Source organism: Notamacropus eugenii, chromosome 1, assembly GCF_028372415.1.
Source record: "Notamacropus eugenii isolate mMacEug1 chromosome 1, mMacEug1.pri_v2, whole genome shotgun sequence".
Classification (NCBI taxonomy): Eukaryota; Metazoa; Chordata; class Mammalia; order Diprotodontia; family Macropodidae; genus Notamacropus; species Notamacropus eugenii.
In genome coordinates this window covers 646,347,936-646,636,293 of record NC_092872.1, presented here as the reverse complement: position 1 = coordinate 646,636,293, position 288,358 = coordinate 646,347,936, and the positions used below count along the sequence as shown (strand labels likewise).

General features: G+C 37.2%; 1 long non-coding RNA gene across 1 annotated transcript; it reads left to right on the top strand.

The window, feature by feature from the left end:
• The first annotated feature begins 118,036 nt into the window (after positions 1–118,036).
• Positions 118,037–268,897, top strand: LOC140528087 (uncharacterized). The gene is made up of 5 exons (XR_011975074.1): positions 118,037–118,160; positions 173,420–173,520; positions 261,278–261,341; positions 267,438–267,607; positions 268,542–268,897. It is a non-coding gene; the product is annotated as an uncharacterized lncRNA (long non-coding RNA).
• Positions 268,898–288,358: the final 19,461 nt, after the last annotated feature.

The window sequence follows — 288,358 nt, the reverse complement described above, 5'->3', positions numbered from 1 at the left end:
GGGTCATAGAAATAGCATTCAAGTTCCACAGAGAATACTTTCAGTCTGAAAGCTGCGTCAGCTGTTATCTACTGGCTTTTTCCTAGGAATGGTAGCAATGAATCAAAAATCAAAAAGCTACGTGTAGGAGGATGAGTCAGAACAAGTGTCCTTATTGGGAAAATTGTGCTGTAGAGGATGAGTGGCGGAAGCTGTTCGCATAGACTCACTCCTTCAGTTCTTAAGACCTGATGGGCACATCAACAGCACAAGAGTGCTTATTATACAAATTATTTATAATGCTAAGCTATATGCACCTATATACATACATTTGTTTATACAAATAAAGTAAATCTATTTAATGATATATAATCGTATGTATTTAGATATATATAGAAATATATGTATAAATACACCCATTATATATAAACACATATATATATGTTAGAGGTAGTGTGGGGGCATGGTGTAGTCATGGATGTTGAATCAGGAAGACATTATTTAAATCCCTTCTCTGTAATACTGGCTAGCTCTGTGACCATGGACAAGCCATTTAAAATCCCTGAGGATCATGCGTCTCCCACAGATTTATCTACAAAGTTATAGACAAATCTATTTTGGTGGAAGGAATTTCCACACCAATGAAAAAATATATCCTTTGTATGTTGATATATATGCATATGTATGCATGAATGTCATTACATAATAAAAATAATGATGATAGTAATAATCTCACTTTAAGGTTTGAAAAATGCTTTAGAAATATTTTCTTGGGGAGAGGGAAGGGAGGTAGGTAGAAAAATTCAACTCAAAATCTCATGTTGAGTGTTGAATGTTGAAATGTTGAATATTGAATGAATGTTGAAATGAATGTTGAAAATTATCTTTATATGTAATTGGAAAATATTATTAGGTAAAAAAAAGAAATCAAAATGGAAAAGGAAAGCATAAATATTTATAGCCATTCTTTTCATGGGAGCCAAGAAATGGAATCTAAGGGGGTGCTGTTTTGGAAAGTGGCTGAACCAGTTATGGCTTATGACCAAAATGGAATATTACTATGTCATGAGAAATGATGAAATTGGCAATTCAGAGGAATTGTAAAGGAAGACCCTTATGAACTGATAGTGAGTGAAGAAACCAGGGCTTAAACAACGTATACAATGAAAACGTTCTAGAGAAAAGCAGTTGACAACCAAGGATCAGGCTCCACACTACTATGAAGTATCAAGGTGTGGCATTAGTGGAAGAGGGCAGACCCTGTAGTATTATTCCCTGGTAATCAAGTGACCTGTTCAACATCTCAGTAACTGAAAGCTATCCACAGATATTGCCTAGAAACAAAGATAATTCATGGCTTCCTTTCAGTGTTTTAACTAGCAGAATCAAAGAAGAGAAACCTCAGCTGAGTCAGGAAGACATGATTTAAATCTCTTCTCTGTACCACTGACTAGCTCTGTGACAATGGACAAGCCATGTAAAGTCCCTGAGAATCATGCATCAACCATATACTTGGGCTTTCTGATCAATGGAATAATATATCCAAAAGAATGAAGATGAAACATGTCACTCAACTCTGTAAAGGAAGGTGATGAATTTAAATTGTAGAGATTCATATTTTCAGACATGAATAATGTGGGGATTTGTTTTGCCAGACTGTTTATTGACATATGTATTGAGGGATTTGGCGTTTGCTTAAGTTGGCTGGGGGGTGAGGGGAATTAAATGAAAAGAACAGGATTAATTTTCAAAAATCTACTTAAAAGACAAAAAAGATTTAAAAATTAAAAAAAAAGAAATATTTCATTCTCACAACAATCTTGGGAGGTTGGCGCTATTATTACACCCACTTTACAGATGAAGAAACTGAGGCAAAGAGCAGTTAAATTGAACTTCCCAGATTTGCCAGCTAGGAAACATCTGAGGCCAAATTTGAACCCTGGTCTTCCTGACTCCAAGTCATGCACACCCCCTAGCTGCATTTCATTATTATGCCCTTTGGGGAGCAATTCCTAAGTTTTAGCTGTATTTTAAATATGAATGAAAATGATAAAGTAGATATTCATCATCCTTAGTGCTGCTGATTCTTTGCTAAGTAACCTCTACTATCTCTGCCAATCACTTAAAAAATGTGATTCCTTAAGAAAGAATCATGACAAATTTAAGGCAAGTGAGGTTCTTGGCTTGGCTCCACAGATACGAGGGGTGTAGAAAAATGGTTCCAAAATGTTTCTAATATGCCAAATATGTCATGCCATTAGGAGGGAGGAGTTTCAATAGGAGATCTTTGCCTTGAGTACATAACTAGATAGTTAAAGTTCTGGCTTTAAAGTAGAAGATTGTGTATCTCAAGGTTGTTCAAGTCATCTAGGTTTGAACCAGCACCCTCCTCACCAATATCTTTTTACTAAGAGTCTACAACACGAAAACTATTCAAAAGTACTTTTAGTTATTTATTTTTTTTAGGCTGAGGGGAGAACAAGAAGGTAAAACTCTTGTACTCAAAGGACTAACCAACCAACAAATCTAAGAATTGTTTGGATGGGTAAGAATAGTCGATTAGATTGTATGGATACATCCACTTGGACCTACGTGAACTTTTTTCTCTGAAGTTTTCCTGGTATAGCAGTTCCGATCTTGGGGTACATGAACTTTTAAAAAATAATAATTTGACAGTGTATTTCAAAATATTGGCTTCCTTATTGGTATTTTATTTTATGAAGTTAAAATTTCATTCTTAGAAGGAATCTTTAGTCTGGCTTCACCAAAGGTATCCATGAAATAAATCAAAAATGGTTAAGCACCCCTGCTCTCTACACTTTAGCTTGTGAAATCTCTGAAAAATTGTTTCCTTTCCCCCTTTCACCTGTTAACTGTTTGGTCTGAGATAAATCCCAAACCAACTTTCTCTTCTTTTCTTCTAATAGTTAAAGCATTGAAAGGAAGCTGTGAATTATCTTTGCTTCAAGGCAATATCAGTGGTTAGCTTTCAGGTACTGAGATATTGAGCAGATCACTTGATTACATGGGAATAATACTACAGGATCTGCCCTCTTCCACTAATGCCACACCTTGATACTTCATAGTAGTGCGGAGCCTGATCCTGGGTTGTCAGTTACTGTACCAGCAGAGCATAAGCTCAGACAGGACCCACCAGACTGGAATAGCTTTGAGCAGTGGGTTTGGTGATTGACTTTTATCTGAAGATGACACTTGTTCAAAGTGGAAACCCACCATTAGGTGACTTTTCCCCCCTGCTCTTCAGCAAGAAACTGAGAATCTACTGAGGGAGTAGCAACACTGATGAAATCACAAATCTTTTGAAGGAGTATTGTGGGAATAAACCAATCAATCAGCTAGTATTTATTTGAATGTCTAGTCAATAAGAGTAGGCATTCATGCCCAGTCCTGCTGCCCTGCATGAAAGAATGAATGCGTTAGTTCTAGGAAAAGTTCATTTCTCCATACAAATGCAAGGTGATAGTATTGGTAGTGGTATTGTGCTTAACCTGTAGCTATTACCCTTCATCCTGCCATCAATTAGTGCTGACTGACCCCATCCTGTCCTTAGAGGCATCCTCAATCATTTCATTTTTAGCCCTAAAGGAAGGTTTATTTTGAGAATTCCCTTCCCCTTAGCTAAATTGGAATGTACATTGCTTCCTGGGTGAAGCTTTTCAGGATGACATTACTAAAGGCACCATCTCAAATCTGATTTATATCTGATTCATTCTCTCTGCCCCTCTTTTTTATGTCACATGACTCTTAGTTTCATTTAGGGGAGAAGGCTGGAAAATCCACTTTTGTTTGACATTGCAGTGAGGCAAATTCTTTCTCTTTTAAAAGCACAGAATCATTGATTGTTGCAGATGACTTTTTTTTTTTTGCCTTATCAATTTATTCAGGTGCAACCTTACGTGCCCACGCTTATATCCATTTGCATATTGAATGCACATAACCCTCCCAACTCTAAGTATGTGAGATTAAACAAATTAATTATTGCTTTAAATTGAGGAATTATAGAATAGGGGAGTGGAGAGGGAATTATAAAGTCATTTCTTGTATCCCAAATCCAACCGGTCCTCAATACTACATTCCTGCTAAAATGTCATTCTGCTGGAAGATCTCCAGTGACAGGAAAATCACTATCTCCCTAGGTGTGCCAATCCATTTTTTGTTGACTCATTGTTAGAGTTTCTTTTTTTCTGTTGAGAAAAAAATCTACTACTGTATCTTCTATATGTTGTGCCTACTTCTGCTATTGTGCCAAGTAAAAATTCCTGTTTTATATGATAGCCCTTTAAATACGGATTTCATTCTTTTGTGATTTCTTTCTGGATTCAAAAATGACTCAATTTCCTTCAAATGATCTATGTATGGTACAACTTTAAGTACTGTTGCCATCCTGCTTATATTCCCCTGGATATGCTTATCAATATATTTCCTAAAATGTTCTGTCCACAAAATATTATAGTACTTCATATTTGGTCTGACTAGGGTGGTACATAGCACAAATCTAGCCTTCTCCTTTCTTTTCTGGGCATTGTAGTTCAACAAATGTAGCCCAAGATGCCACTAACAATTTTGAGTGTCATGTTATACTGCTGACTCATGTTAAGTTTTCAGTTCACTAAACTTACAGTCTTTGTCACACGAAATATTATCTAAGTATATCTCCCACATCCTACAAGTGTGCCGTTGACTTTTTTTTAAAAGAATTTTTGAAAAAAAAGATTTTACAATTATCCTGATTAATCTAATTTTGTTAGAACTGTAGGGTTCATTCATTCTGTTGAAGATTGTTGTTAAAATTTTGTTTCTAGCATATTCCAATGCCTGATACTGTACACAAAAATAAAGTCCAAATGGGTACATGATCTAGGTATAAAGATTGTTACTATAAAGAAATTAGTGGAGCAAGGAATAGTGTATTTATCAGATTTATGGAGAAGGTAAGAACTTTTGACTAAACAAGAGATAGAAAACATTATGAAATGCAAAATGGATAATTTTGATTACATTAAACTGAAAAGTTTTTGCACAACCAAACCCAATGCAACCAAGATTAGGAGGGAAGCAGAAAACTGGGAAACAATTTTTGCAACTAGTGTCTGATAAAGGCCTCATTTCTAAAATATATAGAGAATTGAATCAAATCTACAAGAATATAAATCATTCCCCAATTGATAAATGGTCAAAGGATATGAACAGGCAGTTTTCAGAGGAAGAAATTAAAGATATCTATAATCATATGAAAAAATACTCTAAATCACTATTGATTAGAGAGATGCAAATCAAAACAACTCTGAGATGCTACATCATACCTATCAAGTTGGCTAACATGACAAAACAGGAAGATGATAAATGTTGGAGAAGATGTGGGAGAGTTAGAACACTAATTCATTGTTGGTGGAGCTGTGAGCTGGTCCAACCATTCTGGAGAGCAATTTGGAACTATGCCCAAGGGCTACAAAAATGTGCATACCCTTTGACCCAGCAATACTGCTTCTAGGACTGTATCCCCAAGAGAACATAAAAATGGGAAAGGGTCCCACATGTACAAAAATATTTATAGCAGCTCTCTTTGTGGTGGCCAAAAACTAGATATCAAGGGGATGCCCATCAATTGGGGAATGGCTGAATAAATTGTGGTATATGAATGTAATGGAATAGTATTGTACGATAAGAAATGATGAGAAGACTTCAGAGAGGCCTGGAAGGACTTATATGATCTGATGCTGAGCGAAAGGAGCAGAACCAGGAGAACTTTGTACACAGCAACAACCACAGTGTGTGAGGATTTTTTCTGGTAGACTTAGAACTTCATTGCAATGTAAGGACTTAAAAAAATTCCCAATGGTCTTTTAAAGTAAAATGCCTTCCACATATGGAATACAATTGCAGAAAGTAGCAGATCATTTTCTTTTGTATTACATTTTGATTTGTTTTATGATTCTCCAATTCATTTTAATTCTTCTATGCAACATGACTATGGTCAAAATGTATTTAATAGGAATGTATATGTAGAACCTATATGAAATTGTACGCTGTCTCAAGGAGGTGAGGGAATGTAGGGGGGAAGGAGGAGAAGGGAGGAGGAAAAATCTAAGTTATATGGAAGTGATTGTAGAACACTGAAAATAAATTAAAAAATTTGTTTCTAACATCCAACCTGTTGGATAGCCTTTTCAGATCCTATGTCATTTCCACATTTGATAAATATGTCATCTCTTTCAGGTCCACAAGTCAATAAGAATTTATTAAGCATGCTTGTGTTAAAGATTCAAATATAAGCAGAAAGAAAGACAGTCCCTGCTCTTTAGGACATTTTAATGTGACAAGGCAACCCACTGAAGGAAGCTGAAAGGGGGTCATGTAGATAAAGGTACCTCAATTTGGGTGTAGTAGGGGAAAATATATGGCCCTCAAAACTCTCCAGTGAATCCTGAACCAGATTAAAAAGTAATTGGGAAATGTTTAATAAAATACATCAGAGATTATTTTAATTTGTAGTTTCCTAAGTCAATATGAAGCCCTCGGAGATCCATTTCTATTTGAGTTTGACCCCACTGCTGTAGAATTTCTCTTTAGGAGTCAAGCTTGGAGAGGAATGAAATAATGGCTGACCTCAAAATGGAGATTCTGGGAGACACTAGCCAATTAAAGTCAGAGGTGACAGGAGGGGCAGGTATTCCAAATGGGAGACATGTGGGTAGAGTGAACTTCAAGGTGAAGATTTTCTGTTTTATGGTAAAAAAATAAAAGTTGAGACTGTCAAGAAAGAAGTGAGGAGAAAAATAAAGACATATTTACACTGAGTGTCTTTCTTATAATGGGTGTTCTGGGAACAACCAGCCAATCAGTGAGAAAGACTGCAGAACAGAACATTTTCAATGTAAAAATGCTTTTTAAAAACATTTTTTCCCCAAACCATAAATAAAAATGATGCCATCTTTGTCTCTGTTTCAGGAATTTATCATCCATTTTATCCTCTGACAGGGTGGCCTGTAGCAGATTCTCATCACAGTATAACTTCTCTTGCTTTTCTCCATTTAAGTTCATCTGAGTGTTCTTCCTCATGAGTTTCCATCCCTGGTCTATGTATTTTCTTACAGGAATACCTCTTTAATTTTCCCTTTTGAATAAGTTATATGCTTCCATCACCACATTCCAGTTGTGGATCATATCCCTCTGTACCTCTATCCATTTTTTCTTTCTTAATGACCCACACTTTGTGAATTTGTCTGTAGGTATTTGAAGTCATGAGTCTAAACTGATCTCCTCCTTGGATAATTTCCCTTGGAATTATTGGTCCTCTCCACTGAAGTTCTTCATGTCATAACTGCTAGTCAGTGCAATAAGGCTTATTGGATCGGCAAGTCAGAGCGTCCACAGCCTAGAGCTAGACTGGATCTTAGTAGTCAGTCCAGCGTGTCCTCCCTCCCCATTCCATTTTATGTGTACCCTTCTTTGGTCTGTTTTCTCATATACAAAGTAATGAAGTTAGGGTAGATGATCACTAAGGATCTGTCAGCTTTTAATTTATGATGCTGTATATGTTTACAGTTTTCTCCCTTCCCCTCCATTTGCATTTTAATCTACTGCAAAGGCAGCCTAATTTTATACCTAGGATTTTTCAGGCCCCAAATTATGGTCACCAAGGTAGTTTGGAGCATAGGGCAGAGAGAATGAAAATCAGGGGAAAATGAAACTCGGGAGTGGCTGGAGGGCCTGAAGCAGGGGAAATTTTGTGTTGTTCCAGGTGCCTAATAGAAGAGAGAAACTGAGATTTTTCTGACTGCTTCCTCCTGAAAATAGAGATAATTCTATTGTTAAAGAAAAGAAGTGAAGATCATGGGAGTAGAAGATTTAAAGTCTGAAGATTTAGGTTTAAATTCTTGGACTGCTACTTCTTTTCTAAGTGACCTTGGAAAAAGTCACTTGCCTCTTTTGGGTTTCAGTTTCCTCCTGTGAAAAATGAAGGGTTTGAACTAGATCAGGGCTTCTTAAGCTTGTGTGTGTTTGTGTTTGTGCATGTGTGTGTGTGTGTGTGTGTGTGTGTGTGTGTATGTGTGTGTGTGTGTGTGTGTGTATCATGTACTTCTTTGGATTCTGGTGAAGCCTCTAGAATAATGTTTGTAAACAGACGACCAAATGTCTAGGATTGTGAAAAAAACCAATTAGTTGAAATAATTTTTAAAAATATATATTTATATATACATATATGTACATATACATATGTATGCATACATATGTGTGTGTATACACACACACATATAGCTCACTGATCCCAGATAATGAACAACTGAGTTAGATGATCTCTAAGAATCCTTACAACTTGTCTAGGGAGTCGAGCAAGACTTGTTTCAGGCAAAATCATGAAGTGGAAAGATTGGCATCTCTCCCTTAATTTCTTGTGGTTGCTTTCCTCACTACCCCACCCTTAGTTTGGTAGAACTTTAAATGAAATTTCAGACATCATTGTAGTTTATTGTTGTATGGTTGATAGTGGATTTTTGTTTCTTTTTTGGCATGGATAAGCATTTTGGAGAAATCCAAATTATTGCATATGGGCATGTTTGTTGGGTCTTCCCTGCCTAGGATACCTACCCATCTTTTGCTAAAGTGAGCTACCTTAGCAGAAAACAGAATTAAAGAGTTTATTCAACAGGCTTTGGAAATCGGGGATGAGAGTGCAAAGTTTTCACAGTCGCTGTTCTGATTTATTGTTATTGCTGACTTGAATGATGTGTACATGTTAAAATTATCTCAGCAGAGATCTTGCCAGGTCCACCTATTTCTTTGTCCCCTTTACATCCTCATATTCAGTCACAGAACAGAGAAAGTCACTGCTCTCCACTTCAGATCTATGGAAATGGATTGTGCTTGCACAGAGTTTCTCCTGATGACTGGTAAAAACTAATTAGGTTTTGTCATTTATTCATTTGGAGTTTTGTCTCATTGAAACCTTGCTACTCTACTTAACCTACTTCTAGTCTGCAAATATCTGCTGCCATGTTATGTTATGCATTTTTGCTTAAATTAACTCCTGAATAATACAGCATAGCAGATACAGGAGGGGGAGGGGAGATTTCACATTTTTAATACAAGACTGATTTTATTATATTACTAGGGAAATAAGTTAGATTGCTCTGGCAGTCTCAATAAATCACACATGAAGTCTTCTCTTTTTTTCCTAAATTAAATTTTTATTTAAATAAAAGTGTTATGTTTGTATTTGAGCTGACAGCTAAATCTGATAATTAGGGTGCATGAAGTTGGCTTTGATTGGCATTGTAATTGGATTGTCATTGGGCTGAGAACCTATTATCTTTGGATCATGCCCCATGAAATCTGTTGAAGAAACTTTGCTGCCAGTCATTAAAGCCACCATCTTGGCTTACAAATTAGGTTTGAAAGGCTTCTTACCACTGGGAATGTAATTTAAACCACTGCAATTGCACTCCCATTAATTAAAATTATATTAAAATTATGGTTCATTTTCTAAATATTTTTTGTATTTTATTAGACATACTTATTACTAAATGCTTAACAAATTACATAGCAGTGCTTAGTAAAATTATATTTTAGAGATAATCCATCACCATAGCACATGCTACTCAGCATCAGTAGAATTAGGCAGTCTTAATCATTTAAGGATACACTATTTATGTTTTTCATTATAAGTTTCATAAAGAAGCGTTTTCATTATTTCTATATAAAATTCAGTACAGGCAATGCCTACTGTAAATTAAGATTGGCACCCTGATAAAGAAATATGCTGCTTTGCTTGAAGTAGGCAAAGGCCATCATAGGCTGAGTTCTTCCTTCCTTTTTTCTTTTCTGAGACAATAGAAGCTTGTTCAAATGAGATGATTCCCCCCACCCCCTTTTCAGGAGATTAAAACAACGAAAACCCCAGCAGCCCCACACGGAAGCCTGGCCAAATTCTCCCTTCCTCTCCTTCATTCCCATTATCATCAGTTAAAGATAGATCAGAGCTAATTAAGACAGAGGGAGCTTGTAACCTGAAGCCTAAGAGTGAGCTGGGAGGGTGGAGGGGGGCAGGGCTAGGTCTCATTTGACTTCATGGAGAGGACAGCCACAGTCTTCTGGCAACTCTGCCTAGACTCACCCCTTTCCCTGACCCTCTTGGCTAAAGCATCACTACGAAAATTATTTAGGAAAACAGAGTCCAAAGACGTGTCTTAAGAGCGCAAAATCATGAAAGGTATATATTAATGAGTAAATACCCTTGCCATCCCTCTGCACCTATACACAAACAAACTTCCTAAAGTTCTCCCTTCTTCCCCTCTTGCCCTCCTTTCACAATTCAAATAATGCCAGAGAAAGATTTCGGTACTTGAACTGGAGGTGCAGGGAAGAGGATTCAAAAAAATGATATTCAATCCATTCCTTACTTGATTTTGATCATATTTCTTAGCTTCATTGAAGGTCTGTTTTTTGGGAATCCAGAGGTTGCCAGAACTCCAATGTCAGGTGGGAAATTGAGAAGCTCTGGTAAATGTCCCTGCTCCTCCAATGGCAGGTCTGAATGTCCTGAAACAAAACAACAAGCTCTTTTTCAAGTGAATCTCTAGTCTTAACCTGCTCCTAAAGCTTTAGGTCTTCTCCTAGTGGCCTTGTTTGAGGTCTGAAGATAAATAGGTTTTTCACTGCCAGTTGTTGTAGGGCAGCTGTTCGTGGTACACTTTGCTCCTTGGGCCATGGAACCAATGCTCATCTCAGGGACACACTCTTGGAACTCAGAAATGACCTTTTAGGAGAATAATCCTTTGAAGAGGACACAACACAAGCAGATCCTAGGAGGTTACGTGTTAGGCTAAGCTCAAATAGTCCCTAGACAATTAGGAGGCAATGGGGATATCATAAAGGTAAATGCTTAAACTTAGACAACTGGGACCTGAAAAAATGAGATACCTCCCCCTGAGAACAATCTCCTTTAGAAAAGTAAAGGGTCTGGACATCAAGAACTGTCCAGATTTGGCAGAGGAGCATAAGCAGATGAATGAAAACAAAAGGTTCAATTTAAGAGCCATTTGGAATGAGGCTTAAGCACAAGTGTTCTAGGTGGGCTGAGGATAAGCAGTTAGGTGGAACAGTGGGTAGAGTGCTGGCCTGGAAGTGCGTTAGACCATGCTTCAGATACTAGCTTTATGATCCTAGGTGAAGTAATTTAACCTTTTTCAACCATAGTTTTCTTATCTGTAGATGGTAATAGTAATTGCACCTCTTTCACAAAATAGTAAAGATCAAATGAAGTGACATATGTAAAACCTTTTGTAAACATTAGAGCATTTTATACATGACAATAATTATTGTTATTATTATAAATATTGAGCAGAAGTAGCTTGTACCACAAGCTACTTCTACTCTGTACTGTACTGCACTGCACAATGTGATACAAGAGGTGCTATCTGGCTTTATAGCCTCTAAAATATTCTCCCTATTAGACTGTCCTGGGACTGCAATTTTTACAATTTAAATAATTTCTTTGGTTTAAGTTACTGTCTCTTGAAGACCCCCGTTAAAAGTTGCGTATGTTGTTGGTGGAAGAATCAGTATGCTATCTGGTTTTGAAATCAGAAAGTTTGGGATCATATCTCGGCTCTCCTACTTATTACCTTTGTATCCCTATGTAAATGTCTTTATATTAAGTCAGAGCATGCATTCACATGATGGTCAGAAGAAGCTATACAAGCATGTTCTCAAGGTCTCTCTTAAGAATTTTGGAATTGATTGTGTAACATGAGAGACACTGGCACAGGACTGCTCAGCATGACATGCCCACATCAGAGAAGGTTCTCTGCTCAAGCAGACTTGAAACACTCAAAGAAAAGACAGGATACCCAAATTTAGAGTATCCACCCCAAATGTTCACATAGATTATTTGTGCCCATCCTGTGGTAGAGCATTCCAAGCTCATATTGGTCTGACAAGTCACAGTAGGACCCACTGAAACTTGACTCTAGCATAATGATATCATTTTGGTCCTCTTGGAGAAGGAAGGACAACAGCCAACCAACCAACCAACCAACCATTACCAGCATTTAGCTGATTGTAATGCTAATGAGATTAAAGATCTTCTGCATTCATTAATGGGCCTGCCCATTAAGTGGAGTTTGATTTGGGAAGATTTATAGGAAGGCCCACACCTTTTGTAATGAGACACTGGTTCTCAAGGGTTGTGTTGCCCTCTGCTTCTGAAAAATGTATAAATACTCTGGTGAGGTTTTACTTTGGGGCTTACCCATTGGATGTGTTTGTTTGGCCAGATGAGACTCTGGGAAGCTTCTAAGGAGCCCCCTCCCCCCCCCCCCCAGTTTTGAAAACCCAGATGTTGGTACTTCTCTCTCTGGTAACTATGTATGTATGGTCAGACAGTTATCTGTCTGTTGATCTGTCAGACAGTTGGAAGCCCTGTCTGTTGATTTTGATTTCTCTGTATTTTCTCTGAAGTTCAGGGTGCTGACTTTTTCCCCTGAACTAAGTGAATGATACATGTGCTTGATTAATGTGATTGTTGACCCCTTAAGTTGCTTTCCTTTTGGAAAAGCAGATCAAAGAACCTGTGATAGCAGGCCCTCCTCTGTGTGTCGGGAGCCTTGCTTTTTACACCGATAGGTAGTAAATACTTAACAAATGCTCTATCTATCTATTTATGAACAAAGCCATGCAGATTTGGAGCACAGAATTGTTAAATATAATGGGGAAAGGCAGTCAGATAAATTCTTGATAATGTGGCACTGTTTCAAAATGACACTGAGTGGAACAGTAAGAAGGAAGCGTGAGGATACATTGTTTAAGAAGTAGAATTTGAAAGTGTTCATCTGGATGGATGTAGAAAGAGAATTGACTCACTTTATAATTTCCCTAATGCTGACCTTTCTTGGGATAAGGGTTAGCAGGGAAGAATTTGCAGGCATTGGTGGTTTCCAATTTGTTGATTATTGATTGATACCTTCATGGGATAAAATTATGGGTAAGACAGGCAAATTCAGTAGATGAGAGCCTCTATGTCACTTCCCAAGATCAAGAGTTTGTGGTTAACTTTGACTGCAGTGAAAAGAATGCCTTCTCTTCTGCTTGCTCTAATCCTTAGCATACTTTAAGCTTCAAATCAGTGGCTACTTCCTAGAAAATATCTTTTCCTGAGAGCCCTTCCCCCAAGTACTTTGCTTTCCTTCCCACTAAATTACTTTGCATTTTCATCTTATGTCTTTTGTATTTATTTATTTGTGTGCCTGTTGTGTTCTCCTAGTAGAATGGAAGCTCTGTGACAGCAAGAACTGTTCCATTTTAGTCTTTATATCACCAGGTGCAACCACAATGCCTGGCATGTGGCAAGTTCTCTTAAAACAATGCTTTGTTAGATTCAATTCAATTGAATCCTCTCCTTGAAACTCCAAATTGTTATGATTCCAATTCAAAAGAATAGAAAAGATTTGGAAAATGGGACAAATAGCCCAGGGATTTTGTGTGTTGAAGATACTGTGCAGTTACCAAGGCATTAGTCCATTCTCTGTTCTGTCCTCTCCACCAGCCCTGATTTAGTACATTTCACACTTGTGACTAGTTTCATGAAGGACTAAGCTTTGTTCTGTTAGAATACAGGTGATACTAAAAGCATCAGAAAAGGCGCAGTACCCTCAGTTCCAAAGTAGAAAGAATGATTAGTCTATTGTTACCTGTTTGTGTGTTTAATGACAATGCTCTTAACTTCCATATATCCAGGGATAGATGAAAGTTAAATTTGACATGGTACTAGGAAAAACTTCCCCTGCCTGAAAATGTACATGGTGAATATTTTACATTTTTTAGTCCTTAGTGTCAGACTGAAGTAGTAGGTACCGGTAGGGAACAGGGAGTAGTACAACTAGTCAGTTACTCTGTCTTCTGTTTCCTACTCAGAATGTTTGCTACTGGAACGTTTTTAAGTTACAATTAATATTTATCTTTATAGCAGAATCTAAAATCTGTGGATTATGGATTTTAATGTTTCTCTTCGCTGTAAAAGAGAGCACAGCCTCCTTCCTGGGCAAATCAAGATGGAATTGTTTACTGCTTCCTAGGCTATGATCCTTGCTAGTTATCCATAGGGCACAGCTGATTCCCTCTCAAAATCCTCTGAGTCCAAATATGTGCTCCTTACTATGTAAGATCATTGGTCTGTCTTCAAACTAATATACCCAGGGTGTATATATATCCAGCACACAAAGGCAGAGAGGTAAGGATGGAAAGCTAGATTTGTACTAAACTGGTGCACAGAATCATGCTTATGCCTGTGCATGTGCACTGCGCACACACACACACACACCAAAACATGCAGGATACACATCTGTGCTCCCATGTGTCAATTAGGTTGCTTTCTTCTTCATGTTGCTCAGAGGCAGAGGTATGGAGTGGATTATTTCATATTTTTCCTTTTCAGTTTATATTAATGTAGGCACAGACCTTTATTGGAGAAGATGGAAGCCAATGTGTATGAAGCTTGGACTATAGCCAGCTGGGAAAAAAAAAAATCTGAGTTCAGATGCTTGCTGTGTTGGTTTTTGCCTCACATGCAGATTTCAGTGTTTGGTGAGATGAATAATTAGTCATTTACAGGTTCAGTACATAGTATGGTTAAACTTGACCTTTCCTCCCTTTTGGCTGATTGGCAAGAGACCTTTCCCCCAGCTGACTAATATGGTCCATCTAGGAACAAAACTCATGCTATAATAATCTATTTCCTTCCTAGTCACCTTGAACTCCTGAATTTGAATACTAGCAGGATCCACACTCTGTATCATTCACTTTTCAGTCCTAGGTGCAAAATCTTTGAATGGGACCCAACTTCTCTCCTTCTCTACCTCTGACAACAAAGAGGCATATTGTAAAGAGAATACTTCATGGATTAGTTGTAGAATGTGATATTTGTCTCTTGAATAAATAATGCCATTAAATAAAGAGCAAGGAAAATGCAAAATATCCTCACAAAGTTAACAACATGAATAGCTTTCCTGAGGCTTCCCAATGCAGTCATAAGCTGGGAAAAATCTTGATTGCTACTGGACTTCTCTAGTTGCTGAGAAAAATGACAGAATTGGTCTTTTTTAGGATCCATTTATTGAGGCATGAGAAAGATGACTGAAATCTGGTAGAATTTCAACTCAGTAGTTAGCATTATTAATAAACAAGAATTGGCAGGAACTAAACTGATTGGCACATACATCTGGAATGATAGAAACAAAGTTTCAGAATGGCAGGTTTCTCTGCTAGAGGGATTTAAAAAAATAGGAAATGGCTGGCTTGTGTAGGCTTGGAAACTTACAAATTCATCATTTGCTCAAATTATTTTTTAAATTTTATCACTGCTGAATCTTCATTTAGTTAGAGAGAAAGGGAACTTACTCTCTTTTAGAGTATAACAGAATACTGATTTGGTGCCTGGAATACAGTAGAGACTAAATAAATGTTTGTTGACTTGATCACAATGTGCCTAGGCTCTAGGCTGGGGATAGCTAATGTCTTAAAGGAAGTAAGATTTAGAGATGCTCCTGTGTTAAATATTAATTTCCACTCAAGACTGGAAGAAACATGTCCCTTGGTTGTATTGGCCCAATTCTGTCTGGGCACTATGAAGCTGTATCCCTTAAAGAAATGCTATCATAAAGTCATTTTCTTTTTAATTCTTCCCTACAACTGTATTCAATAAAATGTGTTCTAGGTACTGGAGATTCAAGGACAAAAATGAAATAGTCTGTGTATTCAAGAATCTTACATTCTACTGGGGAGATATCACATCAACACAGAGCAGTCATTACAAAGAATATTTTCTTTTTTAAGCCTTTTGTCTAGAGCACAGTTTTAACTTTGTTTAACATAGTAATCCAGCTCATTCAACAGGATGCATGTACTTTGTGGCTTAGCCACACCTGTTTACTTGCTGGTCTCTGCACACAGCCCTCTATCTCCTGTCTCCATGGCTTTGTAATGACTGCTGCATTCCTGGATCTCTTTACCTCTCTGCCTTTACATCTTAACATCTCTACTTTCCTTGAAGACTCACCATTTTGAAGATGCATTTCCCATTCTCAGAAAAGCTACCTGTTCTCTACTCTGTATGTATCTTGCATGTTTCCATTTATTTAAATGTTGTCTCCTTCATTAAACCATTTCTCTCCTTTTCCAGTATGAACCCAGTGCTTCGCAGTGATTGGCACATAAAGATTAAAAGCTTAACGATTGATTTATTGATTATCATTTTAAAATTCCTCACATATTTTGGTCCTTTTTTTCTATGGCCTAATGCTCCCAACATATCCAGCTCTTGGGCGAAATGTAAATAAGAACAAAAAAGAAATACATCAAAAACAGTTAAAAATTGGTAATTATGTTTCTCCTACTCTTTCCAATTCCTGCTAAACACAGAAGTACATTTTTTTTTTGACATGGGATATTAGTGACTCCTATCATACTCCTATCTGTTTTTTTTTTTAGCTTAGGTATAATCATGTTAAACATATTTCCACATTAGTCATGTTGTGAATAGAAAATCAGAATAAAAGGGAAAGACCATAAGAAACAAAAAAATTAAAAAGTGAAATAGTGTGCTTCAATCTGTATTCACAAGAATGTTGTCTTGTTGCTTCTTGAGGGTTAATTCATTGCTTTTTGAATGAATGATAAAGCATTCATTAAGCACTTACTATGTTCTAGACTGTTCCAGTTGATAAGGATACAAATAAAATTAAACAAGAGAGACCCTGCCTTTGATACATTTGCATTATAAATTATATGAAGGGAACTGCTGCATAGGCATAACTTAGAAATGGTCTCCCAGGGTTTTGGCAAGATAAGTCAGAAGAGAAATCATCTATCTGAGCTGAAAGATAGAATCTAAATGGTTCCAGAGAAAGAAAGTTGAGAATAGCTGGAATGGAGACAGTATGGTCTGGAAATGGCCAGCAAGTGATGACATGGTGATAGCATGGTTGTTGTAGCTTGGAGACAAAGCAATTGATATGAAGACATGGAAAAAAAGAAGGTTATAGAATTCTAGCAGCCATGATATACCAGCAGTCATATAGGAGCTGTGCATGTTGGCATAGACCCACAAGCATAAAATAAATCAAACTGGAACTAAAGTAAAAATGTTAATGAAATGGAAAATGGGATTCCAATTTTAATACTCCTCACTACTTAAAATGAAATGAAACGCTAATAGTAGTGGGTTCTTGAGATAGAAAAACATATACTCAGTTCTTTTCATCCCTTGGACTAAGAGAAAGAAGAAAAATTAAGGGTCCAGACAAATTATCTAAAAGCAGAATCAGTGGAGTGTTTAAGGATTTGAGAAAAAAGGACCACATCGATATTTTGAGTGACAAATGATAGCAAATACACATTCTAGTCCTCCATACCACTCACTACCATGTTTAAATTATATCCCCCACAAATGTGTCAACAACGTCATTGAGGGTTTTACTATGTTACTAAATGTCTTCTCCATTCAACCTTTTGTATTATTTCTATTTGGGCAATTTATCGAGAGAAGGATCATGGTAAAAAATATATTTGCCATGTGAAGTCTATGCCTGTACTAATATTGGATTTAAAAGAAAACTCTTGTTCCCTAATTAATTTCCATCACAGCTTCAGTACTTGGTGTCTTCTGCATAAGAATTATTAGCAGCCATCAATGACTAATGACTCCACAGACCTGAAGTAAGGATATACACACATGTTTGAATTTCACCTGATAATCTAACAGTGTGACTTTGGGCAAGTCATTGTATCTCTCCAAGTCCCAGTTTTAACATTTGTAAACTGGGAATGATATTTCTACATTACATCTACTGCACAAGGTTATCATTAGGTATAAAATGTGAATTGCCATTTCGTCATTTCTCTAAGCATCTGTGATTGTAGTGTGATCATTCCCTCTTTCAACATACATCACAGCCATTCAGTAGATGGTCTTTGAGAGGTGCTATGGCTAAAAGATTCACCACTCTCTGGTGAGGAACCTCTCCAAACTATATCAAACAAAAGATACGTTGGCATCGTTAGCATAGATGGAAGCATTTCTAGCTTGATAGGACCTGCTAAAGCTTACTTACTCTAGCAGAATTTTTAAGAATCCAGATTACTTCAGTACCATGAGGAGACACTCATACAGGATGTTAGTAGAGGCATTGCTATCATCATCACCGTCCTGAAATGCTATTTAACTCTAATCTGCTTGCTCATTCCCATTAAAAATATTCAATATAGTCTCTGGCGACTTGAGTTCTACCTCATCCTGTCACTAACTAGTTGTATGTTTTGGGGACAATTTCCTCTCCTCAATAAGCCTCAATTTTGTCTCCTCTGTAAAATGAGGGGTTTGTACAAGCTGATGTCAGATGTACCTTTGAGCTCTGCTGTTCTAGGAGTCAGTGATTCCAGGATACCATTAAAAGTCCATCTACAATGTACAAAATATTCTGTTCTCACTCCTTTGAAGAATTTCTAGATAGGGAACATCCACTATCTACATTCCAATTGAATCCCATTATACTGAGTCGTTGTGACAACATTATGTAGTCAAACAAAAGTGAGGCTGTAGAATTCCCATGTATATTTTAATTGTTTCCTGGAAGAAACAAAACAAAACAAATAAAAATAAACAAACCAGGAGTCTGCAGTTGTATGTGACTCCATCCAGCTTAAGTCAGGAAGGGCATTCTCATTGAGATCTGGGGCCTCCTTCACTTTCTTCTCTCTCCCTGCTCCCATAAATGTATTTTTCTTCTTCTAAAACTTGACTTCCCCTTGCTTTTGTTCTGCTGATTTATTATCATTCCCAGTCTCTCCCCCACCAATCCCTTGAACTTTTGATCCAATAAGGAGGTCAGACCCCCAAAGAGCAAAAGAAAACATATGACCTACACTTCTGAGTGGGACTTGGCACTATGTAAATGAAAATGTGTGAGAAGGATGGGTCATTACCAGGTAACTTTTGTAGGCTGTCCAGCTTTGAGCTTTGAATTTGCAATTTAACCATCGAGGATGAACATCCAGTAGCAAAATGGTATTTATTGGAGGCAATGTTTCCTTTTTCTTCACCCAATCTTGAATTTGAGGATTTCCAGGTTTTATTCTAAGGTACATTAGGTTTCCAAGTGGTGTTTTGGTTTGTGTGATTTTGTCTGCATTTAGCTATTTTCTTGCATTCACTGAAGAACTGGTTTTCATTTATTCTATAAAACCTACTCACAGTTTATTTGAAGGGAAGGAAAATATTGTTTTTGGTGGTGGTAGGTGATAATGTACAACTCTTGTAATGAAAAAGTACAGAAAGACTTGGCAAGATTCAGAAATTTGGGGATTTGGAGCCCAAGCAAAACTTCCATAAAATACTAAACTCTATCTCAACTTCTGATGAGTCTTGACCACAAGAACCTAGTTTGTCATCTCTAATGTTCATTCCTTCCCTTGCTTCCTGAGCATCTGGGAGAAGAATATGTGTGTTTTGGTTTATCTCCAGATGAAATTCAGCCAAGGGGTTCAGGTGGAATATGTCTGAAGTGTTTTAAGAAAGCAGCAGGGTGGAAATCTCTTGCTGCATGAGACATTACTTCTTAAAATTAGAAGTGGAGAATTCTAAGGTTTTTCTTTCTTTTTTCTTTTTCTGTTGGGGTAAGCCCCATGGGACCAAAAAAAAAAAATTGTTCCTGCTGCTTTGAACACAGACCTGGTGTAGTTTGTGCTGGTGACTGACTTGACACAAGGGGGCACTGAAGTGTCATAGATTTTGCCCAAGGACCTTTCTGCACTAGTATATCCCCACATGCAAATGAGGCTGGGGGTGCTCCCGACCCACAGCAGGACCTTTCTTCTCTGTAAGCCCATTTGGCAGAGGCTGTGGCCATAGCCATTGAAATCATAAAATATAGCCTGCATATTGTGCTTGCCCAAGCATCCAACTTGGGACCAATTTGAAAATATGCCACCATGATGGTTAAAACACCGTGATCAGCTACATTTTTTTTTGCAAATTCACCATTGGCCTGTCAGTAGAGAAACAGTTCCATAAAGCTTTGAGAAAAATATCTCAAGCTACACAATGACAGAAGCCTATCTAGTGTTCAATATGTTCTTAACAAAGAGGCTAATTTTCCTTCTAAGTTCCTTGTTTCCTCATGAAGACAAAGACATTTTCTTTATGTGTCCTCAGCTTTCTTCTTTACTTGACTAGGAAAACAAAAAAAGGCATTTCTAGCCAGGAGGTCAAAGGAAGTCAAAGGATTTGGGTCCAGAACATAGCGAGAATCTAGTTTAACTCTCAATTTACAGATAAGAAAACTGAGGGCTAGTGCCCTTAAGTGCCAGTGTTTGGGACCAAGATCTGTCATTCCAAATCCAATGGGCTGTCCACCTCACCTCCTTGTGAAGGCTCATGGCATAATTTCTGAGGTGATAAGAATGAAGCTATCCTTTGGTTTCTCCTACTTAAAACTAAGGTATGGAATGGGATTACTGATTTCAAATTTTCACTCTCTGAGTAGGAAGACTTGTATTTTATTAAATGTAGTCAATGTGTAATGAAATATTCTTTTTATATTTCATGATAGATTGTTGATTAACTTTAGAATGAGTGGAAGATGGGAGAGAGAAATATTTGCACCCACTGAGCACTGAAGAGAAGTATTTGTTTGCTTTATTGATTTGGATTATTTTTGTGAGATGCTCTTTATGTATTTTTCATTTGGTTACAAAATACAGTCACGAATGTTCCTATCTAAAGTAAGTATTAAAGTCATGGGGAACAACCCCAAGGAGTTGCAGTCAGGAATCTGTGTAATTCCTGAGAGAAACCGAGAACATGAAGACTTCATTTTCTCTCAGATACTCAGGGAGCTAGGAGTACTACACTCATTTGTCCTGTAGAGCTAATCTTCCTTATACAAATGTTATCTCTGTGTGTATGTCTCTGTCTCTCTCTGTCTCTGTCTCTGTCTCTGTCTTTGTCTCTGTCTCTCTCTCTTTCTCTCTCTCTCATTGAAATCGGGGACTTGATTTATGGAATAGATCAATGGGATTATATTTTGTACTCTGTACTGTTCTCAGTGTAAAGGAAGGTGGAACTTAAAAAATGGACAAGAAAAAATATCATTAAAAAAGAAAAATGTAATCTGTTGCCAAGTAGTAGACAAGAGGTGAGGTTCATGTGGATCTGCTTCTGAAGAATGCTCTGAAGAATATTCAATCCACTTTTTTGTTGCTTTTGTCAGTTGAATCACTTTATTAAAGTGAACAATGGGAACTCATTATTCACACCACACATGCAGACACACACACACACACACACACACACACACATATATATAAACACTTTTATCAAATCTTATTTTATTTTTTGTTTTATTTTTATTTTTTAACTTTTTTTTTCAAATTGTGGAATCCTTTTGGAATGTGAATAACCTTCCCCTGATTTATTGGCTTGGTTAGTTGGTGTTTTTTCCAGAGTTGGATTTTCTTAAAGTTGTGCCCATCTGCATTGCAGATGACCATTTTTTTGTTTATTTTTAAGAATTTTCAAGGAAGAAAATTTTAGATTTTTGAGTCCCAGTAGATTTGTAATGGAAAGGGTTATTTGGAAGAGAAACTTGCTCTCTTTTAAATAATACTCACTTCTAGTAGATTAGCTCGAATCTTTATATTAAAATATTTGATTATTGCTCTACTTACCTGAATTATCCAGTGAACAACTCAGACATGCCAAATAAAAAATCATTGTACTGGAATAAACTGGAGTTTACTGAATGACAGAAACACTTTTTGAAACGATAACAAGAGTTCTGTGATATCATAATTTAATCTTTTTAGAAAGACCAACTGGAACTCAATAGTTCTATACATTTTCAGAGTTTATGCTTAGGCTTTCTATTATCATTTATTTTACAGAAATTCCAGGTTTGTCTTGTACTAAAGTATGGTTAGTTTATGCACATGTGAGGTTAGTTAAAACTGTTTAGTTTTTAGTCATGCATAGTCTATAATTAAAGATAGCCTATCTTACCAATCTAATTTCCTATGGGTACCCAAAGGCTCTGATGCTGTCTGTGTTTTAGCAGAGGAAGGAAATGCAAAGGTAAGAGCATGTAGGCATGTTGCATTCTAGCGAGAGAAAGAAGCTCTTTTGTTTTGGAGACTGGTGGGTGGGAGGAAGCTTGCTTTGAAGTAATGTTGGGAGCTTAGATAATTTTCCAGGAGCCTTTCCAAATTTAATGCTTTTTGGTGCCCAGTATTTCAAAACTCAAATAGTTCCAGTTGTCATCTTGATTTCAATGCTGGCACATGGGCAGCTGCCATCTATTTTCTGTGCCTTAGAAAGGTACTCAGTTTGGACTAGGGGCTTTTGAAGTCATTTTTTAAAAAAATTAAATGCTCTACTAGCTTGTCTTTATGAGCAGTAAGTGGGAATAATTTTATCACCATTGGGTCAGTGATGAAATTAAGAGATGAACTGGTGGCAGTGAGTAAGCACAAATAGTGGAGAAAACTCAGAATTTGGCCAGAAACAACCATCACCAACAATTTATTTATTTTTTTTTTAAATTAGCAATTGAATAAAAGGAGAAAAAAAGACAGCTAGGATTTAAGAGTAGTGAATTTACATTTCCATCTCTGCATTTAATCCTAAAAGCAATCTTCATAGTTTTATATTCTGTTTCTTATTTATATTCACTTATGAGAAAGTATTTCTTAAATCAGCTGCCATTCATTATATCCTGACATACACATTGCACCTTTCTTGGTTTCCCGACATTGTTAATAGTTTGAAAACAGCTGAATCTCCACATTTGAATGTCTATCAAAGATGTAGCATGGAGTAATGTTCTTTGAATCAAGAAGACCTCGTTCAAAGTCCACCTTGGACACTTAGAAGCTTTGTGACCCTGGGCAGGACGTAATAATACCAAAGTTGTCGTGAGATTAGAGTAAGAGAATGTATACAAAGCACTTAAATTTCTATGTACAACTCTCAGCAGTTACTGTTATTGCTGAATTTATTTTGCTGCCTTGGTACAATTCAAGACAGCAAGGGATGCTTTCAGAATGTTTCATTCTCTGGTCTTTCCTTGCTTTCTCAACTTGATTAGAAATTGGACATAGCATGTAGAGGGGCATTTGTTTTATTTACATATACTTATGAGAGGACCTTTCAAAAGAAAGAATATTTAAGTACATAGGTGTTAGACATGATCACCTAAACGTCATCATCATCTTAATAATAATAATATAATAACTACTCAACTTCACCTTTATTTGGCCTCATTTTAAAGCAAGGGTGCTTCTCTTGGGGTCTGTGAACTTGGTTTTTTTAACTATTTTGATAACTACATTTCAAAATAATTATTTTCCTTTGTATTCCTATATATTATATATTTTATGCATTTGAAAAATATTGTTCTGAGAAGGGTTCCACAGACTTTGCCAGACTGCCAAAGGGGTCCTTAACACCACAAAGCTTTAGAACCTCCATTTTAAGGTTTTTGCAGAAATGTGATTGTGGCCGAATGACAAGATTCCCTGCCCCACTCTACTTTCCAAATGTCATGTGAAAGTGGTTGATTTAGCATCATGAAGTTAGATCTTAAGGATAACAAATTGAACTTTTTGCTATTCATCCAGAGGCTCTACACTCATATAGACCTAAATATGTGTGATAGCAGATGCCTACTTCTAGTCTCATTTTAGGAGACAGGGGTGAGGATGAGAATAGAAGGAAGTGGTCCCCATGCATCTGTGGTGCATACAAAGTGAAACAGGGAAGTGTGAAGGTGAGCAATGAACACTGAACCTACCAGACATGGCACTCCTTAGAAACTTCACAGGTTTGTAGGACCTGGTTTCAAGGCTGTAATAAAGCCTAGATGGCACCTGCCCTCAAATTTCAGTGACTTTAAGCTTTATTACACACACACGCACGCGCACGCCAATGGCTGCAAATAAGATCACATGCTCTTCAGGGAAATCACTGGAGGCACCTCAGCAGTTCTGACATTATTCCATGCCACCTTGGTAAAGGGACTCAGTGTGTCATTTCAATAAATTATTCTTCATATCTCCCCCCAAAGAACTCTGTTGTATAGTATTCCTGGAGCTGAATGACTTTCCTGTTTGAACTGCAGCGGTGACTTCATTTGAGTGGTGAGAGACATGATCCTTGCATATAAAAGTTAGTAAAGCAAAGATGATTTGGGATGGCGGTGTATATGTATTATTAATGTGTGTTTCTTATTGTTTGGATTCTATCTACATTCAAAATCTGGTTTTAGAAAAAAAGAATCGGCAGCAACTCATTGTCTTCAGTTCACTGCTACATGGATAAATTTACCTTTAAATGCATTTTCCCATAGTGCTGGGAACATCAACTTAGTCCAGTATGTATGTGACTGACAAATTCCAAAGTCTATCTGCTGATGTACCTTTTGAATATCCTGGTATCCTCCTTGCTTCCCATTTTTTACTGTTCAGACCCTCCCCAGAACATTATTGTCCCTGCAGACCTTTTATCCAAGGACTGTTGATCACAGCCCAAGAACTGTCATCCCATTTGCATTCTGTGGATGCATCATTATTCACAACATTTGATGTCCATAAAACACATTAAAACTATTTCCTTGAGCAAAAATAATCAGCTCTCTGCTGTACATATCATTTGTATACTCAAATTGTAAAGTGTAAATTGATATATAAGAAAATGGCCCATTAACTTTTTCATTAATGACAATAATACATTTTGTACACCAGCAATGGGAGGATCTTGCATTCATTGTAGGCAACCTGAACGATAAATGAGGTTTCTCTCTCTCTCTCTCTCTCTCTCTCTCTCTCTCTCTCTCTCTCTCTCTCTCTCTCTCTCTCTCTCTCTCTCTCTCTTATTTTTAATAAAAATGATGGGTGTCGCCACATGGGCTATAACCCATAAAGGTTTCTTTTATATGCACTGATCTGATGCTTAAATATAAGGTTTCCAGTTTTATTCTAAAATCAAAAAGACTACAATGTGTTGGTATAAGTGATTCTGTATCTTTTTTTTCTTCTCCCTCAAAGAATTCTTTGCTGTTTAAATATGCCCAATAGGACTTGCTTTCAGCATGGGTAATATGTAATTGTCTCCAAGTGTTTATCATGTTCCCAGTGCTTGCTTTTACTCTTTCACTTTACTTTAAAAATACTGTCAAAAATCTATAAATAGTAAGGGGAACTATCTTTTGTTGTGAGATAACTTTGACAAAGTGCAAATCTCAAATCAATTTTAAAATGCAGAAAAAACTTTTTTTTTTTTTACTATGAAAGAGTGATCATTTTTATATAATTTTATTAGCATTTACTTTGATCACTTTGGGTTAGAATTTAGTGCATTTTTTTTTTTTTTTTTTAGTATACGACTGAATGTTGAATTAATCACGTCCATCTCTTTTCAGGTATTAATAAGTGATATTCTTACCATGCACATGATTTAACTTCTATAGTACCTACATGATAGGCTGTCAACTCACTGCATCTCCTCCATTTGATTAAAACACAGATTAATAATTTGTCTATAACTGATACATCATGCACTAACAGATAAAGAGCATCTGATATTAAGTGAGAAATAAAATCTGCCTTCAGTAAATTGCTTAGAAAAATTACACAGTACATTTAAATTACCATTTGCTTAGCAACATGCCCTTGTAGCCATTCCAGTGGGGCTATAAAATGATCGATTTACTTTAATTTTCTACTGAATCCTGAAAAAAATGGCTATCAGTAACCTATCCCTTCATCATGGCATGCTGATTCACTCTGTGTATTAAATTTACTGGCAAGGAGCAAGACGTTAACAAAAAGTAACAGATAATGTGAACATTTCATGCATAATCTGTAATATGAGATATGTATTAATAGGGAAATTATGATGCATTCAATTATTCTGAAATGCCTTCCAGAGATGTTTTGATTTGGCTGCGCTCTGATAGTAGCAGCACAGCAGGGAACATCTCAAGTGATGAATAACCTAATCTCCTAATCTCAAAATGGGCACTATTCACAGCTAGCCTGGGATAGACTGGTGGAAGAAACCACACGTTACAGACAGAAAAAAAATACCATAAAACCACAATGATACACACATGGCATATATGTATATATGCACATGCATGTGTATGAATGTAATGTGTACATATACATACATGCACATTATGCACATATATTCCAAAGCTCATTCCTCTCTCCCCAACTCTTGCTTTAAAGATAGATAAATAACATATTCATTGCTCATCAGTGATATTTGGCCATCAATGATTGTGCCAATCTGAATTCTAATCTGAGAGGAAACCTTTCTCCACCTCTAGGAGAAACTTACAAGACAAAAGGCTATAAAAATGATTGCGCTGGCATTAGTGTTGTTAGGATCCTGTATTTATGAGGCATTGTGCATGCACAAGAACCCTTCCTAATTTGCCACGTTTCGTGCACACCTGGAATGATTTCCCCTCCATCTATACATTTTTTCCCTTTGTATTTTCCTTAATTTCCAAAGAAAACCCACCACCCCAGGAAACTGTTCATTTTGTATCATAAGCCCCATATTCTATAGAGCTGCTTGGGTGTAATTAAACGGCTACATGTACTTCTTCTTGTGGTGAACAATAGTCTGGTTCCTTGGAGAGGTCAAGCAGGATTTATTTTATTGTGTACGTAGTCGGAGCAGTCGAGGAGGCTGTCAGATAGGAACCTGCCATTCTTTGCCATTTATATGGCATTCTCCATACACGAGTGAGCGGAGCTGGCTGATTTTGTTCTAATTCACTTGCCTTCTCTTTCCTGGTATCAGGGCTACAAGAACTGTTAGCTAATACCCCACTGTATGGAAAATATGCCCTGCGCAAAATATGCTATGCATGTATGCAGGTTTCCCCCTAAATTACTTGATTGCGGGAGGCTCACTTTTTGATTAATGCAATTTTACATAAAGTAATATTACACGAGTGTATTACTTTTAAGTAATTATTCAATGGAGTTCATATGGCAGACTTCTTGAAGAAAAATTAGAGCAGCGGCATCTCATTTCTCTAAATCCCCAGCACTGTTCAGTGGGGTAACAAAAATAATTATGCATAAATAAATACATTTCTTTTATCAATGTTCACAACGGGCAGCCCCGTCCCGGACCAGGGCACTAACTGTTGTACTTTTTAATTAGCAGTGTTCCGAGGCTCAGAAATGGTTTGCCGGGCAGTTCTGCGTTGCCGCAGTTTAGGAAAGTGTGACACGAAGATCTGTTGGAACAAGTACCTTTGCAGTTTAATCATCATGCAAAATTATGTATGCTTGAGTTTGGCTTTGTACCTTTGGGGCTGCGACACTCTTTGCCAAATGGGGGACAGGCAAAGCTCTTTGGACTCCGTTTCCTAAAGCAATTTTCTTGCCTCTACATCTTATTTCGTGAGAGCATCATTTTAAACTCTAGCAAGATATGGTGCTTTTTAACTAGCCCTTGCTTGCAGAGGTCCCATGCCTGCTATTATATCTCCTTACTCTGGTATAGACTTTGCAGAGCATTTTCCTCACTAATCATGCTTTAGCAAACAAGGAGGAAGAGGGCCCCGTTTTATGAAACTTTCAGATGAGTGATGTTCAGTTGATTTCAGTCTTTAGTATACTAGAATGTACAATTGCTCTGAAGATAAATAAAAGATTCAGCTGGGTGCCACTGGAGAACAGAGCAGCATGTCTCCGGCACTGCTCGAGTCTTATCTGATTTGGATTTGTATACCTCATGGGGAATGGCAAAATATTGGAACAGACGGCTTGATATTTCCGAAGAATATAGTGGGCTTTATTAGCACCAGTTTCACTCCCTGACTGACGGCTTTTTCAAATTTTTTATCTTATTAATCCGTGCTACTGTATGTAAATGTTATTCCTCTCTGCATAAGGGAGGCAACCAGCGATTTGTAATAAATGCTTATGAGTGCCTGAGGCTGCACTTAAACTTTAAAACATCTATTATTAAGTTGCAAAAAAACACTGTAATGGCCAATAGTGACCTCATAGGAATTTTAAACTGTGGTCTGCTCTTCTGCATTAAAAACAAAAAAATTGCCTCAAGTTAGAATTATGAGCAGTGCTATTTTAACAGCTGCATTTTGATTATTAAAGTGTGTTTTACAACTGGATTACAATGCTTTTATGGACTCTAGGTATAAGATTTAAAAAGGTCATTAAACATAGTCGTTCTTGTCACAGTGGGTGTCATTGTGTACAACGGACACTACACAATCTATTGGATGTCAAAGCATTTAGGATGGAAAATAGTATGGAGCAGCATCTGAGTTTGCTTTGCCATGTAGATTACTATAGATCTCTCAAGGATTGTGACAGTTTGCAGTCGGAGATGACTACTTTCATTATTATTTTATTAATTTGACAAGAAGCCCTACAGATTTTCTGTGTATTGCCGATCCATTTGTCCCAGAAATAATTAAAAATGCCAGCCTGAAGCAACAGACAACAGAAATACTTCTGGCAAATCAATGTTCAGAAATGCATTGCTTGTACTGGAGCCAACTCTTGAGTCCTGAAACATTTCCACGTTTTCTCCATCTGATAGTATATGGGCTCGTTGACAATAGGTATTGACCCGCAATGTGGGTTTTGCAAAAAGCAGGACCTTTAAATTGATTTATCCACTATGTCATATGCTGGATCCCATATGCAATGTTTACATCTTTTGCAGCCAACACAAACCCAGGGTAAAGTTGCCTGATACGGGAGATCCACTCTGCCCTAGACAGTTTAGCTGGGAAGCACAGGGAAACTCATTCTTTTTGACTTTGCTTTGCTTTGTAAACACTTATATTTAAATCTTTAATTGTCCCTTCTTGCGTTTGGCATGGTATCGTCCCTGTGAATAACTGGAATTCATTCCATGCATGCAACTGGATTCTAGGTGTCTGTATGTTGATAGGGAAGTAGGAGGGGGGGCAGAGGTGCGATAAGGAGTATAGAAACCTCAAAATATTTGACAAAATGTCACAAAGGATTGTATTTGCATGTAGTACCATGGGTAAGACACAATGATTAGTGTGCTGTGCGTGGCTGGCAGTGTGTACTCCCGCTCATCCTGATAACATGTCTGCTGCACAGCTCTGAATACTGTATATGTACTTTGAACATGTCTATGACGACCACGGCTGTCATTCTGTTGAAAAATGTAGCTGTACGAATGACAATGCGGGTTTAATTTTTTTTTTAAAGAGGACGTCTTCTAAATAATTATTATCATGCTAATAACATTTGTATTCTTTTGTGTATAATTAAGATCTGCCTGTCTAAGCATGAAATAGGGTTGAAATCGTGAATAAGTATGCTATCCTTAACCTATTTAGTAAATCAGTTTTAATTTAGCATTCTTTAGGTTAAATCATAACAATAGCCTGCTGTATACAAAAATCTACAACTCAGTGGCTGTAAACAATCTTAGAAATATTTAATAATCAGCAAAGCTTTTGTGAAATTGAAGAAGCCCCTATTATAGGCATAAGTGCTGAATCAAAAATGATGATTCAACATTTGCAGAAGTCATGTATTTTATTTAATTAGTGTTAACTCTTTATGCTCCAACACTACAAGCACTCTGGAAATTTTGCCTTGACCTCTGTGACTTTTCAACTTAACAATTTTTCAGGTGACACAATCTATTTTATTTATTTAAAATTTATACCCCCCTCACCCCTTATATCTAAGAGGGCTTAGGGCAACTGATGGACTAAGATAAAGTGCTGTAGGATAAGATATTTAGGATGAACAGAACAGCTCATGTCATTTACAGAAGGCACTTAATCTATTTATTTTTTCTGGATTGTTGTAATTCTGTTCAAATAGAGATATCTATCTGTTCTGGTTTTGTCTTAAAAAAGATTTTAATTGTTAATATCTGACCAAGCAATTGTGCTTTAAGAAATTATCTTTCTTATTTTGTGCAGGGACAGTGCATTTCTTTATTTTCAAGGTACTTATGGCTTCAATTCCCCAGCATATTCACTCTTCCCAATCTGGACTGGAACCATTTGCATGCTGTGATATATAAGGTTATTGGAGAACACCTCCATTTGTCAATTAGGAGAGGGCACAGACTGCTCAGGAGCAGAGCGAGCACCTAAGATGTCTAAAGAGAAAGGAAAAATAAGAAAAGAAAATGACAACAAGAAGAAAGAGGGAGCTGAGAAAACTAGTGGCACTGATCCCTTCTGCTTTCATCTCACTGGCCAGAGCCAAGTATCCTTGTTTTCAATGCCTGGAACAGCTTTTTAGGTATATGCACATATCCCTCTGCCTTTTGGTAGGCTACGCGTATTCTTGGCCATTAGACATACCTCTTTTTTGTAAGTGTATTTGTTTTTGTTTGGTTTTTTTTCAGTCTCTGAGTAAGTATATATGGCATGGGCTTACTACCTAAGGAATTCCACTAGGTGCTATAAGTATGATACATGGCTCCTGTCTGCAAGGAGATTACAATCTTTTGGGGGGAAACTATCCACAAAAAGAAATGGGGGAAAAATATAAAGCAATACGTAATTAAGTTACTAGGTAAAGTCCGGGGCTGAGTTTTTCAGATTCCGGCTTCAGCATATCTGTTATTGATATAGCTTAAGACACAGGTCTAGTCGAGTTGATAAATGTTTATTAAGCATTTGCTGTGTGCCAGGTACTATGCTAAATGCTGGGGATAGAAATACAATATAAAAATTTTTTAAAATGAATAAAAGTAGTCCATGCCCTCAAGGAGCTTGCATTCCAAGAGGGGAGACAACACACAAAAAGGAGCTGCAAAGTGTGATAATAGTGCATAAAAGTGTGATCATGGTGCACAAGTGGGATGGGGGTCAGAGAGGGAATCTTTAGGGTGAGAAGGCTACAGGAAAAGAGGCAGTGACTTGCTTTCAGTTTCACCTCTTCTCTTTCCCCTGCCTGTCTTTATAGAGGTGATACAAGATGATGAAAGAACTGACATGAAAGAATCAGTGGTGGGATACTCAATCTCAGGAACAAATTATTAAAACTAGATAATCAAATCCACAATTAATGGGAACTGACTTTTACAATGTCTTAGAGTCCAACTATATACATGTCTGAGTTTGGGGAAGATTTTCATTAGAATTACCTTATTTTTAAAAATCAAATTGGGGAGAAATGTCTTTCATGAAAAGGGTATTTTTATTTATCAGGATCAAAGACTTTTAAAGAAAACATGTTCCATTTCATACAACAGATCTAGTTATAAACAACCTAGAAAGATCACAGGAACATAGATTTAGTACACAGATATACACACAAAAGTACCTGAGAAGCGAAGTAATCCAATCTCTTCATTTTACTGATGAAAAGAAAATGAGGCTCAGAGAGTTTCAGTGATTTGCTCAAGGTCACACAGCTAGTAAGTGGCAAAGCTGGAATTCAAACTGAGGTCTCAGATGGCTAATCCAGATCTCTTCCTATGGCACCAGGTTGGCTCCAATTAATCAGCAAACATTTATAGAACATAAATTATGTGAAAGGCATTGTAATAATTACCTTGGAGAATATAAAGACTTCTAAAATAGTCTCTGTCCTTAAGAAGCTTAAGTTCCTTTGGATGTCAGTAGGAACACTAGTGGTAATAGTAGTAGGAGTATTAATTTTTTTTTTTTTGGTGCTTTACTAATATGTAATAGATTTGGTAATGGAGTTCAAGAAATAATGTTGTACATATGTGGGAAAGTACCCTACAGTATAGTAAGCCAGCCCTATAAAACTTAGATTTGATTGGCTAGAAGTGATCAAAGTGATGGTGATGAATCAGAGGCAGGACCTTGGACATATCCAAATGGTATACCTGAAAAGTATGTAAGTATTGATTGAGACTGTTTCATCATGGATGCCATAAGACCATGGCTTCCTCCAGACTAGTGACTTGGAGATTTCAGACTATTAGTGTAACTTCAGAAATACAAATATAAAGATCAGTCATTTCAAAACAAATACGCAAAAAACAAACTGTAGTACCAGGAACACAACCCTGGAACACCCAGTGACAAGAACACATTGAGAAGTGCTGATTTCCCAAATATCCTACATAATCTGTGATTATTTTGGTCAGTTAGCTTTCTGAAGGAAAAGACTATTGAATTTTGGTGACGATGTCTAAAAGATCAAGTTTCTTGTGTATCTGACCAGAAATGTGTAAGAAGAAAAGGTAAGGAGGAAAAATGAACATAGTGATTAGAAAAGGTAGAGATCAGCATTGGGATGGATTTTACCAAGCAATACCTATAGCTCTATAGTCCAGACCTTAAAGACACATAATTTCTTTCCATTAACAAGTTAGGCAGTATTCTGAGCTGGATGGAAGTCTTTGTGTGGTACAACAGAGTTAGATATTCTACGGAAAAAGTCCCACAATGGCAAATATTCCAGTCTTCTACAGGTAAAAGGTGATAGACAGGAATATTTAAAAAGTATTAAATTTCTTTGTGAAATTATTTTTTTACTTATTTCATTAAATATTTGCCAGTTACATGTAAGACATTTTAACACATTTTAAAAATTTTGAGTTCCAAAATCTCTCCCTTTCTTCCACCCCACCACTCTCTTTGAGAAGGCAAATAATTTTATATCATTTTATACATGTGAAGTCATGTAAATCATATTTCCACATTAGTCATGTTATGAAAGAAAATCAAATGAAATGAAACAATAAAAATAAAGTGAAAGAAATGTTTCCCTTTGCATTTAGAATTCATTAGTTCTCTTTGGAGGTGGATAGAATCTTCCATCATGGGGCCTGTGAAACTGTCTTGGATCATTGTCTTAATCAGAGTAACTAAGTCTTTCGCCATTGATCATCCTTATAACATTGCAGTTACTATGTATAACTTTTTTCTGGTTCTGCTCACTTCACTTTACATCAGTTCAAATAAGTCTTTCTAGGTATTTCTATAATTATCATGCTCATCATTTCTTATAACACAATAATATTTCATAACAATCATATACCATAACTTGTTCAGCCTTTCTCCAAATGGGTGGGCATAACCTAGATCTCCAATTCTTTGCCCCCACAAAAAGAGCAGTTATAAATATTTTTGTACAAATAAGTCTGCTTCCCTTTTCTTTGATCTTTTTGCAATACTAGTGACATTTGTCATTTTCCCTTTATGTTATATTAGACTGTTAGACAGTCTGATAGGTGTGAGGTATATCTCAGAGTTATTTTAATTTGCATTTCTCTAATCAGTAATGACTTAGAGCGTTTTTTTCATGTGACTGTTGATAGCTTTGAATTCATCTTCTGAAAACTGTTCGTATTCTTTGTCCATTTGTCAACTGGGGGGTGATGCTTATTTTTATAAACTTGACTCAATTCTCTATATATTTGAGAAATGAAACCTTTATTGGAGAAACTTCCTGTAGATGATTTTTATGTTTTATGTCATATTTTCCTTCAAATTTTGGCTACATAAGTTTTCTTCATACAAAAGCTTTTTAATTCCATATAGTACATGTAATTTCATATAATAACTTTACTCCCCATAATCATCTCTGTTTCTTGTTCCGTCACAAACTCTTCTATTATTCATAGATTTGAGAGGTAAAATGCTCCATGCTCCCCTAATTTATTTCTGATATCACCTTTCCTGACTAAATCATGAACCCATTTTGATCTCATTTTGCTATATGGTATGAGATGCCTAGTTTCAGCCAAACGGTTTTCCAGTTTTTACATCAATTTTTGTCAAATGATAAGTTCTTGCCCCAAATGCTTGGAACTTTGGTATTATGTAACATGAGATGACTGTAGTCATTTGCTACCATCTGTTGTGGATCTCATCTATTCTACTCATCCTGTTTCTTAGCCAGTATCAGATTGTTTTAATTATTAAAGCTTTGTAATATAGTTCGCAAAATGTGACTGCTAGGTTGCCTTGCTTCACATTATTTTTCAGATTCCTTTGATATTTTTAACCTTTTTGAAATATCAGATGAATTCTATTTTTTTAAGCTCTTTTAATCATACTCTGCTAAATACTTTAATTAGTACAGCACTGAAGAAGTAAATTAACACTGGTAGAATTGTTGTTTTTATTATATTGACTTGGCCTACCCCATGGGCAATTAATATTTTTCCATTTGTTTAGATTTGTCTTTTATTTATGTGACAAATGTTTTGTAATTATGTCCATATAATTCCTAAGTTTGTCTTGGCAAGTAGACTCACAAATGTTTTATATTGTCTGCAATTATTTTCAAAGGAATTTCTCTTTATATTTTTTTCTGAGTTTTTTGGGAGAGGTAGTACATAAAAATCCTAGTAATTTATGTAGGTTTATTTTATATCCTTCAACTTTGCTAAAGTTATTGTTTCAATTAATTTTAGTTGATTCTTTATGATTAAGTATACATCGTATCATCTGCAAAGGCTGATAATTTTATTTCATGATTGCTTATTTTAATTATTTTCTTTATGTTATTGCTATAGCTAGCGTTTCTAGTGCAGTATTGAAAAATATTGGTGATTCTGGACATCCTTACTTCACCACTGATCTTGGGAATACTCCAAGTTTGTCCCTAGATCAGACAATACTTGCTCTTGGTTTTAGATAGATACTACTTATTTCTAGAATGACTCTATGTATTTATTCCTTGCTATTTAGTGTTTTCAATAGGAATGGGTGTTACATTTTGTCAAAAGCATTTTTTTCTGCCTCCATTGATATTATCTTTTTTTTGTTGTTTTGTTATCGCTATGGTCAATTATGCTTAAAGTTTTCCTCATATTGAACCAGTCTTGCAATTCTAGTATAAATACCTGTTCATGGTATATGATTTTTGTGATGTTACTGTAATCTCCTTCCTAATAATTTGTTTAATTTTTTCACATTGCTATTCATTAAGGAAATTGGTCTGTCATTTTCTTTCTCTGTTTTTGCTCTTCCTAAGTTAGGTGTCAAAACCATATTTGTGTCATAAAATAATTTAATAGGTCACTGTTTTTTTGAAATGGTTTGTATAGTATTGGGATTTATTTTCCTTCAAATGTTTGGTAGAATTCACTTTTAAATCTAGATGGTTCTGGGAATTTTTTTAGGGGTAACTCATTTGGGCTTGTTCAATTTCTTTTTCTAATAGAGTTATTTAAGTATAATATTTCCTCATCTGTTAATCTGGGCAATTTATATTTTTGTAAACATTCATCTATTTTATTTAAATCTAAGTTTTACTGGCATATTATTGGGCAAAATAACTCCTAATAATTGCTTTAATTTCATCTTTCATGGTGGTACATTCACTCTTTTAATTTTTGATGCCAATAATTTGGGTTTCTTCTTTATTTTAATCAAAGGAACCAATGGTTTCTTTAATTTCCCCCCAAAAACAGCTCCTAGTTTTATTTATCAATTCACCAACTTTCTTACTATCTATTTTATTAATCTCTCCTTTGATATTTTTAGGATTTCCATTCTGGTGTTTAATTGGAGATTTCTGATTTGTTCTTTTTCTAGTTTTTTTTTTTAGCTGCATGCCAAATTCATTGATCTTTCTATCTTTTGTTGATATATGCATTGTCATATAAAATTTCTCCTAAGCACTATCTTGGCTGTATCCCACAAATTTTGAATTGTTGTCTTATTGCTGTCATTTTCACTAATGAAATCATTGGAGTTTTTTATGGTTCGTTTAGTGGCCCACTCATGGAGCTTTCACAATAAGAGCACAGGTGAAGTAAGGATGTTCATTATCACCTGTATTATTCAATATTGTACCAGAAAGCTAGCTAAAGCTATGATACAAGAAGAGATTATTTAATTTCAAATTAACTTTTAGTCTGTGCTTCCATGGCCTTTTATTAAATGTAATTTTTGTTGTATTATGATCTGAAAAGGGTGGATTTAATATCACTACTTTTCTGCATTTGGTTGTGAGGTTTCTATGCCTTAATAAATGGTCAGTTTTGTGAAGGTCGATATACAGCTCAGAAAAAAGATATAATCCTTTATGTTCTTATTCAGTTTTTTCCAGGGATCTAACTTTTTGAAGAGTTCATTCATCTCCTTGTCTTGTTTCTTATTTATTGTATAGTTAGATTTATCTAGCTATGAGAAGGGAAAGTTAAGGTATTTCATAGTACAGTCTCACTGTCCATTTCCCCCCTAAATTATTTAACTTTCCCTTTAAGATTTTGGATGTTCTACCGTTTGGTGCATATATGTTTAGTACTGATATTGCTTCATTGTCTATGGTACCTTTTGGCAAGTTATATTTTCTTCCTTATCTCTTTTAATTGAGTCTATTTTTACTTTTGTTTTATCCTAGATTGTTACCCTGGCCTTTGTAACTTCTGCTGAATCATGATATATTCTGCTTCAGCCGCTTATTTTAACTCTGTCTCTCTCTGTGTTTCAAGTTTGTTTCTTGTAAACAACATATTGTTGGATTCCGGTTCTAATCCATTATGCTATTTGCTTCCATTTTGTGGGTGAGTTCATCCTATTCACATCCATAGTTAGTTATGACGACTAATTGTGCATTTCCTTCCACCCTATTTTCTTCTGTTTATCTTCCTCCCTCTCGTTTTATCTTGTCCTGTGTCTAAAATCTGCTTTGCTTCTGCCCACTGCCTGCTTTTATCTGCCCTCCTTTTTGTCACCCCACCCCCCACCCCTTTCTCTTATGCCCTGGCCCTCCTACCTCCCTGTTGCGAAAAATAGATTTCTCTTATCAAATGAGTATCTGAATATTTTACTCTTTAAACCAATTAAAATGTGAAGTTCAAGCATTGCCCATCCCCCCACCATTTCCCTTTCCATTGTAAAATTTCATCCTTGTGTGCCTTTGATAGTTTCCCCCATTACTCCTCTTCCCCTCACTCCTTTGCCCTAGGGGATTCCTCTTTCTCACCTATCCATTTTTTTACATCATCCCAACACACTTAGCTCACTTCTGCACCCTCTTTCTATATAGAATTCTAACAGTCCTAATAATGATAAAATTCTTAGAAGATACATATTGAGTCTCTTATGATTTCTTTTTCATGTTTACCTTTTTAATATTTATCTTGAATCTGGTATTTGAAAGTCAAATTTTGTATTTAGTCTTGGTCTTTCCATCAGGAATGGTTGGAAGTCCTCTATTTTATTAAATGAACATTTTTTTCACCCTTAAAGGATTATATTCAATTTTTCAAGGTACTTTAATCTTGGTTGTAATACCAGCTCTTTGGCCTTATGGAACATCGTATTCCAAGTTCTCTGCTTCTTTAATGTGGTAGCTTCCAAATCTTGTGTGATTCTGACTCTGGCTCCATCATAATTGAATGATTTCTTCCTACCTATTTGAAGTATTCTCTTCTTGACTTGGAACCTTTGGAGTTTCACCATAAAATTACTGGGAGTTTTCATTTTGAGAACTCTTTCAGGTGGCAATCAGTTGATTCTTTCCATTTAGATTTTACTCTCTGGTTTGACTACATCTGGGAAGATTTTTATTTTTATTTTTTTGGATAATTTCTTGGAAAATGATTTTTATATTATTTCTTTGATAATGACTTTTAGGTAATCCAATAATTCTTAAATCATCTCTTCTTGATATATTTTCCTGGACAGTTGTTTTTCCTACAAAATTTCACATTAACTTTTTTTCATTCCTTTGTTGTTTTATTATGTTGCTTTATTGTTTCTTGATGTCTCATCGAGAGATTAACTTTCAATTCAATTCTAGTTTTTAAGGAATTATTTTCTTCAGTGACTTTTAGTACCTCTATTTTTCATTTGGTCAATTCTTTTTTTTCAAGGTGTTATTTTCTTCAGTATTGTTTATGGTTTTGTTTTGTTTTTTTTTTTTTTTACTAAAGAGTTGTCTTTTCATAGCTTTCTTCTTTGGCTATCATTTTGTTGCCTATTCTTTCCCTTTACCTCTCTTGTTTGAGTTTGAAAGTCTTTTTTTTTTTTTTTTAACTCTTTCAGGAATCCTTATTGGGCTTCTGCTCAATTCACTTTTTTTCTTTGACGCTTTCCTTATAGCTATTTTAACTTCAGTGTTTTCTTCCGAGTTTGCCTCTTGATCCTCCTCCTTCTGTTTATCCTTCTCCCTCTCGTTTATCCTGCCTCTAAAAATCTGTTTTGCTCCTGCTTCATCATTATAGCTTTTTATGATCAGGTTATTTTTTTGTTGTTGTTTACTCATTTTTCCACTCTGTTTCTTGATTTGGAACTTGATGTTTCTGCCATGGGCTGTGTTGTTAATTATGTTAGTTAGAATTAAAGATCTTCCCACCCATTAATGGGCCTGCCCATTAAGGGAAGATTGATTAGAGGAGATTTGTTTTCCAGGAAGGCTCATACCATTTGCTAATTTCTAATGAGGCACTGGTTCGCAAGGATTGTGATTCCCTCTGGCTCTGAAAAGTGTATATATGCTCTGATGTGAGGTTTTGTTTCAGGGCTTACTCATTGGAAGTGTTTGTTTGGCCAGCTGAGACTCTGGGTAGCCCATAAGAAGCTCTCTGGCTTTGAAAACCCAGATGTTGGTGCTTTTCTCTCTGGTAACTATGTGTATATATATATATATATATATATATATATATATATATATATATATGGGTCAGACAATTGGAACTGTCTGTTGATCTGTGATGTATGTACTGCTGATAGTCAGACAGTTGGAAGCCCTGTCTCTTGGTCTTTATTTCTCTGCTTGTATTTTCTCTGAAATTCAGGGTGCTGACTTTTTCCCCTGAACTAAGTGAATGATATATGTGCTTGATTAAAGTAGATTGTTGACTTCTCAAAAATTGCCTTTCCTTTTACAAAAGCAGGTCAAAGAACTGTACAGGAGGTCTTCCTGTGTATGCCAGGGTCCTTGCTGTTACAGATGGGCAGAGGGCCTCTGTCTCAAGCTTCAGAACTTCTCACATTACTATTTTCAGAGCTCATTCTGGGGTTTGGAAATTTTCAGTGCTTTCTGGTATAGGGAAAGGTGTGGTCACTGCTCTCCTAGTCTACACTCTGGCTTTTATGCAGGAAAGATCCCTGATCCCTAAGATTGCATCTGATATTGCTCCTAAGGGTCCCTAATAGCTTGAGACTGGAAGCGATACTGTCCTTTAGGGTTTCTACTCCCTCTTGACCAGAAAATTCTCCTCCCTGACCTTGAATTATGACCCAAAAGTAGGTATAGACACTGAGGTTGTCCAACACTGTCCTTTCCTACATCCTGCATCCTCTGCACAGGGGACTCCTCTTGTCTCTTTATGACCAGTCTCAAGGTCCCTTTACCATGTCTGTTTTGGGAAGTCCTAAAGCTGGTGCTGCTTCTGTTCCTTCCACCTAGTCCCCCTGCCCCAAATCATCCACATGGGGCCCAGGCCAGCCTTCACCACAATGTCACAATGTTTCTGAACTCTTGAATTATCTTTGGCTGGAAAAATGTCTCACTCTGACTTTTTGTTGGCTCTGCCTCTCCAGAATTCCCTTTAAGGTGTCATTTTAAAGTTGTTTAGAGAGGAATGTTGAGAGGCCTCAGCTGAGCACTTACTTTACATCACCATTGTCACTCTACCCCTAGAAGTGAGTGTTAAATTTCAGTAAGTAAATGGTCAAAGGTTGAGTACATGAAAGTATTGATGAATTGTTACAATATCAGTTCATCCATTTTGTAAAATATCAAGCCCTAGATTCTTTATGTTTAAAGCTGTGGACATAACCTTGTAATTTTCTTGCTTGTAAGAAAAATCTTCAATGATATTGACAATCAGTGAGGATGTCTTTGAGTGGATGGTCATGTCTGGACCAACGCTTGATGAAAAAGCAGTTTTGTTGTGAACAAATGAAGTGAAAGATTACTAAGATATTAATTTTTATGGCAGTTTTGTCATTTCACACTGAAAAATGGCATGGAATAACTTGCAAGGCAGATCAAAGCCCTGTAGAAGGATACTGTGAAGGTGTATGTGTGTATATATATATATATATATATTCCTTCTTGTAGAGAAATTCTGAGCATAGGGATGCCCTGGACATTTCTGCAATTCTTGAAGAAATCACATGTGCATTTATTCATGTATATATATATATATATATATATATATACTTATATTTATATTGTAGATATATATGAGTATATGTGCATTATGGATATATATGTACAACATGCATGCATACATTAATATAATAGGACCCAAGCTAGTCTAAGATTAATCTTTGGAAATATAAACATATTTATTTATGTAAACATATACAATCCTGAGGAAGTCAGAAGGAGAAGAAAAGATTGTATCTCTCTATCCATCTGTCTATCTATCCATCTATCTACCTATTTACAGCCTTTCTTCCTTTTACCTTCTTGAGATATTTGCCTCTAGTTATATTAGTGAGTGAAAGAGTGTGAACAATTTAGTCATATTTCCAAATCGTTTGCTAGAGCAGTAATACAAATTCACAGGTCCACTGTGTGTTGGTGTGTACTGCCCCTTATATATCACTGACTTTTTCTTTGACCATCTTGGCTATTTTTATGAGTAGAAACTGAATTTTTAGTTATTGTAATGATCATTTTCTATTATAACTGATTTGAAATTTTTTAATATGGTGGCTCATCATTTGTATTTCCTCTCTGGAAAATTATTCCTATGCCAAGATATTATTCAGAATACAAAATGTTATTACAGAAGAGATTTCCATAAAGGGTCATTTACCCCATGTCTACTATCCAAAACTTTAAATTTCATTATGATGTTAAAAGATAACAATTTTAACATTGATTGCAATGTTAATTTTGCTCAAAGACAGACATTATAGAGAACTCAAAAAAAATCATGTCAGCTGAAATGTTGTTTTCTGATAATGATGAAAATTTTGTAGGCTTTGGGGCATGCCTTCTCCAAAGCACATTAGCATAATTTTTAAAATGTCAATGAATACATCATTCATCATTCATATGAATAAACAACACAAGTTTAAAAAGTATGTGAAAGGTGAAAGGGAGTTGTCTGTGGTTCCGTATGCCAGTAAAAGAGAATGCTGTGAATGACTAAATAAAGTCAAAAGAAAATGATAATTATAAAGATAATTCTATGGAAGGTGAGAAAACCACATGGAAAAAGGCTGCATCCTGCCTTTGATTCACTTAGTTTTTAGAGTGGCAGTCAAATAATCTTTTTCAAGAAGTGACATAACTTTATATGTTTCCATGCATCTTAATGAGACAGAGGTGACTGTTCAAAAATCCATCTGTATAAATCTTCTTTTTTTATTTTATTATTTTTTTGGCAAGACAGTCTGGGTTAGGCTAAGTGGCTAGGAAATGTCAAGCATCTGGAGCTGGATTTGAATTTAGGTCCTCCTGACTCCAGGGCTCATGCTCTATCTACTATGCCACCTAGACACCCATTGTATGAATCTCTATTTTAAAGAAAGATCCCAGGGTCTTTACTGTAATTTTACATCTATGTCTCAAATTCTCTAGATTTGCTACTCCAACTATAACTACTGCTTCATCTTCATATGACTGTTCTTCACGATGAAGACACTGAATCATTATTGAAAGACTATACTGTATAAAGCATCCTCTATTTAACAAGAATTGGAATGGAAATATGTATACTTTATGAAGATTGCCATTAAAAATAATTTTTTAAATCCTAACAAATTAATTATTAATATAAGTAACTATTAAGCTTCACTTTCCAGAATAAATCATTCCCTGAGGGTTCTGGATAGGTAGCATGTGTGTATATACAATATATATGTAATATATGTGTAATGTATATGTATTATGCACATATACATATATGTATTATATGCCCACAATATAATACACATGTATCTATGATACATGTGTGTACATTTGTGTTGTACATCATTGTATATATCTGTCATAAAGTATACATATTTGTAAATTATAATTTCTATTTACGTATGTGTGTATGTCTGTGTGTGTGTGTGTGTGTGTGTGTGTGTCTAATGATCTGTGCTTAAAAATGTCACTAGGCTGACCTGACTTGGCCAATAACTTTTCCTCCCTTCTTCTATCATCAAGATTACTTCACAAAGGTAGTTGAACCATGGAGGAAAGCTGATTAATACATATAATTTAATGTGTGAATGACTCCTAATCATCTTAATTCTTAACCCTTTTAGGTCTAACCTCCCAATGTCACTACAAAGAACAAAGCAATGCATATGTAGTTGTAGAATTTCAAATGTGAATTTTTTAAGGTACGGGAACAATGAATTTATACCACATAGGTGAGACTTTTTTTCTTTAAATATGTTAGGTGTTCATGAAGTCATGAGATCATAACTTTAAACAAAAATACGAGTTATTAAAACTTAGAATCTCAGACATGGAATATCTAGTACAACTCATACCTAAAACAGTAATCCCTCCTAACTAGACATTCAAATTGTCCTTGAGGTCCTCCTTCACTATCACCTGAGGAAGTCCAGTCCTCTTTGGAAGAGCTCTAATTATTTGTAAATGTTTTATTATATCAAGCTGAAATATACCTCATTATAACTAATCAAATTAAAATTTGGGTTCTAATTCTTCCCTCTAAGGTCAAGGTAAGTCTACATAATCTCTCTTGTAGTTGACGTCCTTTCAAATATAAGAAGAAAATAATCATATCTATCCCTTCCAGATTTTCTTTTCACTGGGCTAAATGCCCTTATTTTCTTCAACCAATTCTCCCATGACACATTTTTGAGGAAGTAACATGGAAAAAAATGAAAAAACTTCCCCCTAAATTAAGGGGGGATTTCCAATATGTTTTCAAATCTTCTACTGACAACATGGATAACTTTTTTTTTGAATCACATCTCTCTGGTACACAAGCATCTTTATCTCTGAAATGAAGAAATTACATTAGATGACTGCGAACATCTTTTTCAGTGATAACATTCTAGGATCTATAACCTATGAGCTCCTTACCCCCCTGGTTAAATGCTTCTAAATCACCGCCCTCTTGTTGGTGCCTTTCTTAGACTTTGGCACATGGAAGAGAGTAAAATATTTGAGATATTGTCTGCCTGAGAGTGAAAACTGTGAGACTATACACTCTCTCCTTTTGGACATGACACTTCTACTCGTGCCATCTAATATTGTGTTAGCTATTTCGGCTGCCACATCGCCCTGTCAACTCATATTGAACTTGCAGTCCACTCAAATGTCATTTTCACATAAACTGTTATCTAGCTACATCTCCCCATTCTATACTTGTATAGTTGATATTTTTAAGTCTGAGAAAAGGAATTTACATTTCTTTTTATTCAATTTCAACTTATTAGATTTGATCCATTGTCCTAGCCTGTCAAAATCATTATAGATTCTTATTTTCTGTCATCCACAGATATTTGATATCCTTCCTGACATCGTGAAATTTGTAGATTTGATGACTGTGCCAGTGTCATTTTATTTGAAAAATCTGAAACAATGGTCAAGGGAAGATTCTGGGTCATTCCATTAATGACCATTGCACTAGAGATCTTCCTGGGAAAGCAACATGATGCAGTAGGTTCAAATCCCAACTCTCACCAAAACTACCTGCGTGAACTTTGGTAAATCACTTCATTTCCTCAGTTTTCTGAGTTTTTACTTGTCTCAGTTTCCTTATCTGTCAAAGAAAAGAGTTGGACTAGATGACCTCTGAAGTCCCTTCAGCTCATGGTCTATGATCCTACAACTTTGTGATTCTAAGACTTTGATACTCTAATCATTACTCTTTGTGTTCAATTTTTGACCCATTCCAAATCTGTCTATACCTAATCAACTGTCTTCATCTTGTCTGCAAGTATCTCATGAGAAATTTTGTCAAATTTATTACTACATCTGAAGCATTCCCTGGATCTACTAGTCTTATAACTGTAACAAAAGGAAATTAGGTTGTGTGACTTGTCCTTAATGAACCCATCCTGGCTCTTAGTGATTGATGCTTCCTTTGCTAAATTTTCACAACACCTCCTTAGTCATAAATTCTCAAATTTAGTGTGGAACAAAAGTAAAGTTCTTTTTTTGCCAGTTGTTAAAATGTAGTTCTTCCTTTCTCTCAGAATCAAAATATTATCTAGCTCTCTTTAGTCCTGTGCCATCTCATCTATCTGAAATTTTACAAAGATCAGTGACAAAAGTTCAGCCATTACAGTTGCACATTCTTTAGTTACCTTAAAATGTAGCTTGTCTGGATCTGTAACTTGGACTCATTAAGGGTGGTTAGCACTCTTACCATTTTCTTACTTATGTTCAGTTTCAATTCCATTAACATTTTTTGTGCTATCCTTTGTGTTCTGAAGATCATTTATCTTTTTAATAAAAACAGAAACAAAACTGGAGTTGTTACTTGACCTCTATTATCACCATCCCAATATCCCAGTTAGGGGGCTTTTACCTCCTTTAATCTTCCACTTGTCCCCAGTGTCAAGTAACTCTGTTTTCTTCAATATTTCTTTCAATTTGTGACCTTTTCTAGGCCTTCCAGACATTCTCAATGGAAAAATGCTTTTTTAAAAAACAATCCTGGATTGAATTTTTGTTCCTACCTTTTTCTACATATCTTTTCTAAATTTAAGTTCATTGATAAGTTATGTTGGCTTCTTTGGGTAGTTCTCACTTTTCTTCCATATCAAAATCATTTGTAAGTTACAGCACTGAAATTTCTCTCTTGAGAGCCATCCTCTAACTTTAATTTTTATTAGTTTATTAGCTGGGAGAACTTTTTTGTGCTGTAGATTAATAACTCATTTATCTGGCATCACTGTTGAATAAACTGACCTATCTGTTTTCTAGATAACCAATAAAATTTTTAAAAAATCATTTCAAATTCTATGGATTTTTTGTAATGAGCCATATATTTTATATCTTCTTAAAAGGACTATGTAAAATATAATTTAACATTTTCTTGATGACTCAGGGTCATCATTATTGTCCTGATAAATCTGTGATAAAACAATGTTCCTAGGGCCCTCTGAAATATGTCAGGGATATTTTCTATGCTAAATGTTCATCTACAGTTATGCTTTTAAAATTCTTGGTTTTTTAATTTTTTTAAAGCCATTAGCTGTCATTTCTTGGAGCTGCCAGCATTCTGACATCTAACTGTTCCTTCCTTTCTTCTAATTTTGGGTTTCTGTTTTGTGTGATGAAACCAAATAATTGAACTTTTTAGAATTGTGTGAAAAAAGCTAAGAAGCTTTGAGGAAACAATTGAGTTATATTCCTTTACATTAAATTTCTACTTATGCTCTAGTTCATGGAATCATGACATCTATTGTGTCTTGTCAAATGGTTTATTTTATTATTTGGTGCATGGGGGTTATTTTCTGGTTCTTGGCTGGTTTCCACATAGTGGAGATTGCCAGATAAGTGACCTTAGGATAGAAGAGTTATTACTGTACACTGAAACATTGTTATAACTCTATTTTCTATAAGGTGAAATTCAGTATTAAGTAGATCCTTTTTGGGTTCCCCAACTGGGGGATATTTTCTGCAGTACCAAATGCACATCTTTGTAAGGTAATCTAAACCTGACCACAGGGATGTAGTGAAACTACAGTTTCCCCTTTGCATAGATGTTCTCCAAACCTCAATTAATACAAATGGGAATATCATATATCAAATTTTCTGTGAAAGAGTGTTAAGTATGGGAAATAGTGACATAGTAGGTACCTTTTATACCTGGGAAAACCATAATACCCTAGTGGGGAAAAATACATTTTGGCAGATCTAAATATATTTGAGGGAGTCACCTGGTGGTGTGCTCAGCACAATTGTTGGATTATGTTAGAAGTTAGGAGACTGGGAAGAAAAAATCTTGCCAAGTGTAATGTTAAGAGAATAGGAAGATCATTCCTGTCCATTAATAGGCCCAACACATGGAGCCTGGGTTACATGGAGCTCAGACTGGGAGGAGCTTGCCGAAGGTGGAGAGAGAGAGAGAGAGAGAGAGAGAGAGAGAGAGAGAGAGAGAGAGAGAGAGAGAGAGAGAGAGAGAGAGAGGGAGGGAGGGAGGGAGGGAGGGAGGGAGAAAGAGAGAGAGAGAGAGAGAGAGAGAGAGAGAGAGAGAGAGAGAGAAAGAGAGAGAGGGAGGGAGGGAGGGAGAGAGAGAGAGAGAGAGAGAGAGAGAGAGAGAGAGAGAGAGAGAGAGAGAGAGAGAGAGAGAGAGAGAGAGAGCAGGCAGAGCAGAGAGACAAGCAAGCTGTGAGTGGGAGCAGTTGGTCCAAAATGCAGAGAGGGAGAAGCAGTGATATATTTTGTAATCTTAAACCATAACAGTTACTTTCTAAAAGCTTCAAGAACTCAAAGATATTAAAAATCACAATGATTCTAACCGTAGTAGTTTGGGAGAATAAACTGAGTCATATCTTGTCATATACTTAGAAATATCAGTGTCTTCTGATGCCTTATAGTCTTTGCTTTTGCTATGTATTTTCACATAGCCGAATTTGTTTTAATTACTGATTAGTAGCTTTTAAATGTAGAGGCCTAGTAAACATTAGCTAGATTTTATTAATTTTAATTATAAATTTTTCTTTACTATGATGTGTATATTCACAGACATATATATATGCATTCTATATTTATATATTCTGTATATATATGTATCTTCAAGTATATTCTGTATTTATATGCATGTAACACAATATATGAATCCATAGGTAGACATGTGCACATGCACATATGTGTGTATTTCGCATATGCCCACTGTTTATATCCAAATGTAGGTGCACACACATATATGTACACATTCATATCTATTATTTGCATATATACTTAAGTATAAGGTAATTCATAATATAAAGACCAAACTAAGAAAAGGGTGATTTCTTCCTTCTCTGTTTCAATTGAAAAATGCAATCCAAAACCCAGAATTTCCCAACCCATCTGCATGATGATTACTGTTTTTTTCTTTTTCATGTATATTACCAAGAAGATTGTAAGGAAGCTGTTTGATCCAGGTTTTGCAGTGACCCATAATCATTCCCCTTGACTTGATATCACAGTTTTGATTTACTCAACAATTAGGGAACTTATCCATCATTTCCTACCAATTGGAATCCATCTAAAGTTGAATTTATGCATCCTAAATCATCTCCCTTTTCCCTGATAGATACCAACATTGAAGACTTCTTATTAGCCATTGTGGCTCATTTGGTACTGATTTTTAATTGATTGAACTGATAAGAATTATTTCCTCACTTAAAGAAATATAAATGCATATAGAACATTAAGAGGTGATCAAAACCATCCCTTCTTTCCTTAAGGAAGAACAAAGCACAGATTATGAGTAGTTTCCACAAATGTTTCCTACATTCTCATGACAGAACAGAACAGTGCTTACCACCATCATTGTCCTTTTGTCTCATGATTATGGCTTGCTCATATTTCTATCCGTTCATTAGAGATGTAAAATCACTAGTCAAAATCAGCTGAGGAATAGCCATTTGTGCACTTCAGGACTTATTAAGGTAACCTGTTAAGTACATAGTCAATACTTAACTAGCTACTTGGTCATTGACTCATTGAGCTAGAGCCTTTACTCTTCAAAAAGCCATTTGTGTTCAATAAACTCTTGTTGTCTGTATGAGGATAAAAAGGCAAAAAACAAGCCCTGCCCTCTGAAAGCTTCATTCAACTGAAGGATACAACAATAAACAAACAAGTCAGTACAGGATAACTTGAAGAGGGTATGAATATAGACAATTAAGAAGACTGATTTCTTTCAGTTAATAAGCATTTGCTAAGCACTTTCTAAGTGTTGGGAACTAGATATTAGTAATATAAAAATAAAACCAAAACATCCCCTGCCCTTAAGTGGTACATGTTCTATTGGAGGAAAACAATATATACATAGATAAACAATTTTAAATATTTGAGTGTATGTATGTATGTATGTTTAAAAGAAAACAAAACAGAACTTCTTGGAGGGACATTTAGAGCTATGGGTTGATCCAGTCTTGATAAAATTCTAAAGTCAATAGTTAGGAGGAAAATGTCTTTCAGGTTTGTGGGTAGGGTTAGGGTGTATAAATGCATAGAAGAATGCCCACTTTTGGGCCTGTTTAACTTTTTGTATAGGGGAGAGACACAGGTGCACCTGTAGTTTAGGAAATATATTTAGGTAGTTGGATTCAAGAGGGGCAAGACTGGAAGCAAGGACACCAATTAGCGGTCTGTTGCAATAAATAGGTCGAATGAGGATCTGAACAAGGGTCGTAGCCATGTAAGAGAAGAGAATGGAAGCAGAGAGAAAGATGTTGTTAAGGCAGAATGTCAGCTATTTTTAGCCTCTCAATATTAAAGTTGATCTAATCCATATTTACTCTTCTTTCATTATTCTCAAGATGAAAATTTTTTTTATTGCAATTGTTTTGATTTTTTAAAAAGTGATGAAATACTCAAAGTCTGTTAGTATGCTAGGCTGTGTTCAGAGAACAGACTTTTCCCTGATCTTTATCCCAAATCTCCAACATCTCAACAGGCTGTGTAGATGAGGATGCGCTGAAGACAAAGAAATGCTGGTGAAGCCAAAGCATTAATATTTTGTCAATACCAATTTGTCAATACCATATGTGATCTATGATAATATTCTCTGGGCTTTCTAGTATCAAGTATGATTTTTCCTAGACCACTCATTTGATCTTTATAAGGCAGAAGAAATTTTTGTATCTTGATTTACAGGTAAAGAAATTGAGGCTTAAAGAGATTAATTGATTTCCAAAATTACAGTTAATAAGTGAAGTAATTACAATTTCTGAATTCAAATCTAGTAATCAGATAGCCTCATAGAAAGAGTGTTAGACTTGACCAGAAGAAGATATCATTTCCCCCTCACAATGCCAAAGTCAAAGAAAAGTTTATTTACAGGTCAAAGAAAATAAGTAGAGTTGATCATAGAACTCATGGAAAATAAAAATACTTGCCAATAAACAACTTTGCCCTAGAGACCTTCACTGTCTTTGCCACTTATATTTGTTCCTCTTCGAGGGCAAAGGAGAAGCAACAATATTTGTGGCCTGAGTAGAGCTCCCAGCAGGTATAGCTTTCCTCAGTAGTTTAGCATATGACTTTGCTTGCTCTTTGTATCTCTATAGAGAGAATATCCATCATTATTCTTTGTTATGATTTATTGTGGCTTCTCTGGCCATTCTGTGTGTGTGGGTAACTCTTCAAACATCACTAACAAAAAACCAATAAAAGTAAAATTGAGTCAAAACAAAACAAAACTTCTCTATTATGATCCTGTGCCTACATTTCTGAGTACAATATTCCAGAATTCAGCCCTCCCTCACTCAAAACAAAGTCAAGTGCAAGTCATGTTATCATTTCTCTGATGGCATGGTCTTCTTTGCCAACGAAGGACAAACACAATTCCAGAATTACCCAGTCGTAGAAAGACCCAATTCTCTTTGAGCAAGAGCTCTAACATAGTGGCAAATAAGGGGGCCTTTGTCATAGTCTTTTCCTTGTGCTACCATTTCCATCAACTTCTGAACTCAAACAAATGTATACAGTGGTCAAGAATGTACAGTATATCTCCCTTTGCCAAAAAAAGGTTTCCATCAATGACATCTGGTTGGAACATAGTTAACTCCCAAGATCCCCAGTTCCTTCCCATTTATTTCTCAATAAATTTTTGTTTAATTGAATGTAATTGTGAATGTCTCCAAAGGCAACTGAGTGGGGATATTTAAATTACAAAGGGTGCTTCCTAACACACCTAGGATAGGTAGATGGGCAGGAAATGCTATGCCCTTCTCTCACTTTTCAGAAGAAAAATAAAATAACCATCCTCACAAAATAGTTAATATAGCAATTCAAATAATTTTTTATATTGAAATTCCCTTTTCCACAATAAGTAGGTTTGATGGGACCTATTACCCAATAACCTTAAAGGCACCTTGGTGAAATGGGGATAGAGTGATGAACCTGGAGTTAGAAAGACCTGAACAAAATCCTTTTTCAGATATTGACAAGATGTGTAAACCTGGATAAATCACTTAACTTCTGTCTGCTTCAGTTTCCTCATATGCAAAATGGGGATAATAATAGCACCTGCCTCCTGGGGTTGTTCTGAGAATAAATGAGATAATATTTGTAAAGTACTTTATGGATATTAAAATGCTAGATAAGTACTACTTATTTATAATAATAATAATTATTAGCATTATTTACTCTATACATTTCTGGTAGGAAAATGTAAAGTCTTCTTTAGTACTTTAATCTTTAGTATTGTATGTCAAAACATTACTGGTGTAGAAAATTTATTTTTCGAAGTTTGGATAATTTGGACAAGTTAATGCAATCTTTTTACAAAGAGTCATTTAATATGTGGTACTTAGTGTAATGGTAATTTAAAGTTAATGGTGGGAAGGGGAAAGGGTGAGAGATCTTCTCCACCCATTAATAGGATCCAATACCTTTTGTTAATTTCTATTGAGACCAGAGTGTTCTGCCCTTTGGCTGTTCTGCCCTTTGGCTCTGAAAAGTGTATAAATACTCTGAGATGAGATTTTACTTTGGGGCTTACTCATTGGAAGTGTTTGTTTGGCCAGATGAGACTCTGGGTAGCCATGAAGGAGGTCCCTGGCTTTGAAAATCCAGATGTTGGTGCTTCTCTCTCTGATAACTATGTACATATGGCCAGACAATTAGATCTGTCTGTTGATCTGTGATGTATGTATTGCTTACAATCAAACAACTGGAAGCCTTGTCTATTGGTTTTTATTTCTCTGTATTTTCTCTGAAGTTCAGGGTGCTGACTTTTTCCCCTGAACTAAGTTAATGATATATGTGCTTGATTAAAGTAAATTGCTGACCCCTCAAAAGTTGCTTTCTTTTTAGAACAGCAGATCTAACAACCTGTACAACAGGTCCTTCTGCGTATGTTGGGGTCCTTGCTGTTACACTTGGAAAGGAACAATGAAGGTGACCCCAGTATTCCAAATTACGCCATTACAGAGTACTATGTTTGGAGAAATCCAAACCAAACCTTGTTTATTCCATTGTTTTTAATTGCTAAACAGATTTTTCAATAAAATTGTTATATGCCTCTCCACAAATCTAGTCTTTCTGGGATGATGGTATGTTATCTCTATTGGTGTTTTATCCCTTTTCTTAAATGTAAGCAGTGTAAACCCTTAAGATTATATAAATGATGTAGCTGTACACAGTAGGCTTTAATGAAGGATTGTTGTGTTATGTGTGGTTGTCACTGAAAGAGTACTGAGATTTGGAGGTCGAGGAGTTGTGTACCAATCTCTATCTTGATTACTTATGAGGTGTGTGACTTTGGGCTGGTCTTTTTATTTCTCTGGGTGTCATTTTTCTCATCTGTAAAATAAGAGGTTTATTATTACTAGATGATCTTTAACAGATATTCCCACTCTAAAGCTGTTATCCTACGTTAACTCTCTGTTAAAACAGACCTAAACCTTCAGAGACCTAATTTTAAACTAAAATAGACCATTGTTTTGGAATGTTTCCTTAACAAAGGCTGGAGTATAGGGACCAAAAGATGCAGAGGGAAATGCTTAGTTATGGTAGCTAGGACTAGATTTGGGTCTATCCCATTAAGAAAACTGTGAAAGTCATGGTTGTTTCTTTCTGTCTCCAGCCCAACAGAATACTGAGTCATACTCTGACTCTCACATCCACAGTGAAGGAAGGAGTATGGGCAATAATATGCATATTGTGAGATCCATAGTATTACCAGATCTTTTTTTTTTAGACCTATGGAAACTGAGCAGTTGTGTAGGATCTCCAGACTTGGCTAATAAGATGAAAAGTCAGCCAAACAATACAAAAATAACTTACATGGATTTATGATTTTATAAAACATTTTTAAAGTATCCATGCCAGCTAGATAATACAAATTATTCCCATTTTATAGATGGGAAAACTGAGGCTCATGAAGATTAAGAAATGCTTGTTTCATTTCTTAAGTGACTTTCTCAAGGTCCAGAGGTGGTAAAAGGCAGAGCCAGGATTTAAAGCTAGATCTTCATATTCTTAAAGCTCTTTCCATTACTCCATCCTAACTCTATAGCATAAAGTCTTTATCAAAGATATGCTTTGGGAGCCAGTCCTAAGTTCTCAGCATGAAATACTGTTGGGAAATTAGGAGTACATAATGTTCTATTTTATCACATTCTTTCCATTAAACTGATCTGTAATTATAATCTCTTCTTTCCTTTAGAATATGTCATATATCAATATTTCTTGAGGCTGATTGGCTGCACATCCATATTCAAATCCTTGGTGTCAGCACATTTGTTTCTGTGTTACCTTTCACAAAATTCAGGTTTATATTTTCTTTCTATCAGACTTTTTTTGCCTAAGAAAAAAAAAATGTCATGCTTAATTAAAAGAGGTAATAAAAAATAAAAAAAAAATCCATTTAACTTCTGGGCAATTTTTCTATGTTTATACTTACAATTGAATATTATTAGATAGGGTATTTATTAGAATAAAAATGATTTTTGCCTCCTTTCACTCTCTCACTGCTCCTATTAACAGGTTTGCATATGCTGTTTCTGCACACAAAGCATTCACACAACGTAAGTGAATGATCAGGATGGGAAAGCACATACAAGGATCCCCCAAGTTTCTTGGCTTACAATTTATTTCATGATTGAATGGGTCATGCAGGATAATCTGGAAATAAAACACTGGAAAGAGTCATGTAACTTTAGGATGGAATTTTTAATGTCAATTGAGAAAAATATCAAGTTTTTACAAAATATCCTCTTGTTAGTTAAGTTGTGTTCAATTAAGCAAGCATTTATGATGTGCCTATTCTGAATTAAATATGGGAATTGACATACTAGGAACTTACTCAGGGTTTTACACCTATTTTCAGACATCTAATTCCTGTTGAAGTGTGTTAAAGTAAAATGAATGAGTCCTTCAGCTGAAACTAAAGAAGGTAGGGATAATGGAGTTATTTTATAATTCATTACTCAAATCATTATGAAGTTCATTTGAAAACATTTTTGTGCGTAACTGGTGAATCACTGGGGAAGAAATCCTCAAAGGGATGGGCTATATCAGAAGGAGGTAGAGAGAGAACCCTGCATGGATTGACTAGGTTGGTACTCCAGAATGATATATGTCATTTTCTCTACCTTGCAGTGAGATGTACAAAGTTGATGGAGTGCAGAGGTGTCAAACATGCCTTTATGCAAATCACAACACTTTTGTGTGAGGCCTGAACCAGATTAAAATGAAATTGAAGAGTATTTAACAAAAGAAAATTTAAAAATTATAAAATGTAGATTATGTTACATTTAAAAACTATCCATATGTAGCTTGCAAGGATTCCTATATACAGGTTAGTGAGGTAGCTGATAGTGCACATGGAACTAGAGAATTATTAGTAATTTCTAGACAAGAGGAGAAGTGTGTGGTGTGACAAGAAAAAGGTGTCTCCTTCTAAGAGTCAATACTTTGCTCTCATCTTCCTTCTCCCATGCGACTTGTTTCTAGGTCCTCCACACTTCTCTCCAGCCCAGGGGGAAGGAGACCTTAGGAGCCATGTGATGCCTTCACACTTCTAAGCCCTGAAGCTGAGTAACTCTCTTCCAATATGTTTAGGATCTTCTCTATATAAAATTTTAACGATAACCTATTAAACATTTACTAAAGAATATAGCACAAATGGAAGTAATTATGTTTTTTAATAAATATTAGAAATGACTTCTTTCCTACAGCATAGAATCAAGCCACATTAGCTTAATTAGCTGGCTAACTAGTATCTCTGAGTTTTCTAAACTTTACTCTCAAAGGTGCTGATTTTGAGTCGTCATAAGGTAGGCACTGGACAATCAATAGCTTTAGCAAATAGAACAGATTTAAAAGCATATTCACTTAATATTTGCCTTAGACTGTTGTACAGAAATAATACTTAAAATTTTTTCATGCTTGTCCCTTATTTAGAAATCATTGCATCCATCTTACAGAATGATGCTTGTGTATTATGCCTTTTCTTCCCCTTCCTGTCTCTATCCCTGCCCCACCCTTCAGGAAACAATTTATTCTGGGTAAGTTATAAAAGCTCCATTAATTTACACTATTTGTTTAGCTGGTGTTGTGATCTCACAAAAGACTGGCTTTTCTGCATACAAGAGTAAGTTTAGTACTGATTTGCTAGGCTACAACTGAATAGCAAATGGGTAGAGAGTAAGGAGCAGAATCAGTGGCCAAAATGTACCAACAACTACTTCCGAGGATCTACCTACCGGGTACTACTGCTATCTTTCTTTCCCTACAGGTTTCTCTCCTCTTCCCTCCCACCTTTCCCCTTCAAATGTTCCCAGGTGAGTGCTTGGCCTCTTCTCAAAAGTCTAGATCAGATAACTTGGGATTGGTTCCAGCTACACTAGAATAATATGAAAAAAAATCTAGGATCTAGGACAGAAAATAGAATGTGACCAAGTCTCCTTGTTACTGATACAAATGTCTGACCACAATTCAACAACAAATTCAGTAAACATGCATTACATGTCAACAATGTCTAAAACAATATACTGGGTACCAGGAGGAAATGAAGAATTAGAAATGCTTCCAGCACTCAGAGCTTATAAATCAGTTGGAGAGGGAAAACAGACACACAAATAACTATCATACAATTTTGGAATACAATTCAGTAGAAATTTAAGCAATGTGTCATATGAGATTTGAACAAAGAGACATTATTTCTGCCTGGAGGACCTAGGGAATGTTCTACAGACAAGGATGCTTCTGAGATGACCCTTGAATGAAGGGTAGGATTTCTTTAGGAAAAGATGCAAGAGAGAAGTACACTTTAGGTTTTGGAAATAATGGAAGCCAAGCGATATAGGAGGGTAACAGCAGGTTAAGTTTGGGGAAATATAAATAATAATAAAGTCAATAGATATATAACTGGAAAGGACTTCAGGAAGGCCATTGACCAACCTCTTTATTTTATAGATCCGGCAACTAAAGCTCAATCCAGTTTGGCTGGAGCATAGGGCACACTGAAGAAGCTACTGTGATATAATAAAGCTCAAAAGAGTTCACAGACTCTCAGGGCTTAAAAGTACCTCCTTAACTGATTATTTTATCCAACCTCCATGAAAAGGGATTCTCTCTACAGTAATGAAGACAAAATCAAATAGAAATGGAGACCACAAATCTGGACAAAAGAATCCCTGCAGTTTGCATATTGTCTTGTTTTTAAATGTAATAATATCTATGTTTTATTGTGTTTTTATTTATTTTATTCAGTGTTTCCCAATTACATTTTCATTTGGTTTGGCAGAATGGTACAGGCCATATGTGGCCCCTGGATTATGTTTGACATTTCTACAGTATATTTGATAAGTGGTTATGAAACCTATTCTTCAAACCCTCCTAGTAGTGGAAACCCATTATAATAGGTTAGAGGAAGATTATTGTATGCTTGAAATATCAACTTACAGAGTTTAGACTTTATTTGTAATGTGATTAAGTAGCAATCGAGGTTTTATTAATTAATTTTTAGCAGTGGAGTGACTTAATCAAATCTCTGTAGTAAAACAATTATTGAGGCATAAACGTATAGGGTAGATTAGAGCTGGGAACTTTGAAGGCAGGTAGATCCAAATGGGGGACTATTGTACTGATTCATGCTGAAAGTAATGAGGGTGTGAATTAAGTAGTTTTGACAACAAGACTGAATGAAAAGGTATAGAAGTCAGTGATATGGAAGAAGGGGAAATGGCACAGTTTGACAACTGATTGATATAGGAGTGAATGAAATGGAAAGTTCAAAGGTGATATCAAATTTTCAGGCTTGAAAAATGAAAATAACAGGTCATTAATATAAATAGGAAAGTTAGGAGGAAGTACAGATGTTAGAGATCATAGGATTATAAACTTAGAACTGGAAGAACCTGAGAGGTCATCACTCCCAAACCCCCTCCTTTTACAGATTAACACCTGAAATCAGTGAAAACTAAATGATTTGCCCAAGATAACTCAGGTAGCAAGCCTCAGACTTAGCTTTGAGCTCCCAGGTTTTCTAACTCCAGAGACAGTCCTTTGTTTGCTCTTGTCACAGTGCTTGTAATGATAACTTTGCTTTGGATATGTGATGTTTGATATGCCATTGAGACATTCCAATGGAGGTATTTAGTTAACGGTTGAAGATGCTAGTTGGGAGTTCAAGAGAGACAGGTTAAGGTTGAAAGCATCAATTTTAGGACTCTTTTGCATTGTGGTAAGAGTTGTGAGAATAGATTGGAGATCACAGAGGGAGAGTGAAGACAGCTGAGGATAAGGCTTGAGGAAGACTTATTTGGGTGACAAAGAGTATGAAATAAAGCTGGTTAAAGAGACAAGGTCCTAGTCACCAAGAATTGTCATGTCACAGGATTGTAGCTTTAGACTTGGAAGGGCCCTGGGGCTCATCTAATACTACTGTGTCACTTTAAAAGTGAGGAAACAAACCACAGAGGTGAAGGGATTCATCTAAGGTCACATTGGTTATAGATTCAGAGCCTGGATTTGAATTGAGATAATAGGAACTTGGGGGCCATCTAGTCCAGACTTCTTTTTCACATTGTAGGTAACTAGGACTCCAAAGGGTCATGGAACTTACCCAAGATCACCCACGTAGTAAATGGCAGAGCTAGAAATTGAACCCAGGAACTCTGACACTGCAATCAGCCCTCTTTCTACTAAGCTGCATTATCTTCAGGGTAGTAGGATAATAGAAAAAGAAAGGAAAAAAAGGTGGATAGGAGAATAGGGTACTATATTAAGAAAGGAATTATTCAGCAGTATAAATATGATATTCAGGTATTATGATGGCTGAGAGAGGCCATTACATTTGGTGATCTTAAGGATAGAAGTTTCAATAAAGTAGTTGGGACAGTTTACAAAATATAATGAGTCCTTAATACCTTATCCTTTCTCACTGATTATGCTAGTTGCCTTTCAAATTTATCTGGCTACCTGTTCTGCACTCCAGGTTACCCTTTTCTTAAATACGTGGATGCACTGCTCTTTTATTTTTTTTTAACTCATGCTTGCAACTGCATGGGTTTGTTTTTTGGGGGTTTTTTCTTACTATCTGGTTGCTGGCTTTGTTGTTTGACTGTTAATGATCAGACCTTTTACAGCTATTCTCACCAGTGAATTAGGTAGAAGATTCACATGTAGTCCTTTCCACTTGACCTCTCTTTCCCCACAGACAAAGAGTGCAGAAAGACTATAGATATGGGGTTGTCTTCACGCTTCAGGCTAAAACCTCTCTTTGCTTAAATTTACTAAAATCTAAATAAGCTAATCTTAGACTGCAAGAGAGAAACTTTTCTATCTCCCTCTAAGTAACTCTAAAGGAATAACTAGCAGAGACTTCAACGCATTCCTAACCCTTACAGTCTGCCTCTGCGAGAGATTCAGAAGTGAATTGTTGCCGTTTCCCAATAGGTAAGTGGTCAAAGCATATGAGTAAACAGTTCTCAAATGAAAAATTACAAACTATTAAAAATCATAAGAAAAAAATACTCCAGATCAATACTACTAGTAGTGTACTATAACAACCCTGAGGTTTCACCTTATAGCCAGCAAACTGACAAAGGTCAGTTGGGAGGTTAAGACAGGAATGGTCAGTCAGGATGGTCACATGGATGCACACTGCTGGGATGGTGAACTGGTAAAGTCCTTTTGGAAAGCAATTTGGAATTATATAGATAAGGTAACTAAAATACCCATATTCCTATCCCAGAGATTCAGCTAGGTGATGCAGTGGACAGAATACTAGCCATGAAGACAGGAGACCTGAGTTCAAATTGGGCCTCATAGAATTACTAGCTTTTTGATCTTTAGCTTATTTAAGTTTATTTAATAATAAGATAAATTTAAGAATAAGTTAAGATTACTTAACTCACTTAACCTCTGTTTACCTTAGTTTCCTCAACTAAAACACCTACCTCACAGAGTTGTTGCAAGGAGATATTGTTTGTAACGTGCTTAGCAGGGCATCTAGCAACATAGTAGGCCCTGTGTAAGTGCTAATTCCCTTCACTTTCTCTCCCTGCTTCCTTAACTCTCTGGGTTGTTGTAAGGATCTAATGGGACATTAGCAAAACACTTAGTTCAGTGACTGACACTTAATAGGTGCTTAATAGATACTTATTCACTTCCCCTCTGTGCTACTAGGCAGACACTCCAAAGAGGTTACTAATTTTTTTTAAAACCCTCAAATACACCAAAATATTTAAAGCAACATTTTTTTTTGTCATAGCAAAGAATTGTAAACAAAGGAGATGCCTATTGATAGGTGAGTGGCTAAATAAATAATGCTGCATGAATGTATTACTGAGTTGTAAGAAATGGCAAATGCAATGAATTCAGAGAAGCATAGAAAGACTTACATGAATTGATGCAAAACAATGTACCCGATTATTACAACAATGAAAGCAAAAAGAATAAAAATCACAAAAAAAATGAAAATAAGTGTCATGAAATCATTAATTATAGGCCTGACTCCAAAGAAGAGATAGGGTAAGACAACCCATCTCCCCACTTTGCAGAAGTGAGAGATCCATGAATTTGGAATACGGCATCTATGCTCAGTTTTCTTTTGTTTTTTTGCAATGTATTTGTAGGTTTTGCTAAGTTTTTTCCCCTTCTTTCTGAGAACAAAACAAAACTATTATATATGCTCCTTGTAAGGGTGAGGGAGTGGGATATGAAGGAAAATTTAGGTGATATGAAAACAAAAGATAAAAATAAAATTCATTTTAAAAAAGAAATAATTTATCAAAGATACTGTAGAAACTCATAGCTAAAAGGGACTCTAATGGTCATCTAGTCTGTGTTGTTTTCAGAACAGAATACTTAAAGGTTCTTGAACAGGGGATTTCCTGTCTTTCCTATTAGGGTCTAAGCAACTCAAAGACAATGAATGTTTGTATTTCCTTCATATCTGCTCAAAATATCTCAGAATGTCTCAAAACGTGGTTTTGTACCTGCAAACAACAACTCTGGCTCTGAATTGGTCACAGATCTGAAATTTAGAACTGGAAGGACCTAAGAGCTGTAAGAAACTCTCCAATCCAGCCCTCCTACCCCCCAGTTCTACAGATGATGAAACTGAGGCACAGAAATGTTGAGTCTTGCCAAAGGTCACCAACAGCTATGTAATAGATGATAATAACAATAGTGTTAATTGAATTAATGACTTCATTTTGGGACATTCAGGTGTGTCTTCTAAAAAGGTGATATCTCCAAAAGTATTAGATGCAAATTTGCTGACAGAGTATTGCAGATTTTCCTGATTCTGGTAATGAATACTGCAGAGTTTGTTCAGATGTGGGTAAATGAGGAAGGACTGAAGCAAGTTTTTTATTTTTATTTTTTAATGTGAAATTGGGCTGGGCTTTTCCCACCTAGGTTCTTAACGAAGATAGTCATTAGGGATAGTTTTATTTAATTCTTTAATCTTCTCATATGGTTTTGCATGCTCAGCCTGGGGAGAAATAAGGAGCTAAATTCAGTTGCTTAATTCTCCTTTCTATGTGAATGGAGTAGCTGGGATGAGGTCGGTTCATCCTCATTGCTTCCTCTTTTCTGGGCTGGGGGCCATAAGGCACTTGGCTTCTAGAGCCCAAGCTGTTCTGTTCTTTAGATATCCCCTGACAATCAATGTATTGAGTGATCTTGATGTGGCTCCAGGGAGGAGATGACAATTAGAGAACCACCAGGAAGCAAAGAGGTGGCGAGAACAGCAGTTACTCTACAATGGTGAGGATTAGGGATTTGTTGGAGCAGGAGAGTGAGGAGGGAATGAGAAAGAGTGGGCTGTGTGTTTGCAGAGAGGAGCAGGTGAAAGTGGATAATCCTATGTGCATAAAATCCTGTTCTACAAAACAAGCAGTGTAGTTTTGGGACTTCAAGGGGGAAGATGGGAGAGCACATATCAAGCAACAGAGAAAACTGGGAAATGGTCTGCTGGACGAAATTTCTCGACTTCCTTCCCAATTAAATCATAAAATCTACCTTACCAATGACAGGGAAGATGTAAGAAAGGGCCTAGTGACAACAAGATTTTGGATTTGTTTTATTTTTGTCCTTTTCTTGAGTTGATACCAAATATTGCTTCAACTCAATTCAACATTGATAGTTTCTGGAAACACAGAAAAAAATTACAATAAAAATGACGATTTTTTACATTTAAAGTGTGAGAGTCTTTGGAAGATTGAGAAGAGGGAAGCAACTGAAATTGGCTATTGTGTTTAGTAAGATATGGATAACATAATTTATTAAGTGCTTACTATGTACCAGGCATAGTGCCAAGCATATCAAAATAATAAAACAAGACAACTCTCAAATTCTCAAGGCTCACACTTTACTGGGAGAAATTAAAGCAAAAAGGGGGACTGGAAAAGGAGGAGACATGATTAAGGGAGTGATGGTGGAAAGCAGCTGGTGTGGAGAGGGGAGAAAACCCCAAAGTGACCAGGAAGTGAAATGAGCAAAAATATCTTAGGTTCCCCAAGAGCCTTGGGCAGGGCTTCATCAATAAGTGAGGACTCCTATGCAGTCTTACAGAGTTGCCTAGGACAATGAGAAGTTGAGGTACTTGCCCAAGGTCACTCTAAAATAAACTTAACATAAGTGTTACTGACTGCACTAGACAGCTGAAGAAATTCAAAGTCAAAGAACTGAAATTTCAGGGTTAGGATCTGAACCTAGCTCTTTTGATTCCAAGTTAAACTTATTGTCTTTTATACAATACTGCTGTCTTACTAAGTGAAAAAGGTTTAAAGTATGTGCCTTGTGACAGGTTGTCATGTGAGGACTTGTCTAGTTAAATGTAGAGTTTTATCAACAGAAGGTTGGACACCAGGTGCCCTTTTTTTGCCACAATAAATCATAAAACCATCTGCTAATGTATAGAGGTGTCATGATTTATGAGAATGGAGGGAATACAAAAAATTATGATATCATGGGTCTTTTGAAATACTGAATTTTTTCGTATTTGCCTGTATGGTTGTATAGGTGGATGTGTAATTTTTTGAGTATGTGCCTGCATGTATTTCTCATCTGCCCAGTTTTTTCTTCTTTGCTCCACTAAAAAAAAAAAAAAGTAACATGTTGGAAAATAAAGTAGCAAAGACAATTAACTTGACTTTCAACCCACTTATATCCTAGATTCACAAATTTTATGATCTATCTTCCCTAATCTGTTTTCTTTATGTGAAACTAAAGATAAGAAAGTGTCAATGAATAGGATGAAATTATGAAAGCATTGTGACACTTAACAAGAAACAGTTTCCCAATTTGTTTGAATTAAGACAGTAAATATATTGAACTGGTCTCCATCTTTGAATTCCATTCTTATTGGGATGTTTTTTCACTCAGCACTTTATGTCCTTTTCTGAGGAATTAAGAATTCAAGAAGTTTTTTGTTTTTTTTTAAAGAGGGAAAACACATTCCAGCAAATCAAGAAATAATATAGAAATGGTAATGTAAGGGTGTTTTTTGAGTTTGTTTTTTAATAGCAAATTAAATTTGAAACTGCTTTTTTTAACCTTCACATTTTCCTCTTTTAATTTGTTTTTCATAAACTGTCATTTCAGAGCCCTAAAAAAGTCTAATTTTGCTAGAACACTGTATAAAATCAGAAACAAATCCCAGACATACTGATAACAACTGCCATGCATCCTTTTACATAGCTCCTGAGAATATTAAGAAGTTCCACACAGAATTTCTATGTTAAAGGATTGTCAATAGGATTAAATTCGACCCAAAGCAAGGTGGCAAAAATATGTCATCCAGTAGTTATAAAACAGCATGAGTGCAAATGGACTCAGTCCAGTTCCAGTGTAAATTGTAAACAATTAAAAGTACATGAGTTACAATGCCCAGAGCTGAGAGCTTAGGACATTACTGCACACTTGAGATAACTTTAGGAACTAGAGAAGTGATTGTTTCACAGTGTGACATGGAAATAACAGACAATATTTGTCTCTGCAGAGTCAGGCACAACCTTGCATGCCTGTAACATACAGAAGGATTCTCAGTAAACTGGTTTGAGCATGTATGATGTTGAAATAGTAGGATCATTTTTGGAATAGATTAGTGGGTGATGTCATAGAGAAAGGAATATTTATCACCATAATTTAACACCAGATGCAGCACAGTAGCTTGATAGATTCATTTTAGGGTTTTCAGCCAATCATAATAATTGACCTACTAACTAAAACTTTATGCGTCCTTCATATTTCCTTCATCATTGGGGGAGAGGAGGCGGGGGAGGGAAGAGGTCCACTGTAGAAAAAAGTGATAAGTAAGCAAGTACTAACCCTTTATAAAACATATTATTTTGTATCTCAAGCCTCTATCACCCACTCTCTGAGACTTATTTCTCTAATCCTGACAAAGAATAAAGAGCTGATTTTAAACCAAAGAAGCACTTGAGGTGAGAGCTCATGTTACCCTCTCCTGCCAAGAAGGTCAGTCAACAAAGAAGGAACTTGAGTTACTGTTGCTTCCCACATCTTATCCCAAATCAGGAGAAGGAGCCTCTACTCTGAGCTACTGAGGTGTTCCTTCCTCATTGGGAGTGACAGGTTAACTCAAGAAGTAGGAGCTCATGCTTCTCAAGGTAACAGTAATTTAGCCATGTCAGAAACTGGAGAATTTCCTTAATGAGAGATAGAGTAAGTGGGCTTCCTACCCACTTGAAAATGCTATCATGGGTTTATTTCATTTTGTTAGTTTAGAATACCTTTCTTTCCCCATAATTTCCTTGTTGGCTATTATGATACACAGGCATGGTTTATCATTATTGCCAATGATAATATGGATAGAGTAATTTGCTTGAGTGGAGATCAAAAAACACAAAACTCTATAAATTACCACTCTAACCCCTGGAATTCAGTCCTTTCCTTAGGCATCCTAAATTAGGGGCGAGGAACCTGGGGCCTCAGGGGCAAAAGTGGCTTTCTAAATCCTTGGGTGTGGCCTTTTGACTGAGTCCAAGGTTTACAGAAAAAATCCTTTTATTAAGGGGATTTGTTCTGTGAAGTTTGGATTCAGTCAGAGGGCTGCACATGAGGACCTAGAGGATGGTCTTGAGACCACAGGTTCCCCATTCCTACCCTAAGGCATTATAACACAGTGGAGAGAAGTTTGTCCTTAGACTCAGGAACGCCTGGGTTCAAATCCTATTCCTTGACATCAGCTAGCTGTTTGAGCTTATGTGAATCACTTGAATTCAAAATGGGCAGCCTACTGTCTAGGACTGGAGGTTTCAGAGCAGTTACAGATCTGCTTTGGTCTTTGGATCAGCCAGACAGAGCTAGGAGGGGGAAGTCAGAGGTCTTCTGGTCTAACCCCCTTACTTTCCATATGAAAAAAAAATGGAGAAGATCACACAGATACTAAGTATCAGGGCCAGGATTCAAACTGAAGTCTTTTGACTTCATTCAGGACAAGTCCTCATTGTCCTACACTGTGAGTTACTTAAACCAGTAAAACCCACAGGTTCTGTCTAGAAAAAAAACCAAACAACTAATTCTTTTTCTAAGCATATGGAATTATATCAGTGTGGACACCTCCTTTCTTGACATAAATTAAGACTCTTCTGGAACTTAGTAAATGGTCTTTGAGAGTTGCTATGGCTCAACAGTTCTTTACCCTGTGGGCAAATGTTTACTGAACTACTCTGGATTTCCTAAGCTGCTCAATAGACAATATGAAAGTAGAGGTCATTGCTAGGTCCACCTAGCCTTATCTGTGTGGATGGATACTGTCCTCACCATGGTAGATACTTCTGGTGAACATTGATCTTCCTTCTTAAACGCATAACCTAATTAATGCTTACTAGGTGCCTCAGTGGACAGAGTCCTAGGTCTGGTGTCAAGAAGACCTGAGTTCAAATGTGGCCTCAAACATTAGTATAACCCTTGGCAAGTCACTTAACCTCTGTTTACTATAATTCACTGGGGAAGGAAATGGAAAACCATTCTAGTATCCTTGCCAAGAAAACCCATGGAGATTGTATGGTCCATGGGATCATGAAGGGTGACTAAACATGACTGAATAACAACAAAATGTTTACTGTTGGAGGTTAGTTCTCTTGTTATGTCTTCCAAAAAATCTTCAATAATTTTTCTCTGTGTCTCAAAACAAATTATTTTTCTTAACCAATGAACAGTAATCACAACTGAATCTTATATTTTCTGTATCATTTTTTGTTAATGGTAAAATAGTAAAGATGTAGTCCATTTTGCACATCCTGGCAAAAAGTCACTCTCGTACAGATTTCACATAAATAGAAAAGTACGCATATTGGCTGGCAGTTATTGACCTTCTTTCATTTACTTTTTTTCAGTATTAATAAGGTAGAATTTTTTCCCCCAGTTTTTTCTTTGGTATGACTTCCCCTTCTTCAGCCATCTTATACACCAGTCCCTTGTTTCCTGCATAATTGCATTACTTAGACTCAGAGGAGTTAGCAAACTATAACCCAGATAAAATTTGGCCAGTCTCCTGTTTAGCCAGGAGATGAGAATGGGGCTTAAATATAGTAAAACAAATTCAAAATGTAAAAAACAAAAAACAAAAACATTCTTAGCCCTAGGAAAACAATGGGCCTAGTTTTTGACCCCAGGCCTAGAAGATGAATCTTTATAAACACTAATCTAACATCTTTTCCTATTTGCTATCTTTGGTGCCATTGTTACATCTTCTATGATCATCTCTGGATATATGATGTTATACTTCAAATGTCTGTCGTTCCATTGCTCCTGTTGGAGAAAGCAGTTCGTTATAATGATTTTTCTGATTTTCTCCCCCCCATTTTTTTCTGTGTGTAATCCTTTTCCCTTGGGGGTGACTTTATTTAGTTGAATATCTTGCCGAGCTTTCTTCAAAGTAATCTTTTCCTCCACTGCTTCTCTCTGCTTTATGAAATGATACATCTAATAACAATAATTATAATAACCTCATAACATAGTTATAGATTATAATTATAAAATTTTACAAATGAGTTTATATTCAAATACATTGTGGCCTTTCGTAGCTTCTCTATATCAAGTAAGTCAGAAATTTGTAGACTAAGGAAATTTCTGGCCTCTTTGAGTCTCCTTGTAGAAATTAATTTACATTGTTTAACTTTCTGAATGAAATTATCAATCAGTGTCACTGTCACATCTGTTGTCTGTTTCCTGATTTTGGTTTCTAATTATTTGTTTAAATAATTCAAAGTTAAATTATTTCAATTTTATGGCATGTCATTTTCATGATTATTATTATTTTTTTTTACTAATTCTGATTTTTAAAGGTATTTTTATTCTCCACTAAGCCATTTTATCCTGTATGACATTATTTAGTGTTCATTATGTCCACTGTCATCAGATCTTTTTCTATCACAGGAATTGCTTGTGATATTAAGACATGAGTATTTTGCATAATCTACAAGACTTTGACCTCTTACATCTTCTTTTCTGAATTATTCTATATTGGGGGAAAATATATACAATCGTAGCATCTGTCAGTGTTGGTGATTTTAGACTATTCTAATAGTAGACTTCAAAATCCCAGCTGCAGCAAATAAAGATGCATTAATATTCAGAGGTGAACATTCTTTTTAAAAAAATTAATTATTTGTATATAACTTACAGCATGAGAGAATCAGTGTAGTGTTATGGATGCTGGGACAGCCTTAGAGTTAGGAAGGCCTGGTTTTAATCCCGTCTTGGACACATGTTTGCTTTGTAACATGGGCAAGATACTTCACTACTCAGTACCCCCACACAGCTAAGATTTTGAATTGGCAAAAATTTCCTATATCAATGAAATTATAGATGAACATAAGAAAAAAACATTTAATTAGATAAAATGGGGATAATGACTTTAGCTACCTACCTCAGAATTATAGTAAGAAAAGTGTTTTACAAACCTTAAAGTGCCATAAAAGAAATCTAAATGATTACATTATGCATAAATTATAAATATTTTGAATGAGTGAAAAACATGTATTAAGTCTATATTCTGTTTTAGTCACTGTCCTAAATGCTAATGGTAAAGATTCAAAGCAAGGTGCTTTCTTCCCTTTAAGAACTTCCATTATGACAGGGAGAGAACAGAACTATGCCAGTAGGATCCAAGAAAGGATGTTTTCCTTGTGACTGTTGTAAGGTAATAAGTGCTATCATAAGGCAACTGATGAATACACCCTTTCCAGAAGCAATTCTACTATTGATTTGATTGTAGTTTGTAAGGGCAAGCAAAGTAAGATCTTTTGCTGTTTTTATTTTAGTATAATCAAGTGCCTCTGATTGAATTCTGCCTTTATCAACCAAGAGTCTTTACTAGGAGTAAAGTACGGAAACAAGAGTTTCTTTAACTAGAAACAGTATATGTATTGTTAATTATTGTTAAATATTTATTGTTAATTATTTTAATGTAATTAAAGAAGATTTCCCCACCCATTAATGGGCCTGCCCATTAAGGGGAGTTTGATTAGGGAAGGTTTGTAGGAAGGCCCACACCTTTTGTTAAGTTTCTAATGAGGCACTGGTTCTCATGGGTTGTGATGCCCTCTGGTTCTACAAAATGTGTAAGTACACTGAGGGTGAGGTTTTACTTTGGGACTTAGTTTTCGGAAGAAGGTTTGTGTGCCAGATGAGACTCTGGGAAGCTGCTAAGCAATTCCTCAGCTTTGAAAACCCAAATGTTGGTGTTTCCATCTCTGGTAACAATATATATCTATATATGTTTGCGTGTGTGTGTGTATGTATGTATGTATGTATGTAATGCACAGACAGTTGGATCTGTCTATTGATCTATGATGTATGTATTGCTTATGTCAGACCATTGGAAACATGTCTGTTGATTTTGATTTCTCTGTATTTTCTCTGAAGTTCAGGGTGCTGACTCCCCTTCCTCCCCAAACTAAGGGAATCACACATGTACTTGATTAAAGTGATTGTTAACTCCTTGAAAGTTGCCTTTCCTTTCAGAAATGTAGATCTAAGAACCTGTGCTAGCAGGCCCCCTGCCTGTGTATGTCAGAGTCTTGCTTTTACACAGTTCTCAAAGCAAAAGGTAGGTGGTAATAGGATATGGTGGGGAAGATGACAAGATGGCTGGGATGGACAATTGGAAGGGTGAACAGGGTGTGGTAAGAGCAATATCCTAACTCTTCCCCCCCATGCAAATTATTTCATTTAAATTTAAATGTTTTGAGGCATTCTTTGAGATTTAGTTCACTCAAGGGATTAAGGATAAGAATGTTGGGATCCTTGGAGATTTGGCTAGTAGATCATGATGAGTAGTAGTAACTCAGGCAAGGGAGTTCTGCTCAGCTGGATCAATATGAGGTAACCTCATTACCTATCCTTGAATATCCTTGTCCTATTCTGGCTAAGTAAATCTCTTTGTTAACTGTTAAATAACCTGAGTGTCTTACTTTGCTCCAATATTAAATTTAGTTCATCAGTGGGACTGGCCTGATTCAGGCCCAATACAGAATAATGAGTGCCATGTAAGTTTGCATTACTTAACTCACCTGTCAGAAACAGTGTGTACTGTAGATATACATGATGTAGTATATGTTCTTGTGTTCTATCTCATCTTCAGTCACTTTAGAAGAAATATAGTGTCCAGAAGGAGGTAGGTGATGGTCTTGCTGTTTTACAATGGTTGTATTGTATGTGGAATTTTGTCTTTAGTTCTAAGTACCGCAGTTTAGGAAGGCAACCAAGAGGGAAGAAGGAATCCTTCAAGCAAGGTCATCTAATATGAGGATAGATTGAAGAAACTAGAAATGTTTAGTTTTGAAAAAAGAAGGCTGAAGTGTGGGAGGAGAAGGAGGATGAAAGCCGTCTTCAAGTATCTGAAGGATTTCCACATGAAAGGAAAATTTAGGCTTGTTCTGCTTGGCCTCAACTGCAGAACTGGAAGCACTGGGTAGAAGCTGTATGGAGATAAAGTTAGTCTTTCTAGGAATTTCCCAATAATAAAGAGGAAAACCCTTCTAATAATTAAAGCGATGCAAAGATAAAATGGACTGCCTTGGGAACTAATAGATTTCCCCCTATGAGCAACTTGTCAAGTTTATTGTACAGAGGATGTTTGTTTGGGCATGAGTTGGATTTGGTGGCCTTTAAGGTCTCTTTTTAACAAATTCTTTGTTTCTGTGACTCTTCAGAAGAGATTTAAAATGAATAACCACCAAATCTACTGGCTAATTCATTGAAAAATTTAATTAAACTGACGGTCTGCTTTCATACCCCCCCCCAAAAAAAAACCCTCAAAAACCAAAACAAAATAAACCTGAGTGATTGAATTTTTTGCTTCTAAATTATTTTTTAAATCGAAGTTTAAAATCAAATGTATCTTTCTTGTCATTTATGTGCATAGCAACCCTATGGTTTCTTGACTTTCCTTAATGTTTTCAGCCAAATTTTCCAGAGCTCTGAAAAGAGTGCAGAGACATTTGAGTTTTAATTAATGTGTTAGTCCCTCTAGTAATTGGAATTAGCTCATTTCAACAGTAAGAGAGCTACCTGTAGGTGGGAAGAAGCCAGATTGAGTCTGTTTTTGGAGTCATTTGTAATGTGGCCTAGAATTAATACTGTGCCCTGAATAGCTCTCAGTTGTGAGCAAGTTAGAAAGAGCAGGCTGGACATGTTCATTTGTTAATATTCCTTCTCTGTATGAATACATGAAAGTGTGTTTACCACAATGTCATTTTCTTTGTGAATTTGAAATATTACTGTTTTGACAGACGAAGGAAGTTTGCTTAAATGGGCCAATAGGAAGGGTGAAACTTTTTTTCATGAATATTTTATAAAGAAGTAAACTTGTAAAATCAATAAAAATTTCATGATCACCCAAGTTTAATATAAAGTAGATGAAGACAGTTAATAAAGTAAACCTTTTAAATAAATAAATCTTTGTTCCAATTTAAGTCAACATTAAATATACAATGAAGCCATTTGAAATGATTACTTCATATCTGGGGCTAGCAGGCTCAAGGGACCTAGTAATCCTTATGCCTTGCTTTTGTAAAGTTCTTTCAGTTAAAGATCTATCAGCATTTTATCAACATTAATTAGCGGTATCTTGCTTTAGGTATCTTCAGGTAACTTTTTCAAATATGACCCATTACAAGGTTAGAGGACCAGCCTTGGAGAGAGCTAGGTATAGTTTCAAGTCATGCCCTTCACACATGACAGCTATGTGATCCTGGGAAATTCAGGACCCCAGGCAACTTTCAAAGATTGTTTCAGAGGAGTTATCAATATTCATTCTTTTAGTTTTATTAGAAACTCAGATTTGAGTAATGTTACATGGAATATGGAATTGGAGAGCATTTTTGATTACAGAGGAGAGGCTGCTAAGATTGGTTTCTATGGAGCATTTTTTTGGAGGGGCAAGCTGTGTTTGTATATCTTCTTGGCCATTTTATTATAGCTATTGCAATGAAATTCCTGAAATGCTGAAAGAGGGAAGGAAACTTTATTCATAGAAAATATAAAAGATGTTGGATTGTGTTAAGCTAATAACTGTGTTTGAGTGACATGAATAGTAGAGATATCCTCCCTCAGGGCTTTTCTATGATGAAATCACAGGTCCACATATAAAAAACAAAACTAAATAATTAAAAAAAAGTAATATAATAGAATGTTTCAAGTGGAAAGAGATTATAGATATACATTTGGCATACAAGAAAAGCAAAACCCAAAGAGGTTAAGATGGCATAGTGTAGTGAGATAAGGACTGGGACTAGGATCAGAACACTGGGAGTTGATTTTTGGCTATAAACTACTTATTCCTATGATCTTGGACAGGTCACTTTACTTATCTAAGCATCAATTTTCTGTTCTGTAAAATGGAGAGAATATTGTAGCACCGACTTTATAGAGTAGTTGTTATAAAAGTGCTTTGTAAAAATCAAAGTGTTATAGAATTGATTATTATTAACAACAACTAATTATTGTGATGATTACTAATGATATTACTCATAATGATAAAAGTAATACAAATAAAAAATAATTTAATGCTTGGTTTATCCTATGATCACAGTGATTTGCATGGTAAATTCAATGATTCAAATAAGCACTTGCCTGTCCATCCATGGACTTTAATCCATGAATTCCCACAAATTTCCTATGAGGACCCATCCAAAATTCCTTTCTTTATATCTTCTGATATCTTGAGAGTACAAATTGTTCAGTTAGATTGTTCTTCTGTCATCCTGTTAAGGGTTCATTTCACTGTGTCAGGAGGTTGCCAGTGGAGAACACGAGAGATCTATGTTGTTGCACGTTTTTATCAGTGCTTCAGATACAGGCATAGGTAATATACTCATTTAATTTGCAGAAGAAACAAAGTTAGGAGGGGGCAGCTAACACAATGGATACCAGAATCAGGATCCAAAAAGATTTTAACAGGTTAGAGCATAGAGTTTATTTTATTTAATAAGAGGAAATTCCATAGTGATAAATGTAAAGTGTTATGTTTTAGCACAGTGCATGGACACATAGTAGGCTTTTCAGAAATATTTCCTGATTGACTGACTGGCACATGGAAAAGGTAATGTGGTCTTCAGCTGCAGTAAGAGAGCTGCAGGTTATAGAAATAAGTAATGGCACCACTGGGCTTCGTCTTTCTCAGAACTTAATAAGAATATTGTGTTCAATTTAAGAACCCTGTTAAGTTGGGGAGGGTCTAAGGGGAGACAGCCAGGATGGAAAAGGGCCAGAGTCTGAGCCATATTAGCATTGGCTGATAGCACTAGGCAAGTTTAGCCTGCAAAAAAGAAGACTTGGGGACCCGTGATAATTGTCTAAGAAAATTTAAGCTTGATATGAGGCTTGGGCTGGGGATGAGGGGAGGCCTACAGGAAACTTCCTAACAATTAGAGTTGTCCAAAGGTGGAATGAGTTACCTGTCTTAAGAGACAGTGGGTATTCTCATCAAGCATAGGCTATACAGCCACTTGTCAGGTACTTTATAGAGGGCATTCCTTTCACGTATGTGCCGGATTAGGTAACCAGTGAGTCCATGTCCACTTTTCAAATTCTGAGATCCCTTGTCTATGTCACTTGACCAACTCATTTTCTTTTCCTAGCATATATTTCATTAATGGCACCTTTTATCTTGTTTTTCTTCTATGTTCTTTATATTTTACATGGTACGGATTGTTCACATGGACAGCACATGTTTCCATTGCCTTCTATATGACATTTATTTTCTGTTCTTTGGAGACTATTCTGTTCCATGTCACACTGCCATATAATAAGATATACATATTATTGTCATTGACTTACTCAATGTCATGAAGAAAATGAATGGTTGAGGCAAGACTAAAACCCATATAAAAGCCCCACTAGGCTAGATTTAGTCCATGAATAGTAAGTCCTATAAATAGATTGCCTATAGAGTACTGACCAGGCTCTGGGCTAAATCTGAATGTCTTTAATTTGAAAGTTTGAATAATAATAGCTAACCTTTATATAGCCCTTTGAGGTTTGCAAAGCACTTTATATGCCTCATTGCATTTATTTCATCCTAACACCATTCCTGGGAGTTAGGTACTACAGGTAGTATTATCTCATTTTTCAGATGAGCAAAGTGATTTGTTCAAGGTTACATAGTTCTAAGTTTCTTAAGTGGGATTGAATGCTATACTGCCTCTCAAATCAAAGTATACCGTATATTGATAGCTTATGTATCATTAGACTTAAAAATATGCTAATGATTCAATGCGATTCAGGAATTCCCCATTTCATGGCTAAATCACTATTGGTATTTTCTGGAAGCAGATCTACCCCAAGAATCTCAGTGTATATCCTTGATTCCCTGTCTGTTGGGTGGGAATTGTTTTCATTAATGATTGCAATTTTTTTTTGATTCTCAAGAAAATTATTCTTCTCAGGTATCATTTCATTCTTTGACTTTCCATTCAAAGGATCATAGATTTAGAGCTAGGTAACCCCTGAGATCATCTAACCTAACACACTCATTTTATACAGGGGGAGACTAAAGGGACGTTAAGTGATTTATTCCAAGTTAGAAAGTTAGTATGCAATGAAATCAGGAATCTGGACTCCAAATCCAATACTCTTTCCATTGTTCTCTCCTCTAAAAGGCATACTTTCTAGTAGAGATATGCTACTCTTGTTTATTTGATAGAGGGTATATTACCGAAACCTTTCTTTTGAGCCACCATGATCTTTTCCTTGGCCTGAGTAAGATTTTCTGTTTGAAGGGGATATTTCCAGCAAAGGAGATCTTGTCCCACATACATTGGGTAGCTATACCCTGTTTCCACTGGCAGAAGATGTGCCACTTTCCCTTCCCCCAAAATTCTCCCTTTCTACACTCAGCCTGTCCTGTTTCCACTCAGTTGATTGTGCTATCAGATCATGGTAAAGTAATGCTTGGTGAGAGGACCATTTGTCCACCTGAACTTGAAAACTCTCAGCTAAACTGATGACAGATTGAACTCCCAATTTAATTCTATAGAAAGTAGCCTAAAAGATGACTTCAAGCTGACTAGGATTTAATTTTCAATGCTAACCTTCAATTAATTTGTAACTTTTTTGGCACTCAGTTTGCTGGAAATGGTTGTAATTATGTTGTTTTCTGAACGGTGAATTCATTCAGGGCACACTCTCCAGACTGTTTATACAGCTGGAAAATAGCAATGGTATTAGAGAGAGAAAAAAGAAGTTAATAAGGAACTTACTAAAAAAAAATCCAGTTATCTGTGGGTGCTCTTTAAAACATATCTTATGAAAGATTATTGGGTAGGTAAAGCTGAATTTTTCATGGGTACCATTTTATATGAGCTAATAATAAAATTCTTTTGTTTTAATTTTTAAAACAATTTCTGGAACTGGAATACATGCTTGACATTATGAAGGAAGCTGTTAAATGCTTTCATAATCCTCTGTTCTCTACTGACTGAAGAAAGCCATGTTGAGTTTCCATTAAGAAAACCAAGCATACCATCCTCATGCTTTCCCTCAACCAGGGCCACCCCTAGCACATGCCTGAATTCTCTTTCCAACAATTTAACACCAAGAAGGGTGTCATGCTACCATATTGGTTTCAGTCAAAGCATTCTAAAAATTGTGCATGAGTTAGATGAATGCAGATCGGATAACACAAATGCACTTAAATGATTTGTGACTTTTTCCTCACCAGAGGAATACCTTCTTTTTCTTCTAGACCAAAGAAATGCTACTTAGTGTTGACAATTACTTTTATTTTTAACCAGAAAAATCCCCAGTCTATCTTAAAGTATACTTCCTTTATAATTTTTTTTTATGGCAACATTGGATGAACTGCTGAATGTAATGGTTTGCTAAGGGAAACCTGCTAGAATTTTTAAGGAAAACAAATTACTACCTAGGAGGAAGAAATATCTCCGTCTCATTTGTTTCTGCTCCCCACCCAAAAAATAATCATTATAATGTAAGAGCAAAAATAAGAAATGACAATCTTCCTATAACCATTTAGGATTTTTAAAAACACAACTTGGTTTTCCTCAGGGAGGAGAAAACATATTGGAATCTACTCTAGTAGATTCTTCATGGTGTAGACTTGTGTGTTGCACTGTCTATCCTTATGTGTTGAAAACTGTGGTCACTCTCTCTATTATAAAGGAGCAGCTAGGTGGTATAGTGGACAGAGTGCCAGGCCTGGAATCAGAAAGACTGGAGTTCAAATCCAGCCTTAAATTTACTAGCTATTTGACCATTGGCAAGTCACTTGCTACCTTATTTGCCTCAGTTTCATCATCTGTAAAATGGGTATAATGACTTCTGCCTCTCAGGGTTGCTGTGAGGATCAAGTCAGATAGTATTTGTAAAACACTTAGCACAGTGCCTGGCATATGATAGGTGCTATATAAATGTTAGCTATTATTTTGTTAGGTATATCGAGGGAGGGGTAGTGATATGACGATGATTATGTAGTAGCCTAAATTTTGATTCAATGTTCTAATCCAAACCTTTCTTATCTTCTTCTTCCATGCCTTTTGCATTCTTCCTTTCTATTAAAGTCAGTTCTTAGTAAGGGATTTAATTCTAGTCATTTCCATCCAAATGTGAATTTCAATATGGTGTTACCTTTATGAATAAAAATACCATAGCGCAAGATGAGAGGATGATGAGGGTTATAGTCTACTCTGGTGAAAAACTGTGCAGAATAATGATGGATCTACCAAAGCACCAAGATTTTGCATCTGCTAGGTGATCTATATCCTGAATTATATTGCTAAATGTGAAATGTAATATTTTGTGCTCTAGTAATTTCAAGTATCAGTGAATAACTGGATAGTTTTGTTTTGTTTTGTTTTGAGATATAACCAGAACCCTCTTAGCACCCCAGAAAGTGTAATTTGTTCGAACTATAAGGACAGAACTATGTGTGACCAAGAGTCCCTTTCAGCTTATATAATATAGCAAAGAGCAAAATCCATATTAAAGTAGACACCATCTTACTCTTAAAAATTCTGTTGTCTCCAAAGCTGTTGTTTCTTACTTTACTGGTACAACTTTGCAATATGACCAGATCTCTTTTACCTGAAATCTTTACCCCAAATGAGACATTTTGTTTCTATCTCTCTGAAATAGAATTGGTTGAAGGAGAAGAATCAGATATAGATGAATGAATGTTTATTCTAGAAAAACCAATAATCAATCTTATTTATACTTCCCTGGGATAAAATTTTCATGTTTTTAAGTAAATAGACTAGTGGATTTCAGAATTGGTCTGGGGTCTAAAATGATACTAAAATATTATCGACTCCTTCATAAGCACATTATAATTTGTCAGCACTGGTAGTTTTGTGGTGCTCATCTTGGTGTAATTGATAATAGAGTTAATACTCTATTTCTAGGACAGTTCTCCCATTTTTACCATTTTTTTTAATTTACAAATTATTTTAGATGTCATGGTCTCACTTAATCTTCTCTTGGTAAAGCTTTACTTTAACTTAACTGATTCATCCAAGGCCAAAGTTGGACACATGAAGCCAAAAGCAGGGAAAAAATCTTTTCTTCTTTAGATTTTTAAAAGGAACACAGAAAAGATATATCCTTTGATTTCTTCCTCCTTAGCATTGTTTGCAAGTGTGTCTGAAAAGTGAGTAATTCTCAAGTCCCAATATTTTAAACATCTGTTTTTTAAACAGTAGCTTTCTTCCCCGGAACACTTACTGCCTTGACATTTGCAGATTTTCTGAAATGGAAGGCCAGTGACTCTGCAGGACTAAAAAGCACATCCCTACTCGGCTAGTCCAACTGGGGAGATGGTATTCATACATGTTTTGCAAGATAGGCCATCACATTACCCAGGTGGAAGGGTGACTTTTAGGAACATCGAACATGAAATTTCCTCACTGAGTCCCAATTACAGGAACACCTGCACTAAAGAGTCCTTTGAAAATTACAGAGCTTACTCTATACCACATGGATACACTTCCTGAAAGAGCAGCTGCACACTGGAATTATAGATTCTGTAGGGCCCCCTTCTAATGGGGTCATTTAATCCTTAACCTCATTAAGAAATCTCAAGATATCTTCAGGGTAAACCATTAAAGGTGCTTAGCATACCCAAAGCCTGCCCCCCAAAACTGTCATTTCCTTGGGAAGAGAGATCCCAAAGTTATGGTGTCTGTCTTTTCTAAGTCAAAAACCTGGACACATGTTGTGAACAAGGGAATATTCCTTTAGCCAACTCTCATTAAAAAAACACTTGCTTTTCTTGAATGTGTGACTTTCTAAGGGAATATAATTCATATAGTCACTTTACTCCGTGTCATTGTGGCTCAGATTGCAGCCTACCCAGAGCTCCTCTTTCCAGTCAATAAATGTTTGTCAAACACCTACTATGTACCATGCATTGTGCTAAACACTAGGGATACAAAAAAAAAAAAAAAAAGGCAAAAAGCTGACCTTGCCCCAAGGAGCTTCCAATCCAATATCCAGTTGCTAAACCCTTAGAAGTGGCTACTGCATTGAACCCAGGGAAATGTCACTGGTACCCAATGGCTCCTTGGGAATGCATTTTTTTGCCAGTATGACAGAATGTGAAGAAAGCAAATTCCCTCTAGGGCTAGCCCTAGTCAAAATTGTGATTCAAGTGACATTTGTCTTGGTCATTCCCAATTTCGCTTTCTTCTCCCTTCCCCTACCCTCTCCATTCTTGGTTCCTTCTTCCCTTATATCCTTTAGCTCAGTCATTTAATTCTGTCCACATGTTACCACCAGTTAAAACCTCTTCTCAGGACATAATTCTTAGTATGTATTAAGTCTACTAATACTCATGCTAGCCCTTAAAAGCTCTATGGGGAGAAAGCAAAGAAAACCTTATTCTCTGTGAAAGAAAGGTAGATTTTTTGGGGGGGAGGAGTCTGGGGGCCTCCCACTACATCAGCTACTTGGTCATGTTACTGTACCTAAGACTAGCATGGCTTCCTCCCTCTGGAAGAATAGGGCTAATTCCAAAGTACTTGAACAGTCCTCTGTGTGTGGATGGCTAATCTCATCAATTCCCTTGGCTAACTCTGGTCAACCAGTTTACTGAATTCTTGGATTCCCTTCAGTGCTTCTCTTTGCACTTGTCTTTGATCCTGACTGCCTTTTCTGGAGCATGGAATCTTGGGCAGGTCCCCCCTCTCTTCTCCCACCTCAGTTTCTGTTGATCCATTGTCCTCACCTGCCAACAGGATTTAATAACCTCTGCCCCATCCCTGCCTCCATCTGAGACAGCATGAGTATGAATTAGGTCATACATGAAAAGCAGCTAGAGCCCCAGGGAGAAAGCTGCTGTTTAAATCCAAATCATTGACATCAATAAATCTAATGATAACATATATGTATTCATAATGCATTTGAATAGCCCTAAAATAAATATGTGCTGCTATTAAGTAATGCTGTAATTAGAACTCTGTAGGTGGGGTGGGATGGAGGGAAGTAGAGAAAATGCCTTTCTTTCATTCTTTTAGAAACCTAGATTTGGGAAATGTTACTTGGAATTTGGAATTTTGAGAGCATCTCTAAATACCAAGGAGAGGCTACTGCGATCAGTTTCAATGACAGTTTTTGCAAGGTGTGTTTGCATGTCATCTTAGCAGTTTTAATATTGTTGTTATTATCATAGTTTCCAAAATGGTGAGAGAATACTTATATATTTTCCACACTTATATGTGGAAAATGTGAAACGAGGAGCTGGCTTATACTCAGATAATAACAGTGTGCTTGAGATATGAATAGTATCCGTGGATTAACATCCTTCTCTTTCGCACATTTCAATCCAGTTTGGCTACAGTGCTTAATTCTTAATGTGTACTGCATAATCATTTGATACTTGCAGAATTTTTCTGTCTTCATTGTTACCCCCTCAATTCCCCCATGCCATCAAGAGCCTTCTTTATGATACCCCCATATTTTAGATGAAAGAAAACATAAATACATGCAAAACTGTCATTGGCTTTTAAGGTATTATATAAGTGATTAAATTTTATCACAAGGAGACAACCAGCTAATGGTTTTAGTGGAACACATAAAACCTCATAAAATACAAAAGTTAAATTTTGTCATCTAATGTGAATCAGTTATAGGAACCAACAGAGTTTCCTTTTCTCCCTGAATAAATTCTAAACAGTCCTTAGAAAATGAATTACCCAACTGCAAATCAGGATGAAATATTTTATAGCCATAAAACTAAAACTACTTTCAGACCACTTAGTTGTATGTGTTGGTGGTTGGGAGGAGTAGGGTGGAGGGTGAAGGAGGGAGGGAAAGAGAGAGCCACTCGTCAACTTTCTTGTTCCCATGTTCCTGCCAATAGTATCAGACACTTGGTTGTGCCTCCATTTTAGCCGTTTGACCTTGTTTAGAACAACCTGACTCAAATCGACAGACCTCCCTCGCAATTTCCCCACCCATAATAGGAAACACAGACCCTGTGAGAGTGTATTCAACTGGAGCTGTGCCAATAAAAGTAATTACGTGATGAAACTATTTAACTTTGACTAAAATACTCTCACCAGGTTCTTTCAAACGGTGTGTCTTATATCTTGTGGAAGCAATTTTATATCATGCCTTTAAAGTACAGTAATGGCCCCTTGCATTGACAGAATCCTCGTAAAAGAAGAAGACCGAGACCTTGCTCATGAAGTGCTATTGATTTTTTGAGTTCCTGCTCGAGTTGCCAAAGATACAACACTGCTGTTAGGGAGAGAAGACACTTTGGCCTTCAATATCACAGGAGGGTTCCGCTGTAAGCACAGGCGTCGTCAGTAGGCCTCAGTGATAAATAATGTATTTGGGTGATAACTGCCCATGTTATTTTGTTAGTTTTAATGTGACTCAGCACTGGCACTCTTCAAATATGCCTTGATGTCACCAATAGCAGTGACAGATTGTTCTAAATGTATAAACACTGCCTTGGCTCCAAATAGTGAAGGTGAATATATGTGTCCTATTTATTTTAGGCAGATTTTGTTTTAATCGCTAACTGGATTGGGGGGTGGGGAGGTAAAACTTTCATCAAGAGCTATGGCTTCAATTTGTTGCTTTGAGGGAATTTAAAAGCATCTGCGGATCCATAACTGTATCTAATACAGGTTAAGTTAGTTTTTAGTCACCTCTAGTAAGTCAGTGTGAAAGAGATTTATAACACTCCACCTAGCACTGTGTATGTCATTACCGACAGCAAGGAAAACAGAGCATCTTGATAGTACGCTCCAGAAATATACACTTCTGCCGACCTACATACACACCAGATACTTAATCTTAGCTCACTTTTGTGAATATTATATTGATTATCTGCAGAGTGTTTAGTACTGAATAAAGAGGGGTGTCTAGGAAAATAGGAGATTTAATGATTTGGTTATGGCTATTTCCAATGGAAATTGAAAGCAAAGTTTTTGGATGTGATGAGAATTTTATTTTCAGTTTAGGGGAGGATTTTCTATAACAGGGAGGAGTAATAAATAAATCCCAAGAAAGGTGTCAAGTTGACGGGTTTACCAGTTAACAGTTTGTCTATATCTTGTATGAACTTTAAAGAGAAAAAAGATCTAGAAATTTCAGGTCACTTGAGAATAAGCCTCAGTTATTGCCACTCAGTTTGGATAACTTTGAAACTTACTTTGATTTTGTTTCTGGCCTTCAGTTTCTCTGTAAGAGAGCGGCAACTATACTGCCCTATTCCTCTCATAGAATGAAAATGGAAGTTTTAGGCCAAAAGGGATATTGTGGATCATTGCAGGTAGTGAATTTCTATAACCAATAAAAACACAGGTTGTGGAGTCAGAGCACCTGGGTGTAAATCCCTACAACTTGTATAAGGATGAGCAAATTTCTTAGCTTTTCTGGGTCTTAGTTTCCTCATCTATAAAATGATGTAGAATTGATGATGTTTGTGGTTTGTTTAAGCTCCAAATCTTACTGTCCTGTAATCTTAATGACCAAGAGATTCTATAGACTGAAAATATGAAGAGCTCTAAGAATGTTTTAAATAAATTCATAGGTAGTCAAAACAAGTTCAAAGAAATTATTGATATTTGTAATTGTAAATACATCAAAACATCCATTGCTACCTCTGTGAGAGATAGAAACCTGGGTTTTGTGAACTGTGTGAATGACCCTTGAAGATGTATGAGGTAATAAGTATAAGGCTCTGCTCAGAATAGTAAAGTTTTAGGGGAAAAACTGACCTTACAACAAATGCTGGAGGAGCTGTGGGAAAGCAGGAACATTAATGAAATGTTGGTGAAGCTATGAATTCGTCCAGCTGTTCTGGAACACAATTTTGAAACTATGCTCCAAAAGTTGTTAAACTGTGCATACCCTTTGACCCAGCAATACCACTACTAGATCAAAAAAGAAAAAAATCCATACGTACAAAAATATTTATAGCAGCTATTTTTGTGGTGTAAAAGAATTGAAAACTGAAGGAGTGCTTGTGTGTTAGGGAATGGTTGAAACTATTATTATATACATATATACATGCATATATAATATATACATACACACATAGATGCATGTATTTATATGCACACACACACTTATATAGTGTGTGTGTGCATATGTATAGGTGTGTATATGTGTGTGTGATTGAATGTTATCATTCTATGAGGAGTAATGAAGGGGATGGTTTTGGAACAAATATGGAAAGACCTTTATGAACTGAAGCAAAGTGCCCTTAGCGGAACCAGGAGAAAAATTTATGCAATAATAACAATACTGTCAAGACAACAACTTTGAAAGACTTAGGTACTCGGATATCTAGAACCAACCACAGTTGCAGAAGACATGATGAACCACGAGAGGTAATGAACTGAAAGAGCAAATTAAAACTTTTTTTTCTGACCTGGCTAATACTAGAATTCGTTTTACTTGACTATACATATTTGAAATAAGTCTTGTTTTTCTATCCATTGTGCCACCTAGGTACCCTTTCTGAATAAGGAGGGAAAAGTTGTAGGAAGGAACAGGAGTTTCTAAACTTCACTTTGCTAAAGACTGGTTCTGGATAATCTAGCCTGCCCTTTACTACGGATTACATCCAAGAGTACAATGCAGCTGACACATTATTTAGTTACAAGATAACTTCAAAAATTCAATGGATTCTTGTACATACTATGTCCTTTATAAGGGTTGTTGAATTGAATTGAATCTATGATCTCATTAGCATGGACACTAATTAGTATCTACTCATGTGTTCTCATCCTGCATATGACCTTCCATTAATCCTCCATACAGGACCTATCCAACTCATTGAAGGTTTTACTCTGTCATGTATATATGTATACACACACACACACATGTATGCATATATATGTGTGTGTGTATACATACATATATGCTCGTATATATGTGTATATGTATGAGTGCATGTGTGTATGTGTATATATGTGTATGTGTATATACATACATATATACATATATGTGTATACATGTATATATATATATATTTACAATCACTGGTATAATTGAAATACTTGGAATGTGAGATTATTCTTGATCATTTGTGATCAAACCCTATCCTTCTCCGGTTAAGTGTGTCCTTAATTTTTTAAAAACATTTCTCCTTCCAGCATTCTTTGATAATACGCTAAAACCACCATCTTCTGTCTTTCCATTGTACAATAGGTGACCTGACATTTTAATTTCACTAAGATTGTGATGCACCATGATTTTCAGTAACATCTCATCAGCAGGACTATATTTGTACAAAATGATTAACTCTCCTAGCAAAAACTTATGACTGTTGAAAGATACTATAGAAATTCTAGGAGGTCTATTCCATTTCCTATTTCTCTTTTGTCTTCTAGTTTCTATTTGTTGTGATCTTCTGGCTTAGTTGAGTTTCATGCTAATCTTGATGTAAACTCTTACTCCTTGTCACTATTTTTTTGCTATCTTATGAGGCAATGCATCCTATAATCTTCTATTTTCCTTAGTTCATAATGCTTTGAAAATGAACTTGCACTCCAGACTACTACTGACCTTGGGTACTATACTTCTTTACAATGAACTTAAGAATTTTTAAATAGGAATTTAAATGGCCTCTTAATTTTCCCTTTATTGTGGCATTTTTATGTATTTGTCAGGATCCAAGACCACCCTTTTCTTTTTATTCCTCCTTTTTTTTTACTATTAGAAGACACCCTGTTTTCCAGAGGGAAGGACTAGAAAGCAAGTTGTGGCTCAAGCTTGGCATAATAACAATTCTTTGGGCTCACTTTCTGGATGAACACTGCTACAAATAAATCACAGAAACCATGGTTCCTGAGCTGGGGCAAACATGGACAGGCCCAGACACAAAGCCCTGTTATGAACGGACTTTTTGTCATTAGACAACCTTGCCTCACTTCTGCTGTTGTAGCTCACCACTGTTGCTACACTACACTATTTGACTATTTATCTAGCCACAGATAGATAAATAAGGGTTTAGCCCCATTGCCTCCAGTCTTCTACTCAAGGAGGCCCCAATGCATGTCTAATTTCTCTCCTCCACTGGAATGAAGAAAGCTTTTTTGCGTATGCATAAATTCTTTGGTATTTTTTTGGAGATAATAGCAATTGCAAAGCCTCTATGATTTGTTAGTCATTTGTTACCAGAGTTGACATACTCTTTATTTAGTATTTTATACAATTTTAATATTCCTAAGAAATAATGATAATCAGAGTCAGTGTCTTAACTTTTATCCATTTCCCATATTTCACAGTCAACTTATTTTAAAAATAAGTCAGATTGAAGTCATTGTATTGGTTTGGAATGTCATCTTTATTTGGTGTCTATTTTAACCTGTCCTTTAAGTTAATAAAATGACTGTACCCAGTTATTTCTGAAATCACTCCCTCCTAAGTAACCAGTTTTTTCTTGTCCATTAAAAAGAGCAAGTTTCATGTTACTCTGCACTCCCTTCCAACCCTGTTACTGCCAAATAGACTAACTCTGCTAGTGAGAGTTCATATTCATGTTATGTAGGCTTAAGGTTTCTAAATAATCTATAAGCCATTAATCTTTTTAATCTCATAACCTTACACTGAGATAATATTTTTAACTTTGAAAACCAGATTCATACCTAGCGTTTCTTTTGAGTTCCACTACAACCTTCTAAAGTTGGTAGTTTTGTGGACCAGCTGGGATGGGGCAATGGGGCAAATGAAACCAAGTTAGGGGTATTGAGTTAGCTAGGGTTCAATTCAGAGCTGGGATATTGTTATGTTGATCAGGCCCCTAGGAAATAAGAGTTGGAAGGAACAGAGGTTTGTGGTCCAGGTGGGTAAAAAAGGGAGCTTATGGAAGGCCAGAGGATAATAATGTCTTCTATTTTCTATAGCATTTTAAGTATACAATGTTCTTTCTACACAAAAACCTCATTTGCAGATGAAGAACCTGAGAGTCAATGAGATTAAGTGATCTGAGATCTCTGCAGTGCTGGAAACATCCCACAGTTTTGGTGGGTGACAACTCTAGGCAGAGGTTATAACTTACCACACTTTGTATTCAAATTTGATTTGTTATCAAGCAATCCTGTCTTTGGAAACTTTGTTTTTTCACCACATATAGATCATTGCTTGTTTTGTTTTGTTGAATTTGTGTTTGTTTGTTTGTTTTGCAAAGGTATAAACTACTTGGCTCAAAGGATGGGCTTGAAGTCCCATATAGAAAAGCGTGTTCGTTTAGTTACGATTTATGAACACTGGTATTCAACATTAATATAGGAAATATGGAAGGGACATTTGCTGAGCCAAATGCACGGGGCTCTGGTATCTTGGACACACAGAACAATATGTAAAGTAATAGCAAAAACAAACAGCTTAAGAAAAGCAAAGCAAGGTATCTTTGTAATTCCTGAAAAGGATTTTACACCCTATATAAACATGAATCATAAACCCATTGGCAAACAGATCCTAGCGGTTTCAGAAAGATGTTTAGTTTATAAGTAGGAAATAAAAAGTCCAAGAGACAGAGGGTCAACAAAAAAAAATGACTTTCATTACTCAGGACATGTAATGCCACAGTAAATGATTACACTGGCCTTCTCTTCATAGACATTTGAGTTTTAACATTCTCTCCCCGAACTCTTTTTCCTGGGGCAAGACACTCTCATAATCCTCTTAGAGTACAGAAGGCAAGAAAGGCTTGTGAATGTGCTTCACGAGGAGACATCTACCTGGTCTAGCTGTGGAGATTTCTGCAGCAAGTCCTTTTAACGTGGGTACATTGAGTCAGCAGGGCATAGTAGGAAGAACATCAGAGGACAAATCAGGGAAGCTGACCTGGTTTTGGTTCTGACAAACCAGCTCTGTGATCCTGGCCAAGTCACTTGACTTCCCTAATTCTCAATTTCCTCATCTGCAAATTGAAGGGTCGTACTATATGGTCCTTGAGGCCTCTTTTAGCTCTAAATTGATGAACTAATGCATGATGTAGAACTCATTCATTCATTCATTTTTCATGCAGCAAATATTTATTGATTGGCTCCTATGTGGGAGGCACAGCTCTAGGTGCAATGGTGTATAGATAAATAGGGTAGTTTTGTATTCTCAAGGAGCTTTCCATTGAGTTTTGTAGAACATGATGTATATTAGTTGTGGAAAATAAGGCTGAAAAGACAGTTTAGGGCTGTATAGCAGAGAATTTTTAATATAGGGCTAATTTCAGTCCCCCCAAAAATCACAGAATTTTTAGAAGGGAGATCCGTGAGTTTAGCCCATACTGGTGCTGAAGCAGTTGCACATTTGGTAGAATTCACCTGTACATTCATGTAAACCATTCCCTCCACCCCCCCTTTTTTATTTGGTATTTCCTTTAACACTATACCCTTACCTGCCAGTGCTCTGCCTAAAGGAATGTAAATTTTGATCCCTGAAAACTAGAAAGACATTTTAGTGTTTACAAACCAGATTCCTTTCTTAAGGACCAAACCTTAAACCCCAAACCCTCAGGCTTTTATTGATTGGCCAACAATAGGTCCCAGGCCAAGCCCCACTTGGTCATTGTTCCAGCTCAGAGTAAATATAAATAGCCATCGATTTCTTTTTTGGCTAGAAATCCTCGGGGTCTTTCCCTCCGAGATTGACTTTTTTTTTTTTTTAATTTGGTAAAAGAGGTCATTCTTTGCCTCATTTTTAAACTACCTTTAATCACTGACTGGGCTCAGTCAAACTGAGATCGGTTAAAGACCTTAAAAGGCCAAGGTCTCCCACTGCATCTGGGGCCATTTCCAGTTGTCCTGATCTATATATGGCCACTGTCTCCTGAGGAGGAAGTGAGGCTAGCGACTTTGCACAGCTCTTCCTCAGTAAATCCAATTCACTTGCATTTCATGGCATCACCTACCTGATGTCAAGATCATCTTCAAGAATGAAGGATAAACAACAACAAAAAACGTTAGAGATTGGAGTAGGCATAAGAAATAGACCTAGGATTTCATTGGTTTAGGGCAGTGCTTCTTAAACTGTGGGTTGGGACCCCATATGGAGTCATAAAAATTTTGACAACAATAAAATGTTTCTGAATGCAACGACCAAAAGTTAATTAAAGATCAAATGCAATCCAAGGTGTTTCTGGCAGCACTTGTTGTATTATTCAATGCCACTGCAGCCTTGGCTCTGAACACAAAGCATGCATACTTTGCACTCAGCAAAAGGGTCTCAACTGGAGGAACTTTAAGAAGCCCTGGTTTAGGAAACTAATGAGTAAGGAAACTACAAAGCAAACTGACACCTTTTTTGCAGTTTATAATCTTAGTTGCCTGGGGTACTGAGAGGTTCAATGATTTGCTCCTGGTTGCATATATGTCCGCAGGGGACCTTGAATTTCTATTTTCTTTGTCCCCAGGTTTCTTTCTATTTTTTGCACCATGATGTCTCTTTACATTCAGAGATATGTAGGATTGGAAAAGGACATGGACCTGCCATATAAGAAGAGCAAGGCATGCCTGGATTCTTCAGTGGTTGACACATGGAATTTGAAAAAAATCTAGTACATGCATTCTGCCATAGATCATCCTAGTCGTTTATATAGGAAGGCAATGATAAGAATTTCCCAGGATCAGAAGATATATAGGGCTGCCTTGTGCATTGATGATGTCATGTGTCTATTTAAATATTGGCACATTGGTAGAAGTGTATAGCCTGTTTTCTCATGAATAATAGCTACATTTTGGCATAATTTGCAGCAGGGATTTGAACCTGCATAAAAATAAGACTCAAATGTTTATTTCTTTCTCCGTACCAAAGTTTTTCCTATTTGTCTACCCAAACTTTCACAAAATAAGTTTTTCCCCCACATGATTTAGTGCATCTTGGGCACTAAATTAGTACTTTGTTTTCAGTGGAAACCTGCTATGGGAATCGAAATGGGTTTCAGTTAAGAGCATGGGTAGGCAGAGTCTGGTTATTTAAGTGGCATAATGTAGTGGCAGTCTGGCTCAATGGAAAGATCATAAGATCAGAATTCAGAAAACCCAGAGTTCTAGTTAGAAGTTATAGCCCCAGTGTGATATTCACAGTGCCTACTATGGCCATGAATATCCCAGCACAGTTCTGAATCACGAAATAAAACAGACTCTCCACCTGAAAGATAGAACCAAAACATTTATTCAGACACCATAAAACCAAATCCATCATAGTAACAGAAATCTATATGCAATAACAATGCAGAGAACAATACTATACCCAAGTCTTCCCCCTGCTAGGATTCCCACAAACCAGCTCCATTAAACAATTCAAAAACAGGCTTCCCTTAAACAAAATTACAATCACAAAATCACTAGCCCTAGCTAGCAGCCTGCATCCTTCCTAGTTCTGACTGCTCCTTGACTCACTTCCTCTCAACTCTGCTCTAGCTCCACCTCTTGCTGCTCCATCCATTCAGCAAACTTCTCCCAACACAGGCACCATGTGACTCAGACTCTTGTGACCAAGGCAGATTACATGGGCCTATTAATGAACAGGAAAGATCTTCCCATTTAAATTACCATTACAGAAGTCACTGCATGACCTTGGGCAAGCCACTTAATTTGCTTACGTATTTGTTTTTTGACTTGTCAGATGAGGACAATAAGATTTATCATGTCTACTTTCCTAGATTATTGTGATAAATAAAACAATCATGAAATATTTCAATATAATCAAGTTATTAAATAGCTACTATGTGCTAGACACTGTGCTAAACACTTGGGTATACAAATGGGGCGGGGCAGTCCCTCCCCTCAGGAGCTTACAATTTAGTGGGGGGAAGACAACACATAAAATCGAACTAAAGTCAGAGGGTGGGTGAGAGGTTCCCAATTTAGGAGCATAGTGGAGATGTCAAAGATGTTCCAGAGCAATCCAGCTAGGTGAGAAATTAGAACTCTAATTTCATTAGTGAAAATACTCTCTCTAACAGTACTAATTACATCTATGTCATCTCTCCATGGTCACACTTAATTTTAAATATGTTCTGCTGCTGTACACTATCCAGCAAGAATTGATGAGACCAATAAAACTCATCATCTGTTTGACAGCCTTCTAGTGAATGATCTTACAAATTTAATAAGGCTAGTCCTTGGATTATACACATATAATAATGGCCAAAGCTTGTTGATTTTGCCTCTACTAAATCTCCTCTATGTCTCCCTTCTTCCCACCTCATCAAGGTGCCCCACCCCTAACTCAGACCATCAGCTTTTCTCATCTGGACCATTGTAGTCAGTTCCTGACTTGTCTCCTTTCCTCTGGCCTCTCTTCCTCCTTCCATCATCTGCACATCTGCAAAGGTGATAATACAGAAATACTCTTTTAACCATATCATTACATTGCCTAATAAACTCCAGTAGATTCCTGTTTCTTCTAGGGACAAATTGAAACCTCCTTTTGGTTTTTTGAAAAGTCTTTTAAAACCTGCCTCCAAACTACCTTTCTAGCCTTATTCTACATGACTCCCGTTTATGTACCATATGGAATAGCTAAACTGGTTTTCTTGCATTTCCTTACACATACTATTTCTTTATGTCTTTGCTCAAGTGGCCATCAGTTCCCTTCCCCCCTAACTTTCACCTCTTAGACTCCCTAACTTCCCTCAAAGCTTATTTCTAAATGTGGCCTTTCTATCATTCTTAGTCTCTCTCGATCCCACCAATTCCCTGATATTTATTTTGCATCTAGTTTTATATGTAAAGGTTGGGAGGAGTCATCATGGGCACAACCTTACACCTTGTGAATTCTAGCACTCAAATCCCAAAGGACCCTTCACTGTATCTGTTACCAAGTTGACTGTGGAGAGTAGGGAAGGGAGTGGGAGAAGGGAAAGTCAATTGATCTGGATCAAGGCTGATAATCCCCTCCCACCACAAATAGGTTTTTAAAAACCATTGTCTCTCTCTTTCCCCCTCTAAAATATAAACTCCTTGAAAGCAAGGATCATTTAATTTTTGTCTTTGTATTCCTTGTGTGTAGCAGGGTGTCAGGAACACTCATAGTAAACATACAGTAATTGTTGATTGGTGGGTTGGATTATCGAGTCCACTGTAGTGGATTCCAACATGGGCTTTGGTTAGTTTGAGAATTTAGGGTTACCTCCATGCCTCATCAGAGAAGGCCTTTACTTGTAAAAATAGAAATGTGTGAATGAAATGTTTACATCCCAAAGTACCAAGTGCAACCTCATGACAAATTAGATGAAAATGCCATCACAGTTATAGATTTAAATCTGGTTCACTTTAATATATGATTCATTAAATACCCCATGTGTTTTATTATATGAAACATAGAGGGAAGCTATGTGTCACTGCCATTGCTAGTGTTACTTAACCAATCTATTCTTTCTAATAAAGAAGCTAAGGAAATAAAAATCTATTGATCTTTATTTATTGACTTCTTAGTGAGTATAGTTAAAGTTGACACAGATCAATCACAATAAAGTTACTAGCATGATATAGTGTAATGTGACCTGGAATAGTAAGTGGAAGTTTAATTACTTAAATATGAATAATTTACTATATTCAGAATAGAAGAGGCTACGGGAAATAGGAAAAGAGGATAGGAAAAGGAAATGGCATAGAACAATAGATATAGGGATAACATGGGTTCTAATGACAAAGTAATTGAGATATATCCATCTATTCTCCTCCAGCATTTTTTGCATAGCAGAGGAAAAGGAAGAGAGGCAATAAATCACATGATCAACCTTTATATTTTCCAAGAAATCTTTGATTCATCCCTTTTCCATTTCTGAGATTTCCAGTGCAATTAATATTTGACCCTCAAAAGGAGACAAGAGATATCTAATGAAGTTAATCAGGCCTGCTGAAGGAAGGTATCCATCTGATAGCACAGAGGAAGTAGAAACTCAGAAAAGTTGTGACTTCCTGAAGGTTGCCTAGATAACAGATGACAGGATTGGGAAGAGAATCCTAGTTCTTTGATTCCAAACCCATGGTTTTTTCCATTTTACCACACTAGCTCCTTTACTCTGTGTTGTTCATTAATTTTGTCATTGCCATGGATAAAAGCATGGATAGCATGCTATAAATTATATATCAGTATCTATCTATATATACATAAACACACATACATATATATACAAATGTGTACAAATGTCCATGTATATATGTATGCATATATTAACATACAAATATAGATATATTGAAATATATTGTATAATATGTTGTAAAATATATGATATAAACATATATAATATAGTTAAATTAAATATTAATATGATCTATGAAATATAGATTTTAACATATAATATATTTAAATAATTATGTGTTCATCTATTTGTTTAAATGATTAGCCCTTCTTCTAAGGAGTTATTATTGAATTGGGTAGAGTCAAAAGTAGCTGGAACATTCAATATCAAAGCTTCTTTAATTCAGCAACTAAGGCCATAAGGAGTTAACAGTAAAAAAATTAATATGTAACAGCTTTCAGAATCAGAAATCTTGATTTCTTTAGTTGTAGATTCAAGTCTGTGATACACACACATACACACACATACACATGTGTATTACTGAGTCCTTTTGTTCATATGTCATAGTCATCTGACCCCTTTCCCCTTAGATCAGACTCTCCTCTGTGATGGGGAAAAAGCAGTTAAACCAAAACACCAAATACAATGACACTTAGGCAAGCCATGTCTTTTTCAAGTTTTCAGGGGTCACAAAAATGGGAATTATAGCTAATATATTGATCAACAAAGGCAGACATTTGGCAACAGGTTAGTTTAATGCAACAATACAATCATAAGACTGAACTCTAATAGGATTAACAGAAGATCCTAACCAGGGGTTCAGAGTCAATTTCAAAAATAAAAGATAGGGAACTTGTGGTTAGAGAGTAGTTACAATTGAATGACCTGGGTGGGCAATGAGAACTTGTGAGCAAACAGTATTGTAAATGACTGATGGTGTGAATGCTGGAGGCGAGAATGAAGCAGGACTATTTCAATACTCTAGTTGATGTGTAATCTCACCAATGTGCCATTCCCTCCACCAGAGGATATCACAGGGTCTACGGCAATGTGTATTTTAGGGAAGAAAGCAGTCAATGTGATTGGTGCATCTTTTCAGGGCCAATACATAGATAGTTCAATAGACATGTAACCTTGGAATGTTGTTGAGTGGCATCTACAGTGAAAGGGGTTGAGGAATGAAGGAATAAATGGTGGGGAAATAGCTAGAAACTATTCTATTAAGTAGTTTGGAATTGAAAGGGAGAGAAATAGGAGGAATGGGGGCTGCCAAGTGAAATTGAAGGTTGTTGTTTCCTCCTTCACCAACTCTTCTTCTCCTCCTTTTTAGATGGTTATAGAAACAGGTAAAGGGGCTAGTGAGGAAGGAAGGTGAAAATGGGGATAAATGGTGGAGCACGGATCAAGGAAAGGCTGGAATCAAGGCCATGAGTGGAAGTGTTACCATTTGAAAGGGAGGATACTTCTGAGACATACAAATAATAGTAATAAGTAGCATTTGGATAGCACTTTAAGCTGTAAAAAGCATTTTTTTTACATGTTATTTTATTAGATTCAGAGAGAAAGGAAGAAAATCAGAATTTTAAAGTGTCTTAGTTTTACATGAAAATAATCCCCTTTCTAACATGCTTGATAAGTGGTCATGCAGCCTCTGCTTATGCAGCTTTCGCCCCCCACCTTCCTAGGCAGCTCATTCTATCTTTGGTCAATTTCCATTGTTAGGAAGTTGTTTTTTTTTTTTTTTAATGATGTCAAGACTAAGTCTACTTCTTTTCAGTTTCCACCTTTTATTCTTGGTTCTTCCCCTTTCAAACCAAACAGGAGTCTATTCCTTCCCTCTGTCAACCTCCTTTGCTTCCCCCTCACTCACACCCTTCTTTGTGCTGGCTTATCTTCTTTCTCCTGATGAACTTTCTATGTAGACTGTGGATAAAGACCAAAAAGATGAGGAACGAAAATCTGAGGGAATCCATGTCTGAGGGCCAAAGTGTCAGTAAAGGAAAAGCAAAGTCATCTGGAGAGACCTGAGGAGTAGGGAATGAAGTGAGGGGCTTGGGGAGAGTGGAAAAGGTTTGAAATAGCTGCTGTGGGGAATGGGAGAAGCACTCTGTTAAACATGAATGAAGGGCTTGCTGAACAATATGAAGAGCCCAGTGGAGGTTAGATAACCTAAATTTTGTCATATAGCTAATTGGCCTAGTTTTATTCCTTTCTCCAAGAGCTCAGGAGTAAGAGCAGAGAACTTGGACAAAGACATTTACTCAAGGTTTGTGTGGTAACAGAAAGTCCTATTTGCTGCCAGTTCCCTTCAAAACCAGAAGAGGCTCATGCCTTGTGAACAACCACCTGGGCGACATGCAAAGGCCCACCCTACACCTGCAGCTAACCTACAAAGAAGTCACCCTTCTCATCTAGAAGTTGAGCTGTGATAGCAACTATAAAGTCCAGCATGATACCCTTTTGTACTGGTTATAGAAAACCTGGCCACTCACTAGTCCCTTGAAGACTTGTATGCAGAGCCAAGCCTTTGAGGAATAAAGCTTTAGGAAAGTTTCATTTGAACCCATTCTACCAAAAAAGTTGCCCTATAGTATCTCATGTCTGGTCCCCCTTTTCCCTCCCTATGAGTCTTTGTGCTTCTTTCTGGGCCAGTGTCTAAGGCCCAGGGGAAATAGGCTTTATTTTTTCATGTCCCCAGGAAAGTGGAGTTTCTTTGAGGCAGGAACTACAAAATTTGTGTGGGGTGAAAGGATTCAGAGGTGGGTCCTGAGCTGCTTGTTAGCAGAGGTGGATGGCTACTGATAAAAGTAGACTGCAGACTAATTTGTAGACATGTCAGAGAGTTCATTTCTTTTTTTAAAAATAAATTGTTATTGATATTTTTATTTTTCCTTTAGATTCATGTTCAGATGGAAAGTAAAAAAAAAGTAGCATTACTATAGAACTAATATCACTTTTATAAGTGATACTCAACAATCAAATATATCTTTATCATTTCATAATTAACTGAAAGATTGTGCTTATTTGGTCATTTTGAAAAAATATACTAAGCCCAGTTTTCTTCTCTTTCTGGACTCTGGACCCAGCTCATTATCCACTGCTACTGTCTGTCCCAAATACACATACTACTGGCCAACCTCTATAAAGTTTCCATCCAAATGCATGAGAAAAGCATACTCTCACAGGCTCTTTTATAGCAAAATGTCCCTCATCCATATACCAAGATCATTTAAGTTTTGTTAGAAGGTCAAATTCATCAGTAGAAATAATTCTATTCAGTCATCTTCTCAATATTAAATTTTAGGCAAAGAAGAAAATATAAAGAAGTAAAAAACATGTAAACATATTTTCAAAATTAAATTTGCACTTGTGTGGCTGTATGACAAAGAGACATGGACCACTTCTGCTTTAGAAGAGCTAATGATGGGAAAGTATTGGTGCGTGGTGAATATGAGCAAACTGCAACATAGAAGTGAAGATTCCCTCCAAAGAAGAATGAGAATGAAAATGCCATCAAGGAATTATATGATTAGAAGACAAATTGAGCCGGTCATACTGCAAAAGCCAGTGGTGGATGGTCAAATGACCTCTACTGGAAAGAGCACATTTGAAAGTCTCTCCCTGAGGCCTCTCACTCCGATTGGATGGTTCCTTCTAGATCCTGCAGTTTAAGAAGAAAACCCATGACAGCCATCTTCATTTCTCTCCAGCCTATACTCGTGACTCTCCCTCGTATTTTCTCTACCATACTTTCTACCAGGTAACTTCACATTCTCACATTCTCAGTCCACTTTTCAACTTCCCTCATTGTCCTCTTTCACATTAGGATGGAAGTGCCTTGAAGGCAAGGACCGATTTTCTTTCCACTTGTATATATATTCTTAGCACTTAGCACAATGCCTGGCACATAGTATGTGACTAAAAAAATCTTGACTGTTGATTAACTATCTCTATTAGCATCATTTATAAGTCAGGAGAAAGTGAGAAAGGCCTCCCACTCATTGGGAAGATACCTTTAACAAACTTTTGGAAGACTGTGGCTAAGAGTGGCATAGGATAAGTAGGGTGGAATTTGTTGTAATCTATGACAGTGGAGGGATCACCCAAATTAACGAGATCAGAGATCGATTGAAGTATATCATGTTTATAAATCACCTACATTTCTCCATGTTCCTTATACTCCCCACCTCCCAGAAGCATACTTTATAAAAAAGAACTAAAAAACAATTCAGAAAAACTAACCCATGGGAGAAAAATAACATTATATATAAAATGTTACATACTCAAAGTTCCCTGCCTCTGACAAGAAATGGAGAAAGGTTAACTTTCCTCTTTTTTGGGATCATCCTTGGTCAGTATAGTATTATAACATTCAATTGAAATTATTTTTACTGTTCTTTCCATTTATATTGTTGTCATTATGTAAATTGTTTTTCTGTTTCTACTTGCTTCACTTTGCATCATACTTTTCATACTTCTCTTTCTTCATCATAGTAATTGTTTCTTATCGCACAGTAATAATCTATTACATTCCTGTACCACAATTTGTTCTAACATCCCCAAAACAATGGTCATCTATATTTACCATTATAAAAGTGTTGCTTATAAGTATTTTGGTGTATATAGGGTCTTTGTTTTTTATCACTGGCGTCCTTAGGGTATACTTCTAGCAATGAAATCTCTGGGTCAAAGGATACGGAAATCTTAGGTCACTTTCTTCACATAATTCTTAATTGTTTACCAGAACAGTTGGGCCAATACAAAGCTGTATCAATAGTGTAACTGTGTGCCTATCTTTCTACAACCTGTCTGATATTACCTATTCCCATCTTTCATCATCTTTGCCACTTGGATGGATTTGAAGTGAATCCTAGGAATATTTTTGATATCTCTTTCTTTTCTTATTAGGGATTGAATTCCCCATATGGTTGTTAATATTTGAGGGTACATTTCTGAGCCCATTCTGTGCTTGACAGAGGGAGTGACTACTAACACTATAAGGGTGAGAGAAGCTTAAGGTATTAATGAGACCATTACACAATGACAGCCTTTGATATCCAGGCTAAGCAGGAAGTGAGAGCAGAAGTGGGCTCTCCTAGGTGGGCAGTAGATAAGCTTTTGATGGTTCTTATTTATGGTGACAAAAAACAAACAAACAACAACAACAAAAAACATGTTCAGTAAGAATAAGGGAGTGGTTGAGGTGGCAGTAAAAGAGATGGTGGTTAGAGAAAAATATTAGAGTGGGAGACTTCTTAGAGATCATGCAGATCAAGGGTTGGCCATACTAGTGGGTGGCTAAAATTCAACAAGGGAAATTTCTTGGAGTTCATGAGGTCATCACTACTAATGCTGAAGTCACTAGAGGATGTCAGGGGATGGTCTGTAGAAAAGGATCATTTGTTAGATGCCAAAGCAGTCAACAAAGGTAGGACTTTGAACTAGAAGATAGTAGAGATTGCAGGGAGGATGTTGAGAAGGTGCTATAAATAGTTAATATGGCCTTTTTAAAAGGAGTGGCTATCAGGAAATAGCAAGAAACAATGTGTGTGTGTATGTGTGTGTATTTGTGTTTGTGTGTGTGTGTGTGTGTGTGAGAGAGAGAGAGAGAAAGAGAGAGAGAGAGAGAGAGAGAGAGAGAGAGAGAGAGAGACCAAGAGACAGAGAGAAATGGGCATTGATTTAGATGATTAGTGATAAAAGGGTTGGAGGATGTATTATGTGTTGGAATAAGCTTCAGGGATATGTATGGAGATGCTGCTGAGTAAAATAAAGAATTAAGGGAGCAAACTACACCAAACGACATGATTGAATTAGGATGTAATACATTGATGTAGTTCCACCCCTCCTCCCATTTGCTTCTCTTCTGTGTCTCAACCAGCATTCACAAAGCATTGATAAATTTCTATACTGTTGATATCCTTACAGCCCAGTCACTGTGATCAATCAAGCAATCAATCACTAAGCATTTATTAAGTGCCAACTATGTGCCAGGCAGCTATGGTACTAAATTCAGGAGATTTAAAAATGGGGCAAAAGGCAGTCCTTACCCTGGAGGAGTTTGCAATTTAATGGGAGGAGACAATATGTAAGCACATTCAGAGCAAACTGTATAGTTAATAAATAGGTAGTAATTAAGAAGGAAGGCACTGGGATTAAGGGGGAAGACTTTTACTAAAAAAAGAGATTTTAGTTGGAACTTAAAGAAACCTAGGGAGGTTAGTAGGTAGAGCGTAGGAGGGAGAAGCGTAGGGGACCACCAGCAAAAATGACCAGAGCTGAGAAATGGAGTGTCTTGTTCACTGATGGCTGGGAGACCTGTGTTGCTGGATCAAAGAGTACATGTAGGGGAGTCAGGTATAAGAAGACTGAAAAGGTAGAAGGGAGATAGGTTATAAAGGTCTTGGAATGTCAAGCAGAGCAGTTTTTTATTTGATCCTGTAAGCAATAGGAAGCCACTGGAGTTTATTAGGGCAGGGGAGGAGGGTGTGGAGAAGTGACCTGGTCAGACATGAACTTTAGGAAAACCTCTTTAGTGGCTGAATGGAGGATGGACTGGAGTTCAGAAAGACTTGAGGCTGGCACACCTACCAGCAGGCTCTTATAATAGTCCAGGCATGAGGTAATAAGGGCCTGCTTTAGAGTGGTGGCAATATCAGAGACCAGAAGGAGGAAAATTCCAGAGATGTTGCAAAGGTTAAATTGATCAGCCTTTGCAACAGATTAGATATGTGGGAGGGATGAGAGATAGTGAGGAATCCAGGATGACTCGTGGTTGTTGAGCCTGAGGAACGAAAAATGGTTTTGCCCCCTACTGTAAAAGGGAAGAGAGTTTAGGGGGAAAGATAATGAGTCCTGTTTGGGGCATTTGAGTTTAAGATATCTACTGGATATCTAGTTTGAGATGTCTGAAAGGCAATTGGAGATGCAAGATTGGAGATTAGCAGAGAGTTTGGAGCAGCATAGGTAGATTTGAGAGACATATGAATGATAATTAAATCTATAAGAGCTGAAAAGATCACCAAGTGAAATTGTACAGAGGTAGAAGAGAAGAGGGCCTCAGACAGTATGCTCTGAGGGACACCTACTGCTAGAGGGCAAAATCAGGAAGAGGATCTAAAAAGGAGGCAGAAGGAGCAGTGAGGTAGGAGGAAAACCTAGAGATGTCCCAAAAACCTAAAGAGGAGAGTATCAAGGAGAAAAAAGTGCTCAACAGTGTCAAAGGATGCAGAGAGGTCAAGGAGAATGAGGGTTGAGAAAAGGCCATTGGGTTTGTCTACAAAGAGATCACTAGTAACTTTGGAGAAAGTAGTTTTGGTGTAATGATAAGGTTGGAAGCTGGCATCTCTTGTAGATGGCCTTTGATAGGAAGTTAGCTACCAAGGGTAGAGGAGATATAGAACGCTAGCTAATGGGAATGGAAGGATCAAAGGAGGGGATATATGGGCATATTTGTAGGCAGAAAGGAATGAGCCAATAGATAGGGAGAGATTCAAACTAAGTGATTGCACAGGGATGACAGAAGGACCAATCTGTTAGAGAATATGGAAAGTAATGGGAGTGCTTTAATAAGTAAAGGGAGAAAATGAAACTAGGCATTTGATTGAGAAGAGATGAAGAAGAGGGGAGAAAAAGAAGTTCACAGCAAATGACTTCAATTTTTGTTCTGTAAAATATGAGGTAAGGTTTTCATTTAAGAGAATATAGGGTGGAGAGCCCATGGAAGATTTGAGGAGGAATGAAATGGTGTGGAAGACTCTTTACAGAGAGTAATATATTGAGTTCATAAAGGAAGTATAGTAGATTGCCTAGTAGCAATAAAGACCCAGTTGATGTTATATTACAAATTTGTAGTGGACTTAGTCAAAATGGTTACCTGATTTTCTGAATCTTTGTTTAGCAGCACTTATGTAGGATAAAAGACAATGAATGATGGTAATGATCCATGACTGAGGCTTAGCTGTGCATAATTAGTGATATGATCATGGGCATAGGGATTCAGGGGAAAAGGATAGTATAGAGTTGAATGAGTTCAACAAAGGATCAAAATGGGGCAAAGAGAAGAGACTGGTTAGTGCAGAGGAAATGCCCCGGAAAATGATGGTCAAGGGATTGGAAGATGTGGTACAGACAAAAAGTACGAATTTTGTAAGGAAAGGCAGAGAGGCAAAAAAATCAAAAATCATAGATTATGGTTGGATAGAGAATATACAGAATTCAGAAATGCAACCATTCTTATTATCTGAATATAAGAACATAATTCCTGTTCTGTCATTCTTACTTCTTTACCCCAACCCCATAGGGCTTTATCAACTCTTAATATAGAATTTTCTCCACATTGTGCTGAAAAGAAGAACTTTGATCAGCAAGTTTCATGTGAATGTATCTAGACTAATTAATTCTCTGTTATTTGATAAGCTTGCTGATTTGGGTTGTATTTGTTTTCCTTCAGAAGGACTTTAACTAATGTATTCTTTTGGATACCTTTTTTTCCCCATTACCTACATTTATCTCTACAACCTTCCTTCTACTCAATCCAGAGAGCTATCCCTCACAAAAAAATTAAAAAGAAAAATATCAGTAAAACATATCAATCATAAAATAACTTTTCGTATACTTATGTTAATTGCTTATAGATCTTGGATATCAACCCCTTCCCAGAGATCATTTTGATACAAATACTTTTTCCAATCCACAGCTTCTCTTTTTATCTTAGATGCGTTCATTTTATTTGTGCATATTCATTATGTACATATCACTGGTAAGAAATAAGACCTTTCACCTACCTTTCTGCCTTCCCTTGCAAAACCCCAGTCTTTGTCTAAACCATGTCTTCTAGTTCTTTGACCATCAAATCCCCTCCAGGGCATCTCCTCTACACTAACTACTCACTCCTCTTTTCCCCGTCTTGACTCCTTGTTGAACCAATTTAACTCTATAAGGTCTTCTTCCCTGAATCCTTAGTCCCCACATAATGTCACCAAATAGCTTTCCAATTTAATTTAATCAAAATTATTTGTTTTGTCTCTATCCCTTATTTAATTGGGTCTTCACTTGCTCATAACTGTGAAAGGCACATAGTGTTTCTCTCCTAATTTTATGTATTATGACCTTTAATAGTTAAATCAGGTATTCTTTTTCAAAGTTTATTCTAGAATGATGAGTTCTTTTAAGACATTTTACTGACATCTTTTTTATATTCTCAAAATTTCTTCCTATATACTCCCTCCTCTACCTCCCAGATAGCCATCCCTTATAACAAACATTTTTTTAAAAAGAAGAATAAAAAGAGGAGAAATCAAAACATCAGGACCTTAAAACAAAACGACCCATGGATTTCTTCCCATTTTTGCAAAGAAGGTGAGGTTTCTTCTCAAATCCGAGTTCTTTTATTTTCATTTCACAGCATTCACTTTCTACTGGTTCTATGTTGGTTGTCCTTTCCATTTTCATTGTTATCATTGGTTATCTGGATTTCCTTGTTCTACTTATTTTGCATGACATCAGTTCATGTAAGTGCTCCCATGCTCTGTAACATCCTGTTTGTTGTTTGTAGAGACTTTCTTTTTGTCAATGACCTCCTTGGATATAAAGAAGCCCAGCAATAAAATCTCTGGGTGTGGACAGCTTAGACACTTTCAATAATTCCAAATTGTTTTACAGAATGGTTCTACCAATCCAGAGCTCCACCAGAAATGGAAGTGTGCCTATGTTCCTGCAATCTGACCCACATGGATTACATCCATCTTTCATCATCATTCCCATTTTGCTGGGTAGGGAACCTCAGAATTTTTTTGATTTGTATTTCCCTTACTTTTTGTCATTTGGAACATTCTTTATTATTTAAAAGTTTGATGGAGTTCTGTAATTCTATTTAGGCAAAGAGGGTTTCTTTTTTCCTTCAACTTTGGTCATAAAATTTTACAGCTACATTTATTCCCCTCTTCCACTTTTTTTTTTTAGATAAGATTACTTAAAACCCTTATTTGTTGTTTTGTTAGTTTGGGCATTTCGTATTTTCAAAGGTAAATACTCTTTTACTCAGTGTTCTTGGTTTAGTTAGCCTATGACGGTATTCTTTATGCTCTGACCATTTCTTTCATACCTTCTGACTTGGTTCTGAGTTCATTTTGTTGTGTTTTGATTGTTGATATGATTTTTTTTCTGTCCTCTTCTTTTTAATCAGGAGGCTAATGTTTTATTAATTTTGTTAGTCTTTTCAAAGAGCTAGATATTAGTTTCATCAGTTCTGACATCTGATTTTATTTTCAGCTCACCTATATATGCATTAGTGTATTCTGTGGGATTAAACTGAAATGTGGGAAATAACATGAAATTTTCAAGTTTCCCTCTTCTGTGGTTATTTTGTTTTCTTTGTTGTCTTTCTAATATTTAAAATTCATTGTTTAGTAATCCTCTCTTTTTCTCTGTTGTCAGTATATATTTTAGAGATACATTTATCTCCTCTTAGGAGTGCTTTAGCTTTCTCTTAGAAATTTTAGGATGTTAACTCTCATCATTATTGGGGTATTTTATTTAACTAATTGTTTCCATGATTTGCTCTTTGTCCCCTTCATTCTTTAGGATTTCATTGTCTCTAATTAAGGCTGAATCTTTTGTTTGTGCTCCCTGAATTGATTACTATTTTTATTGTGTTATGGTCTGTAAAAGATATGTTTAGTATTTCTTCATATGTGTGTCTATGCAAATACATGCTTGCAATTTTTCTGTGCCCAAATACATTATTTTTTGTAGTGGTGTCATGTGGTACTGCTATATATCATATATATATATATATATATGTATGTATGTATGTGTATATAAATGTATATATGTATGTATGTGTATATTTTAACAGCTAACATAAGTTTTTAGCTCCAAATCCTCCAATTTGTTCCATATTTTAACTTTTGTTTGCTTTTTTACTTGTCCAGTTCTTAAAGAATATTTTAAATGTCTCCTATTACTAATTTATTACTATCTACTTTTTTCCAATTTATTTTTCTTTATGAATATATAAATGCTATGAAATCGAGCATTTGTTTATGATTTTATTTTCATTTTAAGTATAATGCAATTTCTTTGTTTATTTCTATATTGTGATTAACTTTTTTTGTCTAAAAGCTAATTTAAAAAATTTTCTGTGCCTCATTTTTAAACTTAATTTTATTTTGGTGGCAATTGGAGTTAAGTTACTTGCCTGGGATCACACAGCTAGTAATTATCTGAGGTGAGATTTGAACTCAGGTCCTCTTGACTCCAGGGTCAGTGCTTTCTATTTGTTGCACCAACTTTGCCTCCTTTGCTATTTTTAGATTCACTTGATGCATATTAAATTTTTGTTCCTGCCTTTCATTAAAAAAAAAAAGTATGTCTTTGGTTTTTAAATGTGTTTCTTGTAATCAATAGATTACCTAAATTTTGTTTTCTCATTCAGTATGTCATTATTGGATTGTTTGCTCTATTAACATTTAAAGGAATGAGAGTTAGGTTTATGTTTTTTTTTTTTTTTTTTTTGCCTCTTAAAATAAATATTATTTTGTTGTTTTACTTCTTGTAACTCAATACTTACAAGTACTTTCAGTAATTATTCCTATAATTAGACTTGCTTAATCTTTTTGCATCCAATCTTAGGTTTACAAGCTCAGACCCCATCATCCATCCTGTTTGCCTAGCCTTTCTCTAATTTTGAAATTTTACTTCATGTCTTGATTTTTTGCTTCTGTCTTCTATTTAATCTTTTTTTTCTTCTTTTTCTCATCTTTTCCAAATGCTGGTTAAATAACTAGTTCAAAATCCCACCTCCCTTCTTTTATTTTTTGGTTAATTTTTTTTCTTTTCTGCACTTTTTTCTAAGAAGGAATTCTTTAACTCATTGTCTTTAATTATTTTTTCACTTTCTGTCTCTTCTGAGTTTATATTCTTTTACTGTTTCACACATTTATTTATTCCTTTATATGTATCATTATAATCCTCTGGAATTAAGCTTCTGGAGTACTGAAATTGATCTCCTTCTTTTAAATAATTTCTGTTATTGTCTTTGGTAATCTTGTTTTATGTTCCCTTTTATTTTGTGCCTCACTCTTCGAAGTATTTGTAAGGGAAATGATGAGGAGAGAAGCATTGCACCATGGTACAAATTACCCTGTTTCCCAAATCATGTAGACCAGTTTTATCCACTGCCTTGTCCATCATCATTCTCCTTCACATGTTTCTCACAATAACATATCTGAATCCATGTCTCTTTTTAAGTGTTAGTACTTCCCTACACCACCCTCACCCCAATAACTCCAATTTCCCTTCTGAGGCAGAATTTCATACATGGAAGAACACTTTTTCAGACAAAGTGATTGCTTTATGCTCTAGCTCCCCCACATTAGACTCTAAGTATTTCATATCTCACTATAGACATATATTTTAGTGGGGCTTCACTCTACATTTGGTTGGGGCTTCCTAATCACACTTCCCCTTTTAGAATCATTCCTTTTAAACTCCTCTCTCACACTCCTGTGTCTCCTCTTCTTCCTGAGAGAATACAGAAGTTATCTTCCCTCTTTTGAACCCATATACTTGATTAGGGTACATCATATCCTTGGTTCCTCACCTTCCCTTTGATGCTACTTCCCGTATTTCAATTTAATCCCACAAAATATATTGATGAATATATAGGTGAATTATAGAGTTTAGTCCTTGGTATTTCTGGGCTGCTCCTCCACAGTGACTTGTTTCATCATATTTTGAGTGTATTTTCCTCTTTATCCTACTTGTGCTTGACATACAAACGTACACATCTCTTAATGGTCCTTTTATGTTGTTTTGCTTTTTTTAACCCCACAGGTTAGTCATTTTCTTACAGTTTTTTAAAAATAATGATTCTCTGGACATCTGTAATTTACTTCTTTACCTGTTCTTTCCTTGGCAGTTGTTTTTATTTACTTTTTTTCTGTGTTTCTGTGAGCATGTGGAAGTAGAATATTCTGCTTGTGTATATTATTCCTCACCCCATAAGAATTTTTTAAATGCCTCTCTTTTATTGAACTTTGATTAATCTTTTTCATTGATAATTAGGCTTAGGTTTGAAGAATATGCCATTTTGGGTTAAATCTTGACTTCCTTTGATTTTCATAATATATTACTCTTTTCTACAGTTTCTAGTGCATATGAAATAATTTTATGTTATTCTGACTCCCTTTCAAATATGTGAAGATCTTTTTAGCGTGTCCTTATAAAACTGGATGTTTCCTATTAAAACTAAGATCATTAAAACTATGCATTCTGAAATTTAAAGTACAGGTTGTTGGCATTTTTTTTTTCTCTTTCTGGAGACAATCTATGGATTCTTTCATTTTGTACCTTCTCTGTATTCAGAAGTTCCAGGGCATTTTTTGGATTTTCTCCTGAATTATGATGCTTAGATTTTCTGATTTGTCAGATTCCTCTAGGAAGTCCATAATCCTTAAGTTGTCTCTTTGCATCCTCTATCTAATATAGAGATCACGTGTTGTTTTACTACTGTTGACTTTTTGGTGCTCTTCTATCCTTCACTTGCATATATTTACATTCCAAATATTATTCTGTCTGTCTGTCTCTCTCTCTCTCTTTAATATTTTGGAGAATCCCATGACTGTGGATTACAGTTTTCAACTAGTAATTGTTTCTGCTATGCGGCCTTTTAAATTCTGCCATTTGTTCTCTTTTATCTTGGTTTTAATTTATTTTTTTGAATAATCATGCTGATTTCATTGTTGTTCCATACTTTCCTATAATTCTGTGAGGTTTGTTGTTTCATCAAGTGTGTGGTTCAATTTTTTCTTTTTACTGTAATATGTTTGTAGAAAAGTTTGTAATCTTTTTCATGGTTCAATACCTATTCTTCTCCTAAATTTTCTGTACCCTTAGATTTTTAATCGAATTTTCTTCCTCTTGAAATCTTTGGTGTTTTTTTTAGCTCTTCCCTTATATTTCTCTGTCATTCTTTTTATGACTCATTCCCTCCTTGAAGGGGCCTATATCCCTGAGTCAGGACTGCAATGCCTCATCCTTTTCCCATATCAGGAAATTAATTTTTTCCTTTGGCCTCAGTACCTGCCCCTAATAGGTTCTTGGGGATAAGACTAACTCTTTAGTGATTTATCACCTCTTCCTTTAGGCCTAGTATAACCATAAATTTGTTCCCCTGACCCAGTTCCATCTCTAACTCTCATTCATTCCTTCTCTGGCGAAGCTGACTTACTGCCTGCTTGCTATCTTTTTATTTTTATTTTACTTTTCCCCAGTTAGATATAAAAACAATTTTGACATATTTTTTTTTAAAACTTTCATTCCTAAATTCTCTCCCTCACTCTCCACACTCCTCATTGAGAAGGAAAGCAATTTGGTATAGGTTATACATATGTAGTCATGTAAAACACTTCCATAATAATAATGTTGTAAAAGACTATTTCTCTCCATCCTGTTCCCCCTGTTTATTCTCTTCTCTCTCCTTTCACCCTCCCCCTTTTATCCCCACCCAATTGATTATGTATGTTACTTCCTCTTTGAGTCAATTCTGTATTTACCAATGAAAGTAAGGTTCACTCACTCCCCCTCACCTTCCCCTTCTTTCCCTCCATTGTAAAAGCTTTTGCTTGCCTTTTATATGTGAGATAACTTACCCAATTTTACCTCTCCCTTTCTCTTTCTCCCAGTGCATTCCTCTCTTACCTCTTAATTTTATTTTTAGATATCATTCCTTCATATCTAACTCACACCTGTGCCCTCTGTCTATATATACTCCTTCTAACTACCCTAATATTGAGAAAGGTCTTAAAAATTATAGATATCATCTTCCCATGTAGTAAGGCAAACAGTTTAATAAGTCCCTTATGATTTCTCTTTCGTGTTTATCTCTTTATGCTTTCTTGAGTCTTGTATTTGAAAATCAATTTTTCTATTCAGCTCTGATCTCTTCTCAAAAATGCTTGAATCTATCTCATTGAATATCCATTTTCCACCAGAGGATTATACTCAGTTTTGCTGGGTAGGTGATTCTTGATTGTAATCATAACTCCTTTGCCCTCTGGAATATCATATTCTAAGCCCTTCAATTCTTAAATGTAGAAGCCACTAAATCTTGTGTTATCTTAATTGTGACTCTACAATACTTGAATTGTTTCTTTCTGGCTGCTTGCAATATTTTCTCCTTGACCTGGGAGTTCTGGAATTTGGCTATAATATTCCTGGAAGTTTTCATTTTGAGATTTCATTCAGGAGGTGATGGGTACATCCTTTCCAATTTTATTTTACCCTCTGATTCTCGAATATCAGGGTAGTTTTCCTAGATAATTTCTTGAAAGATGATATCTAAACTCTTTTTTTCATCTTGGCTTTTAGGTAGTCCAATAATTTTAAAATTGTCTCTCCTGGATCTATTTTCCAGGTCAGTTGTCTTATTCACTGAGATATTTCCCAATTTTTTCTATTTTTTCATTCTTTTGGTTTTGTTTCATGATTTCTTGATTTCTCATAAAGTCATTAGCTTCAATTTGCTCCTGAACTTCCTTTTCCATTCCAATTCTGCTTTTTAAAGGCATCCTTCTCCTCATCGGCTTTTTGGACCTATTTTACTATTTAACCTAGTCTCTGTTTTTTTAAGGTGTTATTTTCTTAAGTATATTTTTGTGTCTCTTTTACCAACCTGTTTGATTAATTTTTCAAGATTTTCTTCCATCATTCTAATTTCTCTTCTCATTTTTTCTTCTACTTCTCTTACTTGATTTTCAAAATCCTTTTTTAGTTCTTCCATGGCCTGAGACCAGTTCATATTTTTTTTGGAGTTTTTGGATGTAGGGGCTTTGATCTTCAGCGTGTGTGTTTTGATCTTCCTTGTCATCATTGTAACTTTCTATAGTCAGAGATTTTTCTAATTGTTTGCTCATTTCCCAGCCCATTACTTGACTTATTAACTTTTTTGTTAAGATAATGCTCTGCTTATAGGGTGAACTGTCCCAGGGTTTGAGGGGGGTTATTGTACAGTTGTTTCAGAGATAATTCTAGGAACTTGTAAGTTTTCAGTCATTCCAAGGTAGTATGATCTAAAGAGAGGTGTTTACTACTCTCCTGGGCTGTGCTCTGATCTGTGAGTGACCACAAGCACCTCTTTCTGCACTAGAACTGTGAGGAGGGTCCCCCCTCCTCTGCTGTTGCAAAGTCTGCTATGGTAGTACTCCTTCTCACCCTGGGATTGCCACCCAAGTGTGAGACCCAGATTCCAATACAGACAAAGCAAAAGAGCCCTGCCTCAGTGGTAGCAAAAAGACCCCTGGAACTTCCTTTTGAGCAGTTATTTGAGGCCCTTTCTGTCTGTGGGCTTATAGTTCTGGAAGCAGCTGCTACCACTACCAATTCAATTACTCCCAAGGTCTCCTCCTTGTTTGATGGGGCTGGGGCTGTGCTGGCATGGCCTGGGTGGACAACTGCATTCCTCGCTCACCTTGATGTAACAGACCTTTTCTGCTGACTTTCTAAATTGTCTTTGGCATCTGTGGACTGAGCAGCCTGACTACCACCACTGTTGCCAGTGATTCAATTACCCCAAGGCCTGCTTTGGGTTTACTAGAGCCCAGTCTGCGCTGGTGCAGCCTGTGCTGGACTGCACTCCTCTCTCACCTTGCTATAACAGATCTTTTCTGCCAACTTTCCAAGTTGTCTTGGTCTGGAAATTTGTTTCACACTGTCTTTTTGTGGCTTCTGGTGCTGTTTAATTTATTTAGAGTCATTTTTAAAGGAGTGGTTTGAGGGAGAGCTCAGGCAAGTCCTTGCTTTTCCTCTCCCATCCTAGCTCTGCCACCTGTTTACTTATCTGCATCTTTGGGGGTCTCTAGCCAAAAAGAATACTCTAGGTTGAAGGAAGCTTCATTCATTCCTCAACAAATTCTGGCCAACCACCCCCCTCCACACCCACCCATGGTTACGCAGAGTCACAATCTCCTGTTTCTTACAATGGAGTGCATGATGACTATGAGATGTACTAACAAAGTCTGTAGCAGTGTGGTCATCTTTAAGTGGGTCTCAATGTGTTGGTTTGTGCATCCTTTTGGAATGCTGAGGTTGGTAGGAGAGAGTTATTGAGTAGATGCCTTAAGGATTATATTTTACCACCATTAATTTATAAGACCTTATATATCTTCCTTTCTCATCCTGTGGATTCATCTGTGGTTATTCTACCTCTGGTGAATGATTCCTTTGGTGGTGCTGGGTGGGGTGGGTGGAGTAAGAGTAGAAATTGGGGAAAATGTCTAGTCTGTCACCTTACTGGTCATGTGGTGCTGACTCCAATATTTGTTTTCATTTCAAATTGAATAGGGTCGTAGCTCAAATAATTTGACATTCAGCCAGGACTCATTAAAAAAAAATAAAAAGAATGCAAAAATTGGTGAGCTGCTCAACTACATATATGCTTCATGTTCATGGAAAGGTAAGGCCATTTCAAACACATCATTTCCATGATGTTCTGATAGGCCATCCTTACCTATTTCCCACTTAAAATCCTTTTGGGGGATTCCCTGTTATCTATTTCTTTGCTGCTATTTTGCTTTTGCTCCCTAACACCACAATTTTCTTTTATTCTGGAAGTTATTCTAATTGCAGATGTTGTAACCTCGATCCTCTCTTTGGTCCTCCTCTTTACAAATTGCTTTCTACTCTTACTACAATTGACCAGAATCCTTTTTAACTATTAGTTTCCTGGCTTTTATACATATATTGATTCTTCATTATTTTTTAGGTATCTACTCCATACCCACCTAGCTGTAAGAGTCTCATAAGATGAGCCCAAATATTAATTCTAAGATCTGTATGCCAGAAGCACATGCTGTTCCATCTCCATTTTGTAACATGAGGGCTACTTTCTCTTCTTACATTGCCTACCTCATGTTCTGTAAACCAACCAAGTATACAAGTATCTAACCAATCAACCCAATGTTTATCAAATGTCAACTGCATTCCATGTTGTTTTCTAGTTGCTAGGGATACAAAAACAAAGTTGTCAAAAATATAAATATGACCACAGGACACACTATTGCCATATCCCAAGCTAGGAAGCGCCTTACATCCTGCACCTGCAGTTTTGCTCTAAGCTACATCCCAACTCAGGGGTGTCATTGATAGTTTCTGTGAGTCAAAACACACATGTATATCTGTTTGCATGTCTGTCTGAATATGGATTGATGTGCTCACTTACCCTGTAAAGTTGACCAAATTAGAATTTAGGTCTACATAATTTCTAGAGAGATTAACAAATTCAGTATTTTGAGAATTTTGCTATGTTAAAATATTGACAACAATAATGTTCTTCAGATATAAGTATAACACAGTGCTTCTTCCTTGTTTTCTTCTGCATTACTATGTCTGGAACATGTGGTTTGTTTTCTTATTTGATACTCATTTTTGTTGTTTCCCTACACTCATGCTGAGAGCCATTGCTTACCATATCCACCTAGACTTCGTGAGAATGCTGAGTTGTCATGCAGGAGTTTTACCTCACACTGGGGAGATATTAGTTGATAAGATCCACCTTGTTCAGATTTATTGCTTTAACATATTTCATGCTAAAAATATTTTTTCTACCATCTGCTAAGATTAGCACTCTAGTGGTATAATAAATTTACTCACCCTGTTTCCATGAGGTAGTTTGGAACCAACTTTATACTTTATTCGGCCTAATTGAAAATAGTATAAGATAAATGATGCACTTTGAATTTCTCTTTCAGACATCCTATTGTTCATTGCTTCAACAGAGGGTGAGCACATCTGAATGTAATTTCAGTGGTTGGGTAGAACAAGAGTTTCCATGGCAAAAGTATGGTACAAAGTATTGTCATTGTCCAGCAGTGTCTTGTAAAACATTCGGAGTGTTATTCTGTGCTCAAGTGAAATATTGGTTTTCATTTAAATACAAAAATTCCGTGGCCATCTTTCCAAAAACCATTACAAAGGGGAAATTTGTTCCTGTGTAAACATGGAAACTCATATCTAGTCACAGCTGAGGCTCAAAACAAAGGCCAAACTCAGAATTTGGTTCCTGAGGTGTTAGAGATTCTGTTTGCCATCTTGTGTGCCATGACACTTTGGTGTCTTACAAAGAAAATCTGGATTTCACTCTGCCTTGCCGATTTTGATGGGAAATGAAGGGTTTTTAATATACCTCTTCCCTCTAAAACATATACTTTCTTAATTAGCTTTGATCTGTACAAATTAAATTATATACAGTAATTAAATAGCATAAAATGGAAAGAGGGTGGGGGATAAGAGGAGATAGAAAGGAGAGGCTAAGTCTGTTATGTCCTTCACTTGGACTTCTCTCCCCATACCAATTCCCTGTGCATAACAATGAACATAGATTGGGCTGTAGCCCCCTAGCTCAAGGCTCAATTAGGGCATAGATATCAGCTGATTTTGGACTTTGCCAACCTCAGTCTACCAGTAGCTTCTTGACAGTGTTGCAGATAAATGTGAGAGCATTCATTGGTTCAGGTAATAAGGGAAAAATAAGGACTTCAGAGCTGAGGCAGAAGGTAGAGTAGGTGTCATGGGTCAGACCACCCCAAACTCATTCCTTAATATAATGTTAGAAGCCCAGGAATAGATGGAGAGGCTGTCACCTTCAAGATCTACAGTTATATCTGTGCAAAGTCACTCAGGACCAGGAAATTATGATGGTTCAATGACAGGATTATGTGGGGATCATGGATGGCAATGATGGTATGGCACAAGATGGGAAGGAGAGTCCCTAAGTAAGGTAATTTTAAGCATTTGTACAAAATACTTTATTTCATCAACATGAACCACATTGTTGAAGGGAGAGCTTGGTTGGAAGCTTTCTCTGCTGATTCAGATGAACCGTTTTGCAGCGTATAATCTTAGAGAGACCTAAGAGTCTGAGAAGTTAATTAACTTGTCCAAGGTCACACAGCCAATATGAGTCAGAGATAGGTCTGGAAATTATGACTTCTTGATATTGTGGCCGTTTTCTATCCATTACACCATCTGACCACCTGTTCTCAACTTTATTTTGTAGAAATTGTGTCTGTTACTGCTTCAAACATACCAGTAAGCTCCCATAGTTATGCATATGTTATTAATAAAGAATGTGTGTGTGAAATGAAACTTCACTTTCCTTCTTAACTCCACTTTGTAAAGGTACATGCCTATTTGTATGTGTTTGGGGCAAAGGTAGAGTGGATGGGCAGATGACTGTAGAGATGAGACAGAGGTTTGAATGTCATAATGATTATCTCTATTGTATGCCCCTAGAAAGATCATAAGACTCAAATGATTGGTAAAAACTGTAGTGGATAATACCAGTTTTTGACCATGATGGAAGGAAGTGTAGAATTCTAGGATCAAAATCTTTCTTTGTCCCTTCAACTGAATATTTTCCTCTCCCTCTTCAAATTTCAAAGAACATTTTACCTCTATCTCATCTCTGTTATATATTTCACTGTATTTGGCACATTTGCCTCAATCCTCCCCTAATTATGCAAATGATGGTAAGCTCCTCCTATCAGGGACTGTGCTCTTTTTTTCATTTTTTGTATCCTTAATTCTGAGTACAGTATCTTGCATATAGTAGGAACTTACATTAAAGATAGGTAGTTTTCCTTAGTGGGTAGAGCCCTGGACTTGGAGTCCAGTGGGATGGTCATTTTTACCTTTGTTCAATGGTGCTATATTATCTAAATAAGAGTCAATCTTGTTAATATTAATTAACTTAACAATTATTGTAAAATGCTTAGTATAGTGCCTTGAACGTAGTAGGTGCAAAAGTAAATACTTTTATTTTGACCATGAAGTACCTACTATATCCATTGGGCTATGCTATGAACTTTGGGAGATATACAGATATATGATTCCAACCTTCAAGAAATTCACACTCTGGTTGGGAAGGCGAAAAGCATACACTCATGAAAAGTAGAGCAATTCTGTATCCTCTGGCATCCATGATCTCCCATGAGGCAGCCAGATGGCAAAGTACATAGAATTCAGGACTTAGAGTCAGGAAAACCTGATTTTGAACCTAGCCTCAAATGCTTATCAACTGTGTTACCCTGGGTAATTCACTTAACCTTTTTCATCCTCAGTTTTCTCACTAGTAAAATTGGCAGGGGCAGCTAGGTGGCACAGTGGATAGAACATTGCTCCTTGGAGTCAAGGGGACTTGAGTTCAAATCCAACCTCAGACACTTAGTAGCCCTGGGATCCTAGGCAAGCCACTTAACCCTGATTGCCTCCAAAAAAAAAAAAAAAAACTGCACATAATAATCACACTTGCCTTACTGGATTATTGTGAAGATCAAATGAGATGATAAATGTGTCTCAAAAGTCCTAGTACATGTTTAATAGCTTAAAATAGCACTGACTTTTGAAATACCCTTTCTTTTTAAGGCATTTTGCAAACTTTAAAGCTTTAAATAAATATTATTTATACCTACATTTTTATTGCTATTTTAGTTGCATTTCCAATGTGTTTTAGTTACATTTTACTGCCCCATTTTGCTAGGTCTCCTACATGCCAGGGTAATGCTTTGGGGTTCGAGGAATATAATTTCATCCATGCAAGAAAGATCTGCATTATGCTAACATAGTCCTGGGGGGTCTATATTCACTATCATTGTGGTCTTGCAACACTGCCTAGGAGTAACCACTGGAAACTCAAGGGTGCAGGCTGCACAATATATCAGAATGAGCACAGACTTGTTAAGACCTGAATTCAAGACCCACCTCTGATATTTATTACTTATGTTACTTTGGGCAAGTCTCTTAATATTCCTGGACCTCAGTTTTCTCATCTGAAAAATGGAGATGCAATTTGAACTAAATGGCCTTGAATATCTCTTTTAGCTTTTTAAGAACTTTGAGAACTGTGGATAGGAGGAGGTGTATGCTTACAGTCGTATTCAACTAGTTATGGTCAGCTATAGAGAGGTCTACAAAAGGGCTAATATTTCCTCTTTGATAGTCAGTATAATGAATAAGAAGGTATCACAGTTCCATGTGAGGAACACTGGACTTGGAGTTTTGATTTGGAGTCCTACTCACTACTTGTGACCCTGGGCAAGTCAATTAATTGTTTTGGACCTCATTTTCCTCATCATTGAAATGAGGAGGACTCAATTAGATGGTTTGTAAGGTTCTTTCCAACTCCAGTTGTCTGTGAATCAATGGATCATTTTGGATTAGTACTTGAATCATTTCTGATTATTATCCATAACCAAAATGAAAGCAGATTTTATTTCCATTGGGTGGGGAATCTATAGCCTTGAGACCACATGTGGCCTCAAGGTTGCAGGTTCCTCACCCTGTAATCTATATTGATGATGTCCAAATTACAAAAAACCCAGAATTTTGTGGCCAAAGATCAAGTCAGTTGTCTTTTTAAAGTCAAAAGACTAAAAATAATTTTTTTCTTCTATTACATTTTGACTCTTTTAAATTTCAATTTTACTCAATGATTATAAAAGTGGTCATTGTGGTATAGACTGACCATTGAATCTGTAAGTCATGAGTTCAAGTCATGCTCCTATTATATAGTAGTTGTAATAAAATAATATGATTATTATATTGACATGGGGAAGATATTTCATTTCTTTGGGCCACAAGCAGCTTTGTAAGTCTATAAATGACAGCCAAATTTCTGATCTGCTTTGGTAGAGAAAATTTCTATGTGATGAAATCATATATCTACAACTGCTTCCCCCTTTCTTTCCCTAACCCTGTCCCCCCTCAAAAAACAAACACCTCTTTACATTCACAGAAAAGTAAAAGAATGAATTTTCTGCTTTTCATGTTTTCTGTTGAGTCATTCTTCATGACTTCCTTTTTCTCTCTTTTTTTTCCCCCCAGTTGTGGTGATGTATTAGTGCTGATGTGCCCACTCTGCCTCACCTGGAATCTCTTGAGACTGTCATATAACTGTCTGGGGCAAGGGGTTTAGTCTATATCTGTGATTTTCCTTGAAAGAACTCAAATGTTGAACTACATTAACCCCATCACTTCCAAGGTTAAATATAAAATCCTTTCTTTGGTGTCCAAAGCCTTTATAACCTGACCTCCTTCTACCTTTCCCAGCTTTGTAAACCTTATTCTCTGCCATGCACTTGTTGATCCTTTTACAGTGGATGTCTTGGTTGTATTTCCCCCAAGACAAGTCATCTCTTGGCTCCAGGAATTTTCACTACCCATCCCTCTGTGTGGAATGCTCTCCCACCTCATCTCCACCACTAGGCTTCCCTGACTTTCTTCATATACCCAGATAAAATCCCACTTTCTACAAGGAGTCACTCCGAATTCATCTTAAGGCTATTGCTTCCCTCTGATTGTCTACAATTTATCCATCTCCCACCCCCTCAACCCCCCATGGGTGTACACACCCACATACCCCCCCCCCCACACACATACACACACAATTGCTTTCAATTTATATATAAAATAAAAATATAAATTTTATCTCCAATTTATTCTTTCTATATCTATATAGGATAATTTATCATATATGTTAAATTAGAGATAATCCAATTGTATACCTGTATCTATATATCTTATTTATGCATAGTTATTTACATGTTATCTCCCTCCTTATGCTGTGAGCACTTGGAAAGCATGAAATGTTGTCTTTTGGTTTTTTTGGTCTCCTTTCTTGTTATTCCAAGCACTTAGTACTGGGCCTGCATGTAGTAGGTTCTGAATGAATTCTTATTAACTGCGTAGCTAACAAAGTCAGTCAATCTACTTTCTTTTAAAGTTCATTTTTTTAAAAAAGGATCACTTAAATCCATGAGAGGACCTCAAGATCACCCCATCTAACATATGCAATTTACAGATAAGGTAAATGAAGTCAGGAGAAAGGTAATACCTTGCTCAAATTCTCATCACTAGTAATTGTGAAATTAACAAACTGGTGAGCCCTGACTGCCAGGACACAAGGCACACAATTGCTCCTCCTGGGTATGGATCCCAACTGTTAAGATAGACCCAAGAAAGACCCCAAGAAAATGTGGTGTCTGGAAAACCTAGACCCCAAGAAAGAGAATTTTCCACTGGAAACTCCTGAGTCAGTTCCGTAATGGCTACGCTCTTCTGTTATACACTACCTCTGTTACCGTGGTGCTGCTGTCCTTTTCTCAGTCCTGTTTCAGAAGTTGGTATTGTATCTAAAACAATGACTGTTATTAACAGGTTAAGCTACTGGGATGTTAAAATAAAGGCTTCCCAGCTTTAGTGCATTTTGTTGTAATCGTCTCCCAGATGCCTTGTCAGAAATCAATTCAGGTTCAAAACTGGCTGAAATTGGGAGGTCAAGGCTTTTGCAGACTAAATATTTTATCTTCCGCTCATGTCTGGAGCTTTTAAAGATGTGGACTGGGGGCTCTTTTCTCATATTCCATCTGCACAAAGATGATTGGCTTTGCCATTTTGCCCAGGTTAGGACAAGGTTAAAATCAATTATAATCAATTATTAAGGGTCTTCTGTGGCTGCATAGCTTAAAAGGGGATTTTAAAAGTTTCTCAGTTCTGCATAAATATCTTAGTTGCTTGGTAGTGATGTTGTCATTCTAGAATCTCAAATGTAGATGTTATCAACACCAGGAATAAATACGCAGAAGTCCTACATCCCATTTCCTTGATACCCGTGTATGAGATGAGAAGATGAGAAAAACCTAAAAGAAAGAGATGCTAATCATGGAAGACCCAAGTTCACAAATCTTGTTACCATTTTATATATGTTATACAATAACATATTTATAAGTGGGTCACATTTTCAAATTATTCCTTAGGAATTCATTAAGATTCTCTTTCTGGTGTCTGTTATAAACTGTCAGAGTCTGAAGGGAACACAGCAGTCATCTAGTCCAATCCAACCTTTACCTGAGAAAAAATCCTCATTCTTAGCAATCCAAGTAAGTGACCCTTGTTGGATCACTTGATGAAAGAGGGAAACCCACTCCCTTTCCGAGTAGTACATTCTGCTTTCTATTAGCTCTGGTTGTTAGGAAGTATTTTATTGTGTCTAGACTAAATTTACTTCTTTGTAACTTCCACCTGTTGATTACTCCGAGTTCAGCCCTCTGGGGACAAGAATAAAAGTCCAATCCTTCTTTTACCCCTTCCTGGGGCACTGAGGAACTAGTAGGTGTGATTTCTTAGCCACTGTCTCTGATCGAAAATGAATGATAATTGAAAAGAGAATAGATACTACAGGATTAGAGGGGGGTCCCGATGAGAGTGAGACAGAAAATGAAAGATGGAGAGGGAGAAAGAGAAACACACACACACACACACAGAGCAAGACAGAGAGAGACAGAGAGATAGACAAACAGAGAGAGAAAGGAAGGAAAGAATGTTAATAAATGTTTATATATATATATATAATATAAGAACTATTTAAAATTTGTTCACATTTTCAAATTATTCCCTAGGAATTTGAGATTCTCAGCACCAAGAGAGAAAGAAAGGAAAAGAAAAAAAAGGAAGAGAGGGAGAGAAATGGAGAGAGGAGAGAGAGAGAGAGAGAGAGAGAGAGAGAGAGAGAGAGAGAGAGAGAGAGAGAGAATTAAGGAATCTCCATACTATAGGTCAGTGAGCTTGTGTTAAATTTCTAGGAAAAAAATCTAGAATATATTATTTTTAAAATACCTAGTGAACATCTCCAACAGGAAGTGAAGAAGTGGTGATTTTGGTTTTATCAATAGCAGGTCATTCCAGTTTAACTTTATTTCCTTTTTTTTTTTAAACTGGGATACTAAATTGGTATATCAGGGGAATTCTATAAATGCTATTTACCAAGATTTCAGCAAAGTCTACGATGTCATTCTTGTGAATCAGAAAGATAGGGGGCTAAATGAGAGTACAATAAGATGGACTTGGAGCTACTTGAATGAAGAGACCCAATAAACAGTCATTAATAGCTCAATTTCAACTTGGAAAAAATTCATAGTAGAATTTCTGGAGCTACACAGGTGGCATCATTATCAGATTTCAAGACAGCGAAAAGCTAGCTAACGCAATAGATAGAACTGGGATCCAAAAATATTTTAACAGCATAGATATTTGACTAAATTAAATAAGATTAAATTTAATAGAAGTCAATAGAAACTATTATGTTTGGGTTCAAGAAGTTGAGTCTACAAGTACAAAACAGGAGAGGGCATTTTTAGAGAATATGAAAAACGTCTGGTATTTTGGTAGAAGGTGTCTCAAAGTGAGACAGCTGTGTGATAAAGCAACACAAACAGCTAACATGACCTTGGACTACAGTAAAGAAAATATAACTTCCAGAAGTAAGGAAGTAATATTTCTGCTGTACTTTGCCCTGGTCAGGCACTTTCTTAGGATAGATGTTGAAGAACTCTAATGTCCAGAGGAGGAAAATGATGATGGTAAAGGACCTTGAGTTCATGAATTGGTTGAAGAAACTTGGGACAGTTATCTTGAAAAAGAAGACTCAAGGGGGTCAAGATAGTTGTCCCCAAATATTGAAAGCATTTTCTCTTGGAAGCAGGATTAGTCTTATTTTGTTTGACCTTAGAGGGCAGAAGTAGGAGAAATGGAAAGACATCGAAAAAAAAAAGTCAGATTTCAGTTTGATTCCAGAAATTTCTGAATACTAAGCAATAAGAGCTATTCAAAATTGGAAAGGCTTTGCTTATAAGGTAACGGATCTTCTTTTTTGGATGATATTCAAGTAAAAGTTTGTCAACAATGTTGTTAAAGGGATTTTTTTTGAGGGGAATGGGAAACAGAAATGGATTGAACAAGATGACAATTGAGGTCTCTTCCAATTTTGAAAGTTTTGATTCTGTCATCCTTCTCTCAGAGACTACCATTGTTATAAATCCTGGGCTTGGGATCTCTTTGGATACATAAAACAATTCCTGAGTTCTCCACTGCTGGTACCCTACCTCCCAAAACAACCTTGTATTTCCTTTCCAGTTAGGTCCTGATTCACGTGAGAAATGAATTCTCTGATATTGTTGCATTATTCAGATTCAAACTGCATACTTCTATTGGGCTAGAACCAATGGCCATATTTTACATAATTAATTATAACTTTGAATGTTATGAATTTGAGCATATATGGCTACTTGTGGGGATTCATTATTTGCAGTTATTGGGATTTAGAAATCAGTTTATTTTGCATTTGTTTAGACTTTCATATACACACTCACATGCATATAGATGGTGGGTGTCTCCCTTGATAGAAGACAAGCTACCTGGGAGCCGAAATTGATTCATTTTTGTCTTTGTATCCCCAGAACCCAGCACAATGCTTGGTAGGCATTAAGCATGTAATCAATGCTTGTTGATACAGTATAGTGTAAGATTGCATCAGTTTTTTTGACTGCAGTGTGATCATGTTTATTCCTAATAAGGTTGCAGTGCTGTGCATTAGAACCCAGGATTATTTTTCAGAGAAACTATTGTATACTCACTCCTCCTCTTGCCTCATGTTTATGAAGTTGAGTTTTTGAACACGTGTAAGTTTTTACATTTAATCCTATGAAATTCCGTCTTATTAGTTGTGGTCCAGTGTTCCAGCCTATCAAGATCTTTGTATATTCTGGCACCATGCAATGTACTAGGTATCCTCCTAGCTTTTTGTTATTTTTATTTTGATATACATGACATCTATGCATCTCTCCATGTTGATAATTATGTAATCAGAATAGGGCCAAATATATTATCTCTGAGGGGCACTCTAATAGAGACCTCCATGTTTACATGGAACCATTGCCAACTACTCTTTGAGACAGCCATTGCACAGGTTGCCGATTCATCCAAATTTACTTTTGTCTGGGCTAACTAATGGACTTTTGTTTAGTCATATTTTTTTCCTGAATCTTTTTTTTCCTTTGCAAAATACAGGTGACTAACTCAAAGTGCTATTTTGGGGATAATATGAAATTTTGAATATAAAGTACTTTCTAAACTATATTCAAATACTAGCTATCAGTATTTTTATTCCTGTCCACTCCTCCCTCTCAACTTAGTGCAATATTAATAGAACATAAGTATTTAGTAATTGCTTTGTAGCTAGAACACTCTGTGGTCAGAAAGATGTAGGTTTTTATCCTGCCTCTGATTTTGTATGAGCCTAGACAAACCATTTAACCATTCAGGGCCTCAGTTTCCTCATTTGTAAAATTTCCACATTGTAAAATGAATTTGATAACCTCCATGATCCTTTCCAGCTCTAAAACTGTGATAACATAATTTTCTGGTCCTATGAATTACCTGTAGTCCAAATTTCACATATTTATAAATGGAGAAATGATGTCTTTAAGAGGTTAAGTGATTCAGTCAAGGTCACTTAGCTAGCTAAGAGTGAAGACAAGATGAAATATGTCTCTTTTCTTAGCATAAATGTATATGTTCCTAAACTTAAAAAGTATATTCTTATTCACATATTTACATCTAATACTAATTTCTTCCACATAGAATTGAGATGAAAATTCACTCATAGAGAGTGAGCATCAAATCTAAGCTTTGGCCCAGGACATGAACTCAATAAACAGAAACTTATTTTTAAATGTTCTTGAAAGTTCACTTAACTTTTTCCCTCACCTCATTTTCCATTTACAGGAGCTCTTGTATTTTCCGTTTCAACCAGACCCAGAAGCAGAAGGTCAAGATGCTAACAGAAAACCTGTTCCAACCCTATTTTTAGTTAGACTCTGAGCAGAATGCTAGAAATTTTACATGGACCCTAAGCATGGCCAGTCTCTTCTATGAGATCAAGGGAGTTGAATACTGAACAACATTCCTCACTAGACCTCAGAGGCTTCCCATCATTAGGAGACACCATAGTGCACTTTGATACCTGGGTCAGAAACCTTTATAATTTAAAAAGTTATAACCTTTTAAAAGTTGTAGCTTTGGGAAAGGCAATCTATGCATTTTTGAAAATGCAAATACTATATTTTGTCTCTTCAATCTTGTATTCTTTGGTGAAATGAGGTCATTTTTTTTCTGTTACAGAATCCTAGTTGACAGGGACTTCAGAAGGCCTCTGGCCCAAACTTCCACCTGCCATAGACCTTCCTCTTTACAAGGTCCCTTCCAGATGGTCATCCACACCCTGCTTGTGCACTTCACTTATCAGGTAGAAGTCAAAGATATATGCTCAATTCTAACATATGGTTACTCAGGAATAGTAAGAGAATTTTATCTCAAAGGGCCTAGTGAAAAATATACTAAGAGAGGGCTGGAAAGTATGCTATAAAAATAAAATTCTAGAGCCATAAGGAGAGTATTTCTGCTTCAATTCAGATCAATTCAATATTACTGAAGTGTTATTTATAATATTGGTTCACATTACATGATGCTTTGAGTTTCACAAGACATTTTCCTTCCAACAACCCTGTGAGGTAGGTAGTGCAGATATTATTATCCCTATCTTATGGATGAATAAAAGGCTCAGGGATGTTAGGTGACTTGGCCCATATCTTCAGCATCACCACCATTCTCATCGTCAAACCAACACTCCTAGCTAACATATCTATAGCACCTCACATTTGCAAAGCACTTTACCCACATTATCCTATTTGATCCTCACAATATAAGATAATTGTTTTTGTTCACTCATTTCAGTTGCATCCAACTCTTCGTGACCCCATTTGGGGTTTTCTTGTCAGAGATACCAGAATGTTTCCCATTTCCTGCTCCAACTCATTGTACATGTGAGAAAACTGAGACAAACAGGGTTAAGTGACTTGACCAGGGTCACACAGCTAGTAAGTGTCTAACACCAGATTTGAATTCAGAAAAATGAGTTTTCCTGACTCTAAGCCTGGCACTCTACTCACCTAGCTGCTATGTAAGATAAATATTCTTACTATCCCCAATACGTAGATGAGAAAATTAAGACAGAGAGAGATTAAATAGCTTGTCCAATATCACACAGTATCTGAGGCAAGATTAGAACTCAGATCTTCCTGACTCCATGTTCAATGCTCTGTATACTATGCAACTTAGATGTATCATAACCTTACCAAGTGCTTTTTCCATTAGTCTGTGAATGATTACAATATGTTTTCTGACCAAAATTTGTGGATCATAAATTCATTAATTATAGGATATTATAATAGGTTCAGCATGGTCCAGTGGGAAGGACAATGGTCCTGAAGTCAAAGAACCTGAGTCTAAGCTCTTGCAATTTAACTATGTGGCCTTGGGCAAGTCATCGAATGTCCTTAGACTTCATTATCTTCATCTTTAAAATGAAGATAGTGAACCAGATGGCCTCTAAGTTCCCTTCTCCTTCTAGACCTAAGCTTGGTCCATCTCATAGTGGTTTTACTAGTATGACTATTCCTTCTAACTCTTGCCTTTGTAGGAAGCCTGTGCTATTTATCTGGCTTTGAGAAAGATTTAGCCACAGTGTGTCTAGACATAGTCTGAGTGAAGCTGGTCTATGAATTAACCCTGAATAGCAAGTAGTTCGGTTGGAATTTAATCATGTGGTTTCTATCTGTGGAAAATCTAAATATGCATAAACATGGCATCAGAACAGGCTTTCACAGGCTAGAAACTAGGACAGATCCTCTAGCTTCTTTCAATTATAGAAGGGACAGGGATTGGGAGCGGTCATCTCTTAGATTTCAGTATTCATTCTGGATCTGACGTTAACTAGCTATTTGACACTAGATAGGTTAACTTAACTTGAAACTATGTCCGAGTTTCATCATCAATAAGATGAGGATAATAATATGCTGCCTACCAACAAGAGGACTGGAAGAAACCCTTAAAGCCTTCACCGTTTGAACGTGGATTATTTTAAATCCAGTGCCTCAGATAATCACCATCTATGGGACATGGGACAAGTCATTTAACCTCTCTTGGATTGTCATCTAAAATGAGAACAAGTGTCCTTACCAAGAAAAGCAGGTTAGCACAAAGACTGACCTTGTAGTTGGGAAGATGTGGGTTCAAATCCTATTTCAAATGCATGGTAGTTGTGAGACATGAGCCAAGTCATTTAATCTTTCAGCATCCTCAAGGAGCTCTCTAGGACTATACATTGCAGAAGAGTTGCCAGTCTTCATTGGTAGGGAGACTTTTCACATCAGAAGTTCTCTATAGTGATGAGATCACAGGTTGATATTCTCCACCCCCATCCCATTAAAAAAAATGTACTTGAGGCTTACTGTTGACACATTTCGAATTAGAGGCAGCTGGGTAGTGCAATGGATAGCGTGCCAGGTCTGGAGGCCTGAATTTAAATTTAGCCTGCAACATTGCCTGGGTTGTACGGGGTGTTCAGGGAGGACTAGCTCTGCTGTCATGGGAGCTTGCCAGTCTTTTCAGGGCTGCTCATCCATCTTTGGTGTTCACTTTCACCCACCTCTCTCCTATGGCTTTAGGAAGTTATAGTGTGCACAACAAATATGCTCAGGTATTATTTTTGGTAGGTTGTCTAACTGATAGGCCTCAGACCTGTCAGTGAGTTAGGGAGTGTCTATCCCAAGCTTGTGAAGTCTTCCCTGGCCAAAATTGGCAGATGAAATCAATTTGTTCCTGTGGCCATGAAAACAGCAGAACAGACACTGCACATTACTGAACTTGGTCAAACATCAAAGACACCAAGGTCATCCACTGCATCCTGGGCCATCACCAGTCGTCCTGATTTTTATCTTGCCACTGGACTTTGTCTTGTCACTGGACTCTGGGAGAGAGTGAGGCTAACAGCTTTGTGTAACTCTGACTCACTTCAATCCAAGTCACCCATGGGTCAAGACATCAACTTATGATGCCATTGGTCTTTTTCTAAAATGAAAGACAAACAACAGCATATTGCCTGGCACATAGTAAGCACTATATAAATGTAGTCATTGTTATTTGTACTCACCCTGGCAGACACCTTTCTATCTTCTCCCTGTTAACTATCAGCCCAGTTAACTATATATTGGAATTTTTGGATACATACCTGTCCAATTTTGAAGTCAGGCATAAGAAGTAAACTTGCACAGATCCTTCCTCCAAGAGATCTCAAGTGCATAAAATTAGTGTACCTACCTAATATGTTATTTCCAAGAGGGGAAGATCAACTCTCAAAATACCTGTTATGGTGTTGACAGACTGTCAGACCCTTTGTAAATTGGCAAAAGCATTAATCAGCCTCCATTTCAGTTTAATTGTGAGGTTGTGCCCCCATACTTTTCTCTGCTGGGTTACAGTCCCTTCTCAATTTGTCTTGCATCTGATAAATGTAAAGTCTAGAATTTGCAATATGTTCTTAGTCTGTTGCCAATTATATAGTACCATTTGTCAACAAACCCAGCTATCATTGAGTTCCCCAGTAACCTTCGGCCATTCTGTTCAAATCATCTGGCCTGGTACCATGCATGAAGGCAAAAGGAGGGGTAATGTAGACTGAATGCCCTTGTTTACTTTTCTTGGAACTGAAAGTGTTTTTTGGGGAAAGTGTCCCCTCCATTTCCTTTTTTCCTCTGTGCAAGGGACACCCTATCCTTTGAATAATGAGGCATGTGGTATGCAGTATGCCCAAAGAGGATAAGCAGAGATGAAAGCTTCTATTTATTCTATACAGTGAAAATAGAAGTCTGGAAATAGCATGTGTTTCTCATAGCACTGCACTTTTCTTCTAGTTAGTTAGCTGTATAGAGGCATCAGGCCAGATTTGGCTCCAGAACAACAAAGGTCTCATGCTGTCCAAACATACTGCATTCCTGAAGCCACTGGTCATACCACCTAAAATAGATTGAGGATCCAAATTGGTCTCTTTAAGCAAAATAGTTCAGTAGTGCAACTTATTTTAAACTTGAGTATGAAATATGGTGTTTCTGTCTTCAATCCTAAGTCTTAATGTGAGTAGAAATTTATTGGAGGAAGTTTGTTAGCTATAGTTCCATGGAAACGATAAGCTTACCCTCAGACGAATTGTGGTTTGCCTCCAGGTCAAATCTGTGGCTCTAAACTTAGAGCAAATATGTTTTTTTCCTTCTGTCCTTTTTTAATTGAGCAGAAGGAAAACTTTTGTATTTTTTTTTGTCTGGCTGTGTTCAATGCTACAGGTAGGTTGTTAGAAACTCCTGGAGAATGAGAATTTAAATTATACTAATTGTACTAATTTGACTTTGTCTTAAATGTAAAGGAATATTTTATAGCTTCCTCGTTTCATAACTCAAAAGAATACAGAATGCAAAACAATGACAATCGAATTTTGTAGAAACATCAAAATCATATTTTTGAGAGATCACTCGTGCAAAAAGAACATGATGGAAGAGGAGAGAAAAAGAGAGAGAGACAGAGAGAGGGAGAGAGAGGAATGGGAGATGAATATTAGTAATGACAATGCCTTTCAACAACTTAGTAGCAATAGGGATGCTAATGAACCAGGTCTGCCCTTATTTTAGGAGAATGTTTCCACCCGTGGGTTCCCATAGACGTGACAAGGTATGACAGAAACACAGTAACAGAGGACTCAAGGGCAAACTGTGGAGGCAGAGCCCAATGAGATTGGCTATGGATCACCTTGGGAAAAAATCTATGAATGGATGTGATGGAAAGTAATGGATTCCTTCATTTTCCCAACCCTCTCTATCCATAAAAACTATGTATGCCAGATTTTTTTTCTCCCTCTTATGTATAAAGAAACTAGATGTGGGTACTCAGTCCATATTACCCCTCTGCTTGCCTTTGTGGATGGTCCCAAGATAGAGATCCAAAAATTAGTGGTAAATTCAAAGAAGGTAGAAATCTACTGATGAATAGTTCTACATAATTAATTGGAATAAAAACACAGATGTGAACTCAAATGATTTGTGATCAGTTTTCTTCCTTTCCCAACACTTTTTCAGTGTCTAGTTGTAGTGCCCTGAAAAATAGATTGTGTGATTGTGCAATGCTGTGTGGGCTTTGATTTGTACACCTTCCTACTGGACGTAAAACTACACTTTTTCATTGCACTACAGGAAATTTTCTGTAGGTTTTGCTATGTACATGTGGTTATAACTTTTTTAACCCATTGCTGTTTGTGTGAGCTGTTATTTAATTTTAGTCTCTCAATCATCAGCCCAGTCCATTGTGGCCATGATCCCTATAGACCAAAGAAAATTCAGAACAATAACAAGTAACACTGCCAACTTCATCTATACTTTCACCTAAAATTCAGCCTAGCTTGCCGTTTAGATAAATATATATATATACTATATAATGTTTCGCTGACTTTAAGCATAAAGATAACTTGAATCAGATCTAACCCAGCATGTGTTTATTAAGGCCCTATTATGTGCAAATCACTGGAGATATAAAGACAAAACAAAAAATTGTCTCAACCCTCAAGGATTTTACATCTTAATAGAAAAAATTAATGTAATAAAAAGAAAATCCTAATAATGGCAAACCTTCATATACTTCCTTACAACATTACGTAGGCTCTTACACATTCATTTGAGCCTATGACATAGGCATTCTGGATGTTATTATTTCCTTTCTATAGTTTAGAAAACAGATTTACAGGGAGTGTGATTTGCCAAAGATTATACACCTAATATATTTCAGAGATAGGATTTGAACTCAGATCTTCCTGACTCCATATCCAACACTTTATGCTATTCCAAGCTGCCTTTTGTCTATAGCACAGCTTACAGAATTGTGCAAAGTGTCTTATTTCTATACCTACAAAATTGGCAGAGGCAGATACATTTGTCTTTGTATTGTGTTGGTATCTCTTTTCAATAGTTCCTTCTACTAATGAGGACACTTTGGACTCAACACTTGTTTCCTGTTCTTTGGAAATCTGTTTGAGCACCTCTTGGCTTGTGTAACTTGCATGAGAGAGTGGTTTATTTACTTTGATCGCAGCCTTATGTGGGGACACTGCAGCTCATGCTTTGAGATTCATCAAGCCTTTGCTTTTCAGGATTCTAGATGAAAAACAATTTATTGTGTTTGGGATTCATTTATTACATGCATTTGGATGTGTGCTCATTCTAGAATCACATTTGATTTCATAATGGGGTGAGGCTGGAGACAACATTCTCAAACCCATTATCCAAAACACAGGAAACAAAACCGCTTTTTTAATGACTCATCTTTAATATCTCAGAGCAGTTTGAAAATACCTCATTCATTCATTTTTATAGCAGCTCTTAATTGAGAATGTCATAAATTGCTTTGTAGAGAGAGGCAATCATGACCTGGAAAATCAAGTAGAGTAATTTACAAATAGACTTTTATCCAACTTGGGGTATTAGCTTATTTCAGGTCAGTACTCACAAGAAGGCTATCTACATAACCCATCCTATCTTCCTCTTTTCCATAACCCCATGGTAAGTGCTTATTTTAGGCATGCCAGAATAGATATAACAATACTGAAAAGTGATATCCTGATTATTTGTTATTTCTGCCCATTCTTTCTGATGCTTTTATTATCAAAATCTCACAATGACTACTTTTATTCTTCAAGGACCTTCATAATCTGATCACATCCTAATTAATCCTCTTCACCTTCCACTTGTCTCCAATATGCAGCCTCTAGCCTTGACTAGGCTCCTCACTGTCTCGCAAACACCCCAAGCTAATGCTCAACTTAGAGTCATCATTCATGTTGGACCCTTTTCTTGTAATATCTTCCTAGTCCGTCTATCTAAATCCCATCTGTTATTCAGAAACTACCTTCTCTGTGAAGATCTGACTATCTTTGTCATCGCTGCTTTTCTTTTCCTCTCAATGCCTTTAGCATTTAGAATCTATACTATTCAAAGTAGTCCATAATAATTTAAAATCATGTAAATCGAGGTTGATGTGATGGAACCAGCTCTGGATCTAGGATCAAAAATGTCCTAGCTCTTTTGAAGTCCTGGCTCTTTCACATACCAGTTATGTGATCCCAGGTAAGTCAGCATGGTATAGTCGAAAGAGTGCTAGAGTTGTGGTTAGAATCATTCCTCTGACTCACTGGCTGTGTGAAGTCACTTATACTCATTAAGTACCAGATTCTTCATTCATAAAATGAACATGTTAATATCTGTAGGACCCAACTCACCATGTCCCTGTGGGATGGCAATCATTTGCATTTATATAGTGTTTTAAGATTTGTAAAGCCCTTGTCATACATTATCTCATGATAACCCTATGAGACAGGTGTTATGACCATTTTTCAGATGAGAAAACTACAATTTATAGAGGATGAGTGATTTGCTAATGGTTTAATGATTTGTACAGTTTGAAATAATGTGATACACATAAAGGAGATGGGTTTAAATTCTAGCTTTATCGTTTGTTTTCTGTGTGACCTTGATCAAGTCATTTAACTTTTCTGGGCCCAGATAAGTTTCCTCATCTATAAAATGAGGGGATTGTACTACAAGTCCTCTGATATTCCTTTCAGTTCCCTAGCTATTATCTTAAGAAGTGAAGCAGTGAAATTTAAATATTTGTCTCCACTATGTTGTTTCTGTGCTAATATATGTAAACTGATTCAGGGACCTTAAAGTGCATAAGTGTGTCATTTATAATTAAATCATTTCATTTTGTTTCCTCATCAGTAAAAAGGGGGTGATAATACTTCTATTATCTACTGTGTAGTTATTTTGAAAATCAAGAGATAATAGATTTGTAAAGGGTGTATTCAGGAGAAGTCCTGAATCTGTCTTCTGTTATCTTGTAAAGGACAACTCCATATTAACAAAATTAACAAAAGTGGATATTTTTTCTGAAACTGATGATGTTTTTGTGATGACATATAAAGTCCCCTTTTATTGAGCCTTTGACACCACATTGACGATGATTGATTCTCAGCCAGTTTGTACACCAGTGTTCAACCTTTGCCCACATATGCACTCTGAAAAAGGAGCAGACAGGAAGGGAGAGGAATAACTATACATACAGAACATACTCAATCCCCTAGAGCAAAAGCTTTGTATCCAACAAGTCCCTTCAGGATACCACTTTTAGGTTATCACATTGCTACCAAAGAAAAGGAACCATTTGACTTCAGAAAAGGCAGCAGACAGATGCAGCAGCAAAGAAGCAAAGGATTTCTGAGCCAACCTTGGAACTAGAGCAATTCAGCTAGAAGCCAAATAAAACAATGAAGGAAGTTCTATATAAGTGGAAGAATTCTTTGAGTAGCTGTACCTAGGGGAGTTTGGGAACAGCACTGACTTCCTAGACCAGGTGGGATCTGGAAGTGAGGTATAAGGACTAAAACCATAATGTGAATGAACAAACTTAGACCTTTCCCTTTAAGGGTACTGTGAGTTATAAGGATTGTAGAAGACTAGGGCAAGGGAATCAATTCTCTCATAATCCTGAATGCTTTCCTTCTGCAGATGACTTCCATTCTAAGAAATCCTCCTGCTTCTCTTTTTCCTTATGCTTCTTCTACTCCTATGCTCCACCTAATGTGGTTGTTTAGTCATTTCAGTTGTATCTGACTCTTTGTGACCATTTTGTGATTTTCCTGGCAAAGATGCTGGAGTGGTCTGCCATTTCCTTCTCTAGCTCATTTGACAGATGAGGAAACTGAGGCAAACAGGATTAAGTGCCTATGTCCAGGGTCACACAGCTAGTGACTGAGGCCAGATTTGAACTCATGAAGATAAGTTTTCCTGATTTCAAGCTCAGTGCTCTTTCCACTGTGACACCTAGCTGCCTTTGATCTTGTACATTTAGCCCTATACATTTAATCTTATAGAACTTTAAGGTCTGCAAAATATTTTTTCTTTTCCTTTGCATGTTCCATCACTTGATCCTTATATTTGCTCTATGAGGTGGAGATTATTATTATCCCCATTTTATAAATGAGGAAACTGAGGCTAAGGGAGGTTTACTGAACTGACCAGTGTCACATAACATAAGTATCTGAGTCAGGATTTGAACTCCTCTATTCTTGACTCTAAAGTCAATGCTCAATCTCCTATGTTATCTAGCTCGCTCCTCCTGATCTTCCTTTTTATTATTATTTATGTGAAAACCTTGCCCTCCCCCACAATTAGATTATCAACTCTATGAAGTTAGGAAATATATTAGACTCTTTGCAGTGTGTAACATAGTATTAAATATATTTCAAGTACTTGATAAATATGTATTAGTGTCACAGCCTAACTCATCATAGGATCATAGATTTTAATGCCAAAAGAGAAATCAGAGGCCATCTAATACAACCCCTTATTTTATGAATGAGGAAACTGAAGTCCAAAATGGTTAAGCTACTTGTCCACAGTCACAAAGGAAGAAATGGCAGAGCCTGGATTCAAACCTAGGTCTTTTGACTACAGAACTAACACTCTCAATAATATATTCTCTAAGTCAAGCAATAACTATTTTAAGTGGAAAGGCAGATCAGAGCTCTAAAAAGTTATATTTCCCAACATATTTCCTTGTATCTATAGCCCTGTCACCTAAACTAAGAGATGGTGAACTTCCACCTGATTTTAGCTTTGTACCTAAAATAGATATGAAGTCTTTGTGTTCCTTTAGACCTTGCTAAGAGTCTAAAGAGTGTTTCTACTCATTTGTCAGCTATTCAAAAGGCAATTCTATAGATCAGGAGATTTTACATCTCACACGCGCGCGCGCGCACACACACACACACACACACACACACACACACACACACACCACTAATCACAATCACAGAGTTTGGGCATGAGGCCCTTAAGAACTTCAGAGAGAAAGGAATGGATCACTTAGTTTTAGTTTGTTTTAGTTTGCATCGAACAGGTCAAAAACATAGGGCACTATCTGTCCAAGGTAATGTCTGTACTCAGAATCCTTTTAAATCAGCCTTTTCATGATTTATCACCTCTCCATTGAAGCATATGTCATGTGGAAGATAGATTAGAAAGAGATTTCTTCCACAGATGATTCCTCTTAACTTTGAACCATTGGATCCACTGAGGCATCTGACTTAGACCCATTCCTCCATTCTAAAAACTGCATTTATTGTTCTTAGAGGAGTCACATCATTTTATGAAACAACTCGACTCATAGGCAATACCTAACCAATCCAACAGAAACTTAAGCCTTTCAATATAATAATACTGAGCAAATTCTAACTGATTTCTCTCTTTAAAAGGCAGAGTTTTTTGAATATTTGTCTAACTGGAACTGAGGAGCATGGCCAGATAGGAAAGAAGAAAAACATAAACCCATGGAGGGAGAAAGACCTGAGTTCAAATCTAGCCTCAAATAGTAGTTATGTGACATTAGGCAAGACATCTAATTCCTGTTTGCCCCAGTTTCCTCATCTGTTAAATCGAGACCATAATATTATCGTTCTTCCAGGATTGTTGTGAGGATCAAATGAGATACCAATTGTAATGTGCTTAATGCAATACCTACACATAATATGTGCTATGTATATAGTAACTATTATTATTAATTATTATTGTTGTTGATACCCTTCCCCCTCTCTGAAAAAGAACCAAGGGAGGCTTCTTGTCATGGACATCATTTAGTCCGTCCCTCCTCATGTTACATATGAGGAAACTGAAGCCCAAAGAATTTATGTGAATTGTAAGAAGTTATAAACTAGTAAGTGGCAGCGGCAGAATTTGAATTTGGGTTTTAGGCTGAAAATCTTCCCATTCTACCTTTCTACTCTTGTCTCTTTTTTCTGCTCGAAAAAGTACACACACATATACATATGTGTACATATGCACATATGCACATGTACATATACACACATATATGTGTGTGTGTTTGTATGGAGAGAGAGAATCTGAATATATTATGTCCCTAATTTCAGGTATAGTATACTCATACTTGGAACAGAAGGATAGGAGAGAACTCATTATCTTTGTCTATCATCACTCTCACGTGGTCCATGAAAGCCATTTGCATCTCATGTTACTTTCTATAAAAGCCTCTGGCAAAGACATGTGACTATATCACTTGGAAGACCTAAAGAAGAATGACCCCCTTGATTTTCCTCTCTGTCTTTTTGTCTCTGTGTGTGTCTTTCTTGCTCTCTCTCTCGATTTTATATATAAATGTGTATATATGCACATATTCATACATGTACACACATGTATGCATACATGTATGTGTATATATTTAGTGGGGGGAGGTTGGTCCTTTTCCATGATCATTGAGGAGGGTCAGCCTTGGCACCAGGAATTTTAACATCCACCACTCTTTCCCCCAACTCATGGCTCTCGTCATCTAATATGTCTGGAGCATTCATTGTATGAAGAGAATTGTAAAGCACAAGCCAAAACCCTGTTAACAAAACAGTCCCCTGAAGGGCTATAATATTGCTCAGTGGTAATATCATTCCTATGCATTTTATCTTGTACATGAAATCTGGGCTAATTATCATCTTCTCATACAGTACATTTTAAACTCTTGTGCTTTTGTGTCACTGCCTAGTTCATTAAGCAGGGTTTTACAGCTCCTCCAGTAACGGGATTGTTATCGACACTTTCATTAGAACCATAATTCACATGCTTGTATGCCTTCCAAATGGGAGCATCAGTGTCCAGAAGCACAATCTGGCCACCTACCGTATGTTGACTTTTAGAACTGTCACACACTCATCATCACATTGGAGTTCCTGAAGGGTCAAAATCTGCTTTCTTAGTGAACTGTCTCAATCCAACAGACAGATGGCATGTTCTCCAAGAGATCTCCGCCATGCTCGCTCTGTCAGCTGAAAACTTTTCCAAGTGTTCACCTTCCTTGGATGGAATTTGGGCAGGAAAGTGGCCAGTTTGCAGACACCTTAGTGAAAGGAAGGGTCATAGCTGTGCCTTTGAGTGTTTCTGACAGAGAAGAGTCAAATTTGGAGGAGTTAAGGTGGTTAGGAATAGGATATTAGTGTACAAAAGGACTTTGACTTTATCGCTAAAGGTTTGAGTTCCCAGAGCTACATGCTAGCCCCATGACTTTAGGCAAATTCCCTAAATTTTAGTTGCCTTAAGGATAAAATGAGAATAACAATATTGTACTTCCTACCAAGCAGATTCATTTTGAGGAAAAGACTTTGTATATCTTAAAATATGAATTATTAATATGATTATGTAGAAGCAGGCAAACAAAATCAAGCATTGTTTTCCTTCCAGCCACATCTATTCAAATGAACCCATTCTGCTTCTCTCATTATTTACTTAACACTCAAAGGACTAGGTCATCAATTGACTCAAAATTTTTATTATAATTTTTCTTTGGAATAAAACCATCCATCCTATTTCTATTTTCTATGTTTTACGAGTAAAACAATGCACTGTATCAGTTGACATAACTAGGTCCTTCAAGGTATTCTTAAATTCTGTTCCTTCAATTAAAGCAAATTAATAGCCAGAGCTGAGGGGGTCAGAAGGGCAAGTTGTTGTTCAGTCTCTTTTCACTCCTGTCCAACTCTGTCACCCCATTTGGGGTTTTCTTGGCAAAGATACTGGAGTGGCTTGCATTTCCTTCTCCAGCTCATTTTACGGATGAGGAAACTGAGGCAAACAGGGTTAGTGACTTGTCCAGGGTCACACTGTCAGTAAATATCTAAGGCTGATTTGAAGATGAGTCTTCCTGACTCCAGGTCTGCCCCTCTGATCACTGTGTCACTTAGCACAAGAGCATTTATTAATTGAACAGTACTAACAGTAATAAACAAACAATAAACAATGATAACTAGCATTTCGATACTTCTTTAAGGTTTGCAAAGCACTTTACATTTATCATCTCAATCAATCTTCACAATGATCCTGTGAAATATGTGTTATTGTTACCCATATCTTAGAGGCTGAGGGAACTAAAGGTGAGAAAGGTTAGGGAACTTGCCCAGGGCTACCTAACTTCTAAATGAGTCAGGATTTCCACTCAGGTCTGTTTGCCTGACTTTAACTCTATCATCCCACCTAGCTGAGCATACTGAACTGTGAAACTCTATATGGAATGTATTGAACATGTACAGGGATCTTGGGGGAAAGGCAGTGGATTATCAACTAAAGAGCAGTAGATTTTGAACCAGAAGACCCGAGTCTGTAACTCTGTATTTGCTTTCCATTTATTTATTTGTTTGCCTATGGTATTCTCTCAGGAGATTATAAGCTCCCTGAAGGTAGCAACTGTTTTTGTTTTTTTTTACCCACAGCACCCAACACCCAGTATTGACTCTAATAGATCCTTTAAAAAAGTGTTATTGTTGAATTGAAGTTAATTAGAATTCCAGCTCTGTCACATAGTTACAGCATACCTTAAACATTTTACTTAACCTCTCTATGATCCAGTTTCCTCTTTTTGTCAAGTGCTTTAATAAGACTTATAGTACCCAGTCGTAGGGCTGCTGCAAGGATCAAACATCATATTATAAAGCACTACCTGTGTACATGAAGGCTGTTATTATTAGTTTAGCAGCTCTTATTAGACAACTAGGTGACTCAGAAGATAGAGCCCAGGATCTGAACTCAGAAGACTTGAGTTCAGATCTGACCTCAGAGACTTAGGAGAGCTGTTTGATTCTGGGCAAGTCACTTAAAATTCTGTCTGCCTCAGTCTCCCCATCTGTAAGATGGTGATAGTAATGGTATCTACCTTGCAGGGCAGTTGTGAGGATCCAATGAGATTATATTTAATAAAACACCTAGCACAATAGCCTGCACAAAGGAGGTAGGGTCTACAGAAATATTTATTCTCTTTCTTTTATTATTAGGTACAGGAGGAGTTTACCCCAGGTTTCTAATGGTTAATAGAGAATGAGTATTTGCTTAGAGAAGGAGTATTCTAAAAGAGAGGGAGCAACTATGGTTTTGAATACTGCTTGAACATCCTGGATGACCGTATGTTCCTTTTCTGCCACTCACCGGTTTCTGAGAACATGGGATAATTGCCAAGACACCAGAAGATCATTTGGTCCTGAAGACTGTCTGAAGTCACAGTCACATTGTGCCAAGACTGACTTTGATAGGCTTAGCTCTTCTCAACAATGCAAGGATCTAAGACAACTCCAAAAGACGTGATAGGAAATACCATTCATATCCAGAGAAAGAACTTTGGAGTCTAAATGCAAATGGAAGGATTCTATTTACTCTCTTTTTTTTTTTCCTGTTTTTTCTTTCTTGTGGTTCCTCCTATTTGTTCTAATTCTTCTATACAACATGACTAAGATGAAAATATATTTAATAAGAATCTGTATCAGATCACATGCCAACTTGAGGAGGAGGGAAGGGAGGGCAGGGGAAAAATTTAAAACTCAAAAGTTTATGGAAGTGAAAGTTAAAAACTAAAAATAATTAAATTTTTAAATAAAGAATGTCTGAAGCTTCTCTATTATTTTCTCTTATCCTTGCTGAAAATTAAAGAAATACTACTCAGTATGATATTCAGATAAATGAACAATTGTTGGTCTAATGTGGGAGAAGGATCAAGTGCAATTATTCTTTCTTCATTTTTAGGTTGTTCCATTTGTATTCTGGTTGGTTGGGACATCTTCCTTTTCTAATAATAGGGACAAGGTTTCTACATGGGAAACTGCTAAATCTTTCCAATATGTTTTGATCCTACTTTTGGCATAGTTGCCCAGACAGTTACTGCAGATTCTGGTCAAGGAGCAAAATCACCTGAACAGCCCTAGGAGCCCAGTCAGCAGTAATGGCAGTTCTCATTCTTTGCCAACTGTACCGAGGTATTTAATTTTGCTTCTAGTTGTGGCCAGTATATTTGCATGTGCAGTTAATTAAGTTTCATCTGGAGACTGGCTAGTTGAGGCACCTTGATTTTCCTCTTCTACAAATCCAATCACAGGAACAAGGTTTTACATCAGATGGAGTTAATCTTTCCAGCATGTTTTGATCTCTATGCAGAATTGGGGGGAGGGGGGGAGAGGAGGAAATAGGGAAAGGATGAGAGAGAGAAGGGAAAGAGTGATATCAGAGTTTTCCTGTGGAACCCAGACAGCAGTCTAGGGTCTTCCAAATACTTTCAGAGGAAGAGGTGAAACAAAGCCAATAGTATAAAGTCCTGAGGTGATACCCAAGCAAAGAGAGGCAAGTCCTTGAAAGGTCCTACAAAGCTATCTGAGAGCGTGTTTCATTTTAGTAAATTGGTATTATATAAACCAAGACTGAATGAGGGGGTGAATCCATTTTCCAGGAGATAAGTCTGCTTAACCCAATCTCAAAGCTAAATTCTTTCTCAGGACTCATATATACTAATCTAGGCCTAAACTCCCTCCTGATTTCCAGTCTTGGACCACCAAGTGCTTCTTGCGCATCTTGAAATTGATATCCCACAAACATCTTAAACTCAACATGACCAAAACTGGAATCATTATCTTAACCTCCTCTTCCAAGCTTCCCACACTTTCCAAAATCCCCCTCTCCTAAACTTCTACAATACTACCAAGGACACCAACATCCTCCCAATCACCCAGGCTCACAACCTAGATAGGTATCATCATCCTCAACTCTTTACTATCTCTCACCACCCTCCTTTCCTCATACCCAATCTATTGCCAGAACTTACTGAGTCTACCTTCAGAGCATCTCTTGCACATACCCCTTTTTCTTCTCTGACACTGCCCTGGCCCTCATGCAGGCCCCTGCCACCTTACACCTGGACTCTTGTAATGTGTCTGGCGAGGGAGGGGGGTCTTCCTGTCTCAAACCTCTTTGCCCTCCAGGGCATCCTCTACTATGTAACCAAAGTGCAGGACCGTATTACCTCTACTCAATAAACTCCCATGGCTCCTTATTACCTCCAGGGTCAAATATAAAATATTTTGTTTGATTTTAAAAGAAATTCATAACCTAACCTTCCTATCTTTTCTATTTTCTCCTCCACATACTCTAAGATCCACTGACACAAGCTTCCTTTGCTACACACAAAACTCTGTCTCCCAACTCAGGGCATTTTCACTGGCTATTCCTATGTCTTCCTTATTTCCCCTCTTGATTTTTCTGGTTTCCTTTGAATCCCTACTAAAATCTCATCTTCTTCAAGGAATCTTTCCTTTTCTGCCTTCATGGTGGTGCCTTTCCTGTGATATGAGTTTCCCTCTGTCCTCTCTGTTTCTTGTACCCATGTAGTTGTTTGCATATTGTCTTCTTCATTTTACTGTGAACCCAGGGAATGTTTGTATTTGTATCCTCAGTGCTTAGTACAGCTCCTAGCACACAGTAAACACTTAATAAATGCTTACTGATTGATTGATTGGTTAAACAAAAAAGGGACCTGATTCTATAGAGTTGTTTCTGGAACCAAAGAGTATTAAACAATCTTCAATTCATTCAGTAAGTGACAGTGACATTCATATATATGTATATGTGCACCCATTATAATTTATGGCAAGAACGGCTATGAGGTTCCATACATTAGAAGCAGGCATGGTGTAGTTGAAAGAATACTGAATTTGGAATCACAGGATGTGGGTTCACATTCCAACTCAGTTATTTACTACCTCTGTGTCTTTGAGTAAACCAGTCAATCTCAATGGCCTTCATTTTTCAGATCTGAAAAAATTTGAAAAGGTAGTTAAGATCCTTTTTATCTCTAAATCTAGGGTTCTAAAATCTATTATAATGGAAGTTTATGGAAGCAGAATTGACTAACCAAAAGTCAATCTGTAATTAATCACATAACTCTTCACAGATCCCACAAAGAGGATCAAAAGACTGATGTCTGAATCATCATTGGTTGATGAAACTCAACTTTAGCACTGGGGATGTTTGTGTTTAGGGACTAATTCCAACAGCAGCTGCTTGGGTCATGGGAACATTAGCTTACTAATTAGGGTTGGGATCATATCTTTAGCCAGTTATTTTCACTGTAAGTTTCAAGTTAACCTTGACACTAGACTTTACCAGTAACATAGGCATCTTATGTCTACGTTTGCTAATATTTCTGTAGGACATTTGAAACATTAATTGAAAAGTTGGTGGCCAGTGTCCAAAAGTTTTGATTCTTTATTCTCCTTCCACATCAGATTCATTGTTTTTAGCCAAAGGATTACTAATTCTTTTTCTGTCACCTCCTATACTGTGCGGTATTGTCGACCCCAACTGATTTCTGACTCAAAACCCACCCAAGTAAGATTTGGTGGGAAGATAGTATCAGTGGATCAAAAGTCAAGTATTTATTAAATGCTTACTATATACCAGACATTATGCTAAGTGTTGGTAAGAGACAGTCGCCAATTTCGAAGAAATTACAATTTTATGGGGGAGATACACGAAAGGAAGCTGGAAGTCTGAAATGAGAGTGAGGGAGAAGGTGAAGATATGTGGGACTTGGTAAAGAAAGTAGTTCAGGAAAGAGTCAGGAGTATAGGCAAATTTGGAATGAAGACATGGCTGACCTCTGCCTTCTCCTTAAAATTGAGTTTTGGGAAGGAACTAGTTAATCAGAGAGCTAGATGCTACTTGACTCGATTCAGGAACTATTAATTTTCTTTTTTCTATAAATGCCTAACGCTGTATGAAGTGCTATTTGCTGCTGTTCATCCTTCATTCTCAAAAAGGACCAATGACACCAGGAGGGTGCTGTCTTGACTTAAAAGTGAATTGGATTTGAATGAGGCAGCTATTGGGCGTACATAGAAGTCGAAGATAGTATTTCTGTTCTAAGATCTTAAAATATGCAACCTACTTACTATATGTAGTAAGTGTAAGCCACTTTACTCAGTTTCCTTTTCTGAAAATGATCCCTGAGAGACTTGACAGCTTTAATTCTCTGAGCTTATCCTTTCCAATTCCCTTTACCCCACTGCATGTGATTTCATAAAGACAAGACCCAACAGGGTGATGAGGGTCCATGATAGCGTTCAATCTAGAAATTGCTGCGTGGAAATCACATTCACTTGATTCTGTCTATCAGCCATGTAGTGCCTCATTTTAAGCCTGTGCAGATGACTGATTTGTAATTCTCCTGCCTTTTCATTTCAAAAAGCATCACTTCACAAACTGTAGGCCACTTCAAAAGGCTCCAAAGAGTGAGGGACAAGTAAACAGAAAGCTCAGATTAAGCAGCGGCCTTTGGCAGGAGACCTGATTTCTCACCCTGGCCATGCCAGTTACAAGCTGGGCCACCTTGGGAAGCTCTCTTAACTACTGCAGTTTCCTCATCTGTAGAAGAAGGTTGTTGAACTGGATGATCTCTAAGGTTCCTCCCAGCTTTCATATTCCACAATTCCTGCCTAGTTACATCTACTCCCTCACAAAACAACTAGTGGCATCTTTCCTTTGAGCTTATTTTAAAGGTACATATGCCTCCTCCTTCAGTATGGCAAATAGTGGAGATTTGCCATGTGATTTCACAATCCAGATGGCCCCCTTTGTGGCTCTGTACTTTTAATTTAACACTGCCCGGCTTTAAAGCCAGTCCATGCTTTCTGGCGTACAGGAGAGAACAAAACATTTATTTTTGCAAGCCTTTCTCCTCTGAGTTATATGCTCTTTTCTCCCATAAAACCAGACTACATAACTACATTCTGTTTTGTAACTCAAAAGAACTTACCAATTTGGTCTTCTTCCATGAACTGAAAGCTGATTACAAATATGGAACAGATTTCACTACTGGAGTTGAGCGCCACATTAAAAACAAAGAGGCCTCTCAAAATAATTGAAAAATATCTCTCTCGAAGGGGCAGCTGAGAAGCAGGAAGCAGAGTATTGAGGAGCAAAGATCTAGAAAAAGATTTCATGTAGCATTCATTTTCTTCAATGCCCTCATTTTATAGCTGAGGAATCTGAGCCCCAAGACTTATCCAAGGCCACACAGACGGCTGATTTTTGAACTTTTATCCTCCGTCATTGTTTATATTGGGGATAAGGAGTATGCTTCCACATAGTTAAGTTACTGTAGCAGTAATATACAAAGTGTTGGTAGTAGTGTTGTGTAGTAATACACAAAGACAGCAATAATTACTCAACTAACATGTGTGTCCAGAGTATGACCAATGGTATCAACAAGTAAGAAGTAAACTATTTTTTTTTTTTCTCAGCTAAAACAGATCTTCTCACTCAGGGGTACTGAGGATCAGTTGTTTTATACTAATCCAATGAGGAATTCAGTGCTGCTTTAGTAATGACATTTCTGGCTTCTAGTCATTTGCCAAAGCATTTAGCTACAGGACAGGTCACTGAACCTCTTGGGGACTACTTCCTCATTTGTAAGACTCATTTGGGGAGTAGATTAGTTGATAACAAAGACCCTTAGAGGACTAAAATTAGATATGTCTGTGAATGCTGACATCTTTTTAAAAACATTGCGTGGGTAGAGAGTTGTATTTGGAACCTAGGAGGACTTGAGTTCTTTTGTGGGGTTGGACATGTGAAGGAACAGAACTTGTCTTGATAAGGGACCACACATTAGAGGATGAGTTAGTATCAAAAGGAGTCTCAATGCTTGCATATTATTTCTTTGTGGGTACAAAGCAAAGGGATAATATGTTTTGCAATAATTATGGGACACATATTGTACCTCAACTATATGCTGTGAAAGACCATGATCATGATCCTGAGTTATCTGACATGCAGAAATGGGATTCCATTTGTGGTGTTTGACTCCAGAAGGCAAAACCAGGAATGACTGTTGGAAGTCGCAAATAAACCAATTTAACCTTGATGTCAGAAAAAAACAAAATAAAACAAAACAAAATCCTTCCTAAGAATTAGAAGTGTCCAAATGTGGAACAGGCTTTCTCTAAAAATGGATAGGTTCTCCCTCCTTGGAGGTTTTCAAGATCAGGTTGCACTTTCAATCATCAGGTATAATAGATAGCCACTGAATTGCCTTTCAAGTCTCAAATTTTGTAACTTTATGAAATGTTCACAATGAAACTATTCCTCCTACTGAATTAATAGGAGATGGGGTTCACATAATCAGACTGGAAAACTGGATGTTTGGTACCCCTGTTTTACTTCCACTTCCTTGGTTTGTCATTTTCTCTCATGCGATGTAGTAGAAAAGATTCTAAATTAGGAGACAAGACGTTTGGATTACAGGTATAGATCTGCTATTAGCTTTGTGACTTTGGGTAAGTCTTTGGCCTCTCTAAACCTCACTTTCCCAAGGTATAAAAATGAAGGCATTCCATTAGATATATTCTTTATCAACTCAAAAGCAAAACGAAAACAAATACTTCTGTGATTTTTGTGACTCCTGAGTCTCAAGGGTCATTCTTTTGGCAGTTGGCAAATAGGTTAGGAAGAGTACTCCTTATACCCAAGGTCTCTTATGAATGTATGGGTTGGATTTAGAATGTAACCTCTTATGGAGGGTCCATATGGCTTCATTTAAAATATCCTTTATTTAACTGTCTGTTGTCTAGCCCAGCTCTATACATATTACTGGATGAGGGACAGCTTTGAAGAGGTTTTTTCTTCATCTAAAAGCTCTCCCAGAATAACTTCGAACTTGCTTGAACTATTTGGAAGAATTCTGCATGCTTCTCCAAGCACAAATGTTGCAAAAAAACGAGTTTCTCCTCTTTCTTGAGGAACAACACAGAAACCTTAGAGAAACCAGCACATGTCCTCTGGTGACTTTTGCATTTTCTTGTTTTTGACTTGCTTCACTTCAGTGCGTCCTGGCCCCAAGAATGTCACTTCTGATCAAGTTGTCGATGGGCCCCAGAATCCATTGCAGTTACTAGATACTGGAAATTAAAACAAGAAAGAAGGGGGAAAAAAATCAACGTTGAGCTGAAAGGAAGGTAGTTAGGATTCAGAAAGAGAGATTCCTTAATTAACTTAATAAAATTACTAATGGAAGCATTTTAACTGCTAAATTTAATTTACTTGTCAAGATATCAGGCTACAAAGAGGAGGGAAGAGAAGGAACTCTGCTTTCCATTATGATATACTCTATTATAGAATAAATTTGCTTAAAATGAAATATATCACAAAAAGCCATCAATGACATCTTAATTTGGAACAGCCAGTTGAAAAGTAATTAGACTGTGAAGCAATCAGTTCTAGTAAATCAGTGTTTCCCTTTACGTAAACATACTTTTTTTTAATTTTTAATTTTTTTACTATTTATATACAGGAAAAACTTCCAGGTAGTTGAGAGGCAAAGACACTGATTCTTTTGGCTGTTCATGTTTTCTACTTTATGTTACCAAACTGTCAAAACAAAATGTTTTATGATGGGATTAAAAAACATATAAGCTTCTAATTTGATTTATTGTTTATATTTATACATGTAGCTGAAGAGAGTTTGTTTATTGTCATGGTTTAGAAGATTTATATTTGTCTGCTGCTTCTTTCTGAAATGCTTTCCAGATCCCCTGGTATATTTGACACCTTACTCCTACAAATGAGATACCATCAAGAATCAGTCATGAGCTTGGCTTGTGTTTTCTGTGTATTCCATTTAGTGTTGGTGGAAGAAGTGTTGGCCAATGGGTGGCACAATGGTCCTGTACCACAACAAATAGCTTCCTTATTGATGCCTGAAATTAACCATTAGGTTTTTAGGGCTTTACAAAGTGCCATCTTCCTACAGTTCTCTTTAAGGCACACATTTTCTTGGGCCAGTTAGTACATCAGTGCTGTTTGTCAGAGTACATTCCTTCCTCACAAAGAGAGACCAGGAGGGCACTTGGCAAAATGGAAGCAGTTGGCAAAAGGACAGGAATACTGATGGAGGAAGGAAGTTAGGTAGGGGATATGGTGGGTCAACTCTTCCTTCACAGCTTTGCCAAAGACTAGCCTTTGCTGTGTAGTGGACTTGATCATAAAAACCTTGACATTTCATAGAAGATAATATTCTGATTTTTTGAAGAAAAGAGGGAGCTTCAGATTCCATAAAACAATCAGAAAAATAATCTGTCATTTTGAATATGCTTCATGTAATAAAAATAATTCTATAATTAGAGATTTTGCATCCATAGCTCTATTATGCCACCTTACTCTTCTCTCAATCTCCTAACATGAAGTCTTTGGGCTTCATCTTTGTTTCTTCCCCTTTCTCTATTTGCCACATCCAACTAGTCCTCAAATCTTGTTGATTCTGATTCCGTTGAAATGGACCATTCTTCTTCATTCCTATTATACCACTGTAATCCAGTGCTCCATCACTATATACCAAGATTACTAAAGTAGCTCTTTGCCTGCGGTTTTCTCTCTCGCCAATTTGCCTCACCACCTGCTAAAAGGTTAATCACCCTAAAACTCCCTTTTTCATCTTGTTGCTTCCCTGCTGAACTCTCTATTGACTACCGTGCCAACTCCAAACTCCTTGGTTATTATACAATGACTGCAAAAATATAATGAAAAGTCACTGTAAAAACAAAACCATAAACAAAGCACCACTGCAACCACCAATAACGTAAGAAATTTAACGACCCAGTAATGACTCCAGAAGATTAACATTGAACCATGCTTCTTTTATCTCAGTGCAGAGGTGATGGACTATCAGTACAAAATGAGATACACATTTTCATCCAACCAACATATGAATTTGTTTTATGTAACTTTATTTGTTATAAGGCAGCTAGATGGTACCAGACCTGGAGTTAGGAAGATTCATGTTTATGAGTTCACATCTGATTTCAGATACTTACTAGCAGTGAGACCCTGGACAAGTCACTTAATCCTATTAGACTCAGTTTTCTCCTCTGTAAAATGAGCTGGAGAAGGAGATGACAAACTGCTCTAATATCTTTGCCACACAAATGCTAAATGGGGTCACAGAGAGTCAGACATGGCTGAAAAATGACTCAAAGCAACAACAAAATCTATTTATTACGAGGAGGATTTTTCTTTTTTTCATTATTATTTTTGTTAGAGGCATTAGAAAAGTCAGGGAATTATATAAATACTTAAAAAAAAGTTTAAATTATTTGGCTTAACATTCAAGGCTTTTTATTATCTGCCCCAAGGATTATCTTCTACCATTCCACAATGGAAAGTTTGTGTTTTAGTTAGGTTGATCTTAAGGTACCACCTAGCTACCAGTACTTGACTGAATGCCACCACTTACCTGAAACTGCTCTTTCCAAGAATATTAAATACTTATTTTCCTGCTAAACTCAATGACCTTTTCTCAGTCCTCCTCTTACTTGACTCCTCTGCAGCTTTTGTCCCTTTTTCTGAATACTTTCTCTGTTCTGGGCTTTTAGGACGTCTTTCTCTCTTTCTTTTGCTCCTGCCTGTCTGATTTCTCCTTTTCAGCTTTCTTTTCTGCACTATCACAAATTTCCCTCCACCAAAGTGTGGGTCGTTCTCTTTCTCTAGGGATCTGCCTGGTTAGTATTTGCAGGGAAGACTACTTAGGTTATTAGATGCAGTAGACTCAAGAATCAGTATGACAGAATTAATAAAAAGATGGCCTTGGGAATTGAGAAAAACATAATTCAAGTACCTGACTTGACACATTTTGGCTTCTTGACCACGGAAAAATGACAATGTCTCTGTGCTTTAGTTTCCTTATCTACCAAATGAGGAGATTATACTTGATGTCCTCCAAGGTCTTTTCTCACTTTAAATATATGATCATGTTTTCCTACTATCATATCTGTTCCTAAAGCTTCAATAATCTCTTAGGGTTAATCCAGTATGAATCACAGACCCTTATATCCAATCCCAGTTCCAGTTCTGAATCTTCTGCCTACTAAATCTCCTATCAGTATCTCTGAATCAATGTGTTTAGAAGAGGACATCACCATCTTTCCAATCATGTGGGTTACCAATCTCAGTCATTTCAGCTGTTCCTTCTCATTCACACCCTCCCCCACCATGTACAATTAGACACCAGGCCTTGTCAATTTAACCTCCAGAACCCATTTAATATGTGTCCCATTCTCTCCATTAGCATGACTGCTGCCCTGATTCAGGTTCAGACCATCATTATACTGTTGCTTAAACTTTGTAATAACCAACTAATTAATTTGCTTGCACATTCTCCCTCTGGCCCTGTTTCTGACTTTCTCTGGAGCTCCAAACCATTTCCCCTCTACTGAGGACTCAACTTGGAACTTCCCTCAGCATTTGGGGCCTCTTGCCCTGGAATAGTCTACCACTTTAGAGCCTGTTCGCCCTGGTACACACATCCCTTCACCCTCCATCCTTCTCCCATTGATAACTTCCTCCTGGAGCCTCCATTTTGTGAAGGAGTGTAATGAGAATTAAAGATCTTCCCTGCCCATTAATGGGCCTCAGGAAGGGCCCGTTAAGGAAAACTTGATTAGGGGAGGCTTGTTTTGTAGGAAGGCCCACACCTTTTGTTAATTTCTAGTGAAGCAGTCATGAGAGTAATGATGCTCTCCAGCTCTAAAAAGTATATATATCTATATCCACACACATACATATATATACATACATATACACACATATGTACATATATACACATATATGTACACACACACATATATAAATATATTTAGAAAAGCAGATCTAAGAACCTGTGCTAGCAGGCCATCCCAGGTGTGTCAGGCAGCTTGCTGCTACAAGGGGCTTCGACCAGCCTGCTTTCATTATTCTGTTTCTGACTTTCTCTGGACCTCTAAAACATGCTCCTGAACTGGGTACCTTCAGTCTCTCCCTCCCCCCTTGTCTCCTCCCTAGCCCCTCCCCCCTTGTCTCCTCCCTTTAGAATGCAAACTCCCTGAGAGTAGAACAGTTTCTTTGCTCGTCTTTGTACTCCCAGCACTTTAGCACAATGCCTAATGCATAATCAGCACTTAGAAAATGCTTGTTTCCTTTCCTCTCCAAACCCTTTCTTTCCAAACCAAATTAATCCTCTTGTAATGAAAGTCTGGCCATAGTATTTTCCTAGTGAAAATTCTTCAGTGATTCCCTATTGGTCCTAGTATAAATTATAAATCCCTTACATATAAAATGCTTTGTAGTGTTACTCTCACTTCCCTTCCTAGACTTTTGTCATATTATTTCCTCCTATGCATACTATCTTTTCCAGACAAATGGACGTAGTAACTATTCCCTGAACCCAATAAATCACCTTCTATCTCAGTACCTTGGCTCTAAGTGTCCCCAGTACCTACTAATTGCTGGCTCTTACATTCTCTGGTTTCCTTTATAAGTGACATAGGCAGCTCCTCTTAGGTGAACCCTGAGTGCCCCTGCTATTCATGTTCTCTCTCACCTCACATTTTCTCATGCACATCTTTCTATGACCTTATTGTCGCCCTCCCCAGAATCTTTCCTTGACAGGAGGAGCTGTTGGATTTTTACCTGCATTTCTTCAGCACTTAACACCTGTGCCTTGAAAACTAAAGATTTTTACCAAATTTAATTAATGTAGCCTAAAGTCATATTCAATTCAATTCCACAACCACTTATTAAGTGCCTGTTGTGTGCAATGTGCTGTCAGTTAACCAGCATTCATTAAACACACAGGCAAAATACGGTCCCTGCTCTCAGTGAACTCAGAGTCTGAGGGAGACAACATGAAAATGGTTATGTACAAGTAAGTTTTATATAAGGTGAATTGGAAATAAACTACCAGACTTTCTGAGTTAAGTTTAGAGAGCTTCGTTGGCAGAGTGGCTACACAGTGCTGAATTTTTGACCACAGAACTTGCGAGTGCTATCTTTATATGATGAGGGCATTTTGATCAGTGTCAGTGCGAGAAGTAAATTTCATTTTTATTATATGTTGGCCCATCATTGCAGCCTATCACAATCATTTTGGTTCATGAATCGTTCTCCCAACATATCAGTTATCTCAAATTTTATATTCCTGGCAGATCATTATCAATTTCAAGTCATTGATTAGAATAGAATCCAGGACGATCACTAGAGCTCTCCATTAGAGACTTTCCCCCAGGTAGATATTGATCCACTAATCACCACTCTTTTTGTACTGTGGGTCAACTAATTTTGAACTCGTCTGTCTGTAGTATTGACTAGTCCAAATCATCCCCTCTTGTTTGCAAAGACATCATGAGAGACTTCATTAAATGCCCTGCTAAAATCCAGATATACTGTGTCTATGGCATTTCTCTGATCTTCCTACCTAATAACCCTATTAAAAAGGGAGATGAGGTTAGTCTGGCATGATACAGGGGGAATGCACTGAAACACAGCACTAGGATCTCCCAGCATGCAAATCATTTAACAGTATGCAAATGATCTATCAGTAATAGGGTAAATCATTTCCATTCCCACCACTGTCTATTTAGAAATGTGATCACTGATAACAACAGTACAAGGTACTAGACCTAGTTAAAAAACAAATTGGAAGGAAATTCAATATGTATGCTGCAGTGGGAATAAATATTAAAATTCATAACTGTAGATAGGTGTGTAGTAGCCTAATACAATATAAGGCAAGACAGTAAGACTGCATGGAAGAAGGAGGAGAATACAGATAATGAGAAACTAGGGATGGACATCTAGTCTTCAGGTCCCCTCCTGCTCTATGGTGCCAGCAAACATCCAGCCAAGCTTCACTGAAGGCCGCTTGTAGATCTGGAGGAATAAAACAATTGCCTTGGGAGTGGAAAAGAATGTAGGCACTAAACAGAAATATGCTGCATGACTTAAACTTTGCAGGAAAAAGATAAGGACAGTAAAATGGAGGAAATGAGATATTGCTAGTAAAAGAGGTTAAATGGAGTAAGGAAGTCTTTTATAAATGTATCAAGGGAAAAAGTGATCCTCTGGAGAAAAAAGACCAGTGAATAAATGAGGAGAGGAGGGCATGAAATTAGTGATGGCTGAGATATTGACCTCCTTCTTTAAGTCAGTTTTTGCTGGAGAAATGAGGAGAATATTTGGACAGCTAGAAGGCAATAATGACTTGTAAAAATAGGTATCGACGAAGAAGATAAGGGGAAATTTAGAAAAAAAAATTAAACATACTGGCAAATACAGATTGTGAAGTTCAGATAATATGTTTCCTAGGGAATTAGATTTCCTGACTACTAACTATGCACAAATATAGTGGAGAAATAATACAAACTGGGAGGCTGTCAGAAATTCCTCAAAACAAATGTGTTTGGTGTAACCACAATAAAATGGGAACAAGGGTGAATCTTGAAATTGTTCTCTAAAAGCTGTGTATGTACTGTGTAAATACAGCTCGGCATTTCCAAAATTAGCTGCCTGTTTAATTGTGTCTGCATGACAATTTCATGTTGTTGATGACGATGACGTTGTTGTTTAGTGGGGAGAAGTCTCCCATTGTTTTCAATGAGAAATAAAATAAACCCATGATTCAGGGAATTGCAGTTCTATACCTGGGACAAACCTTAAAGTCTCAGATAAATTGACAACAAAACTATCACACAGTTGTTTAGAGAAAATTGGTGAAGGCAATAGCTAAATCACAAGGAGCAAACAGCATCTCTACTAAGAGCAGGTTTAGTTTCTGAAGAAGCATGTGAATGATAGATGTTTGCATACAAAAAAAAAAACCAAACAAACCAGGAAAACCAATACTGACAAGTGAAGTATATGGGCAATATTTCTGTGGCTCCTGAGTGTGTCAAATTTCATCCTCCAAACCATGTTAGAACTATTAAAAGAAACAAGGCAGGGAACCTGTTAGTGAGAAAGAAGAAAAAAGAAAGACATGTGGACTTAAAAAATATTAATTTGGGATTACAAAAGAGATTGACAATGGAAGTGGAAATATAGTGGAAGCTTATCATTTGGTATATTTGAACCTAGGAAATAAGACAGTGTTATTAGAGGGATTAATTTCACCTCTTGACTTTCTTATTTCCTCTTATTTTGTGGGGAGAGGTAGTGGTGGCTTCTCTTCTGGTAATGTATGAAACTATTAGATCATCTCAAAATTGACAACTATTTATTATTGAGTACCTGCTGCAAACCAGGCACCATGCAAGGCACTTTGGGATGAAGAATTATAAGGCAAAGCCTTTGCCCTAAACAAGTTTACAATCTAGCTGGCTCCCCAAAACATACACGTTTGAAAAGTAAAGAAAAACTATTTATAGATACAAAAACCAATAGTGCAAGAATTGTAGTGAGACACCACAGGATAGACTGGTAAATAATGATTGACCGTGATCAGTGGTAGATTGATCAGTGCTGTAAGTTGAGGGGATACAGATTTCATGGAGGGCTAAAGTGATCTGAGAAAACTGTTCAGCTTAACTGAGGCTGGAAGAAGGGGGAATATGTTTGCATAGGTAAAGCCAAGAGAAGACATCATTTTGTGAGTCAGGAATAGAGCAAAGATTTGGGGGGACACAGTGTGCAAAGTGTCTTTAAAGATAATTAATACACTATACTGTCAGGGGAAAAGAGTTTGTGTTGATATTGGTTCATGAGACTTGTGAAAGATAAATTTGAAAGGATAGTTGGAGACAGAGATGGTGATCCTATTCTGTCCTAAAATCTGGAAAAAAAGGAAATGATATAATAAACTGTTCAGAATTGTAGTTTGATGTAACCCTGAGAAATACACTAGCTTCGAAATAAGGATATTGCACTTCAAAGACCTGCTTTTAATATTTAGAAGGGGAAGGAAAGAAAGGCCATTTGGCCCCTAATGCGATTTTCCTAAAGCTCAGGTCTGATCATGTTACTCCCAACTCCAATGGCTTCCTATTGCCTCCATGATTAAATACAGCATGCTCTGTTTGGTGTTCAAAGCCCTTAATAATCTAGCCTCCTCCTATCTTTCCATGTTCTTACACCTTCCTCCCTGACACATATTCTTTGATCCAGGGTCATTGGCCCCCAGGTGTTGCAAAAACCAAGATACTCCATCTCCTGGCTCCAGATATTTTGCCTGATTTCCCCAGTGCTTGGTCTGTTTCTTCTTACCATCTCTGCCTTTTGCCTTCCTTTAAGTCCCAGCTAAAATCCCATTTTCAATAGGAATCCTTTTCCAACTGCTCTTAATTCCAGTATCTTCATTATTTTAATCATGGTCAGTTTCTCCTGTATAACTTTCTGTTTGTATATTTGTTTGCATCTTGTCTTCTCCATTAGGCTGTAAGCTCCTTGAAGGCAGGGACTTTTTTTTTTTTTTTTTTGCCTCTTTTTGTATCCCCAGCCTTAGCATGGTGCCTGGCACATAGAAGGAACTTAATAATTTTTTTTTTTTATTGATTGATTGAAAAGGAAAAGGGGAAGACATAGAATGTTGGTGAAGGCCCACTTTGCTTCCTTGAATCCTCAGACAGAAAACATTCATCATGAGTGCTCCCTCCTTGATCTGTACAATCAGACTCAGCCATGAGTTGAGACTGCCTATGGTGGAGTTGGTCAGTGTTGCAATTAAGACAGTTGAAGGAGCTGTGCCATGTGCATCTTATTTTTCTTCCTGGCCTTCCACATTTCCCTCACAGGATGATGCCATCCCAAGCAGTTATTTTCGTGCTTAAGAGGCATCCTGATTCCCTGGCACTCTGTAATTCAGCAATTTCCTTCTAATGACTGTTATTGTTTAGTATTCTTTTCAAGATATTTAAAGCAGTTTAAATGTTCTTTACTAACTTTTAATAATTTGTAATAATCAGCTCAAGAGAGAGAATTTAAACTCCTTTCCCACTGGATTATGATGGCACTGAGAGTCTCTTGTATAAAGTGATCAGCTTTATCCTGTAAGAAGTTGAGATTCCAGCCCATCCAAGGGAAAATGGGGAATCTGTTTGTGACAACTCCCACAGTGGCAGATTGTGAGTGAAGAAGGGAATAGTCACAGCTGCCTTTTTTGCTTAGCTCAGACATTCGATCCAATTCAGGATTCTGGCCCTGCTGCCTGAAGGGTGGTTTTAAGTGTGAATTTAAAAAAAAAAATTAAAATGCCAAATATCAAAATTTCCATTGTCTTTTTTGGTCCCATTTTTACAGCTAAATCATAATCATTTGGGGAGATTACCCACAATTATCCAGGACCCTCATTTCCCCTCCATCTGCTCCTCCTTTCTGCCACAACCCAACTTTCTGCCATTTTATACTTCTTTTCTGGGAGAAGAGGTGAAATTTAAATCAGTCCATTTGTCGCTTTGTTAATAGCACTAGTAAAAGATTTGAGGCCCTAGAAGAAAAGCAAGGAGATTCATCTGGTGGATATAGATAAAATTAAAGACTGAACAGCACTGTATGTGGGGTAACAACATGTCATGAATTAGGTGTTAGAACAGGAACAGAGAGCCTTGAATTCTGATTCTGATTCTACAACTAACCAAGGAAATAAGCATTTATGTAGCACCTATTATGTACTAGACACTGTGCTAAGCACTTTTATAAATATGATTCCACAACAACCTTGTGAGGAAGGTGCTATCATTATCCTCATTTTTACAGTTGAGGAAACTGAGGCAAATACAGATTAAGCGACTTGACCAGAGTCACACAGCTAGTAAGCGTCTGAGGCTGGTTTTGAATTCGTCTTACTAACTCCAAGTCTGGCACTTTCTCTACTGCATCATCTCTGTAACTATGGGAGCTTTCAGAAGTCACGTGACCATTCTCAGGTTCCATTTCTTCAGACTATACTCAGTCCACTGTTTCACTGGTGGTCTGTAAAAAAACCAAAACCAAAACCAAGCAAAACAAGATCCAACTATGTTCTGTATGTTGCCTTCTTTTTGTGGCAAGGTGAACTTTGGAAGTATGTAGAAATGAAATACCACCTTCTTTTGGGGAAGCCCCTTTAAATCTAGGTTCTTTAAGAGTCCATGCTCTAGAATTCAACCTCAATCATACAGTGACCCCAGTTAAAAAAAAAATGGTAGGCTTAATTGGCTTGTGGGTGTGCATCTCTCCGTCAAAGATGTGGCAAGAAAAACACTAGAAACAGCAGGATGCTTTTAAATAAATAACCTGGTGTTTTCTTTCTTTTTTATAAATCTCTAAATAGTGGTGTGTGACTTTCTTTTGTGGACTAAAGTGAAGTCATCAAGAATAAACATAGTCATTGTTGTTTGGGATTGTTATGCAATGTAATGCAATGATTCCTTTCTTTGTCTCAACCTGCCCACTGCTTCACAACACCTCAGAGAACAGACACAGGGCACATTTGAGAGGAAGGGGACTAGGCATTGGGGACTTGCTCTGAACTCTCTGGAGGGTTATCATTCCTGGAAAAAGTGATCATCACCTCCATTAGCTCCATCATTTGACTTAGTGAATGGATCAGGAGCTGAACCTGTTTTCAGGAAGACCTGGTTTCAAATCCCATCTCTGACAATAGGTGGGTGACCATGGGCAAGTCATTTGATCTTTTCTAGCGTCTGCCTCCTCAACTGTCAAAGTGGGATGACTAGTACTTGTTTTTCCTAGCTCAAAAGGTTATCATGAGGCTCAAATGAGATAATGTATGTAAAGCCCTTTATTAACCCTAAAATCTTTTATAAATGCTTGTACTTTATATGTTATATAACATTACGTTGTCACTTTCAGGACAGGGCTAGGATCAAAGACTAATATAGCATCTAAACTGAATCAACATTTTATTTCTATTTTTCTCTCCATTAGATTTTGTTTTCACTATCTTATATCCTTTTATGGGCAACTACTGCTTTGATGTTACTAATTAGGACTCACATTTATGAAACAATTTAAGGTTTACAAAATGTTTTTCTCACAAGCTTGAAAAGATTGATCAGATATTATCACTATTTTACTGATGAGGAAATCAAGTTTTTAAGAGAGAAAGTGATTTACCTAAGGTCACACAAGTAGTATGAGTTTAGACCCCAAATTTTGACTCCAAATGAAGCATTTTTCCATTGTCCCATACTAGCTCTTGAAAAATCATAGTAGTTCATATTTACACAGTCTGAAGGGAACTTTAAAGAGAACAGCATAATTCCCTCATTTTATAAGTATGCATAGTCTCTGTTTTCAAGGAGCTCATAATTTAAGGAGGCCAGAGGGAAGCTGGGTGGACAACATGCAAACAATATATACAAAAGAAACTATATACAGGATAAATTGGAGGTAATCAACAAAAGAAAGGGAGTGAAATTAAAGTGAATCAGAAGGGTTTCCAGTAGAAGGTCAAATTTTAGTTGAGACTTGAAAGAAGGCCGGATATGGAAATGAGGAGCGAGAGCAGTTTAGGCATACAGGACAGCCAGTAGACATGCCGGGAGTCCAAGGTCATTCAATCAATTAACAAGAATCTATTAAGCACTTATTAGGTGTAGCAGAAGAGGAAATTCAAACATGAGCGGCAACAAAGGGTAGTGAAGAGGGCACCAGAACTGGAAATCAAGAGAAATTCTTCTGTTTCCAAACAACGTAAGGTATTGTGCTTTATAATGTTTGAGAGTTGGCCTTGGAGTCAGGAAGACTTGGGTTCAGGTTTTACTTCTGACATACTATGTCATTTCACTTCTCAGTGCTCTGGGCAACCCTCTTAGATGCTAAGTTTCAGCAAAGGTGCTGACCTAGCTGGGAGAGGGAGTTTCTGCATCTCTTTTTTTCTCAGTCGTACTGGGTCAGAGGTCCTCAGTCTCTCTTCCTAGAAAGATCTTGTTTTATGGCTGAAACAATTAGGATCAAAAAGTTTAAGTGATTTTCCTGGGTTCTTGTCGTTAGTGAGTGGTTGAGCCAGCATTCAAACTCAGAGTTTTTTTTTTTTTCCAACTTCAAGACCTTTTTCAATGGACTCCACTAATTGCAAAATAATCATTAAGGACCCAATAAATGTAAACTACCATAACAGGTTAGATGCCATGGAATTTCCAATAAAGGAAAAATTTGGTCCTGCTTTCCAGGGACTTGGAGCCTCGTTAAATTCAATAAATGTCTGTTAACTGACCAAACCCCTTATCTTATAAAACCTTCACTAAGGGTCATGTGGACAAACAAGACCTTTCTCTAGAGAAGGGAAATGTAACCCACAACAGAAGGGGAAACAAATTGCCTTAAACAGCCCATCTTAATTTATGAGTAAAGATGGTAAGTGTACCTGGGTAAGATTCCCAGAAGAATTCTACTGGTACCAATGACCAAAAGAGACCTTCCATTAACTTCTAAATTAGCCAAACGGGACAGAGTTTAATCTAATATGTTATTTCATTTTCTAGGTTATTTGTTTTAAAGGAAGTAAAGTATACTCATAGGCTATCTAAAAGTGTCCTGGGAGATGTGCATGGAAGGACTTCATCTAAATAGCACTGGTTTAGGAGAAAGCTGGGTGCACGCCTGAGGGGCCAGTTTAGCTCAGAGGATTCCTTTCTCACAGTAGGCAAAATAAACCTTGAGAGGTCTCCAAAGAGCTTTGAGAAAAATTGAACCTAGTGAAAATCAGTGCTCCTACGAAAGTTTGAAGATGTTGTAGATATGAGGGGCAACTGCACTTTTAGTTGAATCTGCAAATGAAGGTAAAAATACCGAGATGGATTGGAATTCATTTCAAGGGCCATTTTCTTCCCTTTTTATCACAATATGTAAGGTCAGTATCAACAACAGACCTCATCTTCTTCAAATATGGATTTTCTAACTAATCAATTGTAGGTAAAACCTCTCAAGGGGGCATCCTAGAATGGTAGAAATAAAATAAAATTAAGATTTAAGAGCCTTGCATTCATCACAAATGAACTTTGTGACCTTGGGCAACTCTCCATGCCTTGGTTTTTGCAATAGTCAAATAAGAAAGAAAATATCTGCCATGATTTCTTCTTATTCTGTTTTAACAACTGAATGGAATAATGAATGCTAAGGTGCTCTGAAAAGCATAAAATGCAGTGAAAGGGCTCCAAAGGCATGGTCCCCTGATCTCCATTCTGTGACCCAAGTGGTAGGATGTAGGATTCAAGGCAAGTCACTTATGCTCTATGGGCCTACATTTACTCTTTTATAAAATAATGGATTGAATTAGATGATCTCTAAATCCCCTTCCAGCACTAAATGTTTGCTGTTATGATCATACGATCCAGGATGGATATGGCAATAGGAAACAACACAGATATGAAGGCTAAATGCTTAAAGATGTCCTTTGTCTTGACTGCCCCTTAAAAGTTACATTTGTACCGCCATGTTTCCTCTGACCGTTCAAAGCAACTTACATGAAATCTTGTAGGAACTCATAGAGGTTTTTATACAAATATAGGAAATTGAGGAAGGGAGAGAAACACGGATCCATGTCAAATCCCCAAATAATGTTGACTTCCCTGTGCTACAAAGACAGTGGATTACTTAACCTTAGGCACAGATGGATTTCCATCTTTTTCTCTCTTCTTTTTATTTAAATGCATTATATTCTTGCCCTAAAAAGTACTGTTCACTAACGAAATAGAGTCCTTGTATGGTGGCTATTTTTTTTCTATATATGTACTAGCTTTGCTTTGAACATACTATGAAGTGTTGACCTGTCCAGCAACTACAATGTTCTTATATCCTGTGGGCTGATAGGTTGGGTTGTTACTAATAATAAACAGTACCATTGGTTATAGTCATCTGAAAAATGTGTGAAAAAGAGACATCAATAAAATTAAATGTAGAAGAAAAAAACTATACTCTAAAGACCCCAACTCAGAACAAACTTTGAAATTTTTATTCCCAAAAGTATTTTATTAGAAGCATTAAAAGATAATGATACACAATAGGATCCAAGTTATTTGTCCAGTAGAGGGCACTGGTTTACACAGACAGAAGTCAGGTACAGGGAATATTGACCAGAGAGAAATTTTAAAAAAAATGCCTTGGCTTAGTTGTGGCCTTCCTTTCTAAAAATGTTTTTCATTTCTGCATGTGGTGACCTTTAGAGCAGTTGGCTACTCAGAGAATAACAGCCTTAGTACTGCCTTCCTCATTGTTGTCTCACCAACTCAGACCCTGCTGTTTGCCTTTTACAAGTTTGTAGTTTGTCCTTTTTTGATTTTTTTTAGAAGGTTGGACAAGTGGGATTAATTACTTTGGAAACCATTTGGTCCAAATGTTGGACCTGGCTGATTTCCCTCAAAGTATGGAAATTTGTGCCTGTAGTATACTGTTCAGTGGTTGGAAAATTTTTTTTTTTGTTTGAGACATTGAGAGAATTTCCAACCAGCCAGTGTCTTTGTCCTTTCTGAATTTCAACTTGTACTTTAGGTGAATGAAGAGAATTGGAGAGCATTTGTCATATGACACTAATTTGGTTGAATTTAATGTTTTATATTTGTTTTCTATGTATAAAGTATATAACTTCTTCTAGAAGTATATAGCATTCTTTTGGATAATTCTGCAAATTCTCTTTCTGTTTCCAGGTTTCTCTGTCTTTTCTGGATTTTCACAGTTTTGCATTCTCTAAATTCCTTCTCTACCTAACTTCTACTTCTCAGTAACTTTTGTCTGATCTTCATAAGTGGTAGGCCCAGTAACTATGGAAGTCCTACAAGACTATCTTGCTTGGTGATCTCATCATCATCGATGAGTTCAAAGATCATTACTATTCTTATAATTCCTAGATTTATTTCTTCAGCTAGTCTCTCACCTGAGCTATAGTCCTGCTTCACCAACTTCCTCTTGGATATCTTGAACTGTATATTCTATAAGCATTTCAAATTTCTCATGTCTAGAATAGAACTTATTATCTTTCCCCCGCCATAGCCTCCCTTCTTCTGAACTTCCCTAGTACTGGTGAGAATACCACTAGTATTTCAGTTATACTGGTTCATAATCTTAGCATCATCCTCAATTCCTCTTTCTTATTTATTCCACATATCCAATCAATTGCTGAATCTTAATTTCTTTCTCTACAACATCTCATACAAATCTCTCCAATTATTTAGAAGCCGCCATAGTTCAGACCTTCAACATCGCTTGCCTAGACTATTTCATTAGCTTTCTATATAAGCAAGCATCCTGACATACCCAGGAGGGCCTGCTGAACAGGTTCTTTGATCCGCTTTTCTAAATGGAAAGGCAACTTTTGAGGGCTCAACGACCACTTTAATCAAGCACATGTATCATTCACCTAGTTCAGGGGAAAAAGTCAGCACTCTAAACTTCACAGAAAATATAGAGAAATCAAAGATCGACAGACAGGGCTTCCAACTGTCTGACAAGCAATACATACATCATAGATCAACAGACAGATCTAACTGCCTGACCATTACATACATACATAGTTACCAGAGAAAGAAGCACCAACATCTGGGTTTTCAACATCTAAGCTGGGAGGTGGCTTAGTGGCTTCCCAGAGTCTCATCTGGCACACAAACCTTCTTCCAAAAACTAAGCCCTAAAGCAAAACTTCACCTCAGAGTCTTTATACACTTTGTAGAGCCAGAGGGCATCACAGCCCTTGAGAACCAGTGCCTTATTAACAAAAGGTGTGGGTCTTCCTACAAATCTTCCCAGGTCCATTAATGGGTGGGAAAGATCTTTAATCATATTATTCAATCAGAGGCACTTGATTATGCTAAAACAAAGAATGCTTTATCAATACACTTTCTAATTGATTTTTCTGTCTCAAGTCTCTCCCTCCCCCAACCCATCTTTCACTCAGCTGCCAAAATGATTTTCCTAAGTGTGAGTCTGACCATGTTATTCCCTTCCTTCCTCAATAAACTTCCGTGGCTATTATGTCTAGGGATCAGATATAAAATCCATTGTTTGGTACTTAATTGTCTTTACAACCTGATTTCTTCCTACTTTTTTTTAGTATTCTTACTATTTACCCTCCTCCACACACTGTTTATTCTTCTTACATGACACTATCCCTCCTTTCCATGTCCTTTTTATGAGCATTTCCACATTCCTGAATTACTCTCCCTCCAAGTCTCCAACTCTTGGAATATCTGGCTCCCTTTAAGACTCAGCTCAAGCCCCATGTCCCTTAGCAGATCTTTCCTTGTTGGTTCCCCAAGAGTCCTTTGGACTCTCTATTTCATTCTTTCTAAAATCTGGTATACTGAACAGAATACAATACTTGTGGTCTGACCAGGGCAGAAACCAGTGGGATTATCATCTCCTTCAATCTCTACATTAAACCTGGAATAATGCAGCCCAAGTTCACTTGATCTTCTTTTGTCCATTGTTTCATAGTTGATTCATTATTGAGTTTGTGGGCCACCAAAAGATCACATATATGTGTGCACATATATATAGATATAGATATACACATGCACATATTATGTATGTATATGTATATATGCATATATAATATGTGTTTATAACATATATTTGTATATAAAGCATATATATATATACTCACACATATATAATACATACATGCACACAGCAATGTGTATATATTTGTAAACATATTTATAGATGTGTATTTATATATATGTATATATACATTTATGTATAATATAAATTCTATCTGTCTGTCTTGTTCAGACACCTTCCTTATATGTTTGTGCTATTAATTTTAACCTAGAGAATAGAACATTACATTTATACCTATTAAATTTCAGTTAATTAATTTGGTCAATCGTTCTAGCCAATCAAGAACTTTTCAGATCCTGGGTCCTCAAACATGTTAACTATTCCTCCCAGCTTGGAGTCATATGCAAATTTACAGGCTTGCCTCCAGGTGATCGTTCAATTTATCCGCATTGCTCCATCATTGGCTTTATTGCCTTCAACCTTTATCTTTCCAGGATGGAGTCAGTTTTTTTCTCCCATTGTTTCTTATATAAGGGTCTCTCTTGGGTTATATTTTCATTGTCTGAACACCTTTCTGCTTTGGTATGTCCTTCTTGAGATATGAAGGCTCTACTTTCTGTATATCTTTGTTGTTCTTACTAAATGAAGAATTGGCACCATTTTGAGAGCTCTACCATCTTGCTGCCTTCACAATTTTGTTAGAAGAAAGGAGTGAAATGTCCACTCTATGCCAGGAGTTATGTTTAGCTCTTTACAATTATTATCTCCTTTTGTGCCCTCAAGAACTCTGTACTATTGTTATCTCTATTTTACAGATGAGGAAACTAAGTGATTTGCCCAGGGTAACATAGCTAGTAAAGAGATAAGGGCTGGATTTGAACTCAGCTCTTCCCAGTGTTCTGTCCCCTATTACATCTAGTTGCCTCAATCTGGTGCACAGAATTCAGATTCCAGAAAACCTGCCTCTCAAACTCCTGATGATACTGGTTAAGATGAACATACCCTCTGCCATGCCTCTTTCTCACACTTCTCTGTATTCTTCCTGCTTGTCATTTCTTATGGCTCAGTAATATTTCATTAAATTCATGTGCAGCAATTATTTTCTGCACCACAGTCCCCCAGTTTATGATCAGCTACTTTATTTCTAGTTCTTTGCTACTGCAAAATGTGATGTATGAATATTTTGGTGTGATTGGGACTTCTCTTCTGGGATTGACTTTCTTGGGGTATATGCCTAGCAGTGGACCAAAGGTATAGACCAGAAATTCAACTTTTGCCACAGAATGTATTCTTCACCCAAAATAAACAAATTCTTTTGTCCTCATTCAAGGCATTACCGGATCTACAGGATGACCTGGACAAAGGCTTGTATTTTGCTACACAATGGCACTGAAAATCCTCCAGTATCCACATCCATAAAATAAATTAGAGTACTTGTATCATTCATCCTCTTGCCACCCCTTTGTAAGCTCTAGCTTAGGATATGTGAGAACAATAGAGGAAGTGAGTTTCAGATAAGGCAAAAACAAAATGTTAAAAATCTGGATTTATGCCAAAATTAATTAGAGAATGATTATTTGCTTTGCAGCAATATTTTACATAGGATTCATTAATGTGAAATATTCATAGTATGTTAAGATGAGATTCAATTTAAAGTTTGATTTATACAACTTTTTATATGTAATGTTCCATACATAATACCCTTATCTGTTCCCACCTCTTCAAAGGAATTGGGGAAGGGGAATTTTCCTATCTCTTCTCTGGGGCCAATCTTGTTCTTTGTCATTTTACAGCATTCACTTTTGACTGTTTTATAGTTATTATTTATGTATTTGCGGTCATTGTGTATACAGTGTATATGTTGTTTTCTTGGTTTTGTCTTCTCCACTCTGCCTACGTTTATGTAAGTCTTTCTATACAGTCTTCATTCCTTATACCACAATGATATTCCATTACTTTCATGTACCATGAGTTGTTTAGACATCCCACCCAGTGAAAACTTTCTGTAACGTTTTTAGGTACACAAATGCAGTACTAAGCAAGGCATGCATGTGCATTCTACCAGTAGTAACTAGGGATGTTCCTACCATTTCTATTAACTGCTACTACAGATGAAAATAAGGATAGAGATTAGACCTATGATTTTACTAGCATATTGAACTCCTGGACAAATTAGAGTGACAAAAAGTTGTCTATAGCAGAGGTGTCAAATGTGCTGCCTGCAGGCCCTATCCAGCCCACCACACTCCAAAGTGTGGTCAAAACTATATGGAAATGTAATTGGGAAATATTTAACAAATTAATAAAAATGAAATAAATCATAGCTAATGTTAATATGTGTTTTTTTCTAAGTCAGTATGTGGCCCCTAGGGATCTTTAAGTTGGTTTTAGTGGTTTTCCTTTTTATTTGAGTTTGATATCACTAGTCTAGAGTTTAAGTGATTTGCCCAAGGTTATGTAACCAATATGTGTCAGAGGAAGGAACTGAACCCACATCTTCTGCCCTCAAGGCTGTGTCTCTAATCATCCTGCCATTTTGTCTTACATAATGAAAATAAATGTGCAGAAATTACGCTTGCTGCTTAAGGCAATGTGATGTAGTAGAAAAGGCACTGGGTTGGCAGTTGGGAGTCATAGCTTCTAATGTTAGCACGGTGCTTGGCACATAGTTGGTACTAAATAATATTTATTGATCAACTGACTAATCTGTGCCCATACCCACTGATACTGTCTGAATCATGATCAAGTCACTCTTCTGTCCTCATTTGCAAAATGAAGAAGCAGGATTAAATAAGCATTACCATTTTTGGACTTTGATTTTAAGTCAGGTCTAGACTGCATCTTGTTTTCGTTCATCTTCCCCAAGTTCAGTTTCAATTCAGGTCACATTCTGAGTGGACTGGGATTTTAAGCTAAATGTATCCCCCTCTGCAGCATCACCAAATGCATTTTTCACCCCATTTAAAAGAACTAGCTCCTTTAGCCCTTTTTTGGATTCTTGCAGCCTCGAGGTGCTTTAAAAACGAGTAGGTTTCTCCTATCGATGTGGTTCTCCTTTGTCTGCCTGGTGCTGTTGGAGGGCAAAGGGCATTTGAAAGCATTGGTCTTCACATAATGCTACCACCTTGCTCTTAGCTTCTTCCATTGCTACATGAAAGTCTCAGTTAAAAACACACACATCAAAAAATGAAATCCATTGAGAAGGCGAACACTGCCTGCTGAGCTGGCATTGAGAATGGGAGCCTTTGTTTCAGTGGTGACTGCGACTCCTCCATCGAGCTTTCTGTTAACTCTGCTGGGCTTTCTCACTGGAGCTCAATGCTGATCACTTCTATTATTTTTAAAGGGGGGGGGGAACCTTACTTTTAATCAGTGAATTGGGGCTTCTGAAGAAAGAAGCTCTATAATAGTTTCTACCTGACAGGTGGAAACTATTGAATCAGAAGGGTCTCCTTTGGCCAGATTTATTTGATGGTATAGGTGGCAAAGTTTAAATTCTGCCTTGCCCCCACATATCAGCTTCTCTACCACCCTGTATTAATTAGAAAATAAAATGAATAGATCCCCAGGCAGCAGTTGGACTAAATGACTTCTAAGGTCTCTTCCTACTCTAAGATTCCATGATTCTAGGAGCGAAGAGCCCCTGTGGGCTGCCGAGTGCTATTGATGCCAAAGACAAGGGAGTCAGGGGGGCAGAAGCTGTTTGTTTCCCTTGTTCTGTCTCCAGCTTGCCTCCTACTGCCTTTCCCAGTTTCTCCCTGAAGTCCAGAGCCACAGGAAGAATTAACCCTGAAGAAGCATGAGTGACTGGTCTTCAGCTGGTTAGCAGCTACTGCAGTTCTAGACCGTGTTGAAGTAGGTATTCTGTTTTTACATGAAGTTTTATGTCGATCCTTACCAGTTTCTAATAACCAGAAAAATTTCTTACTGATTTTGCAAAAAAACAAAAAACAAAAAAACAACAACCAAGGGGAAAGATGGAAACTAACCCACTAAAGCCTTACCAATATGCTTTTTTCTCTTGGGACCCTTTCAAAATCCAGATCTTTAAGCCAGCAGTTACTCGGGTAGTAGCCAGAGACAATCCTACGTTAATTAGTGGAATACATAAGTTTATCTCATGGCTCTCCTTCTTTAGGGTTGTTACCTCCCATATTCTCCTCTACTTCTGCTCAATTAATGCACAAGTACTTAGTGCCAAATATATACGTGCCAAACACATAGAAAAGTGAAACAGTCCCTGCCTGCAAGCAGCTTTCATTCTATCACACCCAAGTCTCAGATTCTCTATCTTAACTCAGGGAATGTGAGTGGGGGAATGAAAGTCAAAGTACTAATCCTCACAGAAATAGGGGAAAACACATAAATAACAGCACTCAGGACTGCATGCTCTCTCTCTCTCTCTCTCTCTCTCTCTCTCTCTCTCTCTCTCTCTCTCACACACACACACACACACACAGATGGAAGAATGGAAGGTAATCTCAGAGAGAATGCATTAGTTGTCCTCCTTTCTGTCTGCCCTATTTTTGTTGTTATAACCTCAATATTATCTTTAAATTCAATTCCCTGTCTCCTAACCCTCACATCTTACCATAAGAGCATGGAATTTAGATCTAGAAATGACATTAGGGCTCACTGTTTTCAACTGTGAAGATGAAGAAACTAAAGCCTAGGGAGAATGGGTGGTGGTGCCTTATTCAAGGTCACCCTGTACTGGGTTGATATCCAGTCTCTGACATTTCTTAACTGTTTGACTCTGGGAAAGTCACCTAACTTCTCTAAGCCCTGACTTCTCCATTCCCATAGTCATTCCAAGTCTTCTTTCTATGATGATTTTTGTGTTTGTCCTTTCCTTTCCATTCCCACAGCTACTGGTGTAGTCTGGACCTCGATCACCTCTTTCCTGTCTATTATTAAAGTCTCCCAATTGGCCTCCCTGACTTCAATTCTCTCCTCTCTACTCATTGACCCTCAAGCAATCTTCTTAATGCACTTATCTAATCAAGCCATTTCCCTACTCAAAAAAAAAAGTCTTCAATGACTTCCTCATTTCTGGCTGTTGTAGCTTCTGCACGTATTAGGTATTGGGAAGTAGTAGAGATACCTTTTCCTGGATAAATAGGCTGAAATGGTTACTACTGTGACTCTTAGATTCCTGCCCATTTATTTTGTTTCCCCTAGATAGTTTTCTTGGTCTCATGCTTGCTTCTTTTTTTTCTATCATTCAGCTGGACTACAATGTCCATCACATTTCTCATGGTATCTGGGGTAGAGTGCTCTGCTGAGCAGTTTTGGATTCTTTAGTTATATCATTATTAAAGGCCGCTACTTAAGATCACAGACTCCTTCCAGCCCTCAAATGGTATTCAACTGGCAAAACATATTTACATAATCCAGTGAAGGTCCCTTACAATGAATAATATTTTGTATCCACGCTTCAGCATCCTGTACACTTTGTGGCTAATCAGACATGGATCATAACTCTGCTTTTAAAGACCAACAATGGGATCCATTGAAAACACTACCCTATTGGGTAACATCCAAAAGATAAGCTGAAACTCCCCCTCTGCTACACCCCCTAAATCTAAAATCTCTTCCTGTTTCTCCTAAGAAAATAAGATGGAGAGAGAGATTTTCTCATGTACATAGCAACTTCTAATTCAATTTTTCCCTCTCAGCTCCAGTATCCTAACACCAGATACCCTAAGCTCAAAATAATTCCCTCCCTCCTCAAATCTCTCCTGTCACTCACATTGGTCCTCTCCTATCCATTTATGATATTCTAAATTATAGTTATTTGTATACATGTCATTCCCTTATCCTCCCCCCCTCCCCACATGATTTAAAGTTCCTCTAGGGCAGCTTCTAGCACTGTACCTGTAATAGGAATTTGCTAAGTAAGAACCAAGAATTACAAAAATCACGCAAAATCTCAGTGGTAGAAGGTGTCATGTAGTCTGACTGACATTTCCCAACAAGAGACTATGCAGCTTTTTTCTCAAGACCTCTAATGAAGATCCTGCTACTTCCCAAGGCAATCTATTCTACTTGAGAATAATTCTAATTGTTAGGAAATCTTTCCTTACATTTAAAAGCAAATGAGTCTTTGTGCAAGGTCCACCCATTCATTGCTTTTTGTTCTGCTTTCATGATTCAAGTGGAATAAGTTAATTCTTCTATGCTTTTGTTGGAATGAAATAATAAGATGATAGTGGCCCTCTTCCTTTCCCCCCACAAGAAAGCACTCTATCTCCCAACTCCAGGACTTTTTGCTGTCTATCTCCATTTCTGAAATGCTCTCCTTTCTCCCTCCCTCTGCCTCCTGGCTTCCTTCCAGATGCAGCTCAAACCCTATCTTTTGGAGGAAGCATTTTCTGGTTACCTCTGCCCCATCCCAGCAGCTAGTACATTCTCTCTAAGATTACCTTCCTTCCATTTTTTTTTTATGTGTGTGTGTGAGGGGGGGGAGTTTGTGGTGTTGGGGTTATTTATGTTTACCCCCATTAGAATGTGTGTGTTCATCCTTCATTGCCAATGAAGACCTTGCCATCAGAGAAATGATGACATGACTTGTACTTGACTTTGTTTTGAGTGAGGGAGGGCTGTGCAGGTCACCAGCCTCACTTCTCCTCCAGAGTCATCTGAATCCAGTGACCAGATATTCATCAGGATGACTGGAGATGACCCAGGAAGAGGCAATTGGGGTTAAGTGACTCATGTCAAGTATCTGAGGTGAGATTTGAACTCTGGTCCTCCTGACTCCTGCACTGGTGCTCTATCCATTGCACCACTTAGCTCCCCCTTCCCATTAGAATATGAGCTTTTTGTAGACAGGGATTGTTACCTTTCTTTATATTGCCTTTACTTAGCAGGGAATGCTTGTTTCTTGACTGACTGAATGATTGACTGCAATTCCCTGATCCATCTTCCAAGAGACATCAGCCAAAGAATCAAGCAAGAATTAGAGATGAGGTCAGAGTAGTCGGCATCCTAAAGCCCTAGTTGAAGCAGTACTCTATTGAGGCAGAAAGTAAAGAGTTTTTATCCAGATTCCAAAGTCCATTCTTACCCCCAAGTACTGAGAAAACAAGATTGACTTTTTTTCAATGGGTATAATAGAACATTGGAAAAATCTAATAATCTTTTGTCTTCTCTTCCAACACCTGGACATGATTTACATTTTCATCTAAAGCTTCTGTCTCTCAGTTCTTCCTTAAGGAGTAAAATTGTCCTGAAGAGCTAAAGTTGGCCTCACGATCTCTAACTGGCTGAGCGTCAGCAAGGCTTCTGTAAGATTTCCACACAATTTTCAACCATCTGTATCTGATTTGGGTTTCTTTCCTTATTGATTCAGCACGACTCTTCACCTCCTTAGAGATAGCTCCAACTGACTTTTGATTTCCACTTTCAGGCAGCAGTGCTAACAAGACAGAGTGGTTTCTATATCTGAAAAAAAACAGCACAATAGCAACTGAATTCACATACTGCTACTGTAGAGATAAACTGTTTCCATATATTGTGTTACTTGTCCTCTTTTGAGTTGTTTGATGCCTCTAAGTAATAAGCTAATTGTGGAAAGCAAGTCCTTATTTGATAAGCTATAAAATCAGAGATGTGGCATCAGAGGGGGCATCTATTCCAACCTATACTTATCTAAGGATCCCTTTTATAATAACATAACCTACAGATGGTCATGCGTGATGACCTCCTGAGTTGTGGGGACTCTTCTATTTTTGGCATCTCTACTTATTAGGGACATGCTTAATAAATGTTGCTATATGAATAAATGAATTAATTAAGGTAGAGCAGGATGGAGGTCAGTTGTATGCCTCTCATTTCCTTTCCACTTCTACTCATGGTGGTTTCAGTGATTAGGATACTATCAATTTTCTCTAGCTATCATCTCATGTCTCATGGATTTCACTGTCATTGACTCTTAATTATTCCTTCTTCCTCAATCTGGGCTAAGGGTTCAGCCAATCCCTTTAAAGAAAGGACTAAGATGAGTCTCATATGGATTTGAACTCACCTATTACTTAGTGTCCAAGCATATTTATCCAAGACCATGTGCTCTGACCAGTCATTTGCAGAAAGCTGAATACAACTTGTGTACTATCTGTGAAGTGTTGCAAACTTCTTTGTGAATTGGCTGTCTGAATCAAATAATGACACAGAGGTTCACAAAACAGTTGGGAGGGCTTAACCATTGTTCTGCAGTTTGTGGCTCATGAACCCAGGACCAGGGAAAGAGTATCACCTAACTCAACAATTTTGCAGAATGGAAATGTGGTACCCAAAAGATACTTCTTAGACTAAGATTAAATTCCCCTTCCCATTCACCATAGGGCCCGGTGTAGGAGTTGTAGAAAAGGAAAGGAGCCAGCTTCTTATTAATGCTATTTCCTTAATTATGATAATGTTCTTCCTCTCTAGGGAAGTTATCTAATTCAGATAATTGTAGAGAAAGTTGATGAGTTGTTTTCTTTCACCTTTTCTGTGCTCTCCATTTTAATCCTACCATAGTAGCTGATCAAAATAGTACTATAGTTTTATTTGGGGGAAAGAACAGGGTATCATTCTTTCATCCCAAATAGGACAAACCTTGACACTCCTAAGTTGAATAAATTGTTCAGTCATTTTTCCAATGGTGTCCTAAGCTTAATGTTTCCATTTTGGATTTTGTTGGCAGAGATACCAGAGTGATTTGCTATTTCCTTCTTCAGCTTATTTTTACGGATGAGGAAATTGAGACAAACAGGGCTAAGTGACTTTTCCAGGGTCACGCACAGTTAGTAAATGTCCGAAGCCAGATTTAAACTCAGGAAGATGAGTCTTCGTGACTACAAGCTCAACACTCTATCCACTGAGCCACCTAGTTGCTCTAAATTGAAACCTTGTAAAGAAATAATTATTCATTCTTACATCTGTTTCCCAGCTATTCTGTGGAGGAAGACCTGCTATAATAAGACTATACATTAAAGAATGAGGAGTAAGAATTATATTGACTACCTCTTCTACCCAATGTTTCTACTCAATGTCTGAAGCTTCTTTAAATTACTTTTACTATCTGAAGGTATTACCACAAGTACCCATGCTTTTCCCTAGGAAATCTGTCTTCAGAGCATGTACATGAAAAGGCCCATGTGGCCAGGGGAATATACATACAGAAGATGTGGCTGGAACAGCACACATGCATAGGGGACATGTGTGATCAAGTACACATTTGGATAGGCATCTGCTGAAGGAACACAGATGTATTTTGGTCATATCATCCCACTATACTTACTGGGTCTGAATCCTACTCTCTATGGCACATAGTTTTTTTTGCTAGGTATTCCTTTTTTTTGGTCCCATAGGCTGCTTCTACTGGTCCAGTGGTCACTGATGGGAGCTGTTTCTCTTTTGCTCATGGTTGTAGAGCTTTTCCATGTTAATGGAGTCAGCTTGAGTGGGCTTTAGCACCTATCTTAGGTTTCAATCATTCTAATGAAGGAGGACAGGTCTTCAAACACCTAATCATTAGATTAGAGAAAAAGCTCTCATCAGACTTCTTCTCCATAAAAAAAGGAATTTATTAGGTTCCAAAATCCTAGTTATGAGGCTTTTCTCTCTAGAAAGAGAGTCTTAGACTCCAGGTCCCAAGATTTTGTGGAACAAGGAATTGCAAGTAAGTAGTGTCCACAGTCATGTGGACACTTTAAACTTATTTTCTCCTGTTGACCAGGAATAGTATCTCCAAGTTAAGTGTCTATCTAGCTTAGAGTTAGAAAGTTCCCTTTAACCTTCCTCAGTTGCTATTTAACAATCTTCAAAGTCATTTTCTAGGGGCTGCCTTTCAATAAAATAACAAGGCCAATTTGGGTTTGAGATCCTGCTGTTTTCTTCAGTCCTACATGATCCTTTGGGACTTCACGCAAATTAGAAAGATGTGGAAAGGAAAAACAAACACCCAGGTAGTAGTGCAGCCAGGTAATGTAGTCCACTTCAATCCCATGGTACAAATTCCTGCTTTTATTATATGTGCGGTCAGCCACAAGCCTCCCAGGATTTGAGCCATTGGGGATACTATAATGAACTGCATTCTGTCCTTTAGTTTACCTGGTTTCAGGTAAAACTACCTTCCTCTCTACCAGGGTCATCTGTCACAACAACCTGGTTTGTTTGTATATGTGTGCTTCATATTCCACTATCTTATCATTTAAAAAATTTATGTCGACATGTACAGGTATTTCCACATTTTTCTCTAAACTGCTTTGCTATGGCACTCTGGGTTTATGAGAGTAAAGTCATCCTGTGACACTAGAATATTTTGCAAAACAATGATGCTTTAGACTGTTCAGTATCCAAAGAGCTGATTTTCTGAAATAAAGTTAAAAAAAAATTCCATTGCTACATAGCTGGCTTCTCAACTCCTCCTCATTTGAATGAAGCTGGTGAGTTTATATACAAAGAGAACCTGTTTAAAATGTGGAGTGTCAGAACCAAATCAAGACTGTTCTCTAAATTAAAAACAAAGCACTCTGCTTTGGTTGTTCCATGTACCTTGTATTCACAGCTACTTCTCAGGTGAAACAAATGCTTTTCCCAAGAGGGTGGGCAGAAAGGAGCGCTCTCACTGAATGAGCGTAAATGTTCTCCTCCTTCCAAATGATATTTTATAAAATTGTAAAGGATATTGACACTATAAAGTGCCATAAAGTCTGTGCTATAAATTGGAGAGCTGGGTTACGCTTGTATTCAGAGCAGCAGAGAACATATCTGCAGGCATGGTCAATGTTTCAGGGTCTGTTCCTGGCTTCGTGTCACCCCCGAGGGAAATCATTTACCTGGAGCAGGCCTAGGTTGCCCCCTTGACTAAAATGGGAATCACATCCCCTGCCACCTTCCCTCAGCTACAACTTGCTTTGCTTGTGTTCAGAAAATAAATTGGCTAATGTTTAGGGAGCACTTTGAAACCTTATGTAAAATAATCTTATATAAATTTAAGTTATTATCAACTTTATTATTATCATGATTGCTCTGATGTACATGCCATTGGATATTTAGAAATTACATACAGTAATTATGGGAGTACATCTAGTAACTCAAGTACTATCGCTATTACCATTGACATTAGTATTTCATAGCAACTCACAGTGCAGTAAATATTGCTCTGGCATTTCCCCCTGATGGTTGCTGAATATTTATTGGGGGCCTGGAATGTGTGAGGCCTGGTAATTAAGAGGAATTTAAACAATATCTGCTGGGGCTTCCTCAATCTCCGGCACCCTCCCCCTGGCAGTAGGCCAGTGCTGTGAAAACTATAGAATTATAGAGCTAGATGAGGCCTTAGAAACCATTTAGATCAACCAACTCATTCAACAGATAAGGATACTGAGGCCAGAGGGGTTATGAGCCCAAGGTCATGTAACTAATTAGTTGTATATCTGGGATGAGAAACCCAAGTTTCTAATGACCTGGGTTTCCTGATATGGGAGAGAGAAAATGTCTCAAGAAGGTGTGAAGGTTCCCATGACGCTGTGATACAGCTCCATCACCACCCTATAAAATGATGAGCCTGCTTTCTGCGTTAGTTTCTTCAACAAACAATGAACTAACATTTCATTACAGAACACCTCATATTCATTATCTCACTTGATTCTCACCACAACCCCATAAGTCAGGTAGCTTAATTATTCCTATACCCATTTTCTAGATGAGGAAACTGAAAATCCAAAAGCTTAAGTGAGTAGCCTAATGATGCATGCTTTGTAAGGAATGGAGAATGAACTGGGCCTTTCAGTTGACTTATCTTACCTCTGGTTCAGTGATCTTTCCACTCTTGCTTATTCCTTGTGAGTTATAGGATTAGTTACATTACTAAATTTAGTTATGTTACTAAATTTAATTACTAATTAAATATTTAAGTGATAAATATTAAATTACTAAATCTATTACTTTACAGTTATAGGATCATGGATTGAGTGTGACCTCAGTGGTAGTCAGTCCAGCTCCCTTATTTTACAGATGAGGAAACCAAGGCTGAGAGAGATGTTGGGATCTGTTCATGGTCAAATAGGTGGTAAGTGGCAGAGTCAGGCTTTGAACCAAGATACTGCCTCCAGAGCCAAGGCTGATTCAAGTAGGCCACACCGTGTTTTCTATTTTAGATGTTACCCTATTCCTGCACAACCCTGAGGTGGGTTTCCTGAGAGACAGCCTTATGCCTATGTGTTCTGTATATCAAGAATATTGTGACTTGTAGTCTTATGAGAAACTGTTGAATACAAGATTCTGTGTACCCACATAAGTGAAGAAAGACTTCTTTTCAATTCCCAGAAGCACTTCTACTGTGAGAATGGAGGGATATGAGAAAGGGAGTGGTGGAATGTGAGAATGGACATCTCCCTGGAGCTATAGATGGGTAGCTGGGGTGGCTGACCCCCAATAATTTATTAGATTCCTGGTACTTGCAATTCTAGAAGCTACTAAGAGAGGACTCTTCCTGTTGAGATCATTTCCCCTCTCCATGACTGAGCTGTTATCATTTCTCTCTCTCAGCTGAAGAGCTCATTTAGTTTTGTGTATTCTTTGGTCTGTCCTAAAGTGTGAAAGTCTCCTGATTTCTGTTTATGACTTACTTTCACAAAGATGTTTACTAGCTATCTATGACTGGTATTTGTATAACCATTTTTTTAATGAGAAGGGGCCAAGCTACAGAGAGTAAGTTAACAGTTACCCTCCCTGAAGTGCTATCAAAGAAAGCAATTTTTATTCTGAACCCATATCAACTACTTAGACAACAGATATTTGATATATGGTAATAAAGTCTATCTCAGTCTGATACCCATCTTAGAGATGGGACAATAAAGGAGCCAGAACCTAGCCACAATCCACCTGCTTACTTCCATACAGGTAGAAATCACGATTTCCCTTGGCGAGCAATAGGCCAGATTCTAGATCAGATATCTATCCATGCCACACATAGCCTAGCCATATGTATATTAGATACCTATCAACCACATTCATATATCTTACATGAACATCTGAAAATACAGTAAAAGCATCTGCAAGGCTCCTCGATACACTGTTTGATTTTATGTGGAGTGACTTCAGTATCATTAGTTTGTATGTGGAACGACTTCATGTTATTTTGTGATATACACTAAATTTCTCTCACTGTGTCATAGTCTATGACTCTATGACATGGGTGCATCATCGTTATTGATTGATACTAACATTATAGGGGGTTCTAAGGCATGTGCTGCTAACCCCATTATTAAAGAAATAAATCGACACCACCTTAATCATTTCTGCCTTTTTTCTTTCCCGTGGTTTGTCGAGCAGCTTGACATTTCCTCATTAGGGAAGCAGGTCCCTACCTTCTGTGTCTTTTCCCTGGCTTGTCTGGCAAGTAGTTCTCTCTTGCAAGCTATGAAATCCTTAAGGAGGACTTCCTGGCAAAGGAAAAATCCTCAGTCATCCAACAGTCTCTCACTTTTCTATTTTAAATCTTGGCCACGCACATATGGTTGGGCATGTGTGCCTAAAAATTTCTTCCACATTGACAACGAACTCGATAGTTTTTTTTTTAATAGACAGTGTTGAGCCTGGGCCTCTCCATGGAGTCCTATGAAACTCACCCTCAACTGTGTGACAAAAGGAAACTAGCCTTCACTCTATTCATTTTGCATTTCTTCTATTCTTCTTCTATTGGACAATCTTAGCTTATTTCCTGTCCTTTTTCCTGGGCAAGATCCCCAAGAAAACTAGTTGGTGTCTCAGAAACAGCTGTTACAAGTTGGGCTTTGGGGAAAAAAAGGTAGCAGGGGAGTTGTTAAGCACCAGCTAAGACCAAGACAGCAGGGGGCACTTTGCAGCCATCTACAATGGACCTGATTCTGCCTGACTAAACAGTACTCCATTTTGTTATCTATGGACTAGTTCTTGTTGAAAGTGGGTAACTTTACCTTGGATGCTCCGTCACCTCCAGGATCCACAATCTCCTCCTCCCTCTTAGTGCCCTCCTCCCTCATTATGTCCCCATAGGCATCCTGTGCATTCGGAATCCCAGTACTGTCAGCTAGATGTCAGCATCTCCCTTCTTCTCCCCCAAGTTTCTGCCCATAAGATGTGAGTCCATCAACTAAGTTAGCTCATAAACTTTACTTGCGTTTTAATATAGGATTTTAAAGACATCAAAACCTTTACTACTCCAAATATTAAAGTTATCATGGTAGACTAACAACAGGTAATAGGGCTGATATTGGGAGGTGGGGGAGGTTGGTTCATAGCAATGTTTACTCACATCACAGTACATAGGTGGCCCCATATAGTGGAGGTGGGGTGGGGAGGTGGGTGGGTTTAAATTTCTTCATGGTAGGGGAAGACAGCATTGGACTTGGAGTCAAAACAACTGGTTTTGAGTCTCTCCTTATCCAGCTGCTAGTTGTATTACCTTGGACAAGTCATTTACATTTTTCTCTGGGTATGTTTTCTCATCTCTAAAGTGAGGATAATAATGAATTACCTACTATAGAATTATAGTGTTTTAAAGGCTGGTAGTTACTGGATACTGGATACTGTTTAAAAGGTAGGTAGTTACTGGAAGGTATCTCAGAAATCATCTGGTCCAATTACCTTATTTCAATTTAAGGGACTGAAGCCTAGAGAGGTTATAGCATGCTCAAGGTTGTATAGCCACTATAGTCAATAATAGTTAGTAGCTAGCTGCACATGATGACAAAATGCCTGTAATTCCTGTTATTGGGAAAGCTGTTGCTAGTGCATCCCTTGAGCTTCTAAATTCTGAGTTGTAGTAGGACTAAAGCTCATTTGATGTCTACGTTAAATCTGGCACCAATATGGTGAGGTCTTAGGAGCAAGAGGCCACTACACTCCCTAAACAGGGATGAACCAGACTAGGTTGGAGACAGAGCATGTCTAAATTTCCATGCCCCACAAAAATGCATCCAATATTTAAGGGGGAGTAAGTGAAAAATCCATCGTGGCTGGTTATAATTGCGCCTGACCATGAATAGCTGGAGTCAAGGTGGGGAGGGGTACTTGGTAAGCTTAGGGATGGGATAATAGAGAACCCTTGTGACTCCATGGGGCTTTAGGTCAGTAAAAACCTGTGAAGCATGGGGCAGTAGGCCAGTGGACCACTGTGGGTACCACCACATAATGTACCACCCCATAATGTAACTCAATAGCAAAGTCTAGGTTGCCTCAAACTAGTTATAACTCTAAATTTCAAGAAATACGTAAGATTATATCATCTTCCGGGAGAAGGATCATTTCTTTTTTGTTCTTATCCATCACCCATAGTACCTAACAAAGTACTGACCCTATGTTGCAAATGAAATTAAGCAAATGAGTTTTGAAATTGAATTTGACCATGAAGTAGAACCTACTCTGCTTCTCTTTCCTGGTCATAAGGAATAGGAAAGATACACAAGAATAATGAGGGCAAGAGCCCTAAGAAGACTACCAGGTCTGCCACCACTACTAGGATGCCTGAGTCTCCAGCCTACCTTTCTAACCCAGTTATAGACCTCTCCCTTTCCCATATTTTATGGTCTGACCCAAACATATCTTCCTCTTGTTCTTTACGTTTTATCTCCCATCTCTGTGGTTTACATAATTGTGTTCATCATACCTGAAATGAACTGTCATCTCATGTTCAAATATTTGAAATCTTTATTTCTTTCAAAACTGTTCAAAAGACACCTTCTACATAGATATTTCCCTGGTCCTTCTTTCTCTTCAGTTGATCATGAAGGTCTTCCCCTGAAAAACGGTCAGCTTCTATTGATTTATGTAAATTTTGTACACAAATTTTTGTGCAAATTGTCTTCACTGAAAAAATATCAGCTTCTTGAGGGCAATGTTTCATTTTAGTCTTCGTACGTGCCCAGTACCCAACATAGTGCTTCGCATATAATGGGAACCTAAAAAATGCTTATTGATTGATTGAGCTGGTCATTCATCTAGTACTTGAGAAGAGAGAAGTAAATGATACCTACGTGATCAGGAAGAATCAATGCCTCAAAAAAATGTGAACAGTTCACTGTCTTCTAAGTGGTGTGATACATGTCATTGTCTCCTGGCTATTTACCTCAAAGCAGGGGAGATCTGGAAGATTGAAAGACCAGCAGCAATCAAAACATTGATGGGGTAGGGGATGGGATCCTGATCTTTCTACATAGTAACTGGTGGTAATTGTTGCAAAAGCTGATCTTAGTCTTCCAACAGATTAGTCAGCAGTGGGCTCTGAAGCTACATGCCAGAGTAAGTGCAGTAACATTCTCTTCCTGCTAGGTGGCCTCTGAAATTTCATTTTTGTTGTTATTGTTGCCTGTTAGATGTGTCCCCTGAAGTTTATCCTGAATAATATGAGAAAATATAGCTCCATATGACTGCTCTTTGGGAGAACGTCCTACCCACTAAAATGACAAGTCCTCTCCCCCACCCCCCCCTAAAAAAGTCAGAGAGTGAAAGGTGTGTGGCACATGGGAAGACTAAACATATCCTCAATGGGATGCATAAGTAGTCCTTGTTGTCTCATACCTCATGGAAAAAAATAGTGTTGCAATAAACAGGAAGAACAGGTTGTGAGCTTGGGATTCTAGACAAAGAAAGAAAAAGAAACATTTGCTCAATTGGAATGCCTATTTTTAACTTATCTTTCTCTTTCTAAAAATTACAGCCACTCGCAATGACATGTAAAACCAGGTACCTTATAAAGACTGCTGTAGCCTCTTAGTGTAATTCACAAATTCATTGCATTCCTTCCTGCCAGTAAGATGTGGAGTGTCAGAATGCATTGGGGTATTTGTATTTTGATTCTGCAAACCACCACAGTACTCTCCTTTCCGTTCTTCAGCTTCCCTTTCACATTTCTTCATTTTAATCCATGAAGTGATGATAGAGAACTGAGATTACTCCTTTCCTCCTTTTCTCCTGTAATATTCCTCTCTTCCTTATTCAAATTTTTGCCTGGGAGATGTTTATCTTACTTGTATTTTGTCCTTTTATTTTTTTTAAAATCTTTTCCCTTTCATTGAACACACTGTGAGAAAATGCTATTTTTTTCTGAGCAGGAAAATGGGGTTATAAGCATGCAATTTTAAGGACTATGGATTCTTACCTGTCTTCTTCAAAATATCTTGTACCTTAGTGGGTGCTCAATAGATATTTCTTTTTAAAAATTATTTTTATTTTGTTAAATATTTTCCAATTACATATAGCATCTTCTTACAATTATTTTTTGAAATTTTTATTTCCAAATTCTTTCCCTCCATTACTCCTGCCCCTTACCCCTCCTTGAGAAGGCAAGAAATTTGATTTCAATTATACATTTGAGATCATGCAAAATATATTTTCATATTAGCCATGTGGCAAAAGAAAAACAATAATTATAAAGAAAACTTCAAAAATATCTCCTTCAGTCTACATTCAGAGTTTATTAATTCTCTCTCTGAAGAAACACAACATTTTTCATTATGGGTCATTTGGAATTGCCTTAGATCATTGTGGGTTTTTTTTTGTAAATAGTAATTTTTTTCTAATTAAAAGTAAAGATAATTTTCAACATTCATTTTTATAAGATTTTGAGTTCCAAATTTTTCTTCCTCCTTTCTTCCCCTCCCTGTCCTGAAGATGATAATCAATCTGATATAGGTCATATGTGTGCAATCATGTTAAACATATTTCTATTAGTTATATTATGAAAGATAAGCCAGAACAAAGGGAGAAAACCCTCCAAAACAAACAAAAAACCCCCAAAGTGAAGATAATATATTTTGATCTACATTCAAATTCCATGGTTTTTTCTCTGCAGAGAGCATTTTCCATTATGAGTCTTTTGGGATTATTAGATCATTATCGTGGTCAGAGTGACTAAGTCTTTCACAACTGATCAACCTTACAATACTGTTGTTACTGTGTACAATGTTCTGGTGGTTCTTCTCACTTCACTTTGCAAGAGTTCATATATGTCTTCCCAGGTTTCTTTTAAATCATCTTGTTCATAATTTCTTATAGCACAATAATATTCCATCATAACCATATACCACAACTTGTTCAACCATTCCCCAATTGATGGGCATCCTCTCAATTTCCAATTGTTTGCCAGCACAAAAAAAGATGTTATAAATATTTTATTGTACATATGAGTCCTTTCCCCTTTTCTTTGATGTCTTTGGGGTAGAGACCTAGAAGTGGTAATGCTAGGTCAAAGCATATGCATCATTTTATAGCCCTTTGGGCATAGTCAATAAATATTTCTTAATTCTTTTTGAAATGGTTAAGATGATACACCAGAAAGCATGGTTAAGACTTTGAGAATGATGTTGGAACCCCTGCTGCTATTTCACTTACCTGCTAAAATCCTGAGTCTATGAAGAAGAAATAATGTCTGCCCAGAGGGACAGATCACAGGCTTTTCCAACCCAATATGTTGTTCTGTATCTGTTTATTCCAGCAGAATATGGGGCTGATCTGGAAGACAAAAAACAACAGAACACTCTCAAAAAGACAGCATCTCATTGATTAAGGGGAGATTTGGAATCGCCAGTCGAACCTCAGGTAAGAAATATGTAATTAAAGATGGAGAATACAGAAATCTGACTTTTGTATAAAAAAAGAAGGCATTTCTAACCTATTAGTAAGACATGTAATTTCCATTGCTTTTATAGTTTATACCAAGCCACTGAAACTCTCCTTCCAAAGCCATGTTGGAGTTCCAGTAGCACTCATTTGAGAGCACCTTGGCATGAACTGAGGGCTATATTATAACCATAAAATAGTTATTCTCTCCTCAAATTTAATTGATTTATATGGGAAATGGTGGTATGATCTTGGCTTTATTTATAACATATTTGCTTAATTCATCTAACCAAACCAGATAATTAAAAATCAGCCAAAGAGCAGAAGCAGTTTGAATTAAGGAAGATATGCAAACTAAGCTCCATAGGGATAACGTGGGACAAAGCTAAGTCAGGGCATTACTTATTTCTACCTTTTCCTTTTAGGATATTTTAAAGCTCCGAAATAAGGGTCAATCTGCCTAATTTTCATTTATTACCTACCATGTACGTAGAAAGTTTGCTAGGTGCATGTCTAATACTAATACTAAACTAATGCATTCAAGGCTTTGTGTTAGGTGTTAGGGATACAGAGATGGGAAGGAAACAATCTCTGCTCCCAAACAGTTTATAGCCTTAGTCTAAGGTGGCAATCTATATACTGATGGATATATGAGGGAGAACGGACACAGTCTCTTCCCTCAAGGACATTAATTTGAGGGACCCTCCACATCATAAGCAAACATTTGTCTAGTGTCTACTACATGAAGAATATGGTGTGATCTCATTTTAACTTCTCATTCTACCTTCCTCATCATGGCTAGACTAATTTGACTATCATAATGGGAAGAAATGACTGTGAATTCAATTCCATAGGGTGCAGTCTGCTAGTTTGTCTAATGGGGATAGCACTGTAGATGACTACACAAGCCTTTGTCTTTGTTATATCTAAAACTTTCTGAAAAACCCCCTTTGCCTGGTTTTATAATGTCAAACTCTAAAATATTCAGGTTGTTTTTGTTGTTCTAGCCATAAAAAATTAATGATCACGAAAGTATTATCATGTTTATTTTAAAGCAACAATTTTCTACATTTTAATTAAAAGTTGTAATTCACCATCTTTTGACCAAGTTATCTTAAATCTTCATCTTATTAGTAATGGGTATTGGGCCAGATTCAGAGAGAAATACAAGCATTACTTAATGCAAACAGTAAAAATCTCAGTATTTCTAGAGATATGGTTCAGTTCAATTCACGGGCTGTGCTAACTCTGCCTTTTTAATTAGAAATATTCTCCTACTTATGCAAGAATACTGGAAAGGGGGGCATTGTCTTGTTCATTATATATTCTGAGAGAATCACAACTGGACAAAACCAGGCATAATATGATGACTGTTATGTTATTAAAACACTTTAATAAGGTTACTTTCTCTACAAGAACTATGATGTCCTGGGCCTTTCCTGGCAAGAAGAGGGCTTTTTAATCTTGTCTTAGAAAGGTTTGCCTGGGTAGACCATACCCACTTTCTTTCTAGTCCTCAATTCTACATTATAAACTATCAGCCTGGAAAAGATTGCATTTTCAATTTCAGGTATTTTTTTCTGGTATACTTATACCTACCTATTTAGCCTTATTTCACCCTCTCCTTCATGTACAATCCATTCTAGTCAAACTGGTTTACTGGTGTTAATCTAAATCAGTATAATCCAATATGAAGTTATTAAGCATCTACAATGTGCAAGAAACTATGCTGTGCTAAATACTGGGGTTATAAAGACAAAATGAAAAGCATTACCTGCCCTCAGGGAACTTATACTCTACTGGAAAAATGCAGAATGTTGAGATAACTATATACGTCTACATATATTATGCAGACATGTATATATATATATATATATATATATATATATATATATATATATATATATATATATATATATATATATATATATATATATATATATATATATATATATGCACGCTCGCACATTGTAATTTGAGGAGGAAGGAGAAAACTCTAACAACCAAAGAAAGACTTCTCATAAAGATGGCACAAATCCTGCCCTCTCTGTGAAGATTTTTCAGTCTTAGAATGGACTCCACTGACATCTTCATCAGTACAAATAACTCTTATTTCTTCAAAACCCACTTCAGATAGCTCTTCTTTCATGAAGCCTTCCTTGATCCCTAAAGTGAAAATGATCTCTCCCTCCTATAATTTATCATGTCATTTTGTTGAGAAAGACCCTCTTCTCTTATGAAATTTTACTTTATATGTAATATAAAGTAATAATTGACATATCATTTCTCCCTATTAGATAATAAACTCTTTGAGATCAAGGGCAGGCAAAGTGGTACAGTGGAAAGAGTCAGATGACCTGAGTTGATGTGCTAGTTCTATTACTTACTACCTCTGTGACTTAGGAAAGGTATTTCATTTTTCTGGCCCTAAGTTTCCTCATCTGTAAAATGAGAAGGTTGGATTTGATGACCTCTTTGGTCCCTTGAAACTCTGGGTCTCTGATCTCAAGAGTTTCATTTTTGTATTCCTAGTGCACAGTGCCTTACTTATCAAGAGAGTATTAGATAGGGGAAAATGCTTAAAATGGAGAGACATGTCAGTCTGTTGATTTGAGCACAGGTTGATTAGAGTACCATGAGAGTACACATATTTCTAAACTATAAGCTCAGCTCTCACCCTGACCCCTGATACATTGCATCATAATAAACATTTATTAAGTAGCTTCTGTGTGCCAGGCATTGTGCTGAGTGTGGCATTGCCAAACACACTGTTCAGAGGTTTAATCCTATCACATTTTACCTTTAGTTGCCCTGCAATAATTTTTAAATTCAATTCTATCAATTCAATTGATTAAGTGCCTACTATGTGTTGGGAAGGAGCTCAATGTTATTGCTGCAAAGATGAAATAAGACATAATTCTTGCCCTGGAGGAATTTTCATTACTGTGGAGAAATGGGGTGCAGAGAATAAAGCATATACGCAGATAAGCATGATGAGAGGCAATTTGAGGTAGGAGAGAGGCAACTGGGGGAGACTAAGGAAGATTTCACAGAGAGAGTGACATCTGAATTGAGCCTTGAAGGGAGAAAAGGACTCTGGGAGGCAGTAATGAAGAGGGTGTGTATGCCAGGCATAAAATGAAAGAGAAAGCTTCCCTCAGCAGTAGGGTACACAACGGTTGCAAAGCAGCGACTTATCTCTATGCATTACTTTGATTTCAAATTATTTTTAGCATGGCTTTTATTGTACTCATTGTTACATACATAAATCTTTAAAGTAATACGTTTTGTAAGAAATGGTCATAAAAATTTACAGCCAGTAACTTTTCCCCTGTCCCTTACAATGATATTCTACTAAAACCATTAAATGGTTCTCATTAATGCCCTTTAAATGATTGTGTAATGACCCACAATCGCTTGTAAGTGAACAACCATTAAAGAATTACCAGTTCTTAGCATGCTTTTAAGTACAGTTTAAATACATGGGAGGTAACGTGTAATATATTAGAAAAAAAGTATTAAATTTGAAATAGTAAAAACACACTCACCACAGCAGAATGAGGAGGTGTGCAACCCGACCCTGCAATGACCAGAGTTCTGACTGAACATATGATTAGTACAGATTGCTTTTCCTTTATACTTTTCCCCTCATCAAATCTTGACTTTTTTTTTCCTGGGGAGGAAGAAGTCTTCAGAGGTGGGGCAGGAGAACAATTTTGTGGTTCTCACATGGAAGAAATTGTAGGGGACAAAATGAAAACTGCGTCCAAAAGTAGCAAAAGATTCCGATGAAAAGTGAAAAATCCAGTTAATCCTCAGATACTTCCTATATGATGCTAACGATCCAGATGTTTGGCATTGTGTAGACGAAACATCTGGATGACGTAAACCCAGCCAAAAACAACATGAAGGGATCAACTTCCTCAGTGGAGAATAAGGTTAAAAAAAAAAAAAGAAAACTCCACCACTTCTCCATGCACCAAGCATATATTGTGATTGGCAAGCTTACCTGCCAGCATACAGCTGGGCTCTTGAATTTCCCCCAAATACTACTGAAAAATAAAGCCCATTAACCTTGGTGATGTTATTCATGTTGGAGTGTGTTTTTCACTCCTGACAGGTAACCTGTCTCAGAGTATCTTTAAGAGTAATCCAAGTATACAGACCTAGCCACAAAGGAGCCCTTTGTACTAACCATATAATGCCAGGTGAGTCCAGAAACAGATTGCTCATAGAGCATGAGAGGGACATAATTCTCCACAGAGACGTTTTTCTCTTTACTTTGAAGGAATTGTGTCTTAGAGGGGAAAAAGTGAAGCCGGTTTCAGGTCCAGAGAGCATTTCCACAAATCTTTCTCGACTCTTTTGGAAACAGTTTATTTACTCAGTATCCCAACTGGCAAAATCTTTACCCTAGTAGTTTCAGTGAAATTGTAATCATTTTCCAACATGTTTCATGCTCTCCCTCTATATTATACATATTTATTTACTAGTACTTAATGGCAAAGGAAAGGTGGTAGAGAAGGGACTCTTGTAGATAGAGATATGGAGTCATAACTAATAGCCATGCTACTCAGGCAGGTTTGAAACGGGAAGGGAGGAAGCAGGCAAGTATTTATATAGTGACATTTTCCAGATATTATCTCTTTTGGATCCTCATAATAACCCTGTGAGGTAGGTGGGCCATTATTATTCCCATTTTATAGCTGAAGAAACTGAGACAAACAGAGGCTAATGACTTGCCCAGGGACACACAGTAAGTGTACAAGGCCAGATTTGAACTTGGGTCTTTCTGATTTTGAACCCAGCACTCTGTTTGCTTAGTACCTCCTAGTAGCTACTGATTTGAACTAAGTAGGGTGGAAAAACTCCTGGCTTTGGAACCAGAGGACCTGAAGTAAGTCATTTAACTTCTCAGCCTCAGATTTCTTATCTGTGAAATGAACCTGTTGGATTAGATCATCTCTAAGATATTTTCCATTTCTAAGTTCTGCGATCCTACAACTCTAGGTTCTTAATTCTAAATAATGCTCTGTTTTAGAAAAACCCTGGGGAGTCCTCTCTCTCTCTCTCTCTCTCTCTGTATTTAATCAAATAAACTGAAGTCAAAGGTAGCAAGCAGTGATTGCCTTTTGCAAACACTAAATGGGAAAATGTGTCTTTGTTGCTCCCAGGCTTTCCTTTCTCTTTGCTTCCCCTTGTCCTTGCCAGTCCATAAGACTGCCAGCATATACCTACATTTCAGGTGTCCAGTATTCCTCCTGTTCAAAGACCTAACTTCCACCTCATAGAAACTGGCCTTCCAGAAAGAATTTGACATTAGTAATTTAATGGGAACGCAGCTACATGATAGAGTGACTATAGTGCAGGGTCTGGAATCAGGAATACTCATCCATTTACTAGCTGTGTGACCCTGGGCAAGTCACTTAGTCCTGTTTACCTCAGTTTACTCATCTCTAAAATGAGTTGGAGAAAGAAATGACAAATCACTCTGATATCTTTGTCAAGAAAACCCCAAATGGGGTCACAGTCAGACACAACTCAAAAATGACTCAACAACAACAAATTTAATAGAAATTTAAGACTTTCCCCAGAGCTGTGGGTATTCTAAGACTTTTGTCTAATTATATAATAATAAAATTATATCGAAATGAATAATGGAAAATGGATATCGAAGGTCAGTAGAAGTGATACTTTGGAGATGGGGAAGAAGCCTTCTGAATGTCATTGAAATTGTAACATTGAGAAGAATTATCGCTTACAATTATGTAACACTTCTGGAAGATGAAATTCTTTCCTTAACACCAATCCTCCTTGAAATAGGGCAGATATTCACTTAACTTCACTTTTCAGATGAGAAAAGATGTTCACAGAAGTTGAGGGCCCTGCCTCTGATTAAAAAGCTAGTTAATATCTGACAACAACCCAGGCCTCATGATGCTGAATTGATTTCCCTTTCTCTCCCTTGCCACTTAAGTCATACCTTCCATACCATCTATATTGCTCATGTATAAGTCTGACTCTGGTAGAGAGTGACACTAATTTCCCTTAATTAATGTATAAAATAAATCATCCTGAGAAGCAAGATACTTATCCACCTTCCAATTCTTTCCCTCCCTGTCTGGATCTGAGCAGTAGCATAGCTGAATGACCTTAGTGTTAGTCATGAAAGGACATTGGGACATGGTTGGCCATCAGGAAAACGGACTGAAATTCCACCTTTAGAGTCTTATTTGCCAAGAGGATGTAGCCAAACCACTTAACCCCTTAAGTCCTCCCCTATAGAAGAATTAATAATTCACATAATACCAACTTCAAAAAGTTGTTTTTGAGGCTAAAATGAAAGTGATATGTGTAAAAACTTTTACAAACTTGAAAGTGTTATATGAAATGATCAGTTGTGAGCACTATTATTATTTCACCCTCTTCATCTTCATGTTCATTAGGGTCAGAAAGGAAAAAATCAAGAGGCAAATAAATAGCTGTCCTCCTTTTGTTCTTTGTCATTTAATGTTTGGTGAGCCTTCTCACAAGTGTCTACCGTGCTTGATTGTAATGGAAGTGTTGAGATTCAGGCTCATCTTCTGTAGACTTATTGAAAGCATTCTTGGGACAACTCCGTAAGCAGATAAATTGACTGGGAGGTTATATACTTCTTCCTGTTCCCACATGGTTTTTCTCTATAGGGTTCCTAATATTTTGGGAGCTTTTCACTCAGCATGGTTTGGAGGTTATGAGTATTTAGTATAACAGCACCTATTAAAAATATTTTTTCTCCAAATTTTTGATTGGTCAATAGGAGAATATGGGTGACAACTTTACCTGTGAAAACACTCTGGTTCTAATACAATTGAGTTCATTATCAACATCATGATCATGAGTTTTAGAAACAGCATGGAAACATGGATTAAAATCCTACCCTAGAAATCAGAAAAACCTACACCCAAGTCACCTTTGACACATACTGTCTATGTGACCTTAATAAGTCACTAAACCACTCAATAACCTCAAGCAGTTATCTGAGACTCAAAGTTGCCTGGTATTTACTGGCTTGCTTAAATAGAGTAAACTTTCCATCAGAAGATCCTCATAGTAATGAAATCACGGGCCTACTTAAACTATTGTTCCTATTAATATTATTATTGATATAAAATTTATTATTTTTAAAAATAATTCACTTATTTTTAGTTTTCAATATTCACTTCCAAAAGTTTTAAATTTTCTCTGCCTCTCTCCCTACACCTTTCCCCAAGATAATGTGCAGTCTGATATAGGCTCTACATATACATGCTTATTAAACATATTTTCACATTTGTCATGTTGTATAGAAGAATTAGAATGAATGGGAGGAACCATGAGAAAGAAAAAAGTAAAAAAAAAAAAAAATCTGCATTCAGATTCCAAAGTTTTTTTCTTGATGTGGATGGTATTTTCCACCATGAGTCTTTTGGAATTGTTTCATTATTTTAGTCAACGAAGTAGTTCAGTAGATACTGGTCTTGAGTTCAAACTTGCTGTAAGACACGTGCTGTCTGGGTGACCCAGTTGACCTTGCTCAACCACAATTTCTTCATTTGCCAAAAAGAGATAATAGTAGTGCCTACTTCAAAGAGTTGTTCTGAGGAGAAAATGAGTTAATATATGTAAAACACTTTGCAAATCATAAAATGCTGTGTAAACATGAACTGCATCATCCTCGTCACCATCATTGTAAGGGCCTCTCCCCTCTAACTATGGATGTGGGCATCCTAATTTCTTATCCTCCTCCCGTGCTCGCATGGAGGTGGCTGTCGCCATTCAGTGTATTCTTAACTTGAGAAGTTCTGTTTGGCTCCATGATATGCAGATGATAGGAACATATGGCCTCAACTGTTAAATATATTCCCCCAAGTCACGTTGCCCAGCACTGAAGTACAGCCACCTCGGGGGCAAATGTCCAACAGCTCAGATTGGTTTACAATGGGGAATGAAGACCAGATGACGTTCCAGGAGGTGTTCAGAACAAGACAGAATGCTGTGACGCAAGTTTGAATTTGGTCAGTACATGAAGAGCCTTCTGTAGGTTGCTGAAGAGGGTTGTTGTTCATTGACTCCAGAAGAAGGCCCAGACTGTGGAGATGGCTTATTGTAGAAGGAGCCTGGAGGGGAGGGGAAGGGAGGGGGGATGAAGACTGATCATGGCTTCATTTTTCACTCCTTTCCTATTCCCTTTTATCTCTTTTTCTCTTTCTTCCCTCTTCACCATATTAAATGTCCCAGTTAAATTCAATTTAATGAGCATTAAATGTTTGCTATTTGTTAGGAAGACACTATGATACTTGCTGAAGATATAAATAAAAGTGAATAGAAAATAAAAGATAGATAGATAGATAGATAGATAGATAGATAGATAGATAGATATACTGAGTAACCATCAATCAAGCACTTACCATGTGCCAGGCAATCTATACCGAAAATAAATAAAAACAAACCAATAAAATCTCTGACCTTAAAGAGCCTTCCTTTCTACTGAGTAACTAATTTAAATGTCCTGTGCTCTGGAAGCACCTATAAGCACATATAAAAACATTTCTACAAACTGCAAAGAAAAAAAAAAGTGGGGTCATTACTCTGGGACAAGACTTGGTTATTTTTGTTTTTATTTTCTTTCGTTATACTTCTAAAACTCTCCTGTTTGTTCTGCAATGGAGTGTATTAAATGCATAGGATGGCTGGGTTCCATGTATAGCAGTTAAAAGCAACAACCAAGATAAAAAAACAACCCCAAAAGCTTATCTCCTAGATTGTATCCTAGAAGAGGCAGACAGAATAACTATAATAGTTTCATGATTTAGAGTACAATGTATTATTTGCCCTTTTTTCCTTTCTTTGAATTGTAAATTAATCATTAGAGGGCTCTATCTAAAGTATTATTCTCACTGTGTATCCTGATTCAACCTGCTCCACACAGGCAAATGCACCTGACTGTAATTTGGGGAGCCCAAATTGCAGTGGGTTCGGCACTTTGAGATGACTCTAATAAGTTAATGTCATTCCCGTCTTTTGGAACAATTCAATTCAGAAGGGTTGCAGTGTATCATTAATGCATTAAAAAAATGTTGTGTTTTTCGGCTGAATACCTGGTATTAGTTTGGATCCTGACAATCCCAAACAGACTTTTTAGAAGATGCTGGTGCCTGGGAGTAGCGAGGAAGCAATTTTTGTTTAAGTGTGTGTGTGTGTTATCAGAGCAGCCCAAGTACTTCAAAGGTCTGTACTATATGCTTAAAATAGGCACACTGCCAAACAGGAATTGAAACACATATACTGTACATACTACACTATTTGCCTTACAGAAATTAATTTTCAGCAGGCAGCCGCTTGGATTATTTAATATTTATCTTTAGCTGCAGGAAGATGAATCTATTATTTTATACGTTGATTTTGTTATTTTACCCAAGCATTTTGACTAGATTTTCCAGTAGGAGGTGCTTATACTGTCTTCTATACATTGAATACATACAGAAGTGTCTAGATTTAAAGTGCCAAGAATTAAGTGAGGAACACTGAATTTCAGAGCAAAGTTCCTAGGATTTTAGATTTTTGTTCATTTGATGGCTATTTTTGTTTTTTTGTTTTTTATTTGTTTTTGTCCTATGATATCATGAATATAGGAAATCAGTGTAGGGAACTTAAGGTCCAGAAACGATCTCTACCCATAGATAGGGAGATAGCATGGCACCAAAGAAAGGTGTTCCAGAGTTACATGACCCAGGTTCATATGCTGCTTCTGATACCCATTACCTGGGTGACTTTGGGCAAGTTAATTCCATTTCCTGGGCCTCAGTTGCCTCATCTGTAAAATTTTGGGGTTGGACTGACTATGAGGCTCTCTTCTGATTCTAGATCTATAATCCTATGATCCTTTGATAAAATCAGTAACTCCTTGAAGTGGATCATCTTAGACAAAGGATTCTTAATATTTGTTTGTGTTACTGAACCTTTGGAAGTCCAGAGAAAACTATGAACCTCTTCTTAAAATAATGTACTTAAATGCATAAAATAAAGTATGTAGGATTACAAAACAAACAAATAACCCAAAAATATAATTATCAAGATTTTTGTGAGCTTTTAAGTTCACAGACCCTTAGATGAAGAAACTCTGGTTTAGAGAGGTATCTGCATCACTGCAAGTTTAAATGACTCATCCATGGCCACACAGCTATGGTAGCCTGTTTCAGAGGCAGAATTCAAACCCAGTTTTTCTGACACCAATGTTGGCTCCCCATCAACTCTACTATGTAGTGGCTCCCATAGTGATATCGTCATTGTTGTTCAGTTGTAACCTATTCTTCATGATCGCTTTTTGGGGTTTTCTTGGCAATAATACTCGAGTAGTTTTCCATTTCATTCTTCAGCTCATTTTACAGATAAAGAAATAGAGGCAATCAGGGTTAAGTGACTTACCTAAGCTCACACAGATAGTAAATGTCAGAGGCCATATTTGAACTCAGGAAGATCAATCTTCTTAAATCCAGGCACTGTTCCCCCCAGCTATCCAACAGAGTGGGCAGCTAGATGGTATAGTGGACAGAGTACCAGTGCAAGAATCAGGAGGACCTGAGTTCAAATCTCACCTCAGACACTTGACACTCACTAGCTGTGTGACATTGGGCAAATCACTTAACCCCAATTGCCTCATGCTGGGTCATCTCCAGTCATCCTGATGAATATCTGGTCACTGGATTCAGATGATTCTGGAGGAGAAGTGAGGCTCGTGACCTGCACAGCCCTCCCTCGCTCAAAACAAAGTCAAGTGCAAGTCATATCATCATTTCTCTGATGGCGTGGTCTTTGGCAATGAAGGATGAACACACATATTATTGGATTAATGATATCAGTAGAAACAATGGAAATAGCATCACACTAAGAATCAGGACATCTGAATTCCAGCTCTTTCTCTGACTTTTGGTGAATCATTTGGGCACTCTTGATCACACAAATATTCCTCCTGTATGAAATAATGGGAGAAGATCAGATGATGTCCATTTCCTTCAGTCGTAAAATTCTGTGCTGCTACAGTACCCCTAAGTGACCATGGCTCCTCCTATTGTTAAGATACCTTAAAGTATGGAACTCTATTGATTGCATGAGATAAATTAAAGCACAAGGGAAAAAAATGTCACCATGTCAAATAACAAAATGACTGATTTAGTGTCAGAGACACTTGAGTGTATAAAAATACACAATTCTGCAAAGTACCTTGTAGATAGAAACTGTTCAATATCAATGGAGCATTACCGGGTCTGCACTGTCAGCAAACTTGACTGTGACCACAGTGAAAGAGATGCTAAAATGTCATTTCATGGACCACATTATGTGGTGCTTACAATGAATATTCTGGCCATGGTTTATTACATTTTTGATAAATTGTAACTTCTTGGACCAAAATTTGGTTTGCTTATCTCTAGTGTCATTTAAATATCTTAAAGAACTGAATTTGCCCCAAAGATTTAATCATCATTCAGCAGCAGTCTGTAACCATGTGGTACTAATTTAAATTACTGTAGCCATGGACAAGTCTCTATCCAGAAATTAATAAATGCAATTTATAAGGAATGTTAAGTAACAACTAACAATTTAATGCTTTGTGAGTTTCAGCCAAACTGATTAAATAATTAAAACAGATTTCTAGGGATAGGGGAAGAGATTTTGCCATAAAAAGAGATAAACAGTTTGGGAATTGTATGCATTCTCATAGACATTTAAGATAATTAAATCCAAAACCTATGTTAAAATAACACTAAGGGTCTGGTTTAAATCAACAGTGGGAATTTCAGAGTTAAGAGTAGAACTCCAACCTTAATCTATACCATCATATGAGGAAATGGATTCTGGGATTTTCTGAGAATTGATGAGGGCAGTGTTGGCCTCCCATGTAACACGTACCCACAGTGCAAGTTCTACTTACACTTGTACTTAAGGACTTCCCTGAGCCTACTTAGATTGATCAAAATGTATTTTTTTTTAATAACTTATGTGCTATTGTCAAATTGTTACCTGTATTTATAGATAAAAAAAAATCTCTAAAAGCTCATGAAACATCTATGGTTTGATATGTATATACCATTGATATATGTATCCATTCATATGTATGCATGGAGTTCATTTGTAGAGGGCACTAGATGCATGCAGGTGCTGAGTAAGCACTGTTTGGTCAGTGAATATTTGTGTTTTGTAATTTACAATCCATGATTTCTGTAGCCGGATAAAATAGTTAATAGGTAGCATGAGTTCACAAAATCATATAATTTTGGCACTGGAAGTTACCATAGTGGCTGTCTAAAAAAAAAATTCCCTCCTAAAACATAACCATTAAATGATGATCTAATCTCTGGTTGGGCAGAAGCCACTACATACTGAGATAGCACATTCCACTTTGGGGATAACTCTTACTGTGATAAGATTTTGTCCTTCATCAAGCCTAATTTTACCTCTGCACTTTTTATGCATTGTCTCTAGTTCTACTTCCTAGCTCCAAGCAGAATAAGTGTAATCCCTCTTCTATGGGAGGGTCTTTCAAATACTTGAATAAATCTATCTTATATAGAGAGCAGCTAGTTGGTACTAGATAGAGGGCTGTGCTTGGAGTCAGGAAGACTCATCTTCCTGAGTTCAAATCCAGCCTCAGACACTTAAATGTCTTGTATGACTCTGGGCAAATCATTTGCCTTGATTTTCCCATATATAAAATGAATTGGAGAAGGAAATGGCAAACCCCTCCAAGATCTTTGCCAGGAAAGCCTCAAATAGGGTCATGATGAGTTTGACATGACTGAAGTGAGCAGATTATGTATGTGTATATGTATGTGTATATATCTATATGTGTGTATATGTATACATGTCTACATATATGTAGACACATACAGATATACATATGCACACACACATGCACACACACACATATGCATTCCCCCTTAAAACAAATCTTCTTTGTTGTAGGCCATACCTCTCCTAGTTACTTAAGTTGAATGACAGCTCATAGATTACATTGACATACTGCTTAAAATAATGTTTCTTTCATTGGCATAAATGGCACAAATATCTATCAGGCAACTATTTGTCCAGTTTTCTAGTATCTAGGAAATCAAAAGTGAGGTGGAGTATCAATTCACTGTTACCTGGGGCTTTCTAAATTAATTGTGCCAAAGTTACCTCACCAGTTGGATGGCAACAACAAAATGGAAAACCATTGTATATGTTTGTGTGTCTACAATGACCAATCATTGGTGGAGTGGAGGGGGCGGGGGGGACCACTGAATTAGTCAAATGACTTGGTGCCACGTAGAACATGAGCTTGGGCAGACTTCAAGAGATGGAGGATAGAAGGGCCTGGTGTGCTAAAGTCCATGGTGTCGTTGGACTTGAAAGAGCTACTGAACAAGAACGACAGAAGATATTGCAGTGGGTTCCAGTATGGTTGTAAAGATCCTACTGCTCCATTATTTGGGGTCTAGTTCTTCCATTTATCATAAGGTATGGGTGAGAGGATATAATAATAATGGTGAACAGAACCATACACATAATAAAAACAATTAAATGTCTATTGGATGTAGGAATATAGTTTGTCCTGTTGGCTTGAATATCTGTGTCCCCCTCAGAAAACATGAGATCTGCAGGCAGAGCAATTAGGACTAGGGCCAGGAAGGAAAGTCCACAATTTAATACAACACAATTAGCCCTTGCACCTGAGGAGAAGAATGACAGCCATGATTGGGAATGAAATCCTGCTGGTCTCAGGATGAAACATTCCATCAATTTAAATTTTTACTAAAATGGATCTATTTCCACTGGAGCCTGTGTTCATCCTTCATTTTCTAAGATCATGCCATCAGAGAAATGATGACATGCCTTGTACTTGACTTTGTTTTGAGTGAGGAAGGGCTGTGCAAGGTCACCAGCCTCCCTTTCCCATTCTGAGCCATCTGGATCCAGTGACCAGATATACATCAGGATGACTGGAGAAGGCCTAGGGTGTAATGGGAAACCTTGGCCTATTCAGGTACTCACTTAAAGTGAGGTGACATCCATTCAGTGAATAGGTCTCTTTAAGAAGTAATCAGGGAATGGCCCCCTGATCACACCTTCTCATCCTGGTCTCATTGTTTTCCTTCCACAAATCATCCACAGGGTTCCATCCAATATGCTAGAGTCCCCTTCACCAGAGCAGGGGTTCTGGACCTTTCTGTGTGTGTTATAAACCCCTCTGGCATTCTGGTGAAGCCCATAGGGCTCTTCTTGGAGTAATATTTTTAAATGTACAAAATAAAATACAGAGGATTAGTTAGAAAACCAATTATATTGAAATATAATTATTAATTATTAAAAGTTCCTGGATCCCTGATTAAGGATCCCTAGTCCATTTCTCTGAAACGTTTGGCTCCCTGTGGAGCACATGAGCTGTTCCCTGGTTATCCCTTACCCTCACTGCATGACTTGCCCCAAATCCCCTTGTCACCCTCACTGTGGCATGGGACTAATTTCACAGAGGCTATGTCAAGTGAAGCTCAGGCCCAGGCATTCTGTGTCCTGCTAACAATATGCTACATTCATAGTCTAGTAACATATAATGTCTGTAACTATAAATACAGGCAACTAGGTTGTACAGTGGATAGAACATAAAGCCTGGAATCAAGGAAGATCTGGATCCAAATGAGTCACTTCCTAGCTGTATAATCCTGACCAAAGCACTTTGTTTGCATCAATTTCCTGGATAATACATTGTAGCAATAATAACACCTACTTCACAGACTTGTGAGAATAAAATGAGACAACATTTGTGCCTGGCACATAGTAGGTGCCATATGAATGCTTATCCCCTTCCTTTCCCTTTCCCTTTCTTTTTCCAAGGACACGACCTCCTAAACAGGGAAAGATTCATTTCCCATAGCCAAACTACTTGATGAGAAATTCTTAGGCCATCACAACTCATTTTAGCCTTAAAATTTTGGCCTTAAAAATCAAGGCAAGAATTATGGAAGTATTTCTGTAATGTTGTAGTGTAGGAGAATCAGATCACATGAATATATTTTGTCTTATTTTAGCTCTGAATAGAAGCAAAGTCTTGAACAAGGCTAAGATAGTTCACTTGATTCTTAGTATATTCAAGACACTTACTCTGTATCTTTTCCTGTCTCCCTAGCAGTATAGTCTGTACTCTCTCAATGCCCCAAAGAACCTTTCCCCCTCAAGCAAAAATAACCTGCTCAAAAGATCTTATGAAAAGGTGCTTATATCCTTTGGAAGCTCTAATAGTCATGGAAGTCATCTATTCTGTGTTTATAAAAGACCTTTCCCTATTGAATCATGGAGTTGGAATCATAAGATGATGTTGCTCTCCTCAGCCACTGGCTCCCAAGGAGCCAGCATTTTCATTTGTATGCCAGAGAAAGTATAATTATCCCTCTGACGGATGAGACCATACGTTTATCAGTTTGAAGTTGTTACAAGATTTACCCCCTGAAAAGTGCCTGAGTCACCTAGCCAGCTTTCTAGTACCCGACGGTGGCACCACCAGGCATCATTGTTCTCTCAAGGTGATAGCAGGAGCTGTTCCATGCTAGAAGACAGTGGCGTTCTGGTGGGGTCACGGTGGTGTTCAGATGCCTAGCATTTGTCGGGTTTGCCTTGGACTTCTGGTGGTTTAGTTATGAAACTTGTTAATTGAGCTATAAATATAGCTGCAGCCTTTGCCTTCCAGTAAGGCAGTGTGTTAATTTGGGTTTGGCAGGGGGATGGCGCAAGCTGCCAATGTTATGTTAGGATTAGTAACGTGCAGTACATTTTAACTCAACTTTCCTGTGAGCCATGATTTTCTCATCTGCTTATTATCTCTCAGATGAGAGAGGAGAAGAGAAAGCAAACTCATCACTCTGAGTCTCTTACGTTGGGAGGTTTTGCTGCAGGCTTTTCATTTTGACCATCTCCATATGTAGACAGAATGAAAAAGATAGATTGAGAGTATCAAACCACAAACTTAAGAAGCAGGTGATTACTGTGTAACTCACCTGACCACAGTTACGACAGCATCTTTCACTCTTGTCTTCATCTCTTACAAGGGTCTCCCCATCCTCAAGAAAGTTCTGCTGATGCATTGAAACGCATACAGTTTTCATAACATGGCCCATTTACTTATACTCAGGGTTTTGTTTTATTTTGGTAAATAATTCAATTATATGCAAAGATATCTAGTATTATATTTTGCCAAGTTCTGGTTGTGTAGAGAATATAAAGAATTTAACTGAAAAATATGGTAAGTGAATGTCAGAATGGTCATATGCAATGGCCATAGGTCGCACACACACACACGTACCTAATGGCCATAGGTTTATACATACATGCACACACATATAAATATATATGGTGTGTCTGTGTGTGTATATTTGTTGCTGTCATTGTGTCATTTCAGTTATGTCTGACTCTTCATGACCCCATTTGAGGTTTTCTTTTTAAAGATACTGGAGTGGTTTGAATTTCCTTCTCCTGAACAATTTTTTTTCAGATGAAAAAACCGAGGCAAACTGATTTAAGTGACTTGCTCAGCGTCATACAGTAAATATCTGTGGCCAGATTTAAAATCAGGAAGATCAATTTAGTCCTGAACCCAGGCCCATCACTCTACCCATTGTGTTGCCTATCTGCATGAATAGGTATAGATATAGGCATAGGTATAGCTATAGGTATAGCTATAGGTGTACATATGTGTGTACATGTAAGTATGTATATGTTTATGTGTGTATATGGGTTTATGCAATATATCCTGTGGTTATATATGTGTGTTTCTGTGTAATATATGTTTATGTACACAAATGTATACACACACGTATATTTATGTGTATGTACATACATTTGTATATACATTTATGCATGTGTGTATACATGTGCATGTATGTATACATGTATGCATTTGTGTAGTTGAGGCTCTAGCATACTGTCTTGCACATAGTAGGCATGGAAGCTGCAACTCAGGTGGGAGAAGTTGAGCTTTTCCTTAGTGCGCCCCAATTTAAATTGTACTGGTAACATTTGTGCTCTTTTATCAGTGTTAAAACAAATGACTTATAACCTGGTTAGCAAAAATGGTTGAAATAGGGAACTATGGTATCAGAAACAGACTTCTCCTCCCTCACCAGCCCCTCCAGCAGCAGCTTCCCCAAGCAGGGACCTCATAGTGTTATTGTGTTTTTCTGTCTCCGTTTGCCAATTGAATTTTCTTAAAAGTTAATTTGAGGGTGTATTTTTTTTAAAGCTTTCCCTGGGCTCCGAATTTGATACTTGCTACTCTTGCATACTCTCAATCAATATATGTGTAATGAATGAGTTAATGGTTATGTGTTAATCATTAGATATTTAGGGAAAGGCTGCATCCTACTGATTTTTATACTTTCTATAGTTTTTTATTGTGTTTGTCCTTCATTACCAAAGAAGACCATGACAAAAGAGAAATGATGACATGACTTGCACTTGACTTTGTGTTGAGTAAGGGAGGGCTGTGCAAGTCACCAGCCTCACTTCTCCTCCAGAACCATCTGAATCCAATGACCAGACATTTATCAGGATGACTGGAGATGACCCAGGGTGCACTGGGACATCAGGCTGGGAGGGAAACAGCAAGAGTTACTATTGATAATCGCTCTAAAGCTAGGAGGATCCAGAGGAGCCCTTAGGCAGGGGCACATTGGAGTCCCAGCTTCAGAGTGCAGTAGGTTTAAGGTTTTGGGAGAGGACAGGACAGGGGAAAAGAAAGGACAGGAGAGGAGAAGGGAGGGGAGGGGAAGGGAGGGGAGAAGAAAGGAAAGCAGTCAGTGAAACTCAAGTCAACTGGGCATCTTTTGTCCATCCACATTTACCTCCCTTTGGAGAGGAGAAGGAAGGGGAAGGGGAGGCAGTCAGGAGAGAAGGAGTTGGATACCCATTCAGCCAGTTGCGTGTACTCACAGGACTGTGTTTGTCCTTCATTGCCGAAGAAGACCATGACATCAGAGAAATGATGACATGACTTGCACTAGTTTTTTATAGTTTTCCTGAACCATGAAGTCAGAAAGTGGCCTGCCAAATACATGACCTTTCTCCTTTACTTTTCTGAGAAAGATAACAGTGATCTTTCAACAAGATTTTGAAAAGGTTGGTGCTCCATATGATGAAAATTTGATGATAGAAGAAAGATTTACTTTGACTCTGGCTTAAAATCCTAAAAGATTTTATTGACACTACTTGATATCTGGTCATAGGCAAGGCACTTAATGAAAAGTGTTTTGATAAACACTTAATAATTGACTATTTGAAAAGAAATTACTCACAATACACTTTTAGGCTTAATCTTCATTATTAACATTTTTTCCATCACTTTTTTTAAGTCTAGACAATCAACAGAACAATAAATCAAGCCCTGACTTTTAGTGTTTGCTAATTTCTAAGGTATGAATGCTCTAGCAGAAAATTTAACAATCAACTCTCAATAGTTAGAGAGCCTATACAAGCTGGCTCCAAGCCACTTTTATACTTAACCTCCATGAGCTTCAGTTTTCTCATCGGTATAAATGAGGATAATTATACTTACAGTACCTAGCTCACAGGATTATTTTGAGAAATAACTGCAAACTTTAATATCCTTAGACTCATTTTGTTGCCATTTTCTTTCTTTATTTGTTTGCAGTATCCTATGTCTGCATTCCCTTCTCTCTACTCACACAGTTACCACCTTATTTCAGGCACTCAAAACTTATCATCTATACTATGCAATACTATACTGTACTATACTGTACTATACTATACTATACTATACTATACTATACTATACTATACTATACTATACTATACTATACTATACTATACTATACTATACTATACTATACTATGCAATAGCCTCCTATTTGGTCTGCCTCCCTAAAGCCTCTCCGGACTCTAACCCATCTCCCATATAGATGCCAGTCATTTTCCCAAGTTCTAAATCTCAAGATGTCACTCCTCTCCCTGTTACTTTTACAATCAAATAAACACAGTTCTGTTTAGCAGTAAAGCTCTTCTCAACCTGGTCTCAGCCTACTTTTCTAACTTATTGCACATTACTTCCCTTCATGCAGCTTATGGTTGAACCAAAGTGACCATTTTGTTATTCCTCATATATGATACTCCATCTTGCATCTTCATGCCTTTATATTGGCTATCTTTCATTCTTGGAATGCCCTCTCTCCTCAACTCTGGCTCTTATAATTATGTGTTTCCTTGAAAACTCATTTAGAGTAGCACATACTATAGGAGACCTATTCTCCCCACACCTCTTGACCTGCTGCTGCCGTCCCATTTTTGCCCCAAAGTTAACCTTCCATCTTCTTTGTTCGACCTTTGTATATGCTATATGTGCATAGCTTCTCCTCCATTAGGATGTGAACACTTTATGGGAAAGGACAATTTAGCTTTTGTCTTTTTATCCCAAGTGCCTAGCTGAGTGCCTGACCCATAATATGTGTGTCTACTTAAATGCTTATTGATCAATATTTAAATGTGACTTGTCGTTGATGATGATGACGATGATGAAAAGTACTTTATCTGCATTGAGGCTTTTAAATAATGTAAGAGTACCTTAGCCTCTCTCCATCACTCAGGAGAAGGCTCAAATAGCATACATTGAAAATATTGTCAGTAGAACCATGCTGCTAATGAAATGTTGAGGAAAACTACATACTCTTCTTTTCCTTCTGTTTTCTCTCTCCCTTTGCATCCCTCAGTGGGAATATCTTTTCCCACTGAGAACTATGTGCCAAGCCTAGAGGCCTGTATTGGGCTACCCGAGTCTTTCTTACCTGTCCAGGTCTTCGGCTGGCCACGCCGGATGCACATATGAGAGAAAGGACGTTCCAGAGTCAAACAGGGGTTGAGCTTTATTACAGGGTTTCGGTTACAAGTGCAGGGGGTCTTCTTTCTTAGGACGAAGAGGGGGAGATTTCCTAAGAAGGCTAAGCTTAAGGGAATGGAAGTAGAAGTACAAGCGGGGAGAGAGGGGGAGGGGAGAGAGGAAAGAAAAGAAGCGGAGCCCTACTTTTCTCTTTGGCTCCACACGTGCTAAGAGCTTTCTGGCTTCCTCAATCCTACTTAATCTTCAGCCACACAGTTTGCATCTCAATACCATGCTGTTAGGTAACTAGGTGTGCTCCAATCCGGGACGACCTCGAGGGCAGGGAGACTCCACCCATCAGGTATCTCCGGGGGAGAGGCGGAAATACCCGAGCTAGCCGAGCTAGCTCGGTCTGACCTTCTCGAACCCCCGCTGTTCATGGAGGGCCTCGTAAGACTCTAAGATTTAGAAGTCCCACTTTTACCTGCCCGAGACTGTCCACACGGAATTGAGCTTCCAGTCCCAACAACTATGTATTTTCAGTTCCTTTAAAAAATTAAAACACTGTGCTCATCTTCCATTGCATAAATGTACTCAAGGAATGAAAAGACTCCCCTTTCCCCCCCAAAATTATAGTGTACAAATGGGAAGGTTCTTAAACATAATGATGATTATATTGAGTTTTTAAAAAGTGAAATCATGTGGTGTACCTCAACTATACCTGCTGTTAGTTGTGTTTTTTTTCCCACAAGTCTTCTTGGCATGCCTTTGAAATACATTTTCTAACTCATCTGGTAACCTTGCTGCTAACCAATAATTACTGTTTGACATCTGAATACAGAGAATTTGGGACAAGCCACAGTTGTACATGAAAACTTTTAAAACAATGTCTCTCTTAATATATTCTTTACTTAAAAACATTGTGAAGAAATGATTATAGCCCAACCAGATTCTGACATGCTGAAAAAAAAATGGCTGTTCGTTCTTTTAAAAATTTGTACCAATTTAGTGATTGTGAAATTGAGAGAATAAAAAAAAAAATAGAGGTTATGCCAGGCGGGCAAACTTTCCTCCCCTCCATCCCTATTCATTGAGTTGACAGAGTGAAGACTAGTAATAATCCTGGCTGTTGATGGGGAGTGGGAGCTATTCACCATATGCCTATTTTTAACATCTGGGAACATGGAGTCAAATCCAAGTACAATCAGGAAATCAGAGATTCTAAAGTTAGAAGTGACCTTAGAAGTCTAGGTCCAATTTCTCCCATTGCACCCAGCTAACTGCATTTGAACATCTCTGACAAATGGCCATTCCACTTTTACTTCAAGCAGGAGAAAGGTGAAGTACTATTTCCAAAGTGATCATTCTTATTATGGACCTGCATTGTTTTCCCAGACACACCTGAAAGAGGAAGAAAATTCTCAGAAGATCTAATTGTGAACTAAAGGTCACCTTATGATAGATTCAAAGCATTGAATTGGGAGTTGGATTGATACTGATTCTAATTCTGAATTACCTACCACCCACATCACCTTTTTTACATCACTTCATTTCTTTTGGCTTTAGTTTCCTTACCTGAATATTGATGAGGTTGAACTAGTAGATCTCTAATACCGATTACAATATCACACCATATGATTGATCCTGTTGTGCTGTGAAAACTTTCTATCTTCTCTGTAGTTCATTGAAAAACCTGGAACATGAGATTTTATTCAGTCATTTTTAGTTGTGTCCAACTCTTTGTAACCCCATTTGGAGTTTTCTTGGCAGAGATACTGGAATGGTTTGCATTTCTTTCTCCATCTTATTTTATAGATGAGTGTAATGTTAATGTAAGGTTAATGGTGGGTGGGGGAAGAGGTAAAGATCTTCCCTGCCCATTAATAGGCCTCAATACCTTTTGCTAATTTTCAGTGATACGCTAGGTCATGAGCTCTGCCTTCCAGCTCTGAAGAATGTATGTATACTTCGAGGTGAGGTTTTACTTTGAGGCTTATTTTTTGGAAGAAAGTTCCAGAGCCAGATGAGACTCTGGGCAGCCATTGTGAGAAGTCCCCCACTTTGAAAACCCAGATGTTGGTGCTTCTGTGTCTGGTAGTGATGCATGTATTGTCTGTGGTAAGTATTGTCTAGGGTCAGACAGTTACAAGTCCTGCATGTTGGTCTTTCTATTTGTAATTTCTGTTTGTATTTTCTCTGAAGTTCAGGGTGCTGACTTTTTCCCTTGAACTAAGTGAATGATATATGTGCTTGATTAAAATAGATTTATTGACCCTTCAAAAGTTGCTTTCCTTTTAGAAAAAAAGATTTAAGAACCTGTACAGCAGGTCCTCTTGTGTATGCCGGGGTCCTTGTTGTTACAATGAAGAAACTGAGGCAAATAGAGTTAAGTGACTTGCCCATAGTTACACAGCTAGTAAGTATCTGAGGCTGAATTTGAATTCATGTCTTCCTGACTCCAGACCCTGTACTTTATCCGCTACTCCACCTAGCTACCCTAACATGAGACTTAACAGTAACAATTTATAGTTGATAGGAGGGTCTTAGATACTATCTTCCCCGATCATATTATTTTTACAAACAATAAAATAGTAACCTGAAGAGGTCATTCTTTTTCCCTTCTCTTTTAAATTTCCCTTTTACTGTTGAGGGCAGTTGGGTCTCCAACTTATTTTACTTATTTCTTACTTCTCATCTAGGATTCTGAGGAATTAGGGATGGTTTCCTTAAGTTATTGCTGACAGGTTACCATTGAATCCTTTCCCTCTAAACTATCAGTTAATGTTAATTAGCCATCTATCCTTAGAATTTTAGCAATGGTTTATTACTAAGGTGAGACAGTAAGAAAAGTTTATATAAGGCATCTTCCCCCCAAACAGTCATAGTCTCCCATAAGTAAATACAGAGTCTGGAAGAAAGTGGGCTCAAGGTTTGAGAGCACATGTGGGAAAGGAGTAAGCAGCTCAAAATATTTTTTACTGGCAGTGGGTCTTTGTGAGGGCTTCCAGAAGGTCCACATAGGTATGGTATAGCCCTGTAGCTGTCTTTCCTGAGTGTGTCTACTTTGTCTTCAACTGCTAGAATAAACACTGCTGGCCATTGCTGCTCTTTGGGGGACATTCCTAGGATGAGAGTGAGAAGACCATTTGGACAATGGTCTAAATCCACCACAAGGTCTTCTTCTGGTCATGGTTTGGGGGGAGGAGGGAAGAAAAGTCTCCTTACCTCATCCCCACCCTCCCCAAAGAGATTTCGTCTCAGAGACTTGGCTGGAACTATTCTTTCTTGACTCTCCAATGAAATATCAGGATCTGAACTAGCTTGCTATATATATTGAACACTCAAAGGATATAATTGGATTACATTAATTTAATGTCTTTGGTTGATTCAATAGAAATTTTCTTACCTAATAAGTGTTCTAGGACTAGCTCCTCTTGTTATTTCTTTGGTTAGCTACATGGGAAAGGATGATTGATTGAGTAACTCTCAGTATCCACTCTTACACACTAATATGGATCGATCAATGAATGATCATTTATTAAGCACCTTCTTTGCGCCAAGTACTGTGATAGGCACTGAGGATACAAAGAATATGAAAGAAAAAATCGGTGTTTCTAAGGAGCATACATTCTATTATAGTAGACAAAATATCAGTACATAGTTATATAGAGAATAAATATATACACAGTAGATCTGCAATAAATACAAATTATTTAGTGAGGGAGGGCACTAGCAGTGAACATGAGATCAAGGAAGGCTTCACATAGAAGGTGGCACTTCAGCTGCATCTTGAAGGAAGAGAGAGATTCAGTAAGATAGGCATCAAGAGAAAAGGCATTGCAGGCATGGCATATAGTCAGGCCAAAATCATGGAGGTTGGAAATGGAGTGTTACATGTGAAGGGCAGAGAGAAGACCAGAATGGCTGCACTATGGCATACAGGAAAGGGAATATCATTTGAAGAGCCTAGAAAGTTTGTTTGGGTCCAAGTTGTAAAGGGTTTTGAGAGCCAAAGAATGGAGTTTACATTTTATCCTCGAGGCAACAGGGGATACACTGAAACTCAATTATTAGGGTGATGTGTTCTGATCTATAGTAAAAGAAAATCACTTTGGTAACTATGTAGAGCTTGGATTCAATTGGAGAGAGTTTTGATTTAGGGAGACCAGTTTGGAGGACATTGCAAAAGTCTAAGTAAGAACTGATGAAAGTCTGAACTGAAGTGGTAGCTTGGTTAGTAGAAAGGGTCAGGTGTAAGAGATATCACAAAAGTAGAAATAGGAAGATTTGAGAACTGACAATATATGGAATAAGGGAGAATAAGGAACCAAGGATAACACCAAGGTTATAAACACCAAGGGAGTCTGGAAGAATGGTGGCACATGGAGTAGGAATGGTGTAGGAAATGATGAGCTGGTTGATTTAGAAAAAAAAAAAACCATGGAAAGACTTGAACTTATAAAGGAAGATGCTACCAATCTTCAGAGAAACAGATGATAGGAAGAAATAAGCATAGTATTGTCTTACATATATTTGTATAAGTATATATGTATTTATATGTCTATGTTTATAGATGTCTATGCCAATCTATCTGTCTGTCTACTTGTCTATACTTAATCATAGCCTTCTTTAGGGTGGGGTTATAGGGAAGGGGAAAACAAAGCAAAAAGTACACAGCAGAGAAGAAAAGAAAATGAACAAGTACGTAAAGAAAAGCTGGGTAGCATTGAAAACAATGTGTAATATTAATTATTTAGGTTTTCTTGAAATGGAAATTTACTGTTTTATTTTGAATCCTCTCTTATGGTTTGGTCATTGGTGGTGGTTGTCCTTTGTTCTCAAAGAGGACCAAAATGACATCACCATGATAAAGTGAAGCTTCAGTGTGTCTGACTATGGATGATCAGACTAATATGGGCTTGGAATGTTCTACCACCGGTTGGGCACAGATAATCCATATGAATTTTTGAGGTGGGTGCTCCCAGTTTGCACATCCTACATTTACTTTGGGCTGTCTCAATTCTGCTTTGCTCATAGAGGACAGCACCCTTTCTGATGTGGACATGCCATGCTGAGCAGAGACATGGTGTCTCCCATGATGCAGTCAAATTCAAAGTTCTTGAGAGAGACCTTGAGAGTGTCCTTGTATCATTTCTTCTGACCACCATGTGATCATCTGCCCCATGAGAGTTCTCCATAAGGAAATTTAGAAGAAAAGGTGATTTGAAAAAAAAACGACTTCTGCTTTGGATGAATCTAATATCTATGCGTTTCTCTAATGCCTTTATTGAACCCAGTTATGTTTGAAACCTGTTAATGGACTAGTCTGTGCCAACCTTGGGCTAATGAGTTCCTTGACTATGTATGTAAATGAATATTTCATTTTATTGGTTTTTAAACTAGGCCATTCATTTTAAAGGAATAGCCCTCCATTCTTAGGATTCCATATCTGAAAAAAAAGCCATTGCTGCCAGCTCTATTATAGCTTCATAGGTTGGAAGACAATTCATATTTGCTCCCACAACATGCCTCTGTAGAAATGTCTACTCATGCGATGAAGAAGGTGAGGCTATGTAAGCAGTGGATTTTTTAGTATGTCTCATTCTTTAGTATGTCTCTTCTTCCCTTTGTGCCCAGTTGGTGCAAAAATAAGACAAAATGATTTGTGCCTTTTTCCTGGGTCCTTTAATTTTTCCTTCCTCCATTCAGGCTGGTGAAAGGATGGATGAGGGGAGGATTCCAGAATCTGAAGAAGCAGCCAAAGACTGGGCTCTCAGCCCAGGCTGTCAAAATGGGTTTTTCTCAATGCCTATTGAATGTAGATTTTTCCCCCTAAATATAGCAAAATGCCTAGAAGCCAAAAGGCATGAGGCCTGGGTTCTAGTCTCTTCTCTGCCAGGTCAATTCAGGGATCATTTACAGGAGGCATACTTTGTAACAGGAGCTGGGCTAGGCTCTGGGGATACAAAGAAATGAAGCAGTTCTTGCTGAGGCAGAGGAGATAGGAGGGGCAATAAGCACACATATGTAAACAAGATATATTCAAAATACAATTTTTTTGAGGGAATACTAGCAACTCAAGGACTAAAAAAGAGTCTATGTGGAAGCTCAGCTTTGAAGGGAACTCTGGGAACCAAGAGGCAAAGATGAACAGGGAGAACATTTTATACACAGAGGATAGTCTGTACTGATTTATGGGGCCATGTTCAGGGAACTATGTAGAGAGATTTGGCTTGAACATAGACTCTGGGGGCATGGAGGGGGGAAGACAGGGAGGATGCAGTTAATGGGAAATCATTCTTGAAAGATAGGTTGGAGCCAGATTGTGAAAAGATTTAAATACCAACATTTGTATATTCTACTAGAGGCAAGAAGGATATATTGCAGGTTATTGAGCAGCAGAGTGACATGGTCAAGCCCTTTCCTTAGCAATATAAAATTGGCAGTTGTGTGAAAAATGAATGGGAGGAAAGACCAATTAAGAGGCTAATGCACTAGTCGAGGCAAGAGTTGATAAGGATCTGAAGTGCCATGGTAGTGGCTCTGTGAATCAAGAGAATGGGATGCATTTGAGAGATGTAGTATAGGTAGAATTGAGAAGACCTGGCAAGTAATTGAATATAGGGAACGAAAAGGAAGAGTCAAGAGTCAAGCAAGAGGCCAAGATTGCTTATATGGGTGACTGGAAGGTGTTCCCCTCTACAGAAATAGAGAAGTTAGGAGGAGGGGAAAGCTATGAGTTCCCTTTTGGACATATTAATGTTGAGATGTGGAGAGAGTAATCAGGCAGATATTTCTAACAGGTTTTTAGTTACATGAGACTGAAATTCAGTAAAAAGATGAGTTCTCTCTCTTTCTCTCTCTGCCTCTCTCTCTGTCTCTGTCTCTTTTCTCTGTCTCTCTGTCTTTCTCTCTTCCTCTGTCTCTGTCTCTGTCTCTGTCTCTGTCTCTGTCTCTCTCTCTCTCTCTCTCTCTCACACACATTTTGTAGGTTTTCTATAAAAATGGCAGACACGGTCAGATTCTGGCATGACATTGGTGAGTCAGGAGAGAATAATACTAGCAAACCTCTGAGAACAAATTATTTAGGGTGGAGTAGGGCATGTCCTACCTTCTGCCCTCAACTTATGATCAAAGGAGGACCTTATAAACTTCAAAGGTTTTGAGGACTTGGACTTTTCATTGTCAATTTAGGATTGTTCCCAGAATATTAGTAATTGGCAGCAGTGTCTGCATCAAGGAGTGAAGATAAACATTATACACACACATGTGTGTATGTACATATGTAGTAGTTCATGTGTGTATATATACCCATACATATATAAATACACATACATACATGTGTATCTGTGTATGTATGTCATATGCATATAACTTCTCTTTGAAGTCATTGGAGTTGATAATATCACCAAGAGGAAGAATGTAAAGAGAAAAGAAAACTCAGGATAGAACTTTGGGAGACACCCCCACATAAGGGACAAGGAGGGGATGATAATCAAGAATCAGCAAGGGAAATAGCTAGAAAGGACTCAGATAGATATGAATAGAATAAGGAAAGAATATTATGATGAAAAGTCAAAGAGGATAAAATATGCAGAAGAGGTTCAGGAAGAAGTCTGGAAAAAATACCTCCACTGGATTTAGCAATGAAAAGATTCCTGATGGTCTTTGCAGAGAGGAATTTCAGTCTCGTGGTAGGGATGGATGTGAGACTGCAATTGCTGCTAACCAACTATATGATCTAAATCAGGTCATTTAAAATTTCTTTGTGCCTCAGTTTACTCATCAGTAAAATTAGAATAATGACATCTGCTCCAAATATCAGATAAAAATTCTCAGCAGTTTTTGGAAAAGTTGCAAAAGCTGTACTTATGGAATACTGAAATTAGACTCATTATCAAGAAATCACTATGCATTTATTAAGTACTCTCTGTGTTCCAGGCATGGAACTAAGGACTAGGCATACAAAAGCAAAAGTAGAATACTTCTTGACCTCAAGGACTTTCTTGCTAACGGAGGGAAACAACATGGATCTAAATAGTGTAAATGGAATGCATACAAAATGAGTACAGTATAGTTTCGTGAGAATAGGAATTAGCAGCTGGCAGGAGGAGGGCCCAGAAAAGCTTCCTCTAGAAGACAAGGTTGGAGATGAATTCTGAAGGAAACCAGGGATTCCCAGAGTCAAGGTGAAGAGAGAGAACCTCTCTGACAATGAGGAACAATCAGTGCAAAGACATGGAGAGAGGAGATAGAATGTTGTGAATGAGAAATTCTAAGTAGGACAGTGTGACCAGTCTGCAGAATGTGTGGAAAGTCCTAATGAGTTAGAAGATTGGAACAGGACGAAGGGGCAAGTTCATGTAGAACTTAAAATACCAGATACAAGAGTTTATATTGGCTCAGGCCAACTGTCTCCTCATTTCCCAGCTGGCTGTCTACTTTGGAATTCTCCATCTTGCTACAGAAACCTTTTCATCTTGCCAAATCACATGAGCTCTGGAACTCCTACCTAATCAGAACCCTCTGCTCTTGAGGCTCTCTGATTAGAGGGTGGAGTGGTGAGCTCCTACCAGAACCTTAATTTAAGAACACGTTGGCCATCCTTCTCTTCATTTCCCCCAACTTCTAACTGCTCCGTCACTTGCCCCTCCTACATATCCTGCCACTTTTCAACTTTTTGTTAATGTTTATTATCTTCCATTAGATATTAAACTCCTTGAGAATAAGGTCTATCTTTTTTCTCATATCTGCCCTCAGCACTTAATGCCTAGCACAGTGTAGGCACACAAATGTTTATTGGTTGGGTAATTGACCCTAGCAATTATAGGAAAACACTGGGGTTTATTGAGCAGAGAGTATTAAATTGTCTTACAGAGATTTGTGGAGGATGGATTGAAATATGGAGAGAGGGGAGGCAGGGAGACCAAACCTAGGAGTCTTTAGAAATAGTCCATCTGAGAGATGGTGAAGGTCTTAAAAAGGGTGGTGACTGTGAGTGAAGAGAAAAGAACCTCTTTAACAGATGTGATGATAGTATTTGGCTACTGCTTGCATATGTGGGATATCAAGGATGACACTGAGGTTTTGAATCTCCTTCAATCTCCTATATATTAGAGCAACAGTGCAACAGGGATCCCCCCATTTACCTGATTAAATTCAATATAAATAATCTAAGACTACGAACATGTATCAAATTCTTATTCAAGTAAATGCTCATTGCTGTGTTTATACTCCATTGAAAACTTGAGGTCATTGCCAAGAGTTTTCCTTTCTCTTCCACCTAGAGGAGAGGGGTCTCATCTCATATAGACTGTAGATATGGCATTTGAGAACAGGAATTTCCTTTTACCTACCTGTGTATCACCATTGCTTAACTATTACATTGATGCTTAGTCAATGCTTATTGAGTGACTGTTGACTGATTTCTTGACTGATTATGCTTGATGCTGGCTATGTGAAGACAAAGTAATAAATCTTGGTTGCCCTCAAAGAGTTTTCTATAGTATCTCCAACATATATCTAGCCAATTTATCCTTTTTGGATTCTTTCTAGGATGCATAATAAAATGTCAAGGTAGCATGTACCATTTTCAGAATGAGTCCTGTCTCTCTCCTTGATTTGTGTTAAGGACATCTTACAGAGACTCAAAACACCATGTAGTCCTCTTTTTTTTTTTTTTTTTTTTGATTATATGAAAATGCCAGTAATTTAGTTTGGGCACCTTAGTCAAATGAGCCATACTTCCCCATTAAGACCTTGCCACATTGACTAGCCACCCAAAAGAGCTCTGGAAGAATAGAACTTGAATCAGGTAAATTTGAAAGGCAAAAGTATAGAGTATGACACTTTGCCAGGGGACGTCTCTGTCAAGGATACACTACCTAGGAGAGAATGGAGATACTGAAATCGATCAAGGGACAACAAAAGAGAAAGTGGTAAACTTGGATCCAATTACTACTTACATTTTCTAGGGATGACTCATCTATTTCCTTCAAGATCCCACAATACAGTGTACAATCAGCTCTAAATAAATGTTATTGAGTAATAGGCAACATTAGATTAAGGCTTGCATAGATGTTATCTCAGTAAAGATTCATTTTGACAAGTAATTAAGACTAGATACCCTAATGAGACACCCTTATTTGAAGCTGACGAAGAATGGACAAGTGTTAATCAATCAGCTGATACATACATTCATGCATGCATAATGCATACGTATGTGTATATACACATATGTGTATATATACATACACACATATATGTGTGCCTATATATACATATATATATATAGATACACATATTCTTAGAGTGTCTACTATATATATACGTTCAGCACTGGGGGTGGGGTGAACCTAAATATATTTACAGATATTATAAAACACAGTATATTTCGAAAAGGAAAGAAGCTGTTAACTCTTTCTCCTTAAATGAAATAATAACATCCTCTCTGTATAGGGAAAGTTTGTTTTGGTGTAACTATCTGGATTACAGAATGTTAATGGCTCCATTTGCTTTAAGGGGAACTGGGTAATGATGGTGCCCAAAAATGCTCTCTCATAACAGACTTTGGTTTTTGCCAAGTGCATTGCTGTGAGTCCCTCCCTGCTATATTTCTTATACATCTTTTATGGAAAGTCCTTTGAGAGACGGGGGTCATCTGCATAGGAGGCTGAACAATGAGCAGGTGAAGGGGAAGGAATAATGGCCCAGGTGAACTAGTTGGCCTTCTGGGGAGGGCAGTGGAGGAGGGGGGAAGTATAAACATGTGTATAAATGAATAAGCATATATTATTACATTATATTTATATGTATTCCCATCATAGAAATATTCAGTGTAATAAGAATATATAAGCTGGAGGGGAAGACTTTGTGATCTATGCATCAGATTTATTTGCGCTCCCTGGAGTCACTGCTTCACTAACCTTGCTTGGCTCACTCCATCCTTCATCCTTCCAAAGTAAATAAATTGAGTTCTCCTCGGCTTTTTTTCTTAATTAGCTATCAAAATTTGAGGCATCACCCAGACTTTGAAGGCCCCATCTGACACTGTTTTAAGATGTGGGGGTTGCCCTACTGTCCTTGACTAACTTTCCCCTTTCTAATCAGCAGCCTGCAAGACAAATGTGTTTGCATGCCCCCCCCACCCCCCACAAACACACACACACACACAGAGGCACTTTCTGCCTAGCTACCCTACCACCTTCAACTCCAGAGATGGTGGAACTGCTGGGCTTCTGTTTATATATTGAGCAGTCTGAAATGCATTTGGGATCTCTTGAGGTGAAAAGAGTTATATAAACAGAGAATGTTATTATGGAGTCTTACTACAGATGGAAACGACTGGGTATTCTTGAAATAAATAACATTTCACATTTTTATAGATATGTAACATAATATGCATGTGTGTGCGTATTTATATTATTTCCATCTTGAATACACGGCCTCTCCTTCCACAGCACTCAGAGAAGCCATTCATTTTGCCTCTTGCTTTTTGATTCAGTCCTTAAGAATTCATTTAATTGTTGCCAGCATTTGGAGAGTTAGGATGAAGCAGTTACAGGCTTCCTGCTAGCTCTCGCCAGATAAGCCTGCCACGGCTGGAGCAGTTAGGAGAGCTGAACACTGAAAACACTTCAAGTTTTGTTTTTCACTTCCCTTCTACAGAGAGATCAATCAGCTTGTGGCTAGGCATAATTACGAATGGAAACTTCCAAGACGAAATGCCCAATGCTGGAGACTGCAGTGTAACATACCCAGGTTTGGACACTTGCTGGGTGTTGGAGGTGCCTTTTTTTCCTTGATAATCTGGAAACAAAATTTCCTAGATGATGTTTCCAAATAATCTATTGTCAAAAAAAAGGTGATTAGGTTGAAATAAGCGTATAGCTGATTGATAACATGATTTAACATCGTTTTTCTTTTCCGTTGGAGTCCTTAGACTCCCAATCTTTTATAACCTCTAAGGTTGTACAGGCCTTCCATGTTATTCCCAAGTACTTTGGATTAAAGCTGCTTCCTTCCTGGAGGGATCCTGAATTCCACTCATTTTTCTAAGGGAAAAGGATAGTTGGGGCCTTAGTCTTTGCAAATGAGGAGTAAAGGTACCAAAAAGGCCAGTTCACTAGGGAGGACACGAATTGGCACACCTGGGCCCAGGCATCTGAAAAGGAGGACAGCAGCTGGCTCTCCCAAGGCCAGCTGGCTACAGTGGAGGACTGGCTAGCTTCCTTGGCATTATCAGGCAGAGAGGCAGACAGTAGCCAGCTACCCTGAGCCTGGCCAGTGCTGGTCTAAAGAGGAGATAGGAGGGGATATGTGTTGGTTAGTGGTCTTCAGACCTTCAGTATGATGTTAATGATTCTGAGAGAGCCATTGCTGACTTGAGAGAATTGGTTTCAAATGGAAGGTGGCCTTGTTACAGCCAGAAGTCCCTGAGTAGGAGCTTAGGGAGAGAGATGAGAGTGGTTAGGAACTGAGATGGTCACTTGAGTAGCAAACTCCAAAGTTTGTGTGAATCTTATTGCACTGTTTAAAATAGATAAACCTTCTGAATACTGTTATTAAAATTGTAGGTTATGTTAAGGGTGATGCGTTGGGGCAGAAGGTGAAGGAATAGGGAGATAAGGGTGAAAAGAAAGCACTTGAAGGAATCATAATTGTTCACTTAAGGTGCAAGATTGTCCCATTGCCAAAATAAATTCCATTCTTCTGGTAGATTGTTATTAATATTCCAAGTGTTATTCCTGCCATTTCAAATAAAGAAAATGTCAATCAAGATAGATGATGTTGTAAGAAGTATTCATATTAAAGAAGACAGGGAAAATGACGAATTCAAAGAAATGTGGAATTTCTCTAACTTTTGTCAATAGCAAGGACTGAAAAATAAGGAATCAAACCCCAAATGGGGTAAAAATGTTTTGTAGAACAGACCTATTATTCTTTGTATACTCTCTTTATATGTATACATATATATATAAAATGAAATTATCTCTTTGGAGTCCAATATTTTGAAATATCTAGTATTTTTACCCTACCAATCCTCATTTAAGTACTCTTTATCTTTGCCCTCCAAACCAAATTGTACCTAGCCCTAACTTGCATATAATGCTAATATTTCAGTCTTTGATTATGCTTTTAATTTTTTTTAATTTTGTTATAATCCTGATCCTCATTTTTTTTTTACTGCATTAACATTATTTGTATCTTTGAGTATAAGCTTCTGGAGGTTAGATTGTGACCAGCTAGGTAGTTGCCATTTTGTTGTCAATCCTAATATGACACCATGTCCAAAAAGCTGATGAGTCAATCTTTCCATAATCTTCTCCAGTTTATGGACTTTAAACCTTACTTTAAAAAACAGACCAACAAACAACCTAGGATACCTTCCATCCTTCTATCTTCCATCTCTGTATGGTAACCTCCATAAGCCAGGTCAATAACTATTTGGAAATATTTGAGTACCTTATCCCATTGGAGGACACCCAGAACTCTAATCATAATCCCCTCTCCTCATTTCTTATATGTTTATTTGACTAAAAACAATTTCTGGGAAGTTATTAGTACAAAATCCTTGCATATGGCTTTGTCCAATCTTTCAGACCACCTTCTGTACATCTGATTTTTTTTTTTTTGTACATCTGATTTTCAAAGTTAACAATTATGTATTGAGAACCGTTAACATATTAGATCTCTCCCCATTGGCTTGGGGTTATTTCCAAATGCGAAGGTGAGAGATACATAGACTGTTCCAGCTTTTTTCATCAACAAAGACTCTCATAAAATGAAGGAAAAGAATTGTGCTAGTGGACCTATGCCAATTCAACATCACTTTCTTCAACAACAACCATTATATTCTGCCTGTGATTCTGGTCCCATATTAAATTTTAAAACTTTTTTTCTTCCTTTAGGGAATGGAAAATAAATTCTTCTGGATCTTTTCCTTCTGAAAAATACTGGGGTAACTATGTTTTCACCTTCTTTTAAAATACTATATATTTTTTATCCTTCTCAATGACTCTCACACTGAAATCCTGAGTGAGTACAAATTCAGGCATAGGGAAGAAATGCAGTAAAAGGAGGACTTCTCCAAAGCAACTCTTCTTGCTCCTCTTCTTTCCTTGCCCCCTCTATCACTAATCTCCACCATAACCTGTCTTCTTTCCCCATTTGTGCTTATAACTTACACATATGTATTTTATGCACATATAAGAGTATGGTAGGAGTTTATCTACCATATGTTCACGTGAATTAAAGTCTTTCTCTTTCCTTCTTCCTTAGATCATCAACCCTTTGAGGACAAGAATTCCTTTTATTTTTGTTTCTTATAAATAAAAGCCTATCACCTAGTACAATACCATTCATGCAGAGGTTCAGTAGAATATGTGTGATGGTGAAACTATTATTCCTGACATAGAGGTCCCAGCATGTGAACTTAGGCCCATCCTCTGTTCACACCAAGGTAATTTCCTTCAACTGTCCATTGTGATTGTTTTCTTGTGGACCCTGAGGATTAAAGATTATCTTTGTCTATTCCAGAGAAAGGAATTTTTAGAAAGTATACCTATTTGATGTGGGATGCATTCCTCCAGTATTGTTGCCACATAAAGGTTATAATGTCAATCTGAGGTATTATTTAGTAGATTGCAATTAAAGACTTAAATCTTTTTTCAAACAAAGCATTGGTTGTTTCTCTGCATGAGAAAAAGGGAGAAAATCTCTTTCCAATTGCTCTGAACCTCTCAACGTGGTAACCCTTGTTTACAAATTGTCAGCCCATATACATATTACTTTGTGAATAACGGACATTTGAAGCAAGAAAAGCACCTTAATTTTGTCATCTATGCATGAAATTAGTATGGAAATTCTGAGACTGTTTTTTGGGTGACTTAATTGATCCACTGAATTGTCAGATGCTATTTAAGTGTTTAAGGTAGAATAGGTAACAAAGATTTTTGTTCTTCTTCTTGATAATGGAACCGAAATGAGAATGCATCATCATAAAATGCTGGTGTTAAATAGTCACTTAACAAGACACGATACAAATGTGAGTGGAGGTTTAGGGAGGAATAGCTTTCTCTGACAATGAAATGTTAAAAAGGTACATAATCTGAGGTCATGACCAGCCTGATCATATAAATATAAATGGAGGCGATCCCTGTTGTTTGTTGACTTCTACTCTCTTCGAAAGTTAATCCTGGGACATCATCCTAAGTAAGAAATATTGGTTTCCACTTCCCCTTCTTGGATAATTTATTTTCTTCATTTTTAAGCCTTGGGGTTTGTTATCGCTGGCGTTTATTTATTAAAGTATACTGGGTGTGGGGGATGGCTGTACGTTCCTTTGTCTAAAAGTCATTTTTTTGAGTTCTTTTTTTTTTCTTTTTTTAAGTTGTCATAAAGTTACTGAGACTATGGAATCTGGAAAGTGGGAGCAGCCGTGGGTGGTTGGCAGGTCTTGTGTTCATGGCAAGCATATCAGTCAGGGCATGGTGAACCTCCTCCAACGTTCACCTCAGCTGACGAAAAGCTGAGCCAGTGTTGTAAGCGGTGCATATTATTGTATAAATTTACTGCAAAGGGGAGTGATATGAATAGAAAATGTATACAGTAGCTTCCTGCATGCTAGCAGGTCTTTTCTGGGCTCCTAAATGTTAACTGGATAGTAATGTAAGTTATTACACTCATTAACTTAGGCCACAAACAAGTCAACAATGATTCAGCAAAATGGCTTTGTTTGTATAGTGCAAGGAAGTCTGATAGATATCCAGTCAAACATTTATGGCTAAATGGATGAAGATTTTAACATTACAGCCTAATAAAAACCCCATACTGTGTGATTAAATAAGAAGGAAAGCAGTAAAAAAGAGAAAGCGTAATGACGGTAACATGTAGGTCAGTTACAATTTAATTGTCACTGCACTTCATTGCTAACATATCAATTCTCTGCTGCTTAGCTGAGCAGAAAACAACAAGTTAACATGTACGGTGGGCCCACTGACTACTCGTCAAACCCCCACTTCCATCACCTGCTTTTGACTACTTCTTTAACAACCACATGAAGTCTTCTTGCCTTAATAGGATAATCTTGCTGAAAGCTCCCGCTGATTGTTTCTTCCTATACTCAATGCATCAGTGATCAGTAAATTTACCTCACACTCTACATAGATGCTAAAATTAGATTGTTTGCATTACAACTTTCAATACTTCTACAATAAGAAACACCTGCCTGTAGATTTATATTGTTTTGTTTAATGGTTTAAAATAAAGATAGCCGTACAGTGGCAATACCCTGATGTACTATATCGGAGGAGCACAATGGCTGCTCATTTTTCTTACTTATCCAATTTGTACTGTATCTCCTGGCCATATAAGGGATAGCTTCATTATCATTAATTGCAGCTTCAGAAAAACTGGGGAAGTATTTATTCTTGCCAACTTTGTGGCAATTTTCCTTCTTTGGTGCAACTAAGTGAAGCTAGGAGCGAGAAAAGGAAACTGTATATTTAACTTTTTTTTTTTTTGAATCTGGATAATTCACACAGATCTCAAAGGGGCTTTGGCACCTTTTTAAAATGTTAGCTCTAAAGAATTGTCTGTCTAGCACACTTATGCTGATCTATAGTAAAGACTTAACCGAGTACATAACCGAACTATTAATTCCGGTGCCTAAGGTGACATTTTTTATCCAACTCAGTACAGTCTATTCCATATAGAGATAGAGTAGAGCACAGCTCTCAGTATTTAAAAAAAAAAAAACTCCAGCAGATGCTAGATAACTTTATTAGAGTGATTAGAAGCATCAACAATCTTTTCCTTATTCAAAGCCTCATTAGGATTCAGGTTTCTGGGAAGCAAGCCCATGGATTCCAAATGTTCTTAGCATTCTCACACTGCTGGTTTTCCTTCCTCTATCCATTCCATCACCTCTACCTGGATGAAATCCTAGCTAATCTAGGGAGGATGCATTAGAGCTTGGTGCATGAGATTATGGAGAGCAAAGGAGAAGCTGAGGACTGGACTACATCATTAGAGGAAATGAGCAAAGAATGAGCTTTATTACAACATTCCAAAGTCATCTTCAGTGCAGTGAGTTAAGTAATGGAAACTGTTGTAGATGGAAGAAAAGTGGGTTAAGTGCCCTTAATTAACCTCCTAGCCATTCTCTCTCTTTTTATTTTTGGAGGGAGCAGTAAGAATTAATACACAATTTTTTCAGATGGTCATATAAGTTTAGTTAGTCAACAAATCAACAAGTATTGGAGAGCTTAATTATGTACCAATAATTATGCTAAATATTGGAGATACAAAGAAAGGCAAAAATATGGTCCCTGCTGTCAAGAGAATAGGGGAGAAAATATTCCAATAACAATTTATATACCAATGAGAGGTAATCCAAGAGGGAAGATAGTAGGGAGGAATGAGGGAGTGGGGCAGGGTGACTAGAATAAGGAATGCCTTTTACAAATCTCAAACAAACAAAAACCCAAGTAGATTAAGCTCATTCTTGAAGGAAAACAAAGAAAGTCAGGAGGTGGAGGTGAGAAGGGCCTACATTCGGATATGGTAGACAGCCATTACAAATGGTGCAGAATTGGGAAATGGATGGTTATGTGAGGAGAGCATGACGATCATTATCACTGGATTGTAGGGAACATGGAGAGAAGTTGAAAGAAGAATGGAAAAATAGAAAGGAGTGAGATGGTGGAGGGCTTTAGAAGTCACACGGAGGATTTTCTATAATATGATATATATGTAAAATGTTAAATTTTATATTTATGTGTCAGGAATGTGTAAAAGTGTCATGCTGCCTTCCTAAGGGAACTCTCTCCTATTTATTTCTTTCATCCATTCATTGTGGATGGTGCAATTATTGAAAGTAGACTGGTCTCTTTTTTAGAGTTAAGGGAGAGGACAAAAGTGATACAACACTTTTGGTTTCCATGTTAACCTTTATAAAAATTATACAAAGTCCTTGATGAACAAGTAACTCCTCTCTAAACTTTTCAAAGGAGATTTTTAAGTGGCTTACCCCCAAATAATGCAAGAAATTAAAAGCGGGCAGATTTCTAAACTTCCATTTCTCAGAATGCTCCTATATATGAGCAATAATTCTAACAGTGTGGTTTGCCAAGCCTAGAGGCCTGTATTGGGCTACCCGAGTCTTTCTTACCTCACCTCCCGAGGTCTTCGGCTGGCCACGCCGGATGCACGTATGAGAGAAAGGACGTTCCAGAGTCAAACAGGGGTTGAGCTTTATTCCAGGGAATCGGTTACAAGTGCAGGGGGATCTTCTTTCTTAGGAGGAAGAGGGGGAGATTTCCTAAGGAGGCTAAGCTTAAGGGATTGGAAGTAGAAGTACAAGCGGGGAGAGAGGGGGAGGGGAGAGAGAAAAGAAAAGAAGCGGAGCCCTACTTTTCTCTTTGGCTCCACACGTGCTAAGAGAGCTTTTAGGCTTCCTCAATCCTACTTAATCTTCAGCCACACAGTTTGCATCTCAATACCGTGCTGTTAGGTAACTAGGTGTGCTCCAATCCGGGACGACCTCGAGGGCAGGGAGACTCCACCCATCAGGTATCTCCGGGGGAGAGGCGGAAATACCCGAGCTAGCCGAGCTAGCTCGGTCTGACCTTCTCGAACCCCTGCTGTTCATGGAGGGCCTCGTAAGACTCTAAGATTTAGAAGTCCCACTTTTACCTGCCCGAGACTGTCCACACGGAATTGAGCTTCCAGTCCCAACAGTGGTTGCCTTCATCAAGGATGAAAAAAATTTTTTTTGCTTCCTTCTCCTATTTGGAGGTAAATTTCTTTCTTTTGCAAGGTGCTAAAAATCAATTTTGTCCCCTAACCTATTGTCTTATTAGCAGAAGTACAATTCTCTAGTTGTTAATCTGACCTAGATTAATCAGTAATCACCACTCTTTGTTGGCAGAAGATAGGCTATGCTTTGCTTGTAGGTCTAGTATATATGCTTGAGATAGGATGCCAAATCAAATTCTACCACCTGAGAAGTACAAGAGCAATCCTTCCCTTCTTCCTCTCCCCCTGCCCCCAAGTTCTTATTTCATACCATTTTAGAACTGGGGCTAAAGATCCAGGAGGTTAACTAGCTGAACTATCCAGCCCCTCCAGTGGTAGGGAATTCATCACCTCTAGAGGCATCCAATTCCCTTTTAAGTTGCTCTCTTTGGTTAGGAGTTCTCATTCATACTGAAATGAAATCTACCTCCAAATAATTTCCCCTCATTGGTCAAACCCTAACGCTGTCATTGTCTCCAAAGTACAATCCTATTCTCTGGGCCAATGACAATGAGTAATTCTTCTCCCACATGAAAGCCTTTTGGAAACATAAAGAGAGTAACTTGATATCCTGGCCCTCTCTGAATTTTCCCTTCTCCAGTCTAACCATCCTCAGGTGCTAGCCAGTCCTTACATTACATTTTTTCCAGAATCCTCACAATTTTGGGTGCCTTCCTCTGAATGGATGATACCTCGCCAATGTCTTTCTTTAAATGTCAGCCAGAACTGAAAGTAATGCTCCAGATGTAGTCTGAATAAGATAGAGAAAAGTTGTATTATCATCACCTCCCTTCCCACCACCTTACTCTGATAATCATATAGCCTGAGATGAAATTGGCTTTTTTGGTTGCCATATCTTAACTACCAACTTTTGCAACTAAAAATCCTTGTGCTCTTTCATCTCCTAGAATTTCTGTCTAGCCATGAATCCACTCATAGTTTACTTTTGCATATGATTTGTTTAACCTCTTACTATCATACTATTCTTGTTTCTGAATTCCAAATCTTTTAAATATTTCTTTTTAATTTTGGTCCTTTCTTCCATATTGTTGCAATCTTTTGGACCTCAGCTCTTAGCTGCCCAACATTTTCATCAACGAAAATGTACTCAGCAAGAATGCCTTCCAGATCTTCAGGTTATTGATAAAAAATGTTAACTAGAACTGAACTAAGGGCATATTGCTTCATCATGCCACTAGATACATAGCTATCCCTATTGCCATGGATCCCAGCATCATAGATCTAAATCTAAAAGAGACTGTGGATATCATTTGGTCTAATCCCCTCATTTTAAAGAGGAAGAAGCTGAAGACCAACGAATTTAATCAATTTGCCTAAGGTTATGGAGGTGGTAAGTAACCAGAGCTATTATTTGATCCCGGTTCATCTAGTTCCAGGGTTCTTATATAGCATCATCCTACTTGCAATGTAATATATTTGTGAATATATTAATCAATATTTTATATAGCTATTCATTTAGCTATGAACCTATTTACCTGTAGTATCACAGCCCATTTTCTCCATCTGGTCCATGAAGATATTACAAAAGACTTTGTCTAACTCAGTGCTAAAATTTTCATGTGCATTTGTTTTGAGAATGTTCATGTGCATTTCTTTTTGTCACTATTGGATATAAATTGTAAGTAAAATACATATTTCCAATACTACAATATATTACATGACAAAATTTGAATTGATTTTTCTATAAAAATAAGCTCTGTAAATGTACAGACATCAAAGCAGCTAAATATAGAAATGTGATTCATTCAAGTTCACTACAATCACCTTTACCATATTATTGTCCCAAATAATTAATTTGACCACATTTTAAATCATCTTGAAAGTGCATCATTTTAATCTATGCAAGGGAAAGAAGTTGAATGCTTGATGTTTGTAGGTGAGTGACCTCAAAGTCCCCTTAAAGCCTTGAGAATCAATGATCTGATGATTTTTTTCTTCCAGTCATTCTTACAACTATTTTTTGGAGGCAGGAGAAGGTCTTTAAAACTTCAACCAAATAATAACTTCTTGGTTACTTTACCCGTAATTTAGAGCTAAATGGAAAAGTTCCCTATATACGTCTTAAATACATGCATTCTGAAAGTGAAATGTTTCTGTAGTAGTATGATATTTGAAATGATACAGATAATCTGTGTTTCATGGGTCATGTTTTAAGTCACTCTCTTTCTGAGAAATGGAAGCATGAGTTACTAGTCAGTCCATCAATACCCATTCATTAAGTACCTACTATGTGCCAGGCACTAAATGCTGACTATTCCAAAAAAGGCAAAAATACCTGCTCTCAAGAAACAGCATAGTGAGGGATACAGTATGCAAACTGCTATGTAAAAACATGATATACATGGAATAATTTGGAGATAATTGGCATAAGGAAGGCACTAGAATGAAAGAACACTGGGAAAGTCTTCTCAATGAAGGTGGGGCGTAAAATAATGCACATAAAACATAATGAGTTTAAATTGTCTAAAGATCTGGTTTGAGATATCCACTAGGTGGTTGGTGACATGAGTCTGGAGTTTAGGAGAGAGCTTAGGGTTGGACAAGTAAATCTTAAAATCATCAGAATATATAGTATAATTGAATCCATAAGAGCTGATGAGATCTCCAAGGGAAATAACAGAAAGAGAGAGAGAGAGAGAGAGAGAGAGAGAGAGAGAGAGAGAGAGAGAGAGAGAGAGAGAGAGAGAGAGAGAGAGAGAGATGAGTTCAGAATAGCACCCTATACTCATCATTTGTGACTGTCACCTCGACCAAGATCCAGCAAAGGAGAAAAGCTGTAGAATACAGATCTGGGGCCCAAATTTTTGCCAAGTTTGTGAAGTTAAGCCCCATGTAATGAACAATTTTTCAGAGCATGCTCCCAGATTTCCCAAGGGCTGGCTTTTATTAGATCTCATACCTATTTGAAACCTTGACATAATTTTTGGTAGCTCATTAGACTTCTGAGTGATGACAGATGAAAGAAGATGCACAGTTGCTCACTGACATTCAAGCTTCCTTTTTAAACATCATACTGTATTGTTGTGGCTTTTTATTTTTCACTCAGATGGATAACCTTGCATTACCACACCTCTTCTTCCCCTAAATTAATGCAATAGTGTCCCATTCTGGCATGAGCAATCCCAACCATTCACATGGTTTCTCTTGCCATTCTAAACAACATTTCTTGTATCTATTCCTTTGCTCATTCATTCATTTGTTCAACCAGTTGGGATGCTTCTGTGTCCAGAGTACCATTCTAGGCACTGCACACAAGTATTCTTCAATGTGAAATTCCCAAGTGAAATGGCTAGTATTTTCTTCTTCCCCTGGGCTTGTCACCTGTCTCTTTCTTTTTATCTTTCCTTATTAAATTATGTTTACCTGAATACATCAGGTTCATTTCACCTAGGCAGGATGTCCCATTAAGCATGACAAGTAGAAGGTTTTGAGATTAATGCCCTTCTTGAGGTTGAATTAGTGTGTCAGCATTTTTGCAGACCTGGGACCAGAGTACATAGAAGTGTTCTATAATGGACCTTAGCCTTTAACTGAACTACTCTAATATTATTCCTATAACAAGACTACTTTTAAAGAGCCTCATTATTGGCTTCATTAGATATGTTACTTGCATCAGTGGCTGTAGCTACTCGTGTAATATGGGAGAGGTGAACATTGCGTATTTTTTATGTATTATATGGCATATAGCTTGAAGTAGCCAAAAGGTTTATGGCGATGTAATTGGTAGTTAGTGTGAAATTTGTAAGACAAATAGACAATATCGAGGGTAACCCCTATAATCCTCTTATTTCAGTTTTTTACAGCCACCAAAGGGCCTCATTAAAACAGCAGTCAGCACCTTAGTGAAAAGATACAGTGCTTAGAGTGCCCAAATGTGACAGAAAATCTGCATTTTGTAAATCTGACACCTTTGATAGATTATACAGTGTGAAACCATTTCTTCTAAGCATTGTGAGATCGCTTAAGGTTCTCTTCTGAATCCAACTTTGCTATATTCACTAGCTATAACAATGTGAAAAAAAGCCAATTGAGGAAAATGAAGCTTGGAAGGTGGAGATGAACCTTTTTCTGTGGTACAAAGCTCTTTGCATGCAATGGGGCCAGAAAGCAGCAGTTGGCATTTCCAAGGATTACTTAATCTTGGGAGCAACATTACTTTATATATTAGGATACAGCATGAGAATACATTGATGTTTGTGGATATGAAAGTGGAACAACATGCAGGTTTCAGGGGGCAGGCTATTTTTTAAAATCTGCATGGGAACAGATTTTGGGCTTTTCATCTCCTTTTATAGCATAATGTTTTAAAAGATATATACCTGGGGGGGGGGGGAAATCAATGAAAACCTTGCTATTCTCTTCACAAAAAAGACATGTGAAATCTGAGCTTTCAATATGTAAAAGCCCAATGCAAATGAATCCAGACCAAGGGAGACCTAAACCTTCTCTCTAGGTGTCCATTTTGGCAGAGAAGACCATTTAAAAGAGGCAACATCAGGATAAGACATTCTTTCAGACACCTTAAGCAAGGTTTTCTTACTCATAAAACAGTAAGGTAACCTCCCCATAGCCTTCACCTCTTGACCTTCCCTCCCTTATGCTCTCGGGTTGTATGTATCAGACAATTCTCTATGTGTGACCCTAATATGCACTATACAACATCATGCCTGGTGTAAAACAACTGGACAGATGACCACAAGAGATGATTAATAACCTATAAGTCTCCATTGGAAATTTACCAAAATTCTAAAAGTCTTTAGGTATCAATTTCAATTTTCATTAAAACTGGGAGAGTGAGGGGTAAATGACCTTGTACTCATATATGGCCTTCCTTCTCTGTTCTAGGCTAGGACTTTGAGTTTTCATTTCATTTTGCTTTTATCAAAAGAGAATCTAGGGTGTGGAAACAAATTCTGTCATGGCCATTGTGCCTGGAGGCTGGTGAATGCATCAGGAGAGATGTAGAGATTCAAGGAAAAGGGATAAACTTTATTTTTAATCATTATAAGTCAGTCATTTCCTTATCAAAATGCTATTAAAATGGAATCCTCTTCTCTATCAGTATTTTTTAAAAGTGGACATAAGAACATCTTTCTTGGTTACTCTATATTGTTTATGCCTATGTGTGATCTGCTTCTTATAATTCCATCCTCACTTTTTTAAAGATAAAGAAGGTATGACTATTTTTAAAAAAAACATCCCATATTATTTATAACTTGAACAGAGGTTGAATAATTGTTGTGTTCCTTTGAGAAGGCAGTAGTAATTCAGAAGAAAACACATCTGGCCATTGTTTTTATTACATGATAGATACTCTTTGCAGACTGACTGATTTGAGGGGTTGGGGCAATAGTTAAACATGCCAAGGCAATGATCACTGATGAAAATACCCTGAGAAAAATGCATAGTCACATATGCCTACTGAAATACTTTTTTTTTCAGGGCTTTACCTGAACCCATTTTGAGTCTATTTATTAAAAAGGTGAGAAAGAATATTTTTCCAACAATAAGAGGAACCAGGTTCCATTTAAATTTAAATTCCATTTCAATTTTCATTATTATTAATAATACTTCTTACAAAGGAGAACATTTCAATAAGATGAGCCTTGAAACCAATCCTTGAGAATTTGGAACAGTTACTGCTTTTTTCCCCACAATGATGAGGCACAGCTGTTTACTTCTCCTGTTGAATTCAATGGTTTTCTTTTGGACTAGTTTCTTACTTTCATCCAGACTAGAGACAGTAGGAAGCCTGGTTCAAAATTCTTGAAATGACTTTCTTTTAAAGAAGAAAAGTTAGAGCATATTGAAACAGATCCACTGTTTAACTAGAAATTCTCTATTTCTATCTACCCTGTACTTAATTGTTTGACTAGACAATTTTTAACTTCTCATTAAATTACCCAGAAAGTCAAGATCCATTTTGTCTTATTAGAACCTATTGATTAGGAGGGTTCTGGGACATCTTCTGACCCGTGGCCCTGTAGAATTCTATGTACCCTTTGTAAATATAATTATTCTCTCTCTGAGACATATGGGTTCTTAAACAAGCTGAAGACCATTTCATGAAATAAAATCCAATCTGAGTAGCAACTGCTACGATTACAGCACCATTTAAGAAACATTCTTCAAGGCACCTTCGTTTTCCAAATAGTCTGAAATACTGAAGTTTTTTAACTTCACGAATCCCCGAGGCAAAGAACTGGTTTCTGTCCATTAGATATAGGAGTCAGGGGAAAAAATCTTTAAAGAGGGAGATTTTCTCTGTCACTTGAGCAAAATATTTGAAGCAGAGAGAGTATTATACAAGAGTACGAGTACTTTAAAATATTTCAAATAAACTCCCTAAGTAAATCTAGTTTGTAACTCACACAGCAAAACAAACTTAAAGGGACAATTTTGAATAGGGTGTCTGGGTTTAAAATTCAGTGGATTATTCACATCTGTTAGGTGAGAATTAAAGAGTGCTGAAATAATGTATTCTTATGTTTTAGATCTCTCACTGCCAAAGGCTACTGAATAGTAAGTATCAACATCTGTGTTACTTCTTCTTTGGATTTCCTGATTCAATATGTCTAAACATTTTAGTTACTATTGGAAATTTTTTAAAAAATAGTTCGAAGCCAGAGTTTGGCATACTATTTCATTGAAAGATATTAGCAGCAAACATTAGTTAAGGGATTGTAAGTGCAATTAGCCCTAACTAACATTAACCTAATGTTGTGATGTGTATTATTGAAAGGACGTCAGACTCTTGAAACTGTAAATAATGGAATAAAATAAATAAAAGTACCTGTATTTTGACAGTAATATTCCACCTCTGATTCCCTGTGTGCTTGAACACACACACACACCATGCACACACACGCACACACATACACATACAAAAATCATTCAAATGCCTTTTCTTTCTCTGACAAAAATATTCATTAAAAACATTTCACTGTGCTGCCTTTTAATATAGCGCGGGCATTCAACCTGCGCAGGAAGCTTCCTGGAACCACACAAATACTGTGTAATTATCTGGTGGCTCCCTGCTGGTTGCTGCATATTCCAAGCACAAAGTGAGCAGCACATTTCTAGAGCCTGACTTCTGTCTTCATTGTCCCTGCTTGGAATATGAAGCTCCACTTCATTATAGTAGACCTGATCAAACTTGATAGATTTAGCCATTATTCTTGACTGTGTCAACTTTCTGCAGGGTTTTTTTTCCTTGGGCTCTTTTGTTTTGCCACCCAGGGAATGCAGCTTATTCTCTCTCTCTCTCCCTCTCTCTCCCTCCCTCCCTCCCTGTCTCTCTCCCTCCCTCTCTCTCTCTCTCTGTCTCTCTCTCTGTCTCTCTCTCTCTCTCTCTCTTTCTCTCTCTCTTTCTCTGTCTCTGTCTCTCTCTTTCTCTCTGTTTCTCCTGCCTCTCTCTGCATTGCCTCTTTCAAATTTCAATTTTCTACTCTTTTCTATACCTCTTTCCTATATTTGCATGTCCTTCTGTTTCTCTTTTTTATTTCTCTTCTTCTCTCTCTCTCATTCTCTTTCTCTCTCTTTCCTTCTCTTTCTTTTCTCTTTATCTTCTCCCTCATTCTCTCTCCTCTATCTTTCTCTCTCTCTTTTCTACCTCTCTGTCTTCACCTTTCCCTTTCTCTCTGTCTGTCTCTTTTCCCCCTCCCCCCTCCTTCTCTCCTTTCCTCTCTTTCTCCCACCAGCAAACCAGGGTTTCAACAAATAATGTTCCTACACATCATGTGATTTGACGAAAATGAGGCTTGCAATTTTTCCCTCAATTGTCCTTTTTGGGTTTGATTTTACAGTGAATATAAAAGAATTCTGCTGCTGTGTTGACACCCAAGGCAGAAATGCTTTGAACATCCCTTTCTTTCTCCTGTTAGTGGCACAGGAACTTGTACACTATGATATTGTTGTTTTTTGGGGGGGGGGCTGTTTTTGATGACTTTCAAAGAGCACTTCAGAGTTCATATTTTCAAGAATCACTCACATCAGTATCTCTTATCCAATTTTATAAATGTCTTACTACATTTTCTTTGCAATAGACATTAGATCATTCTCTAGGCAAATACAGATGTTGATACCACTGGTTTAGCATAACAGATTGCTTTGTAGTTTTGGAGAGTTGCTATGCAACAATAGAGAATTACAGCACAGCTCTAACGAATTTTTAAAGTATTGAGTAAAATAATGTAAGCAGCATTATCATAATTAGTAGCACACAGATTCCTCAAACTGTCACAGAACAAGTTACCAATATGTCAGAAATCTGCTATTGAATTTAAAATACTTATAGGGTCAATTCCTTTTTACCATGGTTAATTAACATTTGGCGGCAGGGTTTTTTTCCACTCTTTCAGTTTTGTCTTTGTAGCATTGGTTATAACAAAGAGTGTATTGTCGAAGCATTCTAAAATGCACAATAAAGAGTTTTTAATTAATTTCTATTTATTAAATTATTGTTAAAGTGAAAACTTTAGTCCCTTAGAATTTACTCCCCTCACCCTTCGGTGTATATTATATGTGAGCAAAGGTAAGGTCTTGCTGTTATAAATTTCAACAAGTTCTCTAAAAAGGTCTCATTGCATTTGTTGTTTAGGACCATGTAAATAACATAAGAAATTGGTGTGACTTAAATTTAGTATTATGCTGTTTAAATTAAAAAATCATTATTTTTTAGAGTGGCATTTTCAGTCACACCAAAAGCTTCTCGGCATCTTAAAATGTAAATTGCAGAGAAGCAACACAAAGGATAAAGAGAAGATTTTGAAGGCAATCACAGTGATCACTTAATTCAGTCGCTGCATATCCACTTGGCATAAGGTAATTAGAGTGCCACATTGCTGTAAAGACAGAAAGCTTAGGGTCCCATTCTGACTCACCCAGACGATAATACATGATTAGAAGTCAGTGACAGATCACAACTGCTGAATGACCCACCAAGGTCTTATCAAGGGCAAATCGTATAATTAGCATGCACTTGGCTGGCAGAAGAGTACAGGGCTATTGTTCTGGTGCAATCAAATTAGCCCCACCAATGAGGTCAGTGTTCTGTGACCTCAGAGACATTTTATGTTTTATTCCCCCACCCCCAGCCCCATCATAGACACATACAAAATACACTTAAACTGAGCACAAGTTCTTATGGACACTAAAAATATGTTTTATCGAGGCATTTTTGGTATACACTCCTCTGACTCTTTAGTTCATCATGTATGAAATGAAGGCAATGGCTAATGTAGTCTGACCCTGAGGGACACATATGTAATGGAGCCACTTTGACATAAATTCAAGCATCTAGTGAGGCCTGGATCTCAATTTATTTGCCCTGAACACATCCACAGCATCACACATACCAAAAAAAAAAAAAAATAATAATAATAATCTAAGTCTCCATGTGAGTTGCACATATCTCTTTCCTTATGGTAATGAACAATGAGATCAATTTGACCATCCACTTGTTTGGACTCTCCTACTGTTTGTCTACTTCGTTACATTTCTCTCCACCTCTAGCAAGGTTTTCTACCTGGAGGAAAATGTTGTGGGGATGACTGAGAGTCATGGAAGACAGAAGCCTCTCTCTTAACAGTGGAGTGGATGAGATAGTCTTCACTGACAAATATTCACTTCGTTTTACCCCAAACTCACTGGCTAATTAAGAACCCATAATATCTTAGTCTTTGCTCACTGGCTGGACCTTGAAATGGCAGTTGTAGAACATTCTTTTGATTTTTAATATGAGAGAGGACCTGGGAACTTCCCCTCAGTGAGAAATGTGTTGACTTCCTGGCTTGGAGGCTGTTTTCCCTTTGTTTTCTGGCCCCAAAGTCATTTTTTCCATTTAGTTTGCACACTTCATAAAATGTTCACTGCACATGAGAGGCTGTTTGGCACTTGGTTCTGAACAGGAGCATATGTCTCTTCTATGTTATGATTTTCATCATTTGACTGTGTTCATTTTGGACTATGTATCACAGTAAATCCTGGATGGTGGGATCCAATGGGATCTATTTGTCATCTCTGCCTTGAACATTCTACTTAACACACCTTATACTTATGAACTCCAAAAGAAAAGTATTGAGTTTATTTGAATTCATCTCCCTAATTACTCATGTTCCATAAATATGAAGACTGTCTTTTGCGTTGTTTCATGAGGGAAAGGCAGATATCACCTACTTTTCAGAATTCATTTTTCAAAATTTATTCTTAGAAAGCTTGATCACTTTAAGATAACCACTATTAGAATATACATGGGGTATGGAATCTTAGAAGGTATTTTGACAAAGCTCTGGTGCCATGTTGGTGGTCATAAGGGGAAAATTAGGGATTGCATATTTGGGCATAGGTGGGTGCTGTTTTGTTTTTACTGTTATTTCTTTTTTTCTGGCTATAATAGCATAATGTCACAGAGTAGAAACTGATACTTAGTTTCTTGGTATGACTGTCATCTATGTGCCATGTGACCTTGGTCAAGTCACTTAGACTTTGTGGATCTCAGTTTTCTTATCTGTAAAATGTGTGGGTGAAATTGCATGATGATAGAGATTTAGTTTAAAAATTCTGTGATTCTATGATGGGAACATGTGTTAAAGATGTTCAGCCATCTACTTGCTTATTTGTACTAATCAACCATAATTCTCAATTTGTCATGTCACAGCTAACCATGCCACAGTAACTGATTATAATGTTAACAGGATGATGACCTTGGAATTTCAATATGCACATAGAAGAGAGGGAGGGACATTGGAAAGATAACCATTGTTTGTTAAATCTTGCCCCCCATCATTTAACACTAAGGAAGGAGCACAGCCAATGAAACACACCTGATTTATGTATAAATAACATTTTAAAAGTATCACTGATCTGGTGAGTTGGTCTCTCAGTCAATTAAGTTAATTTCAGCTCTAACTTAGTCTCTGCTGTAGTTCAAGTTTCTGACAAAGATTTTTAATACACAATAATTAAAAAAACCCCATTTTTGCAACTATCTTGAGAGGTATGTATGCCTTCTAAATACACCTTCTTAGACAGATAAACAAATGTTTTGATTGACTTCTGATTCCTGAAGCTGAGCTACAAATATATATAATAGAGGGGCATCTAAGTTAAAGTTCAATGGTGCAGGGTCCTCCTGAAGAATTCATCCCTGCAATGTCTTTCATTTATTGGAAATGCCTTGGTCGTTTGTGCTAAATGCACTGATGAAACTTTTTCTTGTATGGCACAAAGCTGATTTCTAAAGGTCTTGTTGATTGTGCAAACACAGGGACATTTCCTTTCTATGAGAATTAATATTGTCTGTCTATAGAACGGCAACAGTATTCAGTGCTCCACAAAAGTTACTGAAAGCATCACATTTATAATGATTGTGATAAGCTATTCCATTCCTGAGTATTTAGTTTTCATGGTAACTTCTTTTTGATGAAAAAATATAGAGAATTATGCACAAAGGAACAGTTTTTATATTTGTAATGGAAATATTAAAAAAGGACCCAGCTTTACAAATTGTCTCTGTTATGCAGATTTTTACAGCTTCCGTAAAATATAGAATATTCATCTCTCTGTCCTGTATCTGCATAGGAAGATGTGTGCCCATTTGCATAGGGGGCATATTTTCATATGTGCTGTATGCATTTATATGTACACATGTATAAAATATACATGCCATAGACATATAAATCGCAGTACCCTAAGTCTTAAGGGAACCCCCCTACCTCAGTCACCCAGCCCACACCATGAAAGTCCCCTAACAAACAGGATTAAAATTCACTCCTTTCAACCATCCCAGGCATTTATTCCTTCCTTTTCATTGAGCTACATTTGTCTGATTTAACAAGATAAGATTCGAGTGCTGATGCAGCCGGTTGCTAATGTAGCAGCCGCATCCACCATACCATCGACACTCGGCATCAGAGGGATGCATAAATCAGGTATTCAAAAAAAATTAGATATGCAGCACACCAGTTTTATAGTCCCAGCCTCAGAAATTGAAATGGCCCAGATTAATGTATTATATCTTACACACTGTCCGAGTGAATCAACTTTAATATATTGAACAGATTCGCAGAACAAGACTTTGTTATCTAAGGAACACTCGGAAGAAGGAATTGACCTGAGGATTTGATTTGGTTCAGGTAGTTCATGTTGTACAGCGGCATTTGAATAGTTTCACATAAAAATAAAATTTGTATTAGAAATATTTCACATCATTTCTGGGCTCATCCACACCGCAGCTTTGCAGAGGGCCAATATTAGAGAAACAATGTCCAGCCGAGATATGATTTTAACCTTTGCTTCTGACATGGCAAAACAATATAATTGTAATTTTAATGCAGCCTGCTGTTTCATAGCAAGGGAGCTTGTCCAGACTGTCTATAACAAGTTTGGTTTTTTTTTTTCTTGAAATGAAATGCCCATTGAATTGCACAATACAATAGACATACCACAATATAGACCATTCCATTCCCAAAGCCTCAGTCAGGTCTAAAGCAGCACAGTAAAGACATTGCTTTTTGTGAAGCATGGTGACATTGCAAAGAGGTTTTGAGGATTTGGGACTCTGGGAATCAAAAGCATGGGAACTCTTCTCCCTCTCTGTAGGCTAGGATACTTCCAAGAAGAAGTTTGAGGATGGGTGAGTGTGTGTGTGTGTGTGTGTGTGTGTGTAATGCCATATTGGCATTACTCTGATCTTCATTGGCCACAAAGCAAGTTTTCTCTTATGGGTTCATAGATAGTACTGTAATTCTTCCTGGATTTCTTGTGTTTGGCTTCATCAGTTTATGTGTTCCACAGAGCTCTTCTATTGATTAATAACAACCATCAGTGACAATTTTTGTTAATAAAACGTGAACCATTTGGTGGAGAGAGACAGGAATTCTTCCTTATTAGGTAATTACAGTGTCTAGAATAAGTTCCACATCCACAAGGGAAGGCCTCAGTAGATGGTCCTTGAAGCAGCTCAATGATAAATCAATTAGTCAGTTGACAAGTATTCATGAAGTGTCTATGGCAGGCACTTTGTTAAACTCTGAGGATATAAAGAACCAAAAACAAGTAAACAAACAATAAAGCAATAAACAGATCAACACTGCTTCCTCACTTCCTACGTTTAAGATATGTTGCCTTTTTATATTTTTCATGGAATCTACTTTTACATGTAAGCTTCTAGATGACAGGTGATCTTTCTGTTTCACCCATGATCATTTGTCTTTGACTTGTTTGGTACATGGACTGTCTCTCATTATTTTTTTCCCATTCACTTGTTGAATGATCCTTTCTAAGAATTATTCTTTTACTTTAGGGTAATCTCACATGGAGTTGAAGATATTAGAAATGGGTTTAGATTAGCCTAATTAGATCAAACAAAAAATCCACCTTGTGGATTCTTGTGGAGGTCTTTCTTTGATGTAGTTTCAGTCAGATTTTGTCATATGGATTTTAACTACAGTGTGAGATGACCTGATTTAAGGGAACTTGTGGTTGGGCATTTGTGTTTTGGCCAATTTCACTTACTAAAATTTCCCAATGAGGATTAGAAAAATGGTGATAGACGTCCATTTACTACGTCAGAAATAGTTATTGTGGCGTTTAGGTATGACTAAGCCCAGTAATGTCAAACTCAAATAGAAAGAGAGGTGACCAAATGTAAGGATCCTTGTAGGTTGCAGGTTGACTTAGAAAACCACATACTAACATTATCTGTTTCATTTGTTCAGTTGTTTTCAGTTGTGTCCAATTCGTTGGGACCCCATTTGGGGTTTTCTTGGCAAAGACACTAGAGTTATTTGCCATTTCCTTCTCCAGCTCATTTTAGAGATGAGGAAACTGAAGCAAACAATGAGAAGTGCCCAAGGTCACACATCTAATAAGTGTCTGAAGCCCATTTGAACTCATAAAGATGAACTAAGGTCTTCCTATCTCCAGACCCAGTGCTCTATCCACTGTATCACCTAGCTGCCCTAATAACATTATTTATGTCTTATTGTATTTTTTATTTATTATTTCCCAATTGCTTTTTAATCTGTTTCAGGCCCATACTGTTCTTCATGCCGAGAATGCTTTTCCTCTTCACCTTCAACTCTTGGAATCCCTATGTGCTTTCAAAACTCAGGTGTAGTGGTATCTCCTACACATTTAATCCCTTTAGCTAAAAGGAAAAAAACAAGCACTTATTAACTATGATTTGCCAGGCACTAAGTGCTTTACAAATATTATATTATTTTATACCTACCACAATCACGGGAGGTAGGTGCTATTATTGTCCTCATTTTACAGGGAAGGAAACAGAGGCAGATAAAGATTAAGTGATTTACCAAGGTCACATAGCTAGTTAGCATCACTGCTATGTGAGGCTTTATTTAAACTCAGTTCTTCCCAGGCTCCTTTTCCAGACCTCCATCCATTGGACTACCTAGCTGCTACTAATCTCTTCTCCCATTACATTTATCTTATGTATACTTTGAATTTACTTGTAAGATTATTACTTCTAATAGAATATCCTTTCCCTGAGCGCAAGGACTTTCATTGTTTTGTTTTTGTCTGTTGCCCAATACGCAATAGATGTTTAATAAATACTGATTGATTCTTTTTTGGTGTCATTCTGGTTGGTCATACAATATGAAATAAGTGCCTGCAAAGATTGTAGATTCAGGCATTGGTCAAGTAATCTCCACCTCTCCTCCCCTCAACGACCTGTGATGTTTTCCCTCCCACTCCAGCTCCGCACTCTCATACAAAGACTTCCCTTTGGAATAAGCATGGAACAAAATGGCCAACAGTGGCCATCAGATATCAGATAGTCTCAGCTTCTCCAGACACTGGAGGGGCATGCTTTTCTCTAAATAGACATATTCAGGGAATTATTTCTCACAGAATGCTCTTGTGGTTAATATCCAGTTTTGACAGCACACATTCTCTGAGCTTGTATGGGAAAGTGTCAAAAAAAAAAAAGTGTTAACATATCTACTAGCTCTGATCATTAATTTTCTCAAAGAATTATTAAATAAAATGACGTTTTAAAGAACTCCCATATATTTCATTTTTAAAAAAGATTTTTTTATGGCAAAACTATGCACCTTTAAATTTCCTTCTTTACAAGTAGCATTTTAATCTCTGTTTTTAATTACATAGTGAATCAACTGTGTCAGATCACATCCCAGTACTTTTTAAAGAGAAGGATATCTGAGAGACAGTATAGCCTAATGAGTAGAGATTTGGTCTCAAGATTAGTAAGACTAAGGTTTATCTTTATTTTTATCTCTGACCTATTCTAGCTACAGATCAAGGGAAAGTGATTGAAACTCGAAATGTCCAAGCATTTCTGAGAATAAACATTAAAGAGTAGGTGCTGACCTGCAGTGGTAAGGGATTTCCTCACTGGGAATTCCCTATGTCAATGAAATTACACATCAGGGAAACACATATATACATACATACATGCATATATATATATATATATATATATATATATAACTACATATATAGTTTTATATATAAAACTATATATATAGTTATATATAGTTATGCATACACACATACACATATGCACGCACATATTTAAGGAAAGAAGTCTTTGAAAGAAAAATAAAGCTATTGGTAAATGACATGAGTTCTCCAAACTCTTTAGAACAGACATGTCATTCTAAACCATGCATTTAGACTTTAAACCTCTTGAAAGAAGTTGTTCCATATTTTATTTCTTAGTACCCAGAGCTATTTAAGAACCTGAGAGTGCTATGCATTTTCCTAAATGCAATTCAGGCTGATCTCCTCTTCTTATTTCATTATGGATTCCCCTCATTGTCTCCTTGAAGTGCCTCTTTCAATATAGACACTGATTATTAAATTAGTTAGTTGCATTGGTGGCCCATCTAATTTCACTTCATAAAATGAGAACTACTAGAAAATTTTCATCCACTTGCTTTCCTTTGTGTAAATTGTTGGACTGATCTCCTCTGGGGCTGTGGCTCTCATTTAAGCAACCCTGTAAATATCTGAGGACTTCATCTAATTAACACATTCAAAAACAAGGACATCTAGAGGATCTTACCAAGTATGAGGAGTCCCTCTTCTATTTGGACTCTTCATCTCAAAGTTGTGAAGGGAGAGGAAAACCAAAGCAGATGAATTTGAAAACTGGATGACGTAAAAAGATAACATATGTGCCCTAAGCATACATCTGAAAAGCACAATTGTCTCAGCAGTTTTTATAGGGAAAATTTCAACTAACTTTCTATCAGGGACTGTCTCCAGAGGCAATTCTTTAAGTTTAGTATTTATGTTTTCCAAAACATGTGGTATATATACACATACATACATACATGTATGTATATATACACATATATGTATATACACACATATATACATATATGTATGTATGTATTCATACAAAGGTATGTTGATAAATGTTTAACAACTGGCTCTCTAGAAAAAAGAAGTGACCACATGACACACTTTTAAGTTTAGCCTCCACTGTCTCCATCACTTTCTTAATTCTAGACAATAAGCAAAGCAATAAATCAAGCCATAACTTTGAGCATTTGCCAATTTCTGTGGTATAATTGGTCACCCAGAAAATTTAGCAGTGGGTTCTTGTAAGCCGGTTTGATCTGACTCCAGTACACCCCTGGATTTATGCCATGTGTCATTTTATTTTCTTTCCTATTCACTAAAAATTAAAACACCTTTCTTCCTACTATTACCATCATCTATTATCAGTTGTGGGGGAAATTCCATTACATGGTCCACTTGCTTCCCCTGAGGTAAAGTTGCAACCAAGTGGTACCAAATGGCATCTCCTCTGAACTGTTGATCTTTGAATCCTGAAGTAGAAAACTTCTCAGCTTAGTAAAGCTTTGAAAAGGTAGTTCAACCTCTTAAGGTATAATGTAAAGTACACTTGCTCTGAAATTACAACTGGGGATTCAAATTCCCCTTTTAATGTTTTTGTTACCTGCATGATCTTGAGTACATTTATTTGATTCCTAGAACCTCAGTTTTCTCATTTGTAAAATAAACAGGTTGGATTGGATGACTTTCACGTCATTCAAGTATGATTATATATCATTTCATGAAGAAATATCTGAAGTTCATTTTTCCAGGTTATATTTTTTATCAAATTCCTATGAATGTTTTTCCATTGAGAAATCTTTCAATCAATAATCTAGGCATTTCTAACTATTTGGCATTCATTTAAAAAAATAATCCATATGTTTAAATGGTATCTCTATGATGTCAAGATTTTTGGTTAAGATCGTCATCCTATAAAACCTCATGTAGACTTTATAGGAGGACATGAAGAGGAATCACATCGGATAAGAAGGCATGAATTAGTTGTGATCTGCACTGTGAGAGGAAGAAACTAAACTGATAACATAATAGTTTCATTGAAATATGAGAATATGCTATCTCTAAACAGATGATTTTCCCCATTAAAAAAATCTTCTTCTAGGACTTTTATATTCTCAAATAGATAATTGCTAAAATTGACCTTTGGGATAGCTAAAACATTGATGAAAAAGGTCTCCTATCAGGACTTTGGAAATTTGATTCAATAATTGAGCATGGTTCTTGCAGCCATGGAAAGAGCAATAAGAGTGGTAAAGCATAAGGAAGCAGACATTCTTTTCTTTCCCATTCTCAGGTCACCAATCATCTCTTGGCTGCTGGAACCATATTGAACAAATAGTAGAATGACTGTTGGCAAGTAGATGGTGTCACCGTTCCTTCTCCGAACTGAGCCAACAATCTGCGTCAGCACTGGACTTTTTCTTTTTTCAGACACTGAGTGATGGGAATGCCTAACCACAATAGTTGTCACGGAAATCGGAATCAATTACTGTTTTCATGCAGAGCTGGACTTTATTTGGAGTTAATTCCCACTGTAGAATGTGCTGTCCACAGGGCCCTTAACTGTTCTCTTTTCTAAATGAGTATCTGAAAGGCAACCACAAGAAAAATCTGATTTCTACCCCATATGAATGACAATGAGGGGATGGTTTCCTGTATACCCTTATCTGGAAGAAGAAATAACTTGGTCAAATGAAGCCCTGTGGCTCTTGGTCAGAAGTGGAGAAATTCTTTAAAAATGGAAGTCAATTAAGCAGCAAATCGACATGCCAATGGAGCAAACATAAGCTTGCTCTGGCGCCAACTCCACCCATACGTTAGCCCTGCAGCACACTCATTTTCTATTCACTCAGTGATCTGGTTCTATTAATTCTTCTTACAGAAAAAAATCTCATCACTTCCTCTCTCTCTGGTCGTCTTGAAGCTCCTCACAGGAACTCCCAGAATGGAGAACTGTGCATACATTCATTGCTCAAGATGATTCTAACCAAAGGGCTTTGGGAATGTCTAAAACAGCTGGTTCCAAGAGTTTGCAGTTGATTTTTATGATGCTTTTAAAGGATATCTGGAGCTCTGATTCATAGTGCTCAGGGTATCTATCATGTTTTTGGTGTGCTTACCTGAACAGCAGGTTTCTCTTCTGTGCCTCTTTCAAATAGAATGCTTTGCTAGCATGACACCTAGTAGGTAATCACTACACAGTTTTGGAGTGTCATGTGTGAATTTGAAAAGGGCTGCCTATAGAGCTATCATTAAGCCTTGCTTTTGGTGATTCAGTCATCTAGAGAATGGATAGTTGCTTGGTCAGGAAGTCTTCATTTTTCATTCTTCCCTTGACTGCTGTACTGGTGATGTTAAGGAAGGGTTCAAAGGAGTTTGTAAAGCTAAAGGAGCAGCAACAGCAGCAGCAGCAGCAGCAGCAGCAGCAGCAGCAGCAGCAGCAGTAGTAGTAGTAGTAGTAGTAGTAGTAGTAGTAGTAGTAGTAGCAGTAGTAGTAGTAGTAGTAACAGTACTTACATAGTGCTTTAAGTTTTGCAAAGCACTTTACAAAAGTCTTACCTTCACAACAATTCTGGGAGTTAGATGCTATTATTTTCCTTATTTTACAGAAGAGGAAACTGAGGCAGGAAGAAGTTAAGAAACTTGTCCAGGGTTACATAGCTAGAATATATTCTGAGGTAAAATTTGAACTCACGTCTGCTTGACTCTAGCCCAGTGCTCCCCTCCTTGGACCATCTAGCCACAAAGGAACCCATAATGAGTGAATTTGTTGAAAGTAGATTGGTATGGTCTCTTAACTTGGTGAGGTGAGATCAGAGGAGAAGTTAAAGAAGGAAAACAAGAAGAGTAGGCAAGATAGACAATATCAGAGAAAGTTTTAGGGGTCTTAGGGAAAAAGCCTTGGAGGTCATCTGGTCCATTGTTTTTTTTTCCCTCGTGCCCTCCTTAGATAAGTTACTGTGATTATTTCAAAGTCACACAGCTAAGTAAGTTTCAGATGCAGGATTTGAATCCAGACCCTCTGACATGGGGGGCTCTGTATCCAATGAGGAGAACACTGGCTCTAGAGTTGAAAACAGAAAAGTCTCATCTCTTTTGTTAATTCCTTGTGTGGCCTTGGATGAATGCCTTTGGATTGGACTAGATGACCCTTGAGGGCCCTTCAAGCTATAAATCTATGAGCCTGTGAATCTAAAGCCAACACTTTTTTCCACCACACGTTGCAGCCTCCCTAGTACAATGTGGGATCATAACAACCATTATTAAACATTTGAGGTAGGATCCATATGAGGAAAGTCCAAAAGTTCAATGAAAATGAATGCGTTCTCAAACTGATGACAGTATATGGACAAGTGTTTTTTATCCCTTTGTCCATTTTTCACATGCAACTCAAGTCAACCAACATTTATTACTTATATCCTACGAACAGGATGCTCTGTCATGAACTGGAGATACAAAGAGAACAACCAAACAGTGCCAGCCAGCAAGGCCATGATCGTAATTACTCTCAACGTGTAGACTTGGAGGGTCAAATATCCCAGACCCTTCCCTTTAAAGAGTTTGCCCACTGAGACCTCACATCTTCTACCAAGTAAGCTTTATAGACATGATTTTTATTTTCCAAAGTGTAACCTGATCAGACAGCTATTTATTGTATCCACAGGTCAGTCTTTTATTGAGTGTTATTTGTTTGAGACAAATGTTTTCTTTTCTAAGCCATGGGCCAGGCCAATTGTTTTCTCACTTGGTGTTCTTTTTGCCTCAAGTAGTCCCTAACGGCTGCCATCTTTTAGATCATTCTCTTTAAGAAGCATGACTTCCTCCTCCCTCTACTGTCGTCATGATCCCCACCATCACCAAACACCAGCCTGTAGCACAGATTGCGGCCCAAGTTCTTGGAGAGGAGCCAGTGCATTTGTCAGGAATTGAAAAGTTTTGGAGCTGGTTCGCAGAGTTTCTGGTACACAAAGTGTTGGCTTGGAAGCATGGTGAGCATTAAGTGGGATGTTAATTTTTGTGACTATTTCCCCCATGGATGTAGCTTGTGGTCACTGAACAATTTAGCAATCACCATGTGGTCTGTTGGACACATAGTCTGGGTGAAGTTCAAGAAATTAGCACCAAGTCAGCAGAGAGAAAATGAGACCCCCAATTAGTGTTTGCTTGCTTTTCCTGTGTCACTTTTGCCTCCCCTGGGATGCCTGTATCTCTGTTCAAACTTGAGGCTCAATTATGTGCCTGAGATTTGTACCCCACTTACTCTTTCACATTTTTCGCTATTTATTTTAGGCTCCAGAGGCAAGACCCACATGTCTATAGATATTTTCAAATTATGGAAGAGGGGAGGCAGGTGCCTGTGGAAGGAAGGTTATCTAATTTCAATTCCTTTTTTGTGTGTGATGAGGATTTGAAAAAATGAGAAAGAGGTTAGTAGCAAAGGTGATACTGATTTCTCCTGGAGACAGTAAAATAGTCTTAAGGTCATCAATGGGAAGTGTAGAAAATAGCAAACCCCGAGTGTCAGCATTTAAATGAGAGTCCAATTCAGCATTTATTAATGTTTGTTCTATGTTTAAAAAAGTGGTAGTAACTGGGGATACAAGAACAAAAATGAAAAGACCCTGCCCTCACAGAGCCTCCATTATATTGCTTTAATAGAATGCAAAGAATAAGAATGTCATTTTATTTTATATGGCACTGTACATGACAGACCCCTTTTATATCCATTGCCTCATTTGACTGCCACAGCAATTGTGTGAGGACAAAGAGGCAAATTATTTGTCATACAAGGGAGGAAACTGAGGCCCAGAGTCACGAAAATTACTTTCTCAAGGGGTGCAGTTTGTAGCGAGACCAAGACCAGAACCTCGGGCCTCCTGAGGGGTGCTATTGCTATGACATGTATTCAAAGGAGAATTTGAACAAAGCCACAGTCATTCAAATTCATCCTGGGAAAGTGCTTCCTCACCGAGCAACCTCTCTGGAAGCAGGCATCATCTCTTACCCTTGCCCAAGAAAAGGGACTTGAATGTCTTTTGCTACCTCCTGAAAATTCAAAGACAAATCAACTGGGAATACTCCTTCATGTGTATAGCAAAAATCATCATTGGCCCGATTTATTGGTTGTGACCTAGTAAGTGAGTATGATGTTGTATGCAACAATGGACATTTATGCTAGGTGCGCTGGAAGCAGCTCCAACTATTTACAAGAGCCAATGTCAACTTTTTAGTATGATCATTGACACCTTGGAAGTCAGCAAATGCTACAAATAAGGATTGGGTTTATTGTTCTGTTGATTGTCTAGATTTAAGAAAGTGATGTAGATTCATCCACCCACCCTTGCCAAGAGAGTTGGTTGTTAAACATTTATAAGCAGACCCCCTACAAGTATGTGTACATATACGCATATCACCTCTACATATAATTTAAAGTGTTACAAAACACTTTACTTATATTAGCACATTTGATGCTAACAACAGTCCTGTGAGCCAGGTGATACTTTAACTCCATTGTGCAAATTAGGAAACTGAGACAAAGAGAGCTAATGACTTGCCCAGAGTCACTCAGACAGCAAGCGTCTGAGGCAGTAATTGAATCTTAGTTTTTCTCACTTTAAGTTTTTTGCCCGTCATCCATCATGCCATACTTCTTTTCATATGCAAATAACACATATCTATAGTTACATATATAGTATATATGCCATATATATGTGGAATATATGTATATATACATATATAACTATATATGCCATATGTACCATATCAACTATATATGTGGTTTTCTATACAACTTTCTCTATATGTATATACATACATATATATATATAAGCTTTAAATGTATATTGCCATATATAAAAGAAAAGAAAGAGTAGTGTGGTATAGATAGATAGATAGATAGATAGATAGATAGATATGCAGATAGATAGATAGATAGATAGATAGATAGATAGATAGATAGGTAGATAGATAGATAGGCAGATAGATGACAGAATGCTGTCTCAGAGTTCAGAAGGCCTGGGTTCAAATTCTATCCCAGACTCCTTGTCTCTGCACAACATCGCAGCATCCCTGCTAACTCTTGAGGGTTCTAAGGCTCAGGATGTGTGCCGATCTGCATTAATTAAGGTTTTTCCTTCACTGAAAGTTTCCTATGAGAACAAAATCACAAATTTAGTCTCTTTCTGTGTCTCTGTCTCTTCTACCTCCTCTCACATATACATATGCATTTGTCGTGTTCATCCTTCATTGCCGAAGAAGACCATGCCATCAGAGAAATGATGACATGACTTGCACTTGACTTTGTTTTGAGTGAGGGAGGGCTGTGCAGGTAACCAGCCTCACTTTTCCTCCAAAGTCATCTAAATCCAGTGACCAGATATTCACCTGAATGACTGGAGATGACCCAGGATCCTATAGCAGACCTTGACCCCTTTAGGCCAAGGTCTATTCAGGAACTCACTTAGGGTGAGGTAAGGACCATTCAGTGAATAGGCCTCTTTAAGAAATATCCAGGGGATGGCTGTTTTAGTGAGGCATAGAAAAAAATGACATCAAGCTGGGAGGGAAAAAGCCAACAGATACTATCCATAATCGCTCTTAAATCAGGAGGGTCCAGAAGCCAGCTCTTAGGCAGTGGCCTAGTGTCCTCCAGTGTATGAAATTCAGGGTGCATTAGGTTTAAGGTTTTGAGAAAGGAAAGGAAAGGAAAGGAAAGGAAAGGAAAGGAAAGGAAAGGAAAGGAAAGGAAAGGAAAGGAAAGGAAAGGAAAGGAAAGGAAAGGAAAGGAAAGGTGTTTATATTTATAACTAACATTGTTGGCATGCCAACTGCCCCACATGAATGAATTTTCTGGATAATTGAACCACTTTGAGCACCCAAATTTTGATTAATAATGTTCACAGAAATCTTTCTAGAGTATTACATAAAACTTTACATTCTTAAACAGTGAATACTGATATAATTAGCCTTTTCTTGATGATCCGATGTCATTATTATGAACATTAGTTATTTTACTCTGTTGTAATATATGATGCCCTCAAGGCATATTGAACTGTATAATAATAGCTGACATTTATAAAGTACTTTAAGGTTTGCAAAGTATATTACATACATTGGCTCATTTGATCCTCACACCTCTGTGAGGTGTTACTGGTGTCATCACCCATATTTTTAAGGAAACTGAGGCTGAGAGTTTAAATGACCTGACTATGGCAACTCTCCCAGTATGTGACTGAAGAAGGATTCAAAACCAGGTCTTTCTGACTTCTGTGTCCATCTGTGGATGTCACACAGCCCCTCACACTGTGCTAGGTTACCTGCTAATTCCTATTCTGAAAATCTTGAACTAATCTCCTTTACTTTCTGTTCTTTAATCCATCCTCCACAGAGTTACCAAAGCACAGATCTCTGTTGCCTGACTACCTCAAAATGATCAGTGGCTCTGTATTTGCCCTAGTATAAATTATAAAACCCTCAGCTTGGCATTTAAAGATCTGTACAATGTGGATTCCAGCATCTAAAGGCCTCTGAAATATGGGTACCAACTTCTTTTCCAAATTGCTTCAAATTGTTCACCTTTACACACTCTCCATTTCTGTTAAACTGGCTTGCTTTGCTCTGTCTCCCAGCTCGATGTCTTTGTCTAACTGCTTCCTCCATGTCTTTAACGATCTATGTCCTTGCCTTTTCCTTGTATAATCTTCAAAGGACAGCTCAAGCCCTTCATGCATCCTTTCCTGATTCTACCTGGTTTTAACCCTTTCTATTTCTTGAATTTATTTTCCATGTATTAGTATATACTTTATACTACTTAACTATCCACATGTATCCTTCAATAGAATGTTCCAGTAAGACCCTGAAGGCCAACTGTCCTTAAGGACAAGAACAGTTTTATTTTTGTCTTTACACTAAGCACCTAGCAGATTACCTTGCATACAGTTGGTGCTTAAAAATGCTTGTTGGATTGAATTGATCTTAGATTGTGGTCATTTTCTTAAGTACTGACAGATATTTTTTATCACTTTTCTGCCTCCTTTCTCACTATTTTGCTATTTACAATTAAGTTGCCCCTAGGTTTCTCCTTTGCCTTTCTAATTAGCTACTAATGTTTGGTTCCTGTCAATAAGTTTACACCCAGGAGTCCCTTCTACCTTTCTAACTTGCTGGTTCTAATCTATGAACTGTGAAACCTGACTTGTTAGAATTGTGTCCAAACTAAGAGTAAATCACATTGAATGAGAGCAAGAAGGGACCTCCCATGAGAAACGTTCCCAAGATTTTCTCTCCCCAAGGGCTTTCTGACATCATTTTGGAGGCTTAGAGGGCATTGCTGTTTCCCTTATTTCTCCTCTGTGTTCCAAATAGCTGAAGTTTCCACATATGTGGCCTCTGGATAAGCCAAATGTACCATTATGCATTTAATGTTACAATGATATATTATATCTTTAAAAGACAGTGAAGTACAAATGAGTGGGCTTTGTTCTCTTGAGATTTTTCCTGAAATGTAGTTCTAAATGGCCATGGGACGGGGATAGAGAATTTCTGGCTGGCCAGGATGACAAGGGAATTTTCACTTCTGGTATGTCAAAGAGGAACCTATGTGCACACATCAAAAGGTCCTTGCCTCTTTAACAGGGACTCGGGTTTGTGTTCCTGGGAGCTTTGCAGCATTACTAAAGCAGCATGAAAGAGTTGATTTTCATTTTATATTGTGCTTGTGAGGCATTAACATGATGTTCTAACACTTGTAAATGAATACAGCTCTTGCCTAATCTGTCATTTTAATGCCTTATAGATTTTATTTCACTCAATGCTGTACCAGATTCTCAATAATAATAATCAACTGCTTTGTTGTTCTCTTGCAGAAATTAAATTTCTGCAGTGAGTGTGCAACTAATAAAAGATGTTGCTTGAGGAAACAAAAAATAAATATGATGAATCATAAAAGTTGGGTGGGGGAGGGGACATTGTTCATATATGAAAGACAATTACTGAACCAGTGGTAAATTCATCTGATTCTCTGATTGTCAACAGCTTAATAAGACTCACAAAGGTTTCAGCCATAGTCATTATGGCTACAATCACTAACACAATGGGCCCAGTTGTCTCCTTAGCTCTTGCTTAGAGGGGTGATAGAACAACTAACCATTTTTCTCCTCTTTTCTCCTTGGAAAAGTTTACTTAGCATGGCCATTTTGTCACTAACATGCATCTTTTATATTTTCCCCTATCCCAGTCTATCTGAGAAAGCAATACAGCAGTCAGATTGTGTAGGATTCTGAACCCTGTCAAGGATGGGAAGGTAGGCAATCAGCAGTGTGTCTCTAGCTAGGCTCTAAGAACGTAGAAATTAAAGCAAATAAAGGCAGTCAATATCCATCTCCTATTTGGTTACCGTCTTTGGAAGAGAAAATCTTCCACAAATTGGCTGGTGTTTATGTCTTTTCAAATACTGAAAAACAAAGAAATACAAGGTTGAGGTTCTTCTAGGTGGAGAGAGAAAAGAAAGGAGGAAGGGAGAGAGAAAAATATAGAGACACAGATACAGACATAGGAAGGAAGGGAGAAAGAGAGACACAGAGAGGCAGAGACAGAGAGATAAGAGATAGAAAGATAGAGAGAGATGGGGAGGGAAGGAGAAAAGAGAGAGAGGAGAAATCAAAGGAGAGAGTGGGGAAGGAAGGAGGGAGGGAGGGAGGGAGAGAGAGAGAGAGAAAGAGAGAGAGAGAGAGATGCATTGGGAGGTGTTAAAAATATGATGGAAAATGAGTTTTTCAGTGATCTCCTATACTGGCTTGGCCATCCCACCTCTATCACTATAAGCCAAGTAAACCATCAAGCACAAGACCCACAATGAGAAATCTTTGTTCACATTACTGTGATAACACTGCAAGTAAAATTTCTGTGCCTTTGCGTAGTCTGTGCCTGAGACATGACTTTCCTACGATGACTATCTGTTCTTCCTTGAAACATTCATTTCAAGTGACAAGGCCAACCTCCCACCTCCTTCAAAGACTTTAGCATGTAGCTTGCAGTTGCTCCTTTAGTCTCTTCTCACACTATTCTTTGGAATTTCATGATCCACACTTGTGACCCACCTACCACCCTAGTCCTTCATTCCCTTAATTCCAAAGACAATTTACATTCTATTTCAACCCTTTACCTAGGTGGCCATGCTTTAATCACATCATCACTTGAAATTGTTTTATCTTTAGGATCTTGAATTCTGAATTTCCCATCTCTAAGTATAACCTATCTTTTTTATCTTTCACACACTTTAATGCTTTCCAAATCTCATCTTTATCCTGATCAAGAATTTCTAGATCAACTGACTTCTCTACCCAACCTGGATATTAGGTAAGCAATTTCTTGGCTGCCCCTTGACCCTCCACCTGGTCATTCTCTAACCCTGGATAATATCAATTTCCATTTTTCTCTGATTCAGTTCCCTTCCTATTGAGTACTTTAGGAAGAAGTCACAGAACCAAGACCTAGAAAGATGGTAAAATAAAATAAATCAATGTAAATCAGATTTCTCCCACAACTACTCCAACAAAGATCAAAGAAGACTATTGCACTGAGTAGTAATCAGGAAATACTATGATAAAATACTCTGGAGCATTTTTCCTAGCCCAAGTTAACACAGTGAGATAGCCAGATGCCTCTGGGCACTGGGGAGTGTGCTAGCCAGGAAAGCCTTTGTAGAGCTTTTGAGCACAGGAGCTACACTGTAGCCCACAGCAGTATAGTGGAATGTTGTTGTTCAATCTTTCAGTGATGTCCCACTCCTTGTGACCCCATTTGGATTTTCTTTGCAAAGATACTGGAGTGGGCTGCCGTTTTCTTCTCCAGCTGATTTTAAAGATGTGAAGGAGGCAATCAAGGGTAAATGACTTGTCCAGGGTCACATAGCTAATAAGTGTCTGATGCCAGATTTGATCTCAGAAAAAATGAGTCTTCTTGACTTCAAGACTGGTACTCTATCCACTGTACCACTTTGTTGCCTCTAGTATGGTAGAATAGGATACACCTAATAGGGTGTGAGATGGCAGTTGTGTCACTCTGATCCTGGATCAGGATTTAGGCAGACCAAGCCTAGGACCTGAGGCCTTCATCTATGTAATGAGGCAGGAAGTAAAGACCATTGGTGAGTCTGAAATTATGTCAACATGAACATGCAGGGCCTTTCAGCTACCTTACAGGGGAGGCCAGCATCTGTCTACTGGAATGCTAACCAGAAGCAGCTCTGCGATTGTGTAACCCAGAGCTAAACTTCATTCTGAGCCAATAAACCTCAAAGTGGAAGGATTAGCAATTAACCTTCATTCTATATTTGGCCACTTAGAAGGCATTGAAAATTTGCAGACGTTGGTCTGAACTGCCCAGGAGATCCTTGAAGAACATCGCACTCCATACCCAGAGAAAGCACTAATAAATGCTAGATAAAATAGATCAGGCCCAGACAAGATCCCAACATTGCCTCCAGAAATTGGTTAAGCCTGATACTAATATAAAGGCTCAATTTAGTAAGTAAAGCTAGAAGATAAATGAAGCATAACAGCTACCAAGGAGAAAGAAATATCGTGGAGTCAGGGACATGAAAAACACAAACCCAGAAGAAAAGAAATCACTCCACAACATCTACAAGGAAGCCTCAGATGAAAACACAACTTACCCACAAACACAACTGAAATTCATGGAAAAAATGAAACAAGAATTTTGTTTGATGATGTTATAAGTGAGATGAAAGATCCAGAGAAAAGACATAGAAGAAAGAACTTTACTTATGTAACTGATTCCCTGAAAAACAGAGTGGATCAAATAGAAGTTGACTCCATGATGCAAAAAAAGAAATGTTGATCCAAATCAAAAGACTGAAAAGAGTAAGAGATAATGTAATGAATCACACACACACGTATAAACACATGAGCACACACACGTGCGCACACACATGCGTACACATACACATATGTGCACATACACACATGACCTAGAAAGCAGGTCAAGGAGAAAGTAAGCTAGGAGTCACTGGGTTACTTGAAATCTATGACTGAGAAAAGAGCCTTGATACCACATTTCAAGAAATTATAAATGGAAATTGCCAAGATCTATGAAAACCTATGGGCTAAATAGAAAGAGAAATAATTTACCTGTTACCCTCTAAAAGAAACTCCAAAAATAAAAAACCTTAGAATGCCATAGCTAAGATCAAGAGCTTTCAGGCTAAAGGGGGAAAATTATTAGCCAGAATGTCACAGAATGCTATTAAATCAATCTACTGAGAATCCACATGGTTTATCCTCAGCTAAACCTTACATATAATTTTGAAGTTATCTAATTTATCTTAGATATATATCGCATTTACGAAAGTGTTGGTTATGGCCCAGGCATTGTCCTCAGTGCTAGGGAGACAAATACCAGCAAGATAATCCCTACCCTCAAGGAGTTTACATTTTAGTATATAGGTGTTCTAGAAAACTGATTGGGTAGGGAGAAGCAGGGAAGAAGAGGGAAGAAAGGATACCTCTGCCCAGAAATGTGACAAGCAAGGAGAAAGAAGTGGAGTCAGGGGAGAGTCTATCAGGGGTAAGTCTATCCAAGCTTAATTGTTCTGTGAAGTTCAGATTCAGTCAAAAGGCTGCACTTGAGGACCTAGGGAGCCGTAGATGACCTCAAAGCTACAGGTTGCCTACCCCTGGTCTAGATGAAAGTAAAGTAAACTGTGACTGGGGTCCTTCTTAAAATGGTACTCCCATGAAATGAGTCATCAATGACTACTTTTTGTATACCTGACAGTTTTAAACCTTTTTCATTCTTCAAAAGCCTACAATCTCACTTCTAGCTCATCCCTCTCAGAAGGTGAGCTTGATTTTCGCTTTACTAACCTAAGTGCTGTCTAGTAGAACCTCAATTATTCTCCTTATATATCCCAAGTTCTCTCTATCTCTTCACTCATTCTTGCATCCGTTACTCCTGTCAGTGTTTGTATGTGTGTTTCTACTATGATAGGAGAAAAAAGAGGAAAAATTGTGTGTCTGAGTGTGTGTCTGTGTGCGTGTGTATGTGTGTGTGTGTGTGTGTGTGTGTGTGTGTGCATGTGCTTCTGTGCACGTGAAAGGCTCTCCTTGCTAAGGATAACCCACTGCCCTTTGCCCTGGATCCTAGTCTCTGTTGCCTCCCTTTGGTCCTTTTTTCTCTATCAATCATTCCATTTCTTTTACATCTCTAATCTTTATGGCAACCCTTCTTCTATACAAATACAAAATACATGAATGATCCCAACTGGTAAATGTTGCCATTTTATTATGGTTATCATCACCTCATTTTCCTCATCCTTTCATATGGCAATGGGCCTTTCATATAGCAAAGGTCACTATCCTGCTATTAGTCCTTTACATCCAATGCCCTTTGGACTTTCGCCCAGATCAATAAAGTGACTCCTTTTTTGCAGCTGAATAGAAGCATGGGCTGTAAGCTCAGCCTCCTGAGGCTCACTGAAAGCTTCCTTGGTACAAGGCCAACAGTAGACAGGACCAGAGTGATCCTATGTAATGCTCTCTGTTCCCACATAATTCTGATCTTCTAAGTCCAGCTAGAATGCTTTGAAAGGTTTTGTTCCATGTAGCTTAGAAACTTGAAATATTTAGAAAGATGACATTTATTTTTTTAAAAAATATTAAGTTTTTATGAATTAATATTATGTCCAGGAGCTTGGGGATTTGTTTGTGCAGTCTGTGATAATGATCTGATTCAAGTGCACTCTTTTGGTTTAGTTCTCCAGAATTCTTATCATCATCATCACCATCATCATCATCATCAGTAGTTCTAGTAGTATTAGTACTATCTCTGATAGTAGGAACATATCTCTTTCTCTTTGAATCCCCTAAGATCCTCTCTTTGACCTTGCCTATGCTCTTAATAATTTTCTGACACAGGCTTATTTTTTGTGTACATGTCTTATCTGGGAGCAGAGTTTGTGCCATTTTTGATTTTTGTATCACCAGCCCCTCAACTGTACTGTGCACATAGTAGGTGCATGATAAACATTTGTTGAATTGGTTCCAGTAGCACTGGGTCCAGGCTTCCTTTTCTGATAGGAATGATTAATACATCAAGATCATTAGGAGAATGAAAGGTTTTTCTTCAATCCTTCCAGTCTCCTCAGAGGTAATATATTATGGATCTGAAACTTGGAATTCTACTTGAAAGGTACTCAAAAGATGGTGAAATGGTAGGATCGGGGTACCGAGACAATGTCAGGTGTTTTGTATTTCCACAGAGAATGTTAGTATAACAGTCAACCATGCTTTCAAAGCTCTTTCTGAATCCTATGAAATTATTTAGACGTTCATACCTGGGAGATTCTTTTGGCTTATTTTTTTAATTGATGATCAAAAGGTAGTGCAGTTAGTACTTAACCCACAGGGAGTACTTAACCAAGAGTTACTCACTAATGAAACATGGCTGCTAAGAGTGTTAAAATGCCCAACCAAGGTGTAGAAACCCTGTATTTTATTGTGACTGCAAAAGGTGGGGCTTTGACCTTTGACAGAAAAGTTACTTGAGCAGACCTGAGGTTTTTTTAAAGAAAATGAAGGAAAAAATTCTTCCCAGGTTACCATTTGGTAATGCCTGCTGGACAAAGTATATTTTCACAGAATATCTTCTAGCTCAAATGCCCCATTCATTCGGTGTTTAGTTTATATACCTTTTATCTAGATTTTTTTTCATTTAAAAGGGAAAAAGAGAATTTGCCCAGTTAAAATGAGCTTTTCATCAAACTTGTCTCTTTCAATTTTTTGTCATGTTCCTTAAATCCTAAGCCCAATTGCTCAGTGTTGTGCAATCAAACCCTAAACCCCATCCAAGGAGGGTTGGTTTTTAAAGTGGATGTTTTCAGTCTAATAAGGAATTTGCACCTCCTCCTAATTAAACACAGATCTTATCTAACTCATTTAATAATGTATTTTTCCAGTTCTATGATAGGGAGTTCTGGCCAACAGACTTTATAGGGAGGAGAAATTCATCTGGGATTAGTCAAAGACCTTCATCTGGTAGTGCATAATGATCCTCGATGTGACTGGGCCATATCCTACATAATGAGAGTGCTCTATGCCTGAGATTCATTACTGGTATCATATAGTCCACATGAGGAAAAAAAATCTAGTCATTAAACGACAGTAGTCAGGTGGGACAGTGGATAGAGTAAAGAAGTCAAAGACCTGAGTTCAAATCTGCCCTCAGATACTAAGTAGCAGTGTGACCCTGGGCAAGTTACTTAGCCCTGTTTGCCTCAGTTTCCTCATCTGTAAAATGAGCTGGAGAAGGAAGTGGCAAACCATTTTAAATGCCATCACAAAAAGTTGAACAACCAAAAACAATGTTAATTGAATGAACCAGGCAAATGGGAGATGTTTTGTTTCCTTTTTTTTTTCTTTGGCTTCATGTAGACAGGTGGCTGACTATTGGATTGAAGTTTTCACCTTCCCACAAAACTGATGACAAAAATGAAGTAAGAACAAACAACTAACATTTATTTAGTTTTTAATCTGTCCCAGGCACTGTGTCAGCTAATTTATGCTTATTATCCCATTTGATCCTTATAACCTTCCTGAGGGGAGGTGCTGCTATTTCTCCCGTTTTACAGATGAGGAAACTGAGACAAAGAGACATGAAATGACTTGCCCACCTAGTGTCTCAGATCAAATTTTAACAGCCTAGATGTTGCTTTCCTAACCTGAAGCTGTCCATTTGCTCTCCAGAATGCCCTACTTATCTTAATTATTCCTGAGTTGATTGTGTGATATTTTAGACACTGTAAAGCACTCTCCCCAACAACCTGTGGGGTAGTTGGTGCAAGTAACACCAAAAACATTTGAAAGTTTGAGGTGAGAGGTGAAGGGGTTGGCTCACCATCACCAAAAATAATTCATTTGATCCAGACAAACTAACAATTCAAAATTTGCTTCTTGTCTTATGCCTAGCACATTTGTACTTGGGGAGACACAAATATTTCTTGAATTAAATTGAATTTTCTTTGACCCTATTCCAAAACTCAGAGCAGTACTACCAATCTGTGAGATAGTTAAACAAAAGCATCTGAGTATAAGATGGGGCTCAGGGCCTGGATAATCTGAAGATTGAATTAAATAATCGGTTCTTAAATAGTGGAATTCTGCTGATTCTTTGTACAGGGCTCACATACATTGGACAAGGATTTCACACTGGATGGAGGCAACTAATGGCAAAGTGGATAGAGCGCCAGGCCTGAAGTCTGAATCTGACCCCAGACACTAATTAGCTGCATGACCCTTGGCAAATCACTCAACCTCTATTTGCCTCAGTTTCCTCACCTGTAAAATCAGGGTAGTGATAATAGCATCCACCTCACAGGGTTGTTGTTAGTATCAAGTGAGATCATACTCATAAATGAAGCGCACATAGTAGGCACTGTATAAATGCTTATTCCTTTCCTCTCCTAGATCAAGAGAAGAACCTCAGCACTAGGAGATCATTACACAAGGGAGAATGGGATGCTTGGCATTTTAACTTTTTTTGAATCCTGCCTATAGCCCCAGGCTCGTGATATATATTAAGATACAATGAGTTTCCTGGATTCTGATTCAGGTACTTCTAAATGCTCTACCATGAAACTATTGAGTATTGGTGTCAGTGTTTGAGATCTGCAAACACAGATGCATTGGGTTATTCTACTCTCTTTTCTCCAGAGAACTTCTTGTGCAGGTGCAGGTGGGGGATTTGTTCATCAGAGCTCACTGCCCATTTACTGGATTTATGTCAAGTGGACATTATTGGGGATCCAAGATCCCATGAAAACAACCAGTACTCAAACTGACCAGTTCCCAGAGAAATGAGTTTGGGAAGTGTGTATCTGTCAGGAGATAACCTGGGACTGAGATTCTTTGAAATGGGGATTTATTCCAATGGCCCTCAGTGGTAAATCTCTCTATTAATTGCCATCACTCCTGCTTGGCGCTGTCCAGGGAGCAAAAGAATTGAATCTCTTTTGTCCAATGTTTTCTACTTCCCGCCTGGCCTAAATTCTGACTCTAGTTTTCTTTGTGGGATGCAAGTGAAAGGGTGCACTTCCTGTGGCTTGCGATCGCTCCTAAATGGAGCTGAGCATGCAATTGCTGTCTATAATTCAAGCTTCTAAAAATTAAAAATGGCTACTGGTTATTGTTCTGTCTCTACACGTTATAACTGCAGGTTTTAAAAATGAAAAACCATTAAAAAGGGCCTTTGTGTGCATGTAATAGCATATGTAATAGACATGAAGCATATACAATAGTATGGAGGGGAGAAAGGCAGCTGGATATAGCATGGAGAGGAATGATATAAATTTGTTCCATATATCCACTCATCATGTGTGTTTATCTTCTCCAAACTGCGTGTATACCCTTTAAAACTAGGTATGCATTAGTTTTTGAGGAACTGGGAAGCTACCATCATCTGAATGTGGGGACAAAGTCAAAAGGAGCTTTTAGGAACTACCTACAGCAAATTGAGGGTCACTTTAAATAAATTTGTAGAAGCCATTAAATCTCTCTTCATTTCTGCTAACCACCCCAAAGATCAGTTCCCTAATGTATCTTTCTGTTGGATCTGTACAAACAAGGATAAATGTTAAAAAAAAAAAAAAAAGTAAAGAATACTGATCAAGAGACACAAGACATACAGTGCTTAATAAATCTTGCCTTCAATTTATTTGTCTAGTATTACAAAGGCAGAGGAGATATCAATTAATATAGGCAAAGAGGACCCATAATTTATAATTAACTGGCAAGTGGTTTGTAACAAACAGCGGCACTGAGTCTAATAGCCAGTAGAAAAATAACTAGTGTTGATTTGTCCCTCGGCAAATTAATAGAGTGCTTATCAATGACAGGGTTACATAAAACTGCTAAATAAATAATCATCAGTGAGTTAGAGTGAAGTCGATCTTTAACAAGCTTAATCTGAACCTCTTGACATCTGTAGACTATGAAGAGATTAAATGGTAAGAAAGGGAAACTCCAGCATACACATTGAAAGCATGCTCAGTAACTGTACAGAATCATGTTCTTAGGTAATGAGAAATAAGGAAACATTTTTATTACAAAATTACATTGAAAAATGATTTTCATTATAATTAGAGTGAAAATTATAAAAGATATATCAAAGAAATGCTGAATTGAAATTCACCAGATGAGAATTTCACTACATCTCTTAACAATGAAAACACATAATTTTCGTCAGTTTTGATATATTTTTGCTCGTTTTGTTCTCTTTTATTACTCACCTTTGAACATGCCATACATGCCGACTCGTATGTCACCAGAGCTTCATCGGAGAGCTTATTTTGGTGATTATGGTTTCATTACAGTAAAGAATTAGTCACATGCCCCACTTTCAGAGGGATCCCCCCCTCCCAAACCACCTTTGTGAGTTTCTAATGTTTGCATTCCTGAATGCTATTATGAACTATAACTGTTCTCAATGGCCTGTGCTTCCTTCAGTTAGTGCTAATGGAGGTTGATAGGATTGTCAAATATCTTGGGTTGAATCTCTCCACTGAGGGAAGAAAAAAAAGGGTAAATAATTCACTTTTTTATAGGGGGATTAACTCTTACAGACCATAAAGATCTAGTTCCTTTAATCCTCTCTTTTAGTGAGGCAAGGGGTACTATGTAAGCCTCAGAGGGTAGATATAAACAGAGGATACTCTATCAGGTAGTATTAAGCCCTGTTAGTGAAAAAGTCATTCTGAGTTTCATGAGGTCACATAAATTTAGTACTCAGGGCCCAGCCTCCCCACCCCTCAGTATGGCCTGTCATTTCATAGCCAGAGATTAACAAACGCCTATTGATTGTAACCAGTCGTGGAAACTTTCAGGGTAGAAATTCCTTCAGAAAATGCAGTTCTGCAAACTTGCCTGTGACTGAACCTTAGACTATTGCCTAGGGCCATTGAGAAGTTCAATATCTTGTCTTTGGTTATGTTATAAAGATGCTAGGTATCAGAGGCGAGGCTTGAACTCGTATCTTCCTGACTCCAAGGCCAGCCCTAAAGTGCTCTCCATACATTTAATTTCATAATATCTCCATTGTTGGGGAAGTAATCAGTGGGAAGGATTGTAACTATTGCCCTATTTTACAGAAAGAGAACTAAAGACTCAGAGGTGATTAGTTACTCATGGTCACAAAACTAAAACCCAAAGTAGGATTTGAGCCAAGTCTCCATGATTCCAACCCCACAAATCCATTTTGTAACTACGGTGATTAATTTTGTTCACTTCCATGAATTCCTTAATCAACCTGATCAGACTATAGTGCTTGGACTTTTGCTAGAAAGGAGTATCTCCCATGAAACTATGTTTATGACCTAGGGAAGGCAAAGACAACACAAGGATTTTCTGAGTGGTCCCCAGGTACTGAGGTTGGATCAAAGCTAACTGATAACAATCAAGACTCTCATTTGAATGATCTTCCTCATCTGTGGCCTTTAAAAGTGAGTATGGAAATGGTTCCATGTTTTTGTTTTTTCATATTTTTGTATTTCCAGACTTCCCTTCCCTTGGAATTTGAAAAGAGGAAAAGGAGGTTTTTTTTTTTCCCTACCTGTCTCTTCTCCCTCCAGTAGCAAAGGTGAATTTCAGAAGATGTATATAGCAGTGGGAGACTTTCTAGCTTAAGTGAGATTGTAGTTTCTGGACCTTGAAGCCCTGGTTTCCTTTGCTCTTTCTGATCTGTTTCTGAGTTCAGGTTAATAACTGACATTCTGGAGAAATAGAGGTTTTCATGGAAGGTGACTACGTTAGTGCCATATAACTTGCAAAATTAAGTGAACCCATTTCTTCATATTGTGATTAGGTTGAAATTAACAATTAATATTAATTAGCAATATAAGATAATATATAAATACAATAATATACTTATTATTAATTTAGTTAATAATGTAATAAATTAATAATTAATCATACTTGCTGCCCCTAATAAGTGGTACAGGTTGAAAAATCAATCAATCAGCATTTCCTAAGCACTTGCTATCTGTCAGGCTCTATGCTAAGTGGGAGGGATACCAAAACAAAAGCAAAATGGCCCCTTCCTTAAAGAAGTTTATATTCTAACAAGAAATACAACTTGCACAAGGGCATATAGACAAGGAGTTTAAATAGGGGAACAGATAAATGATAGGTAGATAAACAGAATATTTATTAAATGCTTTTGTTGTTACTCAGTAATTTTAGCCATGTCTGGCTCTTCATCACCCTATTTAGGATGTTCTTGGAAAATATACCAGAGTGATTTGCCATTTCCTTCTCTAGTTCATTTTACAGATGAAGAAACTGAGGTATACAGGGTAAAGTGACTTGTTCAGGGTCACACAGCTACTGAGTGTCTGAGGTTGGATTTGAATTCAGGTATTTGTGACTTCAGGCTTCTCTATCCACTTGTGCTGTCTACCTGCCCCTCATCAAATGCTTACTTTTGTTCTAAAAACAAAAACCAAGGAATAGAGATAAAAAAATATGCTAGACATATATACCCTCAAGGAGCTTATATTCTAATTATATTCTAATTCAATTTTATTTCTTGTAACATATAAAGAGGACCTTGAAAGAGGGAAGGGCTGTATTCCATCAGTGGCACAGGGAGACATCTAGGGAGTGCTGCAAAGCCCTGGAACCAAGCAAAATAAGGTCAAATCTGGGCCCTGAAGGACAGGAGTGGTTCCAGGGGACAGAGCTGAATTTTCCAGTGGGGTGGAAGGGAGAAAATTGCCTCAGTAGAGAAAGGAGAACTGGAAAAGTGAAGGAAGTGATCAATGTATGTACATGTATAAGTATGTAATTTATCCCTTCCACATCATGGGCATTAAGGGGATGGCACCTTGTCATCTTGAAAATCCATGTAAAATTTTTTTGGCCCTCCTTTTGTACCAGAAAAGAAGTCTGAATTATTATGGTATTAAAAATAAAATATGTGAATAGCATATGACACTATCTACATATTTTATATATTTCTGAGTTTCTAAACTTTTTCTATATTGTCTGCTGGCCTTCGTGTATCATCTTCAACTTCCACAAAACTCCCCCCAAATTCCCATTTAATTTTGCCAACCTTCAATATATTGAAACTGTGATAGGGAAAGTCTCAATGTTTAAAGGATAGCTATAGATAATGAATCCAAAATCATTTTGGAAAGGAATGTGCTAGCAACTGTGGGATCACAAAAGATGTCCCATAGAAAATGGTGCTTGTGTTGAATATTAAGGGGAATCGGTGATTCCAAGAGGTGGGAGGTGAGGTGGGAATAACTTGTAGGTAAAGAAAATAGTCAGAGCAAATACTTGGGACCAGGAAGGCCAGTATATCTATATTATAGGACGTGCAGAGAAGAGTAATATATGAGGAAACCAGAAAGATAAGAAGGGACTTGTTTGTAAAGAAGTTTAAATGTCAAACAGTAGGGTTCATATTTGATTCTAGATGGAATATGGCAGTACTAGAGTTTATGGTGGGGGGGGAAGATGATCAGACCAGACCTTTAGAAAAATCACTTTGGCAGCTACATGGAGAGTAGATTGGAGAGGGGAAGGGTATGAGGTAGGGTGACCAAAGAGCAGGTTATTTAAGTAATCTAGGAATGAGGTGGCTATATGAAGAGAGAGGAGGGGGCATAGGAGAGATATCTTGTGGAGAAAGAAACAAGATTTGGTAACTGACTGAATATGTCTAATGAGGGAGAAATGTTTAAGAAATGATACCAAGGGTGGAAACCTGGGAGATTGGAAGAAGGGTAGTGACTTTAGCTCTAAAGGAAAGTTCAGAAGAGGAGTGGGTTTGCGGGGAATGATAATGAGTTCTGTTTTGGACATGTTGAGTTTAGTATGCCTGCAGTTTGAGATATATAATTCAAATAGAGAAAGTAGTGGGTGATGTGAGACTAAAGTGCAGAAAAGAGACTAGGTCTAGATGTACACATCAGGGAATCATCTACATGTAACTGGGAACTGGATCCTTGGTTTAGTGGTACTATTCAAGTTACTGAAGAAAAAATGTACATAAATATAAGACAGTTTAAATGAATATATAATTATAATAAATATTTTACATATATATAATTAGTATAATTTAATAGATAAGTACAATTTAGTGGCATAATGCATAGATCGCTGGACCTGGAGTTAGGAAGACCTGAGTTCAAATGTGATCTTAGTTAGACATTAGCTGCGTGAACTTTGGCAAGCCACTTAATCCGGTTTGCCTCATTTTCCTCAAATGTAAAATGAACTGGAGAAGGAAATTGCAAACCACTCATGTATCTTTGCTAAGAAAACCTCAAATGGGGTGGCATAGAGTTGGACATGACTGAAATGATTTAATAGCATTAAAAATATGTGTATATAAATATACATACACATATATTTATGTGTTTATATGTATATGTGTGTATGTATATACATATATTTGTACACATACATACATATAGACACATATATGTGATTCATAGATGATAGAGTCCAGTATTAATAAGGGAAGTTAGGATTATTTAAGTTAAGGGATTTTGCTAACCATTGAGGTTGGCACCAAAGGTTAACCCAAACTATATAATTTTGTAGCATCTCCCAATGCCTTCATCACAGATTACACTGGGCCAATGTAATATATGGTAATTTTTAATTGCTGTGTCTATGTAAGCCTTGGCACCTGATTTGTTATGGGAGGTAAGGGAAAGGCACCAGTTAAGAGATGACTAAGGCTTCATGCATACGGAACTGGAAAAATGCTGGTTCCTTTAATAAAAACAGGGAATCCAAAAGGGAGAGAAGAGGTTTTTGGAGGAGAAAACATCTAAATTTCTGTTTTGAACATTGTGAATTTGAGGTTGGTGTAGCTAAAATAAAGACTCTGGGATTGACAAGTAAACTGAGAAGGTTCATTCAGAAATGGCAGGTGGAATATCTATAGCTTAGCCTTAGAAACAGGATTCCAACAAGATGTTTGACATTGACTCTTTATACAGTCAATATCCCAAGAGGGCTGAGGGGAAATGGGGGAAAGAAAGGATTAAATTAGTTATTAGGATATTTTGGGATCACAGTGGTTACAAAATGATTACAGAATATCCTGAATATATGCTTGCTTGCTTGCTTGAGCAAAGTAGACCTCAATTTTCAACTTGGAGTAATTTATGTTAAATTTGGCTCCATAAGACGATGGTGTGAAAGCCAGTAAGCAGTTAAAATTTGGGTCAGAAAAGAGGTTGTTGGTCCTGAAACTAAAGATTTAATGTCATTTAATTAAATCAAATTCAATAGGCATTTAAGTGATTACTGTCTTGAAACCGTAAGAACAAATATTTCGATAATAATTCGTATTTATATAGCATTTGCTGTTGCAATTTCAAAGTATTTTCCTGTGAGGTAGATAGGAAAAATAGAACAATTACTTTTGTTTTAAAGCCCCAATTTATAGGTGAGGAAACCGATGGTCAGAGAGTAACTTCCTCCAGTTATAAAGCAAATAAACCATAGAAGTATTATCAAATTCCTGCTTTCTGATTTCAAGTCTAGGGTTCTTTCAAACCACCTACTGGATGTCCTATCTGCATCTTCAACTCATTGTGTCCAAATCAGGATTTATTATCGTTCTCTTAATTCCACCACCTCCTCCTGACTTCCCCATTTCTTCATGGTAACAACATGCACCATGCTTGAAACTTTCTTATAATTTTTGGCTCCTTTCTCTTTCAGCTTATATATCCAGTCTTTTGCTAACACTTACTCTTGACACAAGAATCAAATAATTGCCACACTGGGCATACTCGTGTACAATTTGCTACTGTGTAGACTTCCCAATGTGTACATAGTAGTTCCTGATTTTTACCACTTAATCCCATCATAGTCTACAGATGGCAAGAGGATGAGATTAATTCAATTAAAGATTTGCTTCATTCTAATTCACTGATGAATATAGAGAGACAAGTAACAAGATGAGAAGGGAAAATTTAAAAATACCTACCTTATGGTAGCAGGAGTAGGAAGAAGATATGGACTGGCTAGAAGATGGGAACCATGAGAATGAATCGTGTGTGGTACTACAGAAACCAAGGCTATAGGAAAAAATCCAGATACAGGGAGTTGTCAGTACTGTTAAATAATGCAGCAAAATCTAGGAGAGGATGAGGAGCTTTTCAAAGTGCCTCTGGATTTGACCAAGGATCAATAGAAAATCGTTGGTTACCTCTGAGAGAACAATTTTGGTAAAGTGATTGTAATGAGTTGAATGAAGAGGGAACACTAAATGCCTGAAAGCTTTTTAGACTTTTGGTAGTAACTTAGCTTAGAATCTGCCTAACTGCTATGGTCAGGGATCTTGAGCTAGAAGGGACCTCAGAACATCTTTCTTTCTTCCATTTTTGCCTAGTAGAATCAGACAATTCCTTTTTTCCTGAATGAGAGACTAAAATACTTTAAGACATTTTCCCCTATATCTACTTATACCCAAAGGCCAAAATAACTGTAGTTCTTTTAAGTGATCATCCTATTGAATGAATTTGAGAATTTACTATCCATATTCCTCTCTTTCTGATACTTATTCCTTCAAAAAATATAATGCCCAGAATGGAACACAATACTGTAGATATGGTAAGACCAGAGTACAGCAAGAGTGTCACGTCCCTAGTCATGAAGGCAATATTTCTCTTAATGTAGACTGAGACTGGGTTAGGTTTCTTGCCTATCATGTCACATTGTTTAGTCATACTGAGCTTTTAATCCACTAAAACACTCAGGTCCTTTTTTCAGGGAAATTACTATCTAATCATACCCTCCCCATCTTATACTTGTGAAATTGATTTTTTTTTTTTTTAGCCCATGTGCAAGACTTTACATTTGGCCCTGTTAAATTTCTAGATAAATGTGGCCCAAAATTCTAGACTGCTGTCTTTTTTTCATACCAATTCTACTCTCCAGTGTGTCAATGGGCCTTGATTAAGAAGTCATTATCAAGATTCCCTTAGCTGGTCCTCAGTAGTTTAGGGTTCACTGGTCCACTGTTACCTGAAACTCATTTGTATTTGATCATATCTGTGATACCTTTTCCCCAGGCTTGTATCATCTCTAAATTCAATCAACATGCTTTCTGTACCTTTATTCAAAACCACCTTTTTGAGGAAGTCAAACAGTTGAATAATATAATAACATGGGGTGTATATTGGATGCAGTGAAAGTCTTTGTTAATTGCTTAGATAATTTCCTTATGTATAGTCTGCCCAATTTACAAACTGACAAGGGATTTGTTGTCGTGGAACTTGTAGGATAAGTTAGGTCCATTCTATTGGACTTAAGTTGTACTCATTGGCATTTATTTGCCTTCTGCAACCAGACAGTAAAAGTCTGATCCCTCTACCACACTATCTCTTAGAAATTTGAAGACTCCTCTTTGTCCTATCATGTTTAGAAAGTCTATGATCCATTACCAATGGTATGTGAGTCAGGCTTGAAAGAGTAAAGGAAGAAAAAAGTGTTCTTTGAGCTCAAAATTTGCCTTTTGCCTGTGGAACTGAAGGGCAATATCGAGAAGGACCACATGCATCTGCATCTCACACTCTGGTTGCTGTTTTCCTGACATGAGAAAAGGTTAATCGAGCAACAAGTGCTTATCAAACACCTATACTGCGCTAGGCTCTGGGCATGCAGATTCAATGAATGAAACTATCCATACTCCCAAGGAGCTTATGTCATTTGGGGAGACAGCTTGCAAATAGAAGAGTATGTCCAGAAACAACAAATTAATTTCAGATAGCACTGGAACAGTGAGACCAGCATAGAGGAGGAATCTGAAGAATGACTTACTGGCATATTCTACTTTCTCAAGCCTTTAGTACTTAACAGATCTGGACTTTCATAGTTGAGGATACAATCTCCCCAAGTACACATCACAAAACCTATAGACTTAGTCTAAAAAAAATGTTACCTGGGGGCCAAACATCTGGCTTGATGCCCTAATGCCTTTGAGCTCAATTAGGCTGCCTTTCTGAAGACAGAGAGCCTATTTCTCAGTCTTCCAGTTTGGTCAGACTTTCCACATTTGAAAAGTCTTAGACATCTCCAAGTCACAACGAGGCATCAGCAAAGAGTGTTAGCATAGACTTCTCCCAATACAAAACCAAGAGGTTGGAGTGGGTCAGGTGACCAGGGTTGGTATTTCCAAAAGAAAAAAATTCAGAAGCTCACAAAATGCCCGCCAATATTTGCAATCAAAGGAAAAATAATGTCTTTTTTTAAATTTTTACAAGAGTTATTTCTGAGCAAAATCAAAATTGGAACAAAGTCTGCTTGTTACGCAAACTCTTAGTCTCTTACTTCGTCACATTCACTTTAGTTAAATTAAACAACTACAACAACGTATATTGTTCTGGAAAAAGTTGGAATGAATGAAGGTTTTCTGTGTGAGATTGGGAAGGTGGGAAACTTAGTTTCTCTCAAAATGAGCAGTCTGTCCTCAAGGCCTAAAAGCACATTTGGGATAGGGTTAAGACTTGTTTTGTGGATAAATGCTTTCTTTAGAACATCTTTCTGACATTCTCAGCATTGCCAAGCGTGCACCCTGTACCTTAGCTGGCTAGGTCAAGCATATTGTCACCACCAACACCAATTATGAAAAACTGTAGCTCCCTGCCCTGTAATTCCCCTGTAGACCATATTTCTCTCATTGAGTGGGATGTTTCCCATCACAGAGCAGGCTATAGAGAATTATTTTGGGGGTGCTGACATCCTGCAGGGAGCTCATTAATGCTGAGGCTTGAGTTGTTCCTTTCAAGGGCCCATTGATGATAGGAGGTCTGATGGCTATCAATCATTCAGCATCTATAGGTACTGAATATTTGCTCTCTGCAAATGCTAACTGTGCAGAAAGACAGTCTCTCGCCTCTAGGACTTCACAGTCTAGTTGAGGGAAGAAGGCACATGTATATGAAAATATAACACCAGCAGACATTATTTGTGTGGCTGTTTGAGCTTGCATTACATTAGCCCTGGAAGGGACTTTAGAGGTCATCTCGTCCTCATTTTGCAGATGAGGAATATAAGTCCCAAAGAGATTGTATGACTTATCCAAGGTAGTAAGAAATAGGGCTGGGGTTCGAATTCAGATCATTTATAGTAAGGAAAATAAACCATAGAGCAATTATTTTAGTTATTTTACTTCTTTGGGATGTATTTTCCTCATCTCAGAGAAAATTATCTTCTCCAAGTCCCTAATTTGAAATTCTTTCTGGATCTAATAGTCTGTAAGTCTCTAAGTGATCATGCTGCCCATCTTGGTAAGTACTTCACAGAGATCACAATGTATAACAGCAATGCATCACTTTATGCCTAAGACAGCTTCCTGGCCATCCTACTGTACTTCCAGAGACCATGCCTAGTAGGAATTAGCCCTCTCAGCTTTGGAATTCTTTCCTAGACTCCTTGTACCATCCTGATTGCCAAGTGACTCATATAGTTCACTATATTGAGGGGAACTTAGCCATGGTTCACTTTGTACCTTGGCTATTTCTGTGGCCCATCCACCCCAACCAACCCCCCCCCCCCCATACACGTATATTCTGAACCAGAATTCAATCAATATGGATATTGTCAATAGATCACACCACACAACACACAAACACACACACCACCACTACCACCAACACCACCCCTGTAGATGTACCTTATACATGGAGTATACCATTGCCTCCATGGAAGATAAACTCCTCCAAGGATTATCTTTGCTTTTGTATTTGTAGCCCTGCTTTTTACCACATGATTTGGCATTTTGTAAAGGCTTATTGAACCATCTTCCCTCTCCCTCCTCCCTTTCTTCCTTCCTTTTCCTCCAGTATTTGATTAGAAAGAAATCATTTAAGGCTGATGCAACAGGGTAGACTAAATGAGCAGAAGGAGGAGGACTTTGTAAATGAGGGGAACATTATAACCAAAGGCAGGCATATGGGAAGAAAGGGTAAAGTGTATTTAGATTGCTGTGGATACACATATATATTTTCTCCACAGATAAATTACTTGTAAGACCTCATTGTCTCCTTTCAAGCTATGTATGATCAAAATACTTTCCTGGGATGAAATATATTCTTTATTTGCAATCACATTTATTCAGAATTTCATACAAGATTTCTCAAAATTCGCAGTGCTCCCACCCCAAGAAGCTTAATTTGAATGATAGAAATACAAAAAACCACAAATCTTATTGTGTTTTTTTGAAATTTGGTGTGAATTTTCTTCCTTTTTTTAATAGCAAGCTTTCCCTTGCTGGTGATTTTGATTGTTTTTGCCCCCAGAAAACTATCCATTGACCACAACTGTAGACAAAGGTGACCCAGGAACTAGGGAAGACCTATTAACCTTAATGGTTTTCATTTTGTGCTCCCATCCTTTAAATGAATCCAATTATATTATACTGGGAAAAAAAGAATTTACTTTTTTTTCTGACTTAAGGAATTAGTCTTCAGTACACCAGTATGCTTGGTATAACAGAGGTTATAGGGTGAAGAAAAATGATTGAATATTTATAACTATATATTTTTCGTTCCTTCCAGAACCTACATTTTAAGGAAGTACTCAAGCTAGCCATACCCATTCCTTCATTTTTCTCCAACTACTACTGACTCTCGGGATTCCTTCTCTACCATGCCCTGACTCCTTCTTCAACTTCTTTTTATATGTTGTCTTCTCCCACTAGAAAGTAATTGCCTTGAAGGCAGAGAAACTTTCTAATTTATTTCTCAGCACAGTGCCTGGCACATTTAAGAAATGTTTGTTGACTTCCTAGAATCTCCTTTATTCTGATACTTATAATCTGATTATTCTTATAATCTGATCAGAATAATTCTGATATTTTAATATCTTCTTTTATTGCTTACATCATTCTCTTTTAAAAAAAAATTGATGAGCAAAAATGTCCTTATGGTTCTTGAAATGCTCTGAATAAAGCTACTTTTCCTGTCTGGTCTTCTCACTCTCTCAACCAATCATTCACTCAATCTTTCTCTTACTTTGTGTTCTATACACAGGAGAACTGAAGTACTGGCTTTAATCTGACAACCAGTTAGCCAACTAGTGGCATTAATCATACAACAGTTAAAGTGTCAACTAGGTCCATGCACCATGCTAGTGCTTGAGATACAAAGATGGAAATTATCATTTGAAAGTTTCCAATTGCTTTAGCATGTGGTGATCAATAAATATTTTGAATTGCTTCATCAAGAATGGGTCATGCCCTTCCCCTCCTTTTTGACCTGAATACTAGATTGGGAAATCCAAGGAATTTTGGAGATACTTTTGACCTAGATCTTATCACAGCATTTGACATAGTTTCTCAGACTGTTCTTTCAGACAAGACATGCGGATGTGGATTAAATAATAATGCAGTTATTGGTAAACTGGGAACTGGTTAAATGGTCATATCCAAAGAGGAGTCATTAATTGTCTGCATTCACCTTGAAGGAGGTCTTCAGTCAAGTGTCCAAAGGGTCTATTCTACACATTCTTATGTATCAATAGCTTAGACAGAGGCATAAACAGGCTTACTAAATTTCCCTACAACACAAAGCTGAGAAGAATAGTTAAAGTACTGGGTAATGGAATCAGGACCTAAGAACACTTGGCCAAATCTAAAAAAAGAAAGATAAATGTCAAGTCTTATACCTGTGAAATTATTTTTTGTTTGTTTGTTTTTGTTTTTTTGAACCCAAGTACAATGTAGGAGAAGAATGGTCAATGTGTATGAAATAAAAGTCTAGAGACCTTGTTAGACTGGCTGCAAGTTCAATATGTCACATATGATAAGGGGGGTCTAAAAACCAGTGTGATCTTAGGCAGCATTAGGAGAACAAACATATCCAGGAACAGAGAAGTAATATTCTGACTGTACTTTGCCCTGGACAAACCACATAGGAAGTACTGTGTTTGGTTCTGCATGTCACTTGTTAGAAAGATCAGTATTAATTAAGTTTCTTGACTGCAGGGATTCTTGTTTTTTCTTTATAACATATAATATCTAGTTTAATGCATATGGGATGCTTTATAAACATTTTTTTAAAAAAATGGAGGACATCTAGAGGACCTGTGGTCATGATGGTGAAAAGTCTAGAAGTTATACCATGTAAGAATATATTGAACAAATTGGATATGTTTAGTCTGTGGAAAAGGGTGTGTATGCATATATACATGCACATTTGTGGGTGAACATATGTGCATATGTGTGTGTATGTTGGAGGTATATTGGGGAGGAGGGAGTGGTAGCATGACTTTTCAAATATTTGAAAGACTATGTGGTAAAAGAGTTTTTCTACTTAGACTCAGAGGGAAGAACCAGGAGCAATGGGTGGAATTTTCAAAGAGGCAGATTGAGACTTGATAAAAAGAAAAACTTCCTAAAAATCAGAGCTATTCAGAAGTATAATGGTACAGTTTAGGAGACTTAAAAGTTCCTCCTCACTTCAAGTCTTAAAGCAAAATCCAAATGGCAATTTTTATGCAGGATTCTGTGTTTATATAATTTTTGTTCACATGTTAGTTGGACTATACCAGGATTCTTAACTTTTTTGCACCATAGACCTCATTAGTGACTGTCTAGTGAAGTCTATGGATCCGTTCTCAGAATAATATTTTATATGCATGAAGTAAAATACATGGGGTTGCCAAGGAAGCCAAAGAGTAGTGAAAATAAATGTATATATTTTTTCACATCTAAGTTGAGAGACCTCATTAAAACTATTCATGGGCCCATATGAACACCTAGACCAGATAATCTCTGAGGTTGAGGTCCCTTCTAATTACAAGATTCCTTAATTCTGTGATCAAATATTATAGGTATTATTCAAATTTGCCAGGGACCTTAATAATTATATCTTATATGAGATATTATCTGTAAAGAAGTTCTTTACTCAAATTTTTATTAATATCTTTTGTTTTTATATCATATTCATTTTCATATATATATATATATATATATATATATATATATATATATATATATATATATATATATATATATATATATATAGGTATTGATATATCTACAGCTCTTTCCCTTCTCACTCTCTCAGAGAACCATCTCATATTATAAAGAATCAAAAGGAGAGAGGGAGGAAAAACAAAAACAAAAAACAAATACAGTGGCCAGGCTAGTGGTGCCAGGTCTATAATCTCTGCTACTAGGGAGCCTAAGGCTAGTGTATGCACTGGGTAGGAGTTCTGAGTATCAGGAGAGGGTGTTCATACCAAGTAAAATAGCACTATCATGAGCCTCTCAAGAAGGACAGACTACCTAGGGAGGAGAAAATCAGTACGGGTCAGACACAGAGCAGACCAAAGACTCCAGGCAGATCCAATCTGACTCATTAGTGGCTCCTGTACTTCCAGCCTGAAAAGAGAGGCATTGGAAGTCCACAGTGTTCAGTTTTGTTATTGTTATTCTTTCTATTTACATTGTCATAGTCATCGGTATTTCATTTTGCATTAATTTATATGTCCTCCCATCAGGCAATGGACACACTACTGCCATAATATGAGTAAGAGATTCACACAACACAGTTTATAATAATATTCCTTCTTAGTTCAGGATAGCAAGTAAATTCCACCTCAGTTTTAAATGATAATTCAACATAAATGACCCAGACTTTTGGCTCAGATGGCGCCGTTACACCTGAGTTCTAAGGAAAAATGCAAAATGACCAAATCAATTACTTTTTGACTCCACCTTTCACTTCAGAGATGTTACCTCTGATAGTACAATGTTAGTGAAACCTATGTGACCACAGCATATCTCCTCCCTTAAGACAGTGTATTAAATGACATATATGTATATGTCCAGCCTGGAGTTAGGAAGAGTCATCTTCCTGAGTTCAAATCTGGTCTCAAACATTTACTAGCTGTGTGACCCTAGGCAAGTCACTTACCCTGTTTGCCTCAGTTTCCTCATCTATAAAATGAGCTAGAGAAGGAACCCACTCCAGTATCTTTCCCAAGGAAACACCAAAGGGGTAATGAAGAGTCAGATATGACTGAAAAACAGCTAAACAACAACAAAATACATACATACATACGTATACATAATTACCTGTATATATGTATATACAATGCATATACACATAGTGTATGTATACATAATTATATACATATGCATGCACCTGTATCTGTGCTATATGTATTGCACATGTATGCACATATACATACATGTATGTGTAATTTCCTGTGGTTTCATTCATGTATGAAATTATCAATAAGAAAATACCCCTTAGATAAACAAATTGGTACTGCTATTCTGAAATTTACAATTTTCAGTAGGTTTCCTGGAGTAGTGAGAGGTAATGTGACATGCTGAGGGTTATACAGTCAATTTGCATTCAGAAAATAGCACTTAAACTCATATCCTTATTCTATGGCTGGGTTTATATCTCTTATCTGCCTCTCTAAGCTGTATACGCTGATTCCAATTTCTCCATATTTCTTTCTAGCTCACACATAATGCTTAGCTTCTTTGCTCATTTTCTCTTCTAAAAATAGTTGGTCCAATCCTGTTTACATAGTATTAATTAGTTGTTATTTTGAATGTTCACATTGTATTTAAGAGGGTGGTGAAGATCCATCTGTTCTGATTCTTCTCCCCTCCCTTTTTTTTCCCCTATAGACATGGAGGTTTCTTCAAACCCAATGGTGAAACAATCCCAGAAGTTGACAAGCTATGCACTTAGGTAACTATGAGCCATGTGTCCACAGATGGATGCCGAAGCCCTTTCAGTAGGGGACCTTGAGTAGCCCTTGTTGACATCATTCTAAGATCTCTCTGTCTGAGGTGCTATCAGGGAGTTTGCAGGGCATTCATCAGAATCAAGCTGATGCAAGCATGAATACTCACAGGAAAGGGCTCTTGTATGCTGAAAACTGCTGAAGGCTGGAAAAGGGGCTAATTTATTTAAATTAGCACTCTTAAGTGTCAAGCCCCATAGTTTCTGGAAGAAACTGACAACTATGGGTTAAAGAAAGTTTTTCTTAAATTTACAAATGAACCGCTGCAAGGCTGAAAGTTAACCCAGAAAATCAGAGTTACCCAGAAGTCATCACTAGTGGTGTTGACACAGACATTGGAAAATAACCGTTTTCTGCTATTAAGCTTTTAAATGTCAGCAAATGGCAGTTGGGTAGATCATTTGCTAATAATGATTAAATTTCTTATTAAAATGTTTCCTTCATTATTCTTCAGGTAGAAATGTGTAATTCAATGATTGTTATATCAATTATACTTAAAAAGCTCATTAAAATGCTGAAATATTATCTCTCATAGCCAGAGTACTTTAAGAGTACTGCGCTAATTACAAAAGGAATAAACTCTTGTAATATCACCATTTGAATTGATGCTTTATAAATTCTTAATGTAAAGCTAACATGTAAAGTTTAAATCAAATATATAGATCCAATAAAACAAACCCTTTTTAATCTTGTGTTACCTTGGAAAGGGTTCTGATTATTGTAATTAAATAATGCATGATATAATAAAGATCTAGAGTGTGTGATTATTTCATTGGCAATTGAATATTGGTGCTTTCATTTATGCAAGCTATGTATCACAGGCCATATGCATCAAACACTAAAATACTGATACAATTACACCTAGCCTGCTGGACCAATAAAAAAAAAATCGGTGACATGACTCTGCCAATGATACAAGGACAGTTTGAAATCCTTGTTAAATTTTAATATTCTGATGTGCAGGGATATGCTAATTCTGCTAAGAAATAGCATCCCCAAGATCCACTGTTCAGCTTTTTATTTCTGTGATCCTACAAATCCAGCTTCACCCAACACAGCTAACAAGTAGCATGTGTCTCTCTGTGCATTTGGCCATTCTCTGGGAGAAAGATGAAACGAACATCAGCTATTGGAGTTTGTCTTTGTTTTTCCTTACCAAAAGAAAAGACTTCATGCTTGGTGATTGCAAGCTGATTTTCATATTGACTAAGTTTTAATAGTACTTTTAATTTAAAAAAAAAAAATCTTTAAAAATACTAGATCTGTTTTTCAAGAAATAAAGTATTAGTGAGCTATTTCCTTAATGAGGATTGGATTTTTAAGGTTCTGGCAGGATTTGGCACCAATCTATGATGTGCCCAAGGACTTTCCCAAAAGCAGTTGGGTATTGGGGCTTTCTCTACTATTTGTGAAATTCAAGTTTGTAGGCATATTATTTTTTCTTTAAATCTTCATGTAGTCCCATTACATAGGATATTGGGCCTATCACCAACATCTGATTTATATTATAGGCCATCAGTCACCTTAGATCTAGTTATAGTGCATCAATACTGAGATTGTGAAATGGTGACTAGTGAGGACACTGTATGGGGTATGCTTGTCTTTATGTTTATTCACATACTGATTAAAAAGAGGGAGCCAGGAACACACAGTAGGCTCTTCATACATAATTGATGAATTGAATACAAGATTGTAGAATCTGACTTTGACAGTTAAAGTGACTGATGGGATGGGCACATGTGCTTTTAGGAACCTAGCTTAGTTACAGCTTGTGATCTTCATGATTTCATTAATCAAGGGGTATGCCATGGAAGGAAATGCAAGTGCTTTCTTTGGGACAATATCCAAGCCAGGAAAAATTGATTAGTTTCTGATTTTACAATTCTGTCACTCATTCTTCTCCTTGGTGGTGCTTCATTGGATGATCAGGTAAACCCTCAGTGGAAAAGCATGTATTACATTCTCTTTTGAAAGATATCTTAAGGGTATTGTGTAAGAAATAGTGTAATGGGGAGAGTTTGAACATGTTAAGAAAAGATAAAACAAAAAATGAATCTATTAAATGGATTTACATAGCATTTTGAAACTCCAGAGCAAATAGCCTTTGTAAGTTCCAGTTTTCACTTTTCCTTGTGTGGCTGTAGCCCTCCTTTTAACAATGTCACATGTATTTTCCCCCTCTTTTCCTATATGGATAAGTAGTAATGTCTAGCTATGATATAACACAGTTGATCATCATGAATGTCTATGGGATGTCATATTTATGTTCTTCTGTTTAGCTTAAATTGTACTCTGCTTCTAATAGCAAACAGTACAGTTACAACAGACTGGCATTGCAAGGCATCTGCTCAGTTCAGATAAATAAGACCAATGTGTTTGAAGGGCAAAGTTTCAATACAACTGACTTGCTATTTCATTTAGAGATGGGATTTCTGCAAGGGATAAATAATAAAAGAAAAAGGGATCATTTGCTAATTGATTAATTGTTTTATAATTGAATTAGGAAACCAAGAAGGTGCTAGATGTTTATTCACCATCCCAACTACTTCTTATTTCCTCTTTTATAAGATTATAAGAAGGGACTATGACTGAGGTTTTATATCACAAAGCTGTTGATCATTTGGGATGTTCTCTGCCATGATATGTACATCTTTGTCATTATCTAGGCCCTGGAAGTCATTTTTGGGTGCATGTTGTGTGTGGGCATTTCTACATATTCATACTTGGGGAAAGGGAAAATAAAATAATTTCACATTAAAGTACACTGGTGTGTTGAGTGTGATTTTTAAAAGCCTTATTTTCGTGCTTGGCCTTTGCTATACTTTTCTTTTTTTAACATATTACAAATGAGCCAAAGTTGTGTTCCCACCAAATAGCGGTGCTCCAGTGGACAGGAGGATCCTTGGACAAAACAAGAGAGAGATGTGATCTGGGAAAGTTCAGGAACCAGTGGGTTGCAACACCTTGATAACCAGAGAGGAAATGGTAATTAAAATTTCTGTTTTGTAGCCAAAGGACCCACGGGCCCTCTAAGGGAGCAGCTTACACACACTGCTTTGCCTCCTGTATGAAGTAGCTGATTTAGTCAGAAAGGTGACAGTTAAGACTGGTTGCAGGAGGAATTTTTGCATCTTTGCAGTGACTTTTTTCCCCGATTTTACCATAGTGGCTGTCCATCACAGTTGTTATGTATGCAGGCTGAGTGAGCCCGCAGGGGATCCTAGTTATTTACACTCTTTTTCAAGCTTCGAAGCTGTTATAATCATTCGCTGTCAACTTTGTGCTGACACTGAATTTTACTTTGTGTTTTTTTTATGCTCGGTTTGGGTCTCAAATCCTGGCATCCATACCCTACACTGTAATTCTATGGGTGACTGAGCTGACCAGCACTCTACAGTATTACTAAGAGAGCCCTGGAAACCTGCTCCATATGGAGATTGCAGGATTTGTTGATTGTGGACAGTAAACAAAGTCCTGGGGCTTTCTGCTTTTATCCTGGCTGTGGCCCTCAGGAATAAACTGTGTACTGGGTTTCATCTCATTGCATTTTCATCTTGAAAAACATGTAAATATCAGTTTCATTTGCCCCCAAGTTGTAAAGTTGGAACAGGCAAACTTTCCCCCTACCTAGCACAGTGTGATTTCAGGCTTAGCTGATCTTCTTGAGGCCCTTGTGCAAAGGACAGCCTTTTTTGATCTTCTTACTCTCTTCCTAACCATCCCCATTTGCTTAGCAGGGATTTGCATACATGACAAAAAGGGCTGAAGCTGCCATCTCAATAGAAAGAATGCTCTATGTGGTGTGAGCCACAAGGAACAAATTGGCAAGGCAGTGTGGTAGGCACACCAGAAAGATTGTCTATGCTTGTGTGAGACAACCCTTTAGACTTCAGGAAAGGGAATTTGCATGCCCAGATGTAAATGGGCTGGGTCTCAGTCATGCGGCGAATAAACACCTTTCCCTTACATGTGAATAACAGCCTTCCCATTATGCACAGGGCCTTAAACCTTTAATGATAGAGCACAGGATGATTTCTGCACGTTTAAAATGGACGATGCTACCGTGCACCATACCGATTCCAATATGAAAATTTCATGTACGTGGGGGCCCAAAGGGAGTGATCCACAAAATGATATGACCCTGTTCTTAACTGGACTTGAAATAAAGCTGGTCAAGGAGCTTGTGTGCTTGGCCAATGTAATAAAGTAGACAAATAATTACTGAGCAAATCAAACACACTTACACCTCAGATGATTTTGAAATATTATCCATAATCGGGCACTTCTGTGCTAGGAGGAAAGGTTAATAAAGTAATTTAAAAAAGATTGTGTGGAGTATTACAGAAACAGAAGAGGACTGGTGATCATAATTGTTAATCTCCAGAAACACCAGTTCTGTATTGCACAAGGCATATATTTTAGTATATATCCTTATTGTGTATTCCACTTATTATTATATTATCCTATCTAATTATTCTTTATAAAAAAATCTTATTTTATCTTTTCACCTCTACAAATAACATTGATAGGATTTCTCCAGCAGAGTGCCAATAGGTAAATTATTCTAAGGATATGGAGAGAAGATTAATATCTTTGATGATTATTTTTTTTTTGTCTATATGCTATGCATTGTTCAATCCAGGGGCGGATGCCAGATAATTATTCATTTAAAAAAAAACAAACACAATAACAACCTTTTGTTTTTGTTCTTGATATACCTGGAAAAATCCAGGTTTGGCTTAAAATGCACATTATGGTATTGTTCATAATGCTTTTGAATGAGATTGTGGCTTCACAATATAGAATCTTAGAATTAGAGAAAGAGACCTTAGAGACCTACTTTAATCCTTATTTTCAAGATAAGGTACAGAAGAATAGATAAGTTAAGTGAGTCACCACCAAACACATATCTCCTAAGTGTCTGAGCAATATTTGAACTCAGCTCTTCCTGAATCTATAACCAGCCTTCTCTCCACTATGATCTTCTGCCTCCTCTCTGATCTGGGAAATGAAGTAGGTTTGGGCCCATTTAGTATTTGGTTGGGAAGCTGCTTGGGAATCCTGGATGCTGTGGGATTTTTATTTGGGAGACTTTGCGATCTAGTGCAGAGTGCAGGATTTGAAATCAGAGGTCCAGGCTTCAAATCCTCCCTCTGCCCTTTCCTACTCAGGTGGCCTTGACTAATTTCCTAATCTTCTCTAGACCTCAGTTTCCCCTAATGCAAAATTAGAGGGCCAGACCAGATGACCCTGTGTATTCCTTCCATCTTTAGATCACTGATCCAATGAGTACTGAAGAACTGCTGATGAACTGTTATCATTTTGCTGAAGATTTTTCTAATGCATTTTATAATTTCAAGGACAATTCAGAAATTGTCCTAATAGTATATTTTAGTTGATTGAGGTATAGAAAAATATATCCCAGATATCTTAACAATCAAATAAGGTGGACTGAAGTAAGTCTTTTACTTGATCTTGCTGCCTCCTCCAGCTATGTTTCTCTTCCTCTTTATTTCCAAATTTCTGGAAGAATTTGTCTATACTCCCACTCCCTTGGACCCTTGTTCTCTTTTACGTCTTGCAATCTGGTTACTATGACACCGATCCTAGACTGAGTGCTGTATTGTGCTCCCCAAGAATACATCAAACCCAATAGCCTGAGAGGTCTGGAGACTATTTAGATGAGAATGGGCTTAGTTTGACCAGGAAGTTGTGCCAGGCAAATATGGAAAGTTTAGAGTTATTTTTGAATACTATTTGTTAGAAGCTGGAGCTGGAGTCAGGAAGACCTGAGTTCCAACCCAATCTTAGACACTAGCTATCTGACTCTGAGCAAGTCTCTCTTCACCTTTGTCTGCCTCAGTTAAAGTTGGAATAATAATATGAGGATAAAATAAAATATTTGTAAAGTGCTATGTAAGTGCTAATGAATTTTATTATCTTCGTTAACCTTTGTCTATTATATCAATACTTTGTGATGCTGTATTTTGTAAATTTAGTTTATTTCCCCTAAAAGACTCTTTTTTTTTTCCTTTTTTTAGAAATAACCAGCCTCTATCTTGAGTGAAAGGAAAGATATGATTTCCGGTCTTCATCTAGGAAAGGACAATCTGGATAAAATCTGGTGCTCCTGTATTCAAAGAGAGAGGTAGAGAAAGATAGAAAGGACAGCCAGCCCAGCAGGTCTGGAACGCCTGAAGGAAAATCTCAGGTGGGATTGGGATCAGAGACTCACTTATCTTCCTTCTGGAGTTTTTTTTTTTCTTTTTAAATAAACTGTAATAGAAGCATGCAGGCCTCTATATGCCTATATGCATACTGGAGACTTACTGGAATCTCATACTGATTGGATTTGAATGAAGGTTGTTTTATATACAGTGAAATAGTCTCTTAATTCCTTCTGATTAAAACTATTGTGAGATAGTGAGTAATAAATGAACCCAATCCAGGCAAAAAAAATTTTTTTGTCTTATCTGACTCCTTGTGACCCCATTTGGGGTTTCTTTGGCAAAGATGTTGAAATAGTTTACCGTTTCCTTCTCCAGCTTTATTTTGTAGATGAGACTGAGGCATATAGGGTTAAGTGATTTGCCTAGGGTCACTCAAGTAGTAAGTGTCTAAGATCAGATTTGAACTCAAATTCTCCAGACTCCAGGGTTGGCATCCTATGAAAGGCACTTCCATAGAGTCACCTAGTTGCCCAGACAAAGTTGGAGGGCTTCATATAAAAATGGAGTCTTATGACAATCACTGATGGAGAGAATAAATGATAAATGGGACATTAGGACAGCAAAATCATTAGGAGCTCCTTCCAGTGTTATAGTCATTATTTCTAATGCACTTTTTAAAAAAACGGCACAATGGAATCTTGGGATCCCTCAAACAATATGGGCCTTAGGACAATTACTTCATTTTGCTGAATATATCCATTTAATAGAAATGGCATCTCATTCCTGTTGGGTAGTCACACTCATGCAGAGTTTCCCCATTACATCCTGAGAGGTATTTGGCTATTTACCCCTGTAATTTCTCTGTCTTTGACACAGGGTAGTATTCACCAGGTGGCTATATATCTAGATTTCATGATCTGAAGTAGCTTCTTTCCGACTGGCTTAGGGTTAAATTTTTCCTTTTTTTTCTGGCAGCAAACACAGATCTTGGAGCTCTTGGCAACAACAATGGCAAAATTCCAACACTGGGTGAAAGCAAGTATTTTCAGGAAGTTGACCCAAGCCAACATTGTGTTCTTCCTCTCCCATCCCCTACCTTCTTCCCAGGAGGAGGAAAATTGTCATTTTATTTTGCTAAAATATGAACATTCCAGGTATGATTATTAGACTGTAGTGACATGCCATCTAACTTGGTGACAATGGGATTTTTTTGTTTGTTTTTTTGTAGTATGGGTAAGAATCTGGCCCAATGCCTTTGATCACTACAAAAAGTTCAAGTAAAGAACAAAAACGTATGACACATTTCATTGCAAGCATGGCTTTTCTCTGGATTTGACAGCCGAAATGAGTTGTTTCCTACCTTCTCCTGTGATCAATACCAAATCCCTACAGAGATTTGGATGCCTTTCATGAGAAGAAATCACCCACAAGGGGTGGGAGTTGGGGAAGGGGGGATGGGGGGGTTATAGTTTGATAAAGGAAACCAAGTAAAGAAATCTCTCTTGCTTCCTCTTCTTCTTGAAACTGCTATCATATCCCTTGCCCTGCTGTTCTAATTGATGCTTCTAGGGTCACTGTAACAACCCCATCCAGCTATCCTACTTTGGGACCTGAAGCTCATGCAGGATTTACCATGTGATTAACTTGGTAGGTGAAAGAAGAACTTAACAGGCATGTTATAATCCACACCCACATTCTCTGCTGGACTATGAATTCAAATTAAAACCCTGAAATGCAATGGTCCTAGGTCTGGAAGGTTGATTTCTAAAGAAAAGGACTGGGGTACACATGGCTATAAATAGGCTGATACAATCTATCTGTGACCCTGGAAAGTATTCTTTCCTCTATCAAGCAATTAGTTGATATCATTTTCTATTTTTTTTTTTTGACTGTGGTATGAGTTGTTTATGTTAGGATTGATTTTTTTTTAATGTATTATATTCCCTAAATGTTTAGTTGGGTCTATGGGTAGATGTTTTCCCTTGTTTTCAAGACCAATATCTGCTATTACACTGTTCAATTTTCTCATCTTTACATTTCTACACCAAGGTTAGAGTTTTCCTGTAACCTTTTGTAGATCTAAAGAATATAGATGGGGCGAAAACACAGACATCACAACACTTGTTGTATGGGCTTTTCATAATTAAGGTCAGAGCAGAAAGCCATCTAACTTTTTTTTTCAAACAAGGGAACAAAATTTCACACCATGAATATCTCAGATCCAATAGATAGAACAGGTTAGAAAAGTAATATAGTCATAGTAATTACTTTCATCTGACAAAATATTTCAGTCAGCAATGACTAGCAATAAAATAAAATGATCACCCTTAGTATATCTATTACAAAAACAATTGTCTAAAATAAAAATGGTTTAAAATACTCACTAGAATATAAAATATCAGTACAAGATTCTTCTCTCTCTGTCTCTCTTTCTCTTTAACTCTCTCCCCTCCCCCTTGTGCTCTCCCTTTCCCTTTTACCGTTTTCCTCTCCCTTTTTCTTATTCTTCCACTTCCTTCCCTCTCTACATTCTCTTGCTCTATCTCCCTCTGTACCCCATCCTCCCTCACCCTCTCCCTCTCTCTCCTCCTCTCTTTCCCCTCTCTCTCACCTTCACTCCCTATCTTCTCTTGCTTTATCTCCCTCTGTCCCTTTTCCTCTCTTTCGTTCTGCCACTACCAATCCCAGCACACATATTTTTACCCTTTTATGGTATCCATAGATTTAATATCACCAAGACAATTTACTTAAAGTTTAAGGCCTCTTTCAAAACACTAAAACAAAAATACTTCAATTAAGGATTTATAAATAAAGAGAATACTATAGCCATCATCTTTCTATTTTTAAATGAGTTTTCTTTTAGCTTTTATAGAAATCACTTATATCCTCCTTAAAAAGGATCCCTCTTCTTTTTTTTTTTTAATATAAATATAGTGAATGCAAAACACCATTAATCCAGTAGTAATATCATCTGATAGTACTTAATCCCTTCTTAGGCATGGCTTTACTTGGGCCTTTGGAATATAGAAATGTGCTTTTACTCTTAGGCATTTTATTTAAGCATCAATCAGTTCTTAACGCTTAATTGTCTTCAGTAAAAGACCACCAAGCAAAATGAATACTGTCTTCAAAGGTATTTCCTTGGGAATCTTATTACATTCTTTAGCCTGTTATTTTGTATTCTAAGGTTATGGATCAAGGGCAGTCCCATGCCTGTGGTTTGGACTTGGCTATCTGTTGTGACAGGATGATGCAGGCATGCTGGAAGATCCTAATCTGTCAGAGGAAGTCTATTAAGTTCAAGCCCCTAAGCTGTCTCAGCCAAATCAGTGATACCAAAGTTACATTTGTTTTTGTGATGACCATTCATTTTGGTCAAATGAAGAAATTGCTAGTGTGGTCTCTGTGGCTCCAGGGGCAGAATCTGTGAATGTCACGTATCTTTTGGCCTCTCTGCTTTCCTTGAGACGTTACTGAGAATACCATCATGGAAAAAAAAAATCATCATTTTTATTGCAGCTGTTTATAAGTCACCTTGATCCAAAAAAAAGTGGCAAAGAAGAGATAATAGGGAATGCTTTTCCTCTTTGTGGAACAATAAAATTAGAAAATCCTCAACCTATCCTGAGGAGCACTGAGGGCTAAAAAAGTTGGACCTGAGACTAGGCTCACTCGCTCAATCTTATATTCATGCTAAAGTTTTTGACCTTTGAACTCCTTTATACTGTTTTGTCAAAGCTCTTAATTTGATTGAGTCAAGATATTCACTGAAGCAGCATGGTATGGTGGAAAGACTGGGAGTCAGAAGACCTAGACTCCAATCCTAGCTCTCAGTGACTCCATGCAAATCACTTACCTTCTGTGGACCTTAGTTTCCTCATCTATCAAATGAGGGAGTTAGATTAAGATCCTTCCTAATCTAAATTTGGTGATCCATATCCTAAATGCCTTGATTATTATTTTAACTTAATAAATATTTATGAAGCCCTAACTATATTTAATATGTTGCATGAGTCTGTGCAATAATATAATACTCTGGTCTTGGAGTCAGGAGACAAGGTTCAAACCTTGGTTCTGACATGCATTAACCATTTACCCACTAGCAAATCACTTCATTTTGCCCCTTCAGCAAACTGTGTCTGACTCTTTGAGTGACCCCTTTTGGGTATTTCTTGGTAAAGATACTGCAATAGTTTGCCATTTTCCTTCACCAGCTCATTTTACAGATGAGAAAATGAGGCAAACAGGGCTAAGTGACTTGCCTAGGGTCATATAGCTAGTAAGTATCTGAGGCTCTTTGAGTCTTCTAGATCTAAGCCCAGTGTTCCTTTCACTACTACCTAGTTGCCCTTTTTGTCTTTAGTAGCATAGAGAGAAGTACCCACCTACTTAGCACCAACTTAGCGAGGCTAATTGGTCACAGTAGATTCCTGCCTTCAACTAAGCCTCTGTTTCCACATCTACAGAATGAAAATAATAAAGATATACTATTAAGTTCACAGAATTATTTAAGGAAATCACTTTATTATTTAAATAGATTTGCATTGCTGTATTTTTGTGATCTATATTTCCTGCTATATTTTTCCTCAAAGACCTTCTCAAAGAACAATCCTTTGTAATAAACACTAAGAAAGAGAAAAAAAGACTTCAAGAAAACTAACCAAGATAATTTTTTAAAAATCCTGATATCCATAGACCAAAGCCTAACACCGTACACAAGAATAAAGTCCAAATGGATACTTGATCTAGGTATAAAAATTGATACTATAAACAAATTAGGGGAGCAACGAATAGTGTATTTGTCAGATTTATGGAGAATGGAGAAATTTATGGCCAAACAAGAGATAGAGAACAGTATGAAGAGCAAAAAGGATAATTTTGATTATATTAGATGGAAAAGTTTTTGCAAACCAAGATTAGGAGAGAAACAGAAAACTGGGAAAGAATTTTTGCAACTAGTGTCTGTGATAAAGGCCTCATTTCTAAAATATATAGAGAATTTGAGTCAAATGTACAAGAATATGTCATTCCCTGATTGATAAATGGTCAAAGGATATGAACAGAGAGTTTTCAGAGGAAGAAATTAAAGCTATCTATAATTATGTGAAAAAATGCTCTAAATCACTATTGATTAGGGAAATGCAAATCAAAACAACTCTGAGGCACCACATCACACCTGTCAGATTGGCTAACATGACAAAACAGGAAGATGACAAATGTTGGAGAAGATGTAGGAGAGGTGGAACACTAATTCATTGTTGGTGGAGCTGTGAGCTGATCCAACCCTTTTGGAGAGCAATTTGGAACTGTGCTCAAAGGGCTAAAAAAATGTGCATACCTTTTGACCCAGCAATACCGCTTCTAGAACTGTATCCCAAAGAGATCATAAAAATGGGAAAGAGTCCCACAGGTACAAAAATATTTATAGCAGCTCTTTGTGGTGGCTCAAAACTGGAAATCAAGGGGATGCCCATCAATTGAGGAATGGATGAACAAGTTATGGTAAATGAATGTAATGGAATACTATTGTGCTATAGGAAATGATGAATAGGAAGACTTCAGAGAAACCTGGAAAGATTTATATGAACTGATGCTGAGTGAAAGAAGCAGAACCAGGAGAACTTTATACATAGCAACAACACAGTGTGTGAGGAGTTTTTCTGGTAGACTTAGTACTTAATTGGAATGCATGGACTTAAAAAATTTCCAATGGACTCGAGGCAAAATGCCTTCCACATCCAGAGAAAGAACTATGAAATTGGACCACAGATAGAAACAGACCATTTTCTTTTGTATTATGTTTTGTTTTGTTTTATGGTTTCTCCCATTCATTTTAATTCTTCTATACAACATGTAATTAATAAGAAAATACGTGTAGAACCTATATAACATTGTATGCCATCTTGGGAGGGCGGGGAGTGGGGAGGGAAGAGGGAGCGAGGAGGAGGGAGGGGAAAAAAATCTATGATAGACAGAAGTGATTGTAGAACCCTGAAAACAAATAAAATAATTTAATTTGAAAAAATCCTGACATCTTATACTGTTTTCCTCACTTACAATGTCCCCCTCCCCTTTCTTCGGAGAAGTAAAGGGAAATTTCTTCTTCTTAAAGTACTTAAAGGTAAGTACTTTAACCACTTAACATAAAATTGCTACAGACAAGTAATTATTATTATTTGCTGATGAGTATCAAAGTCTCAAGCTTTAGAATGATATCACACTATGTGGATGACTTGGAATCAGGATTAGTTTTACCTTTTCTTTTTCTTCTCAGGAAAAATAAAGATCTTCATTGGTTACTAGTACTTTGCATATAATGGGGCTTAGCAGATGAATGATATAGACTTCATTTAGTAGAGGGAACATAATTTTTCAAAAAATGAGATTTATTTTTCTAGTGAGAAAACTTCTTTACCAGAAGGAAAGAAAACAACTCTCAGGAGAATCCAGTCATTCCCTTGCCCTAGCTTAGGACCTCTATAGAATGCAACAGCTGGCAGGGACCTGATTCATCATTTAGGATAATGCCATTATCTTTTAAAGAAGGAAAGTGAGTCCAGAATGCCAGGTACTGATTTGCTCAAATTCACACCTTTAGTTGGTAGTAGAGATGGGACAAAGAGGCTGAGAAGTACCTCTCTAGAGGTGAAACTGCTGGGGCAGGAAGTAAACCCACATAGTAGTTTCCTATTTTAACTATTTAGTCTTGCTAATTCGGTGCTACTTTGGTAGCTACTAGTTCCTAGGCTGCTAATCAGAATTCTCCCTATTCCCTATTCCAAGGGGGCTAAGTCCCAGTCACTCTGCTCATGTAAGAGCTCTTTTTTCCACTGCTTCATGATAACTTTTGTCATTTTCTGACACAGGACAACTTTGTATTTGCTTGACTTTCCTCTTCCTCATAATGATAAATTTAGGTTGTAGTCATCTCAAGTCTTCCAATGACATCCTTTTCCCACCACACCCTTCTTTTCCATCTCACTACGCAGCATGGTCTAACATCCAGTGAAATAAAAAGCCCAAGAAAACATCTTGGAGAATTAAATGAGAAGAGGCCTATTTGCTAATTGTTCAGAGACTGAAACATAGTCCAAGAATATTGGTGTTTCAAGATGATCTCCTCTAACACTGTAGTAATGTTACTAGATATATGACAAAATAAATTACATGTATAGCTTGCTTTTCTTTGGGCAAATCTTGTATATGGAAAGCTATATTTACAAAATAAGTCATGAGTGATAACTTTCCAAAAGAACTCACTATAAAAATCTTTTAAATTGGGAGCTCTCTTGGGTTAATTAAAACAAGAGTTTGCTATACCAAAAATCAATTTACCCTTGTCTTGTTAAAGAACAAGAGGAAGCCTGACGATTTTTGGTATATCCTTTGTGAGAGAATTATAGAACTATGTGGACTTGAATTGCATAGATTTAGAGGTTATAGGTATCTGCTTTGTGAAATATATCAATTGAGCAATTCATGGATGTACTAATGTAAAGAGAAAAAGAGGCTTATCTTCCAAATTCCAAAGTTGGGAAGAAGTAAATTTGAGCCTTAACTAAGGAAAACCTTAACAATTACATCTATCCCAAACTACAATTGTCTTCCTTGAGTGTTAGTGTGTTACCTTTCACTAAAGTTCTTTGTAAGAGAGTTGAATGGCCCCTTGTTCAGTGTTTTGTGGAATAGCTGGACCCTGAGGTCCCTTTGTATGCTGAAGATCAGTTCAAATAATTATATCAACATATATACAGATCAATAGATAATAGTCTGATGAATTCATGTATGTGTGCATGTATATGTGTGAGGATAGAAAGATAGACAGATAGATAGATAGGACAGACAATATTACCAAGGAATAAATGTGAACAGATCTAAATGGAAAAACTAAGGTAGATAAAAGGTTCATATTTTAAGATTAGATGATGAAAGCCAATTATGTGTGAAAAAGAATGAAGACATAATTTTTAAGAATGCTAATACCTACAATTACCAAGAGACACTAATCCTTATACACCTCTCTTTTCTCCTCTTTTCTTTCCCTATCCATTCTCTCTCTTTCCATGTCATACTATATCATATATTTATCAAATATAGCATATGTCTTCATTTATTTCATATTTCTGGAGTTATAAGGGAACTTAGAATCTTATCCCATGAAATCACATATTTCTATTTGTAACATACGTGGCAGATATTCATATTATCCTTTTTTGAACTTTTAGAATGATAGGTAGCCACATATGAAAGTTCATGCCATTTTATAATGGTTCTGATTATTGAATTCCATCCTCATATGCAATACTCAAATAACTCTGATTTCACCAATGCAGATATTCCTCCAGGTGATATATGTACATATTGCTGTAATGTTAATTAGAGTTAAAGATTAGGTAGAGGGGGAGGGTGGTTCAGAGCCAAGATGGTGGAGTAAAAGCAGGGACTTGCTAGAGCTTTCCCCCCAAACCCAGCCAAATTCCTGTAAAAAAAGATTCTAAACAAATTCTGGAATTGCAGAACCCACAAAATGAATATTGAGTGACTGATAATCTGCCACCCCACCCACACTGGAGGCAGAGAACTTGAGAAAGAGCTCAAAAGTCAAGTAAATGGCTAGGGAAATGAGAAAAAACTGGAAAAAGAATCAGACTATAGAATCTTATTTTGGTGACAAGGAAGATCAAAATATACAAATAGATGAAGGCAACAAAGTCAAAGCTCCTATATCCAAAGCCTCCAAAAGAAAATATGAATTGGTCTCAGGTCATGGAAGAGCACAAAAAGGATTTGGAAAACCAAGTAAGAGATTAAAAAGAGAAATGAGAGTGATGGAAGAAAACTGTGAAAACTAAGTCAACTCCTTGCTAAAGGGGATCCCAAAAATCTTGAAGAAAATAACACCTTAAAAATAGACTAGACCAAATGCAAAAGAGATCCAAAAAGCCAATGCAGAAAGGAATGCCTGAAAAAATCAAATTGTCCAAATGGAAAAGGAAGTCCAAAAGGTCACTGAAGAAAATAACTCCTTCAAAATTAGAATGGAGCAGATGACTAATGACTTTATTAAAAAAATCAAGAAATTATTAAACAAAAGAGAAAGAATGGAAAAATAGCAGACAATGTGAAATATCTCATTGGAAAAATAACTGACCTGGAAAATGGATGCAGGAGAGACAATTTAAAAATTATTGGACCACTTGAATGGTATGATAGAAAAAAAGAGCTTAGACATCATCTTTCAAGAAATTATCAAGGGAAACTGCCCTGATATTCTAGAACTAGACAGTAAAATAGATGTTGAAAGAATCCACCAAACACTTTCTGAAAAAGATGCTGAAAGGAAAACTTCTAGAAATATTGTAGCCAAATTCCAGAGCTCCCAGTCAAGGAGAAAATATTGCAAGCACCCAGAAAGAAACAATTTGAGAACTGTGGAAACACAGTCAGGATAACCCAAGATCTAGCAGCTTCTACATTAAGAGATAGCAGGGCGTGGAATATGAGATTCCAGAAGCCAAAGGAGCTAGGATTAAAACCAAGGATCACCTACCCAACAAAATTGAGTATAAAATGGGGAAAAAAATGGTCATTCAGTGAAAAAGAGGACTTTCAAACATTCTTGATGAAAAGGACAGAACTGAATAGAAAATTTGACTTTCAAATACAAGAATCAAGAGAAGCATGAAAAGATAAACAGGAAAGAGAAATCATAAGGGACTTACTAAAGTTGAACTGTTTACATTCCTATATGGAAAGGTAATATTTGTAACTCTTGAGAGTTTTTTCAGTATTAGGGTAGTTGGAGGTATTATATATATAGACAGAGGGCACAGGGTTCCACTGTGTTCATCCTTTGTTGCCTAAGAAGACCATACCATCAGAGAAATGATGATATGACTTGCACTTGACTTTGTTTTGAGTGAGGGAGGTCTGTGCAGGTCACCAGCCTCACTTCTCCTCCAGAGCCATGTCACAGGGTTAGTTGAATATGAAGGGATGATATCTAAAAAAAAATAAAATTAAGGGGCAAGAGAGGAATATATTGGGAGAAGGAGAAAGAGAGGAATAGAATGGGGTAAATTATCTCATACATAAAAGAGGCAAGAAAAAGCTTTTTCAATGGCTGGAAAGAGGAGAGTGATGAGAGTGAAAGAGTTAAACTTACTTTCATCTAATTTGATTTAAGGTGGGAGTAACATGTACACTCAATTTGGTATAAAAATCTATCTTACCCTACGGGAAAGTAGGTGATACATTTGAGGAAGGACAGGGTAAAAAGAGAAAATAGATGGAGGGAAATATACTTAGTCTTTTGCAACATGACTGTTATGGAAGTATTTTGCATGACTATACATATATAACCTATATCGAATTGCTTGCCTTCTAATTGGAGGTGGGTGAGGAATGATGAAGGGATGGAAGTTGGAGCTCAAAGTTTTAAAAACCAATGTTAAAAATTGTTTTTACATACAAATGGGAAGTAAAATGTATGTGCAATGAAGTATAGAAATCTGTCTTGCCAAACAAGAAAATAGAGGGGAAGATAATAAGAGAAGGGAGGGATGTGATAGAATGAAGGACAGACTGGGGAAGGGGTATTCAGAATGCACACTGTCTTGGGGTGGTTGGAGGAGAGAGATGGGGGAGATAATTTGGAACTCAAAATCTTGTGGAACCAAATGTTGAAAACTAAAAATGAAAAATTGCTTAATAATGAAAAAAATAAATTGAAAACAAAAAAGATCTTCCATACCCATTAATAGGCCTCAGGTTGAGCTTATTTAGGGAAGTTTGATTAGGGGAGGCTTGTTTTATAGAAAGGCCCACACCTTTTGTTGATTTCTAATGAGGCACTGGGTCACAAGTGTTGTGATCCCCTCCTGCTCTGAAAAGTGTTGAAGTTGAAGTTTTGGGGCTTATTCTTTGGAAGAAGTTTTGTGTCCCAGATGAGATACTGAGTAGTCATTAAGTCCCCCTGCCCCGCTCCGGACTTTGAAAACCCAGATGTTGGTGCTTCTTTCTCTGGTAGCTATGTATATACGTAATGGTCAGACGGTTGGATCTGTCTGTTGATCTGTGATATATGTATAGCTTATGGTCAGACAGAAGCCCTGTCTGTTGGTCTTTATTTCTCTGTTGGTATATATAATTAAAGAAGATTAATGACCCCTCAAAGTTGCTTTCTTTTTAGAAAAGCAGATCTAAGAACCTGTGCTAGCAGGCCATCCTGGAAGTGTCAGTGCTTGCTGCTCCACCCCCCCCATCCTGCATGATTCCTTTCCTGATCCTTCCATAAGTTCATTAAAGGGTATTCACCCAATACAGTCAGAGTTTTTGTGGCTTTCTCTTGAAATTTCCAGGATACTAATAGAGAGCAGGTATCTGCTTGTTATGGTTTACTCTCCATGTTTGACCCGCAATCTTCTTTTTAATCATACCTATTTTTGATGACATATTTTACCGTGGTCATATGCCAGAGTTCCTTATCTTTTTATTAATCATGAAAGTTATATTGTTTCCTATGTTCTAGATACTACGCTGAAGGATGGATGATCCTAGGCAAGAAAAAAACAACCCCTACCCTCCAGGAGTTTACATGCATAGTATAGGAAGAAAACAGGAGATAACCTAAGATAGAGTCTTGAGGTTAGTGAGCACGATCTGGATTAAGAATCACCAGAAGACATTAAGAAAGTAGGGCCAGAATGTTAGGAATCAAAACCAAGAAAAAATAGTGTCACAAATTCATAGAGGAGAAAGTATACAGGAAGAGGTTATCAACAGTGGCAAATGATATTGAGAGGCTAAGAAGAATGAGTATTGACAAACATTCGGTATGGAGAGAACAGGTTCAGTTTAGCAATGAAATAGCAAGCCAATTTGCTGAGGGTCTAGAAGCGAGTAGGAAGTGAGGAAGTAAATACGCTGGGAATAGAGCGATTTTTCAAGGATTGTTATAAGCAGAAATTGTAGGCTCAAATGAAGCTTTTTTTTTAATAATAAAAGAGACATGGTCATGTTCGTAGGCATCATGGAAAAGGCCAGCAGATAAAGAGAGACAATATTATAGTTAGAACAGAGATACCAAGGGATGCAATCTTCTAGGAAAGATAGAGGGAATGAATGTAAAGGGGTGGCCTTGTCAAGGAGTAGGTCTACTACCTCTTCACAGACTGAAGTGAAGGTGAAAATAGTGAGGGATGATGTCAGAATGATGTGAGATGAGAAAGAAAGAAGAGTGATGTTTTAGCAAATGATCTCAATTTTTTTCACTGAATCATGAGATCAGTACCTCAACTGAGTAGGCAGGGTGGTCATTGAAGGCTTGATAGGAGAGGAGAAAGTTTGGAAGAGACACTGTGTTGAGGTGCATAAAGAGATTAAAGCAGTATAGAAATTTTTCCTTGCCCAGTTGAGATTAGATCAAGTAAATTTGTAGTAGTACCTATCAGCATGGTTTTGGGAATTCCTCCAGCTCCATTTAGCATCACTTAAGACAGAAAGAGTGAGGTAGTCTGTAGGAGTAATTGCAGGTCACAGATTCATAAGGAATGATCAGAGACAGAACAAAGAAATTTAGAAGTACAGGATAGGATAGAGTTGAGTCACTCTAGGAGAAGTCAAGATTTGGAAAGAGAGAGAGTATATCTAATGAAAGGATGATAGCTTGAATGTCTTGAAGGTTGATATGATTGGTACTCTAGGTGAGGAAAAAGAATAGTTAAGTGATACAAGGCATAAAACAATATGGAATTATTAAAAAAAGATATGAGAATGTTAGAGCTCATGAAAATGGAAGTAGAACATTTATGGATGATGGAAGATTATTCATGCAAATAGTTGAGATAGAATGAAGAAGTAGGACATGGGAAGTGAGTAGATTAAGGCATTTGGAAGGTAATAAATTTGAGAACACCAATGCCTATGGTGTATCTCTTATTATGAGGGAAAGAATTGGGATAGAATAGGAACCTATTATCCAAGTGCTAAATTCATTGAGAAAATCGGGAAAATGTTTTTAGGGTCAGTACTTAATAGTCACCTGGATCTGGATTGAGAGATAAATTTGGATAGTGTGCATCTCAAAAGAAAAAGAGAAAGAGAGAGAGAGAGAGAGAGAGAGAGAGAGAGAGAGAGAGAGAGGTTGTTGAGTGATCATGGTAGAGGGAAGTGGCGCTAGAGATCAAGAAGTATTCTGACACCTCCACCAGGTCAAATGAGTGGGAATGTGTGAGAGGAAGTATAGACAGTATTGGTTTCCAGGGAAGCAGGGTCATCAGGGAGGAGCTAGGTGTTAGTAAACACCAAAAATGAAAGGAGAAAATGACAATGAGGTTTAAGATGACAGTACATCTATTAAATTATAAAGCATGCATTCCAGAGGATACCATGGAAATGATGGGATGATCTGGTTTGAGACATTTAGAGATGTCTAAGTAGATTAATGAAGTAGATTAAGAATAAGGAATAGCCAGCGCAAGTGGGAGTAGAAGATTTTTGTTTTTAATGGGTCAAAGTATTGGATCTTTGGAATGATGCAGACAACTTGTTAACTATTGAGCCTAGGATTAGAACTTGATCTCCTCTCTAGGTTCTGTAGTAGCTAAATTGTAGTATTCCATATTTGTACTAGTTGTATTCTATCCTCCAGTTCTCACTACTGCAGAATGTACTGAGGTAAGAGTTTGCAGATCTATGCTCTTTGAGTCTTGATTGGGTACTTCCAGTGTGGTAGTTGGATATAATAGAGATAAAATGAAGCTTCATTCAGCATGATAAGACATATATTAAGCTCATTTTATATGCCAGACCCTGTGCTAAGACAGTCCCTACTCTCAAGGAGCTCACAATTTAATGGAGAGACATGTAAAAAACTCTGTATAAACAAGTTATATACAGAATAAATTCAAAATAATTTACAAAGGGAAAACACAGACTGAAGAGTAATCTATTGCAAGAGGTTTCCTATAGAATGTGGGGTTTTAGTTGGGACTTCAAGGAATCTAGAGAATCAACCAGATAATTTGTAATTATGTTGTCAGTTTTTATTTTTGATAGTAATAATAATAAATAAAATTATTATTATAGGTAACATTTATAAACTGCCTACTATGTACCAGACACTTTATTATAATTTAAGTGCTTTAAAATTCTTATCTCATTTGATCCTCACTACAGTCCTAGAAGGTTGGGACTATTATTATCATCTTTACTTTACAGCTAAAAGCTGAGGCAATGAAAAGTTTGACTTGCCTAGAGGTAACTTGGCTTGGAAGTGCATGAGGCCAGTTCAGCACTCTATCCACTGGACTACCTAACTGCACAGTAGCAGGAGTAGTAGTTGTCATAGGCATAATAGTAATATCTAGCATTTATATGGTACTTTAAGGTTTACAATTCACTTTCCAAGTTTTATCTCATTTTATCCTCATAACAACCCTGGAATGAAGGGGGTATTATTATCCCCATTTTAGAGATGAGAAAATTGAGACAAATTAGGTGACTTTCCCTGGGACACATCCAGTATCTGAAACAGGAGCAGAACTCAGTTCGTCCTAACACCAAGTCCAGAATCCTATCCACTAGGTATGCTACATTGCTGCCTAATAATGGCATTTATTTCCTCTTGAATCAGCTTAGAGTTTTTGACTATGGGAGCAGTGCTTTTTTTTTTTTTTCCAGAATACATTTTGAACTCTGCTATCCTTAAGACTAGTTACCAGCATTTCTAACAAATAGCAGATTATTAACACCCACATTCCCTGAGTATCAAAATAAAAGAGACAGTGTGTTATAGTGGAAAGAACATGAAACAGTGAGTCAAGAGACCTGAGTCCAAGATCCAATTCCAGTATGTGACCAAGGATATTTCACTCCATCCAGGAGTATAGCATGGTACGGTAAGAACCTATTGCTTGTAGTGAGGTGAAGTGGAAAAAATTCCTAGATTTTAAGTCTGAAGACTGCTGTCCAAATTCTGACTCTACCTTGAACAAGTCACTTTCTTTATCTATAAAATAGGAATGTTGGATTATGTGATTTCTAAAGTTCCTTCCAGTTTTAAATCTCACAGACTATGATACTTCCTAAGCCTCAGTTTTCTCATCTATAAAATCAGGAAAATTACACTCACATTTCCCACCTTGCAGGGTTGTTGAAAGGAAATGCCTGTGCAGACATTAAGGCACTATTGAGATTTGTGTTGTTCTGATTATTATCCTTGTATCTTTTTGTGGAAATTCTCCCTATAAATTACTTGATTCCAACATCTGTTTGCCACTGGGGTTCAGGGAATAATGTCTTTAACCAGCCAGCCTGGCTGCTCCTCTCCTTCTCCTGTTAGCCTCTGCTAATCTGATATGATATTGGCAATTATCACCAATTTCTTTAACTAGATGAGGCAGCCTGGTATACTGCATAAAGAGCTGGCCTCAGAACCAGGAAGACCTTAGTTCAAGCCCTATGTCAGGCATATATTGCCTATGTGAACCTGAGTAAGTCACTTAAGCTGTTAGCATGGGAAAGGAAGAAGGAAGGAAGGGAGGAAGGGAGGAAGGAAATATTTATGCAATACTTACTATGTGTTAGACATTGTTCTAAAGTACTTTACCTTAAAGTATTTCATTTGATTCTCACCACAACCCTGGGAAACAGGGGTTATTATAATCACCATTTTATGATTGGGGAAACTGAGGCAGAGAGAGGTTATTATTTGCCCCTGGTCACACAGTTAGCATCTGAGGCTGGATTTGAACTCAGATCTTCCTGACTCTATGCCCAGTGCTTTATCTATTATGCTAGATAGCTGACCAAAATGTCTCATTAGAAAATGAGATTCACAACTTACACAACTCACTAAGATGAGAGTGGTAACAGAAAAGAGTTTCCTCAACTATGAATTTCCTCTATCAGTGAAATCACTGTGTAATCCCTGTAATTGTTTGGCTAGATGTCAGCCCAGCCAAAAAGGATAGAGAGTCTAGAATGAAATATTAAAAAAGTCAATTCTGATCCCCCTTTGCAATTATATTACATGCTGGGTTAGCTAGGGACTGTATATACTCACACCAAACAAGATCAACTTTACTAGAAAATCATAGATTTGACTAGGGTGGGGGAACAGTGAGATGGATGGGCAAGTAAGGATTATGTAATTTTGGATCCTGGAGGGTTGGGGGCAGAAGCAGTCCTAGAGAACATCCGTCAGGGGAAAGATTTTTCACAAAAAAGAAAAAAAAATTGGACTCTCCAAGGGTGTCTAAAGAGATATAGGAGTAGTTGGGAGATGGGCACAGAAAATGATGCAGTAACATGCCTTGTGCCAATCCTATGCCTAGGAAAAGAAGAAATCAGTATTTCCTTCTTTTTTTCTCTCCCTCTCCAAAATTCTGGTTTATAGTACCATCATTATAATCCAGTTATGCCAGGGATTATATAGGTAGACTTTTATGGACTAGACAAAAAACTGAACCACAATATATAACATTATTTATGTGGGAAAATATATTGAGGTCCAAACAATGGATTGAAAAATGAGTTTTGAGAATAGCTGGCTCATAAGTTGGGTCTGCCCATATAGTAGTGTTTAAATTATATTAATATGAATATAGCAACAGAAATATTGAAATTGAGGCATATATAGGTATTCTCCACTGAAGTCCTATACTCCATGGTGGTAGGTAATTTTGGTGTTTAAAGCCCTGACAAAAGATCACAATGTCTGGCAGGTTTGAAATGACTAGAAATTCTTTAGGTACAGGTCCAGATACTGATGGCATGTCTGTTGTTTGAGGACCAAAGTATGTTCAGAGATGTTCACCACTTGATTGACTGTAAGGCAATGAGATGTTCAGGTAGATGGGGTTACTAAGGTGGTCTCCTGAGTGATATAGTTATCCCATTCTGTGTCAGTGAATGAAATGCCCACACCCAAACCTATGAACTCATTGATCCTTAAAGAGAAGTGGAGGTGGGGAGTACAGTGTTCCAGTTCAAAAATTCCATCATACAAAGAGAAAACAAGTCCTTTTAAAGGGACTGCAGATATACGAGGTGTATCTTAGAGTGAATAGAAAAGTTTTTCTTAGGCAAAACCTTACTTCTAGATTATTTTAATTTGCGCATTATTTGGGAAATTTTGGGTGAATGTTAGGTATATGTTATCTAATGGGTGAATAATATGAGTATGTTGAGGGGGCTGATCAAGATCTGTTTTGTTTCTCCAATCCCTGTCACTGCAGCATGGTTTCAGACCTTTAGTTGTAGGCTGATCCGCTTTTACTGGATCCATTCCTTCTCCGGAAGCAGGTTGGTGATGAGATCAATCTCATTTGTAGGTGAGGTACTTACAGGTGAGGTACAGTTCTATCGTACTTTCAATCATCAATTATCTAGCAGGCAACCCTATGCAATTGGGAAGAGTCCTTCCAGGAAGGTATTAGGGAGCATGGATAGTTCCCTTTGACCAAGTTCCCTCCCCTGTAATATGATTAAGTTGTAATGGAGACTTTTCAAGCTGCTCAGTTTAATTTCCCCAATCATATCAATCTTCCTTATTAGTACAAAATGGCATGCATGAGCATCCATAAATAGTCACTAAATACTTTCTTCAATATGCCTTTTATTTTTGAAATTAAGCTTTGATGGATTTACAAAAATTTCCTCTGTGCAATTTACAAATTGTGGACACAAATTCTTTTATATGATGATGCTACTGTAGAAAAAATCCATATGTGCAATAAAAATACTATTTGAAAATTTCAGTTAAGTCACTTCAAAAGAGACATAAAATATTATATCATGCACTTGATATCTTCTAATGAAAACATCTATCTACATATATATTTTTATTTCCTGATTGTCATTCCTGAAATCTAAGAAATATATCCAGTTCCGAGAATGCTTGTTTACACAGCACGGTAATACTAGAATGAAGTATATAAATAATTACTCTTTAGTATAACTAGTAAAATCTAACTTGATTATTTCAAGGCTAATTATCTGACCTGTGACACTGTTTCCCCTTCCAGTAATTAGTTGAATAAAATGATATTTTATTCTAATCCTTAACAGTTGGAACTGATCATGTACCACCCAGTCTGCCCACAACATTGCACAAACCAGTATAAGGTTGAGAGACCACACAGTATACAGTTGTCAAAAGGTACATAGAGTTTCTCAGAGAAATAGAACAATTTGAGACAGGTGAAAGGAAAGAGCTGTCAGACTTTTGAGTTCAGGAAGACTCAGCAGAATTTCCTATGGTGTCACTTCGGGCTTAAAAAATCTAACATGCTACATGAATGCTTTCTACAATTACAGTAGCAACTACAGGTTGAATAGATTCAAAATTGCTTACCAAGTTGTTTGTACCCAGTAGGTCTCCTGAGGCCACAGACACAGGAATTGGCCAGAGTTTTCCTCCTCAATGCCTAATGCACATTAGTAGTGTCATCTTATTAGGCATCCCTGTGTCATCCCCTTAAAATCATAAGGCAATGTCACCCAATTAAAAATCTTCACTTTTTGTATACCAAAGGGACACAATCTGGACACTCAAAGAAATTCCTTGGATGTTGCTGAAAGTAGAAGGGAGTAAAGGGAGCAGAGGAGGAGAGGTGGAGTGCAAAGATGCATTGTATTTAACCACAGGTTGTCTATATTTGTAATCTAAAAATAACACATCTTTTGCATGTATATTCTTATTGTCTCTTTTCGCTTGTCAAAAAGACAGGTTATTTTAAACTCATTGGCAAAAATAATTGACTATCCAATCAGGTATGAGCTGGAAAAGAATTCTTTGCATTTTTAGTACAGGAAAATGCTTTGCCTTAATGATGCCAGGTAAATAGACCTTATTGGTTGTATTTCCCTGAAAAGAAATTGTAATCTGGCCCTTTCTTTCCTAGGATCTCAGAAAAATAACTTTCCTCACACAGTTCAAACATTCTATTAAGAAAAAAACCTGACAGAACGCATTACATAAAATCTGTTTTACATAATCATATTTTCATTCATAATTGTTTTGTGTCTTTGAGAACTTTCACTTTCATTCGCTGAGACATCTGCCCAACTCACACCCTAAGGATGCTGGATTTGGGACCATTCCCACAAGAGGGTTTTCCTCTGCCTCCCCCAACCCTGTTTCTAGGAATTAGATTATTAAGGGCCAAGAGGATTTCCACTACAGGATTATCCACGTGAGGGCAGTGTAGCTACCCACCTCTCAGGGAAGGGAGTTCAAAGAGTCAAACTTTTCCTTTGAAAGCCAGTTTCTCAGCTGCCTACAATCCATTTCTGGTTTTAGATGTGATCTTCTCTCCAGCTTTGAATAAGGAGATAAGATCATTTTTACTATTCATACCTTTCAACTCTGCTTACTGTAAACCACATCCCTCATTTTACATTACAATTCTAGTGAGTTTCCCTCCCTCCTCCTCAGACTTTGTGTAGAACATATCTGGGAGTGGATTAATATTTGGAGCGCTAGAGGACTTTAAGAAACTTAGATTTGACAGGGGTCAAAACCAGCAGCAAACAGTCAACTAACAACCCTAAGCCTTCCAAGTAGGGATGACTATCTCTTGGCCTTTCTAAGCATCCTGTTTCCTGTGCAGAGTTCAGGTTTGGGCTACAACCTGGACTAGGCCACATGCAAGGTAGCAAACACCTCCAAGCAGGTCCAATCTGTTGTTGGGAGAGGGATGCAGGATGCATGGCAGGAGAGAAGGCTGACAACAATTAGCACATGCTACCCATTAACAAATGAGGATTACAGTGGAGTCGTGGCAGGCCGCCAACAGTGTGATAGTTACGGGGCAGTGTAATTTCTAACGAATGTGAGCGCGGGATTAGTGACAATATTCGACAAAACGCTGCCTGCATTCTCTTATGGCTTTCATTACCAAATTGAAAATCTGTGTAGATTTCTGAAAATTACTTTTAAATGTAGCCAATCTCCTAGACTGCAAGGCTTGATTTGCTGGTGAGGGAGCCCTGCTGTGAGATTTTAATGAAAGATCATAGTGGCCCTCCAAGACCGCCAAAGAGCTATGGGCCCTGGAAGACCTGAAATAATCTGTTTTACTTTTAATGGCAGCCATTTTATATTCATTAAGATCAAAATGCAGTTTTGCAGGCAAATTGCAAAGCTGTTCCACTCACAGCTTGAGAACCTGGAGGCCCTACAGCTTTTTATCTTGTTCATAAGCAAATATGCAGTTAATATCTTTTAATATGCTTTGATGCCTGGTACCTTATGGGTACATTGTACTAGAGGTTAGAGAACTGCATGTTTCCTTGGCACTAACAGCAATGAACTAAAGCAGCACCCCCTTTTATTTCCATAATGGCAGGAGAAATGAGTCTCTCTTTTTTAATTCTCCCCCCCCCAAAAAAAAATATGAGCTCTGGCTCAAATAAATTGTAAAGCACTGTGTACTATATGTTCAGGGTCTCAGAGAAGACACATTTTTTCACTGGGATCCATCTGTTGGTGGTTCATATTATTTAAATTTATACAGCCACATTATTTAAATGTAAACAGCCAAATAAGATAGGATCAAATCATTGGCATCTGGAAACTGTGCTGTTATCCTCTTTGATTGTGAGGTTGTCTGCATTAATAATGGACTTCTAAAGACTGTGATTCTACCTGATATACTGTATGACCTTAACAGTTGTGATTTTATCAGGGTTTCACTGTACTAGAAAATGAAGGTATTTTGCAGCTCATTTCCAGCAAGGCTAGTTTGCATTATCTCCTGTCCAGAGCAGTCTTGCCAGTGTGGTAT